Consider the following 245,551-nt stretch of genomic DNA (forward strand, 5'->3'; position numbering starts at 1 on the left):
TTTTCGAGGTAGGGTCTCACCTAGTCCAGGCTGACCTGGAATTCACTATGGAGTCAGGGTGGCCTCGAACTCACAGCGATCCTCCTACCTCTGCCTCCCAGTGCTGGGATTAAAGGTGTGCGCCACTACACCCGACTCATAAGGTCATTCTTGTACTATGTCATAAAGGAGAAGTCAAGTTTCCAGGACAAGTACCTTCCCAAGGTTGCTCAGAAAAGGAATGTGGGCCTAGATCTATTGGGTCCCCAGAACTATGGTAGGCAGGGGGTCCTGACCGCTCTGGACCCTGAGGGTTGCGACTCACTCCTTAGTGTAAGATCACTCATTGGCTGCAGGTCAGGCCGCTCAGAAGGAGCCTTGCTGTGGAGCTGGAAGCAGGGCTTGTGGGCCAGTCCTGGAGAGACCTGGAGGGGACGGGCAAGGAGGTGGTCACTGTGGGAGACTGTTCTGGTCGGCTTACCTTGTTCCAGCTGTTTCCTTCTCACTCTGCTCTGCAGAGACATTCCACAGTTTATCAGTCCTCATTATCTGACCTGAATTCCTCCTGCTGAAATTGGAGTCTGCCTAGCTGACTCGGCCCCACCTGATCTGGAGGCCTCTGTGCTCTTCCCACCAAGGGCCCCAGCACCTGGTGCACAGCTATCGAAGGTGACTGGGACATGCCTTTTTAAGAAATATTTTTTAATCTTTTATTTATTTGAGGCGGGGAAGAGAGAGGGGGGAAAGAGAGAGGATGGGCACACTAGGGCCTCCAGCTGCTTCCAACAAACTCCAGACTTAAGTACCATTTTGTGTATTTGGTTTACATGGGTCCTGGGGAATTGAACCTGGGATCTTTGGCTTTGTGGTCAAGCACCTTAACCGCTAATCCATCTCTCCAGTCCTGGGGCATGCTTTTGCTGGTGCTCTGGCTCCGTGTTCTCAGTCATGGGCTGGAGGATGGAGTGGATGCACCTTGGATTCCAGTGGCCACCGATTCCTGCCAATCCTGGGTCCTCAACCAGCCACACTCAGGAAGCCCCAGTGACCTGCATCTTGTGTGTCCTCACTCTCAGATTGTGGGGCACTGTCCTGGCACATACATTGTGAAATTATATCTATTGTCTGTCTTCCCTCTTGGGCTCCACTAGCGTCCAGGGGCTGGTCCAGCAGTGCCTCAAGACTGTGGGCCGGACAGAATTGTTCTCTCTTAGTTCTAGAAGGAGAAGTCCCAGGTCAGGTGTGGGCAGGGTCTGCTCCCTCTGTAGGTGCCTTCCAGCTTCTCTGGCTGTCCTGCTTCCCTGGTTTGCTGCAGCCTCATTCTGGTCCCTGCCTCAATTGTTCCATGGCCTCTGTGTGTGGTCAAAGTCCCCGCTTCTTACAAGAACAATAGTCATGTTGCAAGAAGGGCTGACTCTATGCCCCCTGGGACCTCCTTTGTAGCTTGATTAGATCTGCAAAGACCTTGCCTTCAAAGGTCACGGTCGCAGTATGAAGGGTTAGGTCATAGACGTGTCCTCTGGGAGGCCACAATTTAACTGCCATGGACTGTAAGGCTTTCTGGGACTGGGTGAGCCTGTCCAGGACTGAGTCCTCAGCAGTGGCCCATGGCACTGAATATGCATGGAGAGGATTAACCGGCTGGCAGAGCTGCGGTGTGGACAACATGGGAATGAAGAGAATTGACCATCTGGATGTCCACTTTGCTGCCCTCGCCCTCTCTCGCCTGTCTTCTTTTCGCTGGTACATTCGACTCTCTTCTGACTCTCCTCAAAGGTGAATAATCTGTGTCATCTTCTTGCCACCTGTGCCCACCCCTCCCCTGACTCTCACTTCCTGTTTCCTGCCTCTCCCCTGAGCTGTTTCAGGAGTTGAATCAGCCTGACCTGAGGCTACATGCTTTCTTCTCCAAGTGACACAGCTCAAAGCTTCCTCCTGCACTCAGCTCCCACGCATATCCCATGTGAGCCTCATGCTTGCCTCATGCATGGGGTGCTGGTCTTGATGCCTATGGGGGTGGATGCAGGCCAGGCAACCCTTTCTGATGTCCTCCTTTTCCTCCTGTCATTGGCTGAGGGAAAACTTACCCAGTAGCACCCGGCAAGGCCCCTCGGCTTTGACCTGGGACACTCGTTCCTGCAGCTATGAGGCTCTGAGCTCAGCTCCACTGTCTCAGCGATTGACGGGATTGATGGCACTCATGGTCACCATCAGCCACGTCTCCACGAGCTCCCAGATTTGGATTTCGTCTGGTCAGATCTCTTTCCAAGTGAGGCTGTGGCCAAGAAGGCAGAGAGGGACTTAGATCACTCCCAGTCCTGGGGCTCTGCCCAGCACCAAAACTGTTGCACCAGGCCCTGGGACTATCCAATGGGGATAAAGGCCTTGGGGCAAAAATGACACTCCTACAAACATTTGCAGCTGAGGGAATGGGACAGAATTCCCAAACAAGGAGGCAGTTTGCAAAGAATGAAGCCAATACTGAGTGCCAGCAAAGCCAGCCCGCAGGGGCAGATGGGCCAAGTGGGTAAGATGGGCATCAAGTTCAAACCAAAGGCTGCCCTCACATACCAGGGGAGGGGGCGAAGGCACTTCACCCCTGCTAGCTCCAAGAGAGGGACCCTCCCTGGCTCAGCTGGCAGAGACTGGGCAGGGCTAGGAGAGGAAGGCCATTAGTTCTGACTTGGCCATAACCTTCCAAGGCTTCCACGGGGACACTATGTGGTGGGATCTGCAAACCCAGAAAGTTCCAAGCCTAAGGGCATTGGAACAGAGCCATGTTGTTACATGTCCTAACATGCATGTCAGCCCATAGATCCTACCTGTCCTGACCCTTTCTCATTGTTCATTCCAAATAAATGCGTGGAGCAGGGAGGGGGGCAGAGAGAGGGGGGATGAGAGCAGGCTGCCAGGCAGAGTGGGAAGAACTAGTTGAAAGTCCCAGGACTCCAGGTACGGTGGGTACGAGTGTCCTGGGGCTTAAACCAGCCTTTATCCCCCACCTTCCTAAGGCCCCAGGGAACGGGTGTTGGTGGGATGACTCCCTCTGTAAGCTCTTTGGGACTTTCCCGTGTCTACAGGCCAGGGCTGTGCTGACCAGCCCAGTGTTCAGCAATTGTAGCTGCGTATTGCCTCTCGTGACGTCTCACGGCATGGTGGACCTCAGATCCCCATTCCCTTCCTCTTACAAGGATGTTGACCATTGGATTTAGGGTCTATCTAAACTTGGCATGATTTCTTCTCAAGATCCTTAACTGGATCTGTACAGACCTCTTTTTACAAATGATTTTGTTTTCTCTGGTATCCAGGTTAGGGATTGGACAGGGCTGCAGGTTTGCAGTGCTGGCTGAAAACACCCAACCCAGAGCAGCTTGTGGGATAAAAAAAAAGTTTATTTTGGCTTACAGACTCAAGGCAAGGGAAAATGATGGCATGAGCAGAGGGTAGACATCACCTCCTGGGCAATATCAAATGGGCAATAGCAGCAGGAGAGTGCCAAACACTGGCAAGAAGAAGCTGGTTGTAATACTCATAAACCTGCCCCCCCCAACAATACACTGCCTCCAGGAGGCTTTAATTCACTAATTGCTATCAGCTAGGGACCTGGCATTCAGAACATCAAACTTTTGGGGGGACACTTGAATCAAACCACTACATTCTACCCCTACCCCCATAAACTGGTATACATGATATAAAATGCAATGCATTCAGTCCATCTTTAAAAGTTCCCATAGTTGTTATCAATCCCAATGATGTTCAAACATCCTCATAGTCAAAAGTCTTTTAACTAAGCCATAATACTCAAACAAACAAACAAACAAAAAAGATAATGGTACAAAAGTAAAGAAATATTCAACCAATGTAAGATTTAAACAGGGCAAACATCAAACTCTTGCAGTTCCAAGTCCAACAACTCTAGTCAGTGACAAGTCTCCAAGTCCAATAATTCTAACCAGTGACAAGTCTCTGGAATTCTAATTCTTCCCTCTAGCTAGGCTACTCACAGTTCCAGAAAACTTCATCCACTGCCAGCAGCTCTCCTTGCCAGCCATCCAAAGTCCTGACATCTCCACTGGGTCTCCACTGCAACCCAAGCTTCACCCACATGGCTCCATTGGATCTCCATGCAGGCATCCAACAAGCTTGCTTCATACTGCCCACGGCCATTTCCAAAGTACAAAAACGTGTTGTAAATTCAATGACCCTCTCCTGCATTTGTTATACTCCATAATACCAGGTGGGCTGACATTTTGTTAATCTGGGGGGAGGAATAAAGCAGACTTTGAATAATAGGGCACTCTCTTAGCATTCAGCCCCCTTCAAAATAATCTGTGTTCTTCCTGTTGCCCCAATGCAGGTCAGCTGGCTCAATCTCAAAGGTTGTAATCTCTCATATAATTGCAGATGGACGGGCAGAAGTTTCACTCCAAAGATTTCTTTCTGTGCCATATCCCTCTTTTCACACTGGTCCATTTCTACACAAGGCAACCCTGCACAAGGACTCAGGACATTGGCATAACAGCAAGTATCTCACACAAACTGCTTCTAGCCCAGTTCAGGCAAAGTTCTTTCTCACCTTCAAAGCCAAACCTCATAGTCCATAGTTCTTACTGCATTCAACTCTTTCAACTCTGACCAGAATGGTCCACCAAGCTGTATTTACAGCAGTGCAAGGTGTCTCTTAAGCCAAGATTTCAAATTTGTCCACATTTCCTGCAAAGCAGTTCCAAGAGACCAAAAGCCATAGAATCAGGTTTCTATCAGCAATAATCCCATTTCTTGGTACCAACTTTTCTGTTGCAGTCAGGTTCACATTGCTGGCAGAAAACACCCAAGCTAGAGCTGCTTCTGAGGGGGAAAAAAGAGTTATTTTGGCTTATATACTTGAGGGAAAGCTCCATGATGGCAGGGGAAAATGATAGCATGACCAGAGGGTGGACATCACCTCTTGGGCAGCATCAAATGGACAACAGCAACGGGAGAGTGTACCTAACACTGGCAAGAGGAAGCTGGCTATAACACCCATAATCCCACTCCCAACAATACACTGCCTCCAGGATGCTTTAATTCCCAAATTGCCATCAGCTGGGGATTAGCATTCAGAACACCTAAATTTACATGGGAATCCCTGAATCAAACCACTATAGACAGGTTTTAGAGAGACCACTATTCAAGTCCCTGCCCGGGACCACCTTAGTCAAAGGGCCTCCCTTCTATTTCCTCATTGGCTTTGGTTTTCACTGGGTGTGGGGTGTCCATCTAATTAACCCCTGGAGTTCCTCTGGAGCCTTTACAGAAGTCCTGACCCAGTTTCCTTGAGGCTGGGCACTACTATTTCCCATTGAGCTTCTGAGCCCTGGTGAGGGTTCCTGGTGTGGGTGGTGAGGGTCCTTCATCCTGACAGATGCCTTCATTTATGACAAACCAAGGCAGACCAAGCCGGACAGATAGAAATTTACTGAAAGAAAAAGCATGTTGGAGTGGGTCTCTGAATCACGTCACTGGCAAAGTCTTTGGCAGGTGAAATGTGTGGCCTGTTCCCTCTCCTTGGCTCCATGATATAATCTTGTCAGAATTAGGGCCAGCCAGGATGTGGTGTTCAGCAGGAGACTGTGGGCTTGGGGCACAGGGAGATGAGGTTCGGTCCCCTCCGTGGCTGCACACCTCCTTGAGACTCATCTTCCTTCCTCGGAGGATGAATGGGGTGTAGAGCCCACATCACAGTGTCTTGAACTACGTCATCGTTCCTGGCTACACCTCACTTTATAGACATGTTCATACAAGAGCAGCAGCAAAAGTCCCCAATAGTATCCGTAATCTGAAAATCGGAAATCAAAGAACTCGAAAATCCAACAGCTGGGTAAGGTGGCACTCGCCTTTAATCCCAGCACTCAGGAGGCAGAGGTAGGAGGATCACTGTGAATCTGAGCCAGCCTGGGACTATAGAGTGAGTTCCAGGTCAGCCTGGGCTACAGTGAGACCCTACTTTGAAAATAACAACAATAAACAAACAAACAAACAAATAAATAAAACCCAACAGAATCACAGTAGAGTTGTCTTGCAGATTTTTAGGGCCAGATTTACTTAAATTAAACTTATAAGTACTCTTTTTCTACTTAGCTTAATGTTAGTTAAATCTTCCATCTTCTTTCCTTCCTTCCTTCCTTCTTTTTTTTCTTTCTCTCTTTCTTTGTTGTACTGGGAGTTGAAACCAGGACCTCACCCATTCCAGACAAGTGCTCTACCACTAAGCTATATCCCCAGCCTTAATTTATTTTCATAACCAGTGTATTATAGTTTTAAGTCTATTTGCCCATTCCTCCCCTCTAGCCCTTCATCAAATGTAACCTAATAAAGTCATCTCCTCCCTGCATTCCTCGGCTTGGTGTTTTGAACTCATTCTTTCTCATTAAAACTCTTGGTTTCTCTTGTGTTTCAGCCCAGTGTGTAAACCAGTCCCCGTGAAGCTTGAGTTTTCTCTAACGGGCGCAGTCCTGCTCAGAAACCCGTGGCGTAGGACCCTTTACTGGGTTGTTATTTCCAGGTTCGCCTCAATTTCTCCCCATGGTATCTGCCCTTTAGATGTTTGCCATGCAAACCCAGTGGCTGGTCCCCCGTGAGATTAACCCATGGGGAACAGAGATGGGCACTTTAGGGCAGTGCTAGGTACAGGTCCCTTGGAAAGAGCTGTTTTGCATGCAGCGGGACATCTTCCATTGCCCCATACGGCAGATGGGTCTGTTGCCTACCTGGAGGATTCTCAGTGAAGCCAGCCAGACCGCCTTCATCTCAGACTGATTACGCTGGGGCTGCTGACACCCAAGTGCAGAAAGGATCTCATGTGAAATTTCTCCCTTGTTTTTGTTTTTGTTTGTTTTTTTCAAGGTAAGGTTTGGCTCTAGCCCAGGCTGACCTGGAATTCACTATGTGATCCCACGGTGGCCTCGAATTCATGGGGATTAAAGGCGTGCACCACCACACCAGGCATTCTTTTTCTTTTTGAGACATAATTGGAGACACAGAACTCTGATTTTTTTTTTTTTTTTTTTGAGGTAGGGTCTCACTCTACCCCAATGACTTGGACCTTACTCGATAGTTCCAGGCTGGCTTTGAACTCACATCGATCCTTCTACCTCTGCCTCTCTGGGGCTAGGTTTAAAGGTGTGCACCACTGTGCCCTGCAATACCCAGGACTCGTTTGATTCTTTTGCATCTGTAGCCCCAGTGTTGTGATTACAGGTGTGCATGATCACACCTATTTTATGTAGTGCTGGATATGGAGCCCAGGGCTTTACACATGCTAGGCAAGCACTCTACTAACTGACCTACGTTCCTAATCCAGATAGGAAATCAAAAAATCCAATTCTTGGCTGGGTGTGGTGGTGCATACCTTTAATACCAGGCTGAGGTGGGAGAATCCCTGTGAGATCAAGGACAGCCTGGGCTAAAGAGTTCCAGTTCAGCTTGGACTAGAGCAAGAGACCCTGCCTTGAAAAAAAACAACAAAGATCCATTCTTGGGCTGGAGAGATGGCTTAGCGGTTAAGCGCTTGCCTGTGAAGCCTAAGGACCCCGGTTCGAGGCTCGGTTCCCCAGGTCCCACGTTAGCCAGATGCACAAGGGGGCGCACGCGTCTGGAGTTCATTTGCAGTGGCTGGAAGCCCTGGCACGCCCATTCTCTCTCTCTCTCTCTCTCCCTCTGTCTTTCTCTCTGTCTCTGTCGCTCTCAAATAAATAAATAAAATTTTAAAAAAGATCCATTCTTGCACGACGGTTTTTGAAGTAAAAACTACATCACACATATTCCCGCAGCCATGCGCATGCTTCTTTTCTTCTTCCATCCCTTCTGGCATGGGACTTCTGGGATTCTTTGTCAATGCACCAATATGTGCTAATGCACTGATAATTTTGGGGTCTCCCCAGATTCATGTCTTATCAATACAAAGAATTGAAATTCACAGACCAGAGGTTTTATTAGATTATAGATAGAAGTTAAGACAAGGGGTTCTCAGAAATGGAGAAGCCCAGAGCTTAAGAAAGGGAAGATAGACTGTAGACAGCCTCTACCCATGAGAAGGCAGGAGGGGGGAAAGCCCACCTAGAAACCCAAATTGCTGTCATTTATAGGCTGTGATGGGAGCTGAGCTAACCCACCACAATGGCAGCTTCAGGTCAAATCCACCCGGGAATCTTAATTCCAGGAAAGAGGAACTCTTGCCTAGGAGGGGACACTCAGGTTGAGTTTAAGGAAAGACAGATCTGAAGAGCTCCTTTAGGCAGCAAGCGATAAGGAGGATCCAGACCCTTCTCTGACCTCTAGCAAGGGGGAGACTGCAAGGGTAGGCTCAAGGACATTCTCCGCTTTTACCTTTGGGGGTCCAGTCACCCTAAACTGCCTCACTTCCTGGTTGCAAGCACTTCCACATAACTTTCCAACATTGGCATCTTCCTGCAGTTAGGAATTGCATACATTTCTGTTTTGTTTTCATGTGACTGAGTTTTTCTTTGCTGTTAAAACATCCTCATGGTGAGCATTTCACCTCTGTGTGCTGAGACCTGCAGATGATCCGTAGCCATTGCCTGTCCCCCTCCTTCATTACGTAATTTTCCATTTAGAATCATGACAGGGCATGAGTGCCTGTGAGGGCAGCTTCTCTAGCAAGCCTGGTGGTGGGTGTGTGTGGGGGTGCATGATTCTGACCTCTGACCTCTATTGTTAAGCAGTATGAAGGCGCTTCTCTCAATCGGATGGGACGCTTTGAAGTGGCCCTGTCTTCTCCTGCCAGTTGGGAACCGCAGGTAAGGGAATACTTTGTACTTGATGGGGGGGGAGTCAGATTTGGGCCTGAAATGCCTTTTCTGCGTACACAGGAGATGGGACTCAGCGATGTGGCCCGAGCTGCTGGCTGCTCACCTTTCCTCAAAGATGCCATCTGCTTGCTGCAAGAATAGGCTGTGACACACAGGTGCCCTGAGGGAAATAGCCATGGTAGCTGGGGTGTTAACGAGCAGGCATAAGGGACTACTACCCGCCAGCGCTCCCTCTGAAGCCATCGCAGCCTGCGGCAGCATAGGGGACAGACAGAAGGGCCCTTTCTTTGTGCTGGGCACTCAGGCCCCTTGGTGCCCTGGCTTAGGACTCAGACTGCAGTGGAGGCCACAGATCCTGCTTGGGCTGCTGTTGCCACCGCTGGACGATGCCCTGGACGCTGAAGCTGGCCCTGCTGGCTTTGGCTGGCTTCTTGGGCCTGAGTCAGGCCAGCGGCTTTACAGGTGAGGTTTATGTGGGGGTTTCTCGAAGAGGGGTCCCAGCGATGGCTTTCATGAGGATGGTACCTTTTGGGCCCAGGACATAGCTGCTTTGAGAGGGTACCTGGTCCAGGCCAGCCATGATGTTAGTAACCTCAGGTAGCCACAGGGGTGGGCAAGAACACTCTGTAAACTTCTAGAAAGAGAGTTTCTCTAAGGGGAGTGTGCCCGTAGGTCCCCTGGGGGTCCACAGGCAGATTCTAGCCAGAGGTAGAAGTTGGGGTGGGCTCAAAGCTCTGCATTTCTGCGGGTACTGTGGATGTGACAGGTCTCTGTGGGTGTGTGGAGTTGGTGGGTCCTCTGGCCACACCGAGAATAGCAAGCCCCTTGAGAAACAACGTGAAGACTTCCCCCAAACCTGGTGCGCTGAGGTTCTTCCCTGTGGAGCAGGGCAGGCGGCTAGGACCCTAACCTTTGGTTGCCTGGGCCCAAGCATAGTGTTACCCTCATGGAGTGAAGGCACAGTGAGGGCACAGTGGGCACAGTGAGGGCACTAGCAAAAGCGTTAGGAAGGGCATATTTAGCAAAATGACTATTAAAACACCTCGTAACAGGACTGGGGAAGCGGTTAAAGGCGCTTGCTTGCAAAACCTCCCAGCAGGGTTCAATTCCCCAGCACCCACATGAAATGGAGGGGTGTTCATGTATTTATTTGCAGCAGCAAGAAACCCCGGTGTGCTCCCTCAAAAAATAAATTTAAAAATTAAAAAAAATAACCAATAAAGAATAAATATCTTGTGGAGCTGGAGTATAGCTCTGGGGTACAGCTTTTGCTTAGCTGTGTGTGGCCCCCAGGTTCCATCTCCTCACCCCACAGCGCTAGAACCAAAACCCAAACAGCAAACCCTTGGATTTCTGAAACCCCAGACTTCAAAGAGTTGTTGTGATTGCAAATCTTTTGACTCATTTGTCTCTTAAATTCTGTCTTACTCAGCTGGGATTTCAGAGATCCATTCTGTTTCTAAAAACTGCCTCATTTTTGTACCATTTCCATGTCTTGTTCACCCAGAGGATTTGATTTTAATGGGATTTTTTTTTTTTTTGAGCTTGATGTATGAGCCATACAGCTTCATTACAGAAAGAGTGGGGACATGAGGAAGTCCATGGAGGTCTTAAGAGGGTGCTTGTGAGCCCTTCCCTGTGCATACCTGGATGCCGGCAGAGCAGTTGTCCTCAGGGACCCATCTTCCCACTGCTCAGCATGAGAGCCACGGCAACTCTACTGACTGTGGGTGAGGTCCTGATTTGCCAGGGGGGAACTCCTCTATCCTATGTCTTCAAGGCATGGCGATTATTTTAATTATTTTATATTCTATGTATGAGAGGGAGAGAGAAAGAGAGAGGAACAAGCGATCCAGGGCCTCCTGCCACTGTAAATGAACTTTAGATATATATGTCCTGCTGTGTATCTGGCTTTACATGGGTACTGGGGAATTGAACCTGGGCTGACAGGTCTTGTAAGCAAGCACCTTTAAATGCTAAGCCATCTCCCCAGCCCCAAGGAGGTTATCTTATAAGTGATAAAGGACTGGGGCACCAAGAAGTGCAACATACCCCCTGGGGCTGCTCCATCCCAACCAGCCCTGGGTGGTCAGCTGGGCTTCGGAGGGTCTGGGGAGTGATGGAGGCCCCCCGTGACACGGAGGGCATTTTGTGAAGAGGTGCAAAGGTGGGTAGAGCTGAGCTGAGGACGCTTGCTCCCTCCAGCACTCTTCCAGGTCCTGCCCTGATGGCTCTTGAAGGGATTTGTCAGATGGCGGAATGTGCTAGAAAGTTTCTGCCATGGCTCTGCCTGTCTCCAGGCTAGAAAATGCGACAATATAGCCTCTTGGTAGAAGGTTAAAAAAACAAAAGAAGACAAACACCTCCCAGGCTTCCCTGGAGATGGAGTGTGTGTGTTCATGTGTGTGTGTGTGTTTTGATGTGCTTGTATCCACACATCTATACAAGAAGGAGGCTCTGTTAGAGATCAGCCTGAGCCCCCGTAATGATCAGACGGAGCCAGATGGCTCCCTGGAGACTGTGGCCTTTGTTAGCATGACCGAGGGCTCATCAGAGATCAGCTAGGAGCATCTCCATCCGCCACAGCAGATTGCTGCAGGGTGCTGGCGTGGGGGCGGGGCTTTGTCCCACTCAGCGGGGTCGTTGGTCATTTCGCAATTTCCTGCAGCCCCTCACCTGCACCACCTCCAAGTTCTTGGCCTCCTGCCCCCCCCCCCCCATCGTCAGAGCCCCTACTCCTCTCCAGGGCATGCATACTATTGAAATGGGGTATCAGGAGTTCAGGAAAGTCCTTGAGCCCCAAACTCTAGGTTCATATCTATCTCTAACTCAAGAATTGGATAAAATAAGACTGAGAAGGATCGTGATGAAATTATTATATTTATTGAGGTTGAGTACAGGACCAAGGGAAGGCAAACGAACACAGCCATGCGGTCGGAGAGCTCGTGTGGCAGGCCTGGAAGAAAGGTACAAGGAGATTTAGGGCGGAAAGGAAAGAAAGCAAAAGAGCTTCTGCAACGTGGAGGGCGGGGGGGGGGTGTAAAAAACCCATGTAGGAAGCAGGAACCCGGGGCGTCTTCCTTCATTTCAGCGCAGCCAGCACTAGATGAGGGAGACTCACCAGAATCTGGAGGTTCATGAGTGATTTATGGACTGCCACGGGAGCTGGCCTTCCCCTCATAAATACATTTATAATCTTATGCTGATGGGCCCTACCTTCCAGCTCAGGTGAGCCAGAGACACAGCTGATTGGTCTGGGCCAGGGGCTGGAAGAGGCCAGCCATGATGCCAAGCTCTGGGGGGGGTCTAAGCTTGACCAACCACAATGTCAGGATTAGCTTTGAATTCTAGAAAAACAGGCTCTCTCCCAGGGAGGGGCTCACGTATAGAAAAACAGGTCTAGGAAATTGGGCAAGAGATAAGAAGTCAGGTCATACTTTGATCTCGAGCAAGCGCAAAATTTGAGGGCAGACCTCTTGCCTTTTGACTTTCAGGGGTCACTCTAGCTGGCTAACAAAGCTATCTGACTCCCTCTTACTATGACCACCTTTGGTGAAGAGAAACAATAGATGGCCCCCACCCCGAAGCCCCGCTTACCCCACAGGGGTGACCAGGATGTGACGACCTTAGGGAGGTGGCTGCTGGGTTTATTGGGGTGGGTCACAGCTTTGCTCAGGGGCAAGTGTGGGATTCAGTGCTGGTGTTAAGCCTTGAACCAGGTCTAGTGTGGCAGCCTGTAGGCAGTGTAGTATAGAATACAGTGTGGAGCTCGGCCAGGCATGGTGGCGCACACCTTTAATCCCAGCACTTGGGAGGCAGAGGTAGGAGGATCGCCATGAGTTCAAGGCCTTATGGTTCCTGCATTGAGTCTCTGAACTGCTGTAGCAAAAAAGTTGAAACAGCAGACACATTATTCCTCAGCTCTGGGAACCAAAGCCCCAAGGCCAGGGTGTTGGTAGGGCTGCGTTCCCCTGAGTCTGCCAGGCTGCATACAGGCCAGGCTTACAGCTTCAGCGGTATTTAGCAATCTTTGGTATTTCATCACTTGTGGAAGAATCTTGGTCTCTGCCTTCACCCTCAGCTAACCGTGCATGCGTCCTAATTTCTCCCTCTTACAAAAAATTATTTATTTATTTGAGAGAGAGAGGGAGAAAGGCAGATAGACAAAGAGACTGGGCACGCCAGGGCCTCCAGCCACTGCAGACGAACTCCAGATGCTTGCGTCCCCTTGTGCATCTGGCTGACGTGGGTCCTGGGGAATCAAATCGGGGTCCTCAGGCTTTGCAGGCAAACACCTTAACTGCTAAGCCATTTCTCCTTTTATAAGAACACCAGTCCGTTGCTTCAGAACCCACCCTAGGGTTTTCACTTTACCTTGATAACCTCTGGGGACTCGATCTCCAAGGAGGTCGTCACCCTGTGAACTCACGGGGGGCTGGGGTTGCGACCTATTCTGGAGACATCCTTGACCTCCAGCAGCGTCTATAACGTGTAAGGTAATGGAGGATCCCTGGGGTACAGCCGGGAGCTGGTAAATGTCAGGGGCCCGAGTCTGGGAAGCAGCAGTGACCCTGATAACAGAAGGAAGGCGTCTGGCATGGGGTGCGGAGACAGGTTCAGAGAAGGAGCTCCAGCAAGGGTGGCCCTGTCTTCTCTTAGTCGCGCTGACAGTAACAGAAAAGTTGTGATGACCGTCTCACACCCACACGTGGTTTAAGTATTTGATTGTTAATCTGTCACTTCACTCCAAACAAGGTGTCATTGCTACCCACTGGACTGACCTGGTCCACAGTGTGCATTTGTGAGGGATTCATGTCTGTTCACGGGTCATGGGGTCTCCCGATGCTCATGGAGACTGACCTGCAGGAGTCTCCAGTCTGTACAAGCAAGACCGTGGGGAGGAAGTGGGACGCCATCTCCAGACATCCCATCCCAGCTCCATGTCCCTGCTTTGGCATCTTAATTATCACAGCTCTGGGCTGTAGGAAGTAAGAATCCAGCTGGGGCAGCTCCTGGCTCTGGACAGAATTTCTATATTTTTAAGTTATTTATTTATTTATTTGAGAGTGACAGAGAGAGAAAGGGAGAGAGAGAGAGAGAAAGAGAGAGAGAATGGGCTCACCAGGGTCTCCAGCCACTGCAATCAAACTCCAGATGCATGCGCCCCTTGTGCATCTGGCTAATATGGGTCCTGGGGCATCGAGCCTCGAACTGGAGTCCTTAGGCTTCACAGGACAGCACTTAACCGCTGAGCCATCTCTCCAGCCGAGCATTTCTATTTTTTTTTTTTTTAGGTTTTTATTTTGTGTGTGTGTAGTGTATGTGGTTTGGGATGTGTGGTGGTGGTGGTGGTGTATGTGCGTGCAGAGGCATGCGCCCTGTGTGCGCCTGTGCAGAGGTCAGAGGACTCCTTCCCTAGTGCATGCGGCCTGACCATGGGGTTTCCCGCTCAAGCTGGAGCTGCTGTTTTTGACCACAGTGGCTGACCATTAAGCCTTGACAATCCTCTGATCTCTGCTCCCAGCAGGACTCAGGTTACTGGCATGTGTGGCCGTGCCCAGTGGTTTATATTGGTGCTGGGGATTCAAAGTCAGGGCAAACCAGGCCCCCTCAGGCCCTCTGGCTTGTGTAGCGGACACTTAACCGCTGAGCCATCTGCCCAGCCCTCTGGACAAAATTTCTTGCCATAAGCTTTGAGCTTATGGAAACACCCAGACATGTGTTGAGGAAATGCCCACGGCTACGACTGGTGGGCCTATGCCAAAGCCCACCAAAGGGCAGGGATCTTAGAGTCCACTTGTTGCGGCAGATGGTGGCTTTTCCCATGCCTCCCATCCATGTGACCTGGCGCTTGTCTTCCCGTGACTCACTGGCCCTTCCTTACCCACCTCCCTTTTAGAAAACGGCCTCTCCCTGCTCAGCTACCAGCTGTGCAGCTACCCTGAGACCCGAAGTGTCCAGAAGCTACAGGCGGTGCAGACTTCTCACGTGACCTACGTGTCCTGTGGTGGCTGGATCCCATGGAGGCGGTGCCCCAAGACCGTGTACCGGACCCAGTATCTAGCAGTGGAGGTTCCGGAGTCCAGGAACGTGACCGGCTGCTGTGAAGGCCACGAGAAGCTTGGTCTCTACTGTGTCCTGGGTGAGTCTACGGGATGGGGCAGGGCGGGGCCTGGCTGCTTTTCCTCTGGAGGGAGGAGTCGCTGAGACATTAAATACAGATCCAGGCAGTATCTTGAACATATTAGATCTTTCTAGAATGCTACTTCTCAGCCCTGATCGTGAATCAGGGCCAATGTGGAAAGGTTGTCTCTGATCCTCCCCCAGAATTAACCTTCCTCACAAGTTCCAGGGACACACCAAAGCCCAGAGAATCCCCTTGTCTCAGACATGACTGTACAGTAAGGGGCCCTGGGCACCTTTAACCGGGAGGTGCCGATGCCTCACCTTCAGAGATTGTGACAGAACTGGTCTGGGCAGAGCTTGGGCTGCAGTACTGTGGCCTTTTAGATCTTCAGCAATTCTAATGTGCAGCTCAGGTTGAGAGCCAGTGTCCCACTCTTTTGGACAGCGATGGTCACCTTTACTCTCAAGCCTGTTGTGAAACTTGTTTGGGCTGAAATCTGAAGTGTGGATTCTGACACGTGCCACAGAGGGAAGGGTGGATTTCCCACCACAGCTGTCTGTCTCCCGTGCGGTTGCGTAGGATGCGCTGGCCTGTTACCCAGGTGCTTGGTGTGGCCACTTAGGGCCACAGTTGGAGCTGGGCAGGGTTTGGGGCTCAGCATCGCATCCAACTGTTGACTTGAAGGAGGTGGATATGCCAATGACCTTTTTCTGGCACTCTGTGTGTGTGCGCACGTGTGTGCGTGTGGGTATGAGCCAATGCCAGATCAAAATTAGTCTCCGTACAGTCGGAAGGTTCTGCCTCCTTCCCCACATGGAGGGGACATGTGGGGAGGTTTCAGCCAAATGTCACCTGGAGCCACCCTGAGATGTGAGGGCTACTGCTCCAGAGGTCAGGAAGCACTAGCTTGGGGCACCCTAAGAGCAAGCTCACACAATCTTATCTCTGTGGTCCAAGGTCAGGGTGACAGCAAGCCAGAATGGTGAGTGTACACTCCAAGCCATGGGGCTGCCTCCTCCCCAGGCCCCTTGGGAGCCACCTTTCTTAGCCCATTCAGTGGATCAGTGCCCACTCAAAGCTCTCCCCCCGCCCCCCACAGCAGGTTGTCATGGACCATTGGCCATGGCTGATGCTTTCTAGAATGTGGGCAGGTAAACAGGTTTAGACTTGCCAACCAGGCAGTTACAGGACTCCACTGTCACCAGTAAAGAAACACAAAAGGCCAGCTGATCCGAGGACAGTGGCCATTCTCTGTTCCTACTGTGTTTTTGAAAAGACACTGAAGGGACAGGCTATCCTTAGCCATCTTTCCAGGTGCTGGTCTTGAGTGTCCCTTCCTGTCTCGGTTCCTGCTCACTGTCCGTCTTCCCTGTCACCAAAGCTCCTAGGTGCCCAGGCCTTGTCAGCTGCATTGCTACCTCCTTCTGGAAGCTGGTAGGTCCCATTAGGTGACAGTGTGTATCTGAGAAGGCCTTGGCACCATGGCACTGTGGTTTGGAGAGTGCATGCTTTTAGAAAGATCTGGCAGGAGGCTGGCAGTGGTCGGTCCATCCCCACACGGCCCTACCTACGTAGCTCTTCTCAGGGCAAAGGGGGTCACACAGCTGAAGGGTGGGCAGAGGCTCCCGAGAAGACTGCTCCGTGACCGTTCAGATCTCTACAATAGCCCTGCCCACCTCACCTGCCTCACTGAAGAGAAGGTGGCAGCCACCACCGGCCGCCTGCTCTCCAGCCTCTTCCCTTGCACAGACCAGCCACGGGCAAACCTGTGTGGGACTTTGGCCTCACTGCTAGAGTTAAGTTAGTGCCTTAAGGACAGGATGTCCCCAGCTTTGCCCACAAGGACACAGACCAGGAGAAGTCAGTCGTTTGACTGAGATGAGACAGCTGGGGCCAATGAGGACACTGGGCCTGGGCTGTCACATCCCAGTCAGTGTGACCGGAATTCCAGAGGTCACCATGTTTATTGTCCCAAATGCCAGCGGGAAGGTGGAAAGGGATCTTGACGCTGTATTTATTGAGAGAGCTGGTGATCTGAGAAGGCCCTAAAGCCTGCCTTAACATCTCATAGGACTCCAGCCACTGGACGATGCAAAGGGAGGAGGGGCAGGACAGAGGTGGTCATGCCTGGCCCCTCTGGTCAGGTGGTCAGCCTGCTCCTGAGACTTGTGATGTCAGCACCTGCTGCTATTCCCGGCGGCACTCTCCCCGCATTCTCTGGATGTCTGGGCTCAGGGACTTCTTGAGAAACGGGATCTGCTTCGTGCCTGTCAATATCACCCCTGGACTATTCTCGGGGCCTCTGAGCACACCAGGGCCTTCAGCTGCTACAAATGAACTCCAAACGGGTACTCCCCCTTGTGTGGATGTGTGACATTGCATGCTTGTGTCACTGTGTTTGGCTTACGTGGGACCTAGAGAATCGAACATGAGTTCTTGGACTTTGCAGGCAAGCGCCTAAGCCATTTCTCCAGCCCGAAGGTTCTGTTTAAAAAAAAAAAATATATATATATATATATATATATATATATATATATATATATATATTTACTTATTTAAAATAGAGAAAGAAAAAGCCAGGCATGGTGGCATATGCCTTTAATCCCAGCACTCAGGAGGCAGAGGTAGGAGGATCATTGTGAGTTTGAGGCTACCTGGAGACTACATAGTGAGTTCCAGGTCAGCCTGAGCTAGAGGGAAACCCTACCTCGGAAAACCAAAGTAAATACATAAATAAATAATAAAGCAGACAAAGAAAGAGATGGACACCACACATACACATACACATACACATACACATACACATACACATACACACACGCGCGCGCGCGCGCGCACAGAATAGAGAGAGAGAATATGGGTGTGCCAGGGCCTTCTGCCACTGTAAACAAACTCCAGACACATGTACTGGAGAATCAAACCCAGGCCATCAGACTGTGCAAGGAAGCACCTTTAGCCGCTGAGCTATCTTTCCAGCCCCAAGTTCCCTTTTTTACACACATATATATTGTGTGTGGTGTAGGTGTGCATGTGGACACATGTGTGTATATATGTGAAGGTTAGAGGTCAATGTTGGGTGCTCTCTAAAGAGCAGTTCTTTAATTTTTTTTTTTTTTTGAGGTAGGGTATTGATTTAGCACAGGCTGACCTGGAACTCAGTATGTAGTCTCAGGGTGGCCTCGAACTCACAGCAGTCCTCCTACCTCAGCCTCCCGAGTGCTGGGATTAAAGGTGTGTACTATCATGCTTGGCTCTTAGCCCTTTTTTTGTATGTGTGATTTTTGGAGGTAGGATCATGCTTTAGCCCAGGCTGACCTGTAATTCACTCTGTAGTCTCAGAGTGGCCTTGAACTCACAGCAATCCTCCTACCTCTGCCTTCCAAGGGCTGGAATTAAAGGTGTGCCCTGGCTTCTTGGTCCTTGTTTTAAAACATTGTTTGTTTTAAAGAGCAGTTTGACACCTTCTGCTTTCCACCTGTTTTTTTTTTTTTTTTTGCATGTGTGTGTTAAGTGTGGTGTATTCATGTATGTGCAGATGCACACACCAGAGGTGGCACGCATAGGTCAGAGAACCTTGCGCGTCCTTCTCTACTGTTCATCCACATACTTCCTGGAGTCTCTCCTTCAACCTGTGGGTGTTGTGCTTTGTCAGTGAGCCCCAAATGATTCCCCGGCCTCTGCCCCACCCCCAGGACTGGGGTTACAAATGTGCACAGTCACACTTAGCTTTTTTCTAAAAAATATTTTTATTTATTTATTTGAGAAAGAGAGAAAGAGGGAGAACGGATGTCCTGGGCCTCTAACCACTGTGAATGAACTCCAAACTCATGCACCACCTTGTGTGTCTGGCTTATGTGGGCACTGGGGAATTGAACTCAAGTCCTTAGGCTTCGCAGGCAAGCATCTTAACCACTAAACTATCTTTTCAACCCCACACTTAGTTTTTTTTTTTTCCCAAATATGATCTGACTTCTTACCTCTCTTTTTAAATTTTTTTGTTTATTTTATTTATTTGAGAGTGACAGACAGAGAAAGAGGCAGATAGAGAGAAAGAGAGAGAGAATGGGTACACCAGGGCCTCCAGCCACTGCAAACGAGCTCCAGACGCGTACACCCCCTTGTGCATCTGGCTAACGTGGGTTCTGGGGAATCGAGCCTCAAACCGGGGTCCTTAGCCTTCACAGGCAAGCGCTTAACCGCTAAGCCATCTCTCCAGCCCACACACTTAGCTTTTTACATGGTTCCTGGGGAGATGAACTCAGGTGGTCTCAGGCACTCTTAAACATGTATACATCTTCTCAGTGGTCTAACAGCCCAAGTATGTGGAGTCTTCAGCAATAGGGTCTTACTATCTATTCCTGGTGGGAAACTAAGAGCCTTGGCAATGACCTGTAATGTTTTGGGGATATCAGTGACCTCCCTGGCCAATGACTCACTGGAAGGTATCCCATCCCTGGCACTGAAACTTTTCTAGTAACAATCTATGGCTTCTGGGTGTTCCATTGTCCAAAAAAGTGGGTTTCCATATGACTTATTTATAGCCTCTTAGATTTTGATTAGCCCTCCCTCTACCTTTCCTTACTCACTCAATCTCCCTGACCTCACTTAGGCCTTTTCACCCCCATTATCTGTTCTTCTACTTACAGAGATACAATGTATGGGTACTGGATATTTGAATTCAGGTCCTCATGCTTACTTGGCAAGCATTGAGGTATTTCTCCATTCCTGTACATTCCTTTTCTTAAAAATTTAATTAATTAACTTATTTGAGAGAGAGAAATGCAGGAGAGAGAGAGAGGATGGGCATGGGCATGCCAGGGCCTCCATCCACAGCAAACAAATTCTAGACGCATGTGCCACCTGTGCATCTGGTTTACATGGGTCCTGGGGAATCGAACCTGAGTCCCTAGGCTTTGCAGGCAAGTGCCATAAACTGATAAGCGATGTCTCCAGCCCTAAGTTCCTTTTTTTACAATACGGAATGCAAAAGTGATCCCATCTGTCCCTCCTGCCCTCTATCATGATCCTATTTCAGTTTGCCCCGTTGCTCCTTGCTGTAGGGGACTCTGTCCATTAGAGACAGGTGGCAGTGGCGAGGGACATTTCTGGGCACTGAGGATGCTGGAGGTCCCCTTGAGGAGGTCCCTGCTGGTGTCAGGCTCAGGGACAGCACATCCTGTGAGCTGCTATGGTTTCCCCGTTCTTTGAGGGCTGACTGTGAGCATTCGTGTCTTCCCAGCTCTGTGTTCAGGAACATCCTCTTGGTGGCTTGAAGCTGCATATGGGGCAGCTTTGAGCCCCACGGGTGTGGCCAGCACAACCTTCCCCACACTGCTGATGCAAAGTGAGCTTCACGATCACTGACTGGTCCAGGCTGCTGGCTGCTCTGGCCATGGTCTGGCTCAGCCAGCTCCGAACTATAGCTCTGGTGTGCGCAGACTGAGGCCGGGTCAGAGCTGGACCTGCTCGCGTTGGGGAGGGACACCCCCAAGTGGCCCAAGTATGAGTGGCACGAACCCCACCTCAGCATCTTGTCCCCAGTGAGCAGCGTAGCCCCAGCCATTTTCTTCCTTTCCCCTTCCACTCAGCTAGCAGCCACCCAGAAATGGGAAACAAATGATCCACAGGCACATATGTTGTGACTTCCAATGTCACTGTGTCTCTTCCAACCCCATGAGCCCCATGCTTGGAATGCAGTGATAAATCATACATTCACTTATTTGAATTTAACACACACACACTTACAAACGTGAACACCTCACGAGCCAAACAATCTGGATGCACAGAGAAGAACAAAGGGGGAATTTCTGCCACCTCAAAACAGCCCCTTCCACTCCTTCCACTTGTTCTCCAAGGCCTACATTACACAAGAGGTTGGTTGCCTGGTCGGGGCTTTTTTGCTGCATTCCTTCACCACTTAGCAATTTCCCAGAATGTCCTTCATGTCAATAAATATTATTTCAGGGCATGATTTAGTAGTCTCAAGGCATTACCTCATGTGGATCTATCAGTGGATTAAGCAATCTTGCCATTTAACATTCAGTTGTTTAGTTACAGATAATGCCACGTGAGCTAGACGTCACACAGTACAGAGCCTGCCGAACCTCAATTGCATGCTCTTCTCAGGATACATCCCAGGAGGTTAGGGCCCAAGCCCAGTGGCACCCTGTTCTGCACAGTTCTCTCTCTCTCCGAGACAGCATCTTGGCAAACTCTTCCTCCATGCACAGGCCAAGGATCCATTGGATCAGGAGGTGCCCCACCCATCTCTCATCCTGCATGCTGATGCCCTCCTGTGATTGCCAGGTTGAGAAGCCAAGAAAGAGAAAAGGAAGCCAGAGGGACTTCTTTGCCAGCCTGTGGATTCCTCAGCTCTGGGCAGCCTTGAAGGCCGCAGCCCACACAAAAGCCTCTGCTCTCGTCTGGCTGGCAGTGGCTAGCTGGGTGGCTAGGCTCTGGACAGCTCTGTCTCATTGTTCGCCTTGAGTCAAAGGGACGAGATTTCTGACCTCCTACCAAGTTGACTGTCTAGGCCCTCGGGGCACAGAGTTAGTCACCAGCCCCAGGAGGAAGGGGGATTCCCAACAGGATCCAAATAGAGATTAAGAACTTGGATTCCAAAACAGTGCTGTTGTTAAGGTAGCCACTCTTGGGATCTGGGTGGTGTGTGTGTGTGTGTGTGTGTGTGTGTGTGTGTAGTATATGCACATGTGTATAAGCATATGGACACATGCTTTGAGCACATACATGGAGGCCAGATGAGAACATAGGTGTCCACCTCTATCACATTTCTGCATTATTTCCTTGAGACAGTGTCCCTCGCTGAACCTGGAGATGCTGCCCTGGGTTCCTTCCTCCCCGATCTTTATATTGGCTGACTAGGGAGCGCCAGTGATTTTCTTGTCCCCACTCAGGATGGGGGCGATGGGCGTGTGGCCACATTCCGCACTTACATTGGTGCTGGACATCAAATTCAGATCTCATGCTTGCACAGCAAGTGCTCTTATGTACCAAACTGTCTCAGCCCTGGGAGCTGATCCTTATAGGATTCCATGTATTAAAAGAGATTTTTTTCTCTCTCTCTCTTTAGTTTTTCATTGCTTCAGACTTTTAAAAATATTTTACTTAGCTATTTGCTAGCAGAGAGATACAGAAAGGGAGAGAGAAGAGAGAGAGAGAGACAGAGTAGGGCACACCAGGGCCTCTAGCCCATTGCAAACGAACTCCAGATGCATGTGCCACATTGTGCATCTGGCTCTACACGGGTACTGGGGAATAAAACCTGGGTCCTGAGGCTTTGCAGGCAAGTGCCTTAACCACTGAGTCATCTCTCCAGCCCTATTTCCATTTTATGTCAGTAAGCTTTTTTTTTTTTTTTTTTTCCAAGGTGAGGTCTCACTCTAGCCGAGGCTGACCTGGAATTCACTATGTAGTTTCAGGGTGGCCTCGAACTCACAGCGATCTTCCTACCTCTGCCTCTTGAGTGCTGGAATTAAAAGTGTGTACCACCATACCTGGCTTCAGTAAACCCTTTTAACTTATGCTTATTTATTTATTTGAGAGAGAAAGAGACAGAAAATGAGGGAGAGAGAGAGAGAATGGGTGCACCAGGGCCTCTAGCCAGTGCAAACAAACTCCAGAAACATGTGCCACCTTGTGCAACTGGCTCACATGGGTCCTGGGGAATAAAACCGGGGTCCTTAGGCTTCACAGGCAAGCACCTTAACTACTAAGCCATCTCTTCAGCACAATTTCTTAAATTTAGAATGGTTACTGATCATGCGGCTAGCTTCCTCTAATACCAGCATCTTACATCATTAAGGTTCCTTGTCCGACTCAGGAGCCAAGCCTGCAGCGTGACAGATAGCTACGCGTTTCCTAGGCTTCACTCCCCACATTGCCTTTCTTCTGACTCAAAGGACCAACTTGCACTCTGACCCAGCATCCACCTGGCTTAAATGTTCATAGCGGGAGATGAGCTGCCTTCTTGTTCTTGGGGCCCAGGCCCCTCAGGCACCCCGCACTCCCTCCTCAGCTCAGGCCTCCAGCTGTCCTGCGTCACGACTTTAGCTCTGATCTTTCTCCTAGACCCGGAGGCTTGCATGGTCAATTGGATGCTGATAAAATGAAGACAAGTCATCTTGGAAAGAGGAATGTTACTGACCGTGAACTTCAGTAGTTTAATAGCAAGACGCCAGCTCCAGCTGCCCTGAGCAGAGGAACTCTGGGGCACTAAGCTTGCCTCTGGGGATGTGTTCTTTTTTTTTCTCATTTTTTTAATTTAAATTTTTTGCTTTTCAAATTTTTTTTATTAACAACTTCCATGATTATAAAAAATCCCATGGTAATGCCCTATCTCCCTCACTTTCCCCTTTGAAACTCCATTCTCCATCATATCCCCTCCCCCTCTCAATCAGTCTCTCTTTTATTTTGATGTCATGACCTTTTCCCCCTATTATGATGGTCTTGTGTAGGTAGTGTCAGGCATTATGAGGTCATGGATACCCAGGCCATTTTGTGTCTGGAGGAGCATGTTGTAAGGAGTCCTACCCTTCCTTTGGCTCTTACATTCTTTCTGCCATCTCTTCTGCAATGGACCCTGAGCCTTGAAAGATGTGATAGAGATATCGCAGTGCTGAGCACTCCTCTGTCCCTTCTTCTCAGCACCATGTTGCCTTCTGAGTCATTCCAAGATCACTACCATCTGAAAAGAGAAGGTTCACTAACCAAAAGTGAGAGTAGCATTAATATATGGTATGAACATTAAGAGAAGTGCTTACTGGGAAGTTTGGTGAGCATAGTATATACATTTAGACAGATACCAACAGATGTTACACCCCTAAGGCTCATGACTACCCCTGTTGTAGGTTTTCAGTATCAGGGATGTATTCCCTCCCATGGAGTGGGCCTCCAGTCAAATTAGGGGTTGGTTTTTCCCAAAACAGATGTGCCACTATTACACCCATTGGCTCATTTGGCCTGGCTGGCCAAATATAAGGCTTGCAGTGTTCCCTGTTGAATATCTTCACTGGTGATTTCTCTTTCTCCCATTGAACTGCATGCAGCGTGGCTTTTTCCAGCTTTCTGTCAGCTGGTCTACCTGGAGGAGGTTTTCAGCTCAGCTCCAGCAGGATTTCTCAGTGACCTTGCAGCCCAAGTATGTGGAATCTTCCACAATAGGATCTTGCCATCTATTCCTGGTGGGAAACCAAGGGCCTTTGCAATTGCCTATAAGGTCTGAGGGCACCAAGAGTGTCTGTCATCACAAGACCGCCAATTCACCTCAAAGAGTCCTCGATGGGCCTTGGGGCTGCTTGGACCCTGCGAGTGGACTGCAGAATCAGGCCCCCCTTGCTCCACCTTCCTGATCAAAGTGGCCCTGGGTCCCCAAGTCCGGGAGTCCCTGCTCCGGAGGGTGCGTGCCCCCAAAAGCAGCAAGAACCGAGAACAATCATACTCTACCAACAGAGCAAGCATAGGCAGCTGACTTCATGGCAGGAGATGATTCACCCCTCACCCAACAGCCAGGGCCCAGGCAAGGCCACAGAGGACCTGGTGAGAAGAGCAAGAATGCTGCTTCCACGCTGCGCCGGACAACCCGGGCCAGGGTGATGGAGCTGGACACTGAGGACACGCAAGATGCACCAAAGTGGAAATCCAGAGGTGCTGAGAGCTCGGCACTAAAGCAGACTTCAACGCACCCACCAGGCTCAGGGAAGCTTGCGGAAGATGGGGCAGAAAGAGCGTGAGAGCCGCAGGGCGGGGAGGACTATCCAGACACAGCCCTCCCCACAGCGACAGGCTGCTGCTCCCACAGCTCACAGCCACAGCCACACGGAGAACACCAGCAATGCCACTAAGGAGGGCCCACGGGGAGTGGGGACAGGGAGGAGGGAAATGATGGGACCAACACAGGATGTGTCCATGCAAAGTTTCTACTTAATAAAAAAAAAGATTGGAGAATCTGCTTCTCTTTTTCAGATAGATGTAGATCCTAAGGAGAGAGCCACCCCATCATACCTCAAAAGGGCCCTGGCTGAAACTAAGAAAAATTGGCGAAACAAGCAAGGGTGCTGTTACCCTGGTGAATCAGGTACCAGCACAGGGTGAAGGAGATCAACACAGAAAAAAATCTACTCTTACCAAATCAGAGAGCAAGAGACCCAGAGGCCCCCAACACCTCAGCACTGAAGCAGACCAAAAATGAACCCAACATGGCTCAGGGAAATTTTGCAGAAGAGGGGGCGGAAAGAATGTCAGAGCCACATGTTGGGTCATGATATGCAGAGACATTTCTCCTACCCATAACTGTGGGCTAACTCCATAATACATGACCCATATACCTCAACAAGGAGGGGGCCAAGGGGAGGGGGTAGGTCACGGATGAGCCTAACAATGGTACCAAACTGACTGTATTTGCTGAATACAAAACTAATTAATAAAAAATTTAAAAAATTAAAAAGTGCTAGTTTTAGCTTCAAAATCACCATATAGTATCTTGACAAAATAAGAAGAACTAAATATACAATTTTTTTTAAAGGCCTCTATGGTGGATTCCCTGTCTCCACTCTACCAATGCCAGGCACACAGAGTCCTCCGCACCTTGGTCAGCATGCCCTTGTCTTACCTTGCCTGAGAGCCAAGGACTGTTGGGAGCCACCCGCTGCCCAGGTGCCATCCTCTCTGGGCTGCCTTTCCTGATGCCCACCTGGCCCTTCCATCATTCCTGAGGCCCTGACCCCGCTGGCTGGAGACTTGAGGGAGGCAAATGAAGCTCCGAGCCCTTGACCCATAAATACATGCACCAAATATAGAGGGAAAAGTAAAGGTTTAATAAGAAAACGTGATTCCACATTAGAATCTGAACTTTAAACCATTCTGTAACCCACGTTGTACCCCTGACCAATTATGTCAGAGTCACTGGGGTTGGGAGGTAGGCCTAAGGGCTGGTTTAACATCCTTGCTGGATTTTAATGCCAACGTAACTAATTCTCATTTCCCCAGCTCTGAATCGGTCCAGGGAGTTTGCATCGAGACCTGGGCTCTGCCCACCAGCAGGACCAGCGTTGCCCACTTCTCCATGCAGCTTGGACATCGATTGCCCTGGACTTCAGAAGTGCTGTCCCTGGTCAGGGGGCCACAGCTGTGTGGTCCCCAAGCTGCCAGGTAGGGTTACAGTGAAGAAGGTCTCACCAGCCGGGCGTGATGGCACACGCCTTTAACCCCAGCACTCGGGAGGCAGAGGTAGGAGGATCACCGTGAGTTCAAGGCTGCCCTGAGACTCCATAGTGAATTCCAGATCAGCCTGGGCTAGAGTGAGACCTTACCTTGAAAAATAATAATAAAAAAAGAGAGGGCTTAGTGGTTAAGCACTTGCCTGTGAAGCCTAAGGACCCCGGTTTGAGGCTCGGTTCCCCAGGACCCACGTTAGCCAGATGCACAAGGGGGCGCACGCGTCTGGAGTTCGTTTGCACTGGCTGGAGGCCCTGGCGCCCCCATTCTCTCTCTCTCCCTCTATCTGTCTTTCTCTCTCTCTCTGTCACTTTCAAATAAATAAAAATAAATAAGAAAATTTGAAAACAAAAGAGGATACCAGGCAGCAGGCCCGACTCCCTGAGGAGCCCACATCTGTGTGCAGAGTGGAGTTCACCTCAGAGCGGGAACCTAGAGCTCCCAAAGAGCTGCGGGAGAGGGAAGATGGCAGAGCGCTGGTCCTCTGCTGGCCTGGAAAGCTCTAGAAAAAACTGCAGGAGAACTTGTCAGAGTGGCGTCATGGGAGGACGGGCAGGCGTGCTTGTTCTTCAGATAGCCCAGAGCCCATAGCAGGGGCTAGCAGCCTGGCATGTGTGCCTGTTGATCTGGAAAGTTCTCTCCTAGGGGAAGCACCCAGGATCCGATGTTCAGAGCTACAGAAAGTCAGAAAGCTGCTGTGTATGCATACACATGTATGTATATCACAGGTGCTATCTTGTCCAGTTGGCATTGTGTATACTCATAAAGTCATGGCACACTTAATGTAACTGTGTGTTAACTGTCCTATTAGCTGGCAGCTAGCCCTTCTTATCTAAGGGCTCTGAATTCATAGATTTAAGCAAAAATCATTAAAATATTTGCATACTGTTATACTGTTTTGGGGATGTTCTTTACAGGTTGGCACATTGGTCCTGGATATAGAGAGATTTTTCTAAACCATCATTATTTATATAGCACATATTTTTTCTTTTCAATTTTTTTATTAATAACTTCCATGATTATAAAAAATATGCCATGGTAATATCCTCCCTCCTCCCACTTTCCCCTTTGAAATTCCATTCTACCCATCTCAATTAGTCTCTCTTTTATTTTGATGTCATCATCTTTTCCTCCTCTTATGATGGTCTTGTGTAGATAGTGTCAGGCACTGTGAGGTCATGGATATCCAGGCCATTTTGTGTCTGGAGGAGCACGTTGTAAGGAGTCCTACCCTTCCCTTGGCTCTTACATTCTTTCTGTCACCTCTTCCGCAATAGACCCTGAGCCTTGGAAGGTGTGATAGAAATATTGCAGTACTGAGCACTCTGGTCACTTCTTTCCAGCACCATGATGCCTTCTGAGTCATCCCAAGGGAACTGCCATCTGAAAAGAGAAGATTCTCTACCAGAAGTGAGAGTAGCATTAATCCAGGGGTGTGAACATTAAGAGAAGTGCTTACTGGGCAGCTTGATAAGTGTAGCACATATTTATGTCGCACACTCATTGCACCAGGCACCAGAAGTCATCTTGAGGTGACTTTAAGAAGATCTTGGAGGATGCATGCAGACTACATGCAAACACTGGTTATTTTATGTGAGAATGTGGACATCTGATAACTGTAGTATCCCCTCGGAGCTTACCAAGGCTGAGGGGTAACTTAGACTGTACACGTGAATACCACATACATTATAAGTTACAGTATCAATCTGGTACTGTGTCACAGGGAGGGACAGTATCAAGTACCATCTACACTATTACACCATCCAGAACAGTGTACATTATACAAATAGTGTTCTATTACATTGCACATGGAAGACTACACGCACTATTTTATGTCAGCAGTATAATGGAACAGTGGCGGAGTGGTGTGTTACATTATAATGAAGGCAGGAGGGTTGTCTTCAAGAAACTCTGGCTCCCAGGGCTTTGACCCATCGCAGATGGAGCCAATGGTCTTTACGTCCACCAGGTGGGAGATGAACCAGAGCAGGCAGCAAACACTTCCTGCAGGCGTCTAGTGGTGAGGGGCAAGGAACATGTCAAAGGGTGACCTCCTGACTTCTGGGTCTGTTGGCCAACCATGTGACTCTGGTGAGCCAGCCGGCCCTGTGCCCGTTCATAACTCATCAGCATCTGCCCTCCAGATGTGGGTGAGAGGAAGCCCGTGAGCTGGTACAATGTGACTGTACTGGTGAAAATGGACTTTGAGGACCTGCAGCGAGAGGACCCCGGGCTCCGCAACCACACACGCCTCCTCTACTCCTTGGTGAGTGACACAGTTCTGATGAACGCACCCTTCCCAGGGATGACGCTTTGTGGGGGATGGGGGGAAAGCAGGAGATGGGGCCAGGAAGTGGGGACACCCCAGAGTGTCCTGAATGACTATGACCAAACTGGAATTTAAAAGACTTTTTTAACAAAGACTTATTTTTATTTATTTATTAGAGACAAAGAGTAGGGCATATATATATGGAGAGAGAGAGAGAGAGAGAGAGAGAGAGAGAGAGAGAGAGACAGCATGAGAGAGAGAATGGGCACACCAGGGCCTCTAGCTACTGCAAACAAACTCCAGACTCATGTGCCACCTTGTGCATCTGGCTTAATTATGACCTAGAGAATCAAACCTGAGTCCTTAGGCTTTTCGGGTGTGCACCTTAACCACTAAGCCATCTCTCCAGCCCCAAACTGGAATTTTAATTGAAAAAAAAAAATAGCCTTACCTGTGATCCTGGTCCTTCAGGGGTGGAGACAGGAGGACCAGGAGCCCAAAGTTATCCTGAGCTACATAGTGAGTTCAAGTCTGTCCTGGCTACATAAGATCCTAGCTCAAAAACTAAACAAAGAGATCAGCCTTAGAGAGGTGCAAGTGGCATACAGTTGAATACTGCGGTCTGGGCACTGTTTGGTGAGTGCTGGCACACCCCATACCTGGCATGGTGTGGCAGCATGGGATGCCTCTTCTTGGGATGGTCTGTTAATAAAAGGTGAGTGCGGCCTAGGACCCTTCATCCCTAGTTCCCGATGTCTTCACTCTCACTAAGCAGAATCCTGCTCTCTCCTGGGTCCTACTACAGCCAGAACAGATGGGGGTCCACCCATGTCCCTCTTCACATAGGAGGCCAGGCTCACCCCGCCACACACACACACACACACACACACACACACACACACATTGTGCCAATCAACCGTATCTTCAGACAGTGCCACTGACCTCTGTGGGCAGAGCCACCTTGGCTGAGACCCTGCAAAGTAGCCACACTTTCTAACACAACACAGCAATTTCAAACCAGGACGTGACTCCATTCCAAGGTCACCTTGGTCTTGGGAATCACAGTGTGATGGGTGTCACCTCCCCATGGTGAGCTGCCCTGAGTGGTGGCCTATTCTCACAGCCATCTGTGGGCAGACGCTGCACCGGGAAGGCCCCAGTGGGCTCTGCTGCTCTGTTGCCACGTCTGCAAATAAGCAGTGATTTGGGCAAGAGACAGTCAGTTTTCTTTCTGCACTTTAAACCCCACGGATGTGTCCCATGGGTGCCTGGGTACCAAGCCCAGTGTGGGATCCCTTCTCAGTCTCTAGACCAACCACTTGGCTGGCCTGGACTAGATGGGCTATGCTTTCCTTGTTTTGGCCAGCGTGAGGTCACACTGCCCGAGACTCTGCAACCTCACCTCTGCCCGGAAGCTTTACTTCCACCAGTGGAATGATTTTCTGTTAGCTGGATTAGGGGCTGCTCCATGGGATGTAGAAACATGGCTTTGCAGTCAGACCACTTAGGTCCAAATCCCACTACATCTGCCTCCTCAGTGCTGGGATTAAAGGCATGCGCCACTGTGCCAGGCTTACAGACTCTGGATGGGCTGTGCAATGCCAACTCACCTGGTTTCCCCAGGGTCGAGGCTTCAAGATATTTGGCTGAACTGGGAAGCATCAGATGAAGTGACCAATGTGTGGTTGAATTTCAAAAAGTATCAGATGTGACAACATGAGGCCATTGCTTCTGGTGGCCAGTCCTCAGCTCTGGTCCTCCTCCCTGTTATCAGCTGCAGGAGGCCTGGTCACCCACAGGAGTGGATCCTCAGGTCCTGAAGTTTCTGCTCTGTGAGAGTCTTGGGGGCTCAGCAGCAACAGTTCACTCATGGCTCTGTGGCTGGAAACTCTGCACTTGAAAGGTCAATGGGCCTGTTTCTTCTTGGACTTTGCATCAAGCACAGGACTGCCAGGCCCTTGTGGCTTGTGACAGCTGCCCCTAGGACCTTTTCACATTGTCCTTCCTCTGAGCATGTCTGTCTCCATGTCTAAATTTATCCTCTAATTGATTCAGCTAGGGTCTCATTGCTCATTGTGTAGCCCAAGCTGGCCTCAAACTTGCTATGTAACTGCAGGTGACTTTGAACTTGTGATTCTCCTGCGTCCACCTTCCAAAGACTGGGTTGTAGGTGTCTCCCACTACACCTGGCTTAGGTGGGGATCTAGCCTAGGTCTTCATGCAAAGCACACTTGACAAGCCCTCAGCTGAGCTATACCCCCAGCCCTGTAGCAGATTTTTTATTCTTTATTTATTTCAGAGAGAGAGAGAGAGAGAGAGAGAGAGAGAGAGAGAGGGAGGGAGAGAGAGAATGGGTGCACCAGGGCCTCCAGCCACTACAAACGAGCTCCAGATGCATGTGCCACCTTGTGCATCTGTCTTACGTGGGTCCTGGGGAATTGAATGCAGGTCCTTTGACTTTGCAGGCAAGTGCCTTAACCACTAAGCCACCTCTCCAGCCCAGTTTGTCTGTTTTCTGGTAGGGTAAACTGGGATGTGTTGTGTTTGTGTACACATGTGTACAACTCAGTTCGGCTTCCGAGTCATGTGCCCCATCTGTCTACAGAGGGCACCTTCCCTGGCTTGATGCTCTGATTCTGGCTTCCCAGGTCTCCAGCGCCTTGCAGCCTTTGGACCCTGCTGTCCACTACCTGAACTCAGCCTGCGGCGGGGACACATTCACCACAGTGTCTTGGATGCTGCTGGGACTGCCTCAGCTGGTGCCTGTCGCCAATGTCTCTGCCATGCTGGACCACATGGTGGAGCGCGTCTATGAAGTGATCAACACCCAGGTGCAAGGTGGGCCGCCCTCTAGGGACACTGCAGGCAGACTCTGGGGCTAGGTCCAGTCTTAAACACATGCTAAGGGAGGTTAAGTTCAGGGGCCGGGGCTGATCACTGGTTCAAGTGCTCTCCTCCTGCAGGGGTGAGGTGGGGCTTGGCTGGTCTGGAACTCAAACTGTCTCTTTCCTTCTTTCCTCCTTCCTTCTTTTCTTTCCCTTCCTTTCCCCTTCCTTCCTACCTCCTTCTCTCTCCTTCCTTCCTTGTTTTCTTCATTCCTCCCACTCTCCTTCCTTCTTTGTTTCCTTCCTTCCTTCCTTCCTTCCTTCCTTCCTTCCTTCCTTCCTTCCTTCTCTCTTTTCCCTCCCTTCCCCTTCCTTTCATTCCTATCCTTTCCTTTTTCTCTTTCTTGCCGTTCTTGCCTTTCTTTCCTTTCTTCCTTCCTTCTTTCTCTTCCTTCCTTCCTTCCTTCCTTCCTTCCTTCCTTCCTTCCTTCCTTCCTTCCTTCCTTCTTTCCTTCCTTTCTTTCTCTCTCTCTCTCTCTCTCCCTCTCTCTTCCTTCCTTCCATCCTTCCTCTCTTTCTTTCTCCCTTTCTTTCATCCTCCTCCTTCGACCTTCTCAGTCAGTGCTGGGAAACCTGGCCTGTACCACCACACTGGGGATTGAACACTGATTTTGTGCATGCTAGGCAATCGCTCTACCAACTGAAGCTATCTCCCCAAACCCCCAAACCAAGTTTAAACTCAAGTTTCCAAGTGCTGATTTTGAGAAGTTGTTTTGCTCATTGTAACCCCACTCCTCCACCCTCTCTCCTTCCCGGCAGCCCATGCCACAAGCCACAGAGGACACACGAATAGCGCCAGCTTGCTTCTTCAAGTCTTTGGGCTTCCAGGCTTCCCTCTTATCTCCATCCCGCCCTCGCCAGGGACCTCTTTGTGCCTAGAAGGCTCATTCAACAGTATTGCACCTGGCTGAACTGTATTTGATAAAGCTTATGGATGTGGCCTTGTTTCTGGAAGAACTTACCTACAGTTCTTTTTATTTATTTTTTTCTCTGTCTACATCAGGCTTTGGCAAACATTTTTCTAAAAGGGGGAGCATGGCTACTAGGCAGCCTCTGGGGCAGCGTGGTCTGTACAGGTCCACAGCTCTGTGGCTGGTGCCCAGTAGGCACTGAGGCCTGTGAGCATAGCTCTGGGGCGGATAACCCCCTGCTGGTTAAACGCAAAACAGATGCAGCTGGGCTGCTGGGCACATGGCTGGAGGATCCAAGCCCATCTCTGATGTCCATCTTGTTTGGGTGGAGGTGGGGAAGCTTCAGGAACCGTGTTTACCTTCTTCGAGATCCCCAGGGTTTCTGCAGCCCGAGCTGACTGTGCCAACAAGAAACACTCAGCTTGTCTGTTGTGACGACCTCCTTCCGCCAGCGGAGAGGGAACTCACTGGAGGCCAGCATGTGGGCTTGGTACTCAAGGCTGAGCCCCAGTCTGGGATGTGGGCTCTGACTGGGTGGTCTGGGGATGTCAGAGGAACCTGGGTGCCGCCATAATGTGGGTGCAATGTGCAATTGGACGTCTCCATAAATCTCATCTACACAAAGTAGAAAAATGACATTAACATTTGTTATAATTGATGTACAATACATAACTGTCCCCCCCCTTTTTTTTTGCCAGGGTAAGGGGTTTATATGTTGGGGGTGACCTGTGAGCTTATTCCTGCCTCAGTTGAAATGTACTTAGATATTAAGTGACTAAGCTTTGCCCCTCTCCATCCTGGGCAGAGTGGCTTTGTGCAAGGCAGGTGTCTGGGACATTGGATAGGAGGACGAGGAGCCCACCCGGAAGGCTGGGCTGGCTGAGACTGTCAGGAGCTGCCTCCCTCAGGAAGCTGTCCATTCCCCCTCATTTATTCTCAGGACTGTCACTCCATAACCATTGTGCTCTCCAGCCAGCCCCCAAAGCCATGTGCCCAGGGGCCAGCAGCTGCCCCAGGGGTGCTAGACTTCTGAGGTGCCCGCTTGGACCCTGGCAGGGTGTGTGTGGAGTGCACTGAGAACAAGGGGGCCATTGTGATGTGTCCTCGCCCGTCCTCCCTTTCCTTAGATGTCAACGAATGTTTGTATGGTGAGCTCCATGCTTGCTCCAGAGGGGAGCTGTGTGTAAATGTGGAGGGCTCATACCAGTGCGTCTGCCGCCAGGAGCCACCCACCTCGCCTCCCCAGGAGCCACTCACCTCATCTGCCCATCGGCTGCCCACCTCATCTCTCCAGGAGCCCAGCCACATGGGTGAAGGTAACACTGGGGCTCCCCGGTGGGATGGGGATACCAGAAAGCGTTTCAAGGCCAAACGGCCCACGGACTGTAGAGATTTCCCATGAGGGCCCAGAGTGGCCACGAGGTTCTTCCAGCCGAGTCTTCCTGCCTGGCTGGCCAGTCCCGCCCTCATGCGCTGACAGCAGATTCCTGGTTACTATCCTCCTGGCTTGATGCTGCTCACAGAATCACCATAAGCGGGTCAGAGCCTTGCCCTCGGAATCCCGCTGGAGAATGGGCACGTGTGCTGCGTGAGTAGAATGGCAGCTCATTTCTTCAGACACTGGAGAGTGGAAGAGGCATAAGAAATACTCACATGGTGGCCTGGAGAGATGGCTTAGCAGTTAAGGTGCTTGCTTGCAAAGCCTAAGGACCCACGTTTGACTCCCTAGATCTCACATAAGCCAGATTGCACAAGGGTGGCTCATGCGTCTGGAGTTCGATTGCAGTGGCTGGGGGCCCTGATATGACAATTCTATCTCTCTCTCTCATAAAAGAGAAATATCTACAGTGTAAATCCAAAGCTGGGCGGGGCCTGTTTTGGCCTTGTATAGTTGACTTAATGGTGGCCACCATCAGGACACTGAGCAGAAAGAGCTGGCTCTGTTCTGGCTGGGGAGCATAAAAGGGCTTCACGGGTGTCCTCAGATTGGGGACATTTAATCATTTCTGCCACCCTGATGCTTGGGGTAAGAAATCACTGGAGAGTGGTCCCCCTTATCCATGGCTTTAGTTCCTGAAGTCTGTTATGATCAATCACGGTCAGCAAATGTGCAATGGAGCATTCCAAAAATAAACAGCTTCTAAGTTTAAAATTCCAAGCTGCTCTGAGGAGTGGGGGGAGATCTTGCTCCACTCAGGAAGTACATCCATTCATTACCAGCCCTGTTAGTCACTGAGAAGCCAAATTCATTATCCGATCAGCTGTCACCATATCATCTAGCTGGTCTCCTGACGTAGTAGTCTTGAGCTCCACCACGGTGCATCCATGGCTCAGCTCATCCCCTGGCATTGTGCCAGTTCACATGGTAGGAAGGGTGAACACCGCCAGCCAGACATTGTAAGGAGAGACCATGTCACATGTCTGTTATTGCAGTACATGCTTTAAAAAAAATTATTTGAGAGAGAGAGAGAGAACACCAAGGCTTCTTGTACCGCAAACAAGCTCCAGACACATGTGCCACTTTGTGCATCTGTGGGTACTGGGGAATCAAGCCCAGGCCGTCAGGCTTTGTAAGCAAGTGTCTTTATCCACTGAGCCATCTCTGTAGCCCTACAATATGTTCTTGTAACTGTTCTCATTCATTATCAGTTCTCGTTCCTCTCTTACCGTGCCTCAGTGCACAAATTATTATTATTATTTGTTTTGAGGTAGGGTCTCACTCTAGCCTAGGCTGACCTGGAATTTACTATGTAGTCTCAGACTGAGTCCAGACAAGAGCAGGCTTCACACCCCAAATGCTCATGATCTCCTCTGCCATAGGCTTTGATTAGGTTTTCAGTACCAGGCATGTATTCCCTTCCATAGAGCAGGCCTCCACTCCAATTAGAGAGCAGTTGGTTTCCCTCAGAGCAGACATGCCATTATTACACTCGTTTGGTCATTTGGCCTGTCTGGCCAAACTTGAGCCTTCCAGTGTGAACTGTTTTCACTGCTGATGATTTCTGTCTCCCATAGGGCTGCATGCAGTGCAGCTTTTTCCAGCTTTCAGTTGGCTGATCTACAGGGAGAAAGTTTTCAGCTCAGCCCCAGCTTGATTTCTCAGTGATCTTACCGCTTGCCTGGAATTCTTTATGTAGTCTCAGGCTGGCCTCGAACTCATGGAAATCCTCCTACCTCAGTCTCCCAAGTGCTGGGATTAAAGGCATGTGCCCAACATAGGACCTGAGTTCTACCCCTAGCACCCACACAAACTGTGGGGTGTTACAGTGTTTGAGAACATTCCTCGTGCTGGCAGATGGAGGCAGGAGGATGCCTGGAGCTTGCTGGCCAGCCAGTCTAGCTTATGGGGTGACTTCCAGACCAATGAAAGACCTGTCTAAAAGAAAACCATAGCCGGGCATGGTGGTGCACGCCTTTAATCCCGGCACTTGGGAGGCAGAGGTAGGAGGATCGCCATGAGTTTGAGGCCACCCTGAGACTCCATAGTGAATTCCAGGTCAGCCTGGGATAGAGTGAGACCCTACCTCAAAAAACAAACAAAAAATGATGATGTATGGCTCTTTTGGAGTGACACCTAATGTTGACCTTTGGCCTCTCTACATGCACACACACACACACACACGTGCATATACACACACATGGATGCACATATATAGTAAACCCGAGATGCAGTGGTCATTGCTTGGAGATCTGGGGTCTGCCTAAGCTGGATACCTGACACCTGGTGGCTTGTGTCCATCTGGAGCCTTTGTATCAAGCTGGTATTTAACTCTAGGTAGAATGGAGAGAGGGAAAGGGGGGTTGCGACTGGGGAGTCCCAACAATTAAGTCCAGGATGAGCAGCTTGGAAAGCTGCGAGTGAGGCCAGGAGCCATGTCTGTGAACCAGGAGAAGGGTCTTGGGAGGCCAGAGCCTTGAGCCCTATGCAAAGGTTTGGGAAACGAGAGCTGACAACTGGGAACTCAGGGAAATGACATCAGAGCTCTGGGGTCCAGGGGTGTCTTTGGAGGGTGTGGTGGGGAGATGCTCCTCCTGTGAGTGGGGGGAGGCATGGGAGGAATGAGCTGAGATAAATCGCACGTGAGAAACCCTGTATGAGGAAGGGCGGAGTCTGCGTGTGGAGGAGGTGGCACCAGGCATTGTTCAAGTCCGACAAGCCTGGGGTGCCCACAGAGGGGGCCTGGCTAAGCCGCAGCCCCTAAGCCCAGCCTGCGTCCCAGAGGACAGATGGCTTCTCCAGCCACACTGGCCCGTGGGAAGCTGCTCTGGAGGCCATCCTGCACAGAATTCCAACGCACAGTGCTGTCTGTGGTAGGTGAGGTGACCGGGGCGATCACTTGTCCAGCCCAGGACCAGGCATTTTCTGTTTGCTGGAGTGTGAGCGCTAGATGACGAGATAGAACCTTCTGTTCTCCCCATCCCTGTGACAGGCTGTAGGCTTTTCCCGTGTCTCAATCACGTTTGCAAGTACCCTGTTTTCAGCCGGGCATTGTGATTCACGCCTATAACCTAGCGCCTGAGAGGCTGGAACGGTAGGATGGTTTCTAGTTCGGGGACGGTGAGGGTCGTAGCGAGTTGCCAGACAGCATGGCCGGCAGCAGGGAACGTGAGTGAGTATCCCACTGTCCCCACATGCTGGCCAGTGTGTTTTCTTGATGTCCTGCGTTCTGACTGCATTGAGATGAAATCTCAAAACCGGGCTGGAGAGATAGCTCAGCGGTTAAGGCATTTGCTTGCAAAGCCTGAGGACCCAGGTTCAATTTCCCAGGACCCACGTGAGCCAGATGCACAAGGTGGAGCATGCATCTGGAGTTTGTTTGCAGTGGCTGGGGGCCCTGGCATGCCCATCTTCTCTCTCATTCAAATAAATAAACAAAATATTTTTGTTTTTTAAAAAAGAAATCTCAAAAGAGTGTGTTCACTTGCTTCCCTGATGGCTGAGGATGATCAGCATTTATATCAAATATTTATTGGCCGTTTGTGTTTCTTCTTCTGATAACTGTCTATTCACGGCCTCTTGCCTTTCAGGGTCAGGTGTGTGACACCATCTCCCAGCTGATTCCTTGATGGATCAGCCTTCTGTGGCCCCTGGTGGCCTGCCTTCCTGGTGTTTCCTCCTTCCTCCTCCTCTCTCTTTCTGTCACTGTCTCTCTTTTAGAGGTAGTGTCTCACTCTAGTCCAAAATGACCTAGAATTTACTATGTAGCCTCAGGGTGGCCTCGAACTCATGGCGATCCTCCTACCTCTGCCTCCCTAGTGTGGCTCAGGAGCTACTCCAGGGTGATGTCCCCTTGATAACATGCAGGCCATAGGCAAGGCCATGTTGGCTATTCTGGCCCCGAGATGACATTGAGGTTGAGTCCCAGACTCAGCAAAGGAGCCTGGGTCTGAGGTGAGACATAAGGCTGAGTGCCACAGTGTTAACTATTAGAGTGCTTTGGGGAGCAAGTGCCCACAGTAGGGTATACCATATGCAGCAGCTGGACCCCGATTCTACAGACGGGAGGCAGGCAGGAAGCAGGGAGGCACAGCAGAGCAGGTAAAGGGTCCCTGGAGCAGGGAGGGTGGTGGATGGCGCAGTGGCCTGGGACAGGCGCTAGGTGAAGCCTCTTCCCCCCCCCTCCAGTCACGTGCAGCAGACAGTGGTGTGGAATGCCACTGAGGCACGAGCAGTCTACTAACTGCAGACAGGATGGCAGGCAGTGTCCTGAGCCAGCTCACCACAGCTGAAAGCAGAGCAGCCGCCTGACAGGCGAGGCGCCTCCTCTCAGGCGTTACGGCCCCGGGGGCAGACCTGGCGGCTGATATTTAGCCACTTCAGAATGCGAAGCAGCAGCCGCTCTGGCCTCAAGACCCCAGCCAGATCCATCCCAGCATGCCAAGAGACTTGTTTCCACGGTGATCCTAAATTCTGTCAAGTTGACAATCAGAATTAGCCATCACACAAACCCAGATGGCATGGACGGCTGTAACCCCCTAGGCTTTGGGGGGGCGCAGCCGGCCAAGTGCGTCCTTCACTGTCTGAAATCTTGCCGGGCAAAGCAAGCTTCATTTTCTGAAACAGAGAATGACAAGGAAGTTGGAGGGGTAGTGTTCCCAGACTCCCCAAGTGTGAAGAAGGATGGTGGGGGTTCAGCAGTTAAATCCCAACTCTGCCTGCAAAGCCATCCCCTCTCTGGGCAGCACACGACACGCTGCTAAGGGTCTGATCGGAGCTGCGTTCCTTCCTCACACACCAGTGTACCAGGGATTTCTGCCTGGGCTGCCTGGGCTGTGGACTCCAGGCTGAGGCTCCCGTCTCTTGGACTGGGAGGACAAGTTGGCACACGGTGATCTGACACGATGCTAAGCTCTGTCTGCAGGGAGCAGTGCTGGAAGCCACACTGGGACATACTCTGGGCACAATGAACCTTCCACTTCAAAGGCCAAGGACGCAAAGATGGGTGACAGGTGCCGGGAAGGCCGCACTTCTCCCAGGGCAGCGTTTCTAGACTGGGCATTCGGAGCCAATTTCGATTGCGTGGTGCTACAGGAACCACATGTGTTGTGAATTTAGAAGCTAATACCAATGAGCAATGAGCTGGACTGGCTTTTGAGTATAAGTCCTTGGAAAACACAGCACCGATTTCAATACTTTTCTTGTGAAATGAGTCATTCAATTCATGACACATGGAGCAGCCAGATCCTTGGGTGGTTTGCCCTGGCTGTTCAGGAACGTGATCCACTCTGAGGAAATTTCAGATCCTCCTCACCCGATCTACGTTCTCATTTAGAATCTGCTGGCTTTGCACCGGCCTAAGGTGTCTCCAGGGCCTGTCGCGTGGCGGAACAGGGTGTCAGGTACAGAGCAGCCAGTGCTGTGTGAGGTAGCAGGTGGCGTCCCCCGGGCCAGTGCGCTCAGCTCCCAACCAGTCTGCTTTGGATGCCAAGAATCTTGGACTGAATCTTTATTCACTGTTTCTACCCTCACAAGGCTCAGGTGCCAAGAAGCGGAACAGGGACAGAGAGGTCACAGAGGAGGTGATGTCCCCAGAGCCCTTCCTGCCCAGCTGCAGGGTCAGCACTGGCTAGAAGAGACAAGAGTTGGGATCCATAGCTATGGTGAAGCCAGTTTTCTTCACCGAGAAGTTTTGTTGAAGTCCTGGGTTTCTGTTCCCAGACATAGGATGGGGATTGAAGGAGCAAGGGCTCTGGTGCCGAGACCATGGGCAGTATGGGTACTGTTACCCAGGGGTCATTCCAGCCTCAATAATTGAGGTGTGTTTGTTTGTTTTTTTTTCCCCTGTAGCTGGACAAAGCACCCAACAAGAAGCAGCTTTCAGGAAGTAAGACTTTATTTCAGCTTATAGTTTCAAGGGAGGTGTTTTATCACTGCGGGAGAAGCATGGCAGGCGCAGTCAGCCAGGTGTCACGTTGGCACCGCCGCAGTGAGGAAAGTGAATTCGCAGAGCACAGCAAGTGGGCTGGGCTATGACTCCTCAAGACCCGCCCTTCAGTCCTCCAGGAAGGCGTCCCTGAGGTTCCATCAGCTGGGAACTAATTACAAATTACTAATTACAAGGCTCTGTTGAAAACACACAAGGCTCTGGGAGACGAGTTACATTCAAACCACCGCAGCCACTTCAAGCGCGGCTCTAAGCGGCACTTGCCTGCCAAGTCTGATGACTTGGGCTACCCAGATTTGATTCCCTAGTACCCATGTAAAGCTGAATGCATGAAGTGGCACATGCACCTGGAGTTTGCAGTGTCTAGAGGCTTTAGCATGCCCATTCTATCTTGCAAATGAATAAATAAAAAAAAAAATTTAAATATTTAAAAAGCTGTAGAGTGACCAGAGGAGGGCATCTCAGGCACTGAAGGATTCGAAACCAAGTCCTGGGTGCTAAACCAAGAAGAGGTGGCACGTTCTTGTTGACAGTTAGCTCAGGTACTCCTTACAGACACAGCTGGCTTCAGGGTGTACCAGCTGGGGGTTCACTGTAGCACAAAGAATTCTCCCACAAACTGCACTTTTCAGCCAGGGACGGTGCCTCAGAAGCCGATTAGAGAGGGGCCGGGGATGGGTGTGCGCCTTGTGGCTGCTCTGACAAAGCACCATCAATTGTGTGGCTTAAACTAGAAGTATGTCTTTCCACGATTCTGGAGGCCACAAGATCAAAATAGTCATAACCAAACCACATGAAGGTAGCGGAGGAGCTGGGCTCCCTCCAGAGCACTGGAGAACAATGCATTTCTTGCTTCTTCCACCTCTGGTGGCTGCCAGCACTCCTTGGCTTGTGGCCGCATCACTAGCCTTCTAAGCCAGCGCCTTCCTTATTGCTCTGCTGTATCTTCACATGGCCTCCTCTTTTCTGCATGGATGAACTCAAACTCCTCTCCTGCCACTTTCTTATGAAGACCCTTGGGATTATCAGCATTTCAGGATCACCCTGAACTTAATCACACATGCAGAGGCCCCTCCTTGTTCAAGTAAGAGCCCTGGGGGGGAGGGATCCTTTGAGGTCATTATCTAGCCTCTTCTTGGCAGTAGAAAAGCAAGGAGACTATGTCATTAGTAATCCAACACCTCTATCAATGGGACTTGACCTTTCTGGCCCTCGGTTTTGTGTTCTGTAAAGTGGGGATGGCCTTGTGACAGTTAGAATGTGTGTCCCCCAATAGACTCAGGAGTTTTATTGAAGCTTGTAACTTAGATCTCCAGCCACCTGGCTCGAAGAGGTGTCACTGGGGGGGTGGATCTTGGGGTTAGGTATGCAGGGTGCTGGAGCTCCGCCTGGGTTCCCTGGTGTCTGGCTGCTGGATTGGTTCTTATTTGTGGTGTCTGGCCGCTGGTGGTCTCTCTCTCTCTCTCTCTCCCTCTGCTTGGATCTGTGAAAGGGAGCCAGCTTCTTCTGCCGTTACAAAACTTCCCCTGCATCTGTAAGCCTGAAATTAATACCGTTCCTCCCATAAATTGTGTCTGACTTGAAAGTTCATCCCAGCAACATGAAGCTAACTGCCACAGGCTTCTTGGCTGGGACGGTGACAAGGCCGCGCTGGGCTGATGGAGCTGGCCCACACAGAACTCAGACAAAAGGAGCCGAGTGTCAATGACAGCTTGGCTGGAGGGTGCCGTGCGTGTCACGGAGGCTGGGGGAGAGCACCCTGGGGGGTCTACAGCAGGCAGGGAGTTTCCTGTGAGTGCCGTGACACAGGCTGTGTGGATCTGGACTCTTCTAGGTGCCCGCCGCGCTAGGGTGTGAACAGTCATCATTTCCCGAGTGCCCATGACGACAGTGAATGCCAGGCAGATACTCTGTCCACCTGGAGCCACAGGAAGTGGCCACTGCCTTGGCCCACATGTTGAATGTGCGCGGCTGGGAACTCCTCAGCGAGAAGGAACACACCAACACCCCGCATTAGCGGTGCCCTCGTCGGGTGCCCATCTTTGAATTGGAAAGGATTTTCTTTTTGTCGATACTGTTTGAGCTGCAGGGATCCGAGGTCAGCTTCCATGCACGCGTCAAGAGTTTCACAACATTCAAAGTGACATGTTTGCAGCCCTCAGCCTGGGAAGCCAAGTCCGCTGGACCTTGAAGAGTGAGACTGTGTTATTACATGAGACGTCCCATAAACTTCCAACCTGCTGCCTTCTCTGGCCTCATTGTGATCTTCCACTCCACCTTCCTTTCAAAAGGGTCCTGCTTCATTTTAATCCCATCCTGATTGAGATGCTTTCTTAAAAAAAAATTTATTTTTTTATTAGAGGCATTGAGGGGGACGGAAAGAGAGAGAGGAGTGAGAGAGAGAATGGGCATGCCATGGCCTCCAGCTACTGCAAATGAACTCCAGATGCATGTGCCACCTTGTGCATCTGGCTTATGTGGGTCCTCGGGAATGAAACCTAAGTCCATAGGCTTCATAGACAAGCACTTTAACCACTAAGCCATCTCTCCAGCCCCCATCCACTTTTTGTAAAGGAAGGTTATTGGCTTGGAACTCCGCAATTAGGCTAGACTGGCTGTCCAGTGAACTCCAAGTACCCTCTAGTCTCTTCCTTGCTCGTGCTGGGATGACCAGCATGGACAGCATGCCCCATATTTGATGCGAGTTCTGAGGTTTGAACTCAGGTCCTCATGCTTGCAAGGCAAACACGTTGCTGACCGAGCTACCCCCTTGGCCCCGGAGCACCCTTTCAAGTGGCCTGCCATGCTGACAGACTATCTGTTGCCACATGTCAAGTGTGATTTCTGAGTGAATGCAAGGAGACAGGGTCATGGCGCCACGGTGCCGCCAAGCTACTCTCTAGCTGCCAGGGGCTCCTGACCCTGCTTTCCTGGAGGCCAGCATCATGCCATCACCCTCCGGTCGTGTGGACCCAGACATGCTTGGTGCTGTGTGTCTTGACTGCAGAAACAGCACAGCCAGCATCGTCAGTGGAAAGTCTGAGAGGCAGTGTGACCCCCTCTGCCCTCCCTCCCTCCTCCCCTTTGCCCTTCTTCCCTCCCTCATTCCCTGTCTCCTTCCCCCACTTCTTGCATAAGGCATTTGCTCCCGAGGCTCAAGCCAACCAGCCATGTGGTGGTTAGAAGGCTGTGGGGGAGGGGGGCTGATTTTCAGAGCTCCAGTGACTGCAGCGAGTTGGGGGTGAGACCCACAGTGTCCCAGCCGTGGGCTGTCCCTTAGCTGGAACACACCCACCCCTGCTGCAAAGAAAACGCCTGTGACCTCCATGCAGCGCAACCCTGCACCATCCCGTGTGGAGTCTGGACGGGTCTCCCCAGCCCAGCAGCGTGAGGAGCGAACAGCGGGAAGCTGGAAGGACAGCATCTCTCTTGTCCATCGGAAGCACCGGGAAGCCGGGGCTTCCCGTGACTTAAACGCACCCACCGCAAGGTGTGTCTGCGAGGGCTCTCCAGGGTGCTGCCGTTACAAAAGGCAGCGCAGTGCTGGTGTGGAAGAGAGGGAAGGCCGATGCTGTAGAACTCCGATTGGGCACTAAGCTTGATTCTGGGGGCTTGCAGCAGCCAGGGCATAAAGGGAATCGGGTTCTGTCTGTGTTCTGTTCTCTGCGAAGGAAGCCTTCAGATCATCTCCTCACAGTACTAGTATTCTGTAAATTCTAACAGAGAAGGTTTGGGGAAAACAGTATGAAATTGCTTTTTTTCTGTACAATGGTTTTAGCAAGAGTTCTGTTATTTAAAAAAAAAAATGTCCTAATTGCATTTTCTTATAAAACTGAAATTCTGATGAAAAAAATGCTGGCATCTTTCCTGAAGGCCACCTATTGCCAGATGTCTGCCGGAGAGCCAAGTTCTTTTTATTCTCATCCAAAACAGAGCCTGAAGTCTATTTGAGTTCCAGCAGAGTTAGTTGCTACCTTGGACATTTGTCCCCTAAAATTCAAGGTTTCATTAGAGAAGTCGAAATGAGGTGTGAAGGAAACCCAGGGCAACGCCCAAGGCTGGCTTCCTGATGGCGCTGCGGACTCGGATGAGGACAGTCCTCGGCCAAGGGGTGGGGTGTCGGCCAGCTGGCGTGGCTGCGCCTGGGAATGTGTGTCAAGGCCATGTTCACGGACAGTGTAACGGTCTCACTGTAGACCTTTCCCAGTGATGACTGCCCAGGTCCCTAGAGAATGAATTCTGAATCACAAACAAAGCCACCAGGGCTGCCTGCAGTTGGCTCAGCCGTGCACCTGGGGGCGTGAGGGGATGGGGGTGCTGAGGCTCAACCTCAGCCGTACTTCCTATAGCTTTCTCTTTATTCTACTTCAGCTCCAAGCTCAATCCAACTGGGCCAACCGGTCACAGCTCTTCATTTCTTTGCAAACACTCCCACCTCTGGCTGCAATCCTGAACTACCCTCCAACATTGTTTAGAACCTTCTAGAAGGACAGGGTTGATATCTCTTTGAGTCTTTAAAATGATTTTTTAAAATTTATTTATTTGAGAGTGACAGAGAGAGAGACAGAAAAAAAAAAAACAACAGGCAGACAGAGAGAGAGAGAATGGGCGCGCCAGGGCCTCCAGCTACTGCAAACTAACTCCAGACGTGTGCGCCCCCTTGTGCATCTGGCTAATGTGGGTCTGGGGAATTGAGCCTTGAACCAGGGTCCTTAGGCGTCACAGGCAATCGCTTAACTGCTAAGCCATCTCTCCAGCCCTAAAATGACTTTTTATGTATTTATTCATTTGAGAGAGAAAGGGGCACACAGAGAGAGGTAGAGAGGGAATGGGTGCGCCAGGGCCTCCAGCCACTGCAAACGAACTCCAGATGTGTGCACCACATTGTGCATCATACTTAAATGGGTGCTAGGGAATCAAACCTGGGTCCTTAGGCTTTGCAGGCAAGTGCCTTAGCCACTAAGCCATCTCTCCAGCCCTTGGAATATTTTTTCTAGGTTTTTTTTTATATATATATTTTTTGTTGTTCATTTTTTATTATTTATTTGAGAGTGACAGAGAGAAAGACAGAGAGAGAATGGGCAAGCCAGGGCTTCCAGCCACTGCAAATGAACTCCAGACGCGTGCGCCCCCTTGTGCATCTGGCTAACGTGGGACCTGGGGAACCGAGCCTTGAACTGGGGTCCTTAGGCTTCACAGGCAAGCACTTAACCGCTAAGTCATCTCTCCAGCCCTTTTCTAGGTTTTTGAAGCAGGGTCTTATGCAGCTCAGTCTGGTCTTGAACTTAGTGAAGGATGGCTTTGAACTCGTGATCCTCCTGCCTCTGTGCCCTCAGTGCTGGGATTAGAAGTGTACGCCACGCCCACCCATCCTTTGATAACTCTTCTGAACCAACAGGATCAGTTGGTTGATTGTTGAGAGACGAACAAGCGTGGTAAAACCGATCACCGTGATGGATGAGCAGGGGACTGAGAGGAGGCCAGGCTGTTTGTTATTAGCCCTTCCGAAGCTACAGCCCTCTCTGAGGTCCACACACCCTCCTCTCTCTGTGCTTCCCCCACCAGATTGTCCTCCAATCCGTGACTTCTTAGCCCTCAATGTCACCAGCAGCAGTTTTCACGTGTCTTGGACTTTAAATTCCACCCAGAACCACACTTTCCATGTTGAAGTGTACAGAGACAAGGAGCTACTCAGGACTGTCCGGACGCAGGGCCTGAGCCTGGCTGTGGCTGGTCTGGAGGCCGGAACACTGTATGGGGTGAGGACCAGCTACCAGGGGTGTGGGAGCAACACCTTTGCCTCGCTGATCGTCAAGACAGGTAAGGAATGAATCCAAAAGTTACATTTTCTCCCGTGGGCTCTTCTGCTCCCAGCACTCAGGTCGGGAGAGCTGCGCGGGTGTCCTCTAACCCTTTGAGCTTCCGGTGACCAGAGAGGTGTTCCAAGATTCTTCCCAGGTGCCCTTCCTTCCCTGTGTCTCTTGGGACTCACTCTGATATTTAAAGTGTGGACATACAAACTCTGTGGAGACCACCTTTCCATAGTGCCTAGAAGCCCTCAACAGAGAGAGGCAAAAAGTGCCGTGTGGCCAAAGATGGCAGGGCCACCTCCGACCTTCACACCGTCAGCCATACTTACTGCCACCATCATGGCTGGGTCTTCGTGTAGCAAAAGCCAGCCTTGCTTCCCCCGTGACTCACGGGCCGCTACCACATAGCTAACCCTGCCTGTGCCAGAGGGGAGTGCTTTCCCACACCCACGGGACACCCACGTGAGCCCCAGCGCCGGGAGGCAGCTGGAACGTCCGTTCGGCCTCTCAGGTGGCCCACCTGGCTCTGTCCCATACGTGTTCTCACCACACCTGGTCACGGTGACACACAGCCCTGGCTAGGCTTCGTGTTGGCCGTGAGACTTCTTTCCCAGCTGGCCTCGGCGGCTGCCGTGTGACAGGTCCTAGATTCCCCAAGTGCAGGTCCCTGACCTAGAGCAGAACGGTGTCCCCAGGCTGACATCAGGCTTGGTGTCACGGCCGAGCCTGCATGGAATGGCTGGTAGCGCATCAAGCCCCCGGGACAGGGCTGGAGACATGGCTCAGCGGGTAGAGGGCTTGCTGTGCAAGCAGGAGGGCTTGAGTTCCGACGCCCCGAGTCCATGTAAAATGCTGGGTGTTACGGTGTGCGGAGTGGAGACAGGGAACCCCTGGGACTCACTGGTTAGCTAGTCGCTGATTCACTGAGCTCCAGGTTCAGTGAGAGACCCTGTCTCAAAGAATAGAAGTGGAAAGTGACTGAGGAAGACGCCCGATGTTAACCTCTTCACCTCCATACACATGCACTACACACGTAGAACACGCACATACATATTCATGCACACACATACACATGTAAAAATAAAAAGCCTGAAACATATCTATCACATCTCCGAAGGCTCAAGGTCCATGGCGGAAGAGGTGGCGGAAAGAATGTAAGGGCCAAAGGAAGGGTAGAACTCCTTACAACGTGCTCCCCCCAGACACAAAATGGCCTGGATATCCATGACCTCACAGTGCCTGACACTACCTACACAAGACCCTCATAATAGGAGGAAAAGATGATAACATTAAAACCAAAGAGAGGCTGATTGAGAGGGGGAAGAGGTGTGATGGAGAGTGGAGTTTCAAAGGGGAAAGCGGGAAGAGGGAGGGAATTACTATGGGCTACTGTCCATAATTATGGAAGTTGTCAGTAAAAATAAATTAAAAAAATAATAAAAAGCCCTGGTGGGGCCTCTCTTAACTTCACATCAATAGCCGTGACCATGGCAGTGAGTGAGTGAGGAATGTGAAGGCCTTTGGTGACTTGGTCCTATTAAGGTAAACTCAATGCTAAGCTGTCCCTGCCCTCAGATGGGCTCCCAGAAACTTCAGGAACACAAGAGGCAGACCTTACCTTTGCATCACGTTTCTGATTTCCATCCCAAGAACTGTCTTTACCCTTTCCAGGGCCAAGGGGAGAACCACTCTTTTCCCTTGGGGGAAACTGAGGCTCGAGGTATGATCACTTACCTGAGTACCCCTCCCCCAGTTTCTTGTGTGCCTGTCCCCTGCCCCCACTAATCCTCAAGCTCCTTCTCACTTCACCTCATGGGTAATTCATGTCTCAATCTAAGTCTAAAGTCTTTGTCGAAGAATAGGCTTGGGGCTGGAGAGATGGCTTAGTGGTCAAAGCACTTGCCTGCAAAGCCTAACAACCTGGGCTCACTTCCCCAGGACCCAACGTAAGCCAGATGCACAAGGTGGCGCATGTGTCTGGAGTTTGTTTTCAGTGGCTAGAGGTCCTGGTGTGCCCATTAGTTGTTTTTTTTTTTCTCTCTCTCTCAAATAAGTAAAAAGAAACTAACAAGAATAGGTTTGTCAGAAATTATGGAAAGGCATGTGATCTGGGGTGTGTGTGTGTTGCTAAGGATAGAATCTATAGACTTGTACTTGCCAGGCTAGCATTCGACCATCACCAAGACACCCTCTTGACCCAGTATGTGACTTCTGATCTCGGGGTTTCAGCTGATGTGTGCCACTTCCGTCTCAGATGCCCAGGTGTTTGAAATCACAGTACGGATCACGAACTGGAACCTGACCGCACAGCTTCTCAACTGTAGCAGCGAGGAGTTCCGAGTCTTCTCCCGACAGCTGCTGCGTGAGGTAACACCCATGCTGACCAGCAGCTGGCCTCCTGTCCTCTGAGAGAGGTCACCCCGCCCCCCCCCCCCCAGACACACACAGTCACACACAGATAGCCATACACACAGGCATGCGTGCAACAGCAACATGCCTGTGGTCAGGCAAACTCAAACCCCATCTCACCGCCCTTGTGTGAGTAGCCAATCTACTTTGAAGTCTACACCTCAGGTCACATGACTTTCTCTGCTTGATCGTTTGGCTGGACTTGGTGGAAGCCTCTGCCAGGGACTCACCTTCCTGTGCGGGGAGAGTTTCCTCAGCACAGGCTCTGCCAGTGACCCTGCAGCCTTCATTCCTGTCTGACGGGAGCCATTGGCATCCAGCCAGGGGTAGCATGCCAGGACTGGCAACTTCCTTAACCCCTCAGCATTAGATTTGGGGTTTCACCCTTCTGCCAAGTGACAAGCTAGTCTTTCACAGTGTCGCAGACCCAAGGTGCAGGTCAGAGGCTGAAGAACCATGGCCGGAGGCCCAGCCAGGTAGGGCTGGTTCCCCTTCCTACCCCCATCCCGGGAGTAGAGGTGGAGGATCCCCTGAAGAAGTCTGCGTGTCAGTGAGAAACCTTTCAGATCTTTCCAGAAGGAGCATTATCCTTGCGATGCTCCATGGGAGGCAGCCACTGTCCTGAGGTGCCAGCCCTGGGGTCACTAGGCCGTAGTAGCCTTAGAAAGAGTGGGGAACAAAAGGGCCTCAGGGCTTCTACTCATAGGAAGTGTAGAAATGCAAGAGCTTCTGGGAGAATTGTAATGGGGTGTTAGGGGCTCAGGAAAGCTCCTTGAATCCTAAACCCTAGGTCTAGGTCTACTTTTTTTTTTGAGGCAACCACAATAGACTGGCCTTTTTATTTTTTCTTTTAATGAGACACAGAGAGAGAATTGTTCCTCCAGGGCCTCCAGCCATCGTAACTGAACTCCAGACACGTGCGTCACCTAGTGGACATAGCACCGCCTTGCGCATGTGTCACCTTGAGCGTCTGGCCTACCTTGGGAGCTGGGGAGTCAAACGTGGGTCCTCGGGCTTCACAGGCGAGCATCTTCACCGCGGAGCCATCGCTCCAGCCTCTGTGTCCTCCTCCCGGCTAGGTGGAAGGCTCCTTCCCACCACCCGTTTCCGACCTGTCCCGCCGAGGGAGGCTGAGGCTGCAGATCGTGTCCCTGCGGGCCGGGAGCCTGGTGGCGACTCTCAGACTCGCCGTGCAGGACGCGGGGTTCCCAGTGGGTGTCCCCATGCTGTCACCCGTGCTCCAGCGCCTGTCCTCAAGCACCGTGCTCCGGGTCGACCCGCGCGGGTCTCTAGTGAGAGGTAGGTCTTGGCCCATGGGCACGTGTCCCGGGTGGGGGGCGGGGGGGCTCCAGCTCACAAGCAGTCCAGGCAGTGACACTTTGAGGCAATCTCTCCTTTTTAAAAAAATAATATTTTAACCGGACGTGGTGGCGCACGCCTTTAATCCCAGCACTCGGGGCGCAGAGGTTGGAGGATCGCTGAGAGTCCGAGGCCACCCTGAGACTGACTACATAGTGAATTCCAGGTCAGCCTGGACCAGAGTGAGACCCTACCTTGAAAAACCAAATTTATATATATATATATATAATTTATTTGACAGAGAAAGAGGGAGAGAGAGAGAGAATGGGTGCAGCAGGGCCTCTAGCTACTGAAAATGAGCTCCAGATGCATGCACCTCCTTGTGCAATCTGGCTAACATGGGTCCTGGGGAATTGAACCTGGGTCCTTTGGCTTTGAGGCAAAAGCCTTAACCACTAAGCCATCATTCCAGCCCAGTCTTTCCTCTTAATGAAAGGCAACCAAAGTAGAAGAAATGCAAGCTTTACTCCGTGTTCCCCTATGGGAACCAAAGGCCAAGGCCAGATGGGGGGAGCACCCTCCTTCCCCCATTGCTCAAGGTGGCAGGCATGAGGCACCGGGGGAGGGGCCTTGTTCTTTCTAGATAATGCATCCTGCAGTGACAGGCCCCGAATAGGGTAAAAAGAGGTCAGGGGTCTGTGTGGAAGAGGAAAGGGCTCCCTGTGTTCTGTGGTCAGGGTCCAGCACGGTGGAGTGTGTGTCAGCCATCCACCCGCATGTGTATTTGATAAACCTGGGTATATTCCTTGTGTTGTCTTAAAGTAGGGCAAGAGAAAGACACACACACACACACACACACACACACACACACACACACAGCAAGAGCCATAAAGAGAGATATGGTAAGATAGAGAGACAGAGAAACAGAGACAGTGATAGCTTCATAGAGACAGAAGGCGAGGGCAAGGAGAGGTAATGGACACAGGGACAGCGACAGAGTCATGACAGAGAAAGAAAAAGAAATCAAGATACGGGGCTGGAGAGATGGCTTAGTGGTTAAGCGCTTGCCTGTGAAGCCTAAGGACCCCGGTTCAAGGCTCGGTTCCCCAGGTCCCACGTTAGCCAGATGCACAAGGGGGCGCACACATCTGGAGTTCGTTTGCAGAGGCTGGAGGCCCTGGCGTGCCCATTCTCTCTCTCTCTCTCTCTATCTGTCTTTCTCTCTGTGTCTGTCGTTCTCAAATAAATTTAAAAAAAATTAAAAAAAAAAGAAATCAAGATACGAAGATACTGATAAAGGCAGAGATGGGGACAGAGAGCTGGAGGGAGGGACAGAGATGGGAGAGTGTGCACACTCTGTGTGAGGCTTTGCCCTTGGTAGCCTGCAGCAGCCCCTACCCCAGTGGGATTCACACAGACGTGGCATCACCAAGCTCCAGTGTGGGACTCCGTAGAGTCGATGTCCCCAGGCGGCCCCAGTAGACCTGGGCCAGAGAGCAGATAGCCCCTCTTCCTGTGAGCTCTGTCCCAGCCTTCCCCACCCAGGGGTGGAGGAAGGCTTCACTGTCTGCACTTTTGAAGTTGCTCCTGGAGCTCCATCCTCTCAGCCCAGGGTCCCAAGGTCACTGAGGTCACCCTGTTCCTTGAGTGCCCTCAGAGATGGATGGATGTGGCCTCCCACACCTGATGGGACCCCAAGATCTACAGGGCTTTGGGACGGCAGCCCTGACATGTGTCTCGTAGTCATCCGAACCCAAACCATCAGAGGACCACCCTCTACATACCTCTCCCCCAGGGACCAGCGCCCAGGCTATCCCAGGTGTGAGAAGGATGTGGGGCTTGAGCAGTGCCCCCCAAAAGATGTCTACCTGTAACCTCTGCATGTGACTGTAATGGGGGATCTGGGGTTCTGGGGGTGCTTCCTGGAGCCCTAAGTCCCGAGTTCTGTAAACCAGCCAAATTGGCCATTCTAGATTCAAGAAAATGATTTAAAAAAAATTTTTTTTGTTCATTTTTATTTATTTATGTGAGAGTGACAGAGAGAGAAAGAGGCAGATAGAGAGAGTGAGATTGAGAATGGGCGCGCCAGGGCCTCCAGCCTCTGCAAACGAACTCCAGACGCGTGCGCCCCCTTGTGCATCTGGCTAACGTGGGTCCTGGGGAATCGAGTCTCGAACTGGGGTCCTCAGGCTTCACAGGCAAGCGCTTAACCGCTAAGCCATCTCTCCAGCCCAAGAAAATGATTTTTAAAATACCACATTTTATTCAGATAGCACGCAGATGTGGGGGAGGGGCGAAAGCTGAGGGCTAAGAAAGGGGAGATGAAGAGGGCAGAAGGGAGATGCCTCATGTGGAATCTCAGATAATAAAAATCACAAAAAGGGATTTTCAAAATGTGGACTTCCAAAAAGATTAAAAGTGAAGACAGTGATAAAAGATTTTAAAAAGTGTCTTGGGCTGGAGAGATGGCTTAGCGGTTAAGCGCTTGCCTGTGAAGCCTAAGGACCCCGGTTCGAGGCTCGGTTCCCCAGGTCCCACGTTAGCCAGATGCACAAGGGGGCGCACGCATCTGGAGTTCGTTTGCAGAGGCTGGAGGCCCTGGTGCGCCCATTCTCTCTCTGCCTCTTTCTTCTCTGCCTGTGTTCTCAAATAAATAAATAAAAACAAACATACACAAAAAAGTGTCTCTTCCTACCCCAGCATGGCTGCAGATATGGAAGACACATCCAAGGACCCAGGAACGTTGCTGCCAGTTCCAGAGGGAGAGAAAAATGGGCACCTCTCTCCATGGGACCAGGAGGATATAATTTAGAATTTGTATTACCATACCTGGACACACCTACACCAGCTGTCGCAGCCATTCAGCATGGGCTTAGAGGAGAAACCCACCCACACCTGGGCAGGATGCACGCTCAAGAGAGAGAGAGATCTAGTTGGACGAGATAGGCAAGCAGTAAAGTCCACGACTGAAGTGGACAGGGTGAGCTGAGATAGGCGAGGCCAGCTGGGTTAGGTGTGGCGCAGGACCATCCTAAGGGCCATCCTACCTGCCTAGTTCAAGAAGCTAATTGCAGGCTGGAGAGATGTCTTAGCGGTTAAGGCGCTTGCCTGTGAAGCCTAAGAACTGGTGTTCAAATCACCAGGTCCCACATAGCCTGACACACAGTAACACAAGCCTGCAATGTCACATACGTGCACAAGGGGGCGCACGTGTCTGGAGTTTGTTGGCAGCAAGCTGAAGGTCCTGGCATGCCCATTCTCTCTCTCTGCCTCTTTCTCTCAAAATAAAAACTGAAACTAACTGCCCATTATGAAGCCCCACCCCTTCCACATAACCTTATTTAGAATTTATTGTGCAGACACAATAAAGGAAAAGATCTCAACATGAGATCACTTGAGGACAAGAAAGTGGCAGAGGTTCACACACGGGCCAGGGGAGGTGCAGGTTGGGGCAACGCAGCCACAAACCCTGTGGTTCCCCGAGCCACAGCAGCTCAATGAGGCAGAAGAGTCTTGTCCAAGCTCAAAGTGAGCACAGGACCCTCCGATACCACGGTCGTGACAACTGGCCACCAGAAACGTGAGAGAAAGATTCCTGCTGCTTCAAGCCGCCCAATATGTGGCACCCTGCTCTGCCTCCCCTACCTAAGCCAGCCCTGCCTTCAAAGAGCAGACCAGGAGGAAGGGCCCATGGGATGCCGGTCTGCAGTCTCCAGTGCCCAGAGCTCTCCCCAACATACACACCCCATGCCCAGGGCCTCCCTGTGGGGCAGGACAGGCAGTGATTGAGAGAGGTTGGTCTGGGCTGGAGGACTGAATTGTGGGACAAGTGCCTTTGAGCCCGGCTCCTCTTGGCTGGAAGGACAGCTTGTGATCGCTTCCTTAAGGTGGTACCTGGGTGACTCCAGTCATATGTCAGAACCCATGAGACCACCAGAGGATCCCCTACAGCAGGCAAAGGGATGGCATGCAGACACCAGGGAGACCAGAAGGGGAGAGAGGAGGAGGCAGGAGAAAGAACAGAAGGGTGACCATGGGGCCTTTTCTGTTGTGAAGTTTGGGCGGTGCTCATCCTGGCTGGCTCCTGAGCAGGGCTCACCTGACTCAGGTGGGTAGTATGGAGCAAGCCTGGAGCTCGGGAGGGGGGCTACAGGATGCACCTTGCCTGACGCTCTTCCCAGCCCAAGTCCGAAGGAGCAGGACTTCCTGGTGGCATGGCACCACACTTGGGCCTTTGCAGGCAAGGACAGTCCCTATGCCAGACATCTGGATAGGCTAAATGGTCCAAACAGCTCATGTGATGTTTAACCACCCTCCCGGTGGAGGGAATTTTCTGAATCTTGGTTGGAATGCTAAGTGTTAGGGGAAGTGGTCACTGCAAAGGGAGAGAAAGCCTCTGGTGGCTTTGGTGAGAGGCCAGAGGAGAACGAGGGACGTATTCACGCTGCGAACGAATATTGCCCTGTATTAGTTGTCCTTCTCTTTTCTGGGACGCAATATTTGGCCAGAAGCCACCTAAGGAAGGGTTTACATCAGCTTAGGCTTTGAGGTTTCCGGCCTTCACGGCAGAGAAGGCGCGGCAGCAGGAACGGGAGGAAGCTGGTCACATCCAGTTCACAGTGAGGAAGCAGACATAAGCGCTGGTAGTTAGAAGCTCGCTCCTTCTCATACAGCCCACAGAATGGCGCCTCCCACGGGGAAGGTGGCTCTTCTCAACTCTGTTAACCTAATCTGGATAATCCCTCACTGGCTTACCCAGAGGCTCAATGCCTAGGTGATTTTTAGGTTAACAATATGAGCGACCACCCACCCAAAGGACCCAACATGGCCTAGGCTAACTTCATTCCTCCCACCCCCAATGACCAATCTGGTGGTGGAAGTTAAGGCCAGGCCAGCTGTTAACTTGTCACCCAGTCAGCTTCGAGGGAGAGGCTCTCACCGTGGGGAGCTGGACATAGAGTGTTTGACAGAGTCCCACTTTGTCCCCAGGAGGGCCGTCTGTGCTCAGTGGCTGGCTGTAGGACTGGCCGGAAGACTGGTGGGGTGCCCTTTGGTTTTCGGATCAGACCGGCCGTTTTCTCACCCAGCTGCGTCCGTTTCTCTCCGCAGACTGGGACGAATGTGCTCAGAGCTCGGAGCATGACTGCTCCCCTGCTGCTCGCTGCATCAACCTCGAGGGCTCCTACACCTGCCAGTGCCGCACAGCCAGGGATGCCAACCCCGCCCGGGCTGGCCGGGCCTGTGAAGGTACGTGGCCCCTGCCCTGATCTGGGGCCTGGGCTGGGACAGCCACTTCACCCATGTGAAGAGCCCACAGTAATGCGAGGTCTTATGGAAATGTTCGCATGTTTTTCTTAAATTAGAAGGAACTAATGTGATGGTAAATACTTATGACAAAGAACCCAGTGAGGATTCTAATGATCTTTATTTCAATGTAGTGTCACATTATGCTATTTGATTCTTTTAATATTTTAATTTTAATTTATTGATTAGAGAGAGTCAGAGAGGAAGGGAGAGAGAATAGGTATGTCAGGGCCTCCAGCCACTGCAAATGAGCTCCAGATGCATGAGCCACTATGTGCATCTGACTTACATGAATCATACCTGGGTCCTCAGGCTTCTCAGGCAAGCATCTTAACTGCTAAGCCATTTATCCAGCCCTACTATTAGATTTAAAAATTTATTTATTTATTTATTTGTTTGACAGAGAGAGAGAGAGAGAGAGAGAGAGAGAGAGAGAGAGAGAGAGAGAGAGAGAGAGGGAGAGAATGGTGTGCCAGGACCTCCAGCCACTGTAAACAAACTCCAGATGTGCATGCCTGCTTGTGCATCTGGCTAATGTGGATCCTGGGGAATAGAACCTGGGTCCTTTGACTTTGCAGGCAAATGCCTTAACAGCTAAGCCAACTCTCCAGCCCCTGTTAGATTTTTTTATGCCAGCATGTCTTGTGTGGAAGAGTTCTGATTGGTAGATTGAGATCACTGATTGCCAAGCTGAGAAGTAGGAAGTCGACTGTAGACGTCCAGTGCTGTGGTTGATTAGTCCTGTCTGCCCTGGGAGCAGATGGGGCAGAGGGCAGCACAGCTCCTATTTGCCATTTTCACTGAGGCTGATCTAGTGGGAAGGAGTGGTGGGGATGATTCTTGGGGCGGGGATGGGGGGGGGGACTATTCCTTCAGTATTCAGTGAAATATCTTCTTACTAATCCCCAGGTTTTTTTTCCTCACTACCTGTTAGCACAACAGAGACAGATTGTGTCCCCACTTTGGGGCCCTTAGGGCTGGTGGCATCCTTCTGTGTGGCATATCTTCCTCTGGGAAGGGCTCTTTCTTGCAGATGGAGTTGGGTGGGCTTTACTCAGATGTTTCCTGCGCCTGTGTCTTGCAGGTGACATGTTGGGCTCTACGGTAGATGGGCCATCTGCAGTAACAAGGGTCACAGCTCCAGCTCTCAGCATGGGGACAACAGGCCTTGGCCCAGAGACCCTTACCTTGTCACCAAGCCCTAGGCACGTGCAGGGCACCCCAGCGTGGGGCCATACCTGGACTCCGGGGTCACCTTCTGAAAGAGGGAGTGGTGACCCAGTGGAGCAGGACAAGCACAGCACAGGACGAGGCGTGAAGGTGCCCAGCATGGCCCCGAGCTTGGGGACAAGCCATGGGAGTGCCAGCAGGGTGGCCAGCTCTTCCTCCGCTGAGACTCCAGGGCCAACCTACAGCACTCCTCTGGGGGTTACACATGACCTGCTGCAAACCCCTGGACCCGTACCAGAAAACACCACCGGGCCACACTCCTCGCCTGCTCTAACCAAGAGTCCCACTGGCCATGTTGTGTGGCATCCCAGCATCTCGGCTCAAGAGATGCCTCTGGACTCCACGAGACTGCAAAGCGACAACCTTGGACCTTCCCTCTTCCCGGGCGTGCCACTGGTCCCCACCCCGGTGGGCCCAGAGCCCCCTGCCTGTGGTGAGTCACCTGGGGACAGGGACTCGGGTGGGCTCAGCCTGTCTGAGCCCCTCTTGTCAGAGGATTGTCAGGAATGGGCGTGTGGGGATCTCATCTTGAGCAGCGTGGCCCCCAGTCGCAGTTTCTTTCTCCTCGTCTTCTCCAGCCTTCTCTTTCCCACTTCCTAAGAACCCCTGGCTTGCAGCGGCTGGGGCAGAAAGATGGGTCACTGGGTCGCCGGGGGGGTACATGTCCTGGTGGGTAGTGAGGCACACTCCCCGCCCCCGCCCCCCCCCCCCCGCGGCACTGCCCTTCCAGCCCCAGTAGTGTTTGGTTCACCATCCCCGCTTTCCTGCACCCCGGTCCTTAGTTCTGCACCGTCAGTAAGTCCTCATCCGGAGCAATGCTGCAGCCTGGCTCTTCTTCACACCACCGTGCCGAGCCCCCAGCCATCTGCACCCCTAGCAGAGCCATGTTATACAAAGACGATGTCGCTGTCGCGGAGTCCTGAGGAGTCTTGCTCACAGTGCACCCCTCCCCCACCCACAGTGAACTTGCTGAGCTGCTCCTTCCATGGATTCTTTTTTCTTAATTTTCTTTCTTTCTTTTTATTTATTTATTAGTATTGTTATCATTATGTTTGGGTTTTCGAAATAGGGTCTCACTCTAGCCCAGGCTGGCCCCGGAATTCACTCCGTATTCTCGGGGTGGCCTCGAACTCACGGTGATCCTCCTGCCTCTGCCTACCGAGTGTTGGGATTAAAGGCGTGCGCCACCACGCCTGGCCCTGCAGCACATTTTAAGCAGAGCTATTTTGTGGAGCTGTCTCGTGTTCCAGCACACACCCCAGGCTCCAGAAGCCAGCTTTATAGCCTGCCTAGGCCAGCGTTATCCCACAATCAGGACGTCCCTATCAGAGCAGCTCTCGAGCCATAAACAATAGTGTCTGCCCCTAGCGTGTCTACCCAGGTTAGGGTCTATCATGCTTACAGAGGAGCCATCCAGAACCTGCTGGAGAGAGGTAGTTTGGGGCAGCCTGGGACCTCAGAGCTGCATCGGAACCATGCCCCTGCAAAGAGCAGTTAGGAATCCATCCCCACATCTGAGCGGGTGTTACCACACTTCCCCTGCGTATTTGACTTTGGGCAACGGTGAGCTACGCTTTTCACTGGAACACGGGGGCCGCTTTTCATTTCGGTCTTTACGTTTCACCTCCCAGTTCCCAGCGGCATCAGGAGGGTTACAGTCTCCAAGGTGACCGGCACTAGCTTCCACCTGGAGTGGGTGGCAGACCTCGCCCTGTCTCCCACCTTCCGTCTCACCCTGATCTCTCCACGGGGCCCCGCGGTGCACATGGAGACCCAAGACATGAACGTGACCCTGTCGGGGCTGGAGCCTGGCACCTTGTACCTGGTGGAGATCACGGCCACAGCATGCGGGAAGGAAGGTGCCGGAACACACCTGAAAGTGAGGACGGGTAAGGGCTTCAGGAGTGTGTGTCACTGCTTATTCTTGAAAGAATGATCAGGAAAGGAAGGCGAACGGTCTGGGGGACGTTCAAGGGAGCAGAGCTGGGGCCCCTTGTGCCGCTGGGCTTCCATTTCCTTCTCATCACGGAACCACCTGGCCCACTCTGCACTCAGTCGGCACGTGACGGCAGGACATGTGGTAAGTGGACAAAGCAAGAGAGAGAGCTGGCGGTGAACAGAAGTGGCACTGCTGAGCATGCCAGACGCTGCCCACCCGTGTACTCATGGGCACACAGCACAGAAAAATTCACATGGCATCTCTTGTCTCTCCTGAAAGCCTGGGGTGGGGAGAGTTGCTCCCAGTGGTCCTGACTGTCAGGAAGGATAAGAGACGCCTGTGGTGGTCCACCAGGGCCTGATGTCACAACATGAAGTGATGGTGACAAAGCCACTTGATGACGCAGGGCTGTACTGTGGGGGAGCCGCTCCTTACCCACGGTGATGCGCAACCAGAGAAGCCCTTCTCTCCACATGGCACCTGCCATTTGGATATCTGACCTACTCATGCGTCTGATGTTGCAGGGAGTCCTCACATCTCTGGAGCTTCCCAATTCCTGGGTGCCATGGTCTCCCAGGTGGGGATATAGCCCTTGAGAAGTGCCTCAGATGATCTGTTGGGGTGCTTCAAGACAAATCTAGAGCTTTCCTTTGTGAACTTTCAGTGCAGACAAGCCTGGCCCTGGGCAATGACCGAACAAGGCCGTGTGTGGTGATGCCAGTAGTGAAAGCCCAGAAGGGAGGGTGGTGTCGGCTGAGGGTCAGCCCCGAGTCTGAGCCCAGCTGGACTTCTGAAGGTCTCTCCCTACTGGGGGAGGAAAGAGCTGCCCACGGCGTGGGACCCTACACCTGAGGAGGGGCACCTCTGTGCTTCTGTCCTGCCGTTGTCAGTTTTAGTCCAGTTTGCATATGTCATTGGCCACCACCCTGGCTCTCAGGTGCAAATGACAATGATGACCCCAAGGACACAGAGTTCGAGGTTCACCCATGAATGTGTAGTGGGGTAGCTTTGGGAGGCAGGCTCAAAGTCCCAGGAGAACCTTGTGGTTTGTCCTAGGTCTAAGTGAGATGCTTTCAGAGGCACAGACCCAGAGCCCCCAGACTAACCTTGCCTTTCTCCTTGACTGCCAGCATTAAGAAGGCACGGCACAGCTCTGGAGAGATGGCGTAGCGGTTAAGGCACCTGCCCACAAAACCAAAGAACCCAGGTTCAATTCCCCAGGACCCATGTAAGCGAGATGCACAAGTTGACACATGCATCTGGAGTTTGTTTGCAGTGGCTGGAGACCTTGACACATCCATTCTCTCTCTCTGTCTTTCTCTCCCTACCTCTTTCTCTGTATCTCAAGTAAATAAATAAAAATTTAAAAGAAGAAGGCATGGCACAGACATTCAGTGAAGGACTCCAAGAGAATGGGGCTGATGACCCACGTTCACGTCCTCTGTATTCCTAGAAGCACTACAGGGGACCAGTCAAAGGAAGAGAGTGGGCCAAGAGATCAGAGCAGCCAGTGCACGCTGTGGCCCTCATTGTTGAAGGGTTCCTTCGCAAAGCCACCCTGGCTTGCTGGTCAGTTGCTTGATTACCATCTGAGTAAATGGCCCCGAGGGAGTGGTGTAGTCAGCTCTGCATTGCTGGGATGAGCATCCATCCAAACAGGACATAGCTTATGGGAGGAAGGGGTTAAGTTCCAGCTCACAGATCCAGGGGGGACGTTCCATCAGCGGCAGAAGAACCTGCTTCCATCCATCCAAGCAGAGGAAAACAGCCAAACAGCCCATGAGAACCCAAGGCAACAAGCAGGGGCGCAAGGGCAGCAGGCAGCGGGGACCCCAGCGAAGGTCAGGGTGCTCTGCGCACCTCTGGGCTGGAAATTAGGTCCATTCCCAAGCGCACCTTAGGGCTGGACTCTGGGATCCACTCTCAGTGACCCTCCTCCAGCTAGACTGCAGGAGACCCAACTTTAATAATCATCTGAGTCTATGAGGGCCATATGTTCAAACTATGGCAGGGAGGCCTGCTGTACTGGGAGAGCTTCAGGGGCTGAGCTGGTTCTCATCTTCTAGAAACTTCTTCCCTGCCCTCAGGCCTCTTCTATGTCACCCAGTCCGCTGGACTGTGGCTGCGGGCCACAGTCACTGTTCATTCTTTCTGGAGAGCAGGTCAGCCTTGGCTTGTCATCCAGCCAGTAACCATGGAAACGTGACCTGATGGCTTACTGTCCCAAACACGTTTATTCTCCATCTATCCTGCAGCGGCCTGGAAACTCAGAGGCCAAGTCCGCATAGCAAACATCTCGTCCACCGACTCCTTCCTCAATGCCAGCAGCAGCGAGTATCAGCGCTTCCTAGATTCGTTCCTCAGGATGGTGAGTCGACACAGTCAGTCCTCACTTCCTTGGGGGAGGTAAGGATGGATGGAGGGCAGCTGGATTCTAGATGCTTCCAACTAGGAATTAGACTCTGGGATTCCACAGACTCCTCGTGTCTGGAGGACCACGGGTCGAGGCTGTTGTGGGTCTAGGCGTCCTGGCTTGAATGGCAGTGGCTCCCCTGAAGGCAAAGCCATCCCCACAGCACCTTCTTCTTTCTCCTTGCTGTCCACTGTGGGACCCTGGGCAGCAAAAAGCCCAAAGTATTTTAAAAAATTATACTTGGGGGTTGGGAAGATGGCTTAGCCATTAAGGCATTTGCCTGCAAAGCCAAAAGATCCAGGTTCAACTCCCCAGGACCCACGTAAGCCAGATGCACAAGGGGTGCATGCGTCTGGAGCTCATTTGCAGTAGCTGGAGGCTCTGAGTGCCATTCTCTATCTGCCTCTCTCTCTTGCTCTCTCAAATAAAACAAATACAATGTTAAAAAGTTGAAAACCAGACTTTGGGGGCAGGAGAGATGGCTCAGTGGGTAAAGCGCTTGCTATGTAAGTGTTTGAGTTTGGATCCCCAGAGGCCACAAAAAGCCGGGTGTGGCAGCACATGTCGGCAACTCCAGCGCTCCTGCAATGAGATGGGAGATGGAGACAGGAGGATCTTCCCAAGGTGCATGGACCATCTAGGCTGGTATGTGCAGTAGACAATAGAAAGCTTTGTCTTGCTGGGCGTGGTGGTGCATAGCTTTAATCCCAGCACTCGGGGGGAAGAGGTAGGAGGACTGCCATGCGTTCGAGGCCAGCCTGGGGCTATAGAGTGAGATTCAGGTCCGCCTGGGCTAGAGTGAGACCCTGCCTCCAGAAAGAAAAAAAAAAAAGAAAGAAAAGAAAAAAAAATACAAGTCTGTCTCATGGTCTGGAGAGATGGCTTAGCAGTTAAGATACTGACCTGCAAAGCCAAAGGACCCAGGTTCGATTCCCCAGGACCCACATAAGCCAGATACACAAGGTGAAAATCAGATACCATTAAATGACTTTCAAGAGTGTAATTCAATGGTTTATGCTATTTTTACAATTCCGGACAGTCACGATTGCCTTGTCTAATTCCAGAACATCCAATCACCCTCCAAGGAAGCCTGGCACCATGACATGTCACTCCACTTCCACCAACATCCCGATGCCACCGGTTTGCTTTCTGTCTGCGGATTTGCCAGCTCTGGATGGGCGTGGAGGTGGAGTGACATGATCTGGGCCCTTGGGTCTGGCTTCTCCGTGGCATGATGTTTTCAAGGTTTGAGCATGTTGTGCCACGCACGTACCCCATTCTTTATGAAGAATGGTTAATATTTCATTGCGCATTTTGTCTCTTCATGCGTCGGAGGATGGCTTTCCCTTTTGTCGATGGAGACAAGCTGTCATGAATGGTCTCTTTCCTGCTATCCCGTCACGTGCTTTAGGATATGTTTGGGTGGGATTACATTATTGATTACTATCGCTGTTGAGACAGGCTTCGCGTATTCTAGGCAGCCCTACAACTTGCTCTATAGCCGAGGATGACGGTGAACTTCTGACCTTCCTGCCTCCACTTCCAGAGGGCTGGGATTACAAGCATCACTACCTTATCTGGTTTATGAGGTACTGAGGATCCAATCCAGGATTTGTGTGTGCCAGACACGCATTGCTCCAACTGACCTACATCCACAGCCTAGGATTACTTTCTTTTTAAGTATACAAAATTAACTGGCTATATAATCAATTTAGATAGCAGCAATCTCAACTTTTGAGATTTTCCTTAGTATAGAAGTTTGAGAGGGCTTGACAGCGCCACCTAGTGTTAGGTTTAATCACATGGGGTTGCATCCCAGAGAGGGTGGAGGGAGGAGCAGTTGGTCCCTCACAACCCTGTGGGTACCACTCCCTGATAGAATGGATGGAGCAGAGCCCCGGAGCTGGCCCAGGTGAACTCTCTGGTCTCTGAGATCCTGCCTTACTTATGCTGGGGTTTCCAGCTTCTTCTAGTGCCTGGATACAAGAGACCTCAGTGATGTGATTGCTAACATGTGTCCCCTGCCTTAGGAGACATGGTAGTTACAATAATGCTAAGCATAAATGCTGACTGAGGTCCTTCCATAGGTCTCCAGTGGCCACCTAGGTTGGCTCCATCTCTACCCCATTTCTAGATGAATCTTTCCTCCTGAGACAGTTTCCTCCTTGAATAGGTGTTTGTTTTTATCTGGACTCTCAGAATAGAAAACAGTCATGTGGCTAGACAAAGTGGGGCACACTTTCTTATTCTAGCCCTCTGGAGGCTGACGTAGGAGGATTGCTGTAAGGCCGAGGCTGGCGTGGGATCACAGAGTGAGTTCCAGGCCAGCCTAGGCTAGAGAGAGACGCGGCCTTGAAAAAGAAGGAAAGAAGGTTGATAGTGTGCCTTATCCACGTGTGGGATGTCCACACAGATTTGCAGGTGATGGGCTAACTAATGGACTCACCACTTCTGACGGGGGGCTTGGAACTTTGCTTGGAGACCGCATGGAAATGGTGACATTTGTCCAAAATTGTGACAACCCTTCCTAAAGAAGTGAGGGGTAGCGGTACAAGATTACAACAGCAGTTACCTGACTGAGCCCGTTAAAGGCAGTTGGGGTCAGGCGGGATGGGGGGAGTGTTCAGCCTCTGACAGGTGACAATACATGTGCCACCTTGGTGACCCGGAAGTGAGCAAGTGGACAAGGGATGCCATGTCTTGAGCCGCTGCCGCTCATGGGGTTTCCCTGAGAAGACAGTCCCCAGAGGCGTCCTTTCGAGGGCAGATCTGAAGCGCACAGACAGCTAAGGGTTTTTTTTTTTTTTTTTTTTTTTTTTGTGGAGTATGATGGTAGCCAGAACATGTGATTCTGTTCCAAAGGGGGGGGGGGGAAGAAAAGCACAAAAATAAGCCTTTTAGGGGCAGAAACTGCCTGTTCTCATGCAGGGGTTGGGCGAGCTCATTTGGGAGCAGCCAGGGGACAGTTGGAGAGGAGGAACAGAAGGGACATGTTCTGTGGCATCAGGGGCAAGGGATAGTTCCAGAACACAGGGGAAGGTGGTGGTCTTTCTCCCAGGACTATTCACTCAGCCCTCTGCCTTCCCTAGCTCTAAGCTAGCAGCGGCAAGCTCCAGCTGCCATCGGGAGCCTCTGCATCACGGGTCCAGGAGAGAGGGGTGCCTGCCTTGCTCTGCTCCCAGTCCAACCTGCTGTCTACTGGCTGTGAGTGGTGTGTGTGTGTGTGTGTGTGTAACCTTATTCACATCACAGACACTCTTAGGCGTTTGTGATGGGTTTGGGGACTCCACAGACAGGAAGGGAGCCAAGAAGACTGATATGTGGCTTGACTTCCTTTCCATGAGCCAGCCTGTCTGGGGGCAGAACCTCAGGAGGCTCTATTCTTACACAGCCTATGTCTTCAGCAGCTCTTCTTGCTTCTCTAAGGTGCGGGACTCCTTGCCAGGCACGCTGAGGCAGCACATGGATACCGATGGCATCCGACTGAACATTACCAGCATCGTCATCAACGGCAGCGTCGTGGTGGAGTTTCACTTGCTGGTAATCGCGGACCTGGATGTCCGGGAAGTGTCGGCTGCCGTCTTCAGCGCCCTACAGAACACGTCTGTGCTGGAGGTGATCAGGGCTGACACCTTCATACAAGGTACGGGGAGACTGGGTGACCCCCATGGTGGGTCCCTCGGTTCTGAAACTAGAGACAGCAGGATGCCAGCTTCTGCCCTTGGTGAGGAAGATGTCGTGAGCCTCCTCGCAGGGCTCTCCTTGCCTTCTTACTGCTACCAAGAGGTTGCTTAAGGATGAAGGGTTGAGCCTTGAATGAGTCACAAGGAAATCCCTCCCTTGCCACCCATTTCAGTGACCAAAGCCAGACTGTCTGAGGTACCGTTTCCATGGAGACCCTAGCAAAGGTGCTATAGAAAGAAAATCAGGAGAGAAAAAGGCCATTTAGATTATTTTCTCATATCATACTTCAAAATAAATACTGGATACAGATATATTTTAAATGAAGATTTTTAAAAATTGAGGGTTAATATATTTTGGATTTGGGGAACGAAGGTCTTTCAAGGATAAACAAAAATTTCAGAGGGAAAGACAAAAATACTTGACTGCATAAATAAATAATTTTTTTCAAGCAAAAAGGTACCATTATAAATAATAAGGAAGAAAACCTTTAATAATTTGATGAAGAATAGACATCCTAAACATACAGAGAGATAATGCAAAATGTAATAAATGCCAAGAACCTGACAGGTAGGTTACAAAAGACCCAAATAGAACTTATAAAAGAAGAAAGAGGGCCTGGAATGGTTCAGCAGTTAAGGGGCTCAAAGCCAAATGATCCTGAACCCACAAAAAGCCGGGCACAAAGGAGCACCTGTCTATGGAGTCTGTTTGTAGGGGCTAGAGGCCCTGGTGTGCCCATTCTTTCTCTCTCTCTACTTGCAAATAAAAACAAAGAAGAAATACAAGTTACTCAACAAAGATGTGAACATCAAATGCATCCCCATTAAATTAGCTTACCTTTTTGCACATCAATTGCAAAACAAGGGCTGGAGAGATGGCTTAGCAGTTAAGCGCTTGCCTGTGAAGCCTAAGGACCCTGGTTCGAGGCTCAATTCCCCAGGACCCACGTTAGCCAGACGCACAAGGGGGCGCAAGCATCTGGAGTTCGTCTGCAGTGGCTGGAGGCCCTGGCGTGGTCCTTCTCTCTCTCTCTCTCTCTCTCTTTCTCTCTCTGTCTGTTGCTCTCAAATAAGTTAAAAACAAAAACAATTTCAAAACAAAGAATTACCCTAAAACAAAGCAATATAAGAGAACACTCATAAAACCTTTGTGATGCTAACCCCAATGCTAATAAAACAAGGAGCCTGCTGTGGGGAAAGTGTTTTCCTACCCTTCCTGGGGATGACAGCAAGGACAGACGACAACATTCTACAGAGGTGCCCATCCTTGGAGCTACCTTCTTGTTGCTGGCACGAAGCACAAAGCGCCCGACCAAGAGCAGCCTGCGGGAGGAGAGGGTTGGTTTTGGCATACAGACTCCAGTGGAAGACCCATGATGGCAGGGAAAAGGATGGCATGAGCAGAGAGGCTTGGCATCACCTCTTGGCCAACATCAGGTGGACAATAGCAGCAGGAGGGTGTGCCAACCACTGGCAAGGGGAGGCTGGTTATAACACCCCTAAGCCTGCCCCCAACAACACACCTCCTCCAGGAGGCCCCAGTTCCCAAATTGCCATCAGCTGGGGGAGGGGCAAGCATTGAGCAGACATGAGTTCAAATCACCACAGCTGCCCTGCCGATGCTTGCGCCCCATGGTCTATGGGGGGGGGGTATGGTCATCCTCGGTGCTCTGGAAACAAAAGAAGAGTCAATAACCGGCAGCCCCTGGTGGTAAGAGCCTGCTGAGCGTCGCTCATGCCCAGGGCTGTTGGCACCAGAAAAAATAAAAAAGAGAACAGGTTTGTTGAGGTGAAGATGTGGCTCATGTGCTCTGTCACAGTGAGGTTACATGGATATGGATGAGTGTGAGTGTGTGTGTGTGTGTGTGTGTGTATGTGTGTGTGCGCGTGTGCATGTGAGTGTGTTAATGGTCTCAGGATCTTTCAAGGGCCTTTCCCGTGCTAGGCAAGTACTCTACCATTGAGCCTCACCCCTAGCCCTAGAGCCTACATTTTTTAAAATTTATTTTTAGAGAGTGCAAGCAAGAGAGAGAGAAAATTGGCATGTCAGGGCCTTAGCCACTAAAATCAAAGTCCAGACGCTTGCGCCACCTAGTGGGCATGTGCAGCCTCGCACTTGCCTCACCTTGGTGCATCTGGCTTACGTAGGATCTGGAGAGTAGAAAATGGGTCCTTAGGCTTCATAGGCAAGCGCCTTAACCACTAAGCCATCTCTCCAGCCTGGGTCTACCTTTTTTTTCAAAAGACCAGAAGGATATATTTGAATACACAACCCAGGAGCTCCGATTCTTTGCTGCATTTTTTCATATTCATATCCCTTTTTCGGTGGGGCTGTTAAGAACCTGGTAAGGGAAGTGGTGGAACGATGAAAGGCCGGGGTGCCAGGGCCTGCTGGGCTTGGAGCTTTTGGGCTTGGCACACTGGCCTGCTCCTCCCCTGGAGGTAACAGGACTAAAGGGTGGCCCTGCTCTGCCTGCCTCCCTTCCTTGTCTAGAACCACATTCTTTCAGAACAACCCTGGCCCCCAGGGCCCCAGCACAGCGTCTTGGACTGTCCAAGCCCCCATGTGGTCTGCTCTCTGGAATCACTTCCAGTTAGCGTCCTGAGATGTACAGTCTCCCCGGGACTGCAGAACTGTGTGTGCATACTGGGGTGATGCCTGTCCTGCGGCGGGGGGGGGGGGGAGGTGCCACAGGCCTGGGATATCTTCCATCCTGTATTCTAAATGCTTCACAGATCACGACGAGTGTGAGAGGAAGGAGGATGACTGCGTGCCGGGGACATCCTGCCGCAACACCTTTGGGTCTTTCACTTGCATCTGTGAGGAAGGAGCCCCCGACTACCATGTGGAATATTCTGGAAGACCTTGTGAAGGTAAAAATATCATCGTTCTTTTCTGGAACACTGTCCCCTCATCTGTTCTTCTAGGGACACTCATTCCCAGAGGGCTCTTTGTCCAAATGAGGTCAACATATTTTTATGTCCTGGCAAGTTTCCTGAGTGTGTGTGTGTGTGTGTGTGTGTGTGTGTGCATGCTGCACACATGCATGGTGTGTATTGTGGTGCCTGTGTGCCTGGCTCGACCTCTTCTTTTTTTTTTTTTAAATCTATTTATTTATTTGAGAGCGATAGACACAGAGAGAAAGACAGACAGAGGGGGAGAGAGAGGATGGGTGCGCCAGGGCCTCCAGCCACTGCAAACGAACTCCAGACGCGTGCGCCCCCTTGTGCATCTGGCTAACGTGGGACCTGGGGAACCGAGCCTCGAACCGGGGTCCTTAGGCTTCACAGGCAAGCGCTTAACCGCTAAGCCATCTCTCCAGCCCCTCTTCTTGTGTATATTATGATATCTGCGTCTGGCTCTCCCTCCTGTGTCATGTATGTCCACTGGAGAGGGACACTGAATAAACACAGAGTCCCAGTGTAGGAGACGTCAGCCTGGGGTAAACCCAGGAGGCACAGCGGAGGGGAGGTTGTGACAGATCAGGAAGGGCTTCCCGGAAGAGCTGTGTCGGAGCTGACCATCAGTCAGTGCCTCAGCGTGCACTCGAGTTTGGCTGAAATTTGGGAGTTTACGGGAGCAGAGTGGCGGGAGGGAAGCTGGTGGGTGACGCTGATGGGGAAGCTCCGAGGCAGGAGGAGTGGTTTGCAGGCATCCGGGAGACACAGGCGTGATGCCGTAGAGCACTGGGAGAGCCCCGTGCTGACAGAAAAGGCAAGTAAGTCCCCGGCCAGAAGGGGACCGGCTGGACCAACAAGAAGGATTCAAGGGCCGAGTCAGGGTCTGTGTCCCTCTGGAGCAGGAAAGGGAACCTCTGAGGATTGGTGTGCATATGGAAAATCTCTACGGCCTCCTGGCCCTGAAGAAGGAAGGTGCATGCATTGGGGCAGGAAGGAAGGCTCACCAGAGGGGGGACTCCTGATCAGACATCTCAGTGTCCCACTTGGGATTAGCCTCAGGCCCTCTGGGGCAGCTAGTGACTTGCCTGTGCATAGGTTAGCACATCTGCAGCCTGCTAGGACCCGTGGAAGTCCAGGGGGCCTGGGCTGTGCAACGTGTGTCTTGTGGCTGGAACAAGGGCCTCCCGGGTGTGGCCGTCACCCTCACGAGTGCAGTGTGAGGCCTCAGCAGTGTACACTGTTCCCCCGCGCCCTGAGACTCACCATGAGCCTCTGTCTCCCTGCGTCCCGCAGGTGGCTCTCCCGGGAACACAGCCCACCCTGCTGCGCCAACGCAGCCCTCTGCTCCAACGGGAACCAAGGTTGCCCCGGTGCAAAGTGCCAGCTTTGTGCCCCAGGACCTGCCCCTGCGGCTGAACCTGACCGGCGCTGTCAGGGTGCTCTGTGAGCTTGAGAAGGTGGTCATCGCCATGCAGAAGCGCTTCCTGAAGCAGGAGGCCATCCCCGAGGCCTCCCTGTACCTGGGGCAGCCTTCCTGCAACGTGAGCGACAGCAACAGCACCCACGTGTTCCTGGTGGCTGGCTGGGGCGAGTGCGGCACCCTCGTGCACAGCGTAAGAGCGCGTGTCTGTGTGCGCGGGTGGGGTGGCGGGACGACGCCGCAGGCCTTCTGGAGGGGCCTCGGTGGAGGGAGGGTTCACATCTCGTGTGGTAACCACGCAGGACTCTGCATCCCTGGGTCTCTGCATAAAGTCAGGGACCCCGGCAAGGGAAGTCAGGACAGGTCTGTGTTCTCACTGGGGATCGGCCTGCTTCCTGGAGTTAGGAGGGAAATACAAACACTGTTTTGGTGCAAAGGGCCTGGGGTCAGCCTGAGTCAGGGTTTGAAAAAAAATCCTTCCTGTGTGGGAAGCTGGAAAGGTAAGGGTAGGAATGGGCAGGAAAACCAAGGAGTCATGTGGAAATATGAGTGTGAATGTGTGTGCATGTGTTTGAGTTATATCCATGTGTGTGTGTGTAAGAGTACACGCAAATGTGTGTTAGGTTTCTGTCACTAGTACAAAATACCCAAGACAAGTCACTTTAAAGGACTGGAGAGATGGCTTAGCGGTTACAGTGTTTGCCTGTAAAGCTAAAGGACCCGGGTTTGGTTCCCTAGGACCCATGTAAGCCAGATGCACAAGGGGCACATGCATCTGAAGTTCGTTTGCAGAGGCCCTGGCATGCCCGTTCTTTCTCTTTCTTTCTCTCTGTCTTTCCTTCTTTCTCTCTCCCTCTCCCCCCCCACTCTCTCTCTCAAATAAAGATAAAAAACAATTTTTTCAACCACCTTAAAGGATGAAGAGTTGATTCTGACTCACAGCATCAGGATTCTCAACCATCAGTGGAGTCCACACTTTGGGCCTGGGGTGAGGCAGGAAGGCACAGTAGAGCAAGGCTGCTTAGCTCATGGTGGCCAGGAAGCAAAGAAAAGAGGGGGAGGAAGGTACTAGGGCACATCCCCAGCACCCAAACTTACTCCAAGTAGACCCCACCTCCTAGTGACCCCACCTCCTCTCAATGGCTCCGCGGGTGAGGGGCGTGCATAGCTGGGGGAGCCCAGGACACTCCCAGTAGCCCCTCATGAGCCGCCGTATCTGAGAGGGAGGCCTGTGCAGGCCCTGCTGAGGAACACCCATTAGGATGCCAACATAAGAGGCACTAGGAGGGTGTCTTATGCTCAGGCACACTCCTCATGCCAGACTGCCCCCCAGTGAGGCCGCACTTCCTTGGTGGTGGGGTGCGGGCGGGGGTAGATGATCCATTCAAGGCTCCTCTGTTCTCTGAGCTAAATACCTCCTTTGAAGCCGGGCGGGATGGCGCACTCCTTTAATCCCAGCACTCAGGAGGCAGAAGTAGGAGGATCCCTGTGAGTTCAAGGCCTCCCTGAGACTCCATAGTGAATTCCAGGTCAGCCTAGGCTAGAGCAAGACCCTGCCTCAAAAAAACAAACAAAAGCTCATTTTGATAATGAAATTCAGTGGAGGGTGGGGGTGGGTGGAGAGATCGTTTAACAGTTAAAGCACTTGCCAGAAAAGTCAAAGGACCCAGGTTCAATTTCCCAGTGCCCATGTCAAGCCAGATGCACAAGGTGGCGCATGCGTCTGGAGTTCATTTACAGTGGCTAGAGGCCCTGGCATGTACAGTCTCTTTCTATCTCTCTCTCTTCCTCTTCCTCTCTCTCTCTCTCTCTTAAGTAATAAAATATTTTTAAAACTTCAGTGTGGTGTAAGGCTTATGGAGGGAAAAGGGACTCCATTGCTTACTTGTGGTCATCCAAATTTTGGAATTGACTCTTGATGGCGTGACTTTTGTCAGCAACCAAGACTGCCCCACGACCACCTCTGCACATGGAGCAAGGGGCTCACACCATCGGTGTGCTCTGTCTCCTGCAAGCCTGATGCGCCCTGTGGTGACTGACGCCAGGGGACAGTTGTCAGGGTAGCTGCAGCTGGGTCTGGGGGCTCACTCCCATCCTGTTTGTGCTCAGAACATGACAAACACGGTCGTGAGGACCACGCTGAGGAATGACCTGTACCCCGACGGTGTCATCCACCACCTGCAAATCCTGAGTCCCATCCACTGTGCCTTCCGCAACGACCTGCTGACTTCCTCTGGCTACACCCCGCAGTGGGGGTGAGTGGGGTGGCCTCTGCGTAGCTCGGCTCTTTCAGAACCTTTGTTTAGAGTTTTAACCATTTGAGACATCTTAGTGTCTGTCTAAAATGGACAGAACTTGATATTCACCTCTTTTTTTTTTTTTTTTTGCCCAGTCCCATGTAGGATCCACCAGATGACCAAATATTCCCTGACCCAGCCAATCATCTAGGTGGCCTGGCTTCTAGCTCCTCCCACAACCTCCACTGTGGTCCCCCTTTACTCCGTCCATGCAGAGCAGGGCCCCAGCTCTCTTACTGGAGTCAGCTGGGCACGTGCAAGTCTATTCCCTCTTACTTGGGGGCCCTCAGGATTCCTACACCTCTCCAAAGTTGCTGTCCCAGGTAGGAACCGGAAGAAAGGGCTGCGGAAACGGACGTGCTGACAGCCTCTCTCTCTCAGGGTCTACACCATCATCGAGGACCTCCACGGTGCTGGTCACTTTGTCACTGAAATGCAGCTGTTCATTGGAGATTCTCCCATACCTCAGAATTACAGTGTGTCGGCCAGTGATGAGATCAAGATCGAAGTGGGGCTCCACAGGCAGAAGAGCAGCCTCAAGGTGGTGCTAACCAAGTGCTGGGCGACCCCCTCCAGCAACGCCAGGGACCCCACTACCTTTGGCTTTATCAACAACAGGTGGGGAGTCAAGGGTGCACGGGTGCCAGCGCCTTCCCTCCCCTCGGTCGCCTGCCTGGGATCCTCAGAATTTTCAGGCAAATGCTGATGTGGACCTAGATCTGGAGACGTGGGGTGGGGGGAGGCAGCAGTTCCTCTGACTCCCACGGAGCTCGCGGGGTGCTTGTGGGGAGAGGCATAGAGGGTCGTGGTCCCCAGCAAGTGAGCCTGAGCAGTGGCCAGCAGGACCAGCCGGCACTGAGGAGCCACATTTCCACCCTCAGCTGTCCTGTTCCCAACACCTACACCAACGTGATCCAGAACGGCAACTCCAGCAAGGCCCAGCTGAAGCTGAGAATCTTTTCCTTCATCAACAACTCCATTGTCTACCTGCACTGCAAGCTGCGAGTCTGCATGGAGAGGCCGGGCGCCACGTGCACCATAGTGAGTGTCCGGCTCCCGGGGGAACGTGCCTTCCCACTCGTGACGCTTAGGCTGCCCGCTAGGCTTCAAGGGACTTCGAGCAGAGGCGCCTCCCAAGTGCTGGGATTAAAGGCGTGCGCCACCACAGCTTTGGTGTTCCTTGGCCTATAGCTGATATTTCCCGTGAGTTTGCCTCTGTTCCAGATCCCTTCTTGTCATAAGGACTCCACTATGTGAGGTCACCATACTAGGTTAGGAAGCCAGCGTGTTCTGTGGAGGCACACCGCAAGTATATAGTGGGCAGATTGCTCCACGCCGCTAAGCCAGGCTGAGTTTTTTAATAATAATAATAATAATAATAATAATAATAATAATAATAGTAAGAATAATAATAATAATAATTATTATTATTATTATTATTTAGCAGAACAAAGGTCTCAGGAGGAGCAAAGGGTTGTGTTAGCCTTTGAAAAACACCAAGGAAACTCTGGTACCATCTCTGAGGGTAGCCCTCACGTTCTCAGTGCGGGTACACGGGCCTGACCCGAAGCAGCGCCTAAAGGAAAGGGATAATTCCAGCTTACAGTGTCTAGAGGCAGTTTCATCATGGCATAGCAGAGCAGAAGCGGTGCATCACATCTTGCCACGGCAGCTGGGAAGTGGCAGCAAGACTGAGCAGTCTCTGGCAAGAGGGTGTTTGGTTATAAATACCACAAGATCCACCCCAAGCAACACACCTCCTCCAGGGAGACTCCGCTGCCCAAACTGCCACTGGCTGAGGACTGAGTAGGATGCTTCATCGCAGACACATGAGGCCCCAGGGGACAGTTCACATTCAAGCCACCACGCTGAGGCAGTCACAGAGAAGGCTCAAAGGGCCGGTGTCCTCTATTCTGCCTCTAGGTGGCCCCTCCCTGCCTCTTGTCCCTGGAACTGTGCCCCCCAGAGCAGAGCCCACCATTCTTGCTTTTCACTTCTCCCCCAGCCCATTGAGAGTTATCCCTCCAGTAACTTGGAGTACCAGAAAGCAGAATAGTATCAGTCAGGTGAGGCTAACCCCCACTGTGAGTTCACGCCCCATCAGCACTGCGAAGCTAATGTGAAATCCACCCCCCCCTCTCTTTTTAAACAAAACAACAAAAAAACAGAACTGCAGTGACTTCCGATTACTGAGAAGTAGTGAAACATCCGCAATACACCAGATGTCTTGGGGCCCCCTCATTCGATCTGAAGGTGAGTTACCTAGCTATTAGTAAAAAAAAAAAAAAGAAAGAAAGAAAGAAAGAAAGAAAGAAAGAAAGAAAGAAAGAAAGAAAATCCTGTTTTGCCACCATGTAAACCTAAAATACCTGCTTCAAAATGAGGGCTTTTAGAATTTTCCTCAAAGATTCATGAGAGTAGAAATGAAATATTCCTTGCGAACCCTGCATGCCACCATGGGGTTAAGCAAATTCTTCACATGGGAGAGAAGATTTGCTCCCCTCAGCCACCCTGAGAAGTGCAGCCTAGGAGCTGGAGAGAACGCGGCTTTACTGTTCAAACCCCAGCACTCGGGAGGCAGACGTGGGAGGATCGCTGGGAGTTTGAGGCCAGCCTGAGACTGCATAGTGAATTCCAGGTCAGCCTGGGCTTGAGCATACCTCAAAAAATAACTAATAAATAAAAAGAAAAATAAAGCACAAGGTGCCACGTTGAGTGTGAGAACTGGAGCTCAGAGCACCCGCAGTAGTGCCCGGCAGGCGTGGGGGCCACCTTAGCTCTCAGGAGGTGGAGACCCGGGGTTTCCATGGCAAGCTGGCCACCTAGACGTGCCCTGGGCTCAGCGAAAGACCTGCCTCCGTAAATAAAGAGGATGACTGAGGGAGATGCCTGGTGCTAACCTCTGGCCTCTGCACACACTTGTGCGTGCGTGCACACGCACATACACGCTCTGTCTCTACACAGCCATCTCACAAGCACACCAGTCCTAGTGGATGAGGGCCTGGCCGGCCCCGTCAGTCACCCCTGAGACCACAGTCTGCAGCGCGGGGAGGTCGATGCTATTTTCTGTGGGGAGTGCATGTCAGCACAGAAGTGTGTATTGACAGTTTAAGAAAGAACCCATCGGATGCTTGCCCCTGAATGTGTGCCTCCCGCAAACAGGCTTTCAGCTTCCCCGCTTTCGGGCTTTTGGAGGTGTCCCATGGCCGTGGCTTTAATAGTCCACCCACTTAATCCATACTCAGTAGATCCTCGCTGGGCAAACACGTGGGCAGCGGACGCTCATGCCCAAGGGATGTGCACAAACCCAGGGTGATTACGGAGGGCAGTGGGTGCTCCTGGTGGTAGCTGATCTGGGTCTCGGAGCACTGGGGGTGCTGCCCTCTGCCGTGCCTGGGTCATGCAGGCACCAGGAGAGCTTGAGCTTCTGTGGGTGGGCGGTGCTTGTGCTGGGAAGAAGGTCGGCACCTTCCTCTTTGGGGCTAGGTCCTTTTAAACAAAGGCCAAAAGTCGCGTAGCATCACCGGATGGTGCCGTCAGCCCGTGTTGCTGGGATGACCCTCCCTACCAGACATAGTTGAGGGGAGGATTGGGGTCCACCGAAGCTTATATAGATCCACGGTCCTTTGAAGTTTCTTCCCTTACCTGATGGCAACATGTGTCATCAAAGTTCTGTTCTCTTCCATGGCTGGATAATATTCCATTGTGTAAGCTGGGCACGGGGCCTCACACCTGTGATCTTAACATTCAGGAGACTGAGGCAAGAGGATCCCTGAGAACTTGAGGCTACCTAGTGAATTTCAGGTCATCCTGGCATGTTGTATTCGACTCTGTCCCCAAAAGCCAAAAAGCCCCCCAAAAATAAAAGACCATATAGGGCTGGAGAGATGGCTTAGTGGTTAAGATGCTTGCCTGCAAAGCCCAAGGACCCATGTTTGACTCTCCAGATCCCATGTAAGCTAGATGCACAAAGGTGAGGCAAGCACAAGGTCGCACATGCCCACGAGGTGGCGCAAGCATCTGGAGTTTGATTGCGGTGGCTGAGGCCCTGATGTACCAATTCTCTCTCTTTCTCCCTCCGTCTTCCTCTCTAACAAAAAAAAAAAAAAAAAAAAAAAAAAAAACCAACAAAAATTTCATTGTCTGGCCAGGCCACAGTTGGCTTGTCTGTTTGCCTGCTGATGAACATTGGGGCCAAACCCAAGTTCTCCCTGCTGTGAGCACCATCACTGTGAATTTGGGTGTGCAGGGAGCTATTCGAGGCTCTGCACAGCCCCATCTCTCAGCAGCAGCTCTCACCGCATGCTGGGCATACTGAGCCTCACGGCCTCCCTCTTGTGGGCTGTGTCCCCGGCTTTGCTGAGATACAGGTGTGTGCACACACCTCCCAGGGCCTCGATTCCACGGAAGGCAGAGCAGCCGGCTAACAAGGGGAGGGCCAGGCAGCGTTTTCCACGGCCAAGCGCACCTCGCAGCTCCCCGGCTCCGGAGCTCCTCTCCCCGTCACCCATGTCACCCGCAGGTGTGTCTTCGTGCGCAAAGCCAGGCCTGAGGACCGGTTCTGTGGTGCTCATTGTGGTGGCTGGAGTGGCAGTGGTGGCAGGCGCAGCGGCAACAGCCCTTGTGATCTTGCGCTGCCAGAGAACGGGCAAATACAGCCTCAAAATCCGCTCGCACAACGTCGGCTACCGCGCGTTCTCCGCGTAGGAGGCCTGCGGACCTGACGGCGGGTGAGCACGTGGGGACGGGGGCACCCGACGCCGCACCGCGCGTGTCTCGCTTCCGTCACCTGTGGGGACAGCAGAGCGGGCTTGACAAGGGGTAGATCTGTGCATGTCACATTTGTGATTCCCAACTGACGTGCCCCCCCCCCCACACACACACAAAGGTGGCTGAGAGCAGTCAGAGATGGACAGGCACCACACACAGGTTAGTGGTGGGTTCTGCCCCATGCCGTGGAATCCAGGGGTCAAAGGAAGTGCAGTGGGGGTGGTGAGGCCAGGTCACTTAGGTGGTCCCCAGTCTTGTCCCTGCAGGCTCACGCTCATCCTTCATATCCTGGGAATGGAGCTGGGTCCACTGTGTCATTATCCCGCTCTGGCTGGCATCGATAAGCTGGACACTGAGGCCTTTCAGTACGGAGATGACCTGCCAGTCTGTCACACGTATAGTTCACATCGCAGAATGCTTTATTTGCATGGGAGATACACGCATCCTCCCACAGACTTTACACCATCTCTACATGCCTTAACATGCCTGATACAATGCAAATGGTATGTCAATAGTTAATCACATTGCATTGTAATTTTTTTTTTTTTGAGGGCTGGAGAGATGACTGAATCAGTAAAGTGCTTGTCTCACAAACATGAGGACTTGAGTTAAATGTCCAGAGCCCACATTAGAAAGCTGGGTATAAGCTAATATTCCCCACCCTAGGGACAGGGACAGATGGATCTCTGGGTTTCGCTAGTAAGCCAGTCTATCTTAATTGGTAAGCTCTAGGCCAATGAAAGATCCTGTCTCAAAAAGAGGTGGGTGGTGGGCTGGAGAGATGGCTTAGCGGTTAGGCGCTTGCCTGTGAAGCCTGAGGACCCTGGTTTGAGGCTCGATTCCCCAGGACCCACGTTAACCAGATGCACAAGGGGGTGCATGCGTCTGGAGTTCGTTTGCAGTGGCTGGAAGCCCTGGTGCACCCATTCTCTCTCTCTCTCTCTCTGCCTCTTTCTCTCTGTGTCTGTTGCTGTCAAATAAATAAGTAAAAATAAACAAAAAGATTGAAAATAGAGGAGGCTGGTATTTCTGAGGGTAACATCTTGTCCTCTGACCCACACGTGCTTGCACATACATGAGTGTATATCCACACACACATATGTGTACAAACATGCACATGCATGTGCGTACACACAAAGAATACTTTCTAATATTTTATTTATTTGAGGGGGTGGCAGACATAGAATAAATGGGAGTACCAGGGTCTCTAACCACTGTACACGAACTTCAGCCACATGCACCACCTTGTGTATCTGGCTTACATGGATACTGGGGAGTCGAACCTGGGTCCTTAGGCTTCACAGGCAAGAGCCCTAACCACTAAGCCATCTCTCCAGCCCATGAATACTTTTTTTTTTTAATTTATTTATTTGAGAGAGACAGACACACAGAGAGAAAGACAGATAGAGGGAGAGAGAGAGAATGGGCGCGCCAGGGCTTCCAGCCTCTGCAAACGAACTCCAGACACGTGCGCCCCCTTGGGCATCTGGCTAACGTGGGGCCTGGGGAACCGAGCCTCGAACCGGGGTCCTTAGGCTTCACAGGCAAGCGCTTAACCGCTAAGCCATCTCTCCAGCCCCCATGAATACTTTTGATCTATGGTTGGGTGTATGGCTATGGAGCCTGCTGACATGGGGGACCCCACTCTGAACTTCTTTCCCGTATGAAGACTAACCCCATGACTGCCTTCCCCACACAGGTGCTGTGAGTGGAGTGAATTCGTCAAGCACCGACTGGAGACCACCAGATGGAGCACCGTGCCGGCACTTGGATGAGCCCCCTCCATGGTGATAGCAACCTCTGTACCTGCCCCAAGAGGCTGAAGTCAGGCAGGTCCCAGTCCACCCCCAACCCACCCACCGGGCAGGCGCAGGGCTGCTGGAGCTGGGGACAGAGTACCGGGCTTGGCCCGGGTCACCCAGCACCGCGGCGCTCTCTCCCGTCGCCAGAGCACACGCACAGCCCAGCCTCCCAGCCCTTGTCGCGCAAGCCGCCCACGTGACCCTTGCTCCCTGGCAGCCGTCACCCTCACCGTCACCCACATAACATGTCACATCTTCAAAGACGTCGGGCAGCCCTTGTGAGCTCTTGGTCCACCTTATGAATCCATTGCTAATGTTATTTTCAGTACCGTAGATTTTTTTTTTTAACTTGCTCCTGTGTTATAGGGGGATTTTTCTAATAAGTGAAAATCAGGACATACAGACACACCATGTTTCCAAGCATGCCCACAGCCATTTCTCACATAATCCCACTGAGGGGACAGGCCTGATTTAGCCAGGGTCCCATGAGAAAGCAGAGAAGGGGTAGATGAGTTACTCATTTACAGTAGTCACTCTAGAATCTCCTGCATTTTACCATGTTCACAGATATGTTTCTTTATTTGAAGCAGCAGAGTAGACTTGGTCGGAGAGCTAACAGCCAAAAGCTTACCATTGTCCCATGTGCGCTCTTAGAATTACAATGGGGTCTTAGATTTTGATTCATGATATTAATTCTGTTGAATGTAATTGTCACTTGCAAAATGTTTGGGGCAAGGAGTATTTTGACTTCTGGATATTATTAGAGTCAGAACGACAGGGAGTAATACGTGTGGAGAGCTAATTTTGAGCAATAAACCTCACGTGGCCTGAAGTGTGACTGGCTGTGCTCATTCTCCGTGTGGCTCAGTTCACATCAGGCTCATTGAGCGTCCCCGAGCGCCGGGGCTGCACCAGCCACTCCTGGGAGACACGTCTCTTGTCCTTCCCAAGTCACATCCCTGTGTTCCTGTGTTCCGCCCTCATCTTAGTGCCTTCTGCTGGCTGTTCTTTTCTTTCTTTTTTTTTTGTTTATTTTATTTATTTATGTGAGTGCTATAGACAGAGAGAGCAAGAGGGAGAGAGCGAGAGAGAGAGAGAGAATGGGCGCACCAGGGCTTCCAGCCACTGCAAATGAACTCCAGACGTGTACACCCCCTTGTTCATCTGGCTAATGTGGGTCCTGGGGAATTGAGCCTCAAACTGGGGTCCTTAGGCTTCACAGGCAAGCGCTTAACCGCTCAAGAGGCTGAGATAATGCCAGTGTTGAGCCCAAGTCCTGATGGCTCCTTGGATCTGAGAATCCTGTCTTTCGAACTTTCACTTTGGTTTCCCTGTACTTTCAGCTGACACACTGCATCCAGTCATTGGTGCTTTCTGTCTAGTGAAAGGGTGCTCTCCCTTCTCCCTAGCCCTCCCTTATGTTGATGAAGGCTTCCTGACTCACACTGGCTGGGTGCTAATTTCAATGCTCCAAACAAGATGGTTAGAGGGGCAGAGCCTGGTCATGCAAAAGGGGTACACATTCAGATCAATAGAAGATGAGAGTCAAAGTAAGTTCTGAGAGAGACAAGTGCATTCAGATGTGAGGTATTCCTGTCCTAGTCCATCTGTCTATCATCCATCCACCCCCCATTCATCTATTCATTGGTACATCCACTGATCTATACACCAATACATTCTTTAATCAATCCACGTATCCATCTGTCCGTCAACCATCTATTCACTACCCATCCAAACATCAATCCATTGATCCATTTACCACACACCAATTCATCAATCCACCTATGCACCCATTAACTAAGTCATCCATCCATCCATCTATTTTCCCATCTTTCCATTTACCTATTTGTCTATCCAGCAACCCACCCACCAATCCTCCTGTGCATCCACCTAACTCTGGAATATTTATTGAGTTCACATTCTTTTTAAAATTTCTTTTTGGTTTTTTTGAGGTAGGATCTCGCTCCGGTCCGGGCTGACCTGGAATTAACTATGTAGTCTCAGGGCGGCCTCGAACTCATGGCGATCCTCCTACCTCTGCCTCCCAAGTGCTGGGATTAAAGGCGTGCGCCACCACGCCTGGCTTTTTAGAAAAAATATTTTATCTGTTTATTTATTTGAGAGATAGAAAAAGAGACAAAGGGAGAGAGAGAGAGAGAGAGAGAGAGGGAGGGAGGGAGGGAGAGAAAGGGAGAAAGAGAATGGGCATACCAGGGCTTTTAGCTACTGCAAACAAATTCCAGACACATGCACTTCCTAGTGCTTGAGAGGCCCATCCTTTAAACTCTACCTTCAGTTTCCATGTAATTTCAGTGGACATGATGCATCCAGTCACTTGTGCTTTCTGGAATATTAAAAGTGTGGTCGCTCTTCCCTCCCCTTTTGTTTTGGTCTTTCAAGGCAGGGTAACACTCTAGCCCAGGCTGATCTGGAACCTGGGGTTAGTCTCAGGGTGACCTCAAACTCTCTGAAATCATACCTCTGTCTCCCAAGAATTGGGATTAAAGGTGTGTGCCACCATGCCCACCTCTCTCTCCCTTTTCTTGTTTCCTTGGCTTATGTGGGTACTGGAGAATTGAACCTGGGGCCTTAGGCTTCTTGGGCAAGCACCTTAACCACTAAGCCATCTCTCTAGCCTGAGTCCACATTCTTATGTGGACATTATAAAGACAAAAAGAATGTGATATAATCCTCGCTTTCTGTCTTCACAATCCCTCTGAAGAACACCTCTGTGAATGCTACATGCAGTAAGCCAGGCCTTAGGATGAAGGGAGAGGGGAAACACAGAGATATGCCCGCATGCTTGCTATTTATCAAGGCAACCTCTGTATCACTCTTCCTGCTGGCTTGGTTATAGGGATTCACTCCAAATAGTATTGAATCTGGAAGGGTGGAGGTGGCTTGTGGTGTTTCTGATAAAGATATCACTCCCAGGGTTGGACAGCACACAGTCTGTGAAGCCAAACTTCAGGGCCCTGGAGACCCCCAGAGGTCTGTTTACACAGCGAGGAGCCCGGGGGTATCCCACTTATGGGAGGAATTGGTGGGCATTTTCTCACTCCGCTCTCACTGGTACCTCCAAGCATGACGTTCTCACTTTACAGCTGAGGCCACTGGCGATGGTAGACAAGCTTCCAAGTGTATGTGGTGGAAGCAGAATTGGAGTCAAACCTATTTGGTGCTCCCAGTGCCTCCTGAGTCAAAGGAGGAAGGCTTGGAGAACATCACATCACACCGTAGGTGTAGAGATGGCCCAGGGGCTCCTTGAGATGGGTGGCTGTCATCTGTTGTGGTCCCAGGTCCCTTGAAGTCCTTAACCTGATCTTCTTTTTTTTTTTTTAATTTTTATTTATTTATTTGAGAGCGACAGACACAGAGAGAAAGACAGATAGAGGGAGAGAGAGAGAATGGGCGCGCCAGGGCTTCCAGCCTCTGCAAACGAACTCCAGACGCGTGCGCCCCCTTGTGCATCTGGCTAACGTGAGACCTGGGGAACCGAGCCTCGAACCAGGGTCCTTAGGCTTCACAGGCAAGCGCTTAACCGCTAAGCCATCTCTCCAGCCCCTTAACCTGATCTTGTTGACCCAGGATCTCAGGGTGTGATTCAACCCACAATGGAGGAAGATCTGTTGGAAAAGGGTATGTTGGAAGGGAAAGATATGGAGGAGAGTATAATGGAGGTGGAGTGTCTGATGGAAGAGGATCGTTCGAAAGAGGATTTGGTGGAAGTGAGGATCTGATGGAGGTAGAGGGTGTGATGGAGGAAATCAGTCACTGGGCTTCAATGCATGGTTTGGCCAGGTTGCAGCTCTCCATCACTACCACTAGATGGCGGCCTAAGATGGTCTGTGGCATCCGTTTGTGTCTGCTGCAAGGATGGCCCGGTCTCTTGGGTGTTCCTTATTTTCTGGACTTGAGCCTCCTGCTCTTAGGCAAAGAGGCATCTGAAATTGCTCTGCAGGCCTGTGTCTGCTGGAGTGGCACCTTTGAAGGGTCCTCAGAAAGTGGTGCCAGTCGTTCAGGATGGGATCAAGCCGTCACTGCTGTGTGCTGAGTTATTGCACATGTGGGTGTGTTGAGGAGTGTGTGTGTAAACGGCTGCTTGTTTGTCCGCCCTCCCTCCTAATTTCTTGGAGATAAGGGCAGTGGGGCCAGGTGACTAGGATTTCCCAGCTTGTTGCCACCCCACTGGGCCACACTGGGGTCTCTACCTTTCTGCTCCTACCCTGTGAAGACAGCAAGGCTGTCAGGGACTCTGGCCAGACTACTGGAGACTAACCCACAGACGAGCCCAGGCCTAGTCCCCAAGTGGGCATACCCAGCTTAGCCCAGACCCGGTCCTCCTGCCCACCTGCAGCCACCCGCCATCACCCATCAGAGGTTAAAGCAGAGGAATGGGTGCCCCCCCCCCAACACCCAGCACAACCCCAGGGTGTTTCTGGCGGCGGGGGCTATTAGAGTCCACCCATCCTAGGCCTTTGACTTCTTAGGGTCTCTAGTCCACTGACTACCTTGGGAGCCTGGGCAGGGAGGTGGGTAGTGAGGGTGGAAGCAGGTGGTGTGGCCTCTGGCTCCTTATGTCCCCATGCTGAGCTCCCGTTGCCGCCCCTGGGAGGGAATCGGCCACCTGCCTTGCGCCAGATGCTCAGAAATGAGTTGTCTTTTACAAAGCTGCCCATCTGCTCCCTAGGGGACTGGCTCACTCCAGCCCCTTCCTCCTTCTAGTCTGTTGGGGGCCAATCATCTAACTTCCTTCCATTGATCCCCGGCTCCCGGCAGCCCACAGCGTGGAAGTCTCCTGGGGATGACTCCCGTTGCAGAAGTCCAAAGCTTTGCAGGGCCGGGCTGGGGCTTACAGGAAGTTAGATCCAGGGGGGCAGCTCCAGAAAGGCTCCTTTGGTTCTTTGGTTCTACAAAAGCACCCTGAGCTCCCATCTGTGCGGAGGGATGGTGCGCCTCACAGAAGTGGTGTCCATTGACGGGAGTGTATGGCCTCTAAGCTGCTCTCAAGGTTCTCTTTGGAGCAGCAGGGCCTGGCTACTTCTGGGCTGTCACAGGGATCCCATGTCATAAATTATTTATTTATTTGTTTAGAGAGAGAGAGAGAGGAAGAGAGAGAATGAATGCACCAGGGCCTCTTGCTGCAACGAACTCCAGAATCATGCACCACTTTTGTGCAGCTGGCTTTATGTGGGTACTGGGGAATAGAACCTGGGTTGCTGGGCTCTGTAGGCAAGCACCTTAACCACTGAGCCATCTCTCCATCCCCCATTGTTGTAAGCTCTGAATGAGTTCCGAAGGTACTCACAGAAGTTTCTAGGCTCTTGTTTCCCAGGATGAGGAATGGGACTAGAGACACAGTTAGGAAACAGAGATGGTTTATTAAAAAGAAGAAAAGCACTCCAGAAAATGAAAGCAGGCCAGCGAGCTGGGAAGAGGCGGATACCCGCAAGTCCCTGGTCTTGGACCTTGGGGAGCTTTGCAGGTCCTTTACGCAGCGCCGGCGCTCCTGTTCGTATATGTTGGGCTGCCCGCCCGTGCAATGTTGTCACTGTAGCCAAGCATCGGGGAAGGTTTCCAGCCTCCTGGTTTGCCACCACCTCCTTTTATGCTCTGATCTTGATGTGGTCTCCTCCTGTTCCCCTGAGCCTGGAAGGAGAGTCTATGAGCCTGGAGAATGGGTGCGCTAAGGACTCGAGCTGCTGCAAACAAACTCCAGATGCACGTTCCATCGAGTGCACCTGGCCTTCCGTGGACGCTGGTGAACCAAACCTGGGTCATTAGGCTTTGCGGGCAAGTGCCTTAACGGTGGATCCGTCTCTCCAGCCCCTCTTCAGATGCTTAACACTGAGTTTACAAACTCAATTTATCCCATTTTGCTTTGTGAAGCATTTTACCTGCATGACCGAAGTTTGAAAAGAATGCAGACATCTCGGGCGGTCTCATTGTTTGTGTGGGTTTTGGTGGTGGTGGAGGTGCCCGGGCTGCAACTCAGGACCTCAGAAAGGCTCCGTGCCACACCTCCAGCCCCTAATTCCTTCCTCCGCCGCTGGTGGCTTCCAGTGTGTAGCAAACACTTGACTCTGTTTACCTGTTTATTTTACTCCTTCCACACCTTCTCACTTAACACCACTGAGGAGGAAGGACGTGTTGTCAATCACAATGAGCTATGTGTGTAACAGGCCGAAGCCGGAGCCTCTGCTGCAGTAAACCCGGAGAGACCGCTGCGGAACGACCTGGAAATGCCCCCATGGAGGGCATTGCTTGCTTGCGCCTCACAGCAAGGCCGTATGGCAGATTCTGCTGCTGCACGGGGCTGGTGGCCTTGGCCTGGGTCTGAGAGCTGGGATTGAACCTTCCAGGCCATTCTGCTGTACTCTGCTGAACCCTGCCTACACTCCTGGCTGAGGAGCCTGTCGCCCATCCACACACATGATCGCATGCTTCCATCTGATTGGTCCAGCATCTCCTCATCTCCAGAGCAGAGCTCGTGTCTTCTCAGCACCAAGCTCCAAGCTCCTCCCACCCAAGGGCCTCCACTGTGACAAGAGAGTCTCCACGTGCTTTGCCAGTGCTGAGGTTCTGAACATGGAATGAGGATCCCTTATCCAATCCATCTCCAGCCATCCACCTGTCCTCTGGACCTGTCCTACGCTAACACCTGACCACCTGCTCTGTCCGGGGAACATCCAAAGGAGGGTACCATAACCTGGTCATACAGGACTGTGGGTTTTCTAGTGGGCACTTTCCAGACTCGTGGTTTCTCAGGTGAGACAGGAATATAAAAGCATGTTGAGGGGCCTAATCCAAGTTAGGAAAGCAGTGGCTGAAGTTTACTGATCTTAGTGGACAGCAGCCATATCACTTACACCCGACAGTAGGGTCTAGATGTCCCTGTCTCCATCCCACTGGAGGCGGGGGTGGGGGCAGCTGGGAACTTGTAGTGACAGCATGATGTCAGCCCAGACTGATCCTGTCCCTCTGCAGCCTTCCATTGACATCAGCTCAGCCTGGGTTGCCTGTTGCATTTTTATTTTTAGATGCAGTACAGGCACCTGCTCACCTGTCCTGTGGGAGCTGGCTTCTTTGATACAGCTTTTAAGAATGTGTGTGTGGGGCTGGAGAGATGGCTTAGCGGTTAAGCGCTTGCCTGTGAAGCCTAAGGACCCCGGTTCGAGGCTCGGTTCCCCAGGTCCCACGTTAGCCAGATGCACAAGGGGGCGCATGCGTCTGGAGTTCGTTTGCAGAGGCTGGAAGCCCTGGCGCGCCCATTCTCTCTCTCTCCCTCTGTCTTTCTCTCTATGTCTGTCGCTCTCAAATAAATAAATAAAAAATGAACAAAAAATAAAAAAGAAGAGTGTGTGTGTGTGTGTGTGTGTGTACACTTGTGTATGTACATATGTGTGCATGTACATGTGGGTGTGAAAGGCTGGGGATCTTCAGGCCTTTGTCTCCTGAATGCTGGATTACAGCTGTGTGCCACCATCGCCAGCACTGATATGGTGCTGGGATTTAAACCCCAGTCCTTATTCTTATATCAAAAGGGTCTCTGGGGCTTTTTGGCCAGGTAATCTAGCTGAATAGTTGAGCTCCAGGTTCAGTGAGAAACCCTATCTCAAAAGAAAATAAAAAAAAAAAAAAAAAAAAGCTTAAGGGATAGAGAGATGGTTTAGCCATTAAAGCATTTGCCTGTGCAACCTAAGGACCCAGGTTCAATTCTCCAGGATGCATGCTTCTGGAGTCTGGTTGCAGTGGCTAGAGTCCCTGGCATGCTCATTCTCTCTCTCTCTCTCTCTCTCTCTTTCAAATGAATGAATGAATAAATAAAAATTTTAAAAAGAAACAAAGTGAAGAGTGATTGAAAAAGACACCTGAGGTTGACCTTTGGCCTTCACACACACACACACACACACACACACACACACACACACACACACGAGTACCCATACACATATATGCATACCGCATACATACGTGCATAAAAAAACACCAGATATAGCCAGGCTCAAAGTCTCAGGTGTGTGGAACCAAGTGATTTCCATTAATCCCTCTGCAAGATGACCCCCTGACACTGCCAGGGCCCAGGAACACAAGGACATGTTTGCCTGATGAGGGAAGATTCTAAGGGCTGAAGTAGCATCGTCCAGGACCTCCAAGAGTTAGTCCCGTGGCATGTGTAGGTTATGAACCCTCCAGTCATCCCTTGCTGACAAAGGACACATGGTCAGGTCAGCAGGGGCGGGAAGTGAGGCTTTAGGTCCGATTTTCCAGGCATGCCCCACTGGGTGCTGAATTCTCAGAGATATTTCGGGGCCGTGGGTTCCAGCCCCTTCCCTGGCTTCCACTCTGTTTCCTTTCATGGTGGGAAAGTTGCCCCAACCAGGACATCCAGACAGAGCTGGACAAAAGGACCAGAGGACATCAGCCTGGGATTCCTCAGCTGTGTGGAGACAGTAAGTGTTGTCCTATAGAGGGGACAGGGCCGAGAGACTTTCCTTGGTTATTTTTGAGTCATATCTTACACTTCTCTAGAGATGTTTGCAAATATTCATCCCGGGGTAGCAGAAATAACCACCAGCCCAGGAAAACCCAGCATGGTAACCATGGTGATTCAGCAGCGGGCTGAAGCCTCAGGTGGACGCAGGGAGTCCCGTGCTATCCAGGGGCTGGAACTGTGGCGAATCGAACTGATTAAAAATCTTTCCAGCATTGCAGCCAGAATGCTCAGTACTTCTCCAAGGACACATCTGTCCACGTTTCAGAAGTTCTGAATCCCCAGTAACAGCAATAAATTGTAGCATTGGAGCCCAGGTCGGGTTCCAGGAGGGACCTTCACGCAGCAAGACCTGGCCACTGGTCCTGGGTGTGGGGCAGCCAGAGCTTCCTTCCCCAAGGCCAGACTCAGGCTCTGCTCGGGTTTCCGTGTCTCACGGCTGGTGCCGTGGAACTCAGCTACTGCAGGGCTCTCTGGTCTCCTCTCTGATTTTGTGATGAGAGAGGCAGAAACAGAGATAACCATACATTCCGATGCTCCCAAGCGGAACCACTGTGCAGAACTCTCAGTGGGAAATTAGCCTAAACCCTGGACAGCACACATGCCCACAGGTTCAAGACCTTCATCTGCAGCTGCCTGTACGGTTACTGATTGTGCCCTGGGAAGGTCCTGCCCGAATGAGCTCCAGTCAAGCAGGTGTGAGGGGAGGCTTGGAAGGGCAGGCCTGAGTGGGGGGCCATGTCCCTATCCAGGTGGGAAGATGTGTGTGAACCTTCTTGGCCCTGTGACCGAACACCTTGGGAAGGGCTGTAAGCGTGGCAAAGCTGCCGGACACAGGGCTTCCACAGAGAAGATGGCAGTGGGAGACGCTAAGTGTCTCAGGAGAGAGGTACGCAGGGCATGGCTGATGGCTGGCCACAGGTCCACGTGGAAGTCTGTTCACTTATCTCATCTCTTTGGTCTGGCTGGGTTGGAGTGATATCAGCTGAGCATCCTTAATCAAAAGTCCAAAGTCTAGGGCTGGAGAGACTGCTTAGTGGTTAAGGTTAAGGCCGGCAAAGCCTAAGGACACATGTTCGACTGTCCTGATCCCACTTTAGCCAGATGTACAAAGCTGAGGCATGTGCAAGGTCGCACATGGGATAACCTGCTCATTTTCTGATTTCATAACCCAAAGGCTAGGTATGATGGTGCGCACCTTTAGGACCAGCACTGGGGAGATTGGGGTAGGAGAATTACCATGAATGCAAGGCCAGCCTGGGGCTGTAAAGTGAATTCCAGTTCAGCTGTGGCTAGAGTCATACCCTGCCTATAAAACAAAAACAAAAACAAAAACAAAAACAAACAAACAAAAAAAAACAGCAGCAACAAAACCCATCTGATTTCATAGCCCAGAGGTCAGCTTCACATTGACTCAAGGTCCTTAAGGTGCGAGTGGTCAAGACTCGAATCCTTTCTGCAGATATCAAAATCCAAGGTGGACCCTTGGTGCTTCAGGTGACTTGCTTGGAAGTACGTGGATCTTAAGTGCAGCCAAGGACACGAGTTTGACCTTGTGTTCTGGCTCCTGCCTCAGGCTGCAGAGGGGTGTCATCCCAGGAAGGTCAAGGTGTGGAGATCAAGATGGAATCACTTGTGTCATCCTCAACACAGAGTTCACCAAGGCTCTTGTGCAGGATCTCATAACAGGAACACGCAAGCATGCATAGCCAGAGCCAGAAGTTGGTGTAGAAATCCCCGCAAACTCCAACATCTGCCAGCACTGCCTGTTCCATCTTGGACAGACAGTATTCATGTTAGCACTGTGGCCAACAAGTCTTGTTTCACAATATTTGTTGTAATTGTCTCATCTTTTTGTTTATATTTATTTATTTATTTAAAGAGCAAAAGACAGAGAAAGAGGCAGATAGATAAATAGAGAGACAGAGAGAGAGATAGAGAGAAAGAATGGGTGCCCCAGGGCCTCCAGCCATTGCAAATGAACTCCAGACGCATGTCCCCCCTTGTGCATCTGGCTAATATGGGTCCTGGGGAATTGAACCTCTAACCGGGGTCCTTAGGCTTCACAGGCAAGCGCTTAACCGCTAAGCCATCTCTCCAACCCTAATTGTCTCATTTTTGTTTTCAAAAACTTACTCTAGGAGCTGGGAAGATAGCTCAGTGATAAAGTGATTGCCTTGTAAGCCCAGAGCCCATGTTAAAAAAATAAAAACAGCTCCACATGGTGATATATGCCTGGCATAGTGCTGGGTAGGTGGGGACAGGTGACTCAAAAAAAAAAAAAAAAACATGGATGGCAGGCTGGAGAGATGGCTTAGTAGTTAAGGCATTTGCCTGCAAAGCCAAAGGACCCAGGTTTGATTCCCCAGGACCCACGTTGGCCAGATGCACAAGGTGGCACATACGTCTGGAGTTTGTTTGCAGTGGCTAGAAGCCCTGGTGTGCCCATTCTCTCTCTCCCCCTCTTCCTCTGTCAAATAACTAAATAACAATAAAACTTTAAAAAAATATATTAAAAAAACATGGATGGCACCTGAGGAAGAACACATAATGTTGTCCTCTGACCTCCACACACACATGTGCGTGTGCACATGCATCTACACACACACACACACAAATTAATACACATATACACCGCACACACATAAAAACTTCCCTTTGTCCCAAGCTCCTTGAATACGCCCATGGTTTACTATGGCATACATATTCCCGTTGCAGTGGTCCGCCCATCCCTGATGGATGTCAGTGCGCTTTGGAGGATCTCAGTCTCTCTGGTTGCGATGTTAAATCGACAAGGTCAATATTTGCTGAGCGCTTAGGCAGCCGTTGTGGGGCCCGCAGCCCTGTCGCTAGACACCTTGTTATGGAGTGGGAGGCATGAGGCGCTTGAAGCCAGCCTGTGGGCCCAGAGAAATGCCAAGGAGCCTCAGGAGTCAGGGACTGTGGGAGGCAAGGGGAAGGCAGGCATTTCTGCAGAGCAACCAGGGAGGCCCCTGCCCTGAACCTGAGCTTGTCCAGCGTCAGATAGCAGGGGCGGGCATGTCCTTGGGCCTGGCCACATCCTGCCACCTGCCCCTCTGTTAGTCAGATTGTCCCTGCTGCTCGCTGGCCCAGATCCTGTGGCTCCCCGAGTCTGCTCTCCCACAGCATTCCACAGACCTCCAGGGCATGTTGGGTAACGGGGACTCGGGGCTTCTCTCCCGTGTGCTTGCTGTCAGACCCTGCAACACGCTGTGGACACAGAACAGGGAGGGACTGTCCCTGTGTTTTTGCAGCCAGCCTCTGTGCCCCGAGCAAGGCCTCCCTGCACTTCGGGGAGACAGCACACCATATGGGGGTGATGTCCAGCCTCTGCTCTACCATCTTTTCCTGCCTTCATGAAGCTTCCCCTGGAGACTGTAAGCCAACGTAGCATTCCTCCCGTCACTTGCTTTTGGCCGGGTGCTTTGTCCCAGCAACTTAAAGGTAACTACAACAGGGTCCATGCGAACCCCGTCCCCAAACTTTGGATGATCTGAGGTTCAGATGACCCAAGCATCAACTCAGGTGCTGAAGGGATGGCTTAGCGGTTAAGGTGCTTACCTGCAAAGCTAAAGGGTTCAAACTTGATTCTCCAGGACTCACGTAAGCCAGGTGGACAGGTGGCGCATCCATCTGGAGTTCGCTTGCAGTGGCTGGAGGCCCTGGTGCACCCATTATTTCTCTCTTAAATTAACTAAAAGAATTCAACTCAGATGTCTCCTGCCCAGTTCTAGGGTCAAAGGATCCATCTTACATTCAGAAAAATTCTCCAGATGGTGTCTTCACACAGAGCTTCCTTCTCCCCCAGGAGAAGCTACCTGACCAGCTCGCACTCACAGGCAGCGTCCAGCTCTTCACGCCTGGGGACCCTCCACTCCTCTTCATATCCACCCAGGTCTGCCTGAAGTGGGGGACAGATCAAAGCTGACAGGGCCGGGGGGTGGTCTGGAAGCACAGGAAGAGAGGGGTCCCCTAAACCTGTGTCTGCCATGGCCAACTTTGCCCTTCATCAGTCCTGCCAGCTACAGACTTGTTCTGTGGATGTTTCTGGAGTCTGAGGTCCGGATCTTTGACCCCGAAGGGATTGGGGGGTTGCCACCTCAGTAGGGATTAGGGAGCAAAGGAGGAAGTCTGTCTGCTCAGGGTGTGTGGGAGGCGGGCATGTGGACGGGCTCTGATTTTATCCCTCCGGTTCTCACAGCTGCTCATGAGGATGAGAAGCCCCCGATGTGTCCCAGACTCTGGGCTCCAGTGGCACTTATAGGTGCAATGTCCTCCGCCACACTTTCTTCTCAGTGAGGTCACCAGTGAGTGGGGCTCTGGGCCACCTGCCACTTGCCACGTGCAGCTCTTTGTACTGCAGTCCCATTGAGGCTGGGGACTGTGATCTTTTTCACTCCCTCCACTTCGTGTGAAGAGGCCACACCCCAAGATGGCCTTCTCCACATGGCTGGAGGACAAAAGCACACGCAGACACCCCCAGCCCTGCTGGCCAGGGGGCATGGCAGCGCAGGAGTCAGCAGACTGCCCAGGCTGCAGCCGCGGAGACCGCGCGGTGACCGTGTCCCGTGGCCTGCAGGCGAGCTAGTCTGCCCCTGCTGCGCTGGGGACAGGCCCCTGTCCTCCCAGGTGCTGGCTTTGCAAGGACTCAGCTGCCTGTGCCCGGTGCTTCCTGAGGCACACCATCTGTATGGCAAGAATCCTCCCCTTTACAGCCCCATTTAATCCTCAGGACACCTAATGAGGTCACCCTGCTGGTCCTGTTCCCAAGGCCTTGATAGGTCAGCATGAACAGAGCTGGCCCAGGTCCACGGGGTTAGGCCAGACCATAAGGAATGTGGAGGGCTGAGGAGCAGCTTCCCCTGGGCGCTCTAGCCAAGGACCGTGAGTGGAGGACGGGTTGAAATAACACACACTCATTTTCATCTTTCATGGGGCCACAGTCAAGGCAATTCAGAGCTATGATCCCCAAAGGCCAGGACATGTGACTCCTGGCCAATCCCAGGGTCTCCGGGTCCCCTCCAGAGGCAAGTGAAGTCTCTCTGGAATTCTTCCCTCTGCTCCTTTCTTCTGTCACCTGTAATACGTAATGGTCCTCGGTGACTGTACTGGGCCTGCTGGACCTTCCAGAATGGCCTCTCGACAAAGGGTCAGCTGAGCCACAGTTTATACCCCTCCCCTTTCTGGGTAGGATACCTACTCCAGGTCTCAGGACTGGGACTTGGAAAGGATCACTCAAAGCTGGTGCTCCTCTTGCTCCTCCACATCCCGCCAACTCCAACTGCTGGCTGGCCGAGCTGGAACTGGTGCGTACTGGTGTTACTAAAACACTATAGAAACTTAGAGTTAGCAACACATTAAAACAAGGAATTCATCCCTTCCTAATTTCATGACTGCTGCCTGGCTTTCACTGTTATTCACTTCTTTTCAATGTTCTTGTTGTTTTTTTTTTCAAGGTAGAGTCTCACTCTAGGCCAGTCTCAGGGGGGCCTTGAACTCACAGTGATCCTCCTACCTGTGCTTCCCAAGCGCTAAGATTAAAGGCGTGTGCCACCACACCCGGCTCATTTTAATTTTTTAAAAATTTATTTATTTTTATTGACAACTTCCATAATTGTAGACAATAACCCATGGTAATTCCCTCCCACACCCCACTTTCCCCTTTGAAACTCCACTCGCCATCATATCGCCTCTCCCTCTCAATCAGTCTCTCTTTTATTTTGATGTTATGATCTTTTCCTCCTATTATGATCGTCTTGTGTAGATGTGTCAGGCACTGAGAGGTCATGGATATCCAGGCCATTTTGTCTCTGGAGGAGCACGTTGTAAGGAGTCCTACCCTTCCTTTGGCTCATACATTCTTTCCACCACCTCTTCCGCAATGGACCCTGAGCCTTGGAGGATGTGATAGAGATATTGCAGTGCTGAGCACTCCTCTGTCACTTCTTCCCAGCACCTTGATGCCTTCTGAGTCATCCCAAGGTCCAGCCAGTTGCGGCACGTGGACAGCTAGGACCAGCCCATTCTCAAGAGATTGGTAGTACAGACATTGAGGCAAGCTTCTAATCAAGGCATGAGCAACTGAATCACTGGTTGTCAGGATTTAAGAAAGTAATGATGAAAATGTCAGGCTAACACAATTAACCTATCATGTGCCAAGTTCATGGCTATTCCACTGAGTGGCTTGAAACATTGTCAAATCATGGTTGAATTACAACTGCATGTCAGCTACAAGAATCTGGCAAAAATTAAAAAAAAAAATGAAAGGCTTCTGTGTGAGCTGATTGACTATGTGAATTACAATAAAAGTATAGCCTATTTTATTGTTTATAAGTTGTTTCCTTTCCATTAATAAAGAAAAGCAGAATAAAACAATGTTCCTATAAATCCAGGTATCTTTTTTAAAATTTTTCTTATTTTTGGTTTTTCAAGGTAGGGTCTCACCCTAGCCCAGGCTGATTTGGAATTCACTCTATATTCTCAGGGAGGCCTCAAATTTACGGTGATCCTTCTACCTCTGCCTCCCGTGTGCTGGGATTAAAGGCGTGTGCCGCCACACCTGGCTTCTAGATATCTTTTTATAGAGATCCAGTTAATAGTTAGCAATGCAGCATTGCATGGCCATCTTCCCGTCCATCCTCAACCTGAGGCTCAGGTCCCCCCATGCTGAGTCAGTCATGTGTCCCAGCACCCCCTGACTGTCCCTGTGATCTTGGTGTCACAAACATTTCACTCTGTTTCCCACTGACCTGATGTTCTCTTCCCCAGGAGGCTGTCCTGGCTGTGCCCAGGGAAGGTAGTGGTCATCAGCGTGCTTTCTCCTCACAGGGATCATACTCGCCTCTGTGTCTTTATCGTTGGGTCACAGCTGCCTTGTGATAGTGTGTTTTTCTACCATGCCCCAGAATCAACACAACTGCACACCATAGGTGCTCAATAAATGCTTACTTGATGGGGCTGGATGAACATTTGTGCAGGAAAAGGATAAAGCCTTGATTCTCTTCCAGGGCATGAAAGGAAAGAGAAAAGGAACTACAACCCCAGCATCCACAGCGTGCTCAGGACCAGGGGGTAGAGTTCCTCTGGACATAGCAGAGGTCAGAGGTCAGAGGTCAGAAGTCGGAGGCAGTCCTCCAGATTGGGTCGCTGTGGCCAGAGGCAGGAGAGAGGAGTGGTGGATGCTCAGGGCTTGGCTCAGTGCTGAGTAAGATTGTAGTGATTTTTTTCACTATGGTAAAATATATATTAAAAAATTTAACCAGGGCTGGAAAGATGGCTTAGCGGTTAAGGTGCTTGCCTTCAAAGCCAAAGGACCTAGGTTCGACTCCCCAGGACCCACATAAGCCAGATGCACAAGGTGGCATGTGCATCTGGAGTTCGTTTGCAATGGATGGAAGCCCTGGCGCACCCATTCTCCCTCCCTTTCTCTCTCTCTCTCTTTCTCTCTTTCTGCCTCTTTACCTCTCTCAAATAAATAAATAAAAATAAAAATATTTAAAGAAAACTAACCAGAGGGCTGGAGAGATGGCTCAGTGGCTAAAGGTGCTCTCTTACAAAGCCCGTCAGTCTGGATTCAGCTTCATATGCAGTGCCAGAGGCCCTGGTGCATCCACTCTCCCTTCTCAAATAAATGAAGACAATTGAACAGAGAAAGTTTTGGTGGTGCTCCACTTCCTGTGCACCCTTGGGTTGCGAGTGTACTTTTGGGCGTCGTTGCGTGGGTGCTCAGCGTGTGGCCTCTCTCCCTATGGCGGTCTCCCTGCGGGTTTGAATCAGACACCCCCCCCCCATAAACTTGTGTTCTGAATGCTTGGCTGATGGGAATTTGGGAGGAGGTGCGTTGTCAGGGGCGGGCTTTGGGGTGTTCTAGCCAGCTCCCCCTTGCCAGAGCTCAGCTCACTCTCCTGATGCTGTTGTCCACCTGCTGGGGCAGAGGTGATGTCAGCCTCTGCTCTACTGTCCTCTCCTGGCCATCATGGAGCTTCCTCTCGAGAGTATAAGCCAAAACAAACAGCTTGCCCCCCACCAGCCGCTTCGGGCCAGGTGACTACAGCACACCCCGTATTTTCACCTGGTAGAACAAGGACCTGTCGCCCCGTTGTCCCTGTGCCCTCGTTTATACTCTTGTTAGTGGACAGTCCACTTTCACATGTTTAGAGTCCCACAAGGCACCGCATCATGTTTAAGCAGGTCTTTTGAAATCACCATTTAATTGAAAAATAGTTTTTGTAACTACTCCCCTTGTGAACATCGGGCACTAAAATGACCCAGTGGATATATTGCTTCTTCCTCCTGCTTCTAGAATGTGCTATTTGTACTGTGATTGCAGCATTGTTTTAGTGCTGTTTTTATTTATTTGTCTTTCCTCCTCACTGGACAATAAGGTCCTTGAGAGCACGAACAATATCTATTCATCTCAGAACCTCAGCACAACGCCTGGCGCTCGGCGGCAGTTTCACAAACGTTGGGCCATCGCTAATTTTCTGGCTCCCGACTTACTTGCTGGTGACAGAATGATGAGAACATGAAAACACAAGCACTAAACATGGGTCTGGACGTGTCCCAGCAGATAGACCAGATAATGATGTTTAAGGATGCCTTCTCCCCTGTCTCCACCTTCACCCTCACCCTCTCGTTCAAAATGCTGCAAGGAGCCGGGCGTGGTGGCACACGCCTTTAATCTCAGCACTTGGGAGGCAGAGGTAGGAGGATCACCATGAGTTTGAGGACACCCTGAGACTACAGAATCAATTCCAGGTCAGCCTGAGCTAGAGTGAGACCTTACCTCGATAAACCAAAATTAAAGTAAAAATAAAAAAAATATTTAAAAAATGCTGCAAGGGGAAGATCAACAGGAGCCACCACGGGAGGCTCCAGTGACCCAGGAAAAGCCCCCTATGAGACCCTGACTTTGGCCGCCTTCCAAGGGGCCTTGTTTGGTGGAGCTGTGACCCGACACCTTGGGTGTGTTTGCAAGTGAATGAAGGTGACTGTGGGCAGGATGGAGGCCGGGTCACATTTGGACCAGGTTTTAACTGCTCTGGAAAGTCACCCTGAGTCTCGTATTGGCCACTGATCTTATAGGGTGCACTGAGGAGGTAGCTGAAAGGATTTCCTGCTCTTTGGGGTGCAGAGATGTCCTGCCAGAGCTCCAAAGTTCTGCACTGGTGGTTTCTCCGGGGGCTGGGCTAGCAGAACCCCTCACAATGGTGATAGTGTTCTCAGCTCTTCTGTCAACGAGGATGTGGAAATATCTCTCTTTTAGCATTTTGCATTCAGAACAATGGCCTTGGCCATGCCTTGCTGACCTTTCTCTAACTTTCTAAGCCTTGCAATGTTCAGACGTTTAGGAAAATGTCCACAGTGTGCTTTCACGACAGTTTCTACACAAATAAATTAGGAACCAGAAATACAGTCACCCCTTCCAGTTAGCTTTTACCTCTTACAGAAGAGAGCTCATTTCAAAGTCGGGGCTCAGAGGCATGGTAAAAAAAAACATTTGCGGCAGGCATGGTGGCGCACGCCTTTAATCCCAGCACTCGGGAGGCAGAGGTAGGGGGATCACTGTGAGTTCGCGGCTACCCTGAGACTACACAGTGAATTCCAGGTCAGCCTGGGCTAGAGACCCTACCTTGAAAACCAAAACAAAAACAAACAAACAAAAAAAAATTGCTCGTAAAATCAAAATGAAGTCCATTCTCCTGTTTTGTGTTTTATTTAGCAAATATTCATTAATCACTTGAGTCAGAGTGAGGTGAGCTCTGCTTCCCATTGCTATGGTGGGCGGCTGATGGAGAGGGGACAATGTCTGCCAAATGCTCACCCAAAGAGAGGGGGACAGTGCCCATCAAATGCCCACCCAAAGAGCGGGAGACAGTGCCCCCTGAATGCCCACCAATTGGCTCTAGATCATTTTTCCTGTGCACTTGTGTTTCGGCCAGAGCTTTCATTTAAGCAGGGGATCTTTTGTCCTAGAGAGGCTCTGTAACATCAGTTATAATTCCCTCAGGCCCCTCGATACAGTTGGTGACCATGGGCCACTCTGACCCCCAGAGATGCCTGTCTCCCACATGTGACAGTTCTCTGAGTGACAATCCTCTGTGATTCTTGGGGACAGCACTGCAGTGGTCAACAGTGTGAGTGGGGACGAGAGATGACTGCCTTGGGAAGTAGCCAGACCCTCTAGGCATTGGTAAGGGCCTGCTGAACTGCAGAACTACAGCCAAAGTGACTGTCTGGGTTGGTGGCCAGGGTATCCCAGCAGTCAGGGAAGAACCTGTCTGTGCCTCGAGACTAGGATCTGATGAAAGAGGCCCCGCCAGTGGGGAGAACTGTGGTCTGGTGACTGGACGAGGGGACCTGTGATTTGGAGGTTATCTGGGGCTAGCCAGGCGTCGAGGTGAATCTGAAGGGGATAGGGGAGGGCCTGTTCCTCAGGAAACGCCCTGTGACTCTCCAAGGAGGACAGGCCACACAGCTGCTTCAGAACATTCCAGGTCACCAGCTAAGAGGCCCCCCTGGACTCCACCTCCACTGGAGGTAGCATGATATCACTCATGTATTTAAAAAAAAAAGCTGTCACTCCAAGTGATTAGAGCTTCCTGGAAGTATGAAGCTTGACTTTAACCATTTCAGAAATAACTCCAAGAAAGTAAGCTAGCATTGTGTGAGAAGTTTCATTAATTCTTCCAGATGATTCAGCTACCATTTGGAAAATTACTACTTTGGAATATCTAATGACATCCTAACACTTGGGAAAATTGATTTAATCTCACTGATAACATCCCCCAAAGTGTGTGTGTATGTGTGTGTGTGTGTGTGTGTGAGAGAGAGAGAGAGAGAGAGAGAGAGAGAGAGAATATGAGAAGATTATGCATGAACCCAAAGATGAGAATTGAATCTGGGTTGGCAGGTTTTGCAAGCAAGCACCTCTAACTGCTGAGCCATCTTCCTAGACCTTCAAAAAATTGTTTGTTTTTAAAACTTTTTATTTATGTATTTATTTTGAGAGAGAGAGAGAGGAAGAGAGATAATAGGTGAACCAGGGCCTCCAGCCACTGAAATGAACTCCAGATGCATGCACCCCCTTGTACATCTGGCTTACATGGGTCCTGGAGAATCAAACGAGGATCCTTTGGCTTTGCAGGTAAATGCCTTAACCGCTAAGCCATCTCTCCAGCCTGTTTGTTTGTTTTTTGAAGCAGGGTTTTACTGTAGCAAAGGCTGCCTTGAAAGTCCTCAGAAGCCATAGGTTGGCCTTAAAATCATGGTGATCCTCCTGCCTTGGCATCTCAAGTGTTGAGATACAAGGCACACACCTCCACACCTGGTTAAGAATTGATTTTTAGGGCTGGAGAGATGGCTTGGCAGTTAAGGTGCTTGCCTGCCAAGCCTAAGGACCCATGTTCAACTCTCCAGATCCCATGTAGGCCAGGTTCACAAAGGTGAGGCAAGGTCAAGGTCACACATGCCCACTAGGTGGCACAAGCATCTGGAGTTTGATTTCAGTGGCTGAGGCCCTAGCACACCAATTCTCTCTCTCTAAAATTAAAAAATTAGTTTTACAAAGTGTATGTGTGTGGTATTCATGTGTGTATGGATGTACTTGTGTGTGAGGAAGGTAAATGTCAAGTGTCTTCCTCAATCACTCTCCAACTTATTTTTTGAGACAAGTTCTCTCACTGAATCTGGAGTTCACTAATTCAGCCCACCTAGATAGGCAGCCATAGCCGTGGATCCTCCTGTTTCCACCTCCCTAGTACTTGGGAGTACTGGATATTTTAATATGTGGCATTATAGCCACATACCTCCGTGCCTGTTTTTTTTTTTTTTTTTTTTTTTCTCCCGAGGTAAGGTCTTGCTCTAGCTCAGACTGACCTGGAATTCACTGTGTAGTCTCAGGGTAGACTTGAACTCTCTGCAATCCTCCTACCTCTGCCTCCAGTGTGCTGGGATTAAAGGCATGTGCCACCATGCCCAGTTCATGCCTGGTTTTTATGTGGGTACTGGGGACCCAAATTCAGGTCCTTGTGTTTCCAAGGCAAGCACTTTACTGACTGAGCCATCTCCCCAGCCTCCCAAAAATTATTTTAAAAATAAAATGTGTCATGATTTGTTTTCAGTCAATGTTAGATGGGCACACCTGTTTTATATGCCTGCATAGCTGGCGCCACGCACCACCTTCTCAGGTGAAAAGGGACAATGAGTGGAGAAAGCGAAGGATGCTCGGCTCTGAGCCCTGGGCTTGTGACTCGGGAATGTCCTCACCAGCTGTTCTTCTCCGCCGGCTGTCCTCAGCTGTTCAGAACGGCCTTCGACCTGCGGGAGCCCCTTCCGAGCTCCACGGACGCTCTGTGATTCCCGGCAGCTCTCTCAGAAACGTCCATCTCTGTCCCCCGGAACCCCGGCTACTTATCTGGACACCACGCCCCCTCATCCCGCCCACGTCAGGACCTCCTCACCGCTGAGTCACAGCCTCCCATGGCTTCTCAGTTTCCACTTAGACAATCTCACCTGATTTTTTTTTTTTTTTTCATTTTTAAAAAGAAACGACCTCACCAAATTGGAGGTTGATTATATGAGGCGGTGACAAACTTCCTTGGTGGGAGGGGGCGGCTTTCCTGGGACAACCAGACGCCCCACCCACCGGCCATCTTACTCATTGGATACCCTAACCACTGGACACCCCACCCACTGAATACCAAATCTACCAGCTCTTACCCCCACCCATGATGGACATACAGTGTGTATAAACTTAAGTCCAACGCAGACCCAGCGCCCCATCTTCTGCCCTCTAGAAGGTGTCCTGTTGCTCATGTCCCAGAAAGCGCCTTCTCTTTCGGGCTTCTGCGGATCGGCCACACGATCCACATTGCTTCACGGTCCATCATGCCGTGTGTCCCAGCATGCAAGGCAGCTGTGTAGGCACAGAACTGCCAGTCACCTGTAAAAGTCTAGGAGGCCACGTTTCCCATTTCCCATAGCTTCGGACCCCTCACGGGGCCTGCTCCCCCCCCCCCCCGCCGCCCCCCAGCATGAACATCCTAGCAAGCGCATAATAAAGTCAAGACCAATATCAGCATTTGCAAATGTCAAGTTTCCTTTCCATTTTGCATTTCCCCGCTCCATGCGCCCCTCACAGATCATAAGCACAGACCATCAGCTGTTCTTTTTTAAAAAAAAAAAAAAATTTATTTGACACAGAGAGAGCATGGGTGCACCAGGGCCCCCAGCCACTGCAAACAAACTCCAGACGCATGCTCCACCTTGTGCATCTGGCTAATGTGGGTCCTGGGGAATCGAACTGGGGTCCTTTGGCTTTGCAGGCAAACGCCTTAACTGCTAAGCCAGCTTTCCAGCCCCCATCAGCTGTTCTTAGGCACATCAGCCTCTGAGCCTCTGGGGACCAGCTGGTGCCTGCCTCATAGCAGGTGTTGGAGGTGATTTCCTGTCTCTTTCTGGGATGACAAAGTAGCGCACGCTTGAAGAGTCTACATCCACACATGCAAAAACCAACACTACGGAATCTGCCCGACTCTTGGCAGGTGTTGCAGTCAGGTTCACATTGCTAGCAGAAATCACATGACCAAGAGAAGCTTATAGGGAGAAAGGGCTTATTTTGGCTTACAAGACTCTAGGGGAAGCTCCATGATGGCAGGGGAATACGATGGCATGAGCAGAGGGTGGACTCACCCCCCTGGCCAACATAAGGTTGACAATAGCAACAGGAGAGTGTGCCAAACACTGGCAAGGGGAAACTGGCTGTAATACCTATAAGCCCGCCCCCAACAATGCACTGCCTCCAGGGGGCATTAATTCCGAAATCTCCATCAGCCAAAAACCTAGCTTTCAGAACACCTAAGTTTATGGGGGATACCTGAATCAACAGCAGGGCTCAGGCTGGCCAAGGCTTCCCTACCAGGGATGGTGATATGTCTCTCCATAGCTGAGAAGGTCACAGGGGGCCTGGGGAGAAACCATCACGTGGATCTAAGAACTCTCAGGGAAGCAGAACAGGGGGCAGGCAGCTCTCTTCACCTGGCTGGTCATGCTGACCTCTCACACTGCGCTCCTTTGGGCTATGATCACCGCCTCTCAGCAGCAGGATCAGTGAGGGATTCCCGAAGCAGGTCCTGACAGATGGAAAAATCCAGTTCATCTTCTTAGAGACATGGGTTTCTTCCAGCAAAACAGTCCTAAATTCTTTTTAGAAAACAGGCCATTTTTGAGGTGGTTAAAACATTCTTGGAAACATGCTCCCAAGACGGCACCGCGTGCTTCAAGCTACCATCCTGCTAAAAACACACCCACTGGGTTTTTCTGCCATCTTGACATTCTTCGTATTGAAACACCCAACGAGTTGACATTTGGTGGCTGGAGTTTCTGCTTGGATTAACACTTTGCCAAGTTTCTTTCTTTCTCTTTCTTTCTTTCTTTCTTTCTTTCTTTCTTTCTTTCTTTCTTTCTTTCTTTCTTTCTCTCTCTCTCTCTCTCTCTCTCTCTCTCTCCTTCTTCAAGTCATGTGAAAAAACATTAGGGTGAAAAATGACTTACCCTGTCACATGACCAATCCATGTGATTTGAGAGACAAGCCTGCCAACAGGGCAGGGCAGGGCCCTGGGCAGAGTGGGGGCCCTGCCACATGACGTGTGCTCTGGACCGCTACATGAGAATGATGTCCGTCTGACTCAGTGCCATCTTCTCTTGTCCTTGAAAAGGACCCTGAGACAGAAGAGTCATACCCAGTGCTGCCAACGTGCCCTACATGGTGGCTGATCCTCTTCGGGCCCCACCAGGCCTGGCCGAAGTGCTGTCTATCTGGGCACATGGTTCTCTTGCGGGTTTGCAGTGCGTGAGTCGGGATCCTAATGTCTGGATCTTCTGTGTCTCTCAAAAAGCCCATGTGCTAAATGCTTGGTACCCACCTTGATCCTATTTCAAGATGGTGGGACCTTTAAGGAGAGAGGCCTGGTGGGGGTCTTAGGTCATTGGTGCTGTGTCCTTAAGGGGGATAACAGCCCTTTCCTGTGACTCTTGGCCTCAGTCCCAAGGAATTTCACTGCGTGTTCCCATCATGATCTGACCCCTTGCCACAGGCAGGAAGCAATAAGGGACTGTAATCTCTGAAACCGTGAGCCAAAATAAATGCTCTCTTCTCTTCAAGTTGCTGCTGTTGCAGTAACGGAGAGCTGACTGCCCGAGTGATGAGCGGCAGAGGGTCTATCGGGCAGGCTGCAGCTGCGCCTCCTGGCTCCCTGCTTACAGATGAATTTGCATAGCTTGCCATGCGATCACTGCATGTTTGGGTTTCCTAGTCATATGCAATTTTAAAGGTCAGGCTTGTTTGTTGTTGGTTTGTAGGATTTCTTCATGTAGTCTGGACACTAAGGCTTTTTTTTTTTTTTTTTTGGTTGAATTGCACGTGCATACGGAGGCATTTCATCCTAATGGTGTGCTAATATTGTAAAATGTTAGGCTTTGGAATAGTTTGTTTCATGAAAATATGATAAAGTGAATTTAAAAAAAAAATCTGTCTGGGACCCCTGGAGAGATGGGGAAATTTTGACCACTAATGAAAATTATATTACAGTTATGGGTTCCTTCAGGTTTTAGGGTTTTCATTTTCTTTCTTTCTTTCTTTCTTTCTTTCTTTCTTTCTTTCTTTCTTTCTTTCTTTCTTTCTTTCTTTCCTTCTCTCTTCTTTTTTTCTTCCCAGCAGGGTCTTCCTCTAGCCCACATTGGCCTTGAATTCAAGATGTCTTCCAACCTAAACCTCCTGGGGGCTAGGATTAAAGATGTGTCTATCACACCTGGCATTTTTGTCTCCCATTCTTCTTTCCTCCCTTTGTCCCTCCCTCCTTTTTCCCCCTTTATTCCTTCTTTTCTTTAAATGGCAACAGGGCCTCATGTACCCCAAGCTGGCCTCGAACTCACTATGTAGTCAAGGATGACCGTGCACAGTTCAGAAAATCCTCCTGCCTCTACCTGGGATGACAGGTGTACGCCATCACGTCTGGTTTTTGCAGTGCTGCGGATCAAACTCACGGCTTCATGCATGCTAGGCAAGTACTCTACCCACAGAGCATCAGCCAAGGCCACCAATTTTTCCTTCTCTAAGGATTAACCATTCCATCACTACTTTCAGAGCCATTGGTTAACGTTAACTTAGAGCATCTGTTAAATGTGTTTTAACTTTCACTGTGGTTATAGTCCCTTGTTCTTAGCACACACACGCTCTCTTTTTCTCTCTTGTTTCTCTCTCCCTCTCCTTTTCTCATCATCCTGGTAAGGGTTTTCCTATTCAACTGGTTTGTACAGAGAACTTGCTTTTGAATGTGTTGCTTTTTTTTTTTTTTTTTCCAAATTGCATTTAGAAGTGACGCTGAGCCGTGACAAAGCCATGAGATCCTGCTTGCCCTGCTTTCTGACAGACTTGCATCTCACCATTCCCACTGTCTTTTCTTAGCCCAGAGTCATGTTAATTTTCTAAGCATTCTTTTGGATTGCTTACATGATTCATTTCTCACTCCATTGTAGGAAGGCCCAAGGATGCTCTCAGGGTGATGGAAATTTAAAAGTTTTGCAATGTCTTTGTTTAAGAATTTCATTTGCGGTTATTTAACCTGGCTTCCTGTGTACTTGAAAAAAAAGTGCATTTCCTACTTCTTGGATGCTCAGATGTTGACCTGGACACTGGGTGCGTGACCCTGTGAGGACCTAGAAAGAAGGACCCAGAATCTTCTCAGACCTAGTCCTATGGCTGAGAGGGAATGGATCCTGCACACAACTGCTTATCAGTGCCATGCTGGGCTGGCATTTGAGCAGATTCCTCCACCAAGGTTCCTCCTCCTAAAGGTCACACCATATTCCCAAACAGTGCCGCCAGCTGGGGTCCAAGTATTAAAACACACATAAGCCTAAGGGAGACATTTCACATTCAAACATATTTTATTTATTTATTTGCAATCAGAGAGATACACAGAGAATGGGCACACCAGGGCCTCCAGTCACTGCAAACGAACTCCAGATGCGTGCCCTGCTCTGAGCATTTGGCTTACGTGGGTCCTGGGGAATTGAACATGGGTCATCAGGCTTAGCAGTCAAGTGCATTAACCATGGATCCATCACTCCATCCTGAAATGTATAACATTTATTTATTCTATATTAGTGTCCTCAAAGTTACAGGGATTTTTTGTTTGTTTGTTTGTTTGTCTGCTTTGTTTTATTGCCCTTGAGACTGAATCTGGGCCTTGAGCATGCTGGCCAGTGATCTGTCATTGAGCTACATCCCCAAACTCTAATCAATCGAAACCATTAGAGGTGGTATGTATATTCATATGATTATGAACCTAGCAATATATTGAGTTTAAACTCTTAGATCAGTTGTTTAGTTTTGCAAGGCAGGGTCTCACTCTAGGCCAGGCTGACCTGGAACTCACACTGTGATCCCAGGCTGGCCTCGAACTCAAAGCTGTTCTCCTACCTCTGTCTCCCCAGTGCTGGGATCCAAGGAATAGGCCACCATACTTTGGCTCTCGGCTCTTTTTTGGGGGGTTGTTTGTTTTTTTCTTTTTTTATTGACAACTTCCATGATTATAAACAATATCCCATGGTAATTCCCTCCCTCCCCCAACTTTCCCCTTTGAAACTCCGCTCTCCATCATATCCCCTCCCCCTCTCAATCAGTCTCTCTTTTATTTATTTTTATTTTTATTTATGTATTTTTTTGTTTTGTTTTGTTTTTCAAGGTAGGGTCTCACTCTAGCCCAGGCTGACCTGAAATTCACTACATAGTCTCAATGTAGCCTTGAACTCATGGCAATCCTCCTACCTCTGCCTCCCAAGTGCTGGGATTAAAGGCATGCACCACCACTCCCAGCTATCTCTTTTATTTTGATGTCATGATCTTTTCCTCCAATTATGATGGTCTTGTGCAGGTAGTGTCAGGCACTGCAAGGTCATGGATATCCAGGCCATTTTGTGTCTGGAGGAGCACGTTGTAAGGAGTCCTACCCTTCCTTTGGCTCTTACATTCTTTCTGCCACCTCTTCCACAATGGACCCTGAGCCTTGGAAGGTGTGATAGAGATGTTTCAGTGCTGAGCACTCATCTGTCATATCTTCTCAGCACCATGGTGCCTTCTGAGTCATCCCAAGGTCACTGCCATCTGAAAAGAGAAGATTCTCTAACCAAAAGTGAGAGTAGCATTAATATATGGGAATGAAATTAAAAGAAGTGCTTACTGGGCAGTTTGGTGAGCATAGTATACACATTTATCCAGACAGCAGCAGATGTTACACCCTTAGGTCTCATGACTACCCCTTTTGTAGGTTTTCGGTGTCAGGGATGTATTCCCTCCCATGGAGCAGGCCTCCAATCAAATTAGAGCGCAGTTGGTTTCCCCCATAACAGACATGCCACTATTGCACCCATTGATTCGCTTGGCCTGGCTGGTCAAATATAAGGCTTGCAGTGTCCACTGTTGAGTACCTTCACTAGTGATTTCTCTCTCTGCCATTGAACTGCATGCAGTGTGGCTTCATTTAGCTTTCTGTCAGCTGGTCTACATGGAGGAGGTTTTCAACTCAGATCCAGCAGGATTTCTCAGTGGCCTTGCAGCCCAAGTGTGTGGAGTCTTTAGCAATAGGGTCTTTCTATCTATTCCTGGTGGGAAACCAAGGGCAGCGGCAATGGCCTATAATGTCTTGGGGGCATCAGGGACCTCCCTGGCCAACAACTCACATATTTTTGCTTTCTGAACAATTCAATTCTAGGTGTTAAGCAGCTGAGCAGGATGGGGTCTGCCCAAGTGGGTGGGACAGTGACAGTTTCCAGGAGGTGCTGGGGCCCAACCAGGTGGGATGGGGGTGTGCACTCCTGGAGAGGGGTCACTGTGGTGTCTGAAGTGGGGCTAGGATGAGAAGGGACCTTTACGGGATATTCCTGCAGAGCCAGGGTGCCTGGGAGGAGCGGGGCATCCTGCAGGTCCTGGCATCTTCAGAATGACCTTGAGGAAGCTTATGTTTAGGCCCCCGAGAAGGCTCCTCCTGCAGCTCTGTCTACGGAGCACACAGGAGGAAGCCCATGCAGAACGGCCGGAAGCACAGGCTGGAGACTCAGAATGAATGGGTCAGGCTCTGGCTGCCTCTTGCCTGTGCTCTGGCTAACTACAAACTTCTCCGCCTTGTTGGCAAAGTGAGGGTGGGCACCCTGCATGGCATTTGTGCTGCAAGTTCCACATGCCAGAAGCTCAACCCCCAGTCCTGGCAAAACCAGGACAGTGGGTGGCAATAATAAATGATAACAATAATAGATAAATATAATGCAATTTCCACTACTCAGGGCTTTCTGGAGCCAAGGACAGGGCAGAGGGGCCCTTGGTAAAAGGTAATGTGGGCTTCAGGAGTCTTGAGAATGGTGGGAATGGCTTGCTGATGTTCTTTGGGTTTGATCATAAACAAGCCTGATTGGCAGTTCTGGAGTCCGTAGTCTACTTTCTTTACTTCACCAACCTTTTGTTTTATTATTTACATGGGATTTGTTGGTTGAGCTCAGTTCCTCATGCCTATAAGATATTTTATCAAGTGAGTCATCTCCCCAGCTGTTCCTTCTTTACCTACACGGCCAGGGAGGACAAAGGCCAGATGGCTACACACTCCCTTCCCTGGGCCAGCCTCTCCATGCCCAGCTTACACCAGGGCACACTCCCTTCCCTGGGCCAGCCTCCCCATGCCCTGCTTGCACCTGGCATCTGTTCACCATGGAAGCACTGGACTCCGCACAGCACAGCAATGACTCTTCTCCACGAGCTCAGCTGTGTGGCCACCCTGGGCTTTGAGGGAGGCAGGTGCCCAGCAGACACCTTTCTCTCTCGAGGAAGCGAGGGCAGGCTGCAAGGAGCCTAGACAATGTGAGCAAGAGAGAAACCAGAGTGTTCTCTGCTCGCGATCACGTGGCCTTGGCCAGGCCACCCAGCGGGTGGTGGTGAGAAGAGACTCAAGCACTGAGCAAACCTGCCAACTTCTCGCACCCGGCGGAGCTGTGGGGAGAGAAGTGAAACCAACAGGGGCATCAGAACAGCCCAGCAAGAAGGGCCTCTGCTGGACTCCCCCTCCCCCTCAAGCCACCACCCATCTCTGCCCCATCTACCCACACTCCTTCCTTGGACAGTGTCCTGCGGGCGATCCCCTCATAGGAGCTGAGCTCACTTTAGAAACCCGGAAGATCTTACGTGGCTCAAGAGCACGGGACTCTGCAGTGGATTTCGGTGGCAAGACCCAAGAGCTGCTGTTGCAGCCTGGCTCCGGACTCCACGCCTGAGGCTCTGTGAAAACCAGTCACAGGCCCTGTGGGCGCTTCTAGGTCAGGTCCCCCCATCTCAGCACTGAGGGGAGGACTCCGTGGAACCACCCAGTGGGGCATCATGGGTATTGAAACCTCCACGATCCACAGTAAATACAAAAACTGCTCCTGGGGAAGTTAGTTCCCCGACACACTGACTTACAGAGAGTCAGGGGCTGCCAAGAAGCATGCTTAAGTTACAGTAAGAAGTGGGTGGGGGAGACGGCCCAGTGGATAAAGCGCTTGTCGTGCAAGCCTGGGGACGTGAGTTCAAATCACCCAACCCACACAAATGCCTGACATGGTCATATATTTATCATGCCAATGCTGGGGACGTAGAGACAGGAGATCCTGGGGGTTTGCTGGCCAGCCAGCGTAGATGACCCACTGAGCTCTAGGTGCAGTGAGAAAACCTGCTTGAGGAATAAGGTAGAGAGCAACAGAATAAGACACGTGACCTTGACCTCTGGTCTCCATGTACATGCAAACACATGGCACGTGTGTATATACATGGGTCCCCATAGACATACGAACATGCATTACATGCAAAGAAGAGGAAAAAAAGATAATAGGATTGTAACATTTTAAAGATAACACTGCTTTTGAATTAACGTTATAAAACAAAAAATATTAATATCGGGCTGGAGTGATGGCTTAGTGGCTAAGGCTCTTGCCTGCAAAGCCTAAGGATCCAGGTGCAATTCTCTAGTATCCACATAAACCAGATGTACAGGGTGGAGTATGCATCTGGAGTTTGTTTGCAATGGCTAGAGGTCCTGGCTTGCCCATTCTCTCTCTATCTGCCCCCTCTCCAATAAATAAATAAAATATACAATATTAACTGCTATATAGCTTTGAAGATACATGAAGTATGGTGAGATTGAAAAAAATGGTGGCTAGAGGGATACCTCAACAGTTAAGGTATCACCCTGCAAAGCCAAAGGACCCAGGTTCAACTCCCCAGAACCCACATAAGCCAGATGCACAAGGTGACGCATGCGTCTGGAGTTCGTTTGCAGTGGCTAGAGGCCTGGTGTGCCCATTCTCTCTCTCTCTCTCTCTCTCTCTCTCTCTCTCTTTCTCTGCCTCTCTCTGTGTCTCTAATAAATGTATAAAAATAAATAAATAAATTGCAGGGCTAGAGAGATTGCTTAGTGGTTAAGGCACTTGCTGGCAAAGCCAAAGCACCCAGGCTTGATTCCCCAGGACCCATGGAAAGCCAGATGTGCAAGGTGGCACATGCATGTGGAGTTCGTTTGCAGTGGATGGAGGCCCTGGTGTTCCCATTCTCTCTCACACACACACAAATAAATAAAGAAATGAATAAATAAGATACTTTTAAAAATTGCAATGGAAACTCAAGGCTCTTTACAGTGGACGCACTTGTCCTCCATAGCTGAGGTTTCCTGGACACTAAAGTATAGGAAACTTGACATTACAGACAGTGATTCTGACTATCTGAGCAGCCCTAGCTTGATGCCCAGCAAACGAAACCTTTCCCCAGTGCATGACTGCTTTCTGTCCCTTGGACACTGCACAGAACATTCAGGGCAGCACATTTTGAAAGTTACGTGCCTGTTTGCAGAACATTTAACAACTAAGGCTCTGATGGACTTTGGGAAGTGATCCAAGTGCTTGCATGTATGTGAGTGTGCCTTTCTGGGGGGAGATCCAAAGACACAGGAGGTCCTGATTTCAGTAAAGGTATCACCAAGGCTAGAAAATATCCAGCACATTGTGTCTGTCCCTTCCCCTGACAGACATCACTGATTTATGAGGGCACTGGGTCCTGCTGAGTCTGAGCTTGGCTGTAATGACAGTCTTGCTGATGGACGGCGCTGGGCAGGCTCGGTCAGCCCTCCCTGCCTCCGCTCATTTGCTCCTTTGTGACGATCAGCAGCTCTTCTGGACTCCCTTCAGCAGACTTGCAGTAGGGGAGTTTTGCAACCTTCACAACACCCACATCTACACCTTTAGTAATCGCAGTACCACCAGAGTGTTTTAACCTCAGTAGACACCAGGTGCTGTCTCCATGGCGCAGAATGACTGAGAATACAGCAGTGTCATCTGTCTGCAAATGGAACCAAAAGGGGCCTTTATGGGTTGGCCTGGGAACCTAACCCCCACTCCAATGGGAAAGTGCATGCCACATTCTAAATAAGACGCCCACAGAAAGGCTAGCAGCCCCGTTTAGGGATGGCCAACACTCCTGGCATTACCCAGGGGCCCCTGAAGCTAATGGTGCCACAGACATGATGATGATGTCGTGAGTTCTGGAGTCAGGGAATGGGGACAGAGCTGAGGGGTGCCAAGTTCTCATGACAGCAATTGAGGGCTCTTTTTCCAGTGTTCCAACACATTCTGAAAGGGATACTAAAATTCAGCTTTTCATTCATGTTTCATGACTCCCAAAAACTAAAGCTTTGGAAGCCAGTGTCTTGACCACTGGGTCAGACTTGTGAGAGCCTGGAGCCTGATCCTCCTCTTCAGAAACAGAATAGCTCACACTCAAAGGAAGTCTTCTTAGTATCTGTGGGGTTGGGATCAGGACCTCTCACACTTCCACATCCTCAGACATTCAAATCCCATTTATAAAATGCTCTAGACCTAAAAAGAACCTGTACACAACCCCTCTCATACTTAATATCATCTCTAGGGTTTTGAAACATATTTTTATTTATTTATTTATTTTCAATCAGAGAGAGACAGACACACTGAGAGATGGGAGGGGGGGAGAGGAAGAATGGGTGTGCCAGGGTCTTTAGCTGCTGCCAACAAACTCTAGGCACATATACCACCTTGTGCATCTGGCTTACGTGGGTCCTGGAGAATCAAACCTGGGTCCTTTGGCTTTGCTGGAAAGTGCCTTAGCCACTAAACCGTCTCCCTAGCCTATAAGCTATGCTTTCTGTTCTCTGGAGACCCCATGGTCCCTGCATGGCAACAAGCCCCTTAAGGTGAGGAGTGCCCTTTAGACCCCAGCGGTAAATCGGTGAGTGCCCACAGCAAGCTAATGCGTCTGCTTCATGCCAGTTACCTCACCCTGGGCAGCATGAGGGTGTGGAGCTGTCCTTGCTTAGAGGGCAGAGGCCATGAACAGGATGGGGAAAGATGCACAGGAAGGCTGAGGAAATAAGTCAGTGGGCTAAATGCTTGCCTTGAAACATGTACCAAACTACATGCAACAAAAATCCAGGTGGGGGGGGCTAGGAGGATGGCTTAGTGGTTAAGGCATTTGTCTGCAAAGCCAAAGGACCCAGGTTCAATTCCCCAGGACCCACATTAGCCAGATGCAAAAAGGGGTGCATGTGTCTGGAGTTTGTTTTCAGTGGCTAGAGGCCCTGGGGGACCCTCTCTCTCTCTCCCTCTTTCTCTTGTCAAATAAATAAATAAATAAAATAATTGTTTTAAATCCAGGTGGGGGGGGCCTGGAGAGATGGCTTAGCAGTTAAGCACTTGCCTGTGAAGCCTAAGGACCTTGGTTCGAAGCTCAACTCTCCTGGACCCATGTAAGCCAGATGCATAAGGGCGCATGCATCTGGAGTTCATTTGCAGTGGCTGGAGGCCCTTGCGCGCCCATTCTCTCTATCTGCCTCTTTCTCTCTCTTGTCTGTCTGTTGCTCTCAAAGAAATAAATAAAAATAAAACAAAAAAAAAATCCAGGTGGGGGCTAGAGAGATGGCTCAGTGGTTAAGGCACTTGCCTGTGAAGCCTAAGGACCCATGTTCGACGACTCTCCAGGCCCCCCGTAAGCTAGACGCTCAAGGTGACGCAAGCACCCAAGGTTGCCCACGAGCACAAGGTGGTGCACGCGTCTGGAGTTCGATTACAGTGGCTACAGGCCCTGGCATGCCAATTCTCTCTCTCATAAGAAAAGGCCAGTCTGTTGGGCTTACCTCAAAAAAATTATTAAAAACAAATCCAGGTGGTGCACGCTTGGAGAATCGCAGGTGGGAGGCTCAGTAGAATGCACTGGTTCAATTGTCTAGTCTACCTGGTAAGCTCCAGGCCGGTGAGAGACGCTGTCTCAGAGGAGGGAGACGATGTCTGAAAAAAAAAATTTAAAAAGAGAATGGAAAGCTGGGCGTGGTGATGCACACCTTTAATCCCAGCACTCTGGAGGCAGAGGTAGGAGGATTGCTGTGAGACTACATAGTGAATTCCAGGTCAGCCTGGGCTAGAGTGAGACCCTACCTTGAAACCCCCCCCTGAAAAAAAAAGAGAATGGAGTTTATAACACACACAATAGTGCTTCTTTAACTCAATTACCTATAAGATTAACTTCAATACCCTTTAAAAAAAAAAAAAAAGAGCATCAGGCTGGAGAGATGGTTTAGTGGTTAAGGCACTTGCCTGCAAAGCCTAAGGACCCAGGTTTGCTTCTCCAGGTCCCACGTAAGCCAGATGCACATGGTGGCTCATGCATCTGGAGTTCATTTGCAGTGTGGCTAGAGGCCCTGATGGGCCCATTCTCACTCACTCTCTCCCCCTCTCTGTCTCTAATAAATAAATAAATTAATTAAAATCTTATTTTTTTTTAAAGAAAAGAACATTATGAGAGATGTAATCGGGTAGGTTGGCAATCTTCATTGTGGATGGGCCAATGCAAGGAAAATGGTGAGAACAATTTTTAGGCATAGGCTGGTATCACCCAAGATGGGCCATCAAATGGCTTGTGGGGAGGGAAGAAGGACATTCCCTGACTTGGAGTCACAGGTCAGTGACCTGCGCTGTGTTGGCGTTGTTATGGGAGATGGGCTGCAACACGCAGCCCCTGGCCTGGTTCCTGGAATGAAGTAACAAAGCTCTAAGAAACAGTCCCGAGTGGGAGAGGCCAGGGCAGTCAGCGGCACGCAGTGGGTGAGAGGCAAGGGACTTGTAGGTGACAGGTCTCGCGGCCTCCTGGAGGGAGAGCACTGTGTGCTTAGAGGCCAGATGCTAAGGGTGGTGCAGAGAAGCAAGCTTGCATCCAAAGATTTAAAAATAACTGTGACATATATATTTAAAATAGAGTAAAATATAAGCAGGGTGTAAAAAAGAGAATGTGCCAAGGAAGATGGAGTCTGGAAAAATTAAGGCACATTCCAGAAGCTGAGATAAATATTGGAAACAAGGCTGTTTCAGCAGCTTTCACAGCAGAGCAGATACAGCAGAATATGTGAGGTGCAGGTTCTGGGCCAGGGAGATGGATCGGCAGTTAAAGATGCTCGCTTACAAAGTCTGCCAGCCTGAGTTTGATTCTCCGGTGCCCATGTAAAGCCAGATGCACAGAGTGCATGCATCTGGAGTTCGTTTGCAGTGGCAAGAGGCCCTGGTATTCTCTCTTTATCCTCACAAATAAATAAAAAAAAATTTTCCAAAAAGGACACATAGGTTTCAAGATCAGTCAACAGAAAAATTTTGAAATTAGTCACAATAAGAAAAATATTTATAAAAATCACAAAGAGGTGGCTGGAGAGATGGCTTAGTGGTTAAGCACTTGCCTGTGAAGCCTAAGGACCCTGGTTCGAGGCTCGATTCCCCAGGACCCACATTAGCCAGATGGACAAGGGGGCACACACACCTGGATTTCGTTTGCAGTGGCTGGAGGCCCTGGTGTGCCCATTCTCATTCTCTCTCTCTCTCTCTCTCTCTCTCTCTCTCTCTCTCTCTCTCTCTCTCTGTTGCTCTCAAATAAATAAATAAATAAGTAGCACAGAGCTTGAGTGTGAAGGACATGGGCCACAGCAGCATAGATGTGACAGCCCTAGAATGAGGATCTGGTCCTGGTGGCACACGCTTATAATCCCAGCACTTGGGAGTCAGAGGTAGGAGGATCACTATGAGTTCAAGGCCACCCTAAGACTACATAGTGAATTCCAGATCAGCCTGGGCTAAAGTGGGACCCTACCTCAAAAAAACAAAAACAAAAGAAGGAAAGAGGGGTGGAAGGAAATCATGAATGAAGGAGAAAGCAGTAATATTTGAAGAAATGATAATAGCAAATGTTTCCTAACTCTTATGAAGTGGCCCCTACGAAGGTTCATGTACTGAAGGGTTGGCCCCTAGCTAGCGGATCCAGTCATGAGGGCCCTGATTTAATTCACTGGTCTATCAATCCACTGGTGGGTGCATTATTGGAGGTAGTGAAAACCTTCAGAAGTGGGCCCAGTTGGAAGTAAATCACTGAGAAAATGTCTTTGGGGGCTATATCCTGTCCTGAACCCCCCCACTTTCTGGCAGCATGACGTGAACAATTTCTGTCACTCGCTCCCAGCGTGACGCTCTCTCTCCACACAGGCCTAAAGCTACAGATTCAGTAAACTGCGCGTTGAAGCTTCTTAAAACATGAACTTAAGTTGGTTTTGTCGCATATTTTTGACACAGGGATGAAACAAACTTAGGAAAGAGAGGAACTTCACAGATCCAAGAAAACACATCTAAGCAGGATGAGGAGTTTTTTGTTTGTTTGTTTGTTTTTGTTTTTGTTTTTTGAGGTAGGGTCTCACTCTAGCCCAGGCTGACCTGGAATTCACTATGGTGTCTCAGGGTGGCCTCGAACTCATGGCGATCCTCCAACCTCAGCGTCCCGAGTGCTGGGATTAAAGGCGTGCGCCACCACGCCCGGCAGGATGAGGAGTTTTTAAAAGCCCTATCGAGGCACATCATGGTTAAACTGTAAATGAATCTATAAACTGGTTGTCTTTAATAAATGACTTTAAAGCTTTTCACTAGTGTGTGGAAATTAAATAACGCTCTGCTACATAACTAACAATTAAAGACATCACAGTACATCACGACTCACTTTCCCACTGGCAGCAATAATCCTGGGCCAGAGCTGTCACAGTATGGTGACAGATGGGTGCTACAGACATCCCACCAGGTACACAAAATATACCTCAACCATCACCCTGTCGGCTCTGATGAATTGTCTTCAATGTGTGTTATAAAACAGTCCCGCAGTGGGTAGAGGGCCTGGCATGCCCATTCTCTCCACCCCCATCCCGTCTCTTTCTCTCTCTAATAACTAAAAGAAATATCAAGCCACCAAGGCAAAATCTACAGTGTCAATGAGGTGAGGTGAGGTGAGGAATAGGTAGATTTTCATCCTTGGCTGGCCTGGAGACAGGCAGGTAGTAGGCACTGTTTATGCCTCCGCCTGGGAAGGACAGAAGTGGCCTAGAGTAACCTCCCCACTTCCCGCTGCTGCGGTAACAGTTGCGTTAGGCAATACTATCTCGCATGTGACCGCATCATGCCCGTCTTAAAGAATTCTCTGTGAAGCATAAAACAGGAATGACTCATTGCTGGTGGTTTGGGGCTTATTGGTATGTCTGCAATGGGAATCCATCCCGTCTGAGGGAGGGTCTCTTTCCCTTTGTGATCCTACCTGAGCGAGGCCCTCATTCTCTTTCTCAGTTCCAAAATGAAGTGCAGAGGTGCTGTGTGGCAAAGTGGCTTCATGGGAAGTGTTCATGCCCATGATTGGGAGCGAGGGTTGGAGAGACTGCTCAGCGATGAGAACACTTGCTTGCAAAGCCTGCTGGTCTGAGTTGCATTCCCCAGTACCCACATAAAGCCAGGTACACAAAGTGGTGCATTATCTGGAGTTTATTTACTGTGGCAATAGGTCCTAGTATGCCCATTCATTCTCTCTCTCCCTCTCTCTCTCTGCTTGCAAATAGATAATAAATAAAAATATTTTTAAAAGGATTGTGAGGGGATAGAGAGATGGTTTAGCAGGTAAGGGGCTTGCCTGAGAAGCCTAAGGACCCAAGTTCTATTTCCCAGATCCCCTGTAAGCCAGATACACATGCTGGTGCATGTGTCTGGAATTTGTTTGCAGCAGCTAGAGACCCTGGCATGTCCATTCTTTCCCTCCCTCTATCTTTCTATCTCTCATAAATAAATAAATAAGTAAATAAATAAATAGTAAAAATAAGATATTTGAGGCTGGAGGGTTGAGCCATGCAAGCAGTGGGGTGACCGGGAAGAGAAGGGTCAGGGTTCTGTCGGGCCCAGGTCTGCTGGTGTTATGAGAACCTCCCCCCACTTCCCTCTCCTCAGCTCCTGGGTGCCTAAATTCCCCCCTTCTGATTCAGTTGTCTCAAGCATACTCCTCTTATCCCTTTAACCTGAACACTGAGGCTTTGAATGACGGGGGACTGGCTGAGGGCCACAGAGATGGTTGGCCATTGGCATTCACACTGGCCCTTGGAGACGCTCACCTCCTGCTCTGGTGAGTGAAGTCTCTGCCTTTCTTCTCCCCCTTCTCCACCCAGATGTGTCTCTGCTGTGTCCTCGAGACTATGGGTGCCCTGTCCTCGCTGGGTCAAGCTGACAGTTGATGAAGGACTGTTCCAAAAGTCCCCTTGCACAGTCTGTCTGTCCGTCCTGGTCCTGGGTGGTCCAAGTTTCCCTCAAGATTGCCTTGTGTCTTTTATTTTATTTTATTTTTATTAATTTATTAGAGACAGAGAGGGAGAAAGAGTGAGAATGGGTGTGCCAGGGCCTCCAGCCACTGCAAACGAACTCCAGATACGTGCGCCCCCTTGTGCATCTGGCTTACGTGGGACCTGAGGAATCGAACCTGAGTCCTTGGGCTTTGCAGGCAAGCGCCTTAACCTGTGAGCCATGTCTCCAGCCCCCTTGTGAGCTTTTTGACATTGAATGTTTTATTTTGAGATCGTTCAGATTTACACGAAGTTTTGAGAAAGAACTCCAAGGCAGGCCATGTAGCCTTCGCCCCGGTTTTCTCCCATGACAACATCTTGCACAAGGGCAATTCCATGTCACAACCAGGATATTGACACTGACGGCAGGCTAGACACACAACCCTTCGCCCTGCGAGGATTCCTCACCCTGCCCTTTTGTAGATACACCCTCTTCCCCTCTACCTCCGTCTTCTCCTTTAGCCCCAGACATGTTCCTCATTTGTGTAACACTGCCGTTTTAGGAACGTTACAGCATGTAACCCTTGGGGTTTGGCTTTTCCAGAACTCTCTGCAGACTCATCCATGCTGCTGTTGGGTTTCCAGAGTTACCTTCCTGTTGTTATGAAGTATTCCCAAGCCTGGCTGGCCCACAACTTCACTCTTCACATTGAAGGATATATGAATTGTTCCCAAACTTTGGCTATTACAAAGAGACGGCTTTTGGGCTGGAGAGATGGCTCAGCAGTTAAGACACTTGCCTCCAGAGCCTGACAACTCTGGTTGGATTCCCCAGTACCCACATTAAGCCAGATGCACAAAGTGACACATGTGTCTGGAGTTCATCTGCTGAGGTTAAAGGCCCGGGCACGCCCATTCTCTCTCTGCTTGCAAATAAGTGATATATATTGTCTCCTTTCAACGTTTGTGTTTAACTCTGGTTCTCCCCCTCAGATTTGCAAAATTCAGTGTTAACATTGAGGCATTTTATCACTCACACAAGGTGCCCAGGTTTTTGTGCAGATATAATTTTCATTTCTGTGTAATCAGTGCTCTGAGGTGTGGCTGCTGGTTGAGCGGTGATTGCATCTTTAGCTTCTTAGGAAATTGCCAGACATCTCTGGAGTAGCTGCACCTTTCACATTGCCAGCAACGTCTCAGTGACTGTTTTCCACATCCTTGGCATCTGGCATTGTCACTGTTGTTTATTTTGGCATCGGGACAGGTGTGTACAGTGTCGCATTATGACTTTACTGTCATGTGCCTGTTCATTATCTGTCTGTTGTCAGTGAAGAATCTGTTTCGTTTTAAACTTATTTTATAGTGGGGATGATTTCTTCTCACTGTCAAGCATTGAGAATTCTCTCTTGGGCAGCAGGTGTATGTGGTGTGCGTGCATGTATGTAAGCATGTTTGTGTGGGCTCGAATGTGTGTGCAGGTAGGCGTGCATAGGTGTGCACACTCACAGGGAGGCCAGAGGTTGACATCAGGTGTCCTCCTCTTTCATTGTTCACCTTTTTCTATGGAGCCAGGGTCCCTTACTGAACCTGGAGTTCACCGATTCAGTGAGATCAGCTCGTCAGTAAACTCCAAGGTTACCTGTCTCTGCCTCTGACGGGATTACAGGTGTATCGTGCCTCAAATTTACACGGGCTCTGGGGATCCAAACTCAGCCCTCATACTTGCACAGCAAGCCGCATCATATTAAGACCCCCCAAGAATTCTTGTTTTTAATTTAATTATTTTTTATTAGCAACTTCCATGATTATAAACAATATCCCATGGTAATGCCCTCCCTCCCCCCACTTTCCCCTTTGAAACTCCACTCTCCATCATATCCCCTCCCCCTCTCAGTCTCTATTTTATTTTGATGTCATCATCTTTTCCTCCTCTTATGATGGTCTTGTGTAGGTAGTGTCAGGCACTGTGAGGTCATGGATATCCAGGCCATTTTGTGTCTGGAGGAGCATGTTGTAAGGAGTCCTACCCTTCCTTTGGCTCTTACATTCTTTCTGCCACCTCTTCTGCAATAGACCCTGGGCCTTGGAAGGCGTGATAGAGATGCTTCAGTGCTGAGCACTCCTCTGTCACTTCTTCTCGGCATCATGTTGCCTTGTGAGTCATCTCAAGGTCACTGCCATCTGAAAAGAGAAGGTTCTCTACCAAAAGTGAGAGTAGCATTAATATATGGGTACGAACGTTAAGATAAGTGCTTACTGGGTGGTTTGGTGAGCATAGTTTATACATTTAGCCAGACAGCAGCAGAGGTTACACCCCTAGATCCCCTGTTGTAGATTTTCAGTGTCAGGGATGCATTCCCTCCCATGGAACGGGCCTCCAGTCCAGTTACAGGACAGTTGGTTTCCACCATGACAGACATGCCACTATTGCGCCCATTGGCTCATTTGGCCTGGCTGGCCAAATATAAGGCTTGTAGTGTCTACTGTTGGGTATCTTTACTGGTGATTTCTCTCTCTCCCATTGAACTGCATACAGCAAGAATTCTTTATGCATCTTCAGTCCTGGCCTTTTACTGGATATGAGGTTAGCAAGTGTTTGCTCCTGGGGCAGAACTTGTCTTTCTCATCTTTTTAAAAAATATATTTATTTTGGAGAGAGAGAGGGAATGCATATGCCATGGCCTCTAACCACTACAAACAAACTCCAGATGTGTGTGTCCCCTTGTGCATCTGGTTTACATGACATTGGGGAATCAAACCTGGGTCCTTTGGCTTAGCAGGCAAATGCCTTAAACCACTAAGCCATCTCTCCAGGCCTCCTCTCATCTTTTAATAGAGTCCTTTGAGGAGTCAATGTTTTGTCATTTTGATATCTTCCAATATAGCAGTGCTTGAAATTTTTATATTTTTTGATGTCCAATTTAAGCACTATTTGTCTGGCCCTAAATTATAAATATTTCCTCCCCTCCCCTTTTTTTCCTCCCCAAAGATTTATTGTTTTACTTTCAAGTTTATGGTCCCTTTTGAGCTAAAATTTCACATGAGACAGAAAAAGGGTTCCTTGATCCCCCCCACCACCACAGATGCTGAATTGCTTTAGCCCTTTGTTAAAAACATTTTCCTTCCAGCAATTTTCTTATGTATCTTTGTCAAAACAAACAATCACCTGGGCACATATTATTTCTATGACGATGACTGTGGGTCTTCTATTCCATGGGTCCACTTAAGAGCCTGTCACTTTCTGAATAAATAGTCTTTATTACTGAAGTTCTATGGTAAGTCTTCAGTCCAGGTAGAATTTCTTTATTTTTCTTTTTAAAAATTTGTTTCAGTAATGTAATTACTTTGCCTTCCTTAAAATTTAGATTAATGTTGTTTATGCCTACCATAAAAACAAAAACCTTGCTGGTCTTTTAATAAGAATCTAACTAAGGGCTGGAGGGATTGCTAACTGGTTAAGGTACTTGCATGCAAAGCCTAAGGACCCAGGTTCAATACCCCAGGACCCATGTAAAGCCAGATGCACATGGTGGCGCATGCTTCTGGAGTTCATTTGCAGCGGCTAGAGGCCCTGGTGTACCCGTTTTCTTTCTCTTTCTCTCTCTCAAATAAACAAATAAAAGTATTTACAAATAAAAATAAAAGAATCTCATTCAGTTCACATACAGATTTGAGGCTCATGGCAAATCTTAACTGTGTTGTGTCTTTTATTTATAAATGTGTGCCCCCTGTGGTTTTTCCTTTGATTTCTTAAAAACATTCTGTGGGGGCTGGAGAGATGGCTTAGTGGTTAAGCGCTTGCCTGTGAAGCCTAAGGACCCTGGCTCGAGGCTCATTTCTCCAGGTTCCATGTCAACCAGATGCACAAGGTGGTGCATGCATCTGGAGTTCGTTGGCAGTGGCTGCAGGCCCTGGCACATCCATTCTCATTCTATCTATCTGCCTCTTTCTCTCTCTCTGTCTTTCTCAAATAAACAACAACAACAAAAAAGTGTGTGTGTGTATGTGTGTGTGTGTATGATGTATGTGTATATATCATGTGTGTGTGTGTGTGTGTGTGCGTCTGTGTATGTGCATGTGTGAGTATGGGCATGCATGGGCCACAGCACACGTATGGCTGGAGGACAACTTCAGGTGTCAGCTCTCACCTTCCACCTTGTACGAGACAGGCTTTCTTTGTTGTCCGCCACTGCGTTCTCCAGGCTAGCTGGCCTTGAGCTTCCAGCTCTCCTGTCTTCATCTCCCATTTTTCACCATAGCCTGCCAGGACTCAGACATGTGCCATAGCTTCCAGCCTGCGGGTGGGTGCCGGGCATCTAGACCCTTGTCTCATGCTGTGGGAAAGTGCTTTTTTAGCAGAGCATCTCATCCTCTTGTCTGTGACTTTTCCCATCAACCTTTTGCAGTTTTCACTATGCAAGTCCCATATCTATTTTGTTAGATTTATGCCTAAGTATTTGATTTTGTTTGAACAACTGTAAATAATGTAGTGCTTTTATTTTCAGGGTCCATGTGTTCACTGCTAGGACATATGTGTAAGGCTAATTTTCTATGCTTGTCTTGTCTGCTAAAGCATTACTGAACTCACCCCTTGTTTTAATTTGCATTTCCCTGATAGCTAAGGATGTAGAACATGTTCTTCCATGTTTATTTGCCATTTATATTTCATATATATGTGTATACACACACACACACATATATATATGTATGTGTATGTATGTATGTATGTATATATATATACATATATATGTGTATATATATATATACACACAAATTATACTATTTTTTATTTTTATATTTTTAGAGAATGTGTGTGTTTGGAGAGAGAATTGGCATGCCAGGGCCTCAGCCACTGTAATCAAAATCTAGACACTTGGACCACTAAGTGCGCATATATACCCTGCACTTGCCTCACCTTTGTGAGTCTGGCTAATGTGGAATCTGGAGAGTCAAACACAGGTCCTTAGGCTTCGCAGGCAAGTGCTTTAACCATTAAGCCATCTCTCCAGCCTCAGCTTATAGTGTTTTATCCCCTTGCCTCGGATCCTGTTTTCCTGGGGCCCTCCTCAGTGGGGTTACGGGATCCACTGTGGGGTCTGGAGTTCATTTTCAGTGGCTAGAGGCCCTTGACTGTGTTGTTCACACTTTCCCTACGTAAACAATTGTGCTATTTGAACACAAAGACTTTAAAGCTTGTGTTTTTATTTATTTATTTTGCAGTCTACATGCCTTTGGTTTTATTCTTGCTTTATCACACTAACTAGCATTTCCTGTATTGTTTTGAAAGCAATGTTCATAGATAGGAAGAATCAATATTGTGAAAATATCTATCTTATTGAAAACAATCTACAGGGCTGGAGGGATGGCTTAGTGGTTAAGTCATTTGCCTGCAAAGCCAAAGGACCCAGGTTTGATTCCCTAGGACCCACATTAGCCAGATGCACAAGGGGGCACATGCATCTGGAGTTTGTTTGCAGTGGCTAGAGGCCCTAGTGTGCCCATTATCTCCCTCTCTCTCTCTATCCCCTTTTTCCCTGTGAAATAAATAAATAAAAATAAAATATTAAAAAGAAAACAATCTATAGATTTAATGCTACGTGAAACACAATTCCAATACAAAAAAAAAAGATCCTAAAATTCATTTGGAAGAACAAAAAACCTCACATAACCAAACCAATTTTGAGCAACAAAAATAAGGCTAAGGGTATCACCATATCTCACTTTAAGATATATTACAAAGCCATAGTAACAAAAACAACATGGTACTGGCATATAAAACAGACATGTAGATCAATGGAACAGAATTGAGGACCCAGATGTAAACCTAGGCAGTTACAGCCATCCAATTTTTGACCAAAATGTCAAAAATATTCACAGAAAAAAAAATAGTCTCTTCAACAAATGGTGCTGGGTAAACTGGATATCTATATGTAGAAGGATGAAAATAGATCCTATCTCTCTCCAGGGGCAAGAATCAAGTCCAAATGGATCAAAGACCTTAATATCAGACCTGAAACTCTGAAAATGTTAGAGGAAAAAGTGTAGGAAACATTTCAACATACAGACACAGGAAGGACTTTCTGAATAGAATTCCAGTCACTCAGGGAATAGGACAAGTAATCAACCATTGGGTTTAAATGCTTTTGTACAGACAAGGACCCTGTGAATGCAGTAGGAGGCAGCCTACGGGATGGGAAAACAGCTTTGCCAACTATGCATCTGACAGAGGATTAATGTGCACTATCTACAAAGAACTCAAGCAACTGAATAATAAGAAATCAAACCACTCAATCAAAAAACTTTTGATTGGGTTGTTTGTTTGGACTATAGACCTGAAGAGGGGGCAGAAAGATTATAAGAGCCACAGAGTGGGCAGGAATATCCCGAGGTCCATTCCCCACTACTCTGTAGAGACTGACTGAGACCTTAGTGACTCCACATTGAATCTCATAACCCTCTGAGGAGGGAACCAGCGAAACTGGACAAGGGACAAGGGAATAAAATGATATAATCTGTGTGTGTGTGTGTGTGTGTGTATGAAATACAAATGGCAAACAAACATGGAAAAATGTGTTCTACATTCTTAGCAATTAGGCAAATGGAAATGAAAACTACTCTGAGCTTCTATCTCACTCCTGTCAGAATGGCTGTCATCAAGAAATCAAATGAAACCCGAGAGTGGTGGTGCACGCCTTTAGTCCCAACACTCTGGAGGCAGAGGCAGGAGGATCACCGTGAGTTCAAGGTCTCCCTGAGAATACAGAGTGAATTCCAGGTCAGCTTGAGCTAGAGTGAGGCACTACCTTGAAAAACAAAACAAAACGAAACAAAAAAATCAAATGACAATAGATGCTGGTGAGGGTGTGAGGAAAGAATCCTCCTCCATTGTTGCTGGAATGTAAATTGGTACAGCCATTGTGGCTCTCAGTGAGAAGGTACCTGAGACAGCAGAAAATAGATTTTCTATGTGACCCAGCTAAACCTTGGCCTATACCCTAAGGACTGTACTCATTACTATAGAGCTACTGGCTCACCCACGGTGTTTTGTTTTGCTTTGTTTTCCTGCTCTGTTCACAATAGCTAGCAAGAGGAACAGCCTTGCCCTTCAGCTGACGAAGGGATAATAAAGAGGTGGTATATTTACACAGTGAAGTTTTATTCAGCTGTAAGCAAAAATGAAATTGTGAAATTTTCAGCAAAACGGAGAGATCTGGAAAAGATTATACTAAATGAGGTAATCCAGGTTCAGAAAGCCAAGCACTGCATCTTCTCTCTTGTATGTGGATCCTAGATTCACATGTTTAGATTGGTGTGTGAGTTGGAATAAAAGTCAGTAGTAGAGATCAGGGAGCTAGAAAGGGGTTGTGAGGGAGGGAGAGGAGGAGAGGGCTTCAGGGAGGGTATTGTAGATATGTGAACAGAGGGGCAGAGCACTGGGTGGTGGGCAATGATCTAAGAGGCAGGGATAGAGGAGAGGTGGGTATGGGACAAGGGTTAATCAAACTTTAAGATTCATGAATAAGCCATATGGAAACTTACTTCTTCATTATGTATTTTTCATGTTTATCGGTGCTGGGGATAGAACCCAAGACCTCTTGAAAGGCCCAAGAATTCAGAAGCCCAGAAATACTATCACGCTCCAAAGGGAGCTTAAGCGGGCCCCTGCATACCTCAAACTCCAGGCTTTACTCTCTGTTGGAAGCAAGTAAAGAATCCCTCTTCTCATTATATCAGAGCCCGCTCCTAATATAAAACTAGGTAAAAAGGGCATGAGATAGCCCTCAAGGATGGGAAATGAGTAATGAAGTGAACCACTTATTTAGTTTCTGTAAATAGCCTGCACCATAAGCCCTAATAGCCTGCACCATAAGCCTTAGTAGCCCGCACCATAAGCCGTAGCAGCCTGCCTCAGACCACCAAGGTCACAGGAGACTGATACCACACTCTGCTACCCCCACCCAAAGACCTGCGCAAATGCTGACCACCAAGGTCATAGGAGACTGATTGGTCCACGAGGGGCTTAAACAAGTTAAACTAATTGGCTTAGAAACTATGGAGTGGCACAAACTGACTGGCTCGCACCCCGCAGGCTCCTGATGTTAAAAAAATGATTGGTCTAATGCACAGGCTTTGTTAGAAACCCTATAAAACTGTCCCGTTCCTGCATTCGGGGCTCTGCAGTCCTCTACCCCTGAGTGGTGTACGACTGTGGGCCCCAGCATGCTTGGAATAAAAATCCTCTTGCTGTTTGCATCAAGTCCGTTTCTTGTGAGTGATTTGGGGTGTCGCCATTTCCGGGCAGAGCGTGGGGTCCTCGTTCTGGGGGTCTTACACTCTCATGGGTCAAGCAAGTACTCTACCACTGAGCCACACCCCAGCCCTTCATTTTACAGCGATCTTGATCTTGAGAATAAGGTGTCAGTTGCTTGCCATCACTTAATGATATGTGCTATAGATTTCTTGTACATGTTGATAAGTAGGTTAGACATCTTGTGCTGTGGGACTTTACACCTTATGTAAAGCGCTCTGGGGAGGGTAGAAGTCCAGGTTCCCCTCAGCCAAAGGACCTCAGTTCAATTCCCCAGGACCCATGTAAGTCAGATGCACAAGGTGGCGCATGCATCTGGAGTTTGTTTGCAGTGGCTGGAAGCCCTGACATGCCTGTTCTCTTTCTCTCTCTCTCTGTCTCTCACTCACTCTGCCTCTTTCCCTCTCTCAAATAAATAAATAAAAATAAAAATATTTTTGGGGGCTGGAGAAATGGCTTAGCGGTTAAGCGCTTGCCTGTGAAGCCTAAGGACCCCCTTTGAGGCTCTATTCCCCAGGACCCACGTTAGCCAAATGCACAAGGGGGCACACACGTCTGGAGTTCGTTTGCAGTGGCTGGAGGCCCTGGCGTGCCCATTCTCTCTCTCTCTCTCTCTCTCTCTCTCTCTCTCTCTCTCTCTGTCACTCTCAAATAAATAAAATAAAAATAAACAAAAATTTAAATAAATAAATAAATAAATAAATAAATATTTTTTAAAAAATAAGGAAGAAAAGGTAGGTAGCTTTCGTGACAATTATAATTTTAATTGTTCTACTTCGCTATTAGTTGCTATTGTTAACCTCAGCCTGCTCCTAATTTATAAACTGAACTTTACCATATGAATGGGTAGGATGAGACGTAGTAGACAGCTGTTTTGGCTATCCACATTCCAGACATACACAGGAGACTTGAAACACATCTCCTGGGGACAAGAGGCCACTAATGCCTTCTCATTCTGGGCTGGACACTGTCCTTAGGGCAAGAAGGAGGGCTACTGAATCTGGCTGGTTAGCCACAAAGGTGAAGAAACCTCTCTCCAAGGAATGGGGTTCCCAGAGTTCCAAGCAGAACCCTGGGCAGTGGTGGCCTAAGCCACGGGGTGTTTACTGCCTCCTGATGGGGTCTGTCCCTGCAGTCGGGATGGGCGCTCCTCCAGTGAAATGCAGAGGATAGTGGCTCATAGGCTACAGTTATTTCCTACCAAGGACTTTTCCCGGTGGTGATAGGAGGTTTTAATGACGTGTGGGAAGTAGGTGAGTGTCCAGTAAGTTTCCAGGGCCTGTCTCTGTGACGTTTGGCCTAATCTCCATGGGAAGACCATCTCAAAGCCAGATGTGCTTCCTTGTTGCTTGGTTGAAGGCTCTGGTCTCATAGCTGTCCTGGCCCTTCCTGGATCCGAGCCCGTGGGAGGAAATAGAAACAGTCTGGTGGTAGCTCTCAGCTCGCCTCTTCTTAGTTTGAGAGCTGTTTACTTGCAGTTTTCTTTCCCTGAAAACACTGCTGGTTAATCTCACTTTCCACCTCTGCCTTTCCAGCTCTTCTTCACCGCCCCTCATCCCCGCCCTATGCCAGGTCCTCTGCTGCCGTTCTCACAGAACCCCAACTTTGCCCGGACCTCTTGGCCACCTGTCCCCGTGGTTGGTGGGGATAAATGGGCTTCTCTGGATCTGTGTATGCGACAGGGTACGCTGATTAGGTTCTGGGCTTTACTGACTGGGAGAATGGGAGCTTTGGGCTGTAAACTGCAAGCTAGAATGCAAATACCTCCCACACCAGCTCGCCACCAGCGTTTGAGGCATTGAAGAAAAAAAGGAAGTTCTGTAATCCGCCATCCATGCCCTCATGGGCAGTGGCCTGCCTACTAGGGGCGCACGGGAAGCAGCCTTGTTTAGTTTTGTGTTTTCCATCAAGAGATGGGAAGAGGTCAAGCGAAGAGAATGCCCCCAGGCTTTCTGTGACGCTCAGAGAATTTGAGAACAGGAAAGTCATTTGTCAACACTGGCAGACGTTTGTCCACACTGACAGGCTTTGTTTACATTGAAGGGGACTTGTCCATAGGAGCAGGGACACGTCTATATTGCCACAAACACCACCAAGCAGAAGGCACATGGACAAGTATATCTACACTGGCAGGCGACTGCCCGTACTGATAGTGGTGTGCATAGACAGTCACACACAACAAAGATGTGTGTCCACACCAATAGTCCATGGTACCGTGCACATACTGAGACGTTTCGCTGTGCCCTGAGAAGTGTGGGTTTGCACTGGCAGGCAGTGTGTACGTTGACAAGTCCATGCTGACTAGCAGGTTCACTCTGGGGAGCTGCATTAGAGCCAGTGCCTGCTTAGAGCAGGGCAGGACCTTGATTCACAAGACTGGGCTGATGCCTTGCTGGGCTGGGACCTCACTGCACATAAATACTTCATTCACCTGGGGCTGGCATTCAGGGAGGTTGACCAATAGCAGGTTCAAATCATTAGACTCAGAGCTTGCCCACAGGCTACAAGACACAGTTTTGGGTGAGGTGGCTTGGGGGGGGGGGACACAGCCCCAGAGATTAAATCTCCAGGGTGGACCCCTGAACAGTTGACCCAGACGGCCAGAAGTGTTAGAGACAAGAGTCCCACGTGCCCAGTTTGTCTGTGGCTGACCCCTCCCCAAAGGACAGTCCCCAGCCTGAGCCGAGATAGTCCCCAGCAGGTTTGACTCCTAAGAAGTCACAGCTATGCACTCCGGGTGACAGCTTTGGCTTTCAGACTCCTGCCGTCCTTGTCTGACACCCACCTGAGGTCTGGACTCTCACACCATGGCACCAGCACGAGAATGGCCCAGGACCCAGCACATCTGGCTCTGCTGAACTCCAGACAGGGACCCCAGGTCTGGGGGACCGTGGCTCAGGTTGGTGCAGCTCCGTAGGCCAGCAGAAGAACGCTGGCTGACGTGCTTCTCTTCCATCCATGCAGAGCAGCTTGCTTGGACCAAGGCCAACTTCAGGTCAGCATTGAATTCACAACTCCCAAGTGTAAGAAGACCACAGTCATTGCCAACACACTCCTCAGGAGTCTCCTCATCTGGCTGGAGGCTGTTGGGGAGGACAGGTTTCTCTGGAGGGGTCAGAAACTTGTTGCTGGAATCTTCCAGGAAAGGGGCAATCCAAGAGGCCAAGGCAGACTCAGTGCTTGGCCAGCTCCCTATGGATGCTCACCAAGAGCAAGTCACACCATGACATCTAGCCACCCTGGACCACCTTGCATGGACATAAAGTACAGGGTCCTCACTCCAGATATCAAGATCCTCTAGAGACCCCTTGGCCCCCTCATTTTAAGTTCAGAGCTGCCCGTTCAGCAGAGAGAAATGAGACATTCTGTACAGTGAGAGTCAGGGTATAAAGTGCAAAGTCGAGCTCTGGACATTTGGACACTAAGAACAATGACTTATGACAACTCATAAAAAAATATTTTAAAATAATTCTTTGGTGTGCATATTTACTATTTTACCATTTATTAAGGATGAAAACAGATTTGCATCCAAATGAGGTGGGCATGCTTACTGTCTTAAGCAATACAACCCAAAGGTGTGCCGACTTGGCATTTACCTGCTGAGAAATGATGGTCAAACACAGTTCTGTCCTTTTCTAGTTTCAAAGTCCTCTTCTGTCCAAGCTGACCCTGAAGCAGAGGTGGACCTCAGGGTGGACAACAGCTTCTGTTCCCAGAAATGAGCGAGCACCTTCCTTGCACACTGGGAAGTTTGGGTTCAAATCCTCTGGCTTTGTCATTTTTTTTTTTTTTCTCAGCATGTGTAAGGTGTCCTGGGCTTGACACCAGATAGGGACATCCCAAATACAGCAGCTTTCCGTCATGACAGTCAATACAAGCCAGTGACTCAAGTGAAACTGTTCTGACAGATACAGGGCCTGGCCTCTAAACCCACCCATGCCTGCTTTCCTTTTTTAAAATTTTTATTTATTTATTTATTTATTTATTTATTTATTTATTTATTTGAGAGTGACAGACAGAGTGAGAACGGCAGATAGATAGATAGGTAGGTAGGTAGAGAGAGAGAGAGAGAATGGGCGTGCCAGGGCCTCCAGCCACTGAAAACTAACTCCAGACGCGTGCGCCCCCTTGTGCATCTGGCTAACGTGAGTCCTGGGGAATCGAGTCTCGAACCCGGGTCCTTAAGCTTCACAGGCAAACGTTTAACCGCTAAGCCATCTCTCCAGCCCACCTTCTTTCGTTCTTTGATTTGAGGGGAGACCTTGTCCATGATCACTGACGTGTGGGTGCGATGCCCACTCACTCGCCCCCTCTCTAGATGAGAATGAGATCCACCCAGCACGCCCAAGCTTTCAGTAAAGATGGTGGCTCTGGTGTGGTGGCGGTGACAAGAAACATGACTGTTTTGGTGCCAGCATGCCCAGAACTGAGCAAAAGCACTAGAATTTTGAGTTGGATTAAAGAATGTCACCTGTTCCATTAGAGAGATGACTGAGTAGCTGAAGGCACGCGCTTGTGAAGCCTGACAGTCCAGGTTCGATTCTCCAACATCCCTGTGAAGCCACGTGCACAAAGCGGCGTGTGTCTGGAGCTCGTTTGCAGTGGCAGGAGTCGCTGGCGTGCCCATACTCTGTGCCTGTCTCTCTCATAAATAAATAAATAATAAATAAATAAATAAATAAGCATGTCCAACAAGTCACCTGGCCACGAGGAAATGGCTCCCTTATACACAGTAAGGATTTCAGCAGTAACCAAGGACATCTGATGGTCCAGCATGGGCTAATTGACAGTGTACCACCCCAGTGTCTCTCCTTACGCAGGTCCACGAACTGAGCTGTGCGGCAGTCGTGGAAAACCAGGGTCTATCTGGGGACGGTGGGACGCGCGGGCCTGGATGAGCATCTCCACCTCACGCGCGTCTAGCCAGCACCTGGCATTCAGCCCTTGGCAGTCTGCAGCCCGTATGACGGCGTGGGATGCTCCATGTGCACAGGGGGGAGTGGGGGGTGGGAATGGCGGGGGCTGTTGGGGGGCGGGGCGTCTCAGCGGTCACCTTCTCTTTAGCCCTCACGCTTCTACGCAGAAGAAGGGGGTGCCCCCAACGACGGCGTTAGAAAAGATGCCACCTGTTTCCCAACCCACACGCCTCCGCATCGCTTCTAGACTCGCAGGCTGCGGTTCTGAGTCCTGCAGGACCCGGAGAGCTCCGGGACGCCCTCCCCCCGCCCCCCAACCTGCAGGCTAGCTCTCGGCTCAGGGGCTCCAGCATCTTTGCCCCCCCCCAGCCCCAGCGGCTCTCCCCGTGCACCCCCCAAACCCCCCGCGAGAGGAAAACAAGAGCACGCGCACCTGCCGGCGCCCCGCCCCCCTCGGCGTCAGCCAATCGCGGCGCGGGGCGGGGCCGGGCGCGCCGGGCCCCGTCGGCTCCGGGAGCCGCCGCCGCCGGAGCCCGCGCCGAGTGCCGAGGCCGAGCCCGGAGCGAGCGCATCCTCGTCCCCGCAGCCTCGTCCCCGCCGCCGCCGCCGCCGCCGCCGCCGCCCCCGGGGCATGGCCTGTCTGATGGCCGCTTTCTCGGTCGGCACCGCCATGGTGAGTGAGCGCCTCCCGCGTCCTCCGGGCTGGCTTCTCTTTTCTAGGGGACCGGCAGACGCACAAAGCCCCCGCGCGCTCGGGCTCACACCCGCTGCCTCCCCACCCCACCCACCCTCCCGAGCGCATCCTTCGGGCGTCCTGGAGAGATATACCCGGCTCCGATCGCCCACCATCCCGGAGCTCCCTGCGCCGGCCAGGGACCCGGAGGGAGCCAGAGTGGGACGCGGGACAGCGAGCAGCCCCACAAGTGGACCGATGGCCTTGACCTCGTCCCGACTCTGAGCCGAGGGCTCGGGGCCTTTGGGAGCGCACTGGGGCGGAGCTGCGGTCGAGGCCCGGGAAAAGAAGGTCGCGTGCATCTCCGAGCCTGCGCCCGCTGCCAGTGCACTTGGGCAGCGGGGACTCTTCTCGCCACCCTCGGGGAGCGCTGGGCACGGTTGGGGCGGGGGACAAAAAAAAAAAGGTGGGGAGGTCGACTGCTCCAGGAAAGGAGCTTGCATTGCCTTGCGCTCCCCGGCGACAGCAGCTAGTCGCCCTGGGGGCGGTGGAATCCCCAAAGAGACCCCGGGTCCCTGTTGGCTGCCTGCTTCCTTCCAGCGCTGGGGAGACCCGGGGTGGAGACGGGTCATATCCTTCTTCGGACGTGCCAGCTTCGGGGCGGGCAAAGACGGGGTACTAGACTTAACCGCTCAAGGGCTGAACTCAGAGGTGGTCCAGGTATCTCGTCTGGCTCATTTATTTACTCGGTGCGCCAGGGGGAAAAAAAAAATCGAGCCCACGACAAAAATAACCACAGCCCACCCGCTCCCTTGGCCTCATCCTCGGGCCCCATGGTCTCTGCCTAACTCAGGGGCATTGCGGTCAGTGTCCTCCTAAACTGCATTTGAAGCCATCCAGGGTACAAATAGCAAGCCTTCCGTATTCCAGCCCGTATCATCCCCCTTTTCAGCCATCTATCTCAGTGTTACTATCCTGCCCGTCCCTTCCTATAGGCTGCAAGCCGCCGTGCCTAGTACCCTGCCCCTCCCCTGGATTTCATTTTTAGCATCCTGTATTTGAAGTCAGCAGGGCTCAGCAGGATTTGACCGACAGTTACCTCTCGCCTCGAGCTTTGTGCGCATGCTCCGCTCTGACTACTGCATCCTGTGATTCCAAACAGGTTACTGTAGACCGTACCCGAGCCGGGCCAGCTCATTACATAACGATTCCGTGTAAACCGATAGAATAGGGCGAAGATGCTTTGAAGGCGGTTGGTAGGGGGTGGGGCAGGGCAGGCCGGGAGACCCTAGGCTGCCTCCCATATTTGGGGTGCTGTGCCTTCTGACGCATCACAGGCCATGTAAAGAGGAATCGCCTCTCCTTTCCTTTAAGACATTTGCTTTATCTAGTCGATGTTTGGTAGCACTGAGGAATTCTTCCTGGAACACTGGTCCCTCCACTTAAGGGTCCTAAATTATGCTGGCCATGGGGAAAAAAAAATAGATTATTCATGTCGTTTGCAGGTAGAAGTTGTTCTAAGTCTTTTGGCTGTTGATTATGTAGAATCACCCACTCAAGCAGCTTGTGCCACATATGGGAAAATGAGTTGAGATGTTTTAAGACCCAGATTTTAGGTTATGATTATGATTTGGGGGGGGTCGAGGTGGAGTCTCACTCTAGCCCATGCTGACCTGGACTTCACTATACAGTCTCAGGGTGGCCTTGAACTTATGGCAATCCTCCTGCCTCTGCCTCCCAAGTGCTGGGATTAAAGGTGTGTGCCACCACGCCCGGCCGTTAACTTTTAATATTATTATTTGATACAGCTCAGAGCTCTCCTGTGAGTTCACATAGACAGGCTAATGGCTAGGTTTATTTTTCCAGGGAACCTTATTTTATTCGAAAATCATTCCTTCCCGCTCCCTCCACCAAGGAAACCTGACACTTTTGTCTTCATTTAGAAAAAAATGTCTGTCTGTGGACATACCACCCTGGGTCCACTGGTCTCATCTGATTTTGCAAACTAAGCAGGGTCTGCTGGTTGGGACTAGAAAGGAAAACTGCATGTAACCACCAGGTTATGGTGCATAAGCTCAAAACAAAGACGAGTGTAACATTACAAAAAGAATTCTCTCCCAGTTCTAGCAGAGTCCTTGGGTAGTTCCCAGGGTCCTGAGCTGGTTTCCCATCTCTTTTTGGTTCTCGGTCCTCGGTGTTGGTCTGGTTGAGGGGCTACATGTCTGATAAGGGGCTTGAAGGGTATCCAGATCACCCAGGGAAGCAGCTTGGGTCCCCGAGATGGCAGGGACATGCAGGGTGGGCACGTGTTCCCAATGAGATGGTGACATTTGGAGTTTTGTGGCATCATGAGTGGCCATTCAAGTAGAGCTGCCCTTCACGTGCACTTCTGGGTGTGACATTCTGATCACTTTTCTTTGGGCGGTCACCGTGAGGATTATAAGTCATTGTGTTTTCTTTGACATGCCCAGGAGATCATGGGAGGCTGTCTTAAGTAGGCACTGGTGGCTGGCAGTAGGGGAGCAGAGAACTGTGTGCCAGCATTCATGTGGCGAGCTCCTCTTCCATTTCCTCCCTCCCCCAGGATGCTAAGAGACATTCCCACATTGGATTGTGTTTCCCAGTGACTGGGTCTCCCAGTGGCATGGGTGGGGGTAGCTTGCTGGTTGTTGCAGATTCTCCCCCAGCTACACTGGCCTATCGAGATGCACAGAATCCTTGCTGAGTTCACGGGTCACTCTGCTGTGTGTCAGAGACACGGACTCACGAGTGGCCCCCAGGAATGGCCCAGATGGGGGTCTCCTCGACACGCAATGGCTGGCAATAAACTTACTGTGTTTGCCATCCAGTTAGCAGCACGATTTTTGTTGTTGTTGTTTGAGTGGAGTGTCAGAACAGTGTTCTGGAAAGTAGGAGAGCAGAACAGCAAGGAGAAAACCAGGAGGAGCAGCGAAAGACAAAAACAGGAGGGAATAGGTGTTTGTTTTATTTTTAATGAGCTCAGGAGGCCGAGGAAAAGCTCACTGTAACCTACATTGCTGGCTGGCAGGTCTCATCTGAGGATGCGTTTCCAGAGAGCTGGTCTATTTTGGAGTGACAGGGCCACTGCCTCTTCACGCAGGTTTTGGTGATTTTATTAATTGGGTGAGGCCACCGGACAACATGGACGAAGCTTGGCATTTGCACGTATGGCTGTCGGGAGATGAGGCGGGCTGCGTATGCTCCTCCGTTTGCTGTGGGCACCTGTAGAGACCCAGGCAGTGCTCAAACACCAGGTGGGAGAAGGCTAGCTCAGACTTGGAAGCCCCACAGAACTGGACCCCCACCTGGAAACCCTTCTCCCAACTGGAGGTGGTGGGCTCCCTCCCACCCCTAGAGTGGCAGACGACAGGGTGCAGTCCACCGGCTGGAGTGTACAGGCGCTCGGTGCTTGCTGAGCGTTCAGTCACTGTTGTCTTCAGTCGCTTGCCTGGCATGCATGCCCACGTGGCGCTGTTCTTGAATACTTCACACCCCAAGCATCGGCCTCTGGCTCCTCCCTCCCTCCCTCCCTTCCTCAGTCAGTTTAGTCACCTAGGCACGTGGTAGTTTGAATAGATGGCTCCCAATATATTCAGTGTTTTATTAGTTTGTAGTTTACATCTGCAGCCACCTGGCTGGAGGCGGTGTCACTGGGTGGATCTTAAGGTGTGGTGGTGGGTCTGAGATTCCAATCTAAAGAGAGGCAAAGTAAGCCTAGCTGGAGTTCCTGAAGTGTGCTGCACTTCAGGCTTATGGGGTCATTCCCCAGTTCCCCAACTCATCTCCAAAGGGCGAAGCCCTTAGCACAGCTTGCCTCTCTAGTTCCACCCGTGCCAAAGCACCCACCCTCTCCCTGCATCCCAACTCACACTTGCTACGGAACCTCCTGCAGGTCTCGGCGAGGCCTTTGCGCACGTGTTTCCTCTGCAGGGATCCCCATGCGCAAACCGCACTCCCACCTCACTCTGATAATCTTAGCCAAGGCAGGATTTTGCCCTGAACGCGCACCCTGGGGTCTGCTGTGCGGTAACTGGTCCCCTGAGTCTCCATGCCTTGGGCTGCTTCCTTGCCTGGGCTCAGTCTTGAACTTGAGCTGACTGACTCTCACTGCATGTCTGGCCGGTTTTATCTGGAATTCGGTCTGTCAAGGGAAAGGACGTGTGATTAGATAGGCTTCAAGTCCAGGGGGAAAGCCACAATGTAGGTGTGACGTCTGATATCTGCGTAATGAGCACAAGGATGGGGTGGTGGCTGTTTGTCCCCCTGTTCCTGTGGGTTTCCTGGGTTGGACACCTGTGGCGGCTGACTGCAGAGAGAGAGAGAGAGAGAGAGAGTCCACAGTAGCTGGAACTGGAAGGGTGAAGGTCAAGGGCCATCTTCACCCTCTGGGGCTGGAGCCCAGCCTGAATTTTCACTTTTCTGCTTACATGGTGAAGCCCCAGCCTCGTGTTGATGAGATGAACTTCCAGACCACATAGTTAGGGAGGAAAGGAATTTATCGAAGACAGAGGGGAAGTTCCATAATGGCGGAAGAAAGCTGGCTGGTTTTCACAGGTCCAAGCAGAGAGAAAAGCCAAGAACAATTCCAGCACAAGCAGGCACACCTCAGGAAGTCCAGGCGGAGCTCAAGCATCTCACATATCTTTAGGCTGGAATTCCGAATCCACCACCACACCTTAGGGCTGACCCTAGGATCACATCCAGTGACACCGTCTCCAGACAGGCAGCTGAAAATCTAAACTACGAGCTTTAATACAATTCTGAAGATGTTGGGGGACATTCATTCATACCACTACTTGGCATGGGGGGAGGGCGGAATGACAAGGACCCAGCCTCAGTCCTCGACACACCCCAAGCCCCCATCAAAGCCGGAACCTGGGATACCCTAGGCTTCCCTGGAATCTGCATGCTTATAAACCTATGGCAGCAGCTGTGGCCCCAGAAGGTAGAGGAAAGGCCCCTGTGCCTGCTGGGTGGGTTCTGGGCTGCAGGGGCATATCCTGCCCCCGCAGTGAGCCCCACGGTCAGTAAAGTAGAACCAGAGTGTCCCGGCCCCCCTTCAGAAGCCCAGCAGGAAAGACGCCTGACAAGCGGGCACGAGGCTGCCTGTGGAGTCGCCTTCTAGTGTCCGTGGCTCTCGTCTCTCCAGCACAGGTACTCGCTTCCCTCTCTGTGCCACACGCGTAGAGCTTTCTTCTGTGGGCGTGCCCTGCTGTACATCGGCAGCACCCCGAGCTGGGTTTCAGGCGCTTCCTTCTGTGCCGTAGCGTTGATTCTCAGTAGCAGAGTCAGTGGTGAGATTTGATTTTGGTGAGGGTTTTCAGAGGCAGGAGATACTTATTCACTAGGCTATATGTGTGTGTTTGTGCATCATTTTGCTCTAACCCAAAGCTCCATTTCTCACCATCAGGAGATTTCCCAATATCCCTGCTCACCTCTCCCATGCTCCAAGTATTTTGAAAGCCTCAAGCTGAGTGATAGATTCTGAATGCCCACCTTCCACGGTGGCATGAGTGGGCAGCTCTTCTGTCAGCTCTAAAGAAATAGTTAACATCTATTGGAGGAATGGCTTAGTGGTTAAGACTATTAGCTGCAAAGCCTAAGGACCCATGTTCGACTCTCCATATCCCACGTAAGCCAGATGCACAAAGGTGAGGCAAGTGCAAGGTCGCACATTCCCACTAGGTGGCGCAAGTGTGTGGCGTTCAGTTGCAGTGTCTGAGGCCCTGGTGTGCCAGATTTCTCTCTAGCACAGCGTGCACCTGCTCTGTCTAAAATAAAAAATAAAAAATAAAAGAAATAGTTAACAAGTGGAGAAAAAGAACAACAGACTACATGTCCTCTTTAGAGCAGAGGACGACAGCGGCGTCTCCTCATTCCCAGGGAAGTCAGTGGCCCAGGTGACCAGACATTCTCCTTGCTTCAGGAGATAGCTAGAAAAACCTAAGCAAGATCTGTCCCCCTAGGGTTCTGCAGTGTTTGGAGGTTCCAGAAGCTTATTGACTGGATCAGGGTTGCCAAACCATTAGAAAACCATACCCCTTGCGCTGCATAAATACTTTTGGGTCTTGGCCCATCCGCTACAGTTTATTTGACTCCCTATGGAAGGTTTAAAAGCTGAAGCTGTGGGCTGAGAGAGGAGCTCAGTGGTGGAGTACTTACCTAGCATGCACACGCCCTCACCCCTCACCCCTCACATATGAGGAGGGCACTGCCAGCTCCAGAACATGTGGGCCCCTTGTGATGTAGCACATGCTTCATTGTGTTTGATAGCTCAAGTTCAGGGCTTATGTCTCCTCCTCTCTTGGTTTTGTCACTCAGAGCAGGTTCCTTAAGTCAGCTGTGCCTCAGTTTCCTTGTCTGTCCAATAGAGAAAATACATGAGCCTTTCCAGTTCTCCGGCACTATTACGGAGAGGCAGCGTGAGTAGAGTTACGAGCGATCTGGAAGATATGACAAGTAAAAGACGAAGACCAGCCCCCACAAACCCAGCAGCTCCACTAGCGTTACTGCTTCTGAGCAATTGTTGGGAGATTACTCAAGAAGTGCACTAAAATAGCTCATGTTAAGTAAACTGCTTTTAGTTATGCATTTCTTAGGAGCCTCCTGTGTATTTACTGAGCTTTTTATGAGTAGACTGTTAAGAGATAACTTTCCATGATGGCCAGCCTTCTCCTTACAGGTGCAAGTGATTCACTGACCTTTTAGCAGGCTGAACATTGTACCTCATCTTTTTTTTTTTTAACCAATAGTCAAAGTGATGGTTAGCCATGACAGCTCCTACGGTGGGCTCTCCTCCATGGCCAAAGGCACTCGCTCAGAGAGGAGACAGTGTTACTATGAAGGATTGATGACCCTCAGCCTAATGCAAGCCTCTCGATGCTCTTGCTCTCCAAGGAACGCGTAACACACCTCATTGCTTCTGCCTCCTTTTCTAGAACACCAGCAGCTACTGTGCAGCAATGACGGAGCCCAAGTCTGTGTGCGTCTCGGTGGATGAGGTCGTGTCCAGCAACGTGGACGACGTTGAGACGGACCTGCTGAATGGACATCTGAAGAAAGTGGACAACAACTTCACGGAGGCCCAGCGCTTTTCCTCCCTGCCTCGGAGGGCGGCCGTGAACATTGAGTTCAAGGACCTTTCCTACTCGGTTCCCGAGGGACCCTGGTGGAGGAAGAAAGGTAGGGAGGAAGGCCACCTTGGTGGCTGAGGTGGGAGGAAGCCACAGGCTGTGGAGGGAGAGTCTTGGTCAGTAGGTTGGAAGGCTCAGATCACATTCCAGTACCTTCTACATCCGGGCTGGTTTCTTGAATCATTTTCTGCCTGGCTTCTCACCTGTGAAGGGCAGAGGTTGATTAGGCCATCTCAAAGTGCACCTGGTTTCTAAAATCCTGTGACGTTAGCACAGGTGGAGTGTTCCCTTCTGGAAATGATTGAGACTACAGCTGGTCTAATGGTCCTAATTTGGGGATTTTGGAATAGTTACGTGTAAATAATGAGCTGTCTTGGGGGTGGAGCCCCAACATAAATAAGTTATTCCATCTATGTGTTTACGTACACCTTATAGTATATATGCCCGGAGACCATGTCATATAGTTGTTTTTTTTCCCTTGCACCTTCTTTCTGATTGTAACTGTCATGTAGAAATTTCCATTGGAGTGCTCAGAAAGCTAAGGTTTTGGAGCATTTTGGATTTCTGGTTTGGGCTCTAGATAAAGAACTTCCCAGAGGTCGCCCAGTGTCAGTATCTGCTTATTTCTGGAATGTACATAGAGGTCCTCGGTAGTGGACGCTATCCAGTTTTTGCTACTGTTTCAAGACAGGACAACTGTCCAGCAGTCAGAGAAGACACGCGCTGCCTTTCGAGCCTGAAATGTTTAGAAGCAGCTCGGGGTCTGGCATGGCTTCTCCGAGAGTGGACAGTTTTTATTGAGGATCTTGGAAGAACTGCTCCATGGAGTATACTGCTGAGCTTTGGGGGGCGGGGGGATGACAACTTTCATTAAGCAGCCTTATCAATAACAATGGAGGAAATGGAAGGGTGGAGCAGAGGAAACCTGCATAGGCGGGACCGGGCCGTACGTTGAAGGGGCTTGACGTTCTGATCTTGAGCTCTAGACCTGCCAAGGTTGGCACGTTCATGCATTCGTGGCGGGTTCTTGTTTTCTGGCCCAATTTGCTATTGACTGTAGACCTTATTCTCCATCTCCCTCTGTTCTGCACACACACCATCCATCTGAACGTGGATCCTTAATGCCAGTGGGGGAACCCGAGGTCTGGTTGTGCCGTCTCTGATGTCTACCAAATCACTGAAAACAACTTGGACATTGGCAAGGGATTTGGGACAGCCAAAGTGACTCAGGTGTCACTGGAAGGCTATGACTTTTGGAGGTGACTCTCAGATATCTGCATCTCCTTCCTTCCTTCCTTCCTTCCTTCCTTCCTTCCTTCCTTCCTTCCTTCCTTCCTTCCTTCTTTTTCTCCTCCTCATCCTCATCCTTCTTTTTGAGGTAGGGTCTCACTCCAGCCCAGACTGACCTGGAACTTACTATGTAGTCTCAGGCTGATCTCGAACTCACAGCGGTCCTCCTACCTCTGCCTCCCAACTGCTAACATTAAAGGTGTGTGCCACCATGCCCAGCTCCCATCTTTTATTTTTATGAAGACCAAGCAGGACTGTTTATTTTTCCTTTTTCTCTTTCCTCTCCTCCATTTCTTTTTCTTTCTGCCTCTTGAAGCTGAGCCTGTGAGCCCATTGGCAGGGGCAGGTTGGTCAACAGTGGTTGCGGGAACTTGAGAGGCTGATCCTCAGGACCTTGGGGCCCAGCGCTTGCTGAATGAGCATGTCCACGTTTGCACAACCAGGAACAGGTCCTGTCCCCTCGCAAGGCCCAATTGTACAGCGCTGGTATCTGATACCTGCATTTTCAGATACCAGCCTTGTTTTTTCAAGAAAGAAATTCTGCACCACGCTCAGGTCTGGGCCCATTCTTTGGAGCCTGCTGGAATTTCAACACAAGGCTTATATTGTAGCCTTTTCCTTTCTCACCTCTAAGGGAGATTTTTTTTTTTTTTTGGCATGTGTATGTGCACGTGGTATGTATGCATACATATGTGGATGTTTGTATGCATGTGGGTTCAGGAGGTGTCTGGGTACATGTGGAGGACAGAGGTTGTTATCAGGTATCTTCCTTTATTTTTTATTTTTATTTTTTGGTTTTTCGAGGTAAGGTCTCACTCTAGCCCAGGCTGACCTGGAATTCACTATGTAGTCTCAGGCTAGCCTCGAATTCACGGCGATCCTCCCACCTCTGCCCCCTAGTGCTGGAATTAAAGCATGCGCCACCATGCCCGGCTGTATCTTCCTTTATTATTCTCTACTTTATTTACTGAGGCAGGGTTCCACCAGCTGGACTAGCCTAGCCAGCCGCCTTGCTCCAGGATCCCCCATTTCTCTCTGATGAGTGCTGGGATTATAGGTGGTCCACCAAGCCCACCTAGTATTTATGTGGGTGCTAAGGATGTGAACTCAGGTCCTTAGGCTTGCCTCGCTTTTATCTACTGAGCCATCTCCCTAGCCCCTGAAGGGAGATTTTATGGAAAAATAACAGTAAAAAACATCAAATGGGGCCTCTTTGGTTGCTGTAGATAAACTGGGTTAAACCCATGAGAGGCACGGTGAGGCTTCTGCTCATCTGCTGTGTGTGGCCTTAGAGGTATCATCATGAGAGTGAAACCCAGGCTGAAGATAGTCTGCTGTGCAGATGTGAAGATCTGTGAAACCCTGTAGCATCTGGAGCTGGCCCCAACATATAAAATCAAGCCCAGGGCAGCACTTAGCTTATGTTGGCCAGCTATGTGCCACGTCCACCGCCTGGTCTCGAGTGTAAACAGCTCCTACTCACCACCAGAGTCAGCCAGCTGGTGATGGCATCCTAGCAAGGCTGGGCCACAAGCGTCCATTCTCAGTGGCCTCTCATGGAAGCCTCAAACAGGTGGCCACTTGCCCTGTAGTAACCTCTGGGTAGGGGAGGAGTTGGAAATGGGCCCTGTGGGACTTGCCCATGAGTCAGAGATGGTACAGCTAGAGGGATGTCAGACATGATTGGCCTGGTGTGTCCCAGTTGTTGGTTTCTCAATCTGTGAGGCATGATTTTGTTGCCCAGCTTCTTCCCCAGCTTTCCTTCTCCTCCTGCTCCTCCTCCTCCTCAGCAACAGCACCTCTGGAGCGTGTCATCTGTGTCCCAGCCCTTCCTCCTGTGCACCCCATTGTTCCTGAACCCTATGACTCAGAATCGAGGTGGTGTACCACTCCAGTATGAATGAAGGTCGCAAAGGTTTGCCTACCTTGTTCTCACTGAATAGAGGGGTATCTGAGGCTCGGAGTGGCTAGGCCCTATACCAGCGTACCCTAGACAGGGGTAGGCCTGGGAAACAGGGTGTCACGTTCTCACTCACGGGTCAGAACTTGTATAGCATGGAGCCTTGTGGGTGCCAATCCATGTAACCATTAGTCTGCAGGCCACAGCCATGGAAGCCCCGAGCTTGCCCTCACGAATGGCCTGTGCTGTGGACATCCTTCCCCTTCCCCCACCACTTATTATCACAGCTCTTCAGCGCTGTGTCCCATTGGCCTTGAACTTGAGGATCCTTTATCTCCCCATTTCAGAGCTACCACCAAGATGGGTTATAAAGTGTGCATTAAACATGTCTAGGTCGTCCGGCTGTCTGAAGGTAGTCCTCTAGGCTCCATACCCTGGGGTTCCTTGCAGGTCTCCCAGACACATCCCTTTTTACCTCTGCTCCTGAATGTCCACAAACTCCGTTTCCTTCACCCCTGTGTGTGGGTCCTTCCTTTTTCCTGTTTTTGTCCTCTTGATGGCTGCCTACGCTCTAAGCCCCATGCCACCTGGGTCACATGGCAGCCACTCCCTGCATTTCCTCATGGTGTTGATTGAATTCGACATGATCTCTGGGTGGCTCCAAGGTGACCTTTGGTGCAGAAGCAACTTCTCATATGCTGTCACTTGATTAGTTTTGCTGTCTGTATCAAGTTGATTGTCTCTTGGCTTTTGAAATTCAACTTGATGTGCCAAGCTAACTGTAGCAGTCATTCTGGGGCTAGCTGCCACAGCACTGCCGGAGGGGAGTGTCCCTGGGTAAGAAGGCAGGAATCCTGAGAGAACCCTGCGTTAGGATTCATGGTTAGGTGAGGGACACAGGAGCCCCGGAGGTGAGCCAGCACTGGGATGCAGCCATCCCCTTCCACTACGGAGACACCAGACCACTCCATAGGTCCCGTGGAGTTTGTCCTGTGACTCCCCCCACCCCAGAACATGGTGTTATCACATGCCCAACAGAGAATGCTGCACAAAGCTGGGCCTTCTGGCTACAGTAACAGTATAAATGCTGACATCATTGTCTTAAAGCAGGCGGGGAAAGAGAACTTGGCCATCCTGAGAGGAACGTGGATGAGGGGTCAGTAGCAGTAGCCTTAGCACACGCCAGGCTGGTGTGTTAGCATCTCAGAGCTCCACGGTTGCCAGGCATTTGACCAAACCTGTCTGTTTTCAATCGTACTCACAGTTCCACCATATGATTAATGATGCCTTTGGAGGAAAAAGTAGATCCCATAATAGATTCTTGGTCGAGGACATAATTGTGAAAGGAGCTAGTCTCCGAGGAAAGGTCCTACTCCAGGGACCATTTCACCAGCTTCTGATCCAGTAATTGCTCTCCCTCAAGGATTCCACACACGTAGCGGAGCTGATGGGGCAGGTGACTGGGAGCAATCTTGCCTTTGGTGCCCCCGCACACGCTGTTGTGGCTGGGGACGTGTGGGAGCCATCTTGTCCACACTCCCCTCGTCCCAGTGTGACTCTCTAAAGCTTCCTGTGGGGCAGACAGTGTTGCTAACTCAGAACTGTCCTCAGAAAGGGGATCTGCTTGACAGGACGCTGAGCTTCGGAGGCCAGGCCGTTCCCACTGGTGTAACTTTCATTGGGATGAACTGGCCGCGACTAACAGTGGGATGGTTTTGGAAGCCATGCACTCCGAACCGAGGATGTGCCCCAATTTAGCCAGCTGGGCAGGAAGCCTGCCAAGATGTGCTTGGGGCAGCAGAGGGGCCAGTATACTGAGACCCCAAGGACCAAGTAAAGTAAGGGCATGTCTTCCGTTTGCTGGGCTCACAGGGCCGATTCCGGAGGGATTCTGCCCCCTTTGCCCGTGGAAGACTAGGAGGTGGAATTTGGAGATGTTCAGTCATGGCATTAGAGAAGACAGGCTTGAAACCCAGCTTGTGGGATTTCATCAGCTCTGTTTGTGTGACCCCCTTTTCCTGTTGGTCCCCGAGAAGCTTAGGTGCAGGATGGCTCCCCATGGCCGCAAGTTCATCTTGTAGTCCACAGAAGGTTTTGTTGTCACTCAAGGGAAAGTGTGGAGAAGAGGAGCCGCTCAGGTGCTCCTGAGGGTTGGTCATTGTGCCATGAGGGTGGCCAAGGTCCTGAGATCACACTCAGAGGAGTATTACGGCAGAGGTCTGACACGAAAGAGGATTCCAGAACGGTGATGAAGGATTCCTACACACGCGGGTCCGTTCCCGGGCTTTAAATGGCTGGAAGGAGCGTCTACGGAGGCTCGCGGAAGGAGGAAGGTTCGCGGGAGCCGAGCGGCGGCGGGCGGGGGCCGGGCCCCGCACCCTTCCCCGGGCCGCCACAGACGCGTTCCGCCGCTTGTGGGATTTCAGATGAATGTCATTTATCCATAAGGCGCCTTGTAAGTGCTTAGCCCTGGCAGGTGGGCGGGGTTGGGGGGGATGTTACTCACCGTGTATCACCACAGTGCTGACCGAATCTTTAGGGCTGGCCTCCATTCCCTCTGTTTCCCTTCTCATGAGGCAGCTTGGATGTAGGACTTTAGCCATCAACTAGGCATGTGAGGGACATGTGGGCACACGTGCTTGCACATACACACACACGTTGCACCCTCCTCTGGAGAGGTGCTGGCTGTTCTGCCTCGCCAGTGAAGGGAGCCGGCGGTGCAGCATACCTTCTCTCCAGCAGCATGAACTGAAATGAAATACACCACTGGAGATCACCTTGTGAGGAAATTCAGATTGGGAAGGATTGAAATCACATCCGGGGCCTCAGAGCCTTTTCGCTCCTGTCTTTCAGCCCAGGGCAGGCCGTGTCTCCACACGGCCACACTCAGTGGATGGGACTGCATACCACGCAACCCAATCTCCCAGCTTCATCCCTGCCAACATCGGGCATGAGTTAAGCATTCTAGGCAGCTACAAGCCAGATTATCTGTGTTGGTTTGCTTCTGAGCTATAAAAATGCTTTTGAACACCCTTCTCAAATTAAATTTGCTTTTTCTTAATTTCCGTAACTATTTCACATAGCTTGTCATTACAAGCTGGCTAAAATGAGTGGAAGGTGTCATTAATAAATCCCATTCAGGAATTCCATTAAGAAGCCTGGGCACCAACCAAGTACCCACGGGAACAGGGATGGACGGGGAGCCTGGAAAAGGAAGGCTTTAGAGAACCTTAGGATAGATGCGAGGTTTGGGGGAGCTTTGCTCAGATTTAAGGAAGAATCATGGTCCCCTAGCATGAAAGAATTACTTTTGCACTTCTTGGAAACTCCTGTGCTAAGGTAGCTTTCTTTTGGGTCCAAAAGGAAATTTCTTAGCCATTTCTTTATTTAAGGCTGTAGCTGATCTTTCAGTGGTGTGGTGGCACCAAGTCTACCTGTAGAGAAATCTTGTTTTCAGCTCAGTGTTTCAACAGAGGAGCCCAGTGGCCATCAGTTGCCTTGGTGAACTCACAGACCGGGTCTTAGGTTTTGGGTATGAGGTGACTCCTGGGAGCGGGTGGGTAGGTAGGCCACATGCTCAGCGTTCCTGGGGCAGCACATTGTAATAAGGTTTTCTGGCACTGTTCTGAACCTCTGCCCCAAATAGATTTTGAGGAACTGTTGAGAATGGGCTTACTCCCACAGCAGACTTCCTGAGAGATAAGGGGTGTGTACTTGCCACCTTTCACCAGAGTGTCAGCATCCAGGGGCTGGTGGCTCCCCTTCTCCAGCTGGCACACCCCCTCCCTTTAGCCCCCTCATGGGAAGTTAGCCATCACCAGCTGCAATCTGGAGTGAGATATGCGGCAGCCTCTGGACACGGCTCAAATGCCCTGCCACCGCTGGCGTTGGTTCTTTATTTGTGCCCTCTGTTCAGTTTCTGTTTGGGCATGAGCCCTTCTTGCCACTTTCCCGAGCGTGTTCCTGTTCTTGATCCATCTGGCCTCTTCAGGGTGGCTTTGCGGGACTGTGCTGTGTCCCGTGGGTGTCGGTATCAACATTCTCGCTGCACTGTGGTACCTATCTGTCCGCGTGCCTTGAGCACCTCAGAACAGACTTGTACCAGAAAACAGCACCTTCTTAGACTGAAGTCCTCCCTTTAACTAGAACCCAGTCCCCCAGTTCAAAAATAACCACAGGTGACAGTTTGTTGAATGTGAAACCATTTCTTTGTTCACAAACTGACAGGAGAAGATGTTTAGTAACCACACACCTGCTCCTTTTGAGCGCCGTTCTAGAACCAGCACAGCTGCTGAAGGAACGGAGGTAACCAACCATTGTGTAGTTACAAAGACCACACACCAAACCAAGTAGGATTTTGTCACAAGCCACAGTCTCTCTCAGACTAATGCGCGAAAGTCCCCAGCATGTAGAGGAAAACTCGCCCTCGAATCAAACATGTATGATGCTGGCGTTTGGACTCATAGGAGAAAAAGCCTATGAGTAGCCTCTGGAATCCAGGACTATGACTGATGTATCTGTTGGGTGCACCCCAGTAGCCAACAGTTTCACCTCCTACTGTGTCAGCATTGTTAGTCACCTTTGTGCTGTGGGGTAAATAGCACTAGGTGTCAAAAGGAAGGCATGCAAGGGACTTCAAGACTGCGATCATGTCCAGATGAGACCTTTATTTAGAATCCAAACCTTGGAGCAGATGGTGGCCTTAGAGCTAGTCTGACCTAGTCTGGTCGCCTTCCCGAGGAGCAAGGCCTCTGCACCATCCAGGCCTTGGGTCATCCTGTCTGACTACCGAGAACTGAGACTCTGAGCTTGCTTGCATAAGGCTGTTCTTAGAACAGGTCAGTCAGAATTGGAGTAAGGTTCATCAGTTGATCCAAGTTCTGCTTTCTGGAGCTCAGGGGAACAAGTAATCTTGGTTTTCAAATGAGCTTACAGACTGGAGGGTATAAGATCCTGTATGAGTTACCTTCTTATTGCTGGAACAAAAAACCCTGACAAACATCTGATTAAGGAAGGAAGGGTTTATTTCAGCTTACAGTTCCAGGCTATGGTCCATCCTGGCGGGGAAGGCATGGTGGCAGGAGCTTGAGGCTGGTCATAGCGGCCCACGGTGAGGAAGCAGAATATGCTGAAAGCTGGTGTTCAGACAGCTCTGTCCTTTTACACAGTCCAGGACCCCAGCCCGTGGAGTGGCGCCTCTCATAGTTAAGATTCTTCTTTCCAGGTTGGAGAGATGGCTTAGAGGTTAAAGCACTTAATTGCCCGTGAAGCCTAAGGACCCAGAGGTTTGATTCCCCATTATCCATGTAAGCCAGATGCACATGGTGGCACATGCGTCTGGAGTTCATTCACAGTGGCTGGAGGCCCTGGTGCACCCATTCTCTCTCTCTCTCACCTTCCCTCCCTCTTACAAATAAAACAGAAAAAATATAAAATGGGTTTTCCCACCTCAATTAACTTAAGGTAATCCCCTCACAAACTTACCCAGAGGCTAACCTAACCTATATAATCTCTCCTAGATGATTCTAGGTCCTGTCACAGTGACAGTCATAAGAAACCATCCCAGAGCCCCAGCAAGGACAAAACTATAAGGGAAGCCATGGACACTCAAGAGTGGGCTGTCTAAAAGGAGGAACTTTGAGAGTGGGCACCACAGCAGTACCCACAGGGGATGGACACAGCAGTGCAGGTGCCCCTGCGGGGAAGTTCCCATTCTCCTCACATGGCAAGGGTGGACCTGGTTGGAAGAGCGGCATGAGTCACCTGCTTTGTTTCCTGAACTGTCCTCTGGCAACTGGTGACTCTGCCCAAAAGTCCCTGACCAGGTCTCCCAGCTGTGTATTGGCAGTTTTGTGGGGTTTCTCAGTCATTCCTCCCTTCCCACTTCGGAGGGGAGTAGTGCATATTTGTTCATTTAAGTAGCTGTTGTTTACTGTTTGCTTCTGCACGTTGTCTCATTGAGTGCTGAGAGGCACGGGGGAGAGGCTCGCCCTACAGCCATTCTATCTTGGAGGAAACAGCAGGCCCAGGGCCTCTGGCAGATTAGGAGCAGACAGGGCCTCCGACTCCAGCCTCGGGTGTTACTTCCTGGCCCCAGTGAGGCGCCTCTGTCATTTCTCAAACCACATAAAACGAGCTGTGCTGCTCTCACTTGTTTGGGAGATAAGAACCCCCATTCCATGGTTGCAGCAGAGGCGTCATGAAAGCCTCTCTGCCTATTGTCTTATGGGGGTGCTGAAAAACTCTTTTGGTGTTGGGCAGGGGGGGTGCCTTTGATCCTCACGGGTGCAGGCTGGACCTCTGGTCATCATCTGATCATCCTCTGGTCAAGCAACACGAAGGCCCCTCTACCTACTGTCTGCGGGGATGCTGAAAAATTTCCTTTGGCCTTGGGCAGGGGCTAGCATTGATCCATCATCTCCAGGCCTGGGTGGGGGCAGGCTGGACCTCCATGAGCTAGTACCCACATTCCCCCCCAAGAGTCAGTTCATTTTGATTGTCACCTGCACGTTCCAGAAGGGGAGGCACCAGCCGGCTGAGTGGCAGCCCTGTAGTGCTTTAACTCTTTTGAGTTAGAGTACCTCCTTCCCACGCGGGTCACAGTGATCTGTCGCCCCCCCCCACCCCCCGCCGCCGCCGGGACACCCCGGCTCCGTTCGCTCAGAGGGTAACGCTAGCTTGCAGGCTGCCAGGACGCGGGCCGGGCCGGGAAGGATTTTCGAGAATTCTCAATGACTACATGGAAGCTCAGCAAGGCGCGGCCTCCTCTCGTGCGCAGGTGCGGGCGGGGCAGGTGTGCGCGGGCGCGCAGGCGCAGTGCCCGCCAGCCGCCGCCGCCGCCGCCCGCGCCGGGGTTACTAGCGGTCAACGCTCGACAGTAACCTCGGCGGCGGCGCGGGCGGCGGCGGGGAGCGGCGCGATTGGCCGCGCGCGCGCCGGGTGCTGTTGCTAAGGGGAGGGGAGGATGCTGCGGTCCCCGCGGCCGCCCTGCGAAGGGACCCTGCCGAGGGCCCGACGCCCAGCATCTCGCTGAAATAACAAGGGCGGGGGGGGGGGGTAGGGGGTCGGCCTCCGGGTTGGGGTCTCTCCTCCCCCTTCCCAGAGATCTCCTTGGCGTTCAGATCTTTTTGCTCTGTGCGCGGTCAGGTTCTCCACCCCAGGTCCAAAAGGCACCCCGGCAAGCGTGAGAACCCTTGCGGCAGAGCGAGCACGTAGGACTGCATGATTATGTTGAAGCCCAGGGTTGTTTTCTGATTAGGCTTAATTAGGAGACTTGGCTGGATGGGAGCTGGCGCATGCCTTCCAGAATGGCAGGCCTTCTGTGTGGTGGCTCTGTGTCCTGGTCGCTTTGATCGTGTGGGGAGACTTCCACCTCTCTTCAGCTTATGTCGGACTTGGTCAAAGAGGGCTCATGACTTGAGGTCGCAGTTTCTGCAGTAGATGGTTGATCTCTCACTCACTGAAAAACCGTATGTTTGCCATAGGTTCAGTGTGTGTGCGCGCGCGGGCATGTACGTATGCATGTGGACAAAACAGGCAGGACTCCTACAAAAGACAGCAAAAGCCCACGGGTTCCTTCCTCACTGCGGTGGGACCAGGATTCTTGGAACTTCTTTTGGACTGGTGCTTACCCTTATTAAGAAAGCAGGAATCCAGCAGGTTTTTCTTGCCGCCCCCCCCTGCTGAGTCACTTCCATCCTGAGCTTGGTTGAGGGAGGGCAAGGGGAAATAACCACTGAACAGGACCTAGGGTGTGTGTGCTGCTGCATCTGGGACTGTTTGTGTAAGCCCACAGATGGCAGTAACAAAACAATTTCTGCCAGTTGCCCCATGGTTCCGCTGGGCTTAATGTACGTGCCTTATGAAATGTTAAAACACTGGTCATTCATATGCCCCGGAACCCTTTTGAGTTCTTAACCAATGAAAGGGGGGCTAGTGGTTGTTTTTTTCTTGGGTTTTCATTGCTGGTTCGTCTAGTCTGTGGCCTAGATAAGTTTTGCAAGCCTGCAGAGAGATTGATAAACCCTCTGAACTGACAGGGATGAGCAAGCCCGAGATGGGTGGCGGGGAATAACGGGTCCCGCTTGTGATTTCCTGAGGTTTTTTCAGGGAGATGGGGAGGAGCCTTTGTAGCAGATCGGAGGTGTGCATTTATGACAACTTCAGTGTTAGATTACCGAAGATGCAAATGCATGCTATGAATAGGGGAACGGACTTTGGACTAGTGCGTGGTGGGGGAGGGGGAACCCTTTATGCTTTTCTCCTGTTCTGCCAGGGCACCCACTAAGAACTGCAGTGGGTACTTCAGACCTCCTGTCTCAAAAGTCCTACGTTTGAGTTTGTCTAGAAAAATGGCTGTCCTGAGTGGAATGAGCGGAGAGCTGTGTACCCGTGTACTTCTGATCCTTCTTTGCCCCTCTGTTGGCATAAATGCACCCATATGCCTGGACCAAGTGCCACACAGATCTCCTCATCTCTGCTGTCTGTCTGGTTTAGAGAGAATTAAGGAGACATGTTGCCACCTTGTCGCTTTCTTCCTCAGAGTCCAACTCCATTCTTTCTCTGAGGCCTCTCCTTTTGGTCTCCCGGGCTTCAGAACCACCCATAGGGAAGAGGGTCTTCCCCTTCCCAATTGCACTCTCTTCACCCTTTTCCAGGAACCCAGGCTACTTCCCCAGACTGAGGGAGCCTTCCTTCACCCACCCTGACCTCTTGGCCGGGAGGGAGGGTCCTTTCAGGCTGGGGCTTTTGTGTCCCAGGGCCCCCATGACCAGTGTGTTCTGCAGCTCTGTTCTTCCGAGCTTCTTCAGGTAGTGTTAGTGATCCCTACATGGCCACCTCCCATACCCCCAGAGGACACTTAGGGGCTAGGGGGGAACAGCAACAGCCGGAGTCTAGTGATCTCCCTTTGCTGCGCTGGTCCCGTTTGCCTCCTCTGACTGACCATCATGAGTATGGCTTCTGGGTGCCATCTTCTGGGGTCACCCTAACCACTAGCTTCATAGTATCCCAGACCAAAGATGGGGTATTGGGTGGGGTCAATGGCCTGAGTTCTGGGTCAGGACCACTTGCTTTTGAGTTCTGGCTCTCCCCTTAAGTAACCTTGGGACCTTGTACCTCAGCTTCTCCAGAGGCAAATGGAGCACATCTCAGAAGGTCCCAGTGGAGATAGCTGAGGGGCCACACACAGGCGTGCCCAACGCATCTCATGTTGTAACTGCTTTTGCTCACTGCTCATTTTTGCACTGTTGGTTTCATTAAGGATATTTCCTCCTCCTATGACTGATGATGATGATGATATCAGCTGGGTATCGATTAGTTGCCCAGCAACCCTGTGGAAAGGTTCCTCAGCGCTGTATTGTGAGGGACAGAGATAGGAGCTGACTGGCCCAGGTGTCTCCTCTGGGACCTCGCTTTCTAGTCCTAGGCTCTGAGCTCCCCCTCAATAGATGGTTGACCAGCCTTGCAAGCTCATCCCTGAGATTCTCTGGTTCCTTTGTAATGCTTCCCTAATATCAAGACAAAGTCAGCCCTCATTTCAGAGATACCGAGAAATGCCTCTTATTTAAGACGTGACCCTGACAAGTTCAAGATGTCACAGCTGTGACCTGCCGGGTGGCTTTCTGCGAACTTGCAGGTCACTGGATGATGAGTTTTGCATCTTGAGACTATTTATATTTCAGCATCGACATCTGTGAGTGGCTGGGTGGAAATTTCCACCATTGAAACGAAGCTCCGTGAGCAACATTACACTTTAGAATTTGCCTCCTGAGAGGTTAATGTAGGTCATCTTGGAGGAATTGAGACTGTATCAAACTGCGTGTACGTTAGTCTTGTGGCTTTTCATAGACTGAAAGTGGAGGATGTACCCACTGCTCTGACTGGCATCCTGTGGTGGGGACAGCAGCAGCGCAGGGGTTGGTGGCAAAGCACCAAAGTAAGAGGCCATATGCAGGCATGACCTTGGATTTGTAAATGCTTACTGGTACTTGTCGATTTCTCACTCGGCAGTAATTCTAACTCGTAATGAAAAGAGGTGAAGGTCAAAGTGGACTCTTAGCTTGGTTTGAATTTTGTTGCTTTCTGCTTTTTTCGTGTGTATGCATGTGGGCATGTTTGTGTGTGCAGGTGGACACGTGTGTGTGGGGGGGGGTGCCTGTGCGGGCAGGCTTGTGTAACTAGAGGACATCTCAGGTGGTAGAGGACATCTCAGGTGGTGCTCCTCAGGCATCTTCATCGAGGCAGGGTCTTTCATTGACCTTGAATTTGCCAAGTTGGCTGACCCACAAGTTGTAGGTACCCACCCATTTTCTGTTTCCCCCGCACTGGGGTTACGAGCATGTGCCACTAGCCCCAGATTCCTTTTTCATGCCTTCTGAGGCTTGAACTCCAGTCCCCATGCTTGCAAGGCAAGCACTTTACCAACAGACAACAGAGCTATCTCCCTGACGCTCTTCTCTTTGAATAAAATGATTTCAACTCTAGCACCACTTAATAAAAATTACTAGTCAAGCAGGAGACTGTGTAAGAAGAGCAGCTATTGAACTCCGGGTGCAACACTTGCTCGGCCACTAGCTAGTAGGGCACCTGGGTGAGCCCTTAACTCTCCCCATAAAAAGGGAGTCATAACAGCAGTAAACCCCATCTTATTGAGTCCAGTAGTTTGACACCTAGGAAGCACTGTGCCCCACAGGTGGGACTGACAAAACAGTCACAAGTCTTACCATGTGTGAGATCACAAATAAATAGTAATAGAACCAGTAAGACGGATCAAAAGACTTTTATTATTCTAAAGGAAGTTTACTGCACACGTAGGCTTTAGAAAGAAAAGGAAAGCGCCAGTGTGTTGTTAATGGCAAATACTGGCTCAGCGTTTCCTGAGCCCACACGTTCTCAAGGCCTCCTGGGTGTGTGCTCCGTGCGCCTCAGTGCTGCTCTGTGAAAGGAGGGGTGCGCAGGCCGTGCCCAGGATGATGGGCAACTTCCGGTTTGGGAACAGAACCCCCTCCAAGCCTGCTGGCTGGCCCCCTGTGCAGCCAGCCTTCCACAGGCTGGTGTTCATAACACTCAAGCAACTAGGCTTTTTGTCCAGTGGCATCTTCTGAGTGAGAGAGCTGAGCATAAGCCTAAGTTCTAGAAGGTTCCTCTGAGTATTTTGGGGTATCTGTGATTTCCAGGTTTCTAGCACTTCACCCCTCGAGTCAGACCCAGAAAAGGGAAATGTGATGTCATTTCACCCCCTTAACCAGGTCCCGGCGGGCGGCGGTGTCCTCTCACGGGGCTTCTTCTGCGTGCTCATCTCCGTCTGTGAGGGAAGCTGAGTCACAATAGGGGAGGGGGCTCAGCGGCAGGCTGAGGGTGGGGGTCCAGCGTTGGGTCTTTTGTTACAGGATGGGATGTCTGCCTTACTGAGTCCCTGAAGCCCATGTAAGATCCTATTGCCATGTTATCAACTTGGAGGGTAGGGACCCTGCTAATCACAGGAGGACCCCAAGACAAAGCCCAGTCTGACTGACTCCCAGGTTCCTCCCGTTAGCCCTTCAGGGTCTTGTGAACCAGCCAGCGACCACCGGAACCTTGGCCATTATCAGTGGCTTGAAACACGAACGTGCCCGAAGCCCAAAGCTGCTTCAGCGAGAAGGAAGCACGTTCACCGGAGACGAGCTGGGGAGCCTGGGAGGCGGTCAGGGGTGGCGGCCCCAGGCAGGGCTCTGGACTGGCCCAGGTGACACCTGTGGCCATGCCTGAGGAGAGTAAACACCCAAGGACAGCACATTCCAGGCTTACTCATACCTGCCAGCGTGACCTTCAGCACCACACGTGGGACTGGGGGCACAGGTGGCAGGTAAGAGGGCATCGGGGAGGAACTCAGCTGTCATGGGCGTCCTCCACCCCCACCCCCACTCTGGCTAGAGGTCTTTGGTTCCATGAAAGAGAGTGAAGATTTCTGTGACTTTTACCATTCTGCCTTTCAGAGACACCTAGTGCGGGTACTGCCTATGGTAAGAGGGACTGTCCTTCCGGACAGTGACCGGCACTCAGGGTGGCCCACCAACATGGGCTGGGACAGCCAGGAGCAGGTGGCGTCCCCTTTGTCCCCAGGGTGGCTGCAGGCCTGCCATGCGTGGAGTGGGAGAGCACACTAGCATGTTCCATGGGGAGTTGAACCTCCAAAGGCGTTGGTCATTGTGCACTGTTGCCTAGGAAACCCCACTGTATTAGAACACCCTGGTGCCATCCTTGCTTTATAGATGGGCCTGCTGTGGCACACACACGGGAGCGAAGCCTGTGTCACAGTCAGGTTCACGTTGCTGGTAGAAATCACCTGACCAAGAGCGGCTTGTGGGAAAAATAAAAGAGGTTTATTTTGGCTTACAGGCTCAAGGGGAAGCTCCATCATGGCAGGGAAAATGATGGCATGAACAGAGGGTGGACATCACCCCCTGGCCCACATAAGGTGGGCCATAGCAACAGGAGAGTGTGCCAAACGCTGGCAAGGGGAAACTGGCTATACCACCCATAAGCCCGCTCGAACAATACACTGCCTCCAGGAGGTGTTATTTCCAAAATCTCCCATCAGCTGGGGACCTAGCGTTCAGAACACCTAAATTTATGGGGGACACCTGAATCAACCCACTGCTGCCTGGTTCCAGGACATGGGCTGAGGTAGACTAGTGCTTATTGTTTAGGCAAAGTTATGGAAGCCCTTGCGGGTCTCTCCCTGTACTTGAACTGTCTGACTTTCCCTGACTTTTAAATCCTGTGCCTGGTGATAACGGCGGAGACTCTTAACGGGTTAAAGTGGTGGGAATGAGGGACCGTACATGTTCAGCCACAAATGGGACACCCTTATCACCCACTCCGAGGCTCAGGGAACATTGCGGAAGAAGGCGAGGGAAAAAATGTAAGAGCTGGAGGAAGGAGAGCCGAGCGGCGGGGCGCTGTCTTGGGAGCCCAGCCTGGCACAGCTGCTCACAGAGGGAGCAATTACCAGCCAAGGCGCTGCACAGGACGGGGCCGGGCATCACTCCGTCAGTGGGGACGGAAGGCTGCATGATGCCCCACCCCGCCCGAGGTCTTACAGTGGTGGCTGTGGGAGAGGGGCCAGGAGTTCCCCCGTGTCCCACTCTTTAGACAACTAATGGTTGGTCCCTTGGGGAAGGAGTGGCATTTTCATACCACCCCAGCCTGGTTCCAGGACATGTGGCCAGGGCTGAGGTAGACTAGTGCCCTTAGCCAGGTCCTCTGGACAGTCCTGATGAAACTCACTGGGTCAGTAAATTAAAAAGAGAGAGAGAGAGAGAGAAGAAGAAGCTGGGCATGGTGGCACACGCCTTTAATCCCAGCACTTGGGAGGCAGAGGTAGGAAGATTGCTGTGAGTCCGAGGCCAGCCTGAGACTTAGCAGTTAAGACTCTTGCCTGTGAAGCCTAAGGACCTAGGTTTGACTCCCCAGAACCCATGTACACCAGATGCACAAGGGGGTCTATGCATCTGGAATTCGTTTGCAGTGGCTGGAGGCCCTTGTGTGCCCGTTCTCTCTCTCATAAATAAATAAAGAATGAAGTATTTTTAAATGTATGAAGGTAGATAGAGGACGGATTGAAAAGAAGGAGGGGAGCAGCAGTAGTGAGGAGGGCCAGAGGGGAACAGGAGAGTAATGGTGGGTGAACGCGATTAAAAATACATTGTAGGGCTGGAGAGATGGCTTAGCGGTTAAGCGCTTGCCTGTGAACCCTAAGGATCCTGGTTCGAGGCTCGGTTCCCCAGGTCCCACGTTAGCCAGATGCAAAGGAGGCGCACGCGTCTGGAGTTCGTTTGCAGAGGCTGGAAGCCCTGGCGCGCCCATTCTCTCTCTCTCTCCCTCTATGTCTTTCTCTCTGTGTCTGTCGCTCTCAAATAAATTAAAAAAAAAAATTAAAAAAAAATACATTGTAGACGTGTATAAAGGCGTCACAGTGAGACCCTTGTTAGGTGTAATTAGCATATGTCAATTAAAAAAAAAACAAGCCCTGGGGCTGGAGAGATGGCTTAGCAATTCAGGCACTTGCCTATAAAGCCTAAGGACCCAGGTTCGATTCTCCCAGTACCCGTGTAAGCCAGATGCACAAGGTGGCACATGCATCTGGAATTTGTTTGCAGTGACTAGAGACTCCGGCGTGCCCATTTTCTCTCTCTCTGCCTCTTTCTCTTAAATAAATATAAACGTAAATAAATACGAAACAAACCCTGTGCCCCGAGAGCAGAAGACGCTGGAGCTCTTGGGTTCAGAGTGTGATCGCAGGCCGGTGCTGAGCAGTGGTGATGGTAGTGGACTGAAGGAGGCTCTTGCCCTGCAGGAGACCTGCTGTCCCCAAGGGGCTCATTCACTTCCCTTGGCTTTCTGTCTATTCCGCACTCCAGTGGCGACAGCCCTCAGAGCTGCTGGTGACGTGGGCCAGTGACCAGAGGGAGCTGTTTGTTTGTGACTTGCGCTGCATTTCTCACACCTCCATCAGCTGAAAGGGAATGCGGCATTAGCACTAGCCTGGCCCGAGGGCTTGGGAGCACAGGTGGCTGTGTCCCACCTCAGAGGTTTTGAGTTACCACATGCGGCCCAAGTTGGAGTTGGCACCACCCAGGGACTGCAGGTGCTGCTGGCTTCCGCTTGGAGCCCTGCTTATTTAGAGCAGAGAAGTCCTAGCCCCCCAGCAGCCATACCTGACCCTTGAAAACCAGGGTCAGGAAGCGGCCCTGCCCACCCTTCCCCTGGAGTCAGGGGGACCTTGGAGAGGGCAAAGACTGGCTCACGGAGGAGGCCCAGCATGTCAGCAACTCCCCTGGCTTCCTAAGGAACTTTCTTCCTGAGTCTAGAAGATGGGTGGGGGGGCGGGGGACAAAGGTGGGAGAGAGGGAGGGAAGGAGGGATACAGAGAGCTGGTTGCCAGATCCTCCACCTTAGATGCTGCTCCACGGGCTTTCTGTCCCCAGGGCATCTATCCAGACAGCAGGCTCTGGATGCCAAATAAAATAGCAAAATGCCTGCATTCAGCAGGTTAGGGAGTGCAGCAGATCTTGCACTTGGGTTTCCTGTGAGTGGGTTTGTGTGAGCTAATCTGTCCTCGGGCGGGAGGGGGAAGAGGACCGGCAGGGTTTCTAGTCAGGTGTGGGACACTCCCCTGCCAAAGCCGAGCCAACCCATGATGGTACTTCCTACTGAAACCCTATTCCTGGGCATCAGGACCTGGTTAGAATTGAACTGGGACTTGGGGAACTGAAGCATTGTCACCCCGTGAAAGGCGTCAGACCCACGGTTGTTTTGCTCTCCTGAGTTGTCTGGTCCACCGGACCCAGTTTTCCTCCTGCCCTAGAGGAAGTTCGGGCTCCCAGGGCGGGTAGCCACGGGTGGTGACATCCAAAGGTTGAGGCATGCATTCCAGCTCACTGGCTCATGGATGTGCCCCAAAGATGGCCCAGCGGCCTCCTGAACACCCGCCAAGAGCAGCCCATGGGCTCCTCCTCAGCCTAGCCATTCTTCTTTGGAAGCACCTGGCTGACTGTTACACTTTAGTGTTTTAGGTCTCACACACTGTGGTATGTGGCTTTTTTTTCCCAATTTTTATTTGTTTATATGCACACATGTGTGTTTGTGTGTGTGTGTGCACGTGTGCATGTGTACACATGGGCATGTGCACATATGTGCCAGGGCCTCTGAGCACCAGACACTTGTATGACTTTTTGTGTCTGGCTTACGTGGGTGGCGTGGGACTCGAACCCCAGGCCAGCAGACTTTGCAAGCAAACATCTTTAACCACCAGGTGATCTTCCCTGGCCCCGTGACATGTGTCACATTTCAGGGACGCACACAGGTTGTTTTACAACTATTGTAACTGAGCTTCTGACATTACCAGATATTTTTGTCTCTCTCAGAGTTATGCCTGTGCTGTCTCTAGAAACCTGTCCTGGCGTGGGTACAGGTCCGCCCTGGAATAACAGCACCATATGTGGGACACCTGCCTCCCCAGCCAGGGCGCTCAGGCCCATCAGACGCTGGCTGGCAACGGTAGCCGAGCCAAGTCACATTCCCAGCAACAAGAGGAGGGCGTGAGGCACAAAGCAACAGTGGAGTCTGACACAGGCTGTTCTGCAGGCCCCTCAACCGTAGTTGAGCTCCTCTTATCACCTTTTTGTAGGGCCAGGGAGTTCTGTCACTCAGCAGGTGAGAGGCAAGGTTAGAACCTACACCGTTTGTCCATAAGGCCTTCTGCCTGCACTCCATGGGCAGTACAATGGCAGAGGCCTAAAGGGAACTCAGAGAGGTGTTGTGGCCCAGTGGCCTGGAGGAAGAGCACTTGGTGTGGGTGGGTCCTGGGGGCAGTCTGTGGGCACATTGGCCCTGCCATACATGAGGGCCTTTATAAGCTTTCTATCACTCTTATCTCCCAGGCTCTAGGTGGGTATTTATGTCCCCAAGTTACAGAGCAAACAAGTCCACAGGGGACACAGGGAGGTGTGGTCCCATGATGTGTGCAAGTGTGGCCCGTCACCTTTACCTCCTGGGGCGCGTACAGGCAGGATGGCTGAATGGCCAAGGCATGCCGGCCAGACAGGCGAGTGGAGAGAACGTTGAGGCGTGAGGGGAGGTGATGGGAGGGCTCAGCGATGGAAGGCTAGTGCCCCGTTTTGGAGGCAGGTGGAGTTGTTCCCGTGGGGAGGAACTGGAAAGCTCTGTGGAGCGATCAGGCAGTGCTCAGCCTCTACCTTGGGGTCCCGAGGGGAATTCCTGGTGGGCTGCTAGAACTCAGTCTGGGATGAGCAGGCCTCCTGCCGCCTCTTACAAGGTAGGCATAGAGCCGCCAGGTGTGTGGTTACAGACACAGCAGTCAGTCCTTTAAACAGCTGCTGCTGCACCTGTCCCCAGGATGCTTCCCAGACACGGTCACACATCACAGCGGGGGCTTGTCAGGGCATCTGCAGCTCTCCATGGTGGCCAAGGTGAGAAGAGATGCAAGTTGTCACCTGTGCGTGGGAGACCTCATTCCACACTATCACGTTAATGTTCCCTTTCTTTTCTTCCGGGGTTCAATTTGGGATGAGGAGTATTGCAATTTACCATCTTAGGTCAGAGGTCACTAGCTTTCGTTTTCGTGCATATGTGTGTGTGTTCTTGTGTGTACAGGCACACGTGTGTGTGGGTGTGCATGCATGTGTTAGGCATGCATGTGGAAGCCAGAGGACAGCCTCCAGTGTCATATTCAGGAATGCTGATCACCCTTTTTAAAAGTAATTTATTTATTTTGAGAGAGAGAATTGGCACACCAGGGCCTCAGCCACCGCAGTCAAACTCCAGACACTGGCACTGCCTAGCGGGCATGTGTGACCTTGCTCTTGCCTCACCTTTTGTGAATCTGGCTAACATGGGGTCTGGAGGGTCAACCATGGGGCCCTTAGGCTTCGCAGGCAAGCACCTTAACCACTAAGCCATCTCTCCAGCCCTGATCACCCTTTTTGAGATATAGTTTCTCATTGGTCTTGAGACTGACCGGCCAGAAAGCACCAGGGATCCCTCTGTCTCTGCTTCTCCAGTTCTGGGATTCCAAGCACATGCCACTATGCCCAGTCCAGCTTTTACACAGGCTCTGGGCATCTTCATGCTTGCAAAGCAAGTGCTTCGCCGACTCCGCTCAGCCCAGCGGCTTTCATTCCTCGCAGCCGGGCTCTCCTCTGTCCAGGTGTGGATGCTCAAGGTAAGAACCAGCCACATGGGGCCAAGAACCTGAATGCCCAGAGCAGAGAGAGCCCGGTATTTGTTGGGTATCCACCTGGTGTCTGCTGGGTGGCAGCGTAGCCAAACTCCTCCTGCCTCCCCGCACCCCCACTCCGTGACACGTCTCACCTGTGGCTTTTCGAAAGGCCAGTGCCGCTTCTAGGTGGCTTTGCCTTCGGTTTCAGAGGGGCATGTCTCTGTTGTTAATCAGCCTTGTGTCCAGAGACAAACCTCGATTCACTTTACTCTCAGAAGACGTGCTTCAAAGAACAGAGTCTCTCTGTGGCTCCATGACTGCAGGTGTGTATTGGGGGGCCACACTCCTGCCTGACCTTCCTTTCTACTTTCCTATCACCCTCCTCTTCTTCCTGAGTCCTGACGGGGCCCTCCCTTTGGGTTTTGAGGTTCCCTGCTTGGATTGAACCTAGGGCTTCACACATGCACGGCAAGCCCTCTACCACTGAGGTATATCCCCTGCTCCCCACCCCTCTCACATTTTCTATTTTGTAACAAGTTCTCACTAAGATGTCCAGGAAGTCCTTGAACTTGTAATGCTTCCCTGTTGGCCTCCCTTGTAGCTGGGGTTACATATGTGCGCCACCAGGCCGGCTCACCACTTGGAATTCTTTTTTTTCCGAGGTAGGGTCTCACTCTAGCCCAAGTTGACCTGGAATTCACTATGTAGTCTCAGGGTGGCCTCAAACTCACAGTGATCCTCCTACCTCTGCCTCCCAAGTGCTGGGATTAAAGGCGTGCGCCACCATGCCCAGTACCACTTGGATTTTAACCTTGCTTTAGCGGGGCTCAGAGGGAAGCCCTCTTCCCAATGTTGTTGGAAGCCAAGTATATTGGAAGGAGATGAGTAAGGCCCGGAGAAGCCACCTCCAAGGATGGCCACGAAAGGGAGATTTGTGCCAGCAGCTGTTGCAAACAGTTCTACAGAGCACCATGCCTGCCTAGCTGGGCACCACATCAGTGTTCAGAGTAGACACTGTTAGTGATGGTTTATGTTGATTGTCAACCTGACAGGACCTAGAATCACCTGTGAGGTATTATCTAGATTAAGTTCATTGAAGTGCGACTCCCCACATTAACTGTGGGAGAGACCGTTCCAGGGGTGGGGGTCTTGGACTATTAATGCAGACAGCTTCAGGTCACTGGATGAACTTCCAGACCACACACAGTTTGTGGGAGGAAGAAGAGATTTCTTGAAGCTTACAGATCCAGGGTAAGTTCCACAATGGCAGAAAAAGCTGGCCTGCTTTTACAGGTCCAAGCAGAGAGAGAGGAAAATCTACCACCAAAAAGCAGGCAAACATGCACATTTCATGGATATCTTTGGAATAGAATTCCAAATCCATCCCATATCTTTGGGCTGGACCCTAGGATCCACCTAATGATGCCTCCTCCAGCCAGACAGCTGGAGATCCAAATTACAAGCTTTTAATAAACTGAATAAATTGGGGGAGTCATTTATTTAAGCTACCATAACTATATAAAAAGGAGAGAGCTTACTAGGTACCAGAATCCATTGCTCTCAGCTTCCTGCTGTCCAGGATGTGACCAGCTGCCTCCAGCTCCTGCCTCTGCACCTTCCCCACCCTGATGGACCGTCACCGTGAACCATGAGCTAAAATAAACTAATTTTTAAAACATTTATTTCTTTATTTGAGAGAGAGGGGTGGGGAGGCTTCAGCAGAGAGAGAGAAAGAATGGGTACCCAAATGAACTCCAAACGCTTGCACCACCATGTGCATCTGGCTTACGTGGGTCCTGGGGAATCAAACCTGGGTCTTTTGGCTTTCTAGGCAAGTGCTTTAACCACTAAGCCATCACCCCAGCCCTAAGCCAAGTTTTTATCAGGTATTTTATCCCAGCAATGTGAAAGTAACTGATACACAGTTGGAAGCTGAGGATGGTGATTGTATATTCTCACACAGCCTTGTAGCCGGCTGACTATGGGGACGCACAGGCTGCTCCCAGAGAGCTCACATCCCACCCCTGAATCACGGGGCTCCATCGAGCAGGAGGCCCAGGGCTTAGGCAGAGCATAAGAAGCAGACTAGAGGAGCAGGCCAGATGAGCCAGCACATCTCCCGGGCACTGTGGAGGATGGAGAGAAGGCTGGACCTTTGGGCTCAGTGCAGCCAGATCCAGACAAAGGAGAGGCCCACCAGCTGTACTACTTCCTGTTCTTGCCTGAAGCCTTCCACACAAAGAGCCCCTTGGGTCACATTAGGGAATGATGCTGTCATCATAGCAGACCCACCTGGGAGCTGCCATTGTATCCCCTTGGGTCCCCAGTGCAGGGAGAGAAGGGTTTTGAGGATTGTAGTAACACCCGTGAGCCTCCGGCTGGCTCCTGCTGGTGACCTATGGGGCTGTTAAGTAGACAGAGTAAATACAGAAGCGAGGAGGTCATGTGTGCCTCGTCGGGGGCGTATGGGGGAGACCGGACACTGCTTACACAGTGTTCATTGAGGCAGCTGGTCCCCGTCACTGTGTGGATGCCAAGTTGTGCCTAACCCGGCTGGAAATACCTGATCCAAGCCGGATGGGTGGAGGGAGAGGCATCTGCTTCAAGATGGGGGCTGAGAGAACTGCACCAGGGGTTGAATCCGCTGAGAGGTGAGGTGGGAAGGGCCTGTGAGACCATAGCCAGGATGGCGAATCAGAGTGCCTCTGTGAAGAGTAGTCAGTGGTCAGGTGGCCACTGTCCATTTGGTTTTCACCATTTGAAGCATAAAATTGAGTGCTACTTAGTATGTTTTAATTATTGTGCTTTCATGTCCACCATCCATCTCCAGAACTTTCTCATCTTTCCAAACCGAGACTCTGTTCCCATAACATCCCCATCTCTTCCCGGCTCATGGCGGCCACCATGCCACTTGCTGTCTGTGCACCTGAGGGCTCTGGGGACCTCCTGTTCACAGAATCCTGCAGTGGGTGTCCCTCTGTAACAGGCTATCAAGGGTTTAGGAAAGCCGCTAGGTCCATTTCTAATTTGAATCAAAACATTAAATAAAATTAGACTGAGAAGGATAATTATGAAATCATTCTATTTATTGAGGGAAGTACAGAGCCATGGAAAGATACCCACGTGGCTAGAGATCCCACGTAGAGGGCCTGGGATAACTGTGGAGAAAATGGAAAGAAACGCAAGTTCAAAGGGCTCTTGCCTCGTGGGGAGTAGGAAGGGGTGAAGAGCCCATGTGGAGAGTAAGGGCTTAGGGGGCTCCGCCCAGCTGGACCTGGGGAGCTGAGGGGAAACTCGCCAGCATCTGGAAGCTTCCAAGTGGTCAGGCAGCTCAGAGGGTGTGCCCTCCCCTCACAAATGTACTTATAACCTTATGGTGGTGGACCCTGCCTTCCCACTCAGGTGAACCAGAGAGCCAGCTGGTGGGTTAGGGCTAGGGGCTGTCTCAGGGAGAGGCTGGCAGAGGCTAGCCCTGACACCTAGTTCCAGGGGCTGAACTTGACCACCCACAATGTTTAAATCCTACGAAAGACCTCCCTCCCAGGAGAGGCCCAGGTTGTTTGTGGAAAAACAGAGCTAGGTAAAGAGATGAGAATTCCAGCAAGAGCAGACATCCTGCCCTTTCACTCTTAGGGGTCACCCGGGCTGTCTAAAAGAGCCACCTGACCCTGTCACCTCTGTGGTTGGCCTGTCACAGCACGATGTGGCCAAAGTCTCCCAGGGGATTTCAACCAGGCCCAAGTTACCAACTGATGGGTGACCAATGGGCAGTGTGTGTTATGCGCGCATTTAGGGAGACTGGTGAGTTGTTCTGCTTTTTTTCTCTCTCTCTATGACATGGAAAGTCTCCTATGCCCATGTCCCAGAGCCTGTGTCTGTCATGGGCATCAGCAAAGCTCCCATGCATTTCAGCAATTACGGAGTGCAAGGATTTGCTTGTTAGATGCAGCTTTGCCACATGCTGCCAGAAACGAGGGCAATTCAGGAGTCCCCTGGGCACAGGTGGAAAGCTGGAAGAAGGGTACAGAAGATATACTCCTGGGTGTCACAGGGATATGGAATTCTGTTCTTTGGGTCTTGAGGTTGCTGTGTGGGAAAGAGGGTGAAGGGTCAAGTGAAGCAGTCAGTCTGCCCTGGAGCCCTTCAACTAGGGGCTAAGGGCATGGGGGAGAGGGTGAGAGGAAGGGAGGAAGCTAGGCTGCTCTCATCCTGGCAACCCCCACAACCAGAGGCAGGTGTGGTTTAGGGTGCAGAGCCTGGGACCATTGATGTGGCATTCAAAGCTCATCTGGGTGCATTACTGGTGTTATTGGCATCATGTAACCAATTAGGACAACTTTTGCTGAATTGTTCCAGCCAGGTTTAGAAGCCTGGAAAAAGACCAGCTCTGCTTTTAGAAGCATAAAAATACACGCTACGCTGTCAGGCAGATGTGAATGCTGCGTCTTTGTGGCCGTGCTGGGGCAGGGGCTGCGGGGCTGTGCGCTGATGACCAAGTTTGCACACTCACACCTGGTGTGCATGAGTGTGCCTATATGGCGTGTGTGCGTGAGTGTGCGTGCACGCACGCTCCCATGCTGTGTGCACCATGCTGCAGACATGCGCACACCAGGTGCCTGTGTTCACATGCTGGTGATATACACGTGTGTGCATATACCCAGGACAGATTCACCAAGGGATGGCTCTGTCGGAGGGAAGGAGCCCAACATGGAGTTTCTGGATTGGATTTTGAGCTTTTCTCTTCCCCGCTTGATGCTGGAGGGTCGTGACAGGTGGAAACCTCCAAGGCCTGCTGACCGGCCGCTCATTGGCCCAGGCTCCACCCTTACCCTGCCTGGGGAGAAGTGGCTGCTTCCCGGTTCTTACCTTCTCCCATCCTCCGCCCAGACTCAGAAGCTGTACGCTTTCTCCTTAAGACCTCAGACCCTGCCTGGCTGGCCAAGATTTAGCTTCCAGCCAGCCTCTCTCTCCACCTGGCCTTAGGGGGAGCCCACTGGAGTTGGGGGTCCCCTGTCATGACGAGTAGCTGTCCTGGTCTGGGCACTTCCTCTGTGAAGCCCTGCAGAGGCTCTTGGCCTCTCTGGCTTCTCCCATCCTCTGAGACACCTAAGTTCTGGTCCCTCCCTGCCGGGCTGTGGATATCAAGGTAGACTGCATTCCACTTGGGGAGGGCATGGTCCCCAAAGGTCACAAGGGCTCCCCACAGCAGACGTTAATTGGGTACTGACAGGATACACATCTGCCTGCCTTCCCTTGGGGATGGGTCCTTCAGCTGCTGCTCATAAGATCCCCTGTCTGCTGGGCCCCGGGGGGTGCCAGTCTGCCCAAATTGCCATGCACTGTGGTGTCGACAGGTTGTCACAGCTACAAGTCAACTCCAGAGCAGATGCTGGGGACACGATTCCTCCCACACTGAGAGATGCTCCCCCCACCCCGAGCAGCCCCAGAGACTCCCGAACATCCCAAGAGCTGGGTGAGCTCTTGGATCACAGACCTAAGTAAACAGATCAGACATGTCTAACCTCAGGCCCAGTTCCTTGGTGGAGCTGGTGCCCTGCACGTACGCTGGACTCAGACAGGGTGCTTGATTCACATGGATGTGACCACTTAGCTGTCACTTCTTGAAATGAGCGGACCTTTGGCCCTCGCCGGCCCGGTGCTTGCCCTCCTCAGCCTTATGGTTTCGCATTTTGTCTCTAATTCGATTGCAGCAGCTACCGTTTGTTGAGCTTGCCCTGTGCCAGGCTCAGCGCGCATGTCGTTACAGACACCCTAAGGCCGAGCGCTCGTCTCGTGCTCATTAGCTGCTGAGGAGAAGGAGTTTTAGGAAGCAGTGGGGGGAGTGTTGCTTGGCCAAGGTCACGCAACTCATTAGAGTCAGCGCTCCGAAGCAGAGCCTGGAAAAGTGTGGAAGTCACTGGAAGCCCCTGGACGACGTCCCACGCAGCTTCTCCCCGAGCTGAGCTGCGCCGTTCCCTGGAGATGCTGTGCAGCAAGCAGAGCTGGGGGCCGCGCATCTTCATACAGCATGCGGTCAGTGTCCTTGTTTCTGACTGGCACACTGTCAAGGTGCAAGGCCACCCACATAGCATGATCGGGACCTGGCATGAAATTGGTTCCAAGGTGGGGGGATTGAATATGCTAGAGGCCGGCTGCCTGCTCCCCTGAGCTGTGGGGAGGACGTGGCTGGGAAACGCCGTGCTGGGAAGTCCACGCGACAAAAGCAGGATGCAGAGAAATATGCTGAGGAGTCTTTGAAGGAAGAAGATGAGTCAGATCATGACAACATGTAACATTACTCCAGCATAGACTGTTTTCTTTTTTACATTTCTGTGACATCCCCAGGTAACTATTTAGTACTATAGATTAGATGCCGGGGACAACATTTTATTATTGTTTTTTTTTTTCCTTGTGAACAAAAGTTCGCATCCACACCACGGCCGACACCGTTCACAGTGGATACAGGATGCCAGACATCAGACTCCACTTAGAGGGCAAGAAGAAGGTCTGCCGCTGTAGACTGGCGCACCTGACTGGCCACCACCAAACAGTAAAGTCCAGGGGCTCTCCCCGGAAAGCACAGGAGGTGAAGTGCCAGCTGTGGGCAGGACAGGTGTTCACGAGGACAAGGAGGCTTCATCCGGGCGGAGCACCTGCATATGCACTAAACGGGCACCGCGCAGCTCTCTGACAGCTCGAGAGGCCTGCGCACGTCAGCGGTGGTGTGGTGTGGTCCCTGGCCTGCGCCCCGAAGCAACGCTACACAGCAAAGATGCTCCTCCAGCATCTGCCCTACCTCCCTTCACTACCTGCTCCTGCTCTCCAGACCCTGGTAATGAGCATGAGTGTCAGATCAGATCTCTATCCTCTCTGTGTTATATGCATGTTCATATTTTTTCGGTGCACACTGGAGGCCACAGATTAATGCCAATGTGGTGTTTTTTTTTCCTCCGAGATAGGGTTTTACTCTAGCCCAGGCTGACTTGGAATTCACTATGTAGTCTTCAGTGTGGCCTCGAACTCGCGGCGATCCTCCTACCTCTGCCTCCTGAGTGTTGGGATTAGAGGCGTGCGCCACCACGCCCAGCGCCAGATGCCTTCCTCCATGGCGCTTCATCTTCTTTGTCTGAGGCAGGGTCTCTGCTTGAAGCTGGAGCTCACTGATTCACACGACCAGCGGCAAACCCCGGGGATCCTCTTGTCTCCACCATGCTCAGCACTGGAATGACAGGCGTGGGCCACCAGTTCCTCGTGTTTTATATGTGTTCTGGGGACCCACACTCGGGTCTTTACGCTCACAGCAAACACTGTGCCACCGAGCCGTCTCCCCAGCCCCAGAGCCTCTTGGCTTGGCTGTGATGTTCACGTCCCATGACCTCAATGTTGAATTTCACCAGGAGAGCAGGAGTATGTCTGCCTGCCCTTCTACCTCAAGTCAAAGAATATGAATATCCAGTAAAAAAAAAAAAAAAAAAGGTGGGGGGCTAGAGAGATGGCTCAGTGGTTAAGCGCTTGCCTGTGAAGCCTAAGGACCCGGGTTCGAGGCTCGATTCGCCAGGACCCATGTTAACCAGATGCACAAGGGGGCGCACGCGTCTGGAGTTCGTTTGCAGTGGCTGGAGGCCCTGGCGCGCCCATTCTCTCTGTCTCTCTGCCTCTTTCTCTCTTTCTTGCTCTCAAGTAAATAAATAAAAATAAACAAAAAAATTTTAAAAAGAAAGAAAAGAAAATCAGTTCTGTGTCACAAGGCCCTGTGGTGCGCATGGGAGCTGGGCAGAGCGCAGTGGGGCTGGGTGCAGTCTCGTCTGGCAAAGCTAGGAAATGCCTCGCTCTATTGGGACTCCTGTGTTGCTTCTTAATGGTCTTTGTTCAGGACCGGCTGGAAAACATCTACATGAACAAAAGAGTGCCTGTGACAGGGTTGGTGCGGAGGGCATCCTGTCCCAGCCGTGCATTGCAGTGAACGTGGGTCCGGCCTTGTTGGAGGTAATTTCCACAAGCACCAAATACTCCCAGAGAGTAGGAGGGAGCATTACCCACAACTTCTGTCTGCCTGTGTGGCCCAGCCCCCGTGCCTTGCATCTGGCTGACTCTAGTAGTGAAAGGGGCTTCACAGTGGGGAACCCCCTTATGATGGAGAAACCTGGCTGGAACAGAATAGAGGCATGGCCAGGGCCGCCGCCTCACCAGCCTGTGTGGGAGGAACCTAGGCTGCTTGGACTCTTCCACCTTGCTCATTCCTCCCCAGAGGTTTCCATAGGAACACATGGGAATGCCAAGGTCAGTTTTACATTCCTAGTCGCAGAGTGCGGATCTCAAGATGCCTCTTCAGCCTGCGAGGAACACTTCCCCTGGGGACAAGAACCTGGCAGACGTTGTGCCCAGGAAAGTTCCATGCTGGAAGGCTGAAGAAGCTGGAGTCCGGTGTGTGCAAAGGACAGTGGCCACGGGATACATGTACTTGGCACTAAGCAGCAAGGGCAACCAGGCACAAAGGACCTTTTTTTTTTTTTTTGGTGGAACCTCTTTATATATAGGCTGCCACAAAAAATGCTGCCCACTCTGAGGGGAAGGTCTTTCTCTGCACAGTAAATCCTTCCTGGAAGTGTCTTTACCGACCTGCTCAAGAGGAGTGTCTCTCAGCGGATTGACAATAGAAATTAAGGGTCACAAGTGAGAAGAAGAAAATGGACGCCTCAGAACTGAAGCCAGTGTCTCGCCTTCTGCAGCGGGGACTGCCGGGTTCCCCCACAGCAGTGTCCCCCCCGCGGCTTGTCCCCACTTCCCTTCTGAATTTTGGACAACTCTCTTGCAGGGAGGAGCAAGGCCTCCCGCAGCACAGCACACCTGAAGACTAATGAGGTTCACGGCGGCTGTGTGTGGGTGCAGAGCACCCGTAAGGGAATGTCATATGTCCAGCTCACGCCGGGGTTGATTTCCGCAGCTGGGAAACTGGCCTCATGGATGAGGAGTGCTGGGAGCCAGAGTGCCCCAGTCGGCATGGTGGACTTGACCGTCTCCCATGGGAGAGTGTCGCCGAGAGGGTAGAAGAGCAGGATTTGAAAGTCCATCTCAGGATCCCTGGCTGATAGGTGCCTGGGATTGGCAGATGCCAGGGAGGGAGGCCTTGGCAACCCCATGTCGCTCCTCCACTGAAGACGTGTGCAGTGCAGAATCCTCGCCTGAGACCTTCTGGAAGCATTCTCCCTCTGACCCAGCCACCTCTGCAGGCAGCCCAGTGAGGAAGGGAAGGAGACGGTAAACACCTCGGGGCCTCTCAGGGCGGGTCATTGACTCGGGATGACCTGCTCCTCTTGTTTCTCCACTGAACCCTGAGTTATCACAGTGGCATTTGACACTTGCACAATCACAACACAAAGGCCCCCTTCTCTGAGGGTGCCCCCCTCACCTGGTTGCCACCGGCACTGGGAGGCATCGCACCTCTGCACGGCACCTCTGCGTTTCGCTGAGAATCAAAGCCTGGTCTACCCTGGATCTCTCCAGAAGCAGCCTCCCCTTTCCAGACTGCAGCTGGTTAAATGGAACCTGAGTGAGTTGCTCACTTGTCACCTCTGCAGGCAGCCTGGGTTGGAACCTGGCTCCAGGGCTCAGGCCCACAGCCACTGCTGAGCAAGGGACCTACTCAGACCCCTTTGGTATTTGGCATTCGGTGTGGAACTACCTTTGGTTGCCAGCGGAGGGAGAGGTGATTGTGAGCAGCTAATCTGGACGCAGGGCTAGAAGTCTCCTTAAAGCAGAAGACCCGCTCGTGCCTGGGCTCTAACCCAGAATGTTTGTGGGGTGACGGAGTGACGAAACAGAAAGGTGAAGGTGACTGGGGAAGCAGAAGCTCTGCAGCTGCCGGACAGAGGGGGCTTCTGGCCTCGGATTCTGAACGGCCCACTGCATCAGCCTGGAAAGTTGCCCCCGCCCACCTCCAGGTGTTGGCCTTGGCCTTGGTATGTTATTTCTTCCCGTGCTCTGGCCAGCGCCCTGTGACAGCAGCCTAGATCTGGATGCCGGTTCCGCACATGGAGGCATCGAGCTGACCTGTTGACTCAGTGAAAACAGCCCGCTCCCAGGAGAGTGGCTTTCCTCTGAGACCCGAGACTGCAAATTGCCCAGGCTGCCAAAGGGTACGGGGTGGTCCCCGGTTTGAGAACAATCCCCTCTCCTCATGTTGACAGAAGTGTTTGGAATTGTCTTTCTTCTGCTAACCCACTAGATGGCCTTGGCGACCGTCCACCCTCTGTGAATCCTCAGACTTCTGCAAAATGTGAAGAGCCCAGTAGACACACATAGAGCTCCATTAGCAAAGCTGGCCTTGAGTTGTTGAGATTCTGTGGCACGCGGTTTGCACAAAATGCAAAAGATGTCCAATTGTTTTTTAAAAAAATAATTTGAGAGAGAGAGAGAGAGAGAGAGAGGAAGAGGCAGATAGAGAATGGGCATGCCAGAGCCTCTAGTCACTGCAAAGGGATTTCAGTGGCACTTACCACTTGTGCATCTGGCTTACGTGGGTACTAGGGAATTGAACCTGGGTCATGAGGCTTCCCAGGCAAGTGCCTTCACAGCCAAGCCATCTCTCCAGCCCAGATGTCCATATTTTTGAACCCTACTAATACCAGCCCTGTGAAGATGTGACCTTCATTGCGTTCCTGCTCTCCTGTGCCTGGACCTAGGCTGGCTTGTAAGTAACTAAGTGAGTGTCCCTGAGGCCGGTGAGTGGAAAGGGCTCATTACAAAGCCCCCATTGGGTGGGTCACCTGTCATCCCTCCTAGCAAGACAGGTCCCTTTGGGGTGTGCGCTACCATGTTCTGGACCAGCACAAAGGTCCCAGGAGACTGCAGCCCAGCTGCCTGCTCTATCCTCAGGTCCAGCTACGGGAGCCTGTCAGTTTTATAGGGGACGCTGATGTCCCTCTGTCTGGGCTACACAAAAGCCACTAATGGGAACTTAGGTGACTGCAATCAAAATGTGCCTACTGTCTGAATTTAGAGTGGTTACTCTGGTGCAGAGTTCCCTGAGGTATAGCGCTCATAAGGAAGGTATACAGGTGAATGTACTGCTCAACATTCGGACCCAGACTTCTGGGTCCCCAGTCCCAAGACCCTTCATGACTTCCCCATTGTGGCAAGATACCAGATGAATCCTGTTTTTTTGTTGTTGTTTTTTTTTTTTACATAGAGGTATGCAATTTTTTTTTCCCCTTCAAAGGAAAACCACACAAAAGACAGTTTCCTCCCTTGGAAATCAAGACAGCATTCCTTGGCCTGTGCCTGTGGGGAAACTCACTCTTTAGACAGGAAACTGCTCACTAATGCTCCCATGAGCCTACTTGCTGTGTGACATTCCCCCCCCCCACCGCGACTCCATCCCCTACCCTCCTCCACACCTTCCTGCCCAAGCTGGGCTAAGTCTCCTGCCTGACAGAAGCTTGGAGTTGAAAAAGTATTTCAGGAAGCTGTGGAGAAGTAGAATGTAAGAGCGCCTTCCATCCCCTCCTCCACCAGCGCTGTCAACACCTACAGAGACTGTGGGGCTACAGGACAGTGTCACTTGAACATTAGTGAGAGCAGGGCTAGCCGCTAGGCCAGCCTGGGAGAGAAGCAACCTTGGCTGGACACTGTCTTCACCTCCTAGTCACTGCAGTCCAGGGATCAGGACATTTCTCCCAGTGGCCAGTGGTCTCAAAGCGGCTCATCCTGAGGGCATAACAGGAACTCATGAGTCCTTTACTTGGTGAGAAATGGTTCCAAATGACTGTACGTGCACAAATGTTTGTCACCCATCCATCCATCCTTCTGTACACTCATCCATCTATTCATCCGTGCGCTTCGAGTGTCTACACCAGGCCAGTGCTGACTGTGCAGAAAGAAAGGTGAAGTTCCTGTTTGTCAGGGGGGAAAAGAGTAGGGTGGGGAGAGAAGAGGGGGGGAGGGCCTGGAGAGATGGCTTAGTGGCTAAGGCACTTGCCTGCAAAGCCAAAGGACCCAGGTTCAACTCCCCAGGACCCATGATGTAAGCCAGATGCACAAGGAGGTGCATGTGTCTGGAGTTCCTTTGCTGTGGCTAGAGGCTCCGATGTGCCCATTCTGTCCCCCCTGCCCTCTGTCTTTCTCTCTTTTCCTCCTTCCCTCCCTCTTTCTCTAAAACAAAATTTTTTATTTTAAAAAAGAAAAGGGGGGCTTGAGGGATGGCTTAGTGGTTAAGGCATTTGCCTGCAAAGCCAAAGGACCCAGGTTCAGTTGTCCAGGACCCTCGTTAGCCAGATGCACAAGTGGGCACATGTGTCTGGAGTTCGTTTGTAGTGGCTGGAGGCCCTAGTGCACCCATTCCCCCTCCCTCCCTCCTTCTCTGTCATAAATAAACAAATTAAAAATAAACATTAAAAAAAAGAAAAGGGAGAGAGAAGAATAGAGGGAGATGAAGATAAAGGAAAGAGAAAAGAGAGGGAAAGAAAAGCATAGGGAATGAGAGGAAGAGAGGAGAAGGCAGACCAAGGAGGGAGATGCATGGGAGGAAGGAGATGAGGGGTTAGGAGAGCCCAGGACAAGTGTGGAGGCCCTGGAGGACATGTACTGGGGAGCAGTCTTGGGATTGCATTGTCACGTAAGGAAGGACAACTCCGTGTTCGCCCCGAAGCTGTAGTTCTCAAGAATCTCTGCCTGCTGTGGCCGTCGTGACCAGGAGCCATGTTCCTTGACTCTTGAAGGTCTCTCCCCAACCCCCATCCCGTGCATTACAGAATGAAAACCTGCCAAGGTAGAATTGGTTAATCACTGGGCTTTCTGGGGTCCACTAGATCACATGTAAGCTTCCCTCTCTCCTCTGGTTCCAGATCCTTCTTCCAGAGCCCCGGCGGGCGGGGGGGGTGGGGGTGGGGAGGTGATTCTCATGGAGCTGATGGCTTCCTTATCCTTAGCTCTTTTTTTTTTTAATTTTTTTTTAATTTTATTTATTTATTTGAGAGCGACAGACACAGAGAGAAAGGCAGATAGAGGAAGAGAGAGAATGGGCGCGCCAGGGCTTCCAGCCTCTGCAAACGAACTCCAGACGCGTGCGCCCCCTTGTGCATCTGGCTAACGTGGGACCTGGGGAACCGAGCCTCGAACCGGGGTCCTTAGGCTTCACAGGCAAGCGCTTAACCGCTAAGCCATCTCCCCAGCCCTATCCTTAGCTCTTGATTGCTTGTCAGGGTCGATGACGCGTACAGGGTGCTACGCTGCATGGCTCCCACCTAGCATGCAGGCAGCTCACAAAGAACCCAGCGAAGGATAGAGACGTGGAGGTCAGTGCCGGGGAGGGGAAGGGGTGTGGTTAAAGACGGATGGGCAGCAGAAGCCCCTTCAGCACCCGGGCAGTGTCGCCCCGTCCTGTGCATTCCTTCTAGGTCCTCAGCTCTGGGGCTTCCGTCTGGGCTTTCTCTGGATTCTGGCCTGGCAGTTTTGTAGACTAAACCTGTCGCTGTCTTGTTCATGGAGGGGTCTTAGGTGTGCCCTCCTGTGAGTGCCCACCACCCTCGCCAGTAAAGCTGTGCAGGGCAAACCCCAGGTCCCCTGTGCCCAGTATGGTGTTAAGCGGGAGTGGAGATAGCTGATCTTCACTCAAGCTTTCAGTAAGGGAAGCAGGCTGGTCAGCGGTTCTAGCCCTGGGATTGGTGGAGCATCCGGAGCCCACAGCAAAAGGGAGCCTTTCTCACTGGGTGTCCCAGGCCTCACTGAGTACGCTTGTTCTAGCTGGCATAGCTCTCTGGCTATCATGGGTGGCTCAAAGCAGGGCAGATTCCACCCGTGTTTCCAGTGTCACTTGTAATGGTCATCAATTCCAAAGCAGCCTCCAGTGGATACTCCAGTTGTCTCTTCTGCTGGGCCCTCTGCCCCACCGTCATGTGATCTGTTCCCCTGGCAGGCGGCAGCCCGCTCGAGGGGATCGTCGGTGGGATGCCTCTGTGATTTCGGGTGGGGAGGCTGAGCCCCTGCCCCCTCCCCCCGCTCCAGGCTCCAGCCACACGCGTCAAAGGCTGTGTAAGCTTCCTGCAGACAGCATCATCATCTGGTACTCCAGTGAGAACCCCATGCCACGGGCCAGCCCCTGTCACCGACAAAGCAGAGAGCCCTGGGTGGTGCCCATGTGGGTGCTGCAGAGGACTTAGGGGACGGAGTCATCTTGGGACCCCACTCGGGGCAGAGGCGATTGTGACCGTACAGACCACTCTTGGCTTCCGGGCGGCTGGTGGTCATCACAGCGCTCTGGTGACAGCCTCGGGCGGCTTCCGGGTCGCAGGGGCTCAGCGGGAGGTCAGTGCCCGACTTTGAGAAGAAATGGTCTAGAGCGAGGTTTTGCTCGAGAGTAACCCTGACACCCGCCTGGGTAGAAAAACGCGCTAGTGAGCAGGCGCCTGGCATTTAGTGCTCCCTCCGAGATGTCACGGAGAGCCCCGGGGCCCGCATCCCCACGCATCTGGCCCCAAGCCTCAGAGCTCCGTCTGATGAGCCTGTGAGGCTGGGAGCTCGGTCTGGTGTGGGAAGAGCTTCTGCCATCCCTGGCTCCCCCATCCATCCATCTGTCTGCCCATCCGTTCTTCTGTCTGTCCACTGAACGCAGGTGCAGCCCAGCATGAAGCTTGTTCTTGGGGTTCCCCGTCCCTCCCCCACTCATCTCTGTGGACTCTAGCTAGTACTGTCACCCTAGGAGTGAGGTTCTTACCCAGCGCTGAGCCGCCTTCCTCTCCTGCCTTTGCTCCTGGGGCCTTTTTCCCACTGGGATGACTCTCAGCCTCCTGAGGTGACAGCCCGCAGCCATCCTCTTCTCCTTAATGAGTCAGAGTCCCCGGGCCACAAGCTTCCTGGCTCTGGCTTCCACTTCACTTCTCTCTGCCTCACTTAAACAAGGCCTCAGGGACTCCCTGTCCAAGTTAAGGTGGCTCCTTATGACAGATTGGAATGTTTCAGATGTCCCCTGTCAGATCGGAAGGCAGCAGGGAGAAAACTCCCTGGGGCCCCTGGTAAACTTGCCTGGAGGGAGACTCTGGAACAAGGGACGAGGCAAGTTCCCCATGTGTCCATCTCCTCGGGTCCCTTTAAGCATTTTGTGTGCCACCCTCTGGCCTGATAAGACGCCACGCAGCATTTATGAATGGGGCATCTTGATCTGTGAGTCCCGTTGCGTCCACTTATCGTCAGTAGCAGATTTCACTGGACTGTGAAAAACACGAACGTGACTTTGGTTGTGTAGCTTCTATAAGCCTCTTGGCAGAAGAGACTTGGCAGAAATTCCAAAGCCATTTGATGTGACATGATGGTAAACTGCCTTAATTATGCACTAAGGAATTAATAACGTATTGATTATCTAATTATAGACCGATTGTTAAATACGTTGCGTACAATTTGTACTTACGTAAGTGTGTAAGTGTGTGAAGTGTAAGTTTGTGGAGGCAATGCAGAGTGAAGTGTCTATTGATGGAGGCACAAGTACCACTGACCGCTGGGGGGAGGCAGGAGTAATCCAGCCTTCAGCTCTGTCCTTCGTGGGGCCTGGACTTCCTTACTCTGTGATGGGAATGGAGGTTCCTGGGAGACTTTGAAACTATATGCATGTGCTGTAGTTATCACTATCTCAACTTGCAAAATGCCACTTGGGAAACAGACGGTGGCATCAGACACAAGGTCTTCAGGTTTCTGGTCCTAGAATACGGCCTTTACACTTTTGTTCTCTGCTATGAGAAACGCTGCCTGTGGCCCCATCCCCTTGGTTCAGTGGCGTTGAGTGTGCGCTTGCACTGGGCCGAGGGAAGTCCGATCCAAGCGAGTCTTGTGACAGGAAATGAGCGTGATCTGCTCTTTGCAGGATACAAGACGCTTCTGAAAGGAATCTCTGGGAAGTTCAACAGCGGAGAACTCGTGGCTATCATGGGCCCCTCCGGGGCTGGGAAGTCCACGCTCATGAACATTCTAGCAGGTTACAGGTAAGCAAAGCCTGCTGGGAGAGTGGGGTCCTCTCAGGTTGCCATGTGGCGTGCAGCGCGAGGGGGGGAGCGGCCTCGCCGCAGCCTGGCTGGCAGCATCTTGCTGCCCACAGCGGTCCTGCCGAAGGCTCTGCTCACATGGGCTGCAGGGATGCCCGGTGCACGTTGGCATCCGGAGATTTGGAATGGAGGAAGGCGGCAAGGTCCAGCAAAGACAGAGGTACTGAGAGGCTGCACCTGCTGACGGCCACACGATGGGTGGAGGCCACAGGCTGGTGGGCAGGGTAGCCTCCTGGATGAGCTCAGCAGAAAAACGTAGGAAGGTTGAGGTGCAGGAGACGATGCAGGAAGGCAGAGAGCCAAGAGGAAGGCGTGGTGAAAAGTACGACCTGAGAAATCACGGTTTCCAAGGTCGTTCCCGTGTCACTCATTTGTGAATGTTTATGAAGCTGAATCCTTAGAAAAGGTTTATGAAGTCTACCTCAAAGCCAGTTCTCTTCAGATATTATGGGTCCCACTGCCTCAGGGCTGGAGAGGTAGCTTAGTGGTTAAGACTCTTGCCTGCAAAGCCTGAGGACCCGGGTTCAGTTCCCCAGGACCCACGTAAGCCAGATGCACAAGGTGGTGTGTGTGTCTGGGGTTCATTTACAGTGGCTGGAGGCCCTGGTGTGCCCATTCTGCCTGTCCCTCCCTTCCTCCCTCCCACCCCCTCCCTGCCTCTTTCTCTCTCATAAATAAATAAGTGAAAACTGCAGTAAGTAGTAACAATAAGAACACTCCATGGCTTGGCTTTTTGTAGTTGGTTACCCATAGTCAGCCAAGGTCCAAAGATATTACTGTATATATGATAATGTAATGTACAATAGTATATATTCAAATTGTGTGTGTGTATCTCCCAGGGCCTCATGCTGCAGCAGATGAACTCCAGGCTCATGCACCATTTTTGTGTGTGTGTGGCCAGGCTTTACATGGATGCCAGGAATTGAACCTGAGATAGTAGACTCTCTTAGTCTACTTGATAAATGGCTCCAACGTGCAAGAGTGGTGATAGTAACATTTTTGCAACATTTTATTATAATTATCTGTTTTATCATTTATTATTTTTATTTTATCTATCTATCTATTTATTTATTTGAAAGAGCCAGATAGAGGCAGAGAGAGAGAGAATGTGCACACCAGGGTCTCTAGCCACTGCAAATGAACCCCAGATACGTGAGCCACCTTGTGCATCTGGCTTACATGGGTCCTGAGGAATTGAGCCCTAGTCCTTTGGGTTTGCAGGCAAGCACCTTAACTGCTAAGCCTAGGGGGGGAAAAGGAAAAACCAGTTCATTGCTACCCATGGGTTCAGGAACATGTGTTAGTTGCTTTTCTCGTTGTGACAAACCCTTGACAGACGGAAGCAGCTGAAGAGAAGGGAGGTTTATGTGGGCTCACAGTGTTAGAGGGTACAGACCATTACAGTATAACATGGTGGAAGTGGCTCAGTTCATGGCAGTGGGAGCTTGCAGGGAGATGACTTTTTAAATTTTTTTGTTTTATTTTATATTTATTGAGAGAGAAAGAGAGAGAGGCAGAGACAAAGAGAGAGAGGGAAAAAAATGGGTGCCTCTAGCCACTGCAAATGAACTCCAGATGCATGTGCCACCTTGTGCATCTGGCTTACATGGGAACTGGGGAATTGAGCCTGGGTCCTTTTGCTTTGCCAGCAAGCATCTTAACTGCCAAGCCATCTCTCCAGCCCATTATTTTTTAAATATTTATTGTATATGTATTAAGAGGCAGATAGAGAAAGAAGGAAAGGGATGGAGATAGAGAGGGGGAGTGAATTACAGGGGGACTTCTTGAGAGGCTGGGCCAGAGACCAGACCAGGCTATAACCTGCTCAGGCCCATCAACCTCCCACAACAGCGCCACCAGCTGGCAGCCAAGTGTTACACCAAGGGCCTGTGGGGGCATTCCAAACCATAAGAGAACATGACCCCTGTGAATATGAAGGACTCCTGTATTACTAAGAACGTCATCTGCTAGAGGAAATGGCAGTGACGCCCTTCCTTGGAGCCTCTGAATTGCTTCTTAACACCAGAAACGATGCTTTTCAGAATTGTCACTTGTGACCGCTTCCTGCTGCCTCATAAAGTTAAAATGTTAGAACCAGATGCTCAGCAAGTGAAGTATTTTCTTGGCACTGCAGCTCCTGGAAGACCCAAAAGGTGCTTTTGGGGCATCCCAGAGCTGGGGGCAGCCAGCCATCTGAGGGGAAGCCAGTTGATCTGCCCCTTGCCTGGCAGGACCCAAATAAGGCCCTCATTAGCCCCCATAGTCTCCTGGTCGCCATGACCTCAAGGAGCCAATGCTGCGAAGATGGATCCCTGGAAGGAAGGAAGGAAGGAAGGAAGGAAGGAAGGGAGCCTCCGGCAGCTGTGCTGTCCTGGTGAGCAGGACACCTGAAAGGCAGCAGACTCCGGCCCAGCAGGCCTACGTGAGGAACTAAAGGCAGCTGCGGGCTGTGTCGTCCCCCCATCCACACAGGAGCCTCCCAGCCGCTGCACCTACGAAGGGAAATCTCCCCTTGTAGGAGGAACATCCTTTTGGCTGAGCAATCCTGCTGAGGTCCTGTTTCTGAACCACTTGAGCCCAAGGGACCTGCTGGATCCTCACAATCTTAACCTGCAGCATCTGTGGCTATAACAGTTAATGTAGACTTGGGTGGCATACACACACACATGGCCCAGAAGCCCCGTCTCACAAAGCTGCACAGTCAGGGGGTGTACGTCTTTGCCCCCAAAGCTGAATGACTCAAGGGGCCTCCCTGGGTGCCTCTGGGCAGTAGGCTAAGAAAAGCAACCGCTTCCACTTGGTATAAAAATGCCATTCCAGGACTGGAGAGATGGCTTAGTGGTTAAGACACTTGCCTGTAAAGCTAAAGGACCTAGGTTTGATTCTCCAGGACCTACGTAAGCCAGATGCACAAGGTGGCGCACGCGTCTGGAGTTTATTTGCAGTGGCTGGAGGCCCTGGTGCGCCCTTTCTCCCCCCCTCCCCCCAATTTCTCTCTCTTAAATAAATAAATAAATAAATATTTTTAAAGAATAATGTCATTCCAGAGCAGCCTGGTACATGGCCACATGTTTCGAGCAGAGCACCCTATGCTGTTCTGTGTCTTTGGTCTCTCTGCCCCTCCTGCCTCCATGCTGAAAGAGTCCACTGGGAAGAAGCCAGGAAGAAAGGAGGCCTTCCTCTCTTGTTGCCTCTCTCTGAATCCCCCCAGAGGGGTGTGATGCAGGAGGAGCCCGACTGACTGCCACCTCTCTCCCCTCCACTTTGCAGGGAGACCGGCATGAAAGGGTCCGTCCTCATCAACGGCATGCCCCGCGACCTGCGCTGCTTCCGTAAGGTGTCCTGTTACATCATGCAGGATGACATGCTGCTCCCTCACCTCACCGTGCAGGAGGCGATGATGGTGAGCTGCACCCCGAAAAGACACACCACTGCTCTCCCAAGCACTTCCAGACTCCTCCCTCCCGGGGGCCGGGGGGATTGACAGCTGCGTGGAAAATCACCCCCCCCCCCCCAGCCAGGAATTGAAGGGACCTTGTATGGCCAAGTCAAGATCAAGTTTCTGAGATCATGGATCACTGACAGAGTGATCATTTCCATGGCAGTCTCACTCCCATTCCCTCATCAGCTGTTCCCATCTCTCCATCAGCTCTCCTTGAGTGGTTCTGTGTCTTCGGCGTGGCACCAGCTCCCCTGGTGCCCTGGCGAAGGACTCGCCCTCCAGTCAGGCGAGGAAACAGTCGGCGGCGGCTGAGCAGAGGCTAGGGCCAGGCCCTGCTGCCCGTAGCTCGACATGGCCGCCTGCCGTGCCACTCCAGGGGAGCGGGTGTGAGGTGGGGCCTCGGATGCGGGGCACAGGCTCCCGGAGGCCTCCGGTTCTCTGCTGAGCTCCATTTCCTTCCACGCAGTTCGTTGCCTTAGCTCCGCAGTCACAGGCGCCACATCTGCACAAGCATGGCTGGAGGTGGGGACAGTGAGTGGGGTAGCCCAGCGAGGCGGGTAGAACCTAGACCTCCAGGCTCATCGGTGCTGGTTATTGTTACAGCCGTGTCATCATTCTCTCTGCTCCTTATGTGTCTTCCTTGAGGCCCCCATGTAAGTCCAGCGTGGGGCGGGGGGCGGTTCAACTGCCTTCACCTCTCAGGGCCATGCACGCATCCAGGTGGGACCCATACACTAGGTTTCCAGAACAGCCTGGCTATGTGGTTCCAACTGACCAAGTGCAGAGATTCTGCTTCCAAGGTCATGTTTAGAAAAGGTCCCACCAGAGCTGAAGAGACGGCTTAGCAGTTAAGTCACTTGCCTGCAAAGCCTAAGGACCTGGGTTCAACTCCCCAGTACCCACATAAGCCAGATGCACAAGGTCCTGCGTGTGTCTGCAGTTTGTTTGCAGAGGCTAAGAGGCCTTGGCACGGCCATTCATTCTCATTACTATTCTGCCTCTCTCAAATATAAGTAAATGAAGTATTTTAAACATTATTGTTAAAGAGGTTCCTCCCACAGTGACCTCCTTGTGGGCGTAGAAGCCTCCAGAATCCTCTCCGTAAAGAGAGATTTGGAAGCCAGTGTTCAGTTCTGGTTGCTGGCCTACGTGTCACTGCATATAGGCCTCAGAAATGCAGTGCCTCCCCAAAGGGGACATCGTTGGCTGCTTTGCATTTGGTTAGGAGATGAGATGTTCTCATCGGAATTCCCACCCAGAGAGGTCTTGCCCCACGTTCTTGGCTTGGATTGGGCAAAGCTTTTCCCTGTGGTGACAGAGAAATGACAGCCACACAACCTTTCGTGCGACTCCACAGCATTCTGAGCTCAGTCGAGAGAAGTGGGTTAAGATTTCAGTTACACAATCTGCTCCCTAACTTGCTTTGTGGGGAAACAGAAAGGGAGGGTCTGGCAGAGGTCCTCTGATTCTTCTTCTCCGGCACTAGGCGTTCTGTAGGTAAGGGGACACCTCTCCAACACCTAGCCTTCTTGAATAATGGGTGCAGGGAGCTGGCCTCTGATGGCTGCTCTGGTGGGCACAAGAGGGCTCAGGAGGGTGAGCTGCCTGTTAGGGAGCTTTTCCTTACCCAATGATCGCTCTTCCAAATACCTGGTAAATGCCATCTTTGCCCTCTCCTTGTGGAGCCCTGACTGACCCCCAAATGCCAGGCTTCCTGATACAGCTCTGGTCACCTCCCCAGAGGTCAGTTTGGCTGCTTGTTTCGGGGGTCATTGCTTCGACTACCCAGCTCTGCCGCCGCTCTTTCATAGACGTGTTCGGCCACTCTCGGGTCTCCCCGTGAAATAACGTCTGCTTTCAGAATCTGTGTTCAGCGGGATTCGGATTTGAGCCATTTCACGTCACCTTTACAAAATGCTTTCTCCTTGAGGCTACCCTGCCCTCTACCCCTAAAGGTCCTGTCTCTCACAGGAAGCATCCTGGCTGCCAGCTTGGTTATGCGCTATTGTGTGTGTTTATGGTGTGCATGTGTGCCTGCATGTGTTTGGGAAGGGGTATGTACCCACATGTGTGCATGAATGGGGATGTCAAGGTTGGCATTGGGCCTTTTCTTTCCAATCACTCTTCACCTTCTTCACTGAGATGGGGTCTCTTGCTTGAACCTGATTCAGCTAGCCTAGCTAGCCAGCTTGTCTTGGGCTCTCCTGTCTCTGCCTCCAGAGCTCTGGGAGTCACCACACCCACCTGGTATTTACATGGGTGCTGGGGTCCTCATGTTTGCACAGCAAATGCGCTGCTGGCTGAGCCATCTCCCCAGACCCTGTTTTTAAAGTGCAGCTTCTAACCATCAGGGAGGCAGAGGAGTGACACTTGGTTTCGCAAGACCCTGCAGAAGTGATGTAGTCCCCCCACCCCGAGGTCCAGGGCCTCTTCACTCCTCTCCCCTGTTTCTTTCTTTTTAATTAATTTATTTTATTTATTTATTTATTTATTTTGGTTTTTCAAGGTAGGGTCTCACTCTAGCCCAGGCTCACCTGGAATTCACTATGGAGTCTCAGGGTGGCCTCGAACTCACAGTGATCCTCCTACCCCTGCCTCCCTAGTGCTGGGATTAAAGGTGTGTGCCACCACCCCCAGCTAATTTATTTCATTTCATTTCATTTCATTTCATTTCATTTCATTTCATTTCATTTCATTTCATTTATTAGAGAGAGACAGGGGAAAGAGGCAGGCAGAGAGAGAAAGAGAGAGAGAGAGAGAGAGAATGGACACACTGGGGCATCTAGCTATTGCAAATGAATTCCAGATGCATGTGCTACTTTGTGCCTCTGGCTTTCCTGGGTACTGGGGAGTTTAACAGGTTCTTGCGCTCTGTAGGCAAGCGCCTTAGCCGCTAAGCCATCTCTCCAATCCACTCTCCCCTAATTCTTGGTCTTTGATTTGACCCCTTCAGTATCTAGTTAATAATGTGAATAATGTGGACTGTAATCTTTTTTAAAAAGATTCTTTTGTTTATTTATTTATATGAGAGAGATTGAGAGTTTTTAAAAGAGGCAGAGAGAGAGAGAAAGAGAATGGGTGCACCAGGGCTTCCAGCCACTACAAATGAACTCCAGATGCATGCACCCCCTTGTGCATCTGGCTAATGTGGGTTCTGGGGAATTGAGCCTCGAACTGGGGTCCTTAGGCTTCACAGGCAAGCGCTTAACCACTAAGCCATCTCTCCAGCCTGACTGTAATCTTTCTGTCGTGCTGATGAGGAAACTGTGGTTCCCAGTGAGCCTGAGGAGACCAGAACCAAGTCCGAGGGTGGGGCTTGCTGATTTCTTCTCCAGGTTTTGTCAAGCAGGGCTGGGGGCCGGTGCCGTGGGGGGTCTTAGTAAACAAACAAAACTAGAAGCCTCCCCATGAGTTGCCCTCACCTGTCTCTGTGTGTAAACCCGGTATGACAACCTCAAGCCAGCAGTGGCTTGTGGTGGTCCTGAATGCACGCCAGGGTCCCCACCCAGACACATCTTCAAACCCTGCCCTCTGGGCCTTCCCTGTCTCTGTGTCGCCCACATCTGACTCCTGTCACGCACACAGCAGAAAATTCACCCAAGATCCCCGAGGCGTCACACACCCGCACCACTGTCTCCCAGGACCCTTTCTCAGACGGAGGAAGATGGGAAGCCAGCTGTTGGGGGGAGCCGTCAGGGGGCCCGGCAAGCCTGTGGAGTCTGGGCTGTCATGGGGTCCTGAAATGCTCACGTGACCCCTCCCCCCCGCCAGCAGCCCCCTCACCCACGGTCTTTGCTGCCCGCAGGTGTCTGCGCACCTCAAGCTGCAGGAGAAGGACGAGGGCAGGAGGGAGATGGTAAGTGCCATGCTTCGCCCGAGGCGGTGTGGGCAGTGTGCGCCGGGGTGGACTCCTCTCTCCTGGCTTTCGTCGCTTCATTTTGCTGCCTTCTCTTTGGGTGTGTTTCGTGAAGGGCTGTGTCAGCATGTGCCGGGGTCCAGGAGACATGGCTCTAGGGCCACTGTGGCGGTGTAGGCATTCAGGTCCAGTAGTCGGCAGCCTGGGCCTGCGCTGGCCAGAAGATGCCGATCTGAAGTTTAGGCCAAGGACCGCCACCTCCATTGTTTAATACACTTCAGATGAAAACTGTTTCTCATGAAACTGACAATGGCAATGGTTAGTCATTGGTTTAAAAATAACCACCCCCCCCACCCACACATCCTCACATGGAGAATTTGGGTACTTATATTATTAACCAGCATTTTAAAAAGAAAGTAAACAAGATTCCTGCAGATCTGAGACTTCTTCCCTTTTGGCAGTTGTTCTGCCTCCTTGGGCCCAGAAGGCAGGGAGGGATACAGGCTGGCAGACCCACCGGAAGCCCCAGGAGGCTTCACTGGGAGAGTGACCAGTCTGGTTTTATTCACCAAGAGAAGTTCAGCTGGTCTCCTTTAAAAAAAAGAAAAGAAAGAAATGAGTTCCAGCCGGGCGTGGTGGTGCGCGGCGCCTTTAATCCCAGTACTCTTGGGAGGCAGAGGTAGGTGGATCGCCACGAGTTTGAGGCCACCCTGAGATTACGTAGTGAATTCCAGGTCAGCCTGGGCTAAAAGTGAAACCCTACCTCGAAAAACCAAAAAAAAGAAGAAAAGAAAGAAAAAGTGAGTTCCAGGCTGGAGAGATAGATGGCTTAGTGGTTAAGGTGTTTGCCTGCAAAGCCAAAGGATCCTGGTTTGACTCTCCAGAACCCATGTAAGCCAGATGCACAAAGCGGGCGCATGTGTCTGGAGTTTGTTTGCAGTGGTTGGAGGCCCTAGCATGCCCATTCTCTCTCTCTTTGCCGATTTCTCTCAAATAAAAATAAAATATATTTTAAAACACAAGTTCTTTGGGGAACTTTGTTTTGTCTCACTTTGTCCTTATGAGAAGAGGCGATCAAGACACAGACCCACACAGAGAGGGATGGCCACTGCGGACCGACAGAGAAGTTGTCGTCAGAAGCCAAGGAGTCAAGAGGGACCAGCACTGCCCACACCTTGACCTTAAACTTCTGCCCACCAGAACTCTGAGGTGGTATTTATACTGTTTAAGCACTCAGTTTGGCACACTTTGCCCAGCAGCCTGAGCTGACTCAAATCACGTAAACAAACATTGAGAAGACAAAAGAAAGGCCTGGCCTGCGGCAGGAGGGAAGATGAGATGTCCGACTACGGCAAGCCAAGGAGCCTGAAATGACCCATGCCAATAAACAAGAGGCCTCCCCTCCTTGGTCTGAGGTCTGTCCTAGCATCTCTGTCCCCATGGTCCCTCTTCCACCAGTGAGGATAGAATCGGAGGCAGGAACAGGACTCCCAAGAGCCACAAGTGCCAGGAGACAAAGGTATTTCTTTCATTTAGAGAGCAGAAATGGCTTCCCAGAGCAGCCAGAAGACGGTGGCCCAAGAGCTACTTCCCATACCTGCTCACACCTGTCCTCCAGCCTCCCAAGTTCCATGAGGGTCTGGTGTGCCATCTAGCTTCGGATTCAGATGCCCCACAAATGACACACAGGCCCCTTCACACGACTGCCACCAGGCGAAGTGACAAGCTGCGGAGTCCCCATGGAGATGCTGATCCTGGGTGTGGGAGAGACTTGGGCTCTCCAGAGAGTGAACAGCTGGGGAAGAGAGGTTTGTCTCTTGGGCCCAAGCCAATCACCCAAGGTCGGAGCTGACTAAGGACTCACACAATGTGGGGCCAAGCAGATGGGCGGGTGGTTAACTGTGCACAGAAGGTCTTGTAAAGGAAGCAGGGTTGAGCCTGTGGGACCCCTTTGACCCTGAACTCCCAGGATTGCCCCCTCCCCCTCCCCCTCCCCCTCCCCATGCAAGGTAGCTCAGCTTCCGCCTGCCCTGCTCCTCCACCCTCAAACTAAGCTCCCATTTGTAACTTGGGAGGTGAAGCCAGGCCCCAGCTTTTCAGCATATGAACTGCATGGCAGGTTTCCAAGTCTTTTTTTTTTTTCTTCCAAATATTTATTAACAACTTCCATGATTATAAAAAATACCCCCATGGTAATACCCTCCCTCCCCCTTCTTTCCCCTTCGAAATTCCATTCTCCATCATACCCCCTCCCCATTTCAATCAGTCTCTTTTTTAATTTTGATGTCATGAGGTCTCCATGTCTCTGAGCGCCATAGAACTTATGTGAGTGTAGAACGGAGGCTAGGGACTGTCGCCTGTCAGCTGTGACTCTGGCCAGCCTTCCCCATTGTAGTTCAGGGTGGGGGGTGGGTGCTTTAGTGGGCTCCAACTAGATGATTCGAGGCCTCTGAGAAGTTCAGCACAGTGAACTTGGCCAGTCAGGCCGTTGGCCTCTCATGCCAACTTTGCTTTTGATGTCATCTGGTACCTTGAGAATCCAGATTCCAGCCTCTCATTGAGTGGCCAGTCAGGGCCTCAGGAGGACCTAGGGGGCTCATCCTGAACCCTGCTGCAGGAGTATATGATGTCACGTTTTGGGACAAACAAGCGGCCTCTTGGGAGGCGTCAGACAGGCCTCTCACATGTGTGTATCACCTCCACCAGCCTGGCCCTGACACAGCCAGACCCTGACTCCTTCAACCATGGTCTCTGGGCTGAGCGCCACAGTGACCCATCCCCACAGGACCAAGATGGCATGTTCTACATGCATCTCCTACCAGAGGCCCCACTACCTGACCCTCTTCAGTGCTGAGCACAATTCCAGCCCCCCGCAAAGATCCCATCACAGGATTGCCTCAAGGACGGAGCGAACTGTGGGCTCTGAACCCTGACTCATTTCCTGCCAGCCCCCATGGCACCTCAGTGGAAGCTGTTTATAGCCGATGGAAGTCCAATGACGTGGAATGTTCTAGCAGGTAGTGGAATGTGGTGTTCACAACCAGCTTCGTTTCCCAGAAAAGGCGCCTTGGCCCTGGGGAGCCCCTTGCAGCCACTTCCTCAGGAGACAAGTCACCATAGGCCCATGTGGGGCTGCTGAGGCCGTTTCTGGACCCCAAGGCCCCAGGAGGACTTGAGTTACAAGCAGTCATGGGAGAGTTTTGTTTTCTTGTTTAGGAAGACATACATAAATAAATGATCCCATTGCTCGTTGTTTCTGACGGCCTTTAGGACTAAAACAACCTGTGTGGAGTCCCTTCTGAGACAGGACTGGAGACGGGGCCAGACCTGGTGGTGTGGAACTAACTGTGGGCTCTGCAGGCAGAAGGACGGCTGCCAACTGTTTCCAGATTCCCCTCCACAAGGGAAAGGGGCTTTACTTGTGTGTGGAATGCCCCCAGAGTGGACAACCCCAGCCACACCTGCAGGGCCAGCCACCTATTCTGGAAGCCTGAAACCTTTGCCGTGAAACTTACTGTGGCGCCACAGTGACCCATCCCCACAGGACCTAGATGGCATGTTCTACATGCATCACATGCCAAAAAAACACGCAAAAGTGCTAGAAAGAGTAGCCTGTCCCCCACTGTGGCCCCACAGCACCAGCCCCTTTCCAGCCAGCCACACCGAAGCTGCTCCTGGGTTGACATCCCTGTCTGAAGCACAGCATTCCAGAAGGAGTCAGCGGTGCTGGGCCGAAGGCATCAGCGAGGAGAGGCAGACCAGGATTCGAACCCAGGCCTCTGACCCAGTGCCAACCTGCTCTGGCTTATCCAGCAGCAGTGCCCTGGTTGGATCTACCACCAAAGCTGCACTCTTGTACTGACGACGTATAAATAATTCAAAAGTTCAGAGTGGAAATTTTCTTCCTCCTTGAGTTCCTCCGCCTTTTGAATGACCTCATCTCCCCAGAGAAGCTGCTGGCCTTGGTCTTCTCACGACAGCCATCAGGGGTTGGCTGCCGCACGCTGTCCTGCCAGGGCTGGAGATGAGGCGGGGTGAGTTCTGGAGGGAACACCGGAGTGGCTGGCCTCCCAGGACAGAAGCCTGGTGGAGAGGTCGTACCTGGCCCATCCTCCACCGTCCAGGGTCCTGCTCCTGAGGAAACACCAGTGGAGACCCGGCGCCGTCATGGAAGCCGGCCCCATACTGGCCGGTGCTGCTCACCACCCCCAGCCAATCACAGGGCTCTGCGTGCGAGCTGTCTCTTCGCTGCCCTCGATCCTCATCCCATTGGCCAGGCGCTGGATGGCCCCTGGGTCGGTCACGATGGGGCTATTCACTGCCCTGTGCACAGTTCAAGAGTCTGGCTTGGCCGGCCGTGGTGGTGCACGCCTTTAATCCCAGCACTTGGGAGGCAGAGGTAGGAGGATCACTGTGAGTTCGAGGCCACCCTGAGATGACCACAGTGAATTCCAGGCCAGCCTGGGCTAGAGGGAGACCCTACCTTGGAAACCCCCCCCCCCAAAAAAAAGAGTCTGGCTTGCGTGGCACCCTTGGAACCTGCAGGGGCTATGCTCCTGCATTTCATGTGATGAATAAAACTGTGGGTGGTGGCTGTCTAGGATTATACTCTTGCTGTGACCCAAGGGCTCCTCCAGACACTTTGCAGTCACTGTTGCATTTAGTGGTCAGTGACCCTTTGCACTGGTCACTGACATGATCATTCATCCACTTATGTGCCCATTAATCCGTCTTCTGATAAAATATTTATAGGGTACTTGCCCTGTACTGGGTGCTGGGCTAAGCTTAGAAGTTTAAGATGGTGCCAGGTCACCAGCCAAAGGCCAAGTGAGGCCTCCACAGTGCTTCTTGTCCCTGGGCATCAGTGGCCCTGGTTAGTCATGATTGTGGCTTGGAGGTAGTGCCTGCCACTCACATTGGGCAGCCCTGTCTTACAGTGCCCTGTGTGTGAGCTGGCAGGGTGTGCCCAGCAGGGAGGGCTCCCTGCGGGGCTCTGCACATGACCCCGGTAGTCATGAGGTTGGGAGAGATCTCATTCTAATGGGGACTCTGGTTCCGTTGTCTCCAGGTCAAGGAGATCTTGACAGCCCTGGGTTTGCTGTCTTGCGCCAACATACGCACAGGGAGCCTATCCGGAGGCCAGCGGAAGCGGCTGGCCATCGCTCTGGAGCTGGTCAACAACCCTCCGGTCATGTTCTTTGATGAGCCCACCAGGTAAGCCACAGCAGCTAGGCTAATGACCAGGAGAAGCAGGGGAGAGCCCTTCCCAGAGTCCACTTCCAGGGTTTTAAAGGTGCCACTACCATCCTAATGTGGCCTTTGGGGGAGGGGCTGGTTGTGAGGGACCGACCCTTCTACTGTGGGTGGCAAGACGGAGGGACCGGCTGACCTCTCTCCCCACGCCCTCAGGGACATGCATGTGCTTAGACCACGCGCCTGCCCATTGAAAGTGGAATAGGGTGTGGGGGACGCATCCCTTCCCAACGTCCACTTCTCCCGTGGTATCAAGTGAAGGCCAGGGCTGCAGGCCCCTGTGAGAAAGGAACCTGATGTCCCGTGTTCTGGAAACACTGTGCATGTTAGCGCTGCTGGTTCAGAGAAGCCCATGTAAACAGACCCCACCTCAAGTGGCTCACGGGCTCTCTCTGCCCATGTGAGCCCCGACTCCTGTCTTGAACATACATTTGGGCCGCGGGGGGGGGGGGACATTAGTCTAGAATCCCAACCCCGGAGCCCAGAACCAGTGAGTCCAGAGTTGCCCAGAGGAGGAGCAGAAGCAGGGCGGGCCAAGTGGTGCTGAGGAAGGCGGGGAGAGGCGAGAGGTTACCGAGGACTGACTGGTACTGGCCGAGCCCCCAGCGAGCCTCAGAGTACAGGCTCCCCTTGAAAGGCACCGATATGCCCCGAAAACCAGCAGTGGGGGTGAGCCCTGGCCCCGGCCACTCCACCACTGTCCTCTGACAGTCCTCCAGTGGACTTAGGAGTGGGGCACTTCACCACTGACCTCCGTGTCCCATTGGTCACCTGAGAGGCTCAGCAACCTGCAGTTCTCCTGTCCCCTGCCAAGGACAGGACCCCTCCACCCCACTCCCAGTCCTTCAGGGTCTTGCAGGAGTGACACGAAGCACGCCCAGCCGCACCACTGAACAGAGCCTGACCTTGGGGGACACACATGAGGGTCCTGCACTGTGTCCTCCGTTGGTAGGGACCTCCCCGTCCTCCAGGCCCTGAGGCAGCAGGGCTGCCCGCCTCTCACGGTGTTCTTCACCCACAGTGGCCTGGACAGCGCCTCCTGCTTCCAGGTGGTGTCCCTGATGAAGGGACTGGCCCAGGGCGGCCGGTCCATCGTCTGCACCATCCACCAGCCCAGCGCCAAGCTCTTCGAGCTCTTTGACCAGGTATGTGGGCCCTTGCCCCTACCTAGACCCTTGACCTGGGTGCCCCTGACTTCCCACTCTAGGCGCCTCCTCCTCAGACTCCCAGATAGACCACGCCAGCCTGGGCAAATGACAGCCTGGATCCTCACGCTTTCTGTTAGTTCCCCATGTGACTGACTGACTGGCTGTTTGGCTGGCTTGGTGGCTGGCTGGCTGGCTGACTAACTGATGACTGACTGACAGGTTGGATGGCTAGTTGACCAACTGACTGGCTGGTTGAATGGTGACTGATTGACTAGGGGTTTTGGAACCTCGGTTATTTACAGAGGAAGCCTCGGCTGATGCCATTTTCTTTCTTCCTTTTTGCCAGCTTTATGTCCTAAGTCAAGGGCAGTGTGTGTACCGGGGAAAGGTCTCGAATCTTGTGCCATATCTGAGGGATTTGGGTCTGAACTGCCCCACATACCACAACCCTGCAGATTTTGGTAAGTGAATCCTTGGCCAGCTGGAAGGAAACGAGAGTCTCTCCCTGTCCCCATCTTGTATGCTCCACTTTGACTGAGCCTAAAGTTAGGAATTATTAGACTGTTTTACAAATGGCTCCAGTCTCAACATTTATAGAGAATTACGGGGAGACCCCTCTTCCAGGAGGATGTGTACGGTGGCCAGGCTGTGCCCTAGGCCTTGCCCTCTGTCTGAGCCCTTCCTTCTCTGAGGACACCAGTCCCTATATCCTTAGAGCCTCCCCTCCTTCCAGGGTCCGTGACTAATTCCCTGCAGAGATCCCGCTGCCCAAGGTCACTCAGGTGGACATCTCTCCTCCTTGGCTTACCTGCCTCCAGCTTTTCTCCCACAGTCTCATTTGGCCACAGAGCACTCAGGGCTTTATGTTACGCCCCAGATTGTGTTGGCGCAGGGGCGGAGGGGTGGGCACTGGTCCTGGACGCAGGCGAGGGGCGAGGAAGACCGCCGCTTAGGGGGCAGACCGGGAGATGTTTTAAAACCACAGGAAGCATCTGGTCTGGAGATGGCTTATTCCTTTGCAAGGGAGGAGGAGAAAGGGCAAGGGATGGATGGGTACTTCTGAGCTGGGAAGGAGGGGTGGGAATGCAGAGGAAGGGGCAGTGGAGGAGGAGGACTGTAGTGCATGACCTGGATGTGGGGGGTCACTGAGATGAGGGTGCCTCCTACGGGCAGGCGAGGGGCTTTGGCATGTAGGGTGGGATGAGCCACATGGGGGGCTTGAAGTCACCACTATACCATGGCGCTAGGAATTCCTGGGAGCTGTGGGTGATGCTTTTCCCGGTGACCCTGAGGTGTCCTGGTGACATCTGGTAGCCCGGTGCCAGCTCCATAAAGAAGGTGGCTGGCCTTGACACAGGAAGGGGGCCAGGGAAGACGGGGTCTTTCGACATCAGCAGGATGGCATTGGGGTCGTGGAGGGAGGAACAGGCAGCTCGGGTGGAGAACACTGAGCTCTCTGGACAGCCGGGAGCTGCTGTCACCCCGGAGCAGGAGTCAGAGCCGGACCAAGCAAGTGTGGAGGCGGGGAGGGAGGTGGCGATGGAGAAAGAGAGCAAGGGGGATGGCCAGGGGAAGAGCTGCTCCCTGGGCTGGGAGGCCTGTGGGAGTGGTCCCCTGCCTCAGGGCCCTTGGGGTAGTAGGCCTCTGTAAGGGACTCTTCCTCCGTGGTGCATTCATCACCCCGACACGCACACGCTTAGCTCTTTCTAGAGGACCCCTTGCTTCCTCCTGCTTGTCGCCAGGCCCCAGCCTGGGGTCAGCCCAGAGGACACTGGGTGGTCATGCGGCAGATGCTTAAGCTCCTTCCCTCTCGGGCTAAGTACCAGCACCACACACGTCTGTACTTCCGGTCTCCTGACACCGTTCGCGGCTTGCTGGGAACTGAGAGAGAACACCAGTCAATAAATTACTCTGCATCTGCCATTGAAGTCCTCAGGTGGCCCTGTGGCTCGTTAAAACATTCCTGGTTGGGATGGACAGATGGCTTAGCAGTTAAGGCACTTGCCTGTGAAGCCTAAGGACCCAGGTTCGATTCTCCAGGTCCCTCATAAGCCAGATGCACATGGTGAATGGTGACACATGAGTTTGGAGTTCGTTTGCAGTGGCTGGAGGCCCTGGTGTGCCCATTCTCTCTCTCCTTGTCTCTCCCTACCCCTCTCTCTGTCTCTAATAAATAGATAAATAAAATCTTTTCAAAAATTCCCACTGCAATATGTGGATCCTAGCTACAGATGATTGGGCTTCTGCGTGAGAAGGAAAATACTTAGTAGCAGAGGCCAGTAAGTTAAAAAGGATACATAAAGGGAAGAGAAAGGAAGGGAGGAGGGTACTTAATAGGTTGGTATTGTATATATGTAAGTAGAATAATTGAGATGGGGAGGTAATATGATGGAGAATGGAATTTCAAAGGGGAAAGTATGGGGGGAGGGAGGGCATTACCATGGGATATTTTTTACAATGATGGAAAATGTTAAGAAAAATTAAATAAATATTAAAAAAATTCCCGTACGCCGGGCGTGGTGGCGCACGCCTTTAATCCCAGCACTCGGGAGGCAGAGGTAGGAGGATTGCCATGAGTTCAAGGCCACCCTGAGACTACAGAGTTAATTCCAGGTCAGCCTGGACCAGAGTGAGACCCTACCTCGAAAAACCAAAAAAAAAAAAAAAAAAAAAAAAAAATTCCCACTGCAGTAAAGACTGCCACTGAAGGATACAGACTTGTGGTGCCCGTCAGCGCCATGGCACGTCCTTCCAGGAGCTCAGTCTGACCCCACTCTCTGTGTCTCTGCAGTCATGGAGGTGGCATCTGGTGAGTACGGTGATCAGAACAGCCGCCTGGTGAGAGCTGTACGGGAAGGCATGTGCGACTCTGACTTCAAGAGGGACCTGGGGGGTGACGCTGAGGTGAACCCTTTCCTGTGGCACCGGCCCACTGAGGAGGTAAAGAGGGTGAGTGTTGAAGGGGGGAGGGAACGAGATGATGCGGTGGGCGTGCGGCTCACCCAGCCCCTCCTGCACTCGCCCTCAGGACTCGGCCTCCATGGAGGGCTGCCACAGCTTCTCAGCCAGCTGCCTCACCCAGTTCTGCATCCTCTTCAAAAGGACCTTCCTCAGCATCATGCGGGACTCGGTAAGGGCGCCTCGGCCTTCTCCAGGGCCCATTTCCCCACCACCTCCTCCAGAGCACGTGTCAGGGTTGCTTCCCCCGACCCCCCGTTGCCCTCAGTCAGCTGTCACTGCTGTAACAAAGCCCCCCCAGTCAGTGTCCACAGCAGTCACTGTGTGTCTTGCTGGTGGGGTGGGGGGCAGCTTGCCTCCATCTGTCTTCTCATAAGGCTTCTGGCTGTGGACATCATGCGGTCACTTGTGTTCACATCCACCAGCCAGAACAATCCCAGTGACTGAGCTAGGACAAGGGGAGCGTATTTCTCTTCCAGAAGATCATTGCAAGGCGGAGGGAGCGGGGGTTGGACGATCTATACAGGCAGGGAGACAGTGAGTGAAGGAGGTTTGGTAACATCCATGGGTTCAGAGGACACTCGGGGGCCTGCTTGGGAGAGACTGGACATACAGTGTGGCCTCAGGGGCCCAAATTGGAAGACACTTCACTCACAATAAGGGCTCATGCTTACAACACCCTGAGCCATTGGTCCACAGTAGGGCCTCCAGAAGAACCTGGTCCCCACCATCACTGTCGCCTTGGGAGGGAGACCTCTTTGTGTGCCAGGCTTGAAGAGAATGCAACAAAACAGGAATTTCATTTTTAAAAATTTTTAAAACTTTCTTTGGAGCTGGGCGTGGTGGCACACACCTTTAATCCCAGAACTTGGGAGGCAGAGGTAGGAGGATCGCCATGAGTTCGAGGCCACCCTGAGACTACATAGTGAATTCCAGGTCAGCCTGGGCTAGAGTGAGACCCTACCTGAAAAAAACCAAAAAAAAAAAAAACAAAACAAAAACTTTATTTGTATTTATTTATTTGAGAGAGAGTGAGAGAAACAGAGAAAGAGGCAGAGAGAGAATGGGTGTGCCAGGGCCTCCAGCCACTGCAAACGAACTCCAAACACATGCGCCCCCTTGTGTATCTGGTTAACATGGGTCCTGGAGAGTTGAACTGGGATCCTTTGGCTTTGCAGGCAGACACCTTAACTGCTAAGCCATCTCTCCAGCCCCAAAACAGTTATTTCAGCTGCAGCACAGGCTTGCTGTGAGGTATGTGCATGTGCGTGTGCATGCACGTGTGTGTGTGCGTGTGTGTATGTGTGTGTGTGTGTGAGAGAGAGAGAGAGAGAGAATGAGAGAGAGAGAGAGAAGGGCTCAACCTTCTTAGGATGAAATGGAAGTGGACCATGAGGTCTGCTGATCCAGTAATCAGGGTCTGATGCCTCCAGAGACCTTGGTCTCCTGGGTAAGAGCTGTTTCTGCCCTCAGGTCCTGACCCACCTGCGGATCACCTCGCACATTGGGATCGGCCTCCTCATTGGCCTGCTCTACCTGGGCATCGGCAATGAAGCCAAGAAGGTCTTGAGCAACTCCGGCTTCCTCTTCTTCTCCATGCTGTTCCTCATGTTCGCCGCCCTCATGCCCACCGTTCTGACCTGTGAGTGTCACCTCGCACCACCCCTGAGGCCACGCCTCAACCATGCATGACTTTTCCAAACACCACCCCATGTTTTGATGTTTCAAATTCCATCTCGTGAAGGCCAGTTTTGATTGCACTGACTGTTGGATGCGAATACGCTGTGCTTAGTCCAAACGGCCAGATCCCTAATGGAAGACAGCTGAGCCCGGTGGCAATTTCCCAGGTTGCTAACCAGGAGACCCCCGAGTGCTGCGGCTTAGGCACAGTTCAGCTGTCTGGGTAGGCTGGGCTGGCTGGCCGACTTTGGGCACTGTGGGCTGCCGAGGAGCAGAGCAGCAGATGCGCAGACACCCAGCATGCACACCTCCCCTGCAAGGCTCCCAGAGCCACCGTGTGTTTCTGAGAGCAGCTTGTGGAATCGACCCATGGGAAGGGTTGATGGCAAGAGAGTCGGCTAGCCTAGTAGGGAACGGGACGGATCATGAGCGCTCCCCACCAGCCACGGGGAGGAAGGTCCAGGTCCTCCTCACAGACACACCCCACTCCCTTTCTGCACGTGGTCACTCCTCAGTGACAGACACAGCTGGTGGATTTTGACAGACTAGTGAAACACTTCATCTTTTTTTTTTTTTTTTTTTTTTTGCTCCAAGTACCGGAGTTTGGGGAGGTAGGTCCCCATGGTGGCATGAGCCAGAACCACTGTCATCTGTTTGAATGTCTGTCTTGCTGGCGGCGCCCACTGACCCCTTTCTTTTGCCTTTCAGTTCCCCTGGAGATGGGCGTCTTTCTCCGGGAACACCTGAATTACTGGTATAGCCTGAAGGCCTACTACCTGGCCAAGACGATGGCCGATGTCCCCTTTCAGGTGCGTGTTGCAGGTGACTTTGAAGAGGTGGCAGGAATTTGCACGCCACGGCGCTGGGTGGGAGACATGGGCTGCACTAGGGGCTCTGCCAAGGGGGCATCCTGATCTGAGGATCCTGACAGTGCCACGGGTAAAGGCAGGCTCTGGGAACTGAGGGAGTGGCGAGGGGTGGCTGCCCACATGCTGGCACTGCGGAGCTGGGCCCATGGACACGTGCACTGTGCTTGCAGAGCTGGGGACACATGTGCTCTGTGCTTGCAGATCATGTTCCCCGTGGCCTACTGTAGCATTGTCTATTGGATGACGTCCCAGCCGTCCGATGCGGTCCGCTTTGTCCTGTTCGCGGCTCTGGGCACCATGACCTCACTCGTGGCCCAGTCCTTGGGCCTGCTGATCGGAGCCGCCTCCACCTCCCTGCAGGTACCAGCTGGGGAAACGCTGAGCACCGGGTCCCCTTCTCCATCTTGGTCTGAGGAGGGGCTCCCTGACACCCCCCATGTTCATATGCGTGGGTGCACATGTGCAGGTGCAGAGCTGACTGCCATGTCCCCCTTCCCAGAGCTCCCTGTTTCCAGCTAGCCTGGCCACTTTGCCCCAGGACTCCCCTGTCTCTCTCTCCCAAGTGCAGGGATTACAGATGGACTGCCACGCACGCTTGGGATTTGTGTGGGCTCTGGGGACCTGAACTCTGGTCTTCATGCTTTTTGTGCTATGTTGGCTTCCAGCTCCTCCCTTCCTTAATTCTGACTGAGACTCCCAGGTTGCTCTTGAGGGAAGGAATGGCATTGCCCTAAGAGGCAGGGATGGCACTCTCACAGTGGAGAGCACACAGCAGCTATCCTTACACTATGCACGTGGGCCTAACAGGACACTCTGTGGTGCTTTCTAAACCTCTTGGACGCTCAGTGGTGGACAACTGCCCCCCACCTCCCCCCAAGCCTCACTGCCAGCCCTTGCTCACTGGGAAGTACGTTGCACCCCTGCCCCCAGCTGCCAAGCCCACAGAGTCTCTGCAGTATTGTCACCTCTGTGGCTCCAGGACACTTGGGCCCACCCTGTCCTTACAAACCAAAGCTCAGCTTGTGGAAGGTGCACCCAAGGGCCTTGAGATCCCACACCCAATGTATGCTTCCAGCTCCTGGGTGCCATGTACTCCACAGCTCATCGCCAGGGTCCCCAACAGCAGCGGCTCTGCCCAGCAGCCAGAGCCTGGGGTCCTCACCCCTGGAGACGTAGCTATGGTTATCTGCTCAGAAAGGCGAACCCCAGAGAAGATGCTGGGTCACAACACCCCACAGCCAGCCGTGAGGACTGGCATCTGTCACCCCACCCCCCCAAGTTTCTGTCCACCTGTCCTTTGGTCCCCAGCCTTGCTGTGCTAGCGAATGGCTCTTGAGTGTGCCCTCTGTGACCCCACAAAGCAGTCAGACTGCTCCTCTGAGCCCACCGCACCGCTCTCACAGTCAGCTCAGGCGTGGCTCTCCCTCCCCGGCTGACTTCTTCCTGGTTCCCTCACAGCGCACCATGTCCTGACCCCTGCTCAGCGGGCGGTTCCCACTCCCACATTCCTGCCCAGCACCTCCTTCACTGCTGAAGCTCGTGGGTTCACCTGTGTCCTAGCGTAGAAGCCAGCCTGCCCCGGCCACCTATAAGGTTCCTTCCCCTGACAGCCATCTTCCTGAGGACAGTCTTGTTCTTACAGGACGTGATAGCCTGAGCCCCTGAAACCAACCTCCTACTCTACGAGGACTCCAGAAATCAGCTATTTCCTTCCTTCCTTCCTTCCTTCGTTCCTCCCTCCCTCTCTCCTTTCTCCTTCCTTCCTCCTCCCTTCCTTCTTTCCTTCCTTCCTTCCTTTCTTTCTTTTTTCTTTCTTTTAAGGTAGGGTCTCACTCTAGCCCAGGCTGATCTGGAATTCACTATGTAGTCTCAGGGTGGCCTTGAACTGACAGTGCTCCTCCTACCTCTGCCTCCCAAGTGCTCGGAGTAAGGGCTTGTGCCACCACGCCTGGCGAAATCAGCTATTTTCGTAGGTGGCTTCCTCCCCCCACTGGACCGCCGCCTCACAGGCTCAGACTCAAGCCGGACCCCTCGTCCCATAGTTGTTGGGCCCCAGGAGCTGTATCAACAGCACTAGTGGAGGGGGCTTAGATTCCCTTTACACTTCTGCTACGTGCACGTGTGCACACACGGCACACAGCACACAGTATTCTCAGAGGGTTGTTGCCATGTTAATCAAGAGCCACGTGTTGTTTGCGCCAAATCTCCCAGAGCCCACTCACCCGTAAGGAGAAGAGCCCAGCGCCCACCGTCCTCAGAGAAGTGTGACTCACTCCATCAGGTCCTGGCCAGGGAGGGCTGATGCTTGCTGGCCATGTGCCGGGCTCTGTCCTTAGCACTCAGGGGCGGCCCTGGGGTGAGGTAGCAGGACACTGGGGGATCTAGGGGATCCCCTGGAGTCCCTACTTGTCAGGATTTGGTGGCAGCATCCTCACATCCAGATGTGACCTAAGAGAGGTGACCATACCTGATTGTCAGCTCCTGGGACAGCTGCCCACTGCTCACTAACCCTCTTCCGACAGCCTTTCCCAGGGGCCACCAGCCTCTGCTGCCAGTGGGTGCTGGCCCTATTGTTTAGTGACTTCCTCATCTGGGGCCCGTGGGCTCCGCCGCAGGAGAGGAGCCTTGGGGCCCTGCCTGTGAGCTTCCTCAGCCACCATCCTGACCCTGACCAGCGAGACTGCGGTCCTTTGGAGGACTCTTTCCAGCTGATGGGGACTGTCCTCGGGGCTGCCCACGCGGGAAGTTGGGTGTGTTCTCTCCTGACCCTCCACTGAGCTCTGCTTGTGTTCCTGCCTCCCCCCCCCCAGGTGGCGACATTTGTGGGGCCCGTGACAGCCATCCCCGTGTTACTCTTCTCGGGGTTCTTCGTCAGCTTTGACACCATCCCCACGTACCTGCAGTGGATGTCCTACATCTCCTACGTCAGGTACCTGCAGAGTCGCAGGGCAGGGCTCGGGCTCAGGAGGGAGACAGACCGAAGGAGGGATTGCTGCTAGTGGAAGAGCGCCTCAGAGTCCCTTTCTCTGGTTTCCTCTGAGGCTGGATGACCAGTACCGTGTGTTTTTCTTAGTTCTGTATGCCCCACCTCGCCAGAGGGCACACACACACACATGCACACACACCAAGGACCAAGTGAACACCACGGACTCATACCCTGAGGACACCAGGGCACATCCTCATATTCTGGGTGTTTCCAGGCTACCCAGGGAAAAGCGCTAACTGATTCTAGTTATAAACCCTAATGAGACAAGCAGGGGAAAAATACCCCATCTCTGGAACGTCCCAGTCTCCTGGAACAAAAGTATTTCAGTGCCTGGGGGGCCCCTGGGCTGTCGGGAGTCCTCCCTCTGCCGAGTGGCTCTGGGCAAGCAGGCCCTTCCCTGGGCAGTGTGGTCTGTACCGTCCCATCCCCCACCCCCACCCCCACATCAGCCACAGCCACTTCCCCCTCCCGAGACACTATGATCCAGGCTGGGAACAAGCGCGGCTTTTCTAGAATGTCAGTTCAGACCCTGGTGTATTGTTCAGGAAAACAAGATGGACACAAAGCCCTTGTACAGAGTTTCAACAACCCGTGCGCTTGCCAATACCGGGAAACCGGAGACCAGCGTCTCTCTTCTGGAAATCGCTTCTTTTGTTCTGACATGACAAGGTGGACCAGAGAGGTTTCATTTAAACGCTCCAGTGTCCTTGCCAGGAGATCCAACCCACCGGTGTATCTTAACAGCAAAGAAGTGTGCAGGGTCGAAAGGAATCCAAGTGTTTTTTTTTTTTTTCAATTCATTTCATTCTGCCAGTGAACGAACACCTCCTGTTCACTCCATTTGGGTTTTCGCTGGTGGCCTTGAGGGAAACAAACTGGGCACAAGGGCAGTGAGGTTGGTCACGTGTCTTAGGAATATGTCAGGAAGTCAGGCAGCATTGTAGGAGCGGTGGAGACAACCGTGAGTCGGGAGAAGGTGAGGAGGGTGACCTTTGGTAACAAATGACCTTCACGCCTGGCTCTCTTCCTTAGGTACGGCTTTGAGGGCGTCATCCTCTCCATCTATGGCTTGGATCGGGAGGACCTGCACTGTGACATTGACGAGACGTGCCACTTCCAGAAGTCAGAGGCCATCCTGAGGGAGCTGGACGTGGAGAACGCCAAGCTCTACTTGGACTTCATTGTCCTGGGCGTCTTCTTCTTCTCCCTGCGCCTCATTGCCTATTTCGTCCTGAGGTACAAAATTCAGGCCGAGAGGTAAAACACCAGAGGCCAACAAGGAGGCAAAACAGACACACTGTGGCCGTGGGCCCTGCCGCGTGGGGGCAGCGCCCCTGCACCCGATGACAGAGACTCTCCCAACCGGGTCTAGAGCCGTGTCCGTCAGCGGCCAGCAGTGCTCGGCTTCTGTGTCCGGCCGGGTTGGAACTTCTTTCCACTCCCTTTTCTAGCTTTAACTAGGAAGACATAGGAAGGTTGGGGTTTTTTCACACACAGAATTTAAGCCACAACTGTGACCCAGCTGGGGTCAAGATGCTTCCTCAGTAAAACGCCTCCTGGAGTCCAGGTCCCATTGGTCCTGGACAGGGATGATAGCAACTTCTCGGTTGGTCCCTGGGGAGGTCGCCGTCCTGTCGCGAGGAAGAAAGTCCACGTGTGGAGACAGCGCGTTGTGACTGGTGTTTCGTCTTTCCGAAACTCGTCTCATTTCCGAGCCAAAGTCGATAGATCCCATTCATGTTGAGAAAACTGTTACCTTTTTAGTATTTGTTGAACACTTATTCAGGGTAAATGACGTACTTTGCTTAGAAATAGAAGGAATCCAAACCTTGTCTCAGAGCTGGGCTCAGACAGAAAGGTTAGTACAGGCTCTGGGTGAGGAGGAGAGACCGGGATGCCAGCCTCACAGGGCAGCAGAAACGGCTAAGAGCGCTGCCACGGTTCCGCGGGGGAGTAGGCCAGCCTTTCCCAGACCTTTTCTTTTCCATGAGCTACTTACATGGAGTAAAGTAGATGGTTTCTTCTTAGTTTCCTGGCTGCCTTCATTTTGTTTGAGAAATGTGTGGAAGATGACCCTGTTGATATTTCAAGGACCATTTTACCTTCCTCATGTGTCACCTCCACTCAGCCTAGAAAGCTAGCCGGGGACACTTCAGCTGGCCCCTGAGCTTTGGGACAGTGGCAAGGGACGAGCTGGCTGGGTGGGAAGGGAGGTGCCAATGGGCACCCTACTTAGGGAAATGCAACTGCTTTTGCCTTCCAGCCACCCATCATCCTGGAATCAGGGGTCTCCTGTGAAAGTCTGTATTTTTCTGTGGGCAGATCAGTGACCCTCCCTTGAGCCTCCGTTTGCTCATCTGTAACTAATTGCACTAGATCATGTTCAAGGTCATTTTCAGCCCTGACAGGTTCTGAGATTCCCCGGTTGTGGCCTTGAAGCTTTTTTTTTTTTTTTTTCTACTTATAGAGAGTGATCAGGGTCAGAGTCTTGGTTATGCCTGGATTGGCTTTTGAAAAATGTTTAGAGTATTTTATTTTTTTTTCACTCCTAGATCTCTTTTTAGAAAACAATGGAAATGCATATTAAAATGTAATTTTAAGTTTGCTTGTTCTGTACAAACATGACATTGCCTTCTAGATTCAGCTTTCAACCAGGGACACAGTTAGCCTTCATTAAAAAAAAATCTTCATTTAATTCAAGATAAGTGTAAGGCATCACACTCAGAGAGGGCATGCTTAGTGACAACCGGTGAACTATAGACTAAGAAAGAGAGGAAGTTTCATGACTGTATCTCAGAATTACACCGGATGAGGTCATTACCTAAAGGGCCAGTCCCCTCCCCGTTTGCACATGGTTTAGTGTGATGGGTTGTGGTTCCAACAAAGACATACATGCCAAGACCTGCCAGGGGTGGAGCTTTGGAGGGCCGACCATCTCCACTGCAGAACTGAGACTACAGGGCTATGTCTCAGATTCAGGGAGAAGCAGAGATTCCTCCAGAGCACATCCCTCCCCAGGAGCTGTGGAATCAACCCACGTTTCCCATTCCCACTATGAACAGATGGTCAGCACCCCTTCATAAATGAAGGTGCGGTTGGAGTCCTTCCAAGGGACAGAGCTCCAGCTTGGGTCGTGTGGGCTGGCGAGGTGGCCCTGTGGTGAAAGGTTGGAGTGCACGCGAAGGGGTGGCGGTCACCTCACTGGACAGTGTTGCTCACCGGCTCCGGCTGGCTTGAGGAAGGCTGAGGGCTGCACCAAGGGGCGCTACATCCTTGCCCCCTCGTAATGTGCCCCGGGTGCCCAGCTCTGCTTGCCACTTTAAGTGACGCAGATTTCCTGGTCGTTCTCCCCGCTTTCTGATTGAGGGTAGCATTCAGCTGCTGCTGCTGGTCTCTGCTGTGGTGAGGCAGTAGCTAGCAATGTGCTCCCTTCCCCAGGCGGAGATCCAGCCCAGGTGGCCCCTTAGCGAACTCCCAGCACTAAGGATGCAAACACTCCCTTCAAGCGGGTGGAGTTTTTCATCTGAAAGGAAGGATTGGAGCAAAAATAATAGGCCGCCCAGGCTCCTGGGCATTAGCAAGAGGTGAAAATGAAAGCCCAGAGATACCCCAGAGAGGTGGACGCGTAGCCCTGCCAAGATCCCGCTGGGCCAGATCTGCTGCATTATTGGGGCTCCCTTCTTGCTGCCCTTCCTCATCTGTCCCTGGTCAGAGCTCCAGCACCTCCCTTTCCACCCTCCTGAATGTCCACTAAGTTCCCCAGTTCTGTCCAGGGGGAGGGGTTGCCAGTAAACACTGCATACAGAAGGTGCTGGACTCTGCCTTCCTCATCTTGGGGAGGCACTATCAGGACCAGGACTTGGAGCGTACAGCTTCGGGTAAAAACACACTTTACAAACCCAGAGAAAGGCTGTTTTCTCAGCCTTCTGTCAGGGACAGACAATATCCATACAGCCAAAAGCACTTCTGGGCATGTGTGTGAGGAGAGAGAAACAGGAGGTAGAGGCTTTGGGCATCTTCCAGGTGAGGTGCGGGGGCCGCTCTGGGCTCCTCCGCTCATTCACTCATCAAACTGACCCACCCCAAAGCCTGGCGCTGTCTTGTCCCAAGCCCTGGGTGTGTAGCCCATGGGGAACTGCTTCTCTCTCCTCATCTGAGTCACCCTGAGGCTGGATGAAATACTGAGGGACTGGGAAAGAACAGAATGGAGATTGAAACCCAGGTCGGACCTCAAAGTCCCTGCTTTCTGACTTTGTCCAGCTGTTGTCAGGGCGCAAGCGCACCGAGAATGGCTGAGCGAATGTCAGGTGCAGGGTGGTGTAGCGGCTGCTGCCTCAGCCCCCCATCCTGCTGCCAAACAGATGGCCAGGATGAGAGACTGGCCTGCTCCTTGCTTGTCCCTTGCTCCTCAGAAGCTAACCTGGAGGCTGCCCTTCTTGTCTGTTTCAGGGGAGAGGAGCCACCCTGCTCTTACAGGTCTGAGCTTCCCCGGGATAACATGTGAGAGCCAGCTCAGGCAGGGGACACTGGTGAACCGCATGCACGTGTGTGTCAGTGTACATACACACATACACACACACACACATACGTACAGACCTGCTTCAGGCACATGTCTGACAGTGCCATGTTCATATCAGCTACCAAGTCCTTCCTTAATTCAGCCTTTCACTCCGAGCAGGAAAGAAAACATTCCCTCGGCCCATGCCTGTGGTGCTGGGTGGTCGAGATCTGATTGAAACCCTTCGAGGCTCTTGTCAAAGGCCAGCTAAATTAGAATGTGACGGAAAGTCAAACAGGGACCCAGCCGGGCAGAGGGAGGTGCAGGATGTGTGACTATGAAGTTAGACACGCTTAAGAAATAAGGATTGCTAATAAAATATTTCATATAAAATTTTTATGTGCATTCGATGTCAAATGTTCCAAGTGATTTGTTGGCATTTTGCTGAGCCAGATCGATGTTCCTGTTGGGCCCACCTGGGGAGAGGAGTTCTGATTTGTTAAGGGGTCTGCCCGCTGCGCAGCCAGCCTGCTCTCCCCAGCGCTTGCAGGTTTTAATGTTGGGTTCATGTGACTCCCCATCTCACGGAGGGCCACTTGAGGGTCAGAGCGATTTGAGTGTTCAGGCCACTGCCCCAGAGCCCTTAGAGCCACAGCCAAGCCAGCCCCACCCCTCCTCTCCACCATGACAAATAGGCTGTGGGACAGCTCCAGCAGAGGGTACCCAGCTCCTGGCTCCACAGGACAAACAGCTGCTAGCAGGGCTGGCAGCCCTCATGCCAATGTGAGCAGGGTCTCCACAGAGGGCATCCACTCTGCGGCAGCTCCTGAATCCCAAACTTGGCCAGGCGACAGCTGAAGTGATCAACGTCAAAGGGCACCGGTGGCCTAGGGCTGCGCTTTCAAATTGTACCCAACTCCCACCTCTAGGACACGGAGCAGAGAACCAGCCAGTGCAAGTGACAGATGGCAAGTGCCGGGGGCCCCCCGCAGTCTCCTGTGATGTGGGGAGCAGGGTGGCAGGCGGGCAGGGTGAGGGGTGCACAAAGCTCGACTCTCTCCTTTCTCACTGCCTTGCTAGCCACCTGCCTTGCGGGGTCCTCATTATATTATAGCGGTGACCCTTGCGGGCTGCCGTTGAGGGGGTTCCTCTGCATTGACCCCTCTGCAAAGACAGGGCTTCCAATGACCATGTTCAGGTGACCTTTCTTTGGGAATCTCTCTGGGTCCAGAGTCAGGGAAGAAATAGGGGCCCTGTGCCCCAGTGCAGTCTAGAAGCTCAGTTTAGCCCAAACATTGAGTTCCTCCCCGCCCCCTGCTTATCTAAGTGGGATGCAGCTAAGACCCTCCTGGGACATTGAAATCTGAATTCTGCAGGTCCCTATGACAAAATGTAATTAATAATAAATTATAATTAATAAGTAATAATAAATTAGGCACATTAAGAAATTCTAGCAATGAAAGCTACTGATACTACACTATCACAGCAGTATGCTGTGAGAAAGGTTAGGGAAGGTTCTCTTTCCCTCTCAATATATTTTTAGTATTTTCTGACCGCATGTGACTGTGGATAACTGAAACCGGGGGCAGCGAAACCTCAGATAAGGGAGGACCAAGTTACCTAAAGTCCTGTGAGGAAGCGCCACATGCGCTTCTGCTGCTCTGTGAGCCCGAGCTGCGTGGTGGCCGTTCCAAGTCCTTTCCCTGCTGGCCTCCATCTTGGAACAGACGAGAGCCTTGATTCGGCTCAGCTCTCTGTGGTCTCTGAATGCCAACCAGAACTCTTCCTCTAATTTTCAGTAGCTTCCCAGTAGGCTTGAGGCCAGCGAGTGAGGCTTGCACACATGATTCTGGAAGCAGGACCAGGGTGGCTGAGGCCTCGACGTCCTCAGAACAGTCCCCTGGCTTCAAAGAGGGCCACCCGCCCTAGCACGTGGGCTGCCCCATCCTGGCCAGGGGAAGGGTTATCCTGAGTGGACGCAGCCTCGGGCTCCTCACTGACCCCCGAGAAGTGAGAGTAAGGGAAGCAGGAAAGTGCCCCTATTTGTCACAACAGTAGGGCCACTCGAAGACCACAGCCTGCTCCCCAGGGGCTCCTGGGTCAGGCTGGGCTACTCTTTGGGGTTCATCCGTGGCCGGGGGTTAAAAGCAAAAAGCATGCCCATCACCTCTGCCTTTCAGGTCCACATCAAGGACACATAATGGGCGCAGGACTTTTCTGCTCTGAGATCTTGAGTGAGGTGTGACCCCCTAGCGTGCCCAGAACAGCAACGTTCAGCCAGGTCCTCACGGCCCTGTCTCTGTCATGGTGACCAGCCTCTTCCATGAGTCAGCTCGGGAGCAGAATCTGTAGTCGCCTGGGCCTGTACCTTGGTGTGGCTTGAGCTGTGATGTTTACCTTGTGACCACTGACTTGTGGGGCGTGTGCCCTGGAACCCTGCAAGCCTGTGTGACCCTCTCCACAACGGGACGAGCAGGAGGAGGGGCAGAGGTGCTCTCCCTAGCCAGGGAGTAGCAAGCAGTGTGACTGACGGGGGTGACGGGGCACTTGCTGTGGCAGCCAGTGTGGCACTCAGTGTTCCCGTCAGCTCCAAACCTTCCTCCTAGCAGAGCCCAGCACGTACGCCAGACTTTGCCCAGCAGGAGTGTGCCATAGCTCGGGCCACAGAACTCTACCATCTCTGGGCATGACCAGCAGTCTCCCCTTTGAGTGTATCGACTTCTGTTGGGTTTGGAATGCATCCGGCCCAGAAAGGAAACACCCGGAAGTCTCTCTGCAGACCCCGGGATGCCCCGCGATCCAAATCGCACCACGGCTTGACTTTTCTGAAAAGCTATTTTAGTGACACATTTGGTTTTAGACCTTGGCATTTTGTATGCTTGTCCACTGGGTGCTCTGGGGAAGGTCATGGACTGCCTGAGCTTAATCGTAAGTACCTCAGTGGTGAGTCTCTAGCTGGTTTTGCTTAAAAGGGAGTAAAATGTTCTGTCACCCAAATTGCTTAGACCATAAACCTTTTACAGTCCTGTGCCCCCTCCTCCGGACAAGGAATAATCGGTGTTTCAGTGTAACACAATGTGCCAGAGGTTGCTAATGACGTCACGCCTGTGGGTAGATGGGTGCCACTCCTGACCACAGCCGAGTCTGTTGCAAGGAGCCCATTGTGAATCGTCTCATTTTCATTGTTACACTTTGGTGGATGAGGGAGTATTTAAGTTTCCCCCTTTGGTTTTTACTCTTTCAAAGCAAAAGTCAATGCAAGTAACTTTGTAGCCAGCATGTAAGTACGCCGCCAATGTCTGTCTCATTTCCAGTTCCTTTCTTTATACTACCATATGGAGAACTTTACATGGATCTAGCCTTACTAGCTTGGGAAACCATGTTGCTGCATGCCACGGGAGGTTTGCCCTGTTGAATGGGACACCTACATACACATGTGCAGACATGTACAGATATGTATGTATGTATGTATCCAAAAGGTACAGTGCTGGGCTGGATCCACCTCCCCATTGGCAGAGTCCTTGCCCATGCCAACGTACAAGGCCCTGGCTTGGATCTCTAGCACTGTGCAAACCAGGCATGGTGACGCTCATCTGTGACCCATCCTGGAACTCGGGAGGTGGAGACGGGAAGATCGGAAGTTCAAAGTCATCCTCAGCTACAGTTTGAGGATAGCCTGGGATACGTGGGACTCTGTCTCAGAAATAAATATGAATAGATAAATAAATAATAGTGGCACTTTGGGGCACTTGTTTCCTTAGCTGTGTCCCCGTGACCCCAGACCAGTGACGTTGAACAGGACCGGAGCTCTCTGACGACCCCCAGCAGCCCCTGGGCGTGCCCTGAACATGTCAGGAGCTCTCTCTCTCTCCTTCCATCTGTATATACATTTTATTTTTACAGACTCGAATTTTGTTTCTGAAATGACATGTCACTTGGGAAAATGTGACCGAAATCAAATAAAGCATTGTTATTTTCAGTTTTTTGTTCTCTCTCTCCTTCCTTTCTGCTTTCAAATACCTCAGCTCTCAGGCCTAGAGGGTGGAGGGTGGCACCCCTAGGGTGTGGTGTCTCGTCATAGGCCTGTCCTTTAGGTGGTACAGTGGAATCACAAGGGGGAGCTGGGCAGAACGCTGAGTGGGGAGGGGCGCCCCGGCCCCTCTGAGGCACCTGTGAGGTAGCAGTGCCCGGTGTCACCTCGTTCCTCAGCAGCTCAGCTTAACAGGCAGGACCACTGAGGCTCAGGGAGATCAGACAGCCCCCCTGAGGGCACCAAGCTGGTCCTAAGTGGAGGCAGAGTCCAGCCCCCAGCATCCAGGGGGAGTTAACGGTTCCCTCCGCATTGTCCCTCTCGTTTGCCTGGGGAGACTTGTACAGGTGCACACCACTGGGGAGTCCGTTGTGTCAGGGGAAATGGCTTGGGGCGCCAGCACTTCACCGAGGGTGGCACGAAATGTCAACACCTGTGGGGTCCTCAGGCTGTCAGTGTCCTCTGCGGGTCAGCCATGCATCCTGGTGTCGCTCTGGGGTGCGTGGCCCTGTTGAGGCATACTGTGTTAGCCCAGTGCATGGGCAGACAGGATGGAGCCACTCCCCTGGCACCACCGCAGGTGCCCTGTCACCAGCCGGAGACGAGCAGCTAGCTGGCTGCCCGCAGTGACGGCCTCCCCATGCCCTGCACCTCCTCTCTCCCTGACCCCCTCATCCCTCCTGCCGCAGGGTCCCTCCTGCCCTCTGGCCTTCCTCCCTCGTTACCCTCCCATTCCTCCTGGCTCAGTGTCCTTTCTCTCTACAGCTCCATCACCTCCTTCCCATCTCTCTTCCCATCTTCCCTTCCTCCCTGCCTCTCATCCATCTTCCCTGCTTGCCCTCCCGTCCCTCCTCCTCCCTTCTCCTGTCCCTTCTTCCTCCTTGCCCTCCCTCCCTCCATCTTCCCCGTCAGGATCCCTCTCTGTCCCTGTTGTACTTACCTGCTCATTGCTGGGACAAAACACCCAACACCAACGTGAGAGGAAAGGATTTATCTTGGCTTATAGTCTTGAGGGGAAGCTTCATGATGGAGGGGAAAGCACAGCAGGAACAGAGACTGTCACCTCTGTCACAGAAGGTGGAAAACAGCAGCAAGACAGCGAACCAAGCTCTGGCAAGGGGGAACTGGTTAATACATCCAAAGTCCTGCTCCCAATGGCACACCTCCTCCAGCAAGGCTCCACCTCCCAAACTGCCACCAGCCGGGGACCAAGCATTTAAAGCACACGAGGTTATAAAGGACACCTGATTCAAACCAACACACTTCCCCACTTCTTTCAAGATACCTTTATTATCTCACACTGTCAAATACTCCACATGCCTGGTATAACAATGCAAACACTGACCCATGCCCTCACCATCTTTGAGACCACCAGCATTGACAGCAGAATCCAGTTGGTTCACCTCCCCTTGCCACACTCCGGGAGAGGTGCCCCCTGCCCTCCAGGTGGCCTTTCTTCACCTGCACAGAGATGCAACCTGTACTTCAGACCAGAAGATGCCATGTCCCCATTTCAACAGCTATGTGGCACATTATCATTGGAATGTTCCAGAACCTAGGCAGCCGTTTCCCTTCGGGTGGCCACTGCTCTGGTTCCTTGGGATAATCAGCCTATAGCAAATGTCCTTATACTTAAATAATTACAGCATACAGCTCAAGCCACAGAAGCCTTTCTGGAAAAACCAAGGGGAGGAAAACCCATCCTCTAAGCAGGTGTGAGGAGAGAGGGGCCAGCAGGCAGGGGCCAGCCCCCTGTGCTTCACTCTCTCTGTGGAGCCTCATCTCCCACCTACAGAGGACACCCCGCCTCTCACCTGTGGCTCTAGTTACCCTACAGGTGAGTTGTCCTCAGAACTGGAAGTGTGTGGAAAATCGAACTCATCTTTCCTAAGAGCATTCAAGAAGCTGGGCTCTTTGGAGCAAGGAGTCCACTGACTTTTGCCTCCATGGCCACGGAGGTACTGCCAACAAGAGTGGGTGCAGCCTCACCCGAGGGTGTTAATCTTCCCTGTTATCAGTTACTTGTTGCTGTGGCCCGACAGGAGGCAGGTTAAGGAAGGGAAGGGGGTTCTTCAGGAGGGGAGACAGGCCTCTCATGGCAGGGGATGGCATGGCGGCCAGAGCAGAAAGCTGACTGGTGACATCACATCTGCAGACATGAAGGGAAAGCAAGCAGCAGTGATTCCAGGCTATGAACCCTCAACACCCACCCCCCACCCCCGTGACCCACTTCCTCCACAAGCCTCCACCTCCTGTAGGTTCCACCACCTTCCCAAGGAGCACCACCAGCTGGAGACAACGGGTTCAGATACTTGCGCCTATGGGGGGCATCTCACATTCAAAGCACAGCATTCACTGACATCACATGACTGAGCAGAACCAGATCTCACTCTACTGACAGGACAGGTAAGGCCGTGGCAGAGCTATGCTCTCGAAGCATCTGCCCAAGTCCCTCCCCCAGTTTCCTTCCTTTTCTCATGGCCCTGGGCTAGCAGCCGATGCTCTACCCTGGCCTGTGCTCCATACCCCAGCGCAGCCCCCGCAGGGCAGGGAGTGACTAGTAGCGTGGCCACATGTTAGCTCTGTGGTTTCCTCTCATTTTCTCCTCCGTGTCATAGCCCGATGCCAGACTTGAGGACAGGAGTCTTACAAAGAGAATGGAATCTCTCCATAAGACAGCCCGCCCCTTTGGGTCATTGGGGCCAGGGTGGGAAAAATCCACAGAGCAGCGAAGGAGCATGAGTGGGCGTCCAAGGGCGCCCTCTAGTGGAGCACCAGAGCTGCACACCGCGGGGCTAGGACTGAGCACCAAGAAGCAGGTTGGGGCGAGGGACAGTATTAGAGCGGCTGCTCTGCAGGGTGGCAGCGGGGAACTCAGGAGGTTGGGTGTCTTCATTATAACTGGAAGATGGGGCAGGAAGTGAGCCCAGGGTCCATCCATGAGGAGCAGCAGCGGTCACTCATTGCAGCCGGCAGAGGGCAGTATGAGCTACGTCGTGGTCTGGACAGTGAGGTGGGCTCTGGCCAGCCTTTATCCTGACTAGGTATGCTGTTTTCAGGAACTCTCCAGTGAGAATGCTCCGGTTCACCCCTCCCCTTAGTGCTGTGGAGCCGCCTTCCAGATCCTGAGTACACCACACTCGCACACCAAGAGGAATGGGAGAAGCATCCCACGGTCCCATGGTCTGAGAGAGACAGAGATGAGCAGGCACTGGAAGCCGAGGTTCCAGTCCTACTGTGCCAGGCCTCAGGCAGCACCCCCCATGTCTTTACCCACATAGACAGCAGCAGCCCCTGGACTTGACTGGGGACCAGGAAGGGACTGGATTTATGTGTGTGTGTATATGTGCATTCACGTATATTCAGGTGTACCTGTGTGTACATGTGTGTGTGCATTCATGTGTGTTCAGGTGCATGTGTGTGTACATGTGGGTGTTCAGGTGCATAGGTGTGTGTTCATGCATATTTAGGTGTATCTGTGTGTACATGTGTGCATGTGTTCATGCGTGTGCAGGTGCACATGTGTGTGAGCTCATGCATATTTAGGTGTACCTGTGTGTACATGTGTGTGTGTGTGTTCATGTGTGTTCAGGTGTACCCATGTGTACATGTGTGTGGAAGCCAGAGGACATCAGGCGTGTGCCACCATGCCTGGCTTTTTAAAAATGTGGGTCCTGGGGATCAAACCCAAACATCCTCAGCCCTAGATTTGACTTTCTTCTATGAGTGTCAGACAGGAAAATGTCTAGTGATGATTAATTAAAAAAAAGACTTAAAAATTAGAGTGAGCAGTTTGTAAGCATGAAATTCTTATCTGGTACAGACACAAGAAGCCCCCTGGGGATTTGCCTTGCATTTTATTCATGTGTGCAAAGACACAATTGTGAGAGATGCCAGAATGGTTTGGGTATGTTTTGCCCCCAAAGTCAGCAAAATCTGACCTTCCCGATGTGCGTGAGGACACAGGACCAGAGCCTGCTCCACGTGGCCCCGAGGGCAGCACTGTTCAGAGGCCCCGCTCTGGGGCTCCCAGCCTGTCCCAGCCTGTCCCAGCACGTCACTTTACAGCAGGCTCAGGGTTGCTGACTGCTGAGGGGACATCTGTAACCACATTCTCATCTTCTCTAGGAAATCCTCAACTTGCAAGCATAGCACTAAATGACACTAAATGGGACAATTGAGACGCCCTCTACTCCGCTGGGACTTAAAAGGCCCAGCTCCCTTCTTTCCCTTAAAGCAGGGACTACAGTGAGGTGGACATGCACCTGTGTGCCCGCACATATACAGCCGCGCACACACACACACACACACACACACACACACACACACACACGAACATACACACACAGAGCCACACATGCAAATACACACAGAGAGACACACAAAAAAAATAAAAACATATTGTTGGGCTGGAGAGATGACTTAACAGTTAAGGCGTTTGCCTGCGAAGCCTAAGGACCCAGGTTCAATTCCCCAGAACCCATGTGAGCCAGATGCACATGGTGGTGCATGCATCTGGAGTTCATTTGCAATGACTAGAGGCCCTGGCATGCCCATTTTCTCTCTCTCTCTCTTTCTCTCTCTCTCTCTCTGTCATAAATAAATTAAAATAAAATATAAAAGTAGCTTTTAAAATAGAAATACACATTGCTGCTTCTCTTGATATCTGGGTCTTGGGTAACCCCTTGCGTTTTCTGCAACATGCCCCTGGCCCGAGCACCAGCATTCCTGCTCTTTTCCCAGCAGCCTCCTTTCTTCCTGCTGGAATCGGCAGGGCTTGCGGAAAGAGCGCTTGCACATCAGTCCTGCCCTCTGCTGCCCTGGTCTACTGGAGCTTCCGATCACAGCCCAGGCACTCCATGGCTCTGGTCTTTTGGGCTCAGAGCCCTGAGGGGACAAATTAGCTCCCCTGTTTGCTTGGCTGGGGGGGGGGGGGTTCATGCAGGCTCTAGAAATAGCCTGGAGCCTGGCTCAACACCCCAGTCCAGCTGTAGGGCCAGAGCCTCTAGGTTCAAGTAGCTCCCATCCTCTTGGAAGTCCTGGCTCCTTGTGGCCCCTTTCCTTTCACACTGTCTGCCTACGTAGAGTACAGGATCCTGAGGAGCGGGCTCCATCTGCCCAACTGTCTGGATGAATGGACCCCAATGCAGATACTCTGATTCAACCACCAAGGTTCTAGGATGTTCTGAAAACAGCTACAGCAGTTGGCTGGACACAGCCACAGCTTGAGCCTTTAATGAAGTCACTGGACTAGAGGGTGTCTTAGTTCATCTGCAGTCTGCAGTTATAGAAAACTACTCTCAGGGCTGGAGAGATGGCATAATGGTTAAGGAGCTTGCTTGCAAATCTAAAGGACCCAGGTTCGATTCCCCAGGACCCACGTAAGCCAGAGGCACAGGGTGGTGCATGCATCTGGAGTGTGTTTGCCATAGCTAGAGGCCCTAGTGCGCCTATTCTCTCTCTTTCTTTCTTTCTCTCTCTCTCTCTCAAGTAAATAAATAAAAATAAAAGCCGGGCGTAGTGGCGCACGCCTTTAATCCCAGCACTCGCGAGGCAGAGGTAGGAGGATTGCCATGAGTTCAAGGCCACCCTGAGACTCCATAGTGAATTCCAGGTCAGCCTGGGCTAGAGCGAGACCCTTCCTCGAAAAACCAAAATAAATAAATAAAAATAAAATATTTTTTTAAAAAAGAAAAATACCCTCGACTGGTACTTCATAAACAGCAGGAATTTTTCTCAGTTCTGGAGGCCGGATGTCCCAGATCGAGGCACTGGAGAACTCTCTGTTTGCTGAAGGCTGCTCTCTAGTCCGACACGGCACCCTGTCCTGGTGTCCTCTGGGGCAGTAGATGGGGGAACAGTAAGGGGCTCATTTACAAGGGTGGAGCCATTATGACCTCACCACTGCCCAGCCCCACCTGTGACACTATGCTGGGTGTGATGATTCACTCTGAGTTTTGTACCACAGCAGGGCGCCTGACTGTCCCAGTCAGAAACCCCTTGATCAGGGAGCAAACAATGGGAGCCTGCTTGGCCCTACAGAGACTTCAGAGCGGGGCTGTCCCCATTCATGGACAATTCTTCTGAGGGAGGAGAAGCCCAGAGGGGGGACACTTGAGCTTGGGAGCAAGGTTCAATTTGGTTTCTGACATTGACCTTGGGGTCGCCCAAGAGCTCATAAAAATGCTCACAAAGCCATTCGTGCAGGGCCATGGAAAGCCAGTGGTTGGTTTAGAAGCCGCCTCAGTGGGGAGGGAAGGCAGCTTCCAGTGTGTTTGTGATCTGGGCCACCAAGTGACCAGGTGGACCTTATCACAGTGAACTGAAATTCCTACAAAAGCACCATATCTGCTGCACCTGCTTCCAGCAAGGCTGAATGGACTGATAAAACTCCTGTGGTCACAGAGAGATAGAGTGTTGCAAGACTAAAGCCTGATTTCCTTGGCCCCTCAATAGCCATTTATTGCCCACCAATGTGTATGACCTAATCCCCACTATCAGTTGATCGGGTGTAATCCTTTTTGGAATGTACTGACAGACCCCCAGCTTCCACCAACGCAAGGGCTAAGAATGTCACCAGACAGCATCTGAGGCGTATGGTGGATTTCCCCACTTGGCTATAACCCACCTACCTGATGCTCAGCCAATGTACTTGAAAAGTGCTTTGATTGATGACTTTCTTCTGTCCTATAACTATAAAACCTTCACGAAACTGTTAACATGTTGGAACAGGGAATTTGGGGTAGCCTAACTCTGTGTCCCAGGGCCATGGTCACTTGTATTTGGCTGCAGAATAAACTATCTCTCATCCCCTTTGAGGCGAGAGCCTCGTCTTTTGCATCAGTGTCACAGTGTTCATGAGGTGTGGCAGCTGCTGAGACGGCCCCTGGGCTTCAGGCCCCATACTCAGGGAAAGAGCTGCAGGAGCCTCAGGCTTCTGAGTGTCACCAGCAGGACCAGGCTTGGGTATTTTCCTTCCAGGGTGAGTGGCACCCTATTCTTGCTGGGGATGAGCTTCCTAGAGCTATGAGACTGTCTCAGCCATTTTGAAGCCTGGTCTGGAAACCCTGGAGCAAGAATTCCTGGTCTCGCTCTGGCCCAGGCTGACCTGAAACTCACTATGTCGTCTCAGGCTGGCCTTGAACTCTTGGTGATTCTTCTACCTCTGCCTCCCCAGTGCTGGGATTGCATGCGCCACCACGCCTGGCTCTGCTCTGACTTCTTATTCTTCCCTAATTCTGTTTTTCCACTAACAACCTGGGCCCCTACGGGGAGGCAGGTCTTTCCTAGATTTAATCCTAACATTGTGGTTAGTCAATTTCAGTCCCCAGAACGTGGCATCACCGCTAGCCTCTTCCTGAGACGGCCTCTAGTCCAGACCAGTCAGCTGTCTCTATGGCTTACCTGAGCTGGAAGTTGGGCCCACCATCAAAAGGTTATAAATACCTTATGGGCGTGGAGGGCAAGCTCTGTGGGCTGCCTGGCCGCTTATGAACCTCCAGCTTCTGGCGAGTTTCCCATGGCCCCTACTCTGACGTGGACGCTCTGCTTCTCCTGCCCTCCACATGTAGGAGCCTTGTATTTTCTTTTCTTTCCTCTCTAACTTTTTTCCCACTGTTTTCCCATACTCACCACACACGGGTTCTCAGAGCACGTGGGTGTATTCATTTTCTTTGCCTTGGTTCTATTCTTACCCCAGTAAATATAATAACTTGATAATTATCCTTCTCGGTTTGGTTTTGCCCGATTCTTTGGTTAAATGCAAATGTGAACCCAGGGTTTGGGGGTGGGTTCAGGGACTTTCCTGAACCCCTAACACCCTGTTTCAGCCCTGCCCTGGGTGTCCAATTCTGGGCTCCATCCAGATGGAAGTGGGGAGTCACCAAGAAGAGATCAGGGTTCAGAACTGGCAAGAGGAGCCAGATGACATGCTGGTGGCTGCCTCTCCCAGGGCTGGGGTGTGAGGAGATTGGCAGCTGGAGGATGGGCACCTCACTGGGCCCCTGGGTGGAGACTCACTCCCTACGCTTGGGTGGAGCACGCATCAGCATAGTATGTTGTATGGCTGAAGCTGGGCACAGATGAAGAAAGCAGGTGTGTCCAGCTCACAGTTCTGGGGGTCCAAAAACATGGGGCCACCACCTGCTCACTCTGGTGGAGACCATGGCAAAGGGCACCACAGTGATGAGAGCGCAGACAGCGTCACCGGTGAGACAGGAAGCAGAGGGCGCAGGGGTGAGACACGCTCTGGTGTGTCAGCTCACCCATGTGGGAACAGACTCGCTTCTCGAGGCTAGGACTAACCCCTTCTAAGCTCAAGTCCCTCACTGATTTGCTTACCTCTCACTAGACCCTCGTCTCTTTTTTAAAAAAGATTTTATTTTTATTTCTTAGAGTCAAAGAGAGAGAGAGAGAGAATGGGTGCACCAGGGCTTCTAGCCACTACAAAAGCACTCCAGATGCATGCACCACCATGTGCCTCTGGCTTACCTTGGGACTTGGAGAATTGAGCCTAGGTCCTTAGGCTTCACAGGCATGTGCCTTAACTGCTAAGCCATCTCTCCAGGCCTAGACCGCCATCTCTTAAAGGTCCCACCACCTCTCTGCATCACCACCCTGGAGGTCAAACTTGCCAAACGTGAACCCCTGAGGCTGCACTGGAGCTAACACAGCAGTGCCAGCTGAAAGGGCATCTCAGCCTCACAGGACCAGTTGTTATAGCTCTTTCCTTCTGGGGGAGGGGGAGGGAGGCCTAGCACTCAGGGACATTTTGAGGTTCAGGAATCGCAGAAAGGCAGATGATTCACAAGGCCCTCTCCCAAGTTGTGCATAGTGGTGACGATTTCTAGAGAACGGAGACTCCAGAGGATCCTGAAGGTTGTGCGAAATGCTCCAGGGATGTAGCTTTGGCGACTCCTCACCCACACTGGGGAGCACTTTTCCATGGCACAGCTGCCCATCACTGTGCCCCTCTCAGTAGCCCCTTATCCATGGCGCTGTGAGAAACCCTGTGGTGGTTTGAATGGACAATGTCCCCCATAGCCTCATGTGCTTTGAATACTGGTCCCCAGCTGGTGACAATGTGGGGATGTGGGGATGCAGTGAGGCCTTAGGGAGGCACCTCACTGGGGGCGGACCTTAAGCCTTGTTACCCAGCTACTTCCTTCCTGCTGCTGTGGAGATATGATGCCCAGTCTCTGCTCCTGTCATGACGAAACTTCTCAAATCTATTAAGTTGACATAAACACTTTGTTTCCATCATGCTTATTTTGGTCCGGTGTTTTGTCCTAGCAATGAAAAAGTGATTGCTACAAACTACAACAAACTCATAGACCTGAAGTTTAAAAGGATTTTTTAAACTTGCATGTGGAATGGTGTTCTTACCTTACAGAGGACGTACCTTGCCTGCCCTGTCATGCGGGCACCTGGCCTGAGAGTGACAGTGTGTCACAGCAACTCAGAATTGTTCCCTGGGGACACCTGGGACACCCCCTCCTGCGAACCCGCACCAGCCTCCACCCTTCCCACCCCACAGAGCGATGCAACAGAAACACCAGAGCAGAGAGGTCTCCACAGAATAGCTCATGCTGGGCGTGGGACGTTTATTCTCCAAGTCATTGGGCCCTTACATGGGTTTCCAGCAGATGCGCCTCCAGGAGCGGAGAGGGACGAGCAGACGTGAGCGCCGCCCTCAGCCACCGTCGCTGGAAGGTGCCCAGATGGTGGATCCCCCTTCCCAGATCCAGGGCACCTTCAAAACGTGCATTCTGGGAAGGAAGCAAGGGGCTAAGGTGAGCAGTGTCATCCCTACCCAACAGTGCCAGGCTTCTCTAGGTGAGGGCGAGCTCCAAGGTCAGTAGCTGCCGGCTCTCTGCCTCGAGTCACAGGGAAATGGTGAGTCCATACAGCCACGGAGAGCAACTCTATACCCCACTGGAGTAGTTAAATGAGATCACGGGACTCGGGTGGTTTTGGCAGATGGTGAGGTGAGACTTGCGTGTGGTCCCTGGAGGAAGACTGGGTGTGTGTGGGAAGCTAGTGATGGGGCAATGGCCAGATCATTCTACTGGTCCCAGCCGCTTCCAAGCCTCCTTCCTGGCCCACTGAAGGAAGGTGGCATGCATGGGGTGGGTCTCCATCCCTGGAACAGAGCAGCCACAGCAAAGTCTCCTTGTTACCCAGGTCAAAGGACACAGCTGGCTCTTTTGCATGCCAAGTCAGGAAGGCGCCTTACACAGACACCTCCTTCTTAGAAGGTGAGCTAGACATTGGACATCAAATGGCTCACAGCGGACGGCTACACCCAAGATATGGTGGGATCGGGCCCTGGGTGGAGCCGAGATGGACAAGCCGCCTATGTCCCCAGCCACCTGCTGTTTATACAGCCACTGGGCTCCACCCTAGAAAGGATTTTTTTTCCCTGGGGTTCTCACCCTGTACCCCTGCTCCACCCAAAGAAGAGGTAGAAGATGCAAGGTAGGGTGGAGGGGTGTAAGAAGGCCACCTGGCTACCATGTGCTGTGAGCATGTCCTGGATGACAAGGGACTCTGGCTCAGCTGAGTCCTCGCAGCTACATGATCTCGTTTGCCCTCTCGGATAGCTTCACACAACCTCTCTCCACACATGGCCTAGCTCAGAACACCTTTCTATAGCCATTGTATTTATATTTGCAAAAAGGAATGGAGAAGGGCAGTCACTGGCCACTAGCTCCCCTGGACGAAAGGCCCCTGATGTGAACTCTTCCCTGCAGGCCGTCCAACCAGGAGCCCTGATGGTGCTGGCTGTCCTGTTGGGACCCAAAACGCACGTGGCATCTTGGGGAGTTCAGGTGTCCTCCCCCAGCCCAGGAAGAGCAGGATGCCTCCAGATGACATATGCCATGGCGCCGCTCACTGGTCTTACCTGTCTCCTGCAGGGGTTTGAAGCACCAGGGCACCTGGGGGATGCTGGAGTCGAAGCAGCAGCCCCGGTTGTTGCACTGCTCAGGGGTGACCTTGGGGTAGCCACAGTCCACCCTGTCCTTGGCAGGGACCACACATTGGCTCGGGGCTGTCCAAATGACCAAACAAGAGCACGTCAACCCTCTAGAGCCTTAGCTTGGGGTTAGCTTCTTGGTTCATTGCGTGTGTGTTCACCCCTGCACCCCTGCTCCTCAGCTCCAAGATGGTGACGCCCCTTGCCTCTTGGGGGACCTGTGTCCCATGAGGATGTTTAAAGAGAAACCATTAACTGTGAACTGAAATTCACTGAAAAAGAGAGAGCCTTCAGACTGGCTAAGGGATTGGAGCTTTGAGCCAAACTCATCTCGGTTTATCTTTAGCCCCTTTCATGGCCACTTGTCTCATACCCTCTGAGCACCAGATGAAACCTTTGGAATGCGTTAGCTTAGCAAGCCTCTCTCTTCTACCAATCCCAGAGCCGGGAATGTCACCACATAGTATTTGAGACTATGGCAGAAATGTCCCTGCTTGGTATAACCCACCCGCCGCGTGTTCACACCCCTGTGTCTGGTAAATGCATCGACTTAGGATTGTGTTTATCTTTTATTCTGTGGCTGTGAAAGTCCATGTGTCCACTTCCCCATGAACACGGCGTTCAAGGTCACAGATCTGTGTTTCCTGGTCACGGTCATGCTTATTTGGCTCAAAATAAACCCTGTTTTTTTTTTTTTTCTTTCAGTTATTTTTTATTTTTTTATTTTTATTTTTTGGTGTTTTGAGGTAGGGTCTCACTCTAGCCCAGGCTGACCTGGAATTCACTATAGAGTCTCAGGGTAGCCTTGAACTCATGGTGATCCTCCTACCTCTGCCTCCCAAGTTCTGGGATTAAAGTTGTGTGCCACCACACCCAGAAAAATTATTTATTTATAAGAGAGAGAGGGAGAGAGAGAATGGCCTTGCCGGGGCCTCCACCACTGCAAATGAACTCCAGCTGCGTGCCCCACCTTGTGCATCTGGCTTACATGGGATCTGGAGAATCAAACCTGGGTCCTTAGGCTTTGCAGGCAAACACTTTAACAGCTAGGCCATCTCTCCAACCCTTTCTTTCGGTTTTTATGAGACAGGATCTCCTGTAGCTTAGGCTGGAACGCTCTGCAAACGCTGCTCCCTCTGCTGAGAGCTGGGTTCTGGATGGGTTTTGCTGACACCAGCCCTAGAAACCCAGCCATTTGCCCAGGTGCCTCTCAGTTGGCTCTTCTAGCCTGGTCAGGAAACAGGCCTGGGTACCCTCCAGCTGGCAGTGCCCTTAGGAATAGGAGTCTCCAGAACCTGAGAGAAGGCTCCTTGTCTTGATTCACAACAACAGCCCTCCCCCCCCCAAAAAAAACCCACTTTAAATGGAAAGGGCCCCTGGGAAGATATACCTGCTCTATGAAAAACTGGGATGGGTGCTATTTTAACATCCCTCTGCAGCTCCCCACCCACCCACGCAAAGTTTAGCTCGTCCGGCCCTATGACGTGAGCATCCTTTAGTCTCCAGCGTTCCTGTCAAGAGGGCTCCTAGGCTCCCCTACTGTGTGCAGCAAAGGTGCCCTCCTCCGCGCGCTGATTAGAACTTGTTTTGTGACTGGAATGCAGCTGATCAGGAGGGAACCAAATGATGCCCCTATAGGACAGTAGAAACCCCCACTTCAACTTCTCTTCATGGCTGTGGGGCTACAGTGCCTTCTTTGGGTACCCCAAACCTTGATATTGGAAGCCTGAGGAATCTTTGAAAACTTTGGCCTGACTGTGGCCCCAAGACACACTCATGCAACGGGTACACCAAGGAAAGCAGGATGTTGCAAGCTCCCCTCCCCCACCAACTCCGGTGACTCTCCCGGTGGCCCTGCCATGCTCGGTGATGGCCAGGCCACACGCCGGTGCTCTCGAGCTTGGCCACCTCTCCCCTGGTGCTGCAGCCAGCGGCCAGATGGTATCTCGGCTTGGATGAATTGCTCTGAAGCTATATATTTTTTTTCTTACCTGTCTCCCTTTTGTTCTAGAAATATGACACAATGATGCATAAATCTGGCCTGTAGGGCTGGGTGGATGGCTCAGTGCTTAAAGGCACTTGCTTGCAAAGCCAGCCAGCCCAGGTTTGATTCCCCAGTACCCACTTAAAGCAAGACGCACAAAATGGTGCATGCATCTGGAGTTTGTTTGCAGAGGCCAGTGGCCCTGGCATTGCTCCTTCTCTCTTGAGTATAAATATATCAACAGCACATATTTTAATATTTTTATTTATTCAGGAGAGAAAGAGGCAGACAGAGCAAGCAAGAATGGGCACACCAGGGCCTCTGGCCACTGCAAACTCCAGATGCATGCGCCGGTTTGTGCAGCTGGCTCTACATGGGTACTGGGGGATTGAACCTCGGTTGTTAGGCTTTGCAGGCAAGCCCTTTAACTGCTGAGCCATCTCTCCAGCCTGATGACTAATATTTTTCAAAACCTGTATGTTTAATCCAGAAATCTAGTGATGAAGGAAATGGGATGGAGAGTTGGCTCCTGAGTAGCCTAGGCTCAAAGTCTGTTTTCAATTCTAAATGGGAGGGTTGCCTTGAGTATGTTAATGTTCTGAGCTTCAGTTTCCTTGTCTATGAAATGGGTAGAAAGACCCTCTCTGTAAGGCAAGAAAGCATGTGCAGCTGCTGGGTGGTAGACAGTCCATGAGAAAGTTCCTTCAGCCTGGGTCTCTTGGGTCCCTCCTCCTGCTAGGAGGGCCCAGCCTTCAACCGGGGAAGGGGGGTTCCGAGCAATACTCACACAGGCCCACGTACTCCGCAGCAGCACTGGAGGACCAAGCGACCAGGACCAGCAGCATCAGGCAGAGCGCTCGGGTCTCCATGGCAATGAAGGTGCTTCTGAGATAGCCCCAAGAAGAAGGATGTGATGGGCTGCCAGGAGAGCCCTTTATAGCCCTGTGTTTGCCCAGCTCTGTGGACTATGTTTGCTCGGGGAGGGCTCCCCACCTGCTTCTTCCCTGCACAACCAGAAGACCTCTGTCCTAAAGGGAGGGGTCACTACAGCAGTTGCCAGCCCCCAGGCTGCTCTCCTCTGCCCAGATGCCAATCACAGTAAGAGTCTGGCCCAGAGGATGGGACAGGGGCTCTGTGTGGGGCTGCAGGACAGGGTCGCAGGCTCTGCTGGGGACATTAGTAGTGTAGTCTCAGCCACCCCGCTGGAAGACCCCTGCCAATACACAGGAGCTCCTGGGTTACTTAATCTGTGTCGCCTCCAACACCTGAAAACACACGTGACAGCTAGCCTTCAGGTTCTTGGGTCTCTCTTGTCATGCTTGGAAGCCAATCTTTTCCTTTGTCCTTTCCCCAGCAAAACCATTTTTATAATGAGATAACATTTAAATAACTGCATTTATTCAATGTATTTTAACAAAACCGTGATGCATTTGGCTTTTAAAATTGAATAATGTGGGGCTGGAGACATAGCTTAATGGTTAAAACATTTGCCTGCAAAGTATAAGAACCCAGGTTCGATTCCTCAGGACCAATGTGAGACTGATGCACAAGGTGGCACGTGTGTCTGGAGTTTGTTTGCAGAGGCTAGAAGTCTTAGCATGCCCATTCTTCCTCTCTCTTTCTCTCTCGCTATCTCTCAAATAAACAAATAACAATATTTTTAAGTTGAGACATGCAAAGACCCCTCCTGCCCAGAGTCTCATTCTCTCTGGTCTCTGGAGCTAAGGCATTTTACACATGTGGTAACAGACTCTTCTCCTTTGCCAAGATGGCCTTTCCTTTTATTTTCTGATCTATATCAGCCTCTCCGCATGAACAATAACAAGACTGGTTTCCAGAGGAAGAGACTGAGGTCCGACATTAAAGGTATGTGGCAAGGTTCTCTAGGAGTAGGGGCTGGCTCGATAGGACTCTCTGGGTCATGGCTGGCCATTAGCTCCCAGCCCTGCCTCCTGGGCAGTCTGCTGTTGGGGAGCAGGGACCACCATTTCTTCCCTGGAAGATTCAGTCCTAGGGCAACTGGGATGTGGCTAGTCCCATCGTCTGGAGTCTCCTTGTTTTCCTGTTTCAGGGTCTGTCACTTGAAAATCCCGGGAGCACATTTTGAACATAACCCCAGGAGATGATGGCTGCATCTGCCTGCTGGTTGAGCAGATGTGGGTTGAATGGGGCACCAGGAACCTCCCAAAGGGGGTGTCCACAGAACTGTCCTTCTCTGGGTGGCTGATGGGAACCGGGGATTGTGTATTAATGTCCATGGCAAGGCAGGCAGGCTGGCCTCAGTGCCTGTATGTAACTAGTGGAGACTGAGCCTGGATCACAAGCCAGACACTTAACCGGCAGATAAGGGGGGGGGTGCAGGGGGGAGCTTGTGGCCCCCGGCAGAATCCCTGACCTCAGTGCTCACAGACGGGACAGAAAGAGATCTTAAAGCGGGGAATCATGATGTGTGATATAAGAGCTAGTGGGAGAGATCTGACTGGGTCCTGAGGGGCGGGTGTGCGTTCACCGGGTGAGTGAGTGTCAGGGCTTTGCACACACAGCATTAGCTTGGCACTACTAACTCAGCACCCCCCAGAAATACAGAGTTAGTGTGGCACAGGAAGGGCCAGACTCGCCCTCTCTCTCTCCCTCTCCAGTGCTTCTAGTCTCCCCGTTACCTGAGCCAGCAGTCAGGTGGAGGAAGAAGGCAGAGGCAGGGCAAGGGCGCCAGGAGCTCCTGCTGACCATCTGTCACCCACCCTGCAGCTGTGCTGGGCGAGGCCCTCACGCTCCATGGATTCTTTCTCTTTCTCCCCTGGCCTGGCCTGAGTCACCAGGACCTAGATACTGATATCTCAGAGAGCAAACACTGTGATGGACTCAAGGATGCTTCTGTCTTTTGGCACATGATCCACCGGAGCCAAATGGGTGATAGTTGGAGTTATGTAAGCATACACACTGACTACAGGAAGCTGTCCCTACATACTCCCTGGGTCTCCTGGCATGAGAATTGCCCCAATGCCTGTCCACCCCCAGGTGCGGACACACAGTAGACCCTCGTGTCTGTAAGAGCAGTAGCCAGCTTGAAGATTAGAAGATGTTTCGGCTGCCCCGGAGACCACCGTGAGCTCAGAGCCCCCCCAGGTGGTGGGAGAGGAGGATTGTGCAGGGGCTGCATTTTCCAGGGGCGCCCTTCGGAACAGAGATAAGTCAGAACTGGCAGCTGTGGGCCGGGAGGCCATCTCAGACCCCACAGGTGCCCGGCTCCCTCCCTCACAACGCAGCATGACTGTGACAGAGGTCCCCCGCCCCTCTGCAGGATGAGCCAGCTAGTAGCCTTGTGGTGACCTTGTCTCTGCAGAGCAGATGGGAGGCTCTCTGCTGCCAAGCTGGGAGGCTCAGAGAAAGTCCACACCTCTGGTTAGTTTTCAGAAAGTCCCCAAATAAAAATCACATACAATAGCTAGGTTCCAAAGCTCTGGACAGGCTGTGGGCAGGACCAAGGAGTCAGGCCTGCCCACTAGCCAGCCAACAAAAGAACCAGGGACCAGGCTCAAAGGAGCCAGGACATCTCTGGGGCACCAGACTGCTTTTCCACTAAACAAGCTGGGGTCACTGGGGGGTTTCCGAATGTGTCAGGTTGAACAGTGTCCTCCTCACATTCATGTCCTTCCTGGCTCCACAGATGTGACCTTGTTCAGAAATCAAGTCCTTGAAGCTAAAATAAGCAAACTATGACCCAGTCCACCTAGAGTGGGGTGGTCCTAAATCCAATTTGATGGTGTCCTGATAGGAGGAGGAAAAGGGGGCTGGGGTGATGGCTTAGTGGTTAAGGCTCTTGCCTGTGAAGCCTAAGGACCCAGGTTCCATTCCACAGTACCCACATAAGCCAGGTGCATAAGGTGGCATATGTGTCTGGATTCCGTTTGCAGTGGCTGGGGACCCTGGTGGGCCCTCTCTCTCTTTCTCTCTCTCTCTCTAATAAATAAATAATATTTTTTAAAGAAGGAAAAGGGACACAGAGACAGATGGGAAAAGGATGGAGGGAGGCACAGAGAATGTGGTGAAGTGTCAGCAGGGGAAGGGGATGTGAGCAAGCCAGGGAGTGCCCAGCAGCCACGGGAACCGAGGAACGCTAAGAAGGACGCTTGCTTACCACCTGCACGCTTTCGTCTTGTGCTCATGGCCTCTGGGTCTGTGTGGGATCTGTTCTGCTGGGTAAGCCTTGGTGGTCCTTTCCCCACACACCATTACGAGTGGCCATGGCTGGCGGCTCTAAGTCCACTCCTAATTTTTTTTTTCACTCCTAACTTTTGAATGTCAGTCTCTAAGAACCACTGGCTGTGATCCATCCCCTTCCTCTGCTCCAAAAATAACTCCTATGGGTCATTTTATTCTGACTGTCTTGTCTCAGATGAGGCTTTGCCAGCTCAATCTAGGCAGAGGTGTCCCTTCCCTCACTGCAACCCAGGTCCTGGGAAGAGCTTGGGAGTCAGGCGAATGCGCGCTGACCGTCAGAAAGAGCTTTTCAGGCTGTTCGTGGTGGCAACTTTAGCAGTTCTTCCAGGACAACAGGTATGATGGGGGTTGTCCCAGGCAAGCTGGGACAAAAGCCACCTAGCAAGATGGCTTTCTACAGACCCTGGTTCCTGTGTGGAATGGGTGGAGAGTATGTGTAAGAATTGCCTTGGCTCTGAAACAGAGACACAAGTGAAGCAACCCAATTTGAATGTGACAAAGTCTGTCATATGTCATACTCTTGAAATGGGGTGCTAAGGGTTTAGGAAAGGCCTTGAACCCTCAAACCCTAGGTTGGTGTTTACATTTTTTTTTCAGGGTAGGGTCTCACTCTAGCCCAGGCTGACCTGGAATTCACTCTGTAGTCTCAGGGTGGCCTCGAACTCACAGCGATCCTCCTACCTCTGTCTCCCAACTGCTGGGATTAAAGGGGTGTGCCACCTCACCCAGCTTGTGTTTACTTTTAACCAAAGAATTAAATAAAATTAGACTGAGAAGGGTAATTATTAACTCAATTATTTAGGGAAGTATAGAGCCAAGGGAAGGAAAATGAATACACCCACACGGCTTGAGAGCCCACGTGGTGGGCCTGGAAAAACCGTGGAGGGGACAGAAAGGAAAGTAGAGAGACGTCCTGCCATGTGGAGGGCAGGAAGGAGTCAAGAACCCATGTGAGAAGTAGGTGTCACTAGTGATCAGGCAGTCCAGACTGAGAGAGCCAGGGAGTGGGGGAGCCCTCCCCTGGTAAATCATACTTACAACCTTATGGTGAGGTTTCACCAGCCAGAGAGAGACGGCTGATTGGTCTGGGCTAGGGGCTGTCTCAGGAAAAGGCCAGCCATGACGCCAAGTTCTGGGGGCTTAACTTGACCATCCACAATGTTAGGATTAGATTTCATCCCTAGAAAACACCGTCCTTCCAGGTGGGGCCCAAGTTGTTTGTGAAAAAAACAGATCTTCTTTGGGCAAGAGATAAGGAGTTAGATCATCCTTTGATTTCTAGCAAAGTGGAGACCCCAAAGACAGGCCCAGAGACGTTCCTGCTTCCTGCTTTCAGGGGCGCAATCTCCCCAACTGCCTAACAAAGCTACCTGACTCCTCACTCTGACATGTAGCTGTGCCCTGACAGGAAGTATGTGTGGATAGTCACCTGTCACACAACACAGCAACAGTTCAGTGACAGTTCTCATAGATGACAGAAGTCCTGTAATGACCAAATGACCTAAAGACACATTCCCCAGATCATAACGCTGTCATGAGGCAATGAGTGGGTGCATCTGCTCTGACATCAGTTAGCGAGTTCAGCACCAACCCAGGGAGGGCTTATGGGGTCACCCCATCAAATGTCTATTTTTGTCTCCTGTTCTGCGGGGTTCTGAATGACCTTATGATCACTGACACAGCTCTCCTTCAGGAGCTGTCCAGGTCCATACAATAGTCAGAGTTCTGAACTTAATTCACAGGAAGTATTTGAAACCCATATAACTGACCAAGGACTATTGTCAAAGACAATAAAAAACCTTCACAAAATGAGAAAAAGTCAGCATGATTTATTAACTTTTTTGGCAGTGCTGGGGTTCAAACCAAGGGCCTTGTGCATGCTAGGCAAGCACTCTGCCAACTGAGCTACATGTCTAGCCATTGATGAATTCAGAAGATTTTTACAATAAACAAATAAGACTGAGAAGATGGCTTAGCAGTTAAAGGCACCTGCCTGACACCCTGGGTTTGAGCCCTAAGTACCCACACAATGTGGTGTGTGCATATGGTAGGAGGCCCTGGCCTGCATATGCTTGCTTTCTCTCTCCCTCTCTCTCTCTCTCTCTCTCTCTCTCTCTTTCTCTCTCTCTTTCTCGCGTGCTCTCAAAGGAAAAAAAAATAGCAATATAAAAAATTTTAAACAATATATAAAAGACACAGATAAGATACTCTCTGTGAGAAAAAACTGAGTAGTCAGCTGGGATGTGGAAAAGCGTTCTAGAAGCTGGAGAATCACAAACACTGAAACACCCTTTCACTGCTATCAGCAAATGTTGGGGAGGATGGGGAGAAACAGGAACTCTGACACGCAGCTGGTGCGGGTGTCATCGACACACCCCGTCAGGCATGTTACCAGCATCCAGCACATCGAAGCAGCTCTTGTTGTTCTAATAGTAAGAAACTGGGCGTGATCACCGACGTGCCTATCAGCCGGGAAAAGGATCCTGTGGAACGTAGGAGGCATGTTAGAATGAGTGACTTGAATCTATTTTTATTGATCTAAATAAACTTAAGAAGTTAAGTGTAAGTATAAGTTGAAATGCTGCATACCATTTCTCATTCATTTTAAAACTCAACAAAATAATAGTGCATATTGTTAATAGATATGTTTGTGAACTCACAACTCAGAATAGTAACCATTTCTGTGGAGGGAAGAGGAGAATGGGTAGATAAAATACTTTTATAACTTTCTTTTGACAAATAGTTATTTATTTGCAAGAGAAAGGGGAAGGGAGGGAGGGAGAGAGAGCATCAGTGCATCACGGCTTTTTGCTGCTACAAATGAACTACAGACATAAATCCACCTTGTACATCTGGTTTTATGTGGGTGCTGGGGAATCAAACCCAGGTCAACAGGCTTTGCAAACAAGTGCCCTTAGCTACTGAGACATTTTCCCAGCTCATAGAGTTTTATTTCTTTATCAAACAAGAGGTGTTAAGGCAGAGAGAACAGCCGCACAATGTCTAACAGATCAGCGGGACACATGATAGGTGACCAGTACCTTTGATACTGTCTGGAGAAAAACATTTGAAATACGGTGCTTACATTTTTCTCCTGAACAAATAAATCTCAACAACGGAAGGTGGTGTGGGCAGCAGCAGTGGCACTGCCAGGGGTGAGCAGCTGGAAGCAGCCAGTGTGGCAGCAGAGGGCCAAGGTCCTGCTGGGATGGGAGCCCCCCAGGAGTTCCCACCCTCCATCCTGGGGGACCAGTCAACACCAGGGGTTATCTGCTCAGGGCTCGATGAGGAGGCCCTAAGTCTCGCCCAGCATCCAGCTTAGTAGGAAATAGGAGTCTTAAGTCATTTTAAGCTTTCTTATTTTAATTCTTGGACCCTGGGCTTCTATAACACCATGCCAGCTCTCTCTCTCTTGCATGCACCTGGTGATGTCATTTCAGCCCGTGGCAGATGGCACATAATACAGTAACTGCAAGAGATGATAATGGAGCCGTCAGTGTCCCACTTAGTAACTTTGGGGCATGGTGGGCTGCACACATGTCTGTGGTGATGCTGGTATAAAAAAACCCACTGGGGCTAGAGGGATGGCTTAGCGGTTAAGGCGCTTGTCTACAAAGCCAAAGGACCTAGGTTCGATTCCCCAGGACCCATGTAAGCCAGATGCATAAGGGGGCACAAGCATCTGGAGTTCATTGGCAGTGGCTGGAAGCCCTGGTGTGCCCATTCTCACACTCTCTCTCCTGGCCCCTCTCTCTGACTCTAATAAATAAATTTTTAAAGTTAGAAATAAAAACAGAAACCCACTGCTGGGTCTGTCATATGAAAACGCAGCAGTACAGTCAAGCCTGGTGCAGAACACTTCCTAGTGGTACTAAGTGACTCTGTGGCTGGTTTATGGATTTACTGTACTTTGCTTTTTGATGTGAATTGTGTGTGTGTGTGTGTGTGTGTGTGTGTGTGTGTGTGTGTGTGTTGTGTGTATATGCATGTTCACGCGCTGAGGGCATGGGTGTGCATGTCACAATACAATTGCCAATCACAGGTGTGGTTCTCACCTTCCCCCTGCTTGAGGCAGGATCTCTTGTTGTTCCCCACTGTGGTCACCAGGCTAGCTGCCCATGAGCTTCTAGAGAATTCTCCTGTGTCTACCTCCCTCCTCACCATAGGCATGCTGGGATTGCAGACACTCCTGCTGCAGTGGCTGGCTTTATGTGGGTTCTGGGGATCTGGATTCAGGAGCTCAGCTCATGCGGCAGATGTTTCATTCCCTGTGCCATTTCCCCAGTCCTATCTTCTATCATGCATCCTAATCATCGCTTCGGAGTGTACTCCTCCAGCAATGAGAGCGAGCGAGGGAGAGCGAGAGAGAATGGGTGCGCCAGGGCCTCCAGCTGCTGCAAACAAACCTCAGGTGCATGTGTCACCTTGTGCGTCTGGCTTTAGGTCAGTACTAGGGAATCAAACCCATGTTGTTAGTCTTTGCAGGCAAGCACCTTAACCTCTGAGCTATCTCTCCAGCCACACATTGATCTTCTAATAGCATTGAGTGACTGACATTCACACAGCAACTGCCTGGCAACGCATTCCTAAGAAGTTGTCCTGTCATTAAGTGACACATGATTATGTTAGCAGATGAATACTGCCTGTGTTCCTGGGTACACAGAAAAAGAGTCTAGTGACAACTAGACTTGACAACTAGTGGAGAGGCAGGAAAGATGGTGGCCTTCAATCCTGTGACCAGCAGTGCATCACTTGTGTTGTGAAGATTGCAATTCTGAACTCCTGGGAATGGTCACTTACTGTCCCCAAACAGACAGGTGCTTGTTGACTGCTTGTCAACGCAGTGCAAGAAATTCCTATTAAGTATTCATGACAATGTCCAATCAGAATGGTCAGAACTGAAAGTCCTCACATCTCACAGGATGCAGTCACATTCGATGACATACTCTTCCCACCACATCCCCAGCAACTATGAGCCCAGCTAAGCAGATGGCAGGGTTTAGGGAGCTCAGGGGAAACTGAATGCAGAAAATATGCTGTTTCTGAAAACCAAAAGCATACTGGGCCATCATAAAGGATGTGCGAATGACCTGGACCCCAACGGCCAGTAATCCCCAGAGCCTCGCATCAGGCAGCTCAGTGCTGGCCTCGATGCCAGTGCATCAGTGGAGGCTTTTGCCTAAAAAAGTGCCTCACAGCTACCACTCAGCCTGACGTCACAGGGACCCCAGCCACTTGGCACCAAAGGTGTCGTGTGCCTCTCACTGGGCTGGGAGCCATCTGCCTTTAGTTGAGTGTCTCTTCCAGCTCACCATCATGCCCATGTCTAAAAAGATGCTCTCCCTGGCTGTGATGGGCTCACCTGGAATTTAACTCTTCATGAGACCAAAAGCAAACTGTGAGGCAGGCCTGAGGTCAGTCACTGATAATCACTAAGGCACCTGCACTCACATGCTCTCAAGGCCCTAATAGCCCAGCTTTGCAAACCTACACACCAACATCCATTAATAGATTAACCATTCTCCCAGAGCCCTCACTGAGTACCTTGTTTTTAATGTAGGGAGTTTTACCAAAGAGTTAATATTTACTGTGCTCTTACAAGCAGAAATATTGGACAAAAACCAAACAGTCGATATTTGTTAAACATCACTGTGTACACAACCTTCAGCCAGATGCCATGGGAGGGACAGAGAGGAAGATCATGTGGCCAGTGTTGATCAAACGCTAACCACGGAGGGCCAGCATGAGCTCCACTCCCAGGCACCTGTCACCCCCATGACCACTGGCCGCTAGGGATTTGACGAAGGACTGCATGGAGGATTTGTTCATTTCCAAAATCAAGTCTTACTGGGCACAGTGGTGCATGCCTGTAATCCCAGCACTCTGAAGGTAGAGGCAGGAGGATCAGGAGTTCAAAATCATCCTCAGCTATATGGCAAGTTTGAGGACATCTTAGATTACATGAAACCCTGCCTTAAAATAAAATCAAGGGCTGGAGAGATGGCTTAGCAGTTAAGTGCTTGCCTGTGAAGCTTAAGGACCTTTGTTGGAGGCTCGGTTCCCCAGGTCCCACGTTAGCTAGATGCACAAGAGGGCACATGCATCTGGAGTTCGTTTGCAGAGGCTGGAAGCTCTGGCACGCCCATTCTCTCTCTCTCCCTCTATCTGTCTTTCTCTCTGTGTCTGTCGCTCTCAAATAAATTTAAAAAAAAATTAAAAAATCAAGAGCCGGGCATGGTGGCACAGGCCTTTAGTCCCAGCACTTGGGAGGCAGAGGTAGGATTTCCATAAGTTCAAGGCCACCCTGACACTACAAAGTGAATTCCAGGTCAGCCTGAGCTAGAGTGAGACCCTACCTCAAAAAAAATAAAAACAAAAAAAAATCTAAATAGGGCTCTGCGGTTAAGGCACTTTGCCTGCAAAGCCTAAGGACCCATGTTCTACTCTCCAGATCCCACATAAGCCAGATGCACAAAGGCGAGGCAAGTGCAAGGTTGCACATGCCCACTAGGTGGCATAAGTGTCTGGAGTTCAATTGTAGTGGCTGAGGCCCTGGTGTGCTGATTCTCTATCTCTCCTCTCACTCGGTCTCGCTCTCAAATTAAAAACTTTTTAAAAATCAAAATAAGCAAACAACATCGAAACCCGATGCACTGAGGGAAAGACCACCCTGCGTGGTCTGCGTGGCCCCTGTACCAGCACATCGTTCTGCCCAGCAGAGGCAGACATGATGGGGCAGGTCGTGGAGTCAGCGGGGATGTGTTTGCTGGGACGTAAGAAGAAGGAAGAAGAGGAAGAGGAAAGGCAGATGCTGTGAGGCACCTGGTTGGGCTCAGGAAGTGCTGAGACCCAGAGCCCATGTGGGCGGAGCAGCCACAGTGATGACTTCTGGACAGCAGCGGCCTCCAGGACCAAGCGTGGAGGTGATGAGCTGGGTCCTCCAGCTTTATACAGGAAGGAATCACCTTCCTCCGCCCCACCCCCACCCCCGCAGCTGTGTGTTGCCAAGGGAAGCTTCTGGATTTAACTGACAAAGAAAGAAGACTGACGGGAGCGAGGTCTGCAGCCCTTACAGGACGTTTGCATCTCAGTTGTTCATGGGCACAGAATCCTTCCGAGAAAAGAGGCAGAGGGAGAAGCGCTGTGCTGTTCTGAGCCCATCAGCGCTGGGACTCGGAGGACAGAAGAGGAAAAAAGGAGTGAGACAGCGAAGCAGAGGGAAAACTGCCTTGAAAGAGGAGGGTCCTCAGTGTGGAGGTGGGGACCAAATTATAGTATGTTCATATATTACCATTCCTAATAAAAATGTTAAATTACTTATTTAGTTATTTGAGACAGGACAGACAGAGACAGAGAGAATGGGCGTGCCAGGGCCTCCAGCCCCTGCAAACAAACTCCAGATGCGTGCGCCCCCTTGTGCATCTGGCTCACATAGGTCCTGGAGAATCAAACCTGGGTCCTTTGGCTTTGCAGGAAAGCGCCTTAACCAGTAAGCCATGCCTCCAGCCCATAATAATATATCTTTTAAAATTTTTCAAGGCAGGGTCTTGCTCTAACCCAGGCTGACATGGAATTCACTATGTAATCTCAGAGTGGCCTCAAACTCACAGCAATCCTCCTACCTTTGCCTCCCTAGTGCTGGGATTAAAGGTGTGCACCACCATGCCAGCTAAAATTTTTAAGTGAATATATATATGCATATATAGAGGGGGGGGATAAACGAAGGCTGGAAAGATGGCTCAGTGGTTAAAGTGATTGCCTGCAAAGCCTAACAATGAAAGTTTGATTCCCTAGTACCCATGTAAAGCCAGATACAGAAAATGTTGCATCTGGAATTTATTTGCAGCAGCTAGAGGCCCTAGTGCACCCATTTCTCTCCCTCCCATCCCCCACAACTAAATAAAAATGAATAAAATTTTTACAAATATACTCAAAAAGCAGACACAAATCAGGCAGAGGACTGGGGAGATGGCTCAGGGGCTAAAATGCTTTCCACTCAAGCACGGGGACCTGAGGGTGGCCGCTCCACACCCATGTAAGATGCTGGGTGTGGAGGCACGTACCTCTCATCCCAGTGCAGGTCCGGGGACGATGAATGCCCAGGGCTCACTGCCTAGCTAGTCTAGCGGAACTGGTGAGTCGTGGGTTCACTGGGCAAGACCCTGTCCCAAAGAATAAGGTGTGGAAAGAGATTGAGGAAGACCACCCCCAGCCGCTACCAACACTGATACCTGGTTCTATAAACACACAGTAGACACACGATATGCATACCACATGCATACTCATGGGGGAGAAAACCTTTGTGAGTGAAGAAAAAAAATAGATATCCAAAGAAATGGTTAGATCTTGGGTGGGGGGTGGCTATATGACACTTTGCAGAGCAGTGATGAGACAAAGAAAAGTCATTTGGTCTTCTAAGGATGATAACTTGTGAGAACGTAAACATAGGTAGAAACTGGCAAAGGATGTCATGTGAGTGAGGGTCATTTGTGCCAACCTGTCTCTCCGCGATTGGGGTGTGGAAGAGGGAGGAGAGGCACTGAGCGAAGACTTACGTCCTGCTTCGAGAAAGATGGAGACGAGCAAAGAGTTTAGTTAAGTTTACTGTGGCTGTGTTGAAATACCTGCCAGAACAAGTTAAAAGAGGGCAGACTCGTTTCCTGATGTCAGAGGGCTCGGTCCACGGCTGCCTGGCCCCGTGAGCTTGGTGGCGGCCGTGTGTGGCACGTGAGGAGCTTCTCCACGTCGTGGTGGTCAGGAGGCCGAGGGTAAGGAAGACTGGAAACCTGGTATGACCTGCAGAGGCACCCCCGTCCCCCGCCAGTGACCACTTCCTCCAGCTAAGCCCCACCTCTTACAGATTACACGGCCTCCCCTAGCTAACTGGGGACCCAGTGTAAGCTGAAAATAACCCTCATGCAACAGCGGTCTGTTGAAGGTGGCAAACTCTGGTCCCTTCACCTTCCCCTTGTTACTACCCAGCAAGGCTGACAGTGAACGGCCCCATAGCATCTCAAGACGGAGGCAGGGGACTCAAGGCTGGGTACCCTTGGGAGCCACTATGGTTCCCTGATGAGTCGCAATGGTACCTTCCCTGCCGCCCTCCCTGAGTCGATGAGAAGATCGGGGCCATGGTGGTGATGGGACAGAGGAACAGAAGAAGCCCTGTCCACAGGCTCGCAGCCTACGCCGTCTCTACTGCTGCAGGAGAACTAACTGCCACTACCACTTGCTATGGCTCTGACCACCTTGCACCTTGCAAACTTTGTAGGCTATCCTCAGTGCAGCCTTCGCGGCTCTGTCTCGCTGGCCAGGCTGTGAGCGCATCCTTCCTAGAGCAGAGCCTTGGCCATGGTGGTCTTTCAGCTCCTCTCCCCTGCCTCCTCTTCTTGGGGGGAGCTGCTCCATGCTCAGCTCCCTGTGTCCCCCCCCACACACACACACGGAGCTGAGGGGTGTACGGAGTAACAGAGGTTAAAGCCAGGAAATCAAAGTCGCTGACCTGGCTCAAAGCATGCACTTTGGAAGCAGGTGGCCCTATGGCTGTGCTGGAGACAAGAGTTCGTTCCCGGCCTTGACCACCTCCAAGTCTGCACGGCTGCTGCCTTGGGAGAAGCAGTGCATGGAAAAGCCACGGAGGTAGGCAGGTAGGACCCCGGGCTGTCTCTCTCTGCTGCAAAGAGGGTCATTTGGAACACAATCCACTGTTCAATACTCAAACAACATGGTCAAGAAGCAGAGAAGGCTGGGGACCTGCACTGATAAAGACCTCCGGGGACATTAGGCAGCTTCTGAGAAATAAGGGAGAAGGAGTAAGCCAGAGCCAGGGTCTCCCACCCTTCCTTACTTGGGTACGCTTTGTAGGGTAAAGACAAAACAAAAGACCCTCAGACCTGTTGCAGGAATCACCACCAAGTCATGTGCAAGAACTTTGAACCAGTGTAGCCCACTGTGACGTGATCAGGTGCCTCTAGATGTCTCACTAAAAGCACAGTTTATATCATGGTCGTACCTTTCTCTCGCACACTGTTTTTAGTTTCTGGAGAAGCTTTGATGTGCTGAGCGTTCCAAATCAACTCATGTGAGAACCGACCTTAGAGAGTTCTAGACGCACCTGCGGTCTTAACCGTTTCCGTTGCCGCTGTCACCTTGTAAGCCTTTTGTATTTCCCGACCACCTAGTCCCTCGGCTCTCTACTTTCACCAACAGTCATTCTGATTAAAAATTAATCGCTGTATTGTGAAAACTAAACAGTCCCACAGCATCTGCTGGTCAAAGGTGATCAATCCCCAGGCCTCAGAGCTGGGAGCAGGGGCCTGTAATTCTGATAGCTGACCAAATAGAATTCCACAAACAGAATGGGGACCATGATGATGAGGGACACTACCTATGTCACAGTCCACAGCAAAGAAAACTGTGGCAGCTACAAGTGTCCTGGTGAGGAAACAGGCACCTATATATTTTTTTAAAAATTTAAATTTATTTTAGGGAGCGAGAGAGAGAGGGAGAGAGAGAGTGCTACATGGGCACACCAGGACCTCTTGCCACACTGTAAATGAATTCCAGATGCATGCACCCACCACTTTGTGCATCTGACTTGACTTGGGTACTGAGGAATCGAACCAAGGCCGTCGGGCTTTGTTAGAAAGTGCCTTTAAACCGGGCGTGGTGGCGCACGCCTTTAATCCCAGCACTCGGGAGGCACAGGTAGGAGAATCACCGTGAGTTCAAGGCCACCCTGAGACTCCATAGTGAATTCCAGGTCAGCCTGAGCTAGATAGAATGAGACTCTACCTCAAAAAAAACAAAACAAAATATCAGGAAGTAGAAAAAAAGAAAGGGAACTCACTTATAGAGGAAGCAGGAAGGGAAGGAGGGAGAAAAGACGGGTAAGAGAAGTCCCTGGGGAGGGCAGACACAGCACAGCGTCTCACCGGAACCTGCCCAGTGCTGCAACGAATATGTGTCCGTTATGACTTAAACATGAAGCCATAGCTCCACCAAGAGAGAAACAGAAATAATGATGCTGGGCGTGGCGGCGCACGCCTTTAATCCCAGCACTCGGGAGGCAGAGGTAGGAGAATCACCGTGAGTTCAAGGCCACCCTGAGACTACAGAGTTAATTCCAGGTCAGCCTGGACCAGAGTGAGACCCTACCTCGAAAAACCAAAAAAAAAAAAAAAAAAAAAAAGTGCCTTTAGCCACTGAGTTATCTCCTCAGGCCTCCCCCGCCCCCATCTATTTTGTTAAAAGAAACAGGTAAAAGTACAGTTGGAGACAGGATCTCGGTTCCGAGCATAAAGAAGCAGTGAGCAGAAGGAGAGAAGGAAACAGAGATTTAAACACCAGACAGAGAGGCCATTCTGTGACCACATATATGAGAATGTGACTTGTTCCCAAGTGCACATGGTACTGGTATATTTGTTCACAGAAAAAGTATTTAGTTCTATATGCGTAAATGTTATAATTACTATGATCAAATGTAACAAAAGTAGAAACTGTTGCCATTTTAAAAGGGCAAGTCTTAACAGAAATTTAAATTTAAAACCTTGTCTCTGAAAGATAAATGACAAACCAAAATTACTGAATTTATCTTAAATTATGGTAATTCGAATGCTCCAATTCTTTTTTTTTTTTTTTAATGTGTTTTTATCTAGAGAGAGAGAGAATGGACATGCCAGGGGCTCTTGCCTCTGCCAATGAACTACAGACACATGCACCCCTTTGTGTGTCTGGCTTTGTGTGGGAGGAATTGAACCTAGGTCTGCAGGCTTTGCAAGCAAGGGCCTTCAACCACTGAGCTCTCTCCCTAGCCCAAGCACCCCACTTCTGAATCTAGGTGGAAGATGTAAAATACTGATCAAATACTGGTCAAGAGATGTATAAGTTTAGCTACATATCAATACTTTGTGAGTTAGAGTCCCAGTTTTGAAAAGAATAACAATGTCAGCTAAAAAAAAAAAATTTAATGGAAGAACTGAGTGAATCACATAAGGGAAAGGATGAATCAAGCCAAAAACAAAGCACTACACCTTTTTATTCCTCTTTTCTTTTTAAAAATATTTCATTTATTTATTTGTGTGTGAGAGAGAAAAAGACAGACACAGAGAAGAGAATGGACATGCCAGGGCCTCCAGCCACTGCCAGTGAACTCCAGACACATGCACAACCTTGTGCATCTGGCTTACGTGGGTCCTGGGGAATTGAACCTGGGTCCTTAGGCTTTGTAAGCAAACAGCTTAACCACTAAACCACCTCTCCAGCCTTTATTTCCCCTTTCTTCCCTGCTCTGTTCGTTCACAGGATTCTACAGGGATATTCTCTCTCCTCCCACCTTCCCATCCCAAGCCCACTGAGATTACAGAAGCCCGCCCCGATTTCCACCTTTCATGAGCGACCCAGGGATCCGAACTCAGGTAGTCAGAGTTGCGCAGCAAGTGTTTTATCCACTGAACCAGCCTCCTTTTCTTTTCTTTCCTTTTCTTTTCTTTTCTTTTCTTTTCTTTCTTTCTTTCTTTCTTTCTTTCTTTCTTTCTTTCTTTCTTTCTTTCTCTATTCTTTCAGTTCTTTTTTTTTTCAGTTTTTTAAAATTTCTATTTATTTATTTGAAAGAGAAAGGGAGAGATTGAGAGAGAGAACAAGTGCACCAGGGCCTCTAGCCACTGCAAACAAACTCCAGAAGCATGGGACACCTTGTGCATCTGGCTTGCGTAGGTACTGGGGAATCAAACCTGGGTCCTCAGGCTTCACAGGCAAGTGCCTTAACCAGTGAACCATCTCTCCAGTCCCCTCCTTTTTTTTTTTTTTTTTTTTTTTACTTCTTACAAAGCTAAACACACTGCCAGGAAATCCAGCAATCAGTATTTACCTGAGAGAAAAGCATTTACCTGGGTGCATCCAAAGACGGGAACCCAGTTGCTCATAGCAGCTTTATTCAGAGCAGTAAGCTGGAAAAAACTCAAATGTCCCTCAACTGGGGGATGGGAAGCAGACTGTGAAACATCCACCTAAGCACCGTTCAGCAACAGAAAGGGATGAAGTCCCATTACAGACACCAACCTGATGGCTCCCAGCGGCAGACGGTGAGTGGAAAAGACAGGCTGGGAAGACTGCTTGCTATATGATTTATATTATTTATATTTATATAGTTTGCTATATGGCAAACTAGAAGGGGTGGGGCCAGGGGGGTGGGCTATAAAGGGGCACAAGAGGATTTTCTGGGAGGGAAATGAGGGTATTTTATAACTTGGTTGTGGTAGTATTTATATAATTGTATACATTTGTCAAAATTTAATGAATTATTTATTTTTATTACTTGGGGGGTTCAAGGTAGGGTCTCACCCTAGCCCAGACTGACCTGAGTTCACTATGTAGTCTCAGGGTGGCCTTAAACTCACAGAGATCCTCCTACCTCTGCCTCCCGAGTGTGGGGATTAAAGGCGTGCTCCACCATGGCTGGCTTACTTAAAATTCCTATATATTTTCAAGGAGCTCGGGGAGAGAATTGGCTACCAAGGCCTCCTGCCACTGCATACAAACTCCAGATGCATTCGCCACTTTGTGCATCTGGCTTTATGTGGGAATCAAACCCAGGCCTCTAGGCTTTGCAAGACAGCACCTTAACAGCTAAGCTATCTCACCAGCCCCTTATTACTTAAACTTTATTTTTATTATTTTTATTTGTTATTTATTTTTTAAAACTGTTTATTTTTATTTATTTATTTGAGAGCGACAGACAGAGAAAGAGGCAGAGAGAGAGAATGGGCACGCCAGGGCCTCCAGGCACTGCAAACAAACTCCAGACATGTGCGCCCCCTTGTGCATCTGGCTTACGTGGTTCCTGGGGAATCGAGCCTTGAACCAGGGTCCTTAGGCTTCACAGACAAGTGTTTAACCACTAAGCCATCTCTCCAGGCCCAATATTTTTATTTTATTTATTTATTTATTAGAAACAGAGAGAGGGACACAGAGAGAGAGAGAGTGAGAATGAGCATGCCAGGGCTTCCAGCCACAGCAAACCAACTCCAGATGCATGCACCCCCTTTGCATCTGGCTTACATGGGTACTGGGGTATTGAACAGAGGTCCTTAGGCCTTGTAAGCAAGTGCCTTAACCTCTAAGCCATCTCTCCAGCCCCTAATTACTTAAACTTTAATGTGCATGACTTACATGTCAACAAAGCTAATTTTTAAAAACCCATAGCATGGCGGCCACCATTACAAGCACCCCTGAAGAGAAGACAGTGGGCTGATTATATCACAGGGTGTCTGGCCAATTGCAGAGGCTACTGAGGTCCATCCCTCGACACAGGGAAGAGACAGATTGAGAGACTCACATGGCCTTGGGCTGCGGGGAGTGGGGAGGGAGAAACCTGCACCCCGAATTGGCCAGCTCATATGGGGACCACTGTGTATTAGAACCACAGCACTGACCAAGGTCTCAGCAAGGCGAGGTGGAGAAGACATGCAGAGGACACCCTAGGAGAGCTGTCCCAGAGTGCTCATGGGAGGCTCTTGCCAGGGGACTGGCCTTCTTTAGAGGGCCTGGTACCTGGGGACTCCGACAGGGGCCACATTGTTTAGAGACCATAAGGACTTCATGCATCTTCCCACGTGGATTGGCTCTGGATGCTGCGGTAGGTCTCTGTCTATGGTAATAACACAAACCAGCATCCCCAAACTGACTGGCTTGATCCTCAGTATGAACTGGTCAGGAAACACACTATTTACACTTGCATTCTGCACGTGTGCAAATCCAGGTAATGGGTGTGGAAGAAGCTTTCCCAAGGTCACCTGGCTCCCAAGTGTGACCCAGATGTAGACCATGATCACAACATGCATTATGGAGCACTCTCTCTCTCTCTCTCTCACTCTCGCTCTCTCTCTCTCTCTCTGAGCAACATCTGACATCTGGCACACACAGCCACATTAGCTGCCTGGCATCCCCTGGAGGCTCCGGTTGACCCCTGGCCTTTGCCTTCTCATTCAAAGGCAAGAGGGTTGTGTTCAGAAGTGGTGCCATCCTAACATAACACGCAGAGATGAGGGTGTTTGTATATGAACCACATTGCATATAGATAAAAGCTACACACTGAATATATATGAGAAATATGCAATAAAACCTGCTGCTCACCAGCTTCCCGCATATGAATCCTTTTACTCAACAAGATATATGTGCAGCCTCTAAATCCCACGCGCAAGGCGCTTTCGGGGTCATTCACAAACACGGTCAAGGAAGGCGACAAACTCGAGTCACCAATGTACACATTTCCACCCAAGGTAACACACAAGCCACACCTTGCCTTCTCTTGCCAGAGCTTGGGGTAATAAGGGCACCTGGTCTGTTTATTGTCACCTTTCTTGAATTGGTCTTGGTCTTTCCTTTTACTTTTGTTTTGTTTTTCGATGTAGGGTCTCACTCTAGCCCAGGCTGACCTGGAATTCACTATATCATCTCAGGCTGATCTTGAACCCAGGGCCATCCTCCTACCTCTGCCTCCCAAGTGCTGGGATTAAAGGCGTGCGCCACCGTGCCCAGCTTAATTTTGCTTTTAAAATCCCCCCCCCCCCCTGTGCAGTGCCGACCACTGCCTTGTGTCCTCAGTACAAGAAGCTGAGGTATGGCCGGGCGTGGTGGCGCACGCCTTTAATCCCAGCACTCGGGAGGCAGAGGTAGGAGAATCACCGTGAGTTCAAGACCATCCTGAGACTACAGAGTTAATTCCAGGTCAGCCTGGACCAGAGTGAGACCCTACCTCGAAAAAACAAAAAAAAAAAAAATAAATAAAAGAAGAAGAAGAAGAAGAAGCTGGGGTGTGCCTCAGGGAGAAAAGACACTTTGCCCAGCCTGAGTGACAGAGCCCCAGGACCAGGCCATTGAAAATGAGTATCAGACAAGACACCTGTCGGCAGAAGCACACCCAACGGGCTCACATGTGGACTGGCCGCTGCAGCCCTGTCCAGAGACGCGTGGAACCTGGTCCATCTCCTAGGGAAGAAGGCTTGGCAGTCGCCTGGTGCTGGCTGGAATTTTAGAGGACATACTCTGACAAATATGAGAAAAAAACTGCCATCAATGGATGCTTTCGGGGCTCCCCACATTCTGGAGCATAGCCACCCCTGCGTCAGGTGGGTGAGGCTACCACAGAAGTCCTCTGAGGGGCCCTGTTGGGTGCCAGGCCACAGCCTCCTCTGCGGACTGTGTGGCAGAAGCGCCACCTGGTGGGGCCTGCCATGCTGGGCAGTAGGAAAGGTATTTTTTTTTTTAATTTTTATTTATTTATTAGAGAGCGACAGACACAGAGAGAAAGACAGATAGAGGGAGAGAGAGAGAATGGGCGCGCCAGGGCTTCCAGCCTCTGCAAACGAACTCCAGACGCGTGCGCCCCCTTGTGCATCTGGCTAACGTGGGACCTGGGGAACTGAGCCTCGAACCTGGGTACTTAGGCTTTACAGGCAAGCGCTTAACCATTAAGCCATCTCTCCAGCCCAGGAAAGGTATTTTTTAAGGTTTATTATTAATTATTATTATTAACAACATAGTTTGTATGGATACATCATATGTTGGAACCCTATTCCCCGCAACGCCACTGGGGAAAGGTAGTTTTAATTCTCGCCACAGTGCTGTGATACTTAACAAATAGACCTGAGACTCCAAGCGTCTAGTGCTTGCCAAGTGTGCGTGAAGCCCTGGGTTCGATCCCCAGCACCACCTAAGCTGGGCACGGCAGTGTGCAGCCGGGATCACAAGCATTCAGGAGGCGGAGGTTGGAGGATCAGAAGTTCAAGATCAACCTCTAAAGCAAAAAACCCCTAAAGCAAGAAACAAAAGGCACTGAAGAGATGGTTTACCTGTCAAGGCACTTCCCTGAAAAGCCTCATGACCCGAGTTCAATTCCCCAGTGCCCACATAAAGCCAGATGCACAAGGTGGCACATGTGCCTGGAGTTCATTTATGGGGGCTGGAGGCCCTAGTGCACCCATTCTGTCTGTCTCTCTTCTCTCTCTCTCTCTCTCTCTCTCTCTCAACCTCTCTCTTCTTGCAAATAAATCAATAGATATTTTTTTTAAAAAAAGAAACAACAAAACAAAATTCAAGAATGTTTCTACATTGACCAACTTAGGATGTCAACCCATATGCTACGGTGATGTGTAATCTATGGGTGGCTCTGTGGGTCCTCTTTTTTCAAGTTGCTTCTCAAACCATCTTTGTTACCTGAGCCAGCCAGGTAGAAGCTGGGAACGTTCAAAGAGCCGGACCAGGGCAGTTCCGCTGAGAGCCGAAGCCACCTTCCTTCACCTGCTCCCGCTCGGACCGATAGCCATGGGACCCCAGCCTGGCCACTATGCTCCCCAGGAGTCCTTAGGGATTTTTTTTTTTTTTTTTGAGGCAGGGTCTCACTCGAGCTCAGGCTGACCTGGAATTCACTATGGAGTCTCAGGGTGGCCTTGAACTCACGGCGATCTTCCTACCTCTGCCTTCTGAGTGCTGGGATTAAAGGCATGTGCCACCACTCCCAGTTCCAAAAGTCCCTTCTGATATGGCTATAGTGGGTGTCACCTAGGGACAGAAGTCATCTGGGGATCCAAGGGAGGAAGAGAGAGGAAGGAGACAAGGCAGAGAAGAGAGAAAACTGAAGGCAGGGAGAAGGAAAAAGAAAGGTTCCATTTCTGATGGCGTCCAAGTGCCACGTCACAGTTTCGGCTCCAGAGCCAATGAGGGCTCGGGGGCCAGCTGAGAAAGGAAGAGAGTGGCATAACCCAAACATGGTGGGGAGCCCATTAATAGCCAGTGGGCACTGGAACATCAGGAAGATATTCAAGCAGCATGAAGACTTCCCTGGCCACAGCCTTGGCCTTGACAAGCACAGGGGAAGTGGCCAAAGAATCCAGCCTTGAGTGGCGGGAGATGGATGGCTCAGGAATGGAGCAGAAATCCATCAAAGATTGCTTCTCAAGGAGGGAGCGGGATTGGAGTACGGACAAGCCGATGGCACGGGCTCTGCCCCACCCCGGGAGGCAGAGAGCCCGGATTTTCCTAGGTGACAGATTGGACTATTGGGAGACATGTGCTCACTTGTCATCTTGGGCTGGGGAAAGGATGGAAGACAGAAAAACAACAGAATCTGGTCCAGTGTCTGCACCCAGCCTCAGCTACATACCGTCAGCAGCCCTTAGAGAATACAAGTAAGGCTCCCCCACCGCCACCCAGCCTCTGTGATTGGAAATGCCCCAACGAAACAGTCAACTTTGTTACACATGGTGTGTTATGGACGCTGCCGACAGGCTGAAGGAGCAACAGGAAAGCCACGGGCGGAGGCGCAGCCCTATCGCTTTGCTCACAAGAAGACCGGGCGCTTGGCTCAAAGGCAAGAGGGCCCCTGGAAGCTTGGTAAAACGAAAAGGCTTTGGAATTGCAATCAGAAATCATGGGCTACTCTCAGAGGATCTAAAGGGTAAATCCAGTTGAGTTGGTTTTGTTTTTTTTTTTTTTTTTTTCCTTACGTGAGAGAATAGCAGTGACAGAGAGAGAGAGAGAAAGGGAGAGAGAATTGACACTCCAGGGCCTCCAGCCATTGCAAGCTCCAGATGCCTGCACAACTTCGTGCACACGTGCAACCTTGTGAGCTTGCGTCACCTTGTGCATCTGGCTTACATGGGACCTGGAGAGTCAAAAGCGGGTCCTTAGGCCTCACAGGCAAGCCCCTTAACTGCTAAGCCATCTCTCCAGCCCCCAGTTCTTTTTGAGTCCTTTAAGGAGGATTGGGGGTTCCAGGTTGAAGAGATTATGGGTTCTGAAATCTCAGCCCTATAGCACTTTCTTGCTGCCAGGGTAGTGTGGGAGCACCTGGTGACTTGCTGTCCCAGAAGGGATGACAAGGTATTAAAACTACAAACAGGGGTTGAAGAGATGGCTTAGTGGTTAAGGCACTTGCCTGCAAAGCCAAAGGATCCAGGTTCAATTCCTCAAGACCCATGTAAGCCAGATGCACAAGATGGCAACATGCATCTGGAATTCATTTGTAGTGGCTGGAAGCCTTGGAGTGTCCATTATCTCTCTCTCTCTCTCATTCTCTCCCCACCCCCTCTCTCTCTCCCTCTCTTTCCCTCTGTCTGCCTCTTGCTCACACTCACTCTCTCAAATAAATAAATAATAATAATTTTAAAAAGAAAACCACACACAGACATGCATGCACACCCCAGTACATAGGCGCACACTCACACACACGCATAGCACACTATTCTCGCAGTCTGCATCAATGAAATCAAAATGCAATTTAATCGATTTCCAAAGTTTTCTTTACTTCAGTTTTCTTTATTGAGGAAGATCAAGACACCAGAGTTCATGGTGTCTGGAGCGGGGAGGAGGGGGCTTTACTTGCGCAGGTCCGCAGCCCCCAGGGAACCAGGTAGGGGTCAGCAGCGTCTCTCAGTAATGACAATCTGAAGGAGAAAGCAGGATGGTGGGTGAGCACATGGCAAAACCAAGCGTGCAATGAGAAATCCCACTGGGCTCATGTGACGACAGGCCCTGAGGGAGGGTGAGTGGGCGGTGGCGGTGGGGAGAGAAACTACTCCTGAACCTGGAGGTTCTCTATGGAACCCAAGATATTGGAACTTTCTAAAGGGGACACTTAAGTGGCATCAGATAACACTCAAAAAGTTCTGACAGTTACAGTCTGTGTTCTTGGGAACAGTTAGATATACTGTGCATAGAAAATGGTAAAGTATCTCTCAAATTGCATGTTCTCCCCTTTTGTAAAATTAAAAAAAATATTTTCAATTACTTATAAAGAGAGAGGAGAGAGAGAGAATGGGTGTGTCAGGGCCACCTGACAACTCAAAAGAACTCCAGACATGAGAGCCACTCTGCACCTGGCTTCATGTGGACAGTGGACAACTCAGGCCATCAGGCTTTGCAAGCAAACGCTTTGAACCACTGAGCCATCCGTCTCTCCAGCCCTCCCCTTGGGTTTTAAAAAGCATGTTATTTATTTACTTGAAAGAGAGACAGAGGGCACACTAGAGCCTCCTGCCAATGCAAACAAACTCCAGATATACATGCTACTTGGTGCATCTGGGTTTACTTGAGCACTGGGGAATTGTACCCAGGCAGGTAGGCTTTGTAAGCAAGTACTTTTAAACACTGAGCCGTCTCCCTAGCCCCCTCCCTGTGTTTGAATCGGCCAGTTGGTTTGTAACCTGTCCAAACTCAGTCATGGGAGCATACCATGACTAGGGGACTAGGGGACAGCCCTGATAGTGTGGCCCTGTTGGCTATCCTGTGAGAGGGGAAAGGGAGGAGCAAACTTGTCACCCTGGATCCATGGACTAGGTGAGGGGGGAGAGGCCTGCATGCTTCAGGGCCCAACCCTCCTGCCAAGCACAACCTGAGACTCTTCATAATGTCCAAATATGGTGGGGGACAGAATGGCCAGAGAAGAATGCTACTGAGAGAGGGCTTAGCAGTTAAGGCCCTTGCCTGCAAAGCCTAAGGACTCATGTTCGACTCTCCAGGTCCCATGTAAGCCAGACACACAAAGTGATGCAAGCGTGCAAGGTCGCACATGTGCACAAGGGGGCGCATATGCCTGGAGTTCCATTGCAGTGGCCAGAGGCCCTGGTGCACCAATTCTCTCTCTCTCCCTCTCTCTCTCTCTCTCTCTCTCTCTCTCTCTCTCACTGTCTTGCATAAAAAGGAAAGGGCCAGTCCGTTGAGTTTGCTTCAAGAAAAAATAAAAAGAATGCTACTGAAGTGCCCAAAACGTATAGAGAGTGACAAGGAAAGTCTGAGAATGCAGGAGGATCTGAACTTGCTGGACAGACTCTGACCCTGTTTAGAACATTCTAGAATGGTTCACAGCAAAGGCAGGAGTCACACCTCAAGATGGTGCTCAGTCTGTGGTACAATTCCCATGATCTGTCCACTCCCATGAGCCTCCCTGGCCTTCCCCTCCCTCCTGATGTCAAGGCCCAAGCAGACAGGCCACGGCCACGTTACCTTGAACTGACTGTGGGAAGAAGCACCAGGGCACCTCAGGGATCACATCAGAAAAGCAGCACTGGCGAGAGGCACAGTCCTCAGGGCTGATGCCCGGGTACCCACAGTTCTTACGGGCTGACACTTCCATGACACACTGCTCTGACGCTGGTGGCCGAAAGGAACAACGAAGGTGCTCACTGCAGGCAGCCCGTCCCTTCTTCCCAGGGACTTGCAGCCCCAGTGCTCCCTGAGGACCTGCCTGCAGTGGCATCTCTTGGAACTGTAATGCCCAGTGAGCTCTGGAGAGGAAAGCCCCTTCCCTGAGTGTGCCCAAGCCCAGAGGCCCATGCCCACAGCCGCCTCACACACACACAACCTGCTTTGTGCATATTTCGGCCCTGGCTTGGGGTCTTCACAATGTATACCCTGGCTGGAAATGTATTCCAAAGGGCCCCCAAAAATCTCAACACACTTCTTAACCCCTGAGGTCTGTTTGCAGGGGTGATGCGACTGACTCTCCCTCCGTTCCCAGTGGAAGCTTGAGGACAAGTTTCTAAATCTAGCAGGAGCCTAAAATGCTTTGGCAAGGCTGCTGAATCTGCTGCCAGGGCGTGTGGTGCCGATGGGAGAGAGGAAACCTTCTGAGACTCCCAGTGGTTGGTTTGGAGTATTGAGACCAACAACCAGGCCGCCAGGCACCTGCTCTGGACTCTTCCTTGTGACTCCGGGTCCTGGGCCAATGGTCGGCAAGAGGGTTGGGCTCCCCATTACTCACCTTGGCTGGGAAGGGGGTTGAAGCACCAGGGGACCCCTGGGACGGTGGAGTCAAAACAGCATCCAAGGTCAAAGCACTGGTCACTGGTGATGCCGGGGAAACCACAGTTCTTCCTGTTGTGAGGGCTCAGCCTTGAGCATTGGCAGGGAGCTGTGGACAGGACCGTGGTCAACCCCGCCCGTGTGTCTGCTGCCCGCCCCTCGCCTGTTCAGGGGCCTCAGGGACCCTCCATTGCCCTGCTGCCACAGAGATCTCTCTCTTTGCCCATGTTTGAACTATACTGTTTCCTCCTGGGAAACCCACAGGCCTTTGCTGAAATGGCTTTTACTTGTTAAAAATTAAAAAAAAAAAAAAAAAAAAAAAAAAAAAAAAACCACAGAAGAGGGGAGATGGTTCCATAGGTAAAGCAATACCCACGCAAACACGAGGACCTGAGTTCGAATCCCCAGCCCCCATGTAAATGCTGGGCGTGACAATGCATGGCTGGAATTAATCCCGGTCCTAGGATGTGGACACAGGCAGATCCCTGAGGCAAAGTGCCTAGCTAGTCTACTTAAATCTGTGAGCCCTGGGTTCAGTGAGAGACTCTGTCTTGGAACAAAAAGAACAAGTAAGTGTGGTAGGTAACAGTGGAGAAAGACCTCTTACACCAACCTCTGACCTCCACACAAGTGCACTAGTACCCGCGTGCACACCCACACAGGAACGTGCACACTACTACCCACGCACACCACACACGCGCGCACACACACACACACAAGAAAAACGCAGCAGAAATCCTCAGGAAAGACAGTGACCTCATGCACCCAGTCGGAGCTCGAGAAGGTGAGTAAACTGAGCCCCAGGCAGTTGGCCCTCCCTCCTGCTCCTCACCCCAGCCTCCAAGAGCACCCGAGGAATCCTGGGTGAGGGCCACACACCCGCATCCAGCCCAGAGCACCCCTTTAGCTCTTCCCCGCTCAAGCCAACTGTGATCCTTCCTTTGTCCTTTTGGGAACAAATAGGAAATCCCCATCTAGAACACTCCCTCCCCCCCCCCCCACTGAGGATGGCATGTGCCCTGCAGGAAGGGAGGGACCTACTTCTGCCCACAGCACCTGGGGACTCGCAGGGGTTCCCAGTTCCCACAGACAGTCCCCCACAGACTTCCACTTACAAGGTTTCTCGCCCTCTACCAGGGTACACAGCCCCAACACAAGGACCACTGCCAGGAACGGGGCACCTCGAGGTTCCATGTCTGCTCCACTGCCTAGGGTGGCTTGCAGAATGCTGGGCTCCCCACCACCATCGGGTGTTTTATTGTCTCCTGTCTGTTTGTTCAACAGCCTTGATAACCTTCCCTGCCCCCTGCCTGTGGCCCCAGCCCTCCGATCCTTTGTGCCAAGGAGCTGAGATAGCCCCACGTGGAGGCCCACAGGAGAGGAGTGGGGTGGGGTGGGGGGAGCCATGCCCTGTGCAGGCAGGCAGGGCTTCCGGAACAGGCCTGGCCAGGCTGGGCTGGGTTCCTTGAGCACAGTTGCCCCCTGACCTATGCAGGAAGCCAGGCTATGCCAGGCTGCTGACGTGGAAAAGGGGCCACGTGCACATCTGGAGCAGGACATTCACTGGGGTCCCGCCCAGGAAGGGATTAGCTATGTGTTGCTCCAGATAAAGTTTGTGGCTATCACGGAGAATTATATGCATTCATGTGTGTATGCACATGTGTGTGCAAGTGCGTGTGTGTGCACACATGTGTGCAGATGAGTGGAGGCCAGAGATTGACATTTGTTATCTTCCATAAGCACTTGCTACCTTATTGATTGGAGCAAGGTCTTTCACTTGAATCCAGAGCTTACCAATACAGATAGTCCAGCTAGCCTGGTAACCCCAGGGGCCTTCCGTCTCTGCCTCCTGACCACTGGGATTACGGGCAGGCCACCAGGCCCACCCAGCATTTACCAAGGATCCAAATTCTGGTCCTCATGCTGGTGTGACAAGTGCTTCCACCCACTGAGCCATCCTCCCAAATCCCCACTAGGATTTTTTTTTTTTTAACTATTGGGACCAACATTACTAGGAAAATGAGCAGAGAGGGGCATCCCAGCCAGAGAAGTGGGTCACCTCACTGAGCCACAGGAGATGCCTCCATGGCGCCCAGTTATCATCCTTATGTCAGGGCACACCCTGTCTTTCCAGGTTCCAAGCCAGCCACAGGGGCTGCTCTCCACGGAGACTGGCTACAAAACGCCCAAGAACAACTAGGATAGGTGTTTTAGCAAGTTCTGTTTTGGCAACCTCTGAAGCTGGGCACTCCTTCTCCCATGGGGACTCCTCACACTGCCTTCCTTAGCTGGTGTCTGGCTTCAGGCCTGTCGGGTAGGAAGGGCCTGTGGATTGGACTGAGAGAGGACAGAAGGACCAAAGAACAGGAAAGGACAGTGTGGGGAAGAAGAGAGGGACTCTGCATTCCTTGGAGGTTGGAGGACTGTTCCCAGCTACCAGTGATGGGTCACATAGTTGGTGACCCAAAGACAAAAGAGAAGCTGTAAGAAGTAGCCGTTATGGGTGTAGAACAGCAGACAGGGCCGGACAGCCAGCTCTGAGAGAAGAGAACGACGGGGCAAGACTCCCACTGCCCTGTTTTGGGCCTGGAACTGGGGATACCAGGTAGGGAGGGCACAGCTCAGTGTCTGAACTAAGCAGACAGATGGAAGAGACACTGCTATGACCCTGGAGAGGAACAGGAGGGGAAGGGAGTCCCTGAATATGATTAGGGGTCCATCAGATTCTTAGTCAAATTCTTTTATTCATTTATTTATTTTTATTTTTTTCTTTTCATTTCATTTCATTTATTTATTTATTTTGACGTTGGGTCTTGATCTAGCCCAGGCTGACCTGAAATCCACTATGTAGTCTCAGGGTGGCCTTGAACTCATGGTGATCCTCCTACCTCTGCCTCCCGAGTGCTGGGATTAAAGGCGTGCACCCCCACACTGGCTATTTATTTATTTATTTATTTATTTATTTATTTATTTATTTATTAGAGGGAAAGAGGCAGTGAGATAAAGAGAGAGAGAATGGGCTCACCAGGGCTTCCAGCCACTGCAAACAAACTCCAGATGTGTCAGTCCCCTTGTGCATCTGGCTTACGTGGGTCCTAGGGAACGGAAACAGAACCGAGGTCCTCTGGCTTTGCAGATCAGTCAAGTTCTTAACTATGGAGGGTCTCAGGCCAGGCAAAGCAAGCAGCTGTTGAGGAAGTCATGGGGGAGACAGCTGAATCTCACAAGGCCAGGCTCTGTCTTGTGGCTATTAGTTTCCTTCCTTGTGACTGTGACAGAATTCCTGACAGAGGTAACTTAGCGGAGGAAGGCTCCCCATGGCTCACGAATGCAGAGGCATTTCATTCCACCCTAGCAGGGAAGGAGTGGCTCCAGGTAGCAGAAGCGTGGACAGAGCTCCTCACGCTGTGGCCCGGAGAGGTAGCAGAGAAGGTCGGTCTGAACTAGAAACGGTACCTTTCAAAAACTATCCCTATGGGCTTGAGAGATGGCTTAATGGTTAAGGCCCTTGCTTGAGAAGTCTAAGGACCCAGGTTCAATTTCCCAGAGCCCACGTAAGCCAGATGCACAAGGTGGCGCATGCGTCTGGAGTTCGTTTGCAGTGGATAGAGGCCCTGGTACGCCCGCTCTCTGTCTCTATCTGCCTCTCTCTCATTAAATAAATAAATAAATAAATAAATAAATAAATAAATAAATAAATCTGCCGGGCCTGGTGGTGCAGCCCTTTAATCCCAGCAGTCGGGAGGCAGAGATAGGAGGA

The 245,551-nt window shown here is 51.3% G+C and overlaps 4 protein-coding genes across 8 annotated transcripts; 2 read left to right on the plus strand and 2 right to left on the minus strand.

The window, feature by feature from the left end:
• Positions 1-9,175: 9,175 nt before the first annotated feature.
• Positions 9,176-127,573, plus strand: Umodl1 (uromodulin like 1). The gene is made up of 24 exons (XM_045149210.1): positions 9,176-9,251; positions 14,689-14,931; positions 25,921-26,082; positions 28,293-28,414; positions 31,066-31,255; positions 33,341-33,461; positions 41,218-41,234; positions 45,164-45,418; positions 47,663-47,775; positions 48,897-49,116; positions 54,226-54,363; positions 55,505-56,083; positions 57,282-57,539; positions 59,845-59,957; positions 63,429-63,645; positions 66,422-66,559; positions 67,880-68,199; positions 70,116-70,261; positions 70,685-70,921; positions 71,185-71,344; positions 72,472-72,556; positions 74,826-75,006; positions 75,340-75,457; positions 127,475-127,573. Exons 1-24 carry the CDS (start codon positions 9,176-9,178, stop codon positions 127,571-127,573), a joined length of 4,308 nt encoding a protein of 1,435 aa, XP_045005145.1.
• Positions 127,574-127,922: 349 nt separating this feature from the next.
• Abcg1 (ATP binding cassette subfamily G member 1) lies at positions 127,923-196,312 on the plus strand. 5 transcript variants are annotated; one of them, XM_045149450.1, is made up of 15 exons: positions 127,923-127,999; positions 134,959-135,202; positions 171,916-172,033; positions 175,364-175,496; positions 179,341-179,391; positions 184,460-184,605; positions 185,666-185,789; positions 186,139-186,253; positions 188,584-188,741; positions 188,821-188,922; positions 190,224-190,392; positions 191,139-191,239; positions 191,501-191,659; positions 194,110-194,228; positions 195,318-196,312. In XM_045149450.1, exons 1-15 carry the CDS (start codon positions 127,958-127,960, stop codon positions 195,544-195,546), a joined length of 2,010 nt encoding a protein of 669 aa, XP_045005385.1. In that variant the 5' UTR covers positions 127,923-127,957; the 3' UTR covers positions 195,547-196,312. The 5 variants fall into 5 exon arrangements, with proteins under 5 accessions (XP_045005385.1, XP_004654554.1, XP_045005388.1 ...); XM_004654497.2 differs by having other exon boundaries at positions 188,584-188,732; XM_045149451.1 differs by lacking the exons at positions 127,923-127,999; positions 134,959-135,202 and adding exons at positions 153,844-153,915; positions 155,908-156,068.
• Positions 196,313-200,670: 4,358 nt separating this feature from the next.
• Positions 200,671-216,641, minus strand: Tff3 (trefoil factor 3). Its single transcript, XM_045149211.1, has 3 exons — positions 216,560-216,641; positions 213,717-213,863; positions 200,671-200,822 (listed from the first exon to the last, which is right to left on the minus strand). The coding sequence occupies exons 1-3, from the start codon at positions 216,639-216,641 to the stop codon at positions 200,671-200,673; spliced, it is 381 nt and encodes a 126-aa protein (XP_045005146.1).
• A 22,759-nt stretch (positions 216,642-239,400) lies between these two features.
• Tff2 (trefoil factor 2) lies at positions 239,401-243,016 on the minus strand. The gene is made up of 4 exons (XM_045148620.1): positions 242,907-243,016; positions 241,751-241,900; positions 240,994-241,140; positions 239,401-239,435 (listed from the first exon to the last, which is right to left on the minus strand). Exons 1-4 carry the CDS (start codon positions 242,983-242,985, stop codon positions 239,422-239,424), a joined length of 390 nt encoding a protein of 129 aa, XP_045004555.1. The 5' UTR covers positions 242,986-243,016; the 3' UTR covers positions 239,401-239,421.
• Positions 243,017-245,551: the final 2,535 nt, after the last annotated feature.

Source organism: Jaculus jaculus, chromosome 5, assembly GCF_020740685.1.
Source record: "Jaculus jaculus isolate mJacJac1 chromosome 5, mJacJac1.mat.Y.cur, whole genome shotgun sequence".
Taxonomy (NCBI): Eukaryota; Metazoa; Chordata; class Mammalia; order Rodentia; family Dipodidae; genus Jaculus; species Jaculus jaculus.

Bases quoted from the DNA above. Each gene is read 5' to 3' on its own strand.
- Umodl1 (XM_045149210.1), top strand. From the start codon at position 9,176: ATGCCCTGGACGCTGAAGCTGGCCCTGCTGGCTTTGGCTGGCTTCTTG. The intron at 14,932-25,920 runs GTGAGTCTACGG...TCATTTCCCCAG, and splicing joins TGGTCTCTACTGTGTCCTGG to CTCTGAATCGGTCCAGGGAG. The intron at 75,007-75,339 runs GTAGGAGGCCTG...TTGTCCCTGCAG, and splicing joins GGCTACCGCGCGTTCTCCGC to GCTCACGCTCATCCTTCATA.
- Tff3 (XM_045149211.1), bottom strand. From the start codon at position 216,641: ATGGAGACCCGAGCGCTCTGCCTGATGCTGCTGGTCCTGGTCGCTTGG. The intron at 213,864-216,559 runs GTGAGTATTGCT...TCATTTGGACAG, and splicing joins TGCGGAGTACGTGGGCCTGT to CCCCGAGCCAATGTGTGGTC. The intron at 200,823-213,716 runs GTAAGACCAGTG...TGTGACAAATAG, and splicing joins CAAACCCCTGCAGGAGACAG to GGGCACTTTCCTGCTTCCCT.
- Abcg1 (XM_045149450.1), top strand. From the start codon at position 127,958: ATGGCCTGTCTGATGGCCGCTTTCTCGGTCGGCACCGCCATG. The intron at 186,254-188,583 runs GTAAGTGAATCC...GTGTCTCTGCAG, and splicing joins CCACAACCCTGCAGATTTTG to TCATGGAGGTGGCATCTGGT. The intron at 191,240-191,500 runs GTGCGTGTTGCA...CTGTGCTTGCAG, and splicing joins TGGCCGATGTCCCCTTTCAG to ATCATGTTCCCCGTGGCCTA.
- Tff2 (XM_045148620.1), bottom strand. From the start codon at position 242,985: ATGGAACCTCGAGGTGCCCCGTTCCTGGCAGTGGTCCTTGTGTTGGGG. The intron at 241,901-242,906 runs GTAAGTGGAAGT...TCCTGTCCACAG, and splicing joins GGTAGAGGGCGAGAAACCTT to CTCCCTGCCAATGCTCAAGG. The intron at 241,141-241,750 runs GTGAGTAATGGG...TTCGGCCACCAG, and splicing joins CAACCCCCTTCCCAGCCAAG to CGTCAGAGCAGTGTGTCATG.